This window comes from Eretmochelys imbricata, unplaced genomic scaffold (assembly GCF_965152235.1).
Source record: "Eretmochelys imbricata isolate rEreImb1 unplaced genomic scaffold, rEreImb1.hap1 Scaffold_29, whole genome shotgun sequence".
Classification (NCBI taxonomy): Eukaryota; Metazoa; Chordata; order Testudines; family Cheloniidae; genus Eretmochelys; species Eretmochelys imbricata.
The window spans coordinates 1,826,022-2,114,379 of NW_027554341.1; positions in this window are offsets into that span (position 1 = coordinate 1,826,022).

The following is a 288,358-nucleotide window of genomic DNA, read 5'->3' on the forward strand; positions in this document are numbered from 1 at the left end:
TTTTCGAGACTCGACCTATCACCAGAAATCACCAGAAGCAAATCTGAAAGGATTTTGGAGGATCATGCCAGATGGAGTTAATGACTAGCAGTGATCAGTAATTACTGTTGAATTTTTGTAATTTTCATGAACCCATCTCTACCAAAGGATCAGGAGAGAATCCGAATGGCTTTTCGAGGAAGCGTGCATGAGACATCAATGGCTACATCTGATTCGTATTGAAGGGCTCATTTTTAGCAATTTACACTACCCGTCTCTACCAAGTGACCAGCAGAGTATCTAAAAGGTCTTGGAGGATGATTCCATGAGGTACTAATTATATGCAGTGATCAGGAATAAATGTTTGATTTTTTAGTAATTTTTATGAACCAATCTCTACAAACTCAGGAGGCGAGAATCTGGATTGCCGGAGTCTTTACCACGAGGTGCTTGTAAAGAATGATTTTCGTTCTTTGAGTAATTTGCACAAACCGATCTGTTCCAACGCACCAAGAGAGAATGCAATTGTTTTTCCGGTGGATGATTCCATGGGAAATTCATCAGAAGACGGGTGAGGAAGGAATTTTCTCTTTCCTACTAATTTTCACAAGCCGATTTTATTCACAATCACCAGGAGTTAATTATCAAAGGATTTGGGAGGATGATTCCAAGTGTCATTAATTACTAACATTGATCAGGAAGAACTGTCTCATTTGGAGTAATTTTCATCAAATCATGAACTGATAGCTACCAAATCCCAAGAAGCGAATCTGAAAGGCTTTTGGGGGATGATTCCATTTGTCACTGATTTATTGCATTTAACAGTTATAACTTTCTCATTTTTAGCAATTTTCACGATCAATCGCCACCAAATGCTGAAGAGAGAATAGACTTGTGTTTTGGTGGATGTTTCCATGAGAAATAGATCAGGATACCAGATTAGGCATGTCTTTCTCATCTGGAGTAATTTTCACGAACTGCTCTGTACCATAGGACGAGAAGTGACTCCTCGGGTCTTTCAGGAAGATTTCGTCTCCAATTTATCTGTCGCGCACATCCAAGATGAATTTCTCATTTTGAGTATATTTCAGGAACTGATTTCTTCCAAGTCAACAGGAGCGAATTGGAATGTACAAAGGAGGCTCATTATGTGAGGAATGAATGACTACCACGAAGCCGTTCAGAATTGATTATTTTTCGGAATTTTCGAGACTCGACCTATCACCAGAAATCACCAGAAGCAAATCTGAAAGGATTTTGGAGGATCATGCCAGATGGAGTTAATGACTAGCAGTGATCAGTAATTACTGTTGAATTTTTGTAATTTTCATGAACCCATCTCTACCAAAGGATCAGGAGAGAATCCGAATGGCTTTTCGAGGAAGCGTGCATGAGACATCAATGGCTACATCTGATTCGTATTGAAGGGCTCATTTTTAGCAATTTACACTACCCGTCTCTACCAAGTGACCAGCAGAGTATCTAAAAGGTCTTGGAGGATGATTCCATGAGGTACTAATTATATGCAGTGATCAGGAATAAATGTTTGATTTTTTAGTAATTTTCATGAACCAATCTCTACAAACTCAGGAGGCGAGAATCTGGATTGCCGGAGTCTTTACCACGAGGTGCTTGTAAAGAATGATTTTCGTTCTTTGAGTAATTTGCACAAACCGATCTGTTCCAACGCACCAAGAGAGAATGCAATTGTTTTTCCGGTGGATGATTCCATGGGAAATTCATCAGAAGACGGGTGAGGAAGGAATTTTCTCTTTCCTACTAATTTTCACAAGCCGATTTTATTCAGAATCACCAGGAGTTAATTATCAAAGGATTTGGGAGGATGATTCCAAGTGTCATTAATAACTAACATTGATCAGGAAGAACTGTCTCATTTGGAGTAATTTTCATCAAATCATGAACTGATAGCTACCAAATCCCAAGAAGCGAATCTGAAAGGCTTTTGGGGGATGATTCCATTTGTCACTGATTTATTGCGTTTAACAGTTATAACTTTCTCATTTTTAGCAATTTTCACGATCAATCGCCACCAAATGCTGAAGAGAGAATAGACTTGTGTTTTGGTGGATGTTTCCATGAGAAATAGATCAGGATACCAGATTAGGCATGTCTTTCTCATCTGGAGTAATTTTCACGAACTGCTCTGTACCATAGGACGAGAAGTGACTCCTCGGGTCTTTCAGGAAGATTTCGTCTCCAATTTATCTGTCGCGCACATCCAAGATGAATTTCTCATTTTGAGTATATTTCAGGAACTGATTTCTTCCAAGTCAACAGGAGCGAATTGGAATGTACAAAGGAGGCTCATTATGTGAGGAATGAATGACTACCACGAAGCCGTTCAGAATTGATTATTTTTCGGAATTTTCGAGACTCGACCTATCACCAGAAATCACCAGAAGCAAATCTGAAAGGATTTTGGAGGATCATGCCAGATGGAGTTAATGACTAGCAGTGATCAGTAATTACTGTTGAATTTTTGTAATTTTCATGAACCCATCTCTACCAAAGGATCAGGAGAGAATCCGAATGGCTTTTCGAGGAAGCGTGCATGAGACATCAATGGCTACATCTGATTCGTATTGAAGGGCTCATTTTTAGCAATTTACACTACCCGTCTCTACCAAGTGACCAGCAGAGTATCTAAAAGGTCTTGGAGGATGATTCCATGAGGTACTAATTATATGCAGTGATCAGGAATAAATGTTTGATTTTTTAGTAATTTTCATGAACCAATCTCTACAAACTCAGGAGGCGAGAATCTGGATTGCCGGAGTCTTTACCACGAGGTGCTTGTAAAGAATGATTTTCGTTCTTTGAGTAATTTGCACAAACCGATCTGTTCCAACGCACCAAGAGAGAATGCAATTGTTTTTCCGGTGGATGATTCCATGGGAAATTCATCAGAAGACGGGTGAGGAAGGAATTTTCTCTTTCCTACTAATTTTCACAAGCCGATTTTATTCACAATCACCAGGAGTTAATTATCAAAGGATTTGGGAGGATGATTCCAAGTGTCATTAATTACTAACATTGATCAGGAAGAACTGTCTCATTTGGAGTAATTTTCATCAAATCATGAACTGATAGCTACCAAATCCCAAGAAGCGAATCTGAAAGGCTTTTGGGGGATGATTCCATTTGTCACTGATTTATTGCATTTAACAGTTATAACTTTCTCATTTTTAGCAATTTTCACGATCAATCGCCACCAAATGCTGAAGAGAGAATAGACTTGTGTTTTGGTGGATGTTTCCATGAGAAATAGATCAGGATACCAGATTAGGCATGTCTTTCTCATCTGGAGTAATTTTCACGAACTGCTCTGTACCATAGGACGAGAAGTGACTCCTCGGGTCTTTCAGGAAGATTTCTTCTCCAATTTATCTGTCGCGCACATCCAAGATGAATTTCTCATTTTGAGTATATTTCAGGAACTGATTTCTTCCAAGTCCACAGGAGCGAATTGGAATGTACAAAGGAGGCTCATTATGTGAGGAATGAATGACTACCACGAAGCCGTTCAGAATTGATTATTTTTCGGAATTTTCGAGACTCGACCTATCACCAGAAATCACCAGAAGCAAATCTGAAAGGATTTTGGAGGATCATGCCAGATGGAGTTAATGACTAGCAGTGATCAGTAATTACTGTTGAATTTTTGTAATTTTCATGAACCCATCTCTACCAAAGGATCAGGAGAGAATCCGAATGGCTTTTCGAGGAAGCGTGCATGAGACATCAATGGCTACATCTGATTCGTATTGAAGGGCTCATTTTTAGCAATTTACACTACCCGTCTCTACCAAGTGACCAGCAGAGTATCTAAAAGGTCTTGGAGGATGATTCCATGAGGTACTAATTATATGCAGTGATCAGTAATAAATGTTTGATTTTTTAGTAATTTTCATGAACCAATCTCTACAAACTCAGGAGGCGAGAATCTGGATTGCCGGAGTCTTTACCACGAGGTGCTTGTAAAGAATGATTTTCGTTCTTTGAGTAATTTGCACAAACCGATCTGTTCCAACGCACCAAGAGAGAATGCAATTGTTTTTCCGGTGGATGATTCCATGGGAAATTCATCAGAAGACGGGTGAGGAAGGAATTTTCTCTTTCCTACTAATTTTCACAAGCCGATTTTATTCACAATCACCAGGAGTTAATTATCAAAGGATTTGGGAGGATGATTCCAAGTGTCATTAATTACTAACATTGATCAGGAAGAACTGTCTCATTTGGAGTAATTTTCATCAAATCATGAACTGATAGCTACCAAATCCCAAGAAGCGAATCTGAAAGGCTTTTGGGGGATGATTCCATTTGTCACTGATTTATTGCATTTAACAGTTATAACTTTCTCATTTTTAGCAATTTTCACGATCAATCGCCACCAAATGCTGAAGAGAGAATAGACTTGTGTTTTGGTGGATGTTTCCATGAGAAATAGATCAGGATACCAGATTAGGCATGTCTTTCTCATCTGGAGTAATTTTCACGAACTGCTCTGTACCATAGGACGAGAAGTGACTCCTCGGGTCTTTCAGGAAGATTTCTTCTCCAATTTATCTGTCGCGCACATCCAAGATGAATTTCTCATTTTGAGTATATTTCAGGAACTGATTTCTTCCAAGTCCACAGGAGCGAATTGGAATGTACAAAGGAGGCTCATTATGTGAGGAATGAATGACTACCACGAAGCCGTTCAGAATTGATTATTTTTCGGAATTTTCGAGACTCGACCTATCACCAGAAATCACCAGAAGCAAATCTGAAAGGATTTTGGAGGATCATGCCAGATGGAGTTAATGACTAGCAGTGATCAGTAATTACTGTTGAATTTTTGTAATTTTCATGAACCCATCTCTACCAAAGGATCAGGAGAGAATCCGAATGGCTTTTCGAGGAAGCGTGCATGAGACATCAATGGCTACATCTGATTCGTATTGAAGGGCTCATTTTTAGCAATTTACACTACCCGTCTCTACCAAGTGACCAGCAGAGTATCTAAAAGGTCTTGGAGGATGATTCCATGAGGTACTAATTATATGCAGTGATCAGTAATAAATGTTTGATTTTTTAGTAATTTTTATGAACCAATCTCTACAAACTCAGGAGGCGAGAATCTGGATTGCCGGAGTCTTTACCACGAGGTGCTTGTAAAGAATGATTTTCGTTCTTTGAGTAATTTGCACAAACCGATCTGTTCCAACGCACCAAGAGAGAATGCACTTGTTTTTCCGGTGGATGATTCCATGGGAAATTCATCAGAAGACGGGTGAGGAAGGAATTTTCTCTTTCCTACTAATTTTCACAAGCCGATTTTATTCACAATCACCAGGAGTTAATTATCAAAGGATTTGGGAGGATGATTCCAAGTGTCATTAATTACTAACATTGATCAGGAAGAACTGTCTCATTTGGAGTAATTTTCATCAAATCATGAACTGATAGCTACCAAATCCCAAGAAGCGAATCTGAAAGGCTTTTGGGGGATGATTCCATTTGTCACTGATTTATTGCATTTAACAGTTATAACTTTCTCATTTTTAGCAATTTTCACCATCAATCGCCACCAAATGCTGAAGAGAGAATAGACTTGTGTTTTGGTGGATGTTTCCATGAGAAATAGATCAGGATACCAGATTAGGCATGTCTTTCTCATCTGGAGTAATTTTCACGAACTGCTCTGTACCATAGGACGAGAAGTGACTCCTCGGGTCTTTCAGGAAGATTTCGTCTCCAATTTATCTGTCGCGCACATCCAAGATGAATTTCTCATTTTGAGTATATTTCAGGAACTGATTTCTTCCAAGTCAACAGGAGCGAATTGGAATGTACAAAGGAGGCTCATTATGTGAGGAATGAATGACTACCACGAAGCCGTTCAGAATTATTTATTTTTCGGAATTTTCGAGACTCGACCTATCACCAGAAATCACCAGAAGCAAATCTGAAAGGATTTTGGAGGATCATGCCAGATGGAGTTAATGACTAGCAGTGATCAGTAATTACTGTTGAATTTTTGTAATTTTCATGAACCCATCTCTACCAAAGGATCAGGAGAGAATCCGAATGGCTTTTCGAGGAAGCGTGCATGAGACATCAATGGCTACATCTGATTCGTATTGAAGGGCTCATATTTAGCAATTTACACTACCCGTCTCTACCAAGTGACCAGCAGAGTATCTAAAAGGTCTTGGAGGATGATTCCATGAGGTACTAATTATATGCAGTGATCAGGAATAAATGTTTGATTTTTTAGTAATTTTCATGAACCGATCTCTACAAACTCAGGAGGCGAGAATCTGGATTGCCGGAGTCTTTACCACGAGGTGCTTGTAAAGAATGATTTTCGTTCTTTGAGTAATTTGCACAAACCGATCTGTTCCAACGCACCAAGAGAGAATGCAATTGTTTTTCCGGTGGATGATTCCATGGGAAATTCATCAGAAGACGGGTGAGGAAGGAATTTTCTCTTTCCTACTAATTTTCACAAGCCGATTTTATTCAGAATCACCAGGAGTTAATTATCAAAGGATTTGGGAGGATGATTCCAAGTGTCATTAATAACTAACATTGATCAGGAAGAACTGTCTCATTTGGAGTAATTTTCATCAAATCATGAACTGATAGCTACCAAATCCCAAGAAGCGAATCTGAAAGGCTTTTGGGGGATGATTCCATTTGTCACTGATTTATTGCATTTAACAGTTATAACTTTCTCATTTTTAGCAATTTTCACGATCAATCGCCACCAAATGCTGAAGAGAGAATAGACTTGTGTTTTGGTGGATGTTTCCATGAGAAATAGATCAGGATACCAGATTAGGCATGTCTTTCTCATCTGGAGTAATTTTCACGAACTGCTCTGTACCATAGGACGAGAAGTGACTCCTCGGGTCTTTCAGGAAGATTTCGTCTCCAATTTATCTGTCGCGCACATCCAAGATGAATTTCTCATTTTGAGTATATTTCAGGAACTGATTTCTTCCAAGTCAACAGGAGCGAATTGGAATGTACAAAGGAGGCTCATTATGTGAGGAATGAATGACTACCACGAAGCCGTTCAGAATTGATTATTTTTCGGAATTTTCGAGACTCGACCTATCACCAGAAATCACCAGAAGCAAATCTGAAAGGATTTTGGAGGATCATGCCAGATGGAGTTAATGACTAGCAGTGATCAGTAATTACTGTTGAATTTTTGTAATTTTCATGAACCCATCTCTACCAAAGGATCAGGAGAGAATCCGAATGGCTTTTCGAGGAAGCGTGCATGAGACATCAATGGCTACATCTGATTCGTATTGAAGGTCTCATTTTTAGCAATTTACACTACCCGTCTCTACCAAGTGACCAGCAGAGTATCTAAAAGGTCTTGGAGGATGATTCCATGAGGTACTAATTATATGCAGTGATCAGTAATAAATGTTTGATTTTTTAGTAATTTTCATGAACCAATCTCTACAAACTCAGGAGGCGAGAATCTGGATTGCCGGAGTCTTTACCACGAGGTGCTTGTAAAGAATGATTTTCGTTCTTTGAGTAATTTGCACAAACCGATCTGTTCCAACGCATCAAGAGAGAATGCAATTGTTTTTCCGGTGGGTGATTCCATGGGAAATTCATCAGAAGACGGGTGAGGAAGGAATTTTCTCTTTCCTACTAATTTTCACAAGCCGATTTTATTCACAATCACCAGGAGTTAATTATCAAAGGATTTGGGAGGATGATTCCAAGTGTCATTAATTACTAACATTGATCAGGAAGAACCGTCTCATTTGGAGTAATTTTCATCAAATCATGAACTGATAGCTACCAAATCCCAAGAAGCGAATCTGAAAGGCTTTTGGGGGATGATTCCATTTGTCACTGATTTATTGCATTTAACAGTTATAACTTTCTCATTTTTAGCAATTTTCACGATCAATCGCCACCAAATGCTGAAGAGAGAATAGACTTGTGTTTTGGTGGATGTTTCCATGAGAAATAGATCAGGATACCAGATTAGGCATGTCTTTCTCATCTGGAGTAATTTTCACGAACTGCTCTGTACCATAGGACGAGAAGTGACTCCTCGGGTCTTTCAGGAAGATTTCTTCTCCAATTTATCTGTCGCGCACATCCAAGATGAATTTCTCATTTTGAGTATATTTCAGGAACTGATTTCTTCCAAGTCAACAGGAGCGAATTGGAATGTACAAAGGAGGCTCGTTATGTGAGGAATGAATGACTACCACGAAGCCGTTCAGAATTGATTATTTTTCGGAATTTTCGAGACTCGACCTATCACCAGAAATCACCAGAAGCAAATCTGAAAGGATTTTGGAGGATCATGCCAGATGGAGTTAATGACTAGCAGTGATCAGTAATTACTGTTGAATTTTTGGAATTTTCATGAACCCATCTCTACCAAAGGATCAGGAGAGAATCCGAATGGCTTTTCGAGGAAGCGTGCATGAGACATCAATGGCTACATCTGATTCGTATTGAAGGTCTCATTTTTAGCAATTTACACTACCCGTCTCTACCAAGTGACCAGCAGAGTATCTAAAAGGTCTTGGAGGATGATTCCATGAGGTACTAATTATATGCAGTGATCAGTAATAAATGTTTGATTTTTTAGTAATTTTCATGAACCAATCTCTACAAACTCAGGAGGCGAGAATCTGGATTGCCGGAGTCTTTACCACGAGGTGCTTGTAAAGAATGATTTTCGTTCTTTGAGTAATTTGCACAAACCGATCTGTTCCAACGCACCAAGAGAGAATGCAATTGTTTTTCCGGTGGATGATTCCATGGGAAATTCATCAGAAGACGGGTGAGGAAGGAATTTTCTCTTTCCTACTAATTTTCACAAGCCGATTTTATTCACAATCACCAGGAGTTAATTATCAAAGGATTTGGGAGGATGATTCCAAGTGTCATTAATTACTAACATTGATCAGGAAGAACTGTCTCATTTGGAGTAATTTTCATCAAATCATGAACTGATAGCTACCAAATCCCAAGAAGCGAATCTGAAAGGCTTTTGGGGGATGATTCCATTTGTCACTGATTTATTGCATTTAACAGTTATAACTTTCTCATTTTTAGCAATTTTCACGATCAATCGCCACCAAATGCTGAAGAGAGAATAGACTTGTGTTTTGGTGGATGTTTCCATGAGAAATAGATCAGGATACCAGATTAGGCATGTCTTTCTCATCTGGAGTAATTTTCACGAACTGCTCTGTACCATAGGACGAGAAGTGACTCCTCGGGTCTTTCAGGAAGATTTCTTCTCCAATTTATCTGTCGCGCACATCCAAGATGAATTTCTCATTTTGAGTATATTTCAGGAACTGATTTCTTCCAAGTCAACAGGAGCGAATTGGAATGTACAAAGGAGGCTCATTATGTGAGGAATGAATGACTACCACGAAGCCGTTCAGAATTGATTATTTTTCGGAATTTTCGAGACTCGACCTATCACCAGAAATCACCAGAAGCAAATCTGAAAGGATTTTGGAGGATCATGCCAGATGGAGTTAATGACTAGCAGTGATCAGTAATTACTGTTGAATTTTTGTAATTTTCATGAACCCATCTCTACCAAAGGATCAGGAGAGAATCCGAATGGCTTTTCGAGGAAGCGTGCATGAGACATCAATGGCTACATCTGATTCGTATTGAAGGTCTCATTTTTAGCAATTTACACTACCCGTCTCTACCAAGTGACCAGCAGAGTATCTAAAAGGTCTTGGAGGATGATTCCATGAGGTACTAATTATATGCAGTGATCAGTAATAAATGTTTGATTTTCTAGTAATTTTCATGAACCAATCTCTACAAACTCAGGAGGCGAGAATCTGGATTGCCGGAGTCTTTACCACGAGGTGCTTGTAAAGAATGATTTTCGTTCTTTGAGTAATTTGCACAAACCGATCTGTTCCAACGCATCAAGAGACAATGCAATTGTTTTTCCGGTGGGTGATTCCATGGGAAATTCATCAGAAGACGGGTGAGGAAGGAATTTTCTCTTTCCTACTAATTTTCACAAGCCGATTTTATTCACAATCACCAGGAGTTAATTATCAAAGGATTTGGGAGGATGATTCCAAGTGTCATTAATTACTAACATTGATCAGGAAGAACCGTCTCATTTGGAGTAATTTTCATCAAATCATGAACTGATAGCTACCAAATCCCAAGAAGCGAATCTGAAAGGCTTTTGGGGGATGATTCCATTTGTCACTGATTTATTGCATTTAACAGTTATAACTTTCTCATTTTTAGCAATTTTCACGATCAATCGCCACCAAATGCTGAAGAGAGAATAGACTTGTGTTTTGGTGGATGTTTCCATGAGAAATAGATCAGGATACCAGATTAGGCATGTCTTTCTCATCTGGAGTAATTTTCACGAACTGCTCTGTACCATAGGACGAGAAGTGACTCCTCGGGTCTTTCAGGAAGATTTCTTCTCCAATTTATCTGTCGCGCACATCCAAGATGAATTTCTCATTTTGAGTATATTTCAGGAACTGATTTCTTCCAAGTCAACAGGAGCGAATTGGAATGTACAAAGGAGGCTCATTATGTGAGGAATGAATGACTACCACGAAGCCGTTCAGAATTGATTATTTTTCGGAATTTTCGAGACTCGACCTATCACCAGAAATCACCAGAAGCAAATCTGAAAGGATTTTGGAGGATCATGCCAGATGGAGTTAATGACTAGCAGTGATCAGTAATTACTGTTGAATTTTTGTAATTTTCATGAACCCATCTCTACCAAAGGATCAGGAGAGAATCCGAATGGCTTTTCGAGGAAGCGTGCATGAGACATCAATGGCTACATCTGATTCGTATTGAAGGTCTCATTTTTAGCAATTTACACTACCCGTCTCTACCAAGTGACCAGCAGAGTATCTAAAAGGTCTTGGAGGATGATTCCATGAGGTACTAATTATATGCAGTGATCAGTAATAAATGTTTGATTTTTTAGTAATCTTCATGAACCAATCTCTACAAACTCAGGAGGCGAGAATCTGGATTGCCGGAGTCTTTACCACGAGGTGCTTGTAAAGAATGATTTTCGTTCTTTGAGTAATTTGCACAAACCGATCTGTTCCAACGCATCAAGAGAGAATGCAATTGTTTTTCCGGTGGGTGATTCCATGGGAAATTCATCAGAAGACGGGTGAGGAAGGAATTTTCTCTTTCCTACTAATTTTCACAAGCCGATTTTATTCACAATCACCAGGAGTTAATTATCAAAGGATTTGGGAGGATGATTCCAAGTGTCATTAATTACTAACATTGATCAGGAAGAACTGTCTCATTTGGAGTAATTTTCATCAAATCATGAACTGATAGCTACCAAATCCCAAGAAGCGAATCTGAAAGGCTTTTGGGGGATGATTCCATTTGTCACTGATTTATTGCATTTAACAGTTATAACTTTCTCATTTTTAGCAATTTTCACGATCAATCGCCACCAAATGCTGAAGAGAGAATAGACTTGTGTTTTGGTGGATGTTTCCATGAGAAATAGATCAGGATACCAGATTAGGCATGTCTTTCTCATCTGGAGTAATTTTCACGAACTGCTCTGTACCATAGGACGAGAAGTGACTCCTCGGGTCTTTCAGGAAGATTTCTTCTCCAATTTATCTGTCGCGCACATCCAAGATGAATTTCTCATTTTGAGTATATTTCAGGAACTGATTTCTTCCAAGTCAACAGGAGCGAATTGGAATGTACAAAGGAGGCTCATTATGTGAGGAATGAATGACTACCACGAAGCCGTTCAGAATTGATTATTTTTCGGAATTTTCGAGACTCGACCTATCACCAGAAATCACCAGAAGCAAATCTGAAAGGATTTTGGAGGATCATGCCAGATGGAGTTAATGACTAGCAGTGATCAGTAATTACTGTTGAATTTTTGTAATTTTCATGAACCCATCTCTACCAAAGGATCAGGAGAGAATCCGAATGGCTTTTCGAGGAAGCGTGCATGAGACATCAATGGCTACATCTGATTCGTATTGAAGGTCTCATTTTTAGCAATTTACACTACCCGTCTCTACCAAGTGACCAGCAGAGTATCTAAAAGGTCTTGGAGGATGATTCCATGAGGTACTAATTATATGCAGTGATCAGTAATAAATGTTTGATTTTTTAGTAATTTTCATGAACCAATCTCTACAAACTCAGGAGGCGAGAATCTGGATTGCCGGAGTCTTTACCACGAGGTGCTTGTAAAGAATGATTTTCGTTCTTTGAGTAATTTGCACAAACCGATCTGTTCCAACGCACCAAGAGAGAATGCAATTGTTTTTCCGGTGGATGATTCCATGGGAAATTCATCAGAAGACGGGTGAGGAAGGAATTTTCTCTTTCCTACTAATTTTCACAAGCCGATTTTATTCACAATCACCAGGAGTTAATTATCAAAGGATTTGGGAGGATGATTCCAAGTGTCATTAATTACTAACATTGATCAGGAAGAACTGTCTCATTTGGAGTAATTTTCATCAAATCATGAACTGATAGCTACCAAATCCCAAGAAGCGAATCTGAAAGGCTTTTGGGGGATGATTCCATTTGTCACTGATTTATTGCATTTAACAGTTATAACTTTCTCATTTTTAGCAATTTTCACGATCAATCGCCACCAAATGCTGAAGAGAGAATAGACTTGTGTTTTGGTGGATGTTTCCATGAGAAATAGATCAGGATACCAGATTAGGCATGTCTTTCTCATCTGGAGTAATTTTCACGAACTGCTCTGTACCATAGGACGAGAAGTGACTCCTCGGGTCTTTCAGGAAGATTTCTTCTCCAATTTATCTGTCGCGCACATCCAAGATGAATTTCTCATTTTGAGTATATTTCAGGAACTGATTTCTTCCAAGTCAACAGGAGCGAATTGGAATGTACAAAGGAGGCTCATTATGTGAGGAATGAATGACTACCACGAAGCCGTTCAGAATTGATTATTTTTCGGAATTTTCGAGACTCGACCTATCACCAGAAATCACCAGAAGCAAATCTGAAAGGATTTTGGAGGATCATGCCAGATGGAGTTAATGACTAGCAGTGATCAGTAATTACTGTTGAATTTTTGTAATTTTCATGAACCCATCTCTACCAAAGGATCAGGAGAGAATCCGAATGGCTTTTCGAGGAAGCGTGCATGAGACATCAATGGCTACATCTGATTCGTATTGAAGGTCTCATTTTTAGCAATTTACACTACCCGTCTCTACCAAGTGACCAGCAGAGTATCTAAAAGGTCTTGGAGGATGATTCCATGAGGTACTAATTATATGCAGTGATCAGTAATAAATGTTTGATTTTTTAGTAATTTTCATGAACCAATCTCTACAAACTCAGGAGGCGAGAATCTGGATTGCCGGAGTCTTTACCACGAGGTGCTTGTAAAGAATGATTTTCGTTCTTTGAGTAATTTGCACAAACCGATCTGTTCCAACGCATCAAGAGAGAATGCAATTGTTTTTCCGGTGGGTGATTCCATGGGAAATTCATCAGAAGACGGGTGAGGAAGGAATTTTCTCTTTCCTACTAATTTTCACAAGCCGATTTTATTCACAATCACCAGGAGTTAATTATCAAAGGATTTGGGAGGATGATTCCAAGTGTCATTAATTACTAACATTGATCAGGAAGAACCGTCTCATTTGGAGTAATTTTCATCAAATCATGAACTGATAGCTACCAAATCCCAAGAAGCGAATCTGAAAGGCTTTTGGGGGATGATTCCATTTGTCACTGATTTATTGCATTTAACAGTTATAACTTTCTCATTTTTAGCAATTTTCACGATCAATCGCCACCAAATGCTGAAGAGAGAATAGACTTGTGTTTTGGTGGATGTTTCCATGAGAAATAGATCAGGATACCAGATTAGGCATGTCTTTCTCATCTGGAGTAATTTTCACGAACTGCTCTGTACCATAGGACGAGAAGTGACTCCTCGGGTCTTTCAGGAAGATTTCTTCTCCAATTTATCTGTCGCGCACATCCAAGATGAATTTCTCATTTTGAGTATATTTCAGGAACTGATTTCTTCCAAGTCAACAGGAGCGAATTGGAATGTACAAAGGAGGCTCATTATGTGAGGAATGAATGACTACCACGAAGCCGTTCAGAATTGATTATTTTTCGGAATTTTCGAGACTCGACCTATCACCAGAAATCACCAGAAGCAAATCTGAAAGGATTTTGGAGGATCATGCCAGATGGAGTTAATGACTAGCAGTGATCAGTAATTACTGTTGAATTTTTGTAATTTTCATGAACCCATCTCTACCAAAGGATCAGGAGAGAATCCGAATGGCTTTTCGAGGAAGCGTGCATGAGACATCAATGGCTACATCTGATTCGTATTGAAGGTCTCATTTTTAGCAATTTACACTACCCGTCTCTACCAAGTGACCAGCAGAGTATCTAAAAGGTCTTGGAGGATGATTCCATGAGGTACTAATTATATGCAGTGATCAGTAATAAATGTTTGATTTTTTAGTAATCTTCATGAACCAATCTCTACAAACTCAGGAGGCGAGAATCTGGATTGCCGGAGTCTTTACCACGAGGTGCTTGTAAAGAATGATTTTCGTTCTTTGAGTAATTTGCACAAACCGATCTGTTCCAACGCATCAAGAGAGAATGCAATTGTTTTTCCGGTGGGTGATTCCATGGGAAATTCATCAGAAGACGGGTGAGGAAGGAATTTTCTCTTTCCTACTAATTTTCACAAGCCGATTTTATTCACAATCACCAGGAGTTAATTATCAAAGGATTTGGGAGGATGATTCCAAGTGTCATTAATTACTAACATTGATCAGGAAGAACTGTCTCATTTGGAGTAATTTTCATCAAATCATGAACTGATAGCTACCAAATCCCAAGAAGCGAATCTGAAAGGCTTTTGGGGGATGATTCCATTTGTCACTGATTTATTGCATTTAACAGTTATAACTTTCTCATTTTTAGCAATTTTCACGATCAATCGCCACCAAATGCTGAAGAGAGAATAGACTTGTGTTTTGGTGGATGTTTCCATGAGAAATAGATCAGGATACCAGATTAGGCATGTCTTTCTCATCTGGAGTAATTTTCACGAACTGCTCTGTACCATAGGACGAGAAGTGACTCCTCGGGTCTTTCAGGAAGATTTCGTCTCCAATTTATCTGTCGCGCACATCCAAGATGAATTTCTCATTTTGAGTATATTTCAGGAACTGATTTCTTCCAAGTCAACAGGAGCGAATTGGAATGTACAAAGGAGGCTCATTATGTGAGGAATGAATGACTACCACGAAGCCGTTCAGAATTGATTATTTTTCGGAATTTTCGAGACTCGACCTATCACCAGAAATCACCAGAAGCAAATCTGAAAGGATTTTGGAGGATCATGCCAGATGGAGTTAATGACTAGCAGTGATCAGTAATTACTGTTGAATTTTTGTAATTTTCATGAACCCATCTCTACCAAAGGATCAGGAGAGAATCCGAATGGCTTTTCGAGGAAGCGTGCATGAGACATCAATGGCTACATCTGATTCGTATTGAAGGTCTCATTTTTAGCAATTTACACTACCCGTCTCTACCAAGTGACCAGCAGAGTATCTAAAAGGTCTTGGAGGATGATTCCATGAGGTACTAATTATATGCAGTGATCAGTAATAAATGTTTGATTTTTTAGTAATTTTCATGAACCAATACCTACAAACTCAGGAGGCGAGAATCTGGATTGCCGGAGTCTTTACCACGAGGTGCTTGTAAAGAATGATTTTCGTTCTTTGAGTAATTTGCACAAACCGATCTGTTCCAACGCACCAAGAGAGAATGCAATTGTTTTTCCGGTGGATGATTCCATGGGAAATTCATCAGAAGACGGGTGAGGAAGGAATTTTCTCTTTCCTACTAATTTTCACAAGCCGATTTTATTCACAATCACCAGGAGTTAATTATCAAAGGATTTGGGAGGATGATTCCAAGTGTCATTAATAACTAACATTGATCAGGAAGAACTGTCTCATTTGGAGTAATTTTCATCAAATCATGAACTGATAGCTACCAAATCCCAAGAAGCGAATCTGAAAGGCTTTTGGGGGATGATTCCATTTGTCACTGATTTATTGCATTTAACAGTTATAACTTTCTCATTTTTAGCAATTTTCACGATCAATCGCCACCAAATGCTGAAGAGAGAATAGACTTGTGTTTTGGTGGATGTTTCCATGAGAAATAGATCAGGATACCAGATTAGGCATGTCTTTCTCATCTGGAGTAATTTTCACGAACTGCTCTGTACCATAGGACGAGAAGTGACTCCTCGGGTCTTTCAGGAAGATTTCGTCTCCAATTTATCTGTCGCGCACATCCAAGATGAATTTCTCATTTTGAGTATATTTCAGGAACTGATTTCTTCCAAGTCAACAGGAGCGAATTGGAATGTACAAAGGAGGCTCATTATGTGAGGAATGAATGACTACCACGAAGCCGTTCAGAATTGATTATTTTTCGGAATTTTCGAGACTCGACCTATCACCAGAAATCACCAGAAGCAAATCTGAAAGGATTTTGGAGGATCATGCCAGATGGAGTTAATGACTAGCAGTGATCAGTAATTACTGTTGAATTTTTGTAATTTTCATGAACCCATCTCTACCAAAGGATCAGGAGAGAATCCGAATGGCTTTTCGAGGAAGCGTGCATGAGACATCAATGGCTACATCTGATTCGTATTGAAGGTCTCATTTTTAGCAATTTACACTACCCGTCTCTACCAAGTGACCAGCAGAGTATCTAAAAGGTCTTGGAGGATGATTCCATGAGGTACTAATTATATGCAGTGATCAGTAATAAATGTTTGATTTTTTAGTAATCTTCATGAACCAATCTCTACAAACTCAGGAGGCGAGAATCTGGATTGCCGGAGTCTTTACCACGAGGTGCTTGTAAAGAATGATTTTCGTTCTTTGAGTAATTTGCACAAACCGATCTGTTCCAACGCATCAAGAGAGAATGCAATTGTTTTTCCGGTGGGTGATTCCATGGGAAATTCATCAGAAGACGGGTGAGGAAGGAATTTTCTCTTTCCTACTAATTTTCACAAGCCGATTTTATTCACAATCACCAGGAGTTAATTATCAAAGGATTTGGGAGGATGATTCCAAGTGTCATTAATTACTAACATTGATCAGGAAGAACCGTCTCATTTGGAGTAATTTTCATCAAATCATGAACTGATAGCTACCAAATCCCAAGAAGCGAATCTGAAAGGCTTTTGGGGGATGATTCCATTTGTCACTGATTTATTGCATTTAACAGTTATAACTTTCTCATTTTTAGCAATTTTCACGATCAATCGCCACCAAATGCTGAAGAGAGAATAGACTTGTGTTTTGGTGGATGTTTCCATGAGAAATAGATCAGGATACCAGATTAGGCATGTCTTTCTCATCTGGAGTAATTTTCACGAACTGCTCTGTACCATAGGACGAGAAGTGACTCCTCGGGTCTTTCAGGAAGATTTCGTCTCCAATTTATCTGTCGCGCACATCCAAGATGAATTTCTCATTTTGAGTATATTTCAGGAACTGATTTCTTCCAAGTCAACAGGAGCGAATTGGAATGTACAAAGGAGGCTCATTATGTGAGGAATGAATGACTACCACGAAGCCGTTCAGAATTGATTATTTTTCGGAATTTTCGAGACTCGACCTATCACCAGAAATCACCAGAAGCAAATCTGAAAGGATTTTGGAGGATCATGCCAGATGGAGTTAATGACTAGCAGTGATCAGTAATTACTGTTGAATTTTTGTAATTTTCATGAACCCATCTCTACCAAAGGATCAGGAGAGAATCCGAATGGCTTTTCGAGGAAGCGTGCATGAGACATCAATGGCTACATCTGATTCGTATTGAAGGTCTCATTTTTAGCAATTTACACTACCCGTCTCTACCAAGTGACCAGCAGAGTATCTAAAAGGTCTTGGAGGATGATTCCATGAGGTACTAATTATATGCAGTGATCAGTAATAAATGTTTGATTTTTTAGTAATTTTCATGAACCAATACCTACAAACTCAGGAGGCGAGAATCTGGATTGCCGGAGTCTTTACCACGAGGTGCTTGTAAAGAATGATTTTCGTTCTTTGAGTAATTTGCACAAACCGATCTGTTCCAACGCACCAAGAGAGAATGCAATTGTTTTTCCGGTGGATGATTCCATGGGAAATTCATCAGAAGACGGGTGAGGAAGGAATTTTCTCTTTCCTACTAATTTTCACAAGCCGATTTTATTCACAATCACCAGGAGTTAATTATCAAAGGATTTGGGAGGATGATTCCAAGTGTCATTAATAACTAACATTGATCAGGAAGAACTGTCTCATTTGGAGTAATTTTCATCAAATCATGAACTGATAGCTACCAAATCCCAAGAAGCGAATCTGAAAGGCTTTTGGGGGATGATTCCATTTGTCACTGATTTATTGCATTTAACAGTTATAACTTTCTCATTTTTAGCAATTTTCACCATCAATCGCCACCAAATGCTGAAGAGAGAATAGACTTGTGTTTTGGTGGATGTTTCCATGAGAAATAGATCAGGATACCAGATTAGGCATGTCTTTCTCATCTGGAGTAATTTTCACGAACTGCTCTGTACCATAGGACGAGAAGTGACTCCTCGGGTCTTTCAGGAAGATTTCGTCTCCAATTTATCTGTCGCGCACATCCAAGATGAATTTCTCATTTTGAGTATATTTCAGGAACTGATTTCTTCCAAGTCAACAGGAGCGAATTGGAATGTACAAAGGAGGCTCATTATGTGAGGAATGAATGACTACCACGAAGCCGTTCAGAATTGATTATTTTTCGGAATTTTCGAGACTCGACCTATCACCAGAAATCACCAGAAGCAAATCTGAAAGGATTTTGGAGGATCATGCCAGATGGAGTTAATGACTAGCAGTGATCAGTAATTACTGTTGAATTTTTGTAATTTTCATGAACCCATCTCTACCAAAGGATCAGGAGAGAATCCGAATGGCTTTTCGAGGAAGCGTGCATGAGACATCAATGGCTACATCTGATTCGTATTGAAGGTCTCATTTTTAGCAATTTACACTACCCGTCTCTACCAAGTGACCAGCAGAGTATCTAAAAGGTCTTGGAGGATGATTCCATGAGGTACTAATTATATGCAGTGATCAGTAATAAATGTTTGATTTTTTAGTAATCTTCATGAACCAATCTCTACAAACTCAGGAGGCGAGAATCTGGATTGCCGGAGTCTTTACCACGAGGTGCTTGTAAAGAATGATTTTCGTTCTTTGAGTAATTTGCACAAACCGATCTGTTCCAACGCATCAAGAGAGAATGCAATTGTTTTTCCGGTGGGTGATTCCATGGGAAATTCATCAGAAGACGGGTGAGGAAGGAATTTTCTCTTTCCTACTAATTTTCACAAGCCGATTTTATTCACAATCACCAGGAGTTAATTATCAAAGGATTTGGGAGGATGATTCCAAGTGTCATTAATTACTAACATTGATCAGGAAGAACCGTCTCATTTGGAGTAATTTTCATCAAATCATGAACTGATAGCTACCAAATCCCAAGAAGCGAATCTGAAAGGCTTTTGGGGGATGATTCCATTTGTCACTGATTTATTGCATTTAACAGTTATAACTTTCTCATTTTTAGCAATTTTCACGATCAATCGCCACCAAATGCTGAAGAGAGAATAGACTTGTGTTTTGGTGGATGTTTCCATGAGAAATAGATCAGGATACCAGATTAGGCATGTCTTTCTCATCTGGAGTAATTTTCACGAACTGCTCTGTACCATAGGACGAGAAGTGACTCCTCGGGTCTTTCAGGAAGATTTCTTCTCCAATTTATCTGTCGCGCACATCCAAGATGAATTTCTCATTTTGAGTATATTTCAGGAACTGATTTCTTCCAAGTCAACAGGAGCGAATTGGAATGTACAAAGGAGGCTCATTATGTGAGGAATGAATGACTACCACGAAGCCGTTCAGAATTGATTATTTTTCGGAATTTTCGAGACTCGACCTATCACCAGAAATCACCAGAAGCAAATCTGAAAGGATTTTGGAGGATCATGCCAGATGGAGTTAATGACTAGCAGTGATCAGTAATTACTGTTGAATTTTTGGAATTTTCATGAACCCATCTCTACCAAAGGATCAGGAGAGAATCCGAATGGCTTTTCGAGGAAGCGTGCATGAGACATCAATGGCTACATCTGATTCGTATTGAAGGTCTCATTTTTAGCAATTTACACTACCCGTCTCTACCAAGTGACCAGCAGAGTATCTAAAAGGTCTTGGAGGATGATTCCATGAGGTACTAATTATATGCAGTGATCAGTAATAAATGTTTGATTTTTTAGTAATCTTCATGAACCAATCTCTACAAACTCAGGAGGCGAGAATCTGGATTGCCGGAGTCTTTACCACGAGGTGCTTGTAAAGAATGATTTTCGTTCTTTGAGTAATTTGCACAAACCGATCTGTTCCAACGCACCAAGAGAGAATGCAATTGTTTTTCCGGTGGATGATTCCATGGGAAATTCATCAGAAGACGGGTGAGGAAGGAATTTTCTCTTTCCTACTAATTTTCACAAGCCGATTTTATTCACAATCACCAGGAGTTAATTATCAAAGGATTTGGGAGGATGATTCCAAGTGTCATTAATAACTAACATTGATCAGGAAGAACTGTCTCATTTGGAGTAATTTTCATCAAATCATGAACTGATAGCTACCAAATCCCAAGAAGCGAATCTGAAAGGCTTTTGGGGGATGATTCCATTTGTCACTGATTTATTGCATTTAACAGTTATAACTTTCTCATTTTTAGCAATTTTCACCATCAATCGCCACCAAATGCTGAAGAGAGAATAGACTTGTGTTTTGGTGGATGTTTCCATGAGAAATAGATCAGGATACCAGATTAGGCATGTCTTTCTCATCTGGAGTAATTTTCACGAACTGCTCTGTACCATAGGACGAGAAGTGACTCCTCGGGTCTTTCAGGAAGATTATTCTCCAATTTATCTGTCGCGCACATCCAAGATGAATTTCTCATTTTGAGTATATTTCAGGAACTGATTTCTTCCAAGTCAACAGGAGCGAATTGGAATGTACAAAGGAGGCTCATTATGTGAGGAATGAATGACTACCACGAAGCCGTTCAGAATTGATTATTTTTCGGAATTTTCGAGACTCGACCTATCACCAGAAATCACCAGAAGCAAATCTGAAAGGATTTTGGAGGATCATGCCAGATGGAGTTAATGACTAGCAGTGATCAGTAATTACTGTTGAATTTTTGGAATTTTCATGAACCCATCTCTACCAAAGGATCAGGAGAGAATCCGAATGGCTTTTCGAGGAAGCGTGCATGAGACATCAATGGCTACATCTGATTCGTATTGAAGGTCTCATTTTTAGCAATTTACACTACCCGTCTCTACCAAGTGACCAGCAGAGTATCTAAAAGGTCTTGGAGGATGATTCCATGAGGTACTAATTATATGCAGTGATCAGTAATAAATGTTTGATTTTTTAGTAATTTTCATGAACCAATCTCTACAAACTCAGGAGGCGAGAATCTGGATTGCCGGAGTCTTTACCACGAGGTGCTTGTAAAGAATGATTTTCGTTCTTTGAGTAATTTGCACAAACCGATCTGTTCCAACGCACCAAGAGAGAATGCAATTGTTTTTCCGGTGGATGATTCCATGGGAAATTCATCAGAAGACGGGTGAGGAAGGAATTTTCTCTTTCCTACTAATTTTCACAAGCCGATTTTATTCACAATCACCAGGAGTTAATTATCAAAGGATTTGGGAGGATGATTCCAAGTGTCATTAATTACTAACATTGATCAGGAAGAACTGTCTCATTTGGAGTAATTTTCATCAAATCATGAACTGATAGCTACCAAATCCCAAGAAGCGAATCTGAAAGGCTTTTGGGGGATGATTCCATTTGTCACTGATTTATTGCATTTAACAGTTATAACTTTCTCATTTTTAGCAATTTTCACGATCAATCGCCACCAAATGCTGAAGAGAGAATAGACTTGTGTTTTGGTGGATGTTTCCATGAGAAATAGATCAGGATACCAGATTAGGCATGTCTTTCTCATCTGGAGTAATTTTCACGAACTGCTCTGTACCATAGGACGAGAAGTGACTCCTCGGGTCTTTCAGGAAGATTTCTTCTCCAATTTATCTGTCGCGCACATCCAAGATGAATTTCTCATTTTGAGTATATTTCAGGAACTGATTTCTTCCAAGTCAACAGGAGCGAATTGGAATGTACAAAGGAGGCTCATTATGTGAGGAATGAATGACTACCACGAAGCCGTTCAGAATTGATTATTTTTCGGAATTTTCGAGACTCGACCTATCACCAGAAATCACCAGAAGCAAATCTGAAAGGATTTTGGAGGATCATGCCAGATGGAGTTAATGACTAGCAGTGATCAGTAATTACTGTTGAATTTTTGTAATTTTCATGAACCCATCTCTACCAAAGGATCAGGAGAGAATCCGAATGGCTTTTCGAGGAAGCGTGCATGAGACATCAATGGCTACATCTGATTCGTATTGAAGGTCTCATTTTTAGCAATTTACACTACCCGTCTCTACCAAGTGACCAGCAGAGTATCTAAAAGGTCTTGGAGGATGATTCCATGAGGTACTAATTATATGCAGTGATCAGTAATAAATGTTTGATTTTTTAGTAATCTTCATGAACCAATCTCTACAAACTCAGGAGGCGAGAATCTGGATTGCCGGAGTCTTTACCACGAGGTGCTTGTAAAGAATGATTTTCGTTCTTTGAGTAATTTGCACAAACCGATCTGTTCCAACGCATCAAGAGAGAATGCAATTGTTTTTCCGGTGGGTGATTCCATGGGAAATTCATCAGAAGACGGGTGAGGAAGGAATTTTCTCTTTCCTACTAATTTTCACAAGCCGATTTTATTCACAATCACCAGGAGTTAATTATCAAAGGATTTGGGAGGATGATTCCAAGTGTCATTAATTACTAACATTGATCAGGAAGAACTGTCTCATTTGGAGTAATTTTCATCAAATCATGAACTGATAGCTACCAAATCCCAAGAAGCGAATCTGAAAGGCTTTTGGGGGATGATTCCATTTGTCACTGATTTATTGCATTTAACAGTTATAACTTTCTCATTTTTAGCAATTTTCACGATCAGTCGCCACCAAATGCTGAAGAGAGAATAGACTTGTGTTTTGGTGGATGTTTCCATGAGAAATAGATCAGGATACCAGATTAGGCATGTCTTTCTCATCTGGAGTAATTTTCACGAACTGCTCTGTACCATAGGACGAGAAGTGACTCCTCGGGTCTTTCAGGAAGATTTCTTCTCCAATTTATCTGTCGCGCACATCCAAGATGAATTTCTCATTTTGAGTATATTTCAGGAACTGATTTCTTCCAAGTCAACAGGAGCGAATTGGAATGTACAAAGGAGGCTCATTATGTGAGGAATGAATGACTACCACGAAGCCGTTCAGAATTGATTATTTTTCGGAATTTTCGAGACTCGACCTATCACCAGAAATCACCAGAAGCAAATCTGAAAGGATTTTGGAGGATCATGCCAGATGGAGTTAATGACTAGCAGTGATCAGTAATTACTGTTGAATTTTTGTAATTTTCATGAACCCATCTCTACCAAAGGATCAGGAGAGAATCCGAATGGCTTTTCGAGGAAGCGTGCATGAGACATCAATGGCTACATCTGATTCGTATTGAAGGTCTCATTTTTAGCAATTTACACTACCCGTCTCTACCAAGTGACCAGCAGAGTATCTAAAAGGTCTTGGAGGATGATTCCATGAGGTACTAATTATATGCAGTGATCAGTAATAAATGTTTGATTTTTTAGTAATTTTCATGAACCAATCTCTACAAACTCAGGAGGCGAGAATCTGGATTGCCGGAGTCTTTACCACGAGGTGCTTGTAAAGAATGATTTTCGTTCTTTGAGTAATTTGCACAAACCGATCTGTTCCAACGCACCAAGAGAGAATGCAATTGTTTTTCCGGTGGATGATTCCATGGGAAATTCATCAGAAGACGGGTGAGGAAGGAATTTTCTCTTTCCTACTAATTTTCACAAGCCGATTTTATTCACAATCACCAGGAGTTAATTATCAAAGGATTTGGGAGGATGATTCCAAGTGTCATTAATAACTAACATTGATCAGGAAGAACTGTCTCATTTGGAGTAATTTTCATCAAATCATGAACTGATAGCTACCAAATCCCAAGAAGCGAATCTGAAAGGCTTTTGGGGGATGATTCCATTTGTCACTGATTTATTGCATTTAACAGTTATAACTTTCTCATTTTTAGCAATTTTCACGATCAATCGCCACCAAATGCTGAAGAGAGAATAGACTTGTGTTTTGGTGGATGTTTCCATGAGAAATAGATCAGGATACCAGATTAGGCATGTCTTTCTCATCTGGAGTAATTTTCACGAACTGCTCTGTACCATAGGACGAGAAGTGACTCCTCGGGTCTTTCAGGAAGATTTCTTCTCCAATTTATCTGTCGCGCACATCCAAGATGAATTTCTCATTTTGAGTATATTTCAGGAACTGATTTCTTCCAAGTCAACAGGAGCGAATTGGAATGTACAAAGGAGGCTCATTATGTGAGGAATGAATGACTACCACGAAGCCGTTCAGAATTGATTATTTTTCAGAATTTTCGAGACTCGACCTATCACCAGAAATCACCAGAAGCAAATCTGAAAGGATTTTGGAGGATCATGCCAGATGGAGTTAATGACTAGCAGTGATCAGTAATTACTGTTGAATTTTTGTAATTTTCATGAACCCATCTCTACCAAAGGATCAGGAGAGAATCCGAATGGCTTTTCGAGGAAGCGTGCATGAGACATCAATGGCTACATCTGATTCGTATTGAAGGTCTCATTTTTAGCAATTTACACTACCCGTCTCTACCAAGTGACCAGCAGAGTATCTAAAAGGTCTTGGAGGATGATTCCATGAGGTACTAATTATATGCAGTGATCAGTAATAAATGTTTGATTTTTTAGTAATTTTCATGAACCAATCTCTACAAACTCAGGAGGCGAGAATCTGGATTGCCGGAGTCTTTACCACGAGGTGCTTGTAAAGAATGATTTTCGTTCTTTGAGTAATTTGCACAAACCGATCTGTTCCAACGCACCAAGAGAGAATGCAATTGTTTTTCCGGTGGATGATTCCATGGGAAATTCATCAGAAGACGGGTGAGGAAGGAATTTTCTCTTTCCTACTAATTTTCACAAGCCGATTTTATTCACAATCACCAGGAGTTAATTATCAAAGGATTTGGGAGGATGATTCCAAGTGTCATTAATTACTAACATTGATCAGGAAGAACTGTCTCATTTGGAGTAATTTTCATCAAATCATGAACTGATAGCTACCAAATCCCAAGAAGCGAATCTGAAAGGCTTTTGGGGGATGATTCCATTTGTCACTGATTTATTGCATTTAACAGTTATAACTTTCTCATTTTTAGCAATTTTCACGATCAATCGCCACCAAATGCTGAAGAGAGAATAGACTTGTGTTTTGGTGGATGTTTCCATGAGAAATAGATCAGGATACCAGATTAGGCATGTCTTTCTCATCTGGAGTAATTTTCACGAACTGCTCTGTACCATAGGACGAGAAGTGACTCCTCGGGTCTTTCAGGAAGATTTCTTCTCCAATTTATCTGTCGCGCACATCCAAGATGAATTTCTCATTTTGAGTATATTTCAGGAACTGATTTCTTCCAAGTCAACAGGAGCGAATTGGAATGTACAAAGGAGGCTCATTATGTGAGGAATGAATGACTACCACGAAGCCGTTCAGAATTGATTATTTTTCGGAATTTTCGAGACTCGACCTATCACCAGAAATCACCAGAAGCAAATCTGAAAGGATTTTGGAGGATCATGCCAGATGGAGTTAATGACTAGCAGTGATCAGTAATTACTGTTGAATTTTTGTAATTTTCATGAACCCATCTCTACCAAAGGATCAGGAGAGAATCCGAATGGCTTTTCGAGGAAGCGTGCATGAGACATCAATGGCTACATCTGATTCGTATTGAAGGTCTCATTTTTAGCAATTTACACTACCCGTCTCTACCAAGTGACCAGCAGAGTATCTAAAAGGTCTTGGAGGATGATTCCATGAGGTACTAATTATATGCAGTGATCAGTAATAAATGTTTGATTTTTTAGTAATTTTCATGAACCAATCTCTACAAACTCAGGAGGCGAGAATCTGGATTGCCGGAGTCTTTACCACGAGGTGCTTGTAAAGAATGATTTTCGTTCTTTGAGTAATTTGCACAAACCGATCTGTTCCAACGCACCAAGAGAGAATGCAATTGTTTTTCCGGTGGATGATTCCATGGGAAATTCATCAGAAGACGGGTGAGGAAGGAATTTTCTCTTTCCTACTAATTTTCACAAGCCGATTTTATTCACAATCACCAGGAGTTAATTATCAAAGGATTTGGGAGGATGATTCCAAGTGTCATTAATTACTAACATTGATCAGGAAGAACTGTCTCATTTGGAGTAATTTTCATCAAATCATGAACTGATAGCTACCAAATCCCAAGAAGCGAATCTGAAAGGCTTTTGGGGGATGATTCCATTTGTCACTGATTTATTGCATTTAACAGTTATAACTTTCTCATTTTTAGCAATTTTCACGATCAATCGCCACCAAATGCTGAAGAGAGAATAGACTTGTGTTTTGGTGGATGTTTCCATGAGAAATAGATCAGGATACCAGATTAGGCATGTCTTTCTCATCTGGAGTAATTTTCACGAACTGCTCTGTACCATAGGACGAGAAGTGACTCCTCGGGTCTTTCAGGAAGATTTCTTCTCCAATTTATCTGTCGCGCACATCCAAGATGAATTTCTCATTTTGAGTATATTTCAGGAACTGATTTCTTCCAAGTCAACAGGAGCGAATTGGAATGTACAAAGGAGGCTCATTATGTGAGGAATGAATGACTACCACGAAGCCGTTCAGAATTGATTATTTTTCGGAATTTTCGAGACTCGACCTATCACCAGAAATCACCAGAAGCAAATCTGAAAGGATTTTGGAGGATCATGCCAGATGGAGTTAATGACTAGCAGTGATCAGTAATTACTGTTGAATTTTTGTAATTTTCATGAACCCATCTCTACCAAAGGATCAGGAGAGAATCCGAATGGCTTTTCGAGGAAGCGTGCATGAGACATCAATGGCTACATCTGATTCGTATTGAAGGTCTCATTTTTAGCAATTTACACTACCCGTCTCTACCAAGTGACCAGCAGAGTATCTAAAAGGTCTTGGAGGATGATTCCATGAGGTACTAATTATATGCAGTGATCAGTAATAAATGTTTGATTTTTTAGTAATTTTCATGAACCAATCTCTACAAACTCAGGAGGCGAGAATCTGGATTGCCGGAGTCTTTACCACGAGGTGCTTGTAAAGAATGATTTTCGTTCTTTGAGTAATTTGCACAAACCGATCTGTTCCAACGCACCAAGAGAGAATGCAATTGTTTTTCCGGTGGATGATTCCATGGGAAATTCATCAGAAGACGGGTGAGGAAGGAATTTTCTCTTTCCTACTAATTTTCACAAGCCGATTTTATTCACAATCACCAGGAGTTAATTATCAAAGGATTTGGGTGGATGATTCCAAGTGTCATTAATAACTAACATTGATCAGGAAGAACTGTCTCATTTGGAGTAATTTTCATCAAATCATGAACTGATAGCTACCAAATCCCAAGAAGCGAATCTGAAAGGCTTTTGGGGGATGATTCCATTTGTCACTGATTTATTGCATTTAACAGTTATAACTTTCTCATTTTTAGCAATTTTCACGATCAATCGCCACCAAATGCTGAAGAGAGAATAGACTTGTGTTTTGGTGGATGTTTCCATGAGAAATAGATCAGGATACCAGATTAGGCATGTCTTTCTCATCTGGAGTAATTTTCACGAACTGCTCTGTACCATAGGACGAGAAGTGACTCCTCGGGTCTTTCAGGAAGATTTCGTCTCCAATTTATCTGTCGCGCACATCCAAGATGAATTTCTCATTTTGAGTATATTTCAGGAACTGATTTCTTCCAAGTCAACAGGAGCGAATTGGAATGTACAAAGGAGGCTCATTATGTGAGGAATGAATGACTACCACGAAGCCGTTCAGAATTGATTATTTTTCGGAATTTTCGAGACTCGACCTATCACCAGAAATCACCAGAAGCAAATCTGAAAGGATTTTGGAGGATCATGCCAGATGGAGTTAATGACTAGCAGTGATCAGTAATTACTGTTGAATTTTTGGAATTTTCATGAACCCATCTCTACCAAAGGATCAGGAGAGAATCCGAATGGCTTTTCGAGGAAGCGTGCATGAGACATCAATGGCTACATCTGATTCGTATTGAAGGGCTCATTTTTAGCAATTTACACTACCCGTCTCTACCAAGTGACCAGCAGAGTATCTAAAAGGTCTTGGAGGATGATTCCATGAGGTACTAATTATATGCAGTGATCAGTAATAAATGTTTGATTTTTTAGTAATTTTCATGAACCAATCTCTACAAACTCAGGAGGCGAGAATCTGGATTGCCGGAGTCTTTACCACGAGGTGCTTGTAAAGAATGATTTTCGTTCTTTGAGTAATTTGCACAAACCGATCTGTTCCAACGCACCAAGAGAGAATGCAATTGTTTTTCCGGTGGATGATTCCATGGGAAATTCATCGGAAGACGGGTGAGGAAGGAATTTTCTCTTTCCTACTAATTTTCACAAGCCGATTTTATTCACAATCACCAGGAGTTAATTATCAAAGGATTTGGGAGGATGATTCCAAGTGTCATTAATTACTAACATTGATCAGGAAGAACTGTCTCATTTGGAGTAATTTTCATCAAATCATGAACTGATAGCTACCAAATCCCAAGAAGCGAATCTGAAAGGCTTTTGGGGGATGATTCCATTTGTCACTGATTTATTGCATTTAACAGTTATAACTTTCTCATTTTTAGCAATTTTCACGATCAATCGCCACCAAATGCTGAAGAGAGAATAGACTTGTGTTTTGGTGGATGTTTCCATGAGAAATAGATCAGGATACCAGATTAGGCATGTCTTTCTCATCTGGAGTAATTTTCACGAACTGCTCTGTACCATAGGACGAGAAGTGACTCCTCGGGTCTTTCAGGAAGATTTCTTCTCCAATTTATCTGTCGCGCACATCCAAGATGAATTTCTCATTTTGAGTATATTTCAGGAACTGATTTCTTCCAAGTCAACAGGAGCGAATTGGAATGTACAAAGGAGGCTCATTATGTGAGGAATGAATGACTACCACGAAGCCGTTCAGAATTGATTATTTTTCGGAATTTTCGAGACTCGACCTATCACCAGAAATCACCAGAAGCAAATCTGAAAGGATTTTGGAGGATCATGCCAGATGGAGTTAATGACTAGCAGTGATCAGTAATTACTGTTGAATTTTTGTAATTTTCATGAACCCATCTCTACCAAAGGATCAGGAGAGAATCCGAATGGCTTTTCGAGGAAGCGTGCATGAGACATCAATGGCTACATCTGATTCGTATTGAAGGTCTCATTTTTAGCAATTTACACTACCCGTCTCTACCAAGTGACCAGCAGAGTATCTAAAAGGTCTTGGAGGATGATTCCATGAGGTACTAATTATATGCAGTGATCAGTAATAAATGTTTGATTTTTTAGTAATTTTCATGAACCAATCTCTACAAACTCAGGAGGCGAGAATCTGGATTGCCGGAGTCTTCACCACGAGGTGCTTGTAAAGAATGATTTTCGTTCTTTGAGTAATTTGCACAAACCGATCTGTTCCAACGCACCAAGAGAGAATGCAATTGTTTTTCCGGTGGATGATTCCATGGGAAATTCATCAGAAGACGGGTGAGGAAGGAATTTTCTCTTTCCTACTAATTTTCACAAGCCGATTTTATTCACAATCACCAGGAGTTAATTATCAAAGGATTTGGGTGGATGATTCCAAGTGTCATTAATAACTAACATTGATCAGGAAGAACTGTCTCATTTGGAGTAATTTTCATCAAATCATGAACTGATAGCTACCAAATCCCAAGAAGCGAATCTGAAAGGCTTTTGGGGGATGATTCCATTTGTCACTGATTTATTGCATTTAACAGTTATAACTTTCTCATTTTTAGCAATTTTCACGATCAATCGCCACCAAATGCTGAAGAGAGAATAGACTTGTGTTTTGGTGGATGTTTCCATGAGAAATAGATCAGGATACCAGATTAGGCATGTCTTTCTCATCTGGAGTAATTTTCACGAACTGCTCTGTACCATAGGACGAGAAGTGACTCCTCGGGTCTTTCAGGAAGATTTCGTCTCCAATTTATCTGTCGCGCACATCCAAGATGAATTTCTCATTTTGAGTCTATTTCAGGAACTGATTTCTTCCAAGTCAACAGGAGCGAATTGGAATGTACAAAGGAGGCTCATTATGTGAGGAATGAATGACTATCACGAAGCCGTTCAGAATTGATTATTTTTCGGAATTTTCGAGACTCGACCTATCACCAGAAATCACCAGAAGCAAATCTGAAAGGATTTTGGAGGATCATGCCAGATGGAGTTAATGACTAGCAGTGATCAGTAATTACTGTTGAATTTTTGGAATTTTCATGAACCCATCTCTACCAAAGGATCAGGAGAGAATCCGAATGGCTTTTCGAGGAAGCGTGCATGAGACATCAATGGCTACATCTGATTCGTATTGAAGGGCTCATTTTTAGCAATTTACACTACCCGTCTCTACCAAGTGACCAGCAGAGTATCTAAAAGGTCTTGGAGGATGATTCCATGAGGTACTAATTATATGCAGTGATCAGGAATAAATGTTTGATTTTTTAGTAATTTTCATGAACCAATCTCTACAAACTCAGGAGGCGAGAATCTGGATTGCCGGAGTCTTTACCACGAGGTGCTTGTAAAGAATGATTTTCGTTCTTTGAGTAATTTGCACAAACCGATCTGTTCCAACGCACCAAGAGAGAATGCAATTGTTTTTCCGGTGGATGATTCCATGGGAAATTCATCGGAAGACGGGTGAGGAAGGAATTTTCTCTTTCCTACTAATTTTCACAAGCCGATTTTATTCACAATCACCAGGAGTTAATTATCAAAGGATTTGGGAGGATGATTCCAAGTGTCATTAATTACTAACATTGATCAGGAAGAACTGTCTCATTTGGAGTAATTTTCATCAAATCATGAACTGATAGCTACCAAATCCCAAGAAGCGAATCTGAAAGGCTTTTGGGGGATGATTCCATTTGTCACTGATTTATTGCATTTAACAGTTATAACTTTCTCATTTTTAGCAATTTTCACGATCAATCGCCACCAAATGCTGAAGAGAGAATAGACTTGTGTTTTGGTGGATGTTTCCATGAGAAATAGATCAGGATACCAGATTAGGCATGTCTTTCTCATCTGGAGTAATTTTCATGAACTGCTCTGTACCATAGGACGAGAAGTGACTCCTCGGGTCTTTCAGGAAGATTTCTTCTCCAATTTATCTGTCGCGCACATCCAAGATGAATTTCTCATTTTGAGTATATTTCAGGAACTGATTTCTTCCAAGTCAACAGGAGCGAATTGGAATGTACAAAGGAGGCTCATTATGTGAGGAATGAATGACTACCACGAAGCCGTTCAGAATTGATTATTTTTCGGAATTTTCGAGACTCGACCTATCACCAGAAATCACCAGAAGCAAATCTGAAAGGATTTTGGAGGATCATGCCAGATGGAGTTAATGACTAGCAGTGATCAGTAATTACTGTTGAATTTTTGTAATTTTCATGAACCCATCTCTACCAAAGGATCAGGAGAGAATCCGAATGGCTTTTCGAGGAAGCTTGCATGAGACATCAATGGCTACATCTGATTCGTATTGAAGGTCTCATTTTTAGCAATTTACACTACCCGTCTCTACCAAGTGACCAGCAGAGTATCTAAAAGGTCTTGGAGGATGATTCCATGAGGTACTAATTATATGCAGTGATCAGTAATAAATGTTTGATTTTTTAGTAATTTTCATGAACCAATCTCTACAAACTCAGGAGGCGAGAATCTGGATTGCCGGAGTCTTCACCACGAGGTGCTTGTAAAGAATGATTTTCGTTCTTTGAGTAATTTGCACAAACCGATCTGTTCCAACGCACCAAGAGAGAATGCAATTGTTTTTCCGGTGGATGATTCCATGGGAAATTCATCAGAAGACGGGTGAGGAAGGAATTTTCTCTTTCCTACTAATTTTCACAAGCCGATTTTATTCACAATCACCAGGAGTTAATTATCAAAGGATTTGGGAGGATGATTCCAAGTGTCATTAATTACTAACATTGATCAGGAAGAACTGTCTCATTTGGAGTAATTTTCATCAAATCATGAACTGATAGCTACCAAATCCCAAGAAGCGAATCTGAAAGGCTTTTGGGGGATGATTCCATTTGTCACTGATTTATTGCATTTAACAGTTATAACTTTCTCATTTTTAGCAATTTTCACGATCAATCGCCACCAAATGCTGAAGAGAGAATAGACTTGTGTTTTGGTGGATGTTTCCATGAGAAATAGATCAGGATACCAGATTAGGCATGTCTTTCTCATCTGGAGTAATTTTCACGAACTGCTCTGTACCATAGGACGAGAAGTGACTCCTCGGGTCTTTCAGGAAGATTTCGTCTCCAATTTATCTGTCGCGCACATCCAAGATGAATTTCTCATTTTGAGTCTATTTCAGGAACTGATTTCTTCCAAGTCAACAGGAGCGAATTGGAATGTACAAAGGAGGCTCATTATGTGAGGAATGAATGACTACCACGAAGCCGTTCAGAATTGATTATTTTTCGGAATTTTCGAGACTCGACCTATCACCAGAAATCACCAGAAGCAAATCTGAAAGGATTTTGGAGGATCATGCCAGATGGAGTTAATGACTAGCAGTGATCAGTAATTACTGTTGAATTTTTGGAATTTTCATGAACCCATCTCTACCAAAGGATCAGGAGAGAATCCGAATGGCTTTTCGAGGAAGCGTGCATGAGACATCAATGGCTACATCTGATTCGTATTGAAGGGCTCATTTTTAGCAATTTACACTACCCGTCTCTACCAAGTGACCAGCAGAGTATCTAAAAGGTCTTGGAGGATGATTCCATGAGGTACTAATTATATGCAGTGATCAGTAATAAATGTTTGATTTTTTAGTAATTTTCATGAACCAATCTCTACAAACTCAGGAGGCGAGAATCTGGATTGCCGGAGTCTTTACCACGAGGTGCTTGTAAAGAATGATTTTCGTTCTTTGAGTAATTTGCACAAACCGATCTGTTCCAACGCACCAAGAGAGAATGCAATTGTTTTTCCGGTGGATGATTCCATGGGAAATTCATCGGAAGACGGGTGAGGAAGGAATTTTCTCTTTCCTACTAATTTTCACAAGCCGATTTTATTCACAATCACCAGGAGTTAATTATCAAAGGATTTGGGAGGATGATTCCAAGTGTCATTAATTACTAACATTGATCAGGAAGAACTGTCTCATTTGGAGTAATTTTCATCAAATCATGAACTGATAGCTACCAAATCCCAAGAAGCGAATCTGAAAGGCTTTTGGGGGATGATTCCATTTGTCACTGATTTATTGCATTTAACAGTTATAACTTTCTCATTTTTAGCAATTTTCACGATCAATCGCCACCAAATGCTGAAGAGAGAATAGACTTGTGTTTTGGTGGATGTTTCCATGAGAAATAGATCAGGATACCAGATTAGGCATGTCTTTCTCATCTGGAGTAATTTCCACGAACTGCTCTGTACCATAGGACGAGAAGTGACTCCTCGGGTCTTTCAGGAAGATTTCTTCTCCAATTTATCTGTCGCGTACATCCAAGATGAATTTCTCATTTTGAGTATATTTCAGGAACTGATTTCTTCCAAGTCAACAGGAGCGAATTGGAATGTACAAAGGAGGCTCATTATGTGAGGAATGAATGACTACCACGAAGCCGTTCAGAATTGATTATTTTTCGGAATTTTCGAGACTCGACCTATCACCAGAAATCACCAGAAGCAAATCTGAAAGGATTTTGGAGGATCATGCCAGATGGAGTTAATGACTAGCAGTGATCAGTAATTACTGTTGAATTTTTGTAATTTTCATGAACCCATCTCTACCAAAGGATCAGGAGAGAATCCGAATGGCTTTTCGAGGAAGCGTGCATGAGACATCAATGGCTACATCTGATTCGTATTGAAGGTCTCATTTTTAGCAATTTACACTACCCGTCTCTACCAAGTGACCAGCAGAGTATCTAAAAGGTCTTGGAGGATGATTCCATGAGGTACTAATTATATGCAGTGATCAGTAATAAATGTTTGATTTTTTAGTAATTTTCATGAACCAATCTCTACAAACTCAGGAGGCGAGAATCTGGATTGCCGGAGTCTTCACCACGAGGTGCTTGTAAAGAATGATTTTCGTTCTTTGAGTAATTTGCACAAACCGATCTGTTCCAACGCACCAAGAGAGAATGCAATTGTTTTTCCGGTGGATGATTCCATGGGAAATTCATCAGAAGACGGGTGAGGAAGGAATTTTCTCTTTCCTACTAATTTTCACAAGCCGATTTTATTCACAATCACCAGGAGTTAATTATCAAAGGATTTGGGTGGATGATTCCAAGTGTCATTAATAACTAACATTGATCAGGAAGAACTGTCTCATTTGGAGTAATTTTCATCAAATCATGAACTGATAGCTACCAAATCCCAAGAAGCGAATCTGAAAGGCTTTTGGGGGATGATTCCATTTGTCACTGATTTATTGCATTTAACAGTTATAACTTTCTCATTTTTAGCAATTTTCACGATCAATCGCCACCAAATGCTGAAGAGAGAATAGACTTGTGTTTTGGTGGATGTTTCCATGAGAAATAGATCAGGATACCAGATTAGGCATGTCTTTCTCATCTGGAGTAATTTTCACGAACTGCTCTGTACCATAGGACGAGAAGTGACTCCTCGGGTCTTTCAGGAAGATTTCGTCTCCAATTTATCTGTCGCGCACATCCAAGATGAATTTCTCATTTTGAGTCTATTTCAGGAACTGATTTCTTCCAAGTCAACAGGAGCGAATTGGAATGTACAAAGGAGGCTCATTATGTGAGGAATGAATGACTATCACGAAGCCGTTCAGAATTGATTATTTTTCGGAATTTTCGAGACTCGACCTATCACCAGAAATCACCAGAAGCAAATCTGAAAGGATTTTGGAGGATCATGCCAGATGGAGTTAATGACTAGCAGTGATCAGTAATTACTGTTGAATTTTTGGAATTTTCATGAACCCATCTCTACCAAAGGATCAGGAGAGAATCCGAATGGCTTTTCGAGGAAGCGTGCATGAGACATCAATGGCTACATCTGATTCGTATTGAAGGGCTCATTTTTAGCAATTTACACTACCCGTCTCTACCAAGTGACCAGCAGAGTATCTAAAAGGTCTTGGAGGATGATTCCATGAGGTACTAATTATATGCAGTGATCAGTAATAAATGTTTGATTTTTTAGTAATTTTCATGAACCAATCTCTACAAACTCAGGAGGCGAGAATCTGGATTGCCGGAGTCTTTACCACGAGGTGCTTGTAAAGAATGATTTTCGTTCTTTGAGTAATTTGCACAAACCGATCTGTTCCAACGCACCAAGAGAGAATGCAATTGTTTTTCCGGTGGATGATTCCATGGGAAATTCATCGGAAGACGGGTGAGGAAGGAATTTTCTCTTTCCTACTAATTTTCACAAGCCGATTTTATTCACAATCACCAGGAGTTAATTATCAAAGGATTTGGGAGGATGATTCCAAGTGTCATTAATTACTAACATTGATCAGGAAGAACTGTCTCATTTGGAGTAATTTTCATCAAATCATGAACTGATAGCTACCAAATCCCAAGAAGCGAATCTGAAAGGCTTTTGGGGGATGATTCCATTTGTCACTGATTTATTGCATTTAACAGTTATAACTTTCTCATTTTTAGCAATTTTCACGATCAATCGCCACCAAATGCTGAAGAGAGAATAGACTTGTGTTTTGGTGGATGTTTCCATGAGAAATAGATCAGGATACCAGATTAGGCATGTCTTTCTCATCTGGAGTAATTTTCATGAACTGCTCTGTACCATAGGACGAGAAGTGACTCCTCGGGTCTTTCAGGAAGATTTCTTCTCCAATTTATCTGTCGCGCACATCCAAGATGAATTTCTCATTTTGAGTATATTTCAGGAACTGATTTCTTCCAAGTCAACAGGAGCGAATTGGAATGTACAAAGGAGGCTCATTATGTGAGGAATGAATGACTACCACGAAGCCGTTCAGAATTGATTATTTTTCGGAATTTTCGAGACTCGACCTATCACCAGAAATCACCAGAAGCAAATCTGAAAGGATTTTGGAGGATCATGCCAGATGGAGTTAATGACTAGCAGTGATCAGTAATTACTGTTGAATTTTTGTAATTTTCATGAACCCATCTCTACCAAAGGATCAGGAGAGAATCCGAATGGCTTTTCGAGGAAGCTTGCATGAGACATCAATGGCTACATCTGATTCGTATTGAAGGTCTCATTTTTAGCAATTTACACTACCCGTCTCTACCAAGTGACCAGCAGAGTATCTAAAAGGTCTTGGAGGATGATTCCATGAGGTACTAATTATATGCAGTGATCAGTAATAAATGTTTGATTTTTTAGTAATTTTCATGAACCAATCTCTACAAACTCAGGAGGCGAGAATCTGGATTGCCGGAGTCTTCACCACGAGGTGCTTGTAAAGAATGATTTTCGTTCTTTGAGTAATTTGCACAAACCGATCTGTTCCAACGCACCAAGAGAGAATGCAATTGTTTTTCCGGTGGATGATTCCATGGGAAATTCATCAGAAGACGGGTGAGGAAGGAATTTTCTCTTTCCTACTAATTTTCACAAGCCGATTTTATTCACAATCACCAGGAGTTAATTATCAAAGGATTTGGGAGGATGATTCCAAGTGTCATTAATTACTAACATTGATCAGGAAGAACTGTCTCATTTGGAGTAATTTTCATCAAATCATGAACTGATAGCTACCAAATCCCAAGAAGCGAATCTGAAAGGCTTTTGGGGGATGATTCCATTTGTCACTGATTTATTGCATTTAACAGTTATAACTTTCTCATTTTTAGCAATTTTCACGATCAATCGCCACCAAATGCTGAAGAGAGAATAGACTTGTGTTTTGGTGGATGTTTCCATGAGAAATAGATCAGGATACCAGATTAGGCATGTCTTTCTCATCTGGAGTAATTTTCACGAACTGCTCTGTACCATAGGACGAGAAGTGACTCCTCGGGTCTTTCAGGAAGATTTCGTCTCCAATTTATCTGTCGCGCACATCCAAGATGAATTTCTCATTTTGAGTATATTTCAGGAACTGATTTCTTCCAAGTCAACAGGAGCGAATTGGAATGTACAAAGGAGGCTCATTATGTGAGGAATGAATGACTACCACGAAGCCGTTCAGAATTGATTATTTTTCGGAATTTTCGAGACTCGACCTATCACCAGAAATCACCAGAAGCAAATCTGAAAGGATTTTGGAGGATCATGCCAGATGGAGTTAATGACTAGCAGTGATCAGTAATTACTGTTGAATTTTTGTAATTTTCATGAACCCATCTCTACCAAAGGATCAGGAGAGAATCCGAATGGCTTTTCGAGGAAGCGTGCATGAGACATCAATGGCTACATCTGATTCGTATTGAAGGTCTCATTTTTAGCAATTTACACTACCCGTCTCTACCAAGTGACCAGCAGAGTATCTAAAAGGTCTTGGAGGATGATTCCATGAGGTACTAATTATATGCAGTGATCAGTAATAAATGTTTGATTTTTTAGTAATTTTCATGAACCAATCTCTACAAACTCAGGAGGCGAGAATCTGGATTGCCGGAGTCTTTACCACGAGGTGCTTGTAAAGAATGATTTTCGTTCTTTGAGTAATTTGCACAAACCGATCTGTTCCAACGCACCAAGAGAGAATGCAATTGTTTTTCCGGTGGATGATTCCATGGGAAATTCATCGGAAGACGGGTGAGGAAGGAATTTTCTCTTTCCTACTAATTTTCACAAGCCGATTTTATTCACAATCACCAGGAGTTAATTATCAAAGGATTTGGGAGGATGATTCCAAGTGTCATTAATTACTAACATTGATCAGGAAGAACTGTCTCATTTGGAGTAATTTTCATGAAATCATGAACTGATAGCTACCAAATCCCAAGAAGCGAATCTGAAAGGCTTTTGGGGGATGATTCCATTTGTCACTGATTTATTGCATTTAACAGTTATAACTTTCTCATTTTTAGCAATTTTCACGATCAATCGCCACCAAATGCTGAAGAGAGAATAGACTTGTGTTTTGGTGGATGTTTCCATGAGAAATAGATCAGGATACCAGATTAGGCATGTCTTTCTCATCTGGAGTAATTTTCACGAACTGCTCTGTACCATAGGACGAGAAGTGACTCCTCGGGTCTTTCAGGAAGATTTCTTCTCCAATTTATCTGTCGCGCACATCCAAGATGAATTTCTCATTTTGAGTATATTTCAGGAACTGATTTCTTCCAAGTCAACAGGAGCGAATTGGAATGTACAAAGGAGGCTCATTATGTGAGGAATGAATGACTACCACGAAGCCGTTCAGAATTGATTATTTTTCGGAATTTTCGAGACTCGACCTATCACCAGAAATCACCAGAAGCAAATCTGAAAGGATTTTGGAGGATCATGCCAGATGGAGTTAATGACTAGCAGTGATCAGTAATTACTGTTGAATTTTTGTAATTTTCATGAACCCATCTCTACCAAAGGATCAGGAGAGAATCCGAATGGCTTTTCGAGGAAGCGTGCATGAGACATCAATGGCTACATCTGATTCGTATTGAAGGTCTCATTTTTAGCAATTTACACTACCCGTCTCTACCAAGTGACCAGCAGAGTATCTAAAAGGTCTTGGAGGATGATTCCATGAGGTACTAATTATATGCAGTGATCAGTAATAAATGTTTGATTTTTTAGTAATTTTCATGAACCAATCTCTACAAACTCAGGAGGCGAGAATCTGGATTGCCGGAGTCTTCACCACGAGGTGCTTGTAAAGAATGATTTTCGTTCTTTGAGTAATTTGCACAAACCGATCTGTTCCAACGCACCAAGAGAGAATGCAATTGTTTTTCCGGTGGATGATTCCATGGGAAATTCATCAGAAGACGGGTGAGGAAGGAATTTTCTCTTTCCTACTAATTTTCACAAGCCGATTTTATTCACAATCACCAGGAGTTAATTATCAAAGGATTTGGGAGGATGATTCCAAGTGTCATTAATTACTAACATTGATCAGGAAGAACTGTCTCATTTGGAGTAATTTTCATCAAATCATGAACTGATAGCTACCAAATCCCAAGAAGCAAATCTGAAAGGCTTTTGGGGGATGATTCCATTTGTCACTGATTTATTGCATTTAACAGTTATAACTTTCTCATTTTTAGCAATTTTCACGATCAATCGCCACCAAATGCTGAAGAGAGAATAGACTTGTGTTTTGGTGGATGTTTCCATGAGAAATAGATCAGGATACCAGATTAGGCATGTCTTTCTCATCTGGAGTAATTTTCACGAACTGCTCTGTACCATAGGACGAGAAGTGACTCCTCGGGTCTTTCAGGAAGATTTCTTCTCCAATTTATCTGTCGCGCACATCCAAGATGAATTTCTCATTTTGAGTATATTTCAGGAACTGATTTCTTCCAAGTCAACAGGAGCGAATTGGAATGTACAAAGGAGGCTCATTATGTGAGGAATGAATGACTACCACGAAGCCGTTCAGAATTGATTATTTTTCGGAATTTTCGAGACTCGACCTATCACCAGAAATCACCAGAAGCAAATCTGAAAGGATTTTGGAGGATCATGCCAGATGGAGTTAATGACTAGCAGTGATCAGTAATTACTGTTGAATTTTTGTAATTTTCATGAACCCATCTCTACCAAAGGATCAGGAGAGAATCCGAATGGCTTTTCGAGGAAGCGTGCATGAGACATCAATGGCTACATCTGATTCGTATTGAAGGTCTCATTTTTAGCAATTTACACTACCCGTCTCTACCAAGTGACCAGCAGAGTATCTAAAAGGTCTTGGAGGATGATTCCATGAGGTACTAATTATATGCAGTGATCAGTAATAAATGTTTGATTTTTTAGTAATTTTCATGAACCAATCTCTACAAACTCAGGAGGCGAGAATCTGGATTGCCGGAGTCTTTACCACGAGGTGCTTGTAAAGAATGATTTTCGTTCTTTGAGTAATTTGCACAAACCGATCTGTTCCAACGCACCAAGAGAGAATGCAATTGTTTTTCCGGTGGATGATTCCATGGGAAATTCATCGGAAGACGGGTGAGGAAGGAATTTTCTCTTTCCTACTAATTTTCACAAGCCGATTTTATTCACAATCACCAGGAGTTAATTATCAAAGGATTTGGGAGGATGATTCCAAGTGTCATTAATTACTAACATTGATCAGGAAGAACTGTCTCATTTGGAGTAATTTTCATGAAATCATGAACTGATAGCTACCAAATCCCAAGAAGCGAATCTGAAAGGCTTTTGGGGGATGATTCCATTTGTCACTGATTTATTGCATTTAACAGTTATAACTTTCTCATTTTTAGCAATTTTCACGATCAATCGCCACCAAATGCTGAAGAGAGAATAGACTTGTGTTTTGGTGGATGTTTCCATGAGAAATAGATCAGGATACCAGATTAGGCATGTCTTTCTCATCTGGAGTAATTTTCACGAACTGCTCTGTACCATAGGACGAGAAGTGACTCCTCGGGTCTTTCAGGAAGATTTCTTCTCCAATTTATCTGTCGCGCACATCCAAGATGAATTTCTCATTTTGAGTATATTTCAGGAACTGATTTCTTCCAAGTCAACAGGAGCGAATTGGAATGTACAAAGGAGGCTCATTATGTGAGGAATGAATGACTACCACGAAGCCGTTCAGAATTGATTATTTTTCGGAATTTTCGAGACTCGACCTATCACCAGAAATCACCAGAAGCAAATCTGAAAGGATTTTGGAGGATCATGCCAGATGGAGTTAATGACTAGCAGTGATCAGTAATTACTGTTGAATTTTTGTAATTTTCATGAACCCATCTCTACCAAAGGATCAGGAGAGAATCCGAATGGCTTTTCGAGGAAGCGTGCATGAGACATCAATGGCTACATCTGATTCGTATTGAAGGTCTCATTTTTAGCAATTTACACTACCCGTCTCTACCAAGTGACCAGCAGAGTATCTAAAAGGTCTTGGAGGATGATTCCATGAGGTACTAATTATATGCAGTGATCAGTAATAAATGTTTGATTTTTTAGTAATTTTCATGAACCAATCTCTACAAACTCAGGAGGCGAGAATCTGGATTGCCGGAGTCTTCACCACGAGGTGCTTGTAAAGAATGATTTTCGTTCTTTGAGTAATTTGCACAAACCGATCTGTTCCAACGCACCAAGAGAGAATGCAATTGTTTTTCCGGTGGATGATTCCATGGGAAATTCATCAGAAGACGGGTGAGGAAGGAATTTTCTCTTTCCTACTAATTTTCACAAGCCGATTTTATTCACAATCACCAGGAGTTAATTATCAAAGGATTTGGGAGGATGATTCCAAGTGTCATTAATTACTAACATTGATCAGGAAGAACTGTCTCATTTGGAGTAATTTTCATCAAATCATGAACTGATAGCTACCAAATCCCAAGAAGCAAATCTGAAAGGCTTTTGGGGGATGATTCCATTTGTCACTGATTTATTGCATTTAACAGTTATAACTTTCTCATTTTTAGCAATTTTCACGATCAATCGCCACCAAATGCTGAAGAGAGAATAGACTTGTGTTTTGGTGGATGTTTCCATGAGAAATAGATCAGGATACCAGATTAGGCATGTCTTTCTCATCTGGAGTAATTTTCACGAACTGCTCTGTACCATAGGACGAGAAGTGACTCCTCGGGTCTTTCAGGAAGATTTCTTCTCCAATTTATCTGTCGCGCACATCCAAGATGAATTTCTCATTTTGAGTATATTTCAGGAACTGATTTCTTCCAAGTCAACAGGAGCGAATTGGAATGTACAAAGGAGGCTCATTATGTGAGGAATGAATGACTACCACGAAGCCGTTCAGAATTGATTATTTTTCGGAATTTTCGAGACTCGACCTATCACCAGAAATCACCAGAAGCAAATCTGAAAGGATTTTGGAGGATCATGCCAGATGGAGTTAATGACTAGCAGTGATCAGTAATTACTGTTGAATTTTTGTAATTTTCATGAACCCATCTCTACCAAAGGATCAGGAGAGAATCCGAATGGCTTTTCGAGGAAGCGTGCATGAGACATCAATGGCTACATCTGATTCGTATTGAAGGTCTCATTTTTAGCAATTTACACTACCCGTCTCTACCAAGTGACCAGCAGAGTATCTAAAAGGTCTTGGAGGATGATTCCATGAGGTACTAATTATATGCAGTGATCAGTAATAAATGTTTGATTTTTTAGTAATTTTCATGAACCAATCTCTACAAACTCAGGAGGCGAGAATCTGGATTGCCGGAGTCTTCACCACGAGGTGCTTGTAAAGAATGATTTTCGTTCTTTGAGTAATTTGCACAAACCGATCTGTTCCAACGCACCAAGAGAGAATGCAATTGTTTTTCCGGTGGATGATTCCATGGGAAATTCATCAGAAGACGGGTGAGGAAGGAATTTTCTCTTTCCTACTAATTTTCACAAGCCGATTTTATTCACAATCACCAGGAGTTAATTATCAAAGGATTTGGGAGGATGATTCCAAGTGTCATTAATTACTAACATTGATCAGGAAGAACTGTCTCATTTGGAGTAATTTTCATCAAATCATGAACTGATAGCTACCAAATCCCAAGAAGCGAATCTGAAAGGCTTTTGGGGGATGATTCCATTTGTCACTGATTTATTGCATTTAACAGTTATAACTTTCTCATTTTTAGCAATTTTCACGATCAATCGCCACCAAATGCTGAAGAGAGAATAGACTTGTGTTTTGGTGGATGTTTCCATGAGAAATAGATCAGGATACCAGATTAGGCATGTCTTTCTCATCTGGAGTAATTTTCACGAACTGCTCTGTACCATAGGACGAGAAGTGACTCCTCGGGTCTTTCAGGAAGATTTCTTCTCCAATTTATCTGTCGCGCACATCCAAGATGAATTTCTCATTTTGAGTATATTTCAGGAACTGATTTCTTCCAAGTCAACAGGAGCGAATTGGAATGTACAAAGGAGGCTCATTATGTGAGGAATGAATGACTACCACGAAGCCGTTCAGAATTGATTATTTTTCGGAATTTTCGAGACTCGACCTATCACCAGAAATCACCAGAAGCAAATCTGAAAGGATTTTGGAGGATCATGCCAGATGGAGTTAATGACTAGCAGTGATCAGTAATTACTGTTGAATTTTTGTAATTTTCATGAACCCATCTCTACCAAAGGATCAGGAGAGAATCCGAATGGCTTTTCGAGGAAGCGTGCATGAGACATCAATGGCTACATCTGATTCGTATTGAAGGGCTCATTTTTAGCAATTTACACTACCCGTCTCTACCAAGTGACCAGCAGAGTATCTAAAAGGTCTTGGAGGATGATTCCATGAGGTACTAATTATATGCAGTGATCAGTAATAAATGTTTGATTTTTTAGTAATTTTCATGAACCAATCTCTACAAACTCAGGAGGCGAGAATCTGGATTGCCGGAGTCTTTACCACGAGGTGCTTGTAAAGAATGATTTTCGTTCTTTGAGTAATTTGCACAAACCGATCTGTTCCAACGCACCAAGAGAGAATGCAATTGTTTTTCCGGTGGATGATTCCATGGGAAATTCATCAGAAGACGGGTGAGGAAGGAATTTTCTCTTTCCTACTAATTTTCACAAGCCGATTTTATTCACAATCACCAGGAGTTAATTATCAAAGGATTTGGGAGGATGATTCCAAGTGTCATTAATTACTAACATTGATCAGGAAGAACTGTCTCATTTGGAGTAATTTTCATCAAATCATGAACTGATAGCTACCAAATCCCAAGAAGCGAATCTGAAAGGCTTTTGGGGGATGATTCCATTTGTCACTGATTTATTGCATTTAACAGTTATAACTTTCTCATTTTTAGCAATTTTCACGATCAATCGCCACCAAATGCTGAAGAGAGAATAGACTTGTGTTTTGGTGGATGTTTCCATGAGAAATAGATCAGGATACCAGATTAGGCATGTCTTTCTCATCTGGAGTAATTTTCACGAACTGCTCTGTACCATAGGACGAGAAGTGACTCCTCGGGTCTTTCAGGAAGATTTCGTCTCCAATTTATCTGTCGCGCACATCCAAGATGAATTTCTCATTTTGAGTATATTTCAGGAACTGATTTCTTCCAAGTCAACAGGAGCGAATTGGAATGTACAAAGGAGGCTCATTATGTGAGGAATGAATGACTACCACGAAGCCGTTCAGAATTGATTATTTTTCGGAATTTTCGAGACTCGACCTATCACCAGAAATCACCAGAAGCAAATCTGAAAGGATTTTGGAGGATCATGCCAGATGGAGTTAATGACTAGCAGTGATCAGTAATTACTGTTGAATTTTTGTAATTTTCATGAACCCATCTCTACCAAAGGATCAGGAGAGAATCCGAATGGCTTTTCGAGGAAGCGTGCATGAGACATCAATGGCTACATCTGATTCGTATTGAAGGTCTCATTTTTAGCAATTTACACTACCCGTCTCTACCAAGTGACCAGCAGAGTATCTAAAAGGTCTTGGAGGATGATTCCATGAGGTACTAATTATATGCAGTGATCAGTAATAAATGTTTGATTTTTTAGTAATTTTCATGAACCAATCTCTACAAACTCAGGAGGCGAGAATCTGGATTGCCGGAGTCTTTACCACGAGGTGCTTGTAAAGAATGATTTTCGTTCTTTGAGTAATTTGCACAAACCGATCTGTTCCAACGCACCAAGAGAGAATGCAATTGTTTTTCCGGTGGATGATTCCATGGGAAATTCATCAGAAGACGGGTGAGGAAGGAATTTTCTCTTTCCTACTAATTTTCACAAGCCGATTTTATTCACAATCACCAGGAGTTAATTATCAAAGGATTTGGGTGGATGATTCCAAGTGTCATTAATAACTAACATTGATCAGGAAGAACTGTCTCATTTGGAGTAATTTTCATCAAATCATGAACTGATAGCTACCAAATCCCAAGAAGCGAATCTGAAAGGCTTTTGGGGGATGATTCCATTTGTCACTGATTTATTGCATTTAACAGTTATAACTTTCTCATTTTTAGCAATTTTCACGATCAATCGCCACCAAATGCTGAAGAGAGAATAGACTTGTGTTTTGGTGGATGTTTCCATGAGAAATAGATCAGGATACCAGATTAGGCATGTCTTTCTCATCTGGAGTAATTTTCACGAACTGCTCTGTACGATAGGACGAGAAGTGACTCCTCGGGTCTTTCAGGAAGATTTCGTCTCCAATTTATCTGTCGCGCACATCCAAGATGAATTTCTCATTTTGAGTATATTTCAGGAACTGATTTCTTCCAAGTCAACAGGAGCGAATTGGAATGTACAAAGGAGGCTCATTATGTGAGGAATGAATGACTACCACGAAGCCATTCAGAATTGATTATTTTTCGGAATTTTCGAGACTCGACCTATCACCAGAAATCACCAGAAGCAAATCTGAAAGGATTTTGGAGGATCATGCCAGATGGAGTTAATGACTAGCAGTGATCAGTAATTACTGTTGAATTTTTGTAATTTTCATGAACCCATCTCTACCAAAGGATCAGGAGAGAATCCGAATGGCTTTTCGAGGAAGCGTGCATGAGACATCAATGGCTACATCTGATTCGTATTGAAGGGCTCATTTTTAGCAATTTACACTACCCGTCTCTACCAAGTGACCAGCAGAGTATCTAAAAGGTCTTGGAGGATGATTCCATGAGGTACTAATTATATGCAGTGATCAGTAATAAATGTTTGATTTTTTAGTAATTTTCATGAACCAATCTCTACAAACTCAGGAGGCGAGAATCTGGATTGCCGGAGTCTTTACCACGAGGTGCTTGTAAAGAATGATTTTCGTTCTTTGAGTAATTTGCACAAACCGATCTGTTCCAACGCACCAAGAGAGAATGCAATTGTTTTTCCGGTGGATGATTCCATGGGAAATTCATCAGAAGACGGGTGAGGAAGGAATTTTCTCTTTCCTACTAATTTTCACAAGCCGATTTTATTCACAATCACCAGGAGTTAATTATCAAAGGATTTGGGAGGATGATTCCAAGTGTCATTAATTACTAACATTGATCAGGAAGAACTGTCTCATTTGGAGTAATTTTCATCAAATCATGAACTGATAGCTACCAAATCCCAAGAAGCGAATCTGAAAGGCTTTTGGGGGATGATTCCATTTGTCACTGATTTATTGCATTTAACAGTTATAACTTTCTCATTTTTAGCAATTTTCACGATCAATCGCCACCAAATGCTGAAGAGAGAATAGACTTGTGTTTTGGTGGATGTTTCCATGAGAAATAGATCAGGATACCAGATTAGGCATGTCTTTCTCATCTGGAGTAATTTTCACGAACTGCTCTGTACCATAGGACGAGAAGTGACTCCTCGGGTCTTTCAGGAAGATTTCGTCTCCAATTTATCTGTCGCGCACATCCAAGATGAATTTCTCATTTTGAGTATATTTCAGGAACTGATTTCTTCCAAGTCAACAGGAGCGAATTGGAATGTACAAAGGAGGCTCATTATGTGAGGAATGAATGACTACCACGAAGCCGTTCAGAATTGATTATTTTTCGGAATTTTCGAGACTCGACCTATCACCAGAAATCACCAGAAGCAAATCTGAAAGGATTTTGGAGGATCATGCCAGATGGAGTTAATGACTAGCAGTGATCAGTAATTACTGTTGAATTTTTGTAATTTTCATGAACCCATCTCTACCAAAGGATCAGGAGAGAATCCGAATGGCTTTTCGAGGAAGCGTGCATGAGACATCAATGGCTACATCTGATTCGTATTGAAGGTCTCATTTTTAGCAATTTACACTACCCGTCTCTACCAAGTGACCAGCAGAGTATCTAAAAGGTCTTGGAGGATGATTCCATGAGGTACTAATTATATGCAGTGATCAGGAATAAATGTTTGATTTTTTAGTAATTTTCATGAACCAATCTCTACAAACTCAGGAGGCGAGAATCTGGATTGCCGGAGTCTTTACCACGAGGTGCTTGTAAAGAATGATTTTCGTTCTTTGAGTAATTTGCACAAACCGATCTGTTCCAACGCACCAAGAGAGAATGCAATTGTTTTTCCGGTGGATGATTCCATGGGAAATTCATCAGAAGACGGGTGAGGAAGGAATTTTCTCTTTCCTACTAATTTTCACAAGCCGATTTTATTCACAATCACCAGGAGTTAATTATCAAAGGATTTGGGTGGATGATTCCAAGTGTCATTAATAACTAACATTGATCAGGAAGAACTGTCTCATTTGGAGTAATTTTCATCAAATCATGAACTGATAGCTACCAAATCCCAAGAAGCGAATCTGAAAGGCTTTTGGGGGATGATTCCATTTGTCACTGATTTATTGCATTTAACAGTTATAACTTTCTCATTTTTAGCAATTTTCACGATCAATCGCCACCAAATGCTGAAGAGAGAATAGACTTGTGTTTTGGTGGATGTTTCCATGAGAAATAGATCAGGATACCAGATTAGGCATGTCTTTCTCATCTGGAGTAATTTTCACGAACTGCTCTGTACGATAGGACGAGAAGTGACTCCTCGGGTCTTTCAGGAAGATTTCGTCTCCAATTTATCTGTCGCGCACATCCAAGATGAATTTCTCATTTTGAGTATATTTCAGGAACTGATTTCTTCCAAGTCAACAGGAGCGAATTGGAATGTACAAAGGAGGCTCATTATGTGAGGAATGAATGACTACCACGAAGCCATTCAGAATTGATTATTTTTCGGAATTTTCGAGACTCGACCTATCACCAGAAATCACCAGAAGCAAATCTGAAAGGATTTTGGAGGATCATGCCAGATGGAGTTAATGACTAGCAGTGATCAGTAATTACTGTTGAATTTTTGTAATTTTCATGAACCCATCTCTACCAAAGGATCAGGAGAGAATCCGAATGGCTTTTCGAGGAAGCGTGCATGAGACATCAATGGCTACATCTGATTCGTATTGAAGGGCTCATTTTTAGCAATTTACACTACCCGTCTCTACCAAGTGACCAGCAGAGTATCTAAAAGGTCTTGGAGGATGATTCCATGAGGTACTAATTATATGCAGTGATCAGTAATAAATGTTTGATTTTTTAGTAATTTTCATGAACCAATCTCTACAAACTCAGGAGGCGAGAATCTGGATTGCCGGAGTCTTTACCACGAGGTGCTTGTAAAGAATGATTTTCGTTCTTTGAGTAATTTGCACAAACCGATCTGTTCCAACGCACCAAGAGAGAATGCAATTGTTTTTCCGGTGGATGATTCCATGGGAAATTCATCAGAAGACGGGTGAGGAAGGAATTTTCTCTTTCCTACTAATTTTCACAAGCCGATTTTATTCACAATCACCAGGAGTTAATTATCAAAGGATTTGGGAGGATGATTCCAAGTGTCATTAATTACTAACATTGATCAGGAAGAACTGTCTCATTTGGAGTAATTTTCATCAAATCATGAACTGATAGCTACCAAATCCCAAGAAGCGAATCTGAAAGGCTTTTGGGGGATGATTCCATTTGTCACTGATTTATTGCATTTAACAGTTATAACTTTCTCATTTTTAGCAATTTTCACGATCAATCGCCACCAAATGCTGAAGAGAGAATAGACTTGTGTTTTGGTGGATGTTTCCATGAGAAATAGATCAGGATACCAGATTAGGCATGTCTTTCTCATCTGGAGTAATTTTCACGAACTGCTCTGTACCATAGGACGAGAAGTGACTCCTCGGGTCTTTCAGGAAGATTTCTTCTCCAATTTATCTGTCGCGCACATCCAAGATGAATTTCTCATTTTGAGTATATTTCAGGAACTGATTTCTTCCAAGTCAACAGGAGCGAATTGGAATGTACAAAGGAGGCTCATTATGTGAGGAATGAATGACTACCACGAAGCCGTTCAGAATTGATTATTTTTCGGAATTTTCGAGACTCGACCTATCACCAGAAATCACCAGAAGCAAATCTGAAAGGATTTTGGAGGATCATGCCAGATGGAGTTAATGACTAGCAGTGATCAGTAATTACTGTTGAATTTTTGGAATTTTCATGAACCCATCTCTACCAAAGGATCAGGAGAGAATCCGAATGGCTTTTCGAGGAAGCGTGCATGAGACATCAATGGCTACATCTGATTCGTATTGAAGGGCTCATTTTTAGCAATTTACACTACCCGTCTCTACCAAGTGACCAGCAGAGTATCTAAAAGGTCTTGGAGGATGATTCCATGAGGTACTAATTATATGCAGTGATCAGTAATAAATGTTTGATTTTTTAGTAATTTTCATGAACCGATCTCTACAAACTCAGGAGGCGAGAATCTGGATTGCCGGAGTCTTTACCACGAGGTGCTTGTAAAGAATGATTTTCGTTCTTTGAGTAATTTGCACAAACCGATCTGTTCCAACGCACCAAGAGAGAATGCAATTGTTTTTCCGGTGGATGATTCCATGGGAAATTCATCAGAAGACGGGTGAGGAAGGAATTTTCTCTTTCCTACTAATTTTCACAAGCCGATTTTATTCACAATCACCAGGAGTTAATTATCAAAGGATTTGGGAGGATGATTCCAAGTGTCATTAATTACTAACATTGATCAGGAAGAACTGTCTCATTTGGAGTAATTTTCATCAAATCATGAACTGATAGCTACCAAATCCCAAGAAGCGAATCTGAAAGGCTTTTGGGGGATGATTCCATTTGTCACTGATTTATTGCATTTAACAGTTATAACTTTCTCATTTTTAGCAATTTTCACGATCAATCGCCACCAAATGCTGAAGAGAGAATAGACTTGTGTTTTGGTGGATGTTTCCATGAGAAATAGATCAGGATACCAGATTAGGCATGTCTTTCTCATCTGGAGTAATTTTCACGAACTGCTCTGTACCATAGGACGAGAAGTGACTCCTCGGGTCTTTCAGGAAGATTTCTTCTCCAATTTATCTGTCGCGCACATCCAAGATGAATTTCTCATTTTGAGTATATTTCAGGAACTGATTTCTTCCAAGTCAACAGGAGCGAATTGGAATGTACAAAGGAGGCTCATTATGTGAGGAATGAATGACTACCACGAAGCCGTTCAGAATTGATTATTTTTCGGAATTTTCGAGACTCGACCTATCACCAGAAATCACCAGAAGCAAATCTGAAAGGATTTTGGAGGATCATGCCAGATGGAGTTAATGACTAGCAGTGATCAGTAATTACTGTTGAATTTTTGGAATTTTCATGAACCCATCTCTACCAAAGGATCAGGAGAGAATCCGAATGGCTTTTCGAGGAAGCGTGCATGAGACATCAATGGCTACATCTGATTCGTATTGAAGGGCTCATTTTTAGCAATTTACACTACCCGTCTCTACCAAGTGACCAGCAGAGTATCTAAAAGGTCTTGGAGGATGATTCCATGAGGTACTAATTATATGCAGTGATCAGTAATAAATGTTTGATTTTTTAGTAATTTTCATGAACCGATCTCTACAAACTCAGGAGGCGAGAATCTGGATTGCCGGAGTCTTTACCACGAGGTGCTTGTAAAGAATGATTTTCGTTCTTTGAGTAATTTGCACAAACCGATCTGTTCCAACGCACCAAGAGAGAATGCAATTGTTTTTCCGGTGGATGATTCCATGGGAAATTCATCAGAAGACGGGTGAGGAAGGAATTTTCTCTTTCCTACTAATTTTCACAAGCCGATTTTATTCACAATCACCAGGAGTTAATTATCAAAGGATTTGGGAGGATGATTCCAAGTGTCATTAATTACTAACATTGATCAGGAAGAACTGTCTCATTTGGAGTAATTTTCATCAAATCATGAACTGATAGCTACCAAATCCCAAGAAGCGAATCTGAAAGGCTTTTGGTTGATGATTCCATTTGTCACTGATTTATTGCATTTAACAGTTATAACTTTCTCATTTTCAGCAATTTTCACGATCAATCGCCACCAAATGCTGAAGAGAGAATAGACTTGTGTTTTGGTGGATGTTTCCATGAGAAATAGATCAGGATACCAGATTAGGCATGTCTTTCTCATCTGGAGTAATTTTCACGAACTGCTCTGTACCATAGGACGAGAAGTGACTCCTCGGGTCTTTCAGGAAGATTTCTTCTCCAATTTATCTGTCGCGCACATCCAAGATGAATTTCTCATTTTGAGTATATTTCAGGAACTGATTTCTTCCAAGTCAACAGGAGCGAATTGGAATGTACAAAGGAGGCTCATTATGTGAGGAATGAATGACTACCACGAAGCCGTTCAGAATTGATTATTTTTCGGAATTTTCGAGACTCGACCTATCACCAGAAATCACCAGAAGCAAATCTGAAAGGATTTTGGAGGATCATGCCAGATGGAGTTAATGACTAGCAGTGATCAGTAATTACTGTTGAATTTTTGGAATTTTCATGAACCCATCTCTACCAAAGGATCAGGAGAGAATCCGAATGGCTTTTCGAGGAAGCGTGCATGAGACATCAATGGCTACATCTGATTCGTATTGAAGGGCTCATTTTTAGCAATTTACACTACCCGTCTCTACCAAGTGACCAGCAGAGTATCTAAAAGGTCTTGGAGGATGATTCCATGAGGTACTAATTATATGCAGTGATCAGTAATAAATGTTTGATTTTTTAGTAATTTTCATGAACCGATCTCTACAAACTCAGGAGGCGAGAATCTGGATTGCCGGAGTCTTTACCACGAGGTGCTTGTAAAGAATGATTTTCGTTCTTTGAGTAATTTGCACAAACCGATCTGTTCCAACGCACCAAGAGAGAATGCAATTGTTTTTCCGGTGGATGATTCCATGGGAAATTCATCAGAAGACGGGTGAGGAAGGAATTTTCTCTTTCCTACTAATTTTCACAAGCCGATTTTATTCACAATCACCAGGAGTTAATTATCAAAGGATTTGGGAGGATGATTCCAAGTGTCATTAATTACTAACATTGATCAGGAAGAACTGTCTCATTTGGAGTAATTTTCATCAAATCATGAACTGATAGCTACCAAATCCCAAGAAGCGAATCTGAAAGGCTTTTGGGGGATGATTCCATTTGTCACTGATTTATTGCATTTAACAGTTATAACTTTCTCATTTTTAGCAATTTTCACGATCAATCGCCACCAAATGCTGAAGAGAGAATAGACTTGTGTTTTGGTGGATGTTTCCATGAGAAATAGATCAGGATACCAGATTAGGCATGTCTTTCTCATCTGGAGTAATTTTCACGAACTGCTCTGTACGATAGGACGAGAAGTGACTCCTCGGGTCTTTCAGGAAGATTTCGTCTCCAATTTATCTGTCGCGCACATCCAAGATGAATTTCTCATTTTGAGTATATTTCAGGAACTGATTTCTTCCAAGTCAACAGGAGCGAATTGGAATGTACAAAGGAGGCTCATTATGTGAGGAATGAATGACTACCACGAAGCCATTCAGAATTGATTATTTTTCGGAATTTTCGAGACTCGACCTATCACCAGAAATCACCAGAAGCAAATCTGAAAGGATTTTGGAGGATCATGCCAGATGGAGTTAATGACTAGCAGTGATCAGTAATTACTGTTGAATTTTTGTAATTTTCATGAACCCATCTCTACCAAAGGATCAGGAGAGAATCCGAATGGCTTTTCGAGGAAGCGTGCATGAGACATCAATGGCTACATCTGATTCGTATTGAAGGGCTCATTTTTAGCAATTTACACTACCCGTCTCTACCAAGTGACCAGCAGAGTATCTAAAAGGTCTTGGAGGATGATTCCATGAGGTACTAATTATATGCAGTGATCAGTAATAAATGTTTGATTTTTTAGTAATTTTCATGAACCAATCTCTACAAACTCAGGAGGCGAGAATCTGGATTGCCGGAGTCTTTACCACGAGGTGCTTGTAAAGAATGATTTTCGTTCTTTGAGTAATTTGCACAAACCGATCTGTTCCAACGCACCAAGAGAGAATGCAATTGTTTTTCCGGTGGATGATTCCATGGGAAATTCATCAGAAGACGGGTGAGGAAGGAATTTTCTCTTTCCTACTAATTTTCACAAGCCGATTTTATTCACAATCACCAGGAGTTAATTATCAAAGGATTTGGGAGGATGATTCCAAGTGTCATTAATTACTAACATTGATCAGGAAGAACTGTCTCATTTGGAGTAATTTTCATCAAATCATGAACTGATAGCTACCAAATCCCAAGAAGCGAATCTGAAAGGCTTTTGGGGGATGATTCCATTTGTCACTGATTTATTGCATTTAACAGTTATAACTTTCTCATTTTTAGCAATTTTCACGATCAATCGCCACCAAATGCTGAAGAGAGAATAGACTTGTGTTTTGGTGGATGTTTCCATGAGAAATAGATCAGGATACCAGATTAGGCATGTCTTTCTCATCTGGAGTAATTTTCACGAACTGCTCTGTACCATAGGACGAGAAGTGACTCCTCGGGTCTTTCAGGAAGATTTCTTCTCCAATTTATCTGTCGCGCACATCCAAGATGAATTTCTCATTTTGAGTATATTTCAGGAACTGATTTCTTCCAAGTCAACAGGAGCGAATTGGAATGTACAAAGGAGGCTCATTATGTGAGGAATGAATGACTACCACGAAGCCGTTCAGAATTGATTATTTTTCGGAATTTTCGAGACTCGACCTATCACCAGAAATCACCAGAAGCAAATCTGAAAGGATTTTGGAGGATCATGCCAGATGGAGTTAATGACTAGCAGTGATCAGTAATTACTGTTGAATTTTTGGAATTTTCATGAACCCATCTCTACCAAAGGATCAGGAGAGAATCCGAATGGCTTTTCGAGGAAGCGTGCATGAGACATCAATGGCTACATCTGATTCGTATTGAAGGGCTCATTTTTAGCAATTTACACTACCCGTCTCTACCAAGTGACCAGCAGAGTATCTAAAAGGTCTTGGAGGATGATTCCATGAGGTACTAATTATATGCAGTGATCAGTAATAAATGTTTGATTTTTTAGTAATTTTCATGAACCGATCTCTACAAACTCAGGAGGCGAGAATCTGGATTGCCGGAGTCTTTACCACGAGGTGCTTGTAAAGAATGATTTTCGTTCTTTGAGTAATTTGCACAAACCGATCTGTTCCAACGCACCAAGAGAGAATGCAATTGTTTTTCCGGTGGATGATTCCATGGGAAATTCATCAGAAGACGGGTGAGGAAGGAATTTTCTCTTTCCTACTAATTTTCACAAGCCGATTTTATTCACAATCACCAGGAGTTAATTATCAAAGGATTTGGGAGGATGATTCCAAGTGTCATTAATTACTAACATTGATCAGGAAGAACTGTCTCATTTGGAGTAATTTTCATCAAATCATGAACTGATAGCTACCAAATCCCAAGAAGCGAATCTGAAAGGCTTTTGGGGGATGATTCCATTTGTCACTGATTTATTGCATTTAACAGTTATAACTTTCTCATTTTTAGCAATTTTCACGATCAATCGCCACCAAATGCTGAAGAGAGAATAGACTTGTGTTTTGGTGGATGTTTCCATGAGAAATAGATCAGGATACCAGATTAGGCATGTCTTTCTCATCTGGAGTAATTTTCACGAACTGCTCTGTACCATAGGACGAGAAGTGACTCCTCGGGTCTTTCAGGAAGATTTCTTCTCCAATTTATCTGTCGCGCACATCCAAGATGAATTTCTCATTTTGAGTATATTTCAGGAACTGATTTCTTCCAAGTCAACAGGAGCGAATTGGAATGTACAAAGGAGGCTCATTATGTGAGGAATGAATGACTACCACGAAGCCGTTCAGAATTGATTATTTTTCGGAATTTTCGAGACTCGACCTATCACCAGAAATCACCAGAAGCAAATCTGAAAGGATTTTGGAGGATCATGCCAGATGGAGTTAATGACTAGCAGTGATCAGTAATTACTGTTGAATTTTTGGAATTTTCATGAACCCATCTCTACCAAAGGATCAGGAGAGAATCCGAATGGCTTTTCGAGGAAGCGTGCATGAGACATCAATGGCTACATCTGATTCGTATTGAAGGGCTCATTTTTAGCAATTTACACTACCCGTCTCTACCAAGTGACCAGCAGAGTATCTAAAAGGTCTTGGAGGATGATTCCATGAGGTACTAATTATATGCAGTGATCAGTAATAAATGTTTGATTTTTTAGTAATTTTCATGAACCGATCTCTACAAACTCAGGAGGCGAGAATCTGGATTGCCGGAGTCTTTACCACGAGGTGCTTGTAAAGAATGATTTTCGTTCTTTGAGTAATTTGCACAAACCGATCTGTTCCAACGCACCAAGAGAGAATGCAATTGTTTTTCCGGTGGATGATTCCATGGGAAATTCATCAGAAGACGGGTGAGGAAGGAATTTTCTCTTTCCTACTAATTTTCACAAGCCGATTTTATTCACAATCACCAGGAGTTAATTATCAAAGGATTTGGGAGGATGATTCCAAGTGTCATTAATTACTAACATTGATCAGGAAGAACTGTCTCATTTGGAGTAATTTTCATCAAATCATGAACTGATAGCTACCAAATCCCAAGAAGCGAATCTGAAAGGCTTTTGGTTGATGATTCCATTTGTCACTGATTTATTGCATTTAACAGTTATAACTTTCTCATTTTCAGCAATTTTCACGATCAATCGCCACCAAATGCTGAAGAGAGAATAGACTTGTGTTTTGGTGGATGTTTCCATGAGAAATAGATCAGGATACCAGATTAGGCATGTCTTTCTCATCTGGAGTAATTTTCACGAACTGCTCTGTACCATAGGACGAGAAGTGACTCCTCGGGTCTTTCAGGAAGATTTCTTCTCCAATTTATCTGTCGCGCACATCCAAGATGAATTTCTCATTTTGAGTATATTTCAGGAACTGATTTCTTCCAAGTCAACAGGAGCGAATTGGAATGTACAAAGGAGGCTCATTATGTGAGGAATGAATGACTACCACGAAGCCGTTCAGAATTGATTATTTTTCGGAATTTTCGAGACTCGACCTATCACCAGAAATCACCAGAAGCAAATCTGAAAGGATTTTGGAGGATCATGCCAGATGGAGTTAATGACTAGCAGTGATCAGTAATTACTGTTGAATTTTTGGAATTTTCATGAACCCATCTCTACCAAAGGATCAGGAGAGAATCCGAATGGCTTTTCGAGGAAGCGTGCATGAGACATCAATGGCTACATCTGATTCGTATTGAAGGGCTCATTTTTAGCAATTTACACTACCCGTCTCTACCAAGTGACCAGCAGAGTATCTAAAAGGTCTTGGAGGATGATTCCATGAGGTACTAATTATATGCAGTGATCAGTAATAAATGTTTGATTTTTTAGTAATTTTCATGAACCGATCTCTACAAACTCAGGAGGCGAGAATCTGGATTGCCGGAGTCTTTACCACGAGGTGCTTGTAAAGAATGATTTTCGTTCTTTGAGTAATTTGCACAAACCGATCTGTTCCAACGCACCAAGAGAGAATGCAATTGTTTTTCCGGTGGATGATTCCATGGGAAATTCATCAGAAGACGGGTGAGGAAGGAATTTTCTCTTTCCTACTAATTTTCACAAGCCGATTTTATTCACAATCACCAGGAGTTAATTATCAAAGGATTTGGGAGGATGATTCCAAGTGTCATTAATTACTAACATTGATCAGGAAGAACTGTCTCATTTGGAGTAATTTTCATCAAATCATGAACTGATAGCTACCAAATCCCAAGAAGCGAATCTGAAAGGCTTTTGGGGGATGATTCCATTTGTCACTGATTTATTGCATTTAACAGTTATAACTTTCTCATTTTTAGCAATTTACACGATCAATCGCCACCAAATGCTGAAGAGAGAATAGACTTGTGTTTTGGTGGATGTTTCCATGAGAAATAGATCAGGATACCAGATTAGGCATGTCTTTCTCATCTGGAGTAATTTTCACGAACTGCTCTGTACCATAGGACGAGAAGTGACTCCTCGGGTCTTTCAGGAAGATTTCTTCTCCAATTTATCTGTCGCGCACATCCAAGATGAATTTCTCATTTTGAGTATATTTCAGGAACTGATTTCTTCCAAGTCAACAGGAGCGAATTGGAATGTACAAAGGAGGCTCATTATGTGAGGAATGAATGACTACCACGAAGCCGTTCAGAATTGATTATTTTTCGGAATTTTCGAGACTCGACCTATCACCAGAAATCACCAGAAGCAAATCTGAAAGGATTTTGGAGGATCATGCCAGATGGAGTTAATGACTAGCAGTGATCAGTAATTACTGTTGAATTTTTGGAATTTTCATGAACCCATCTCTACCAAAGGATCAGGAGAGAATCCGAATGGCTTTTCGAGGAAGCGTGCATGAGACATCAATGGCTACATCTGATTCGTATTGAAGGGCTCATTTTTAGCAATTTACACTACCCGTCTCTACCAAGTGACCAGCAGAGTATCTAAAAGGTCTTGGAGGATGATTCCATGAGGTACTAATTATATGCAGTGATCAGTAATAAATGTTTGATTTTTTAGTAATTTTCATGAACCAATCTCTACAAACTCAGGAGGCGAGAATCTGGATTGCCGGAGTCTTTACCACGAGGTGCTTGTAAAGAATGATTTTCGTTCTTTGAGTAATTTGCACAAACCGATCTGTTCCAACGCACCAAGAGAGAATGCAATTGTTTTTCCGGTGGATGATTCCATGGGAAATTCATCAGAAGACGGGTGAGGAAGGAATTTTCTCTTTCCTACTAATTTTCACAAGCCGATTTTATTCACAATCACCAGGAGTTAATTATCAAAGGATTTGGGAGGATGATTCCAAGTGTCATTAATTACTAACATTGATCAGGAAGAACTGTCTCATTTGGAGTAATTTTCATCAAATCATGAACTGATAGCTACCAAATCCCAAGAAGCGAATCTGAAAGGCTTTTGGGGGATGATTCCATTTGTCACTGATTTATTGCATTTAACAGTTATAACTTTCTCATTTTTAGCAATTTTCACGATCAATCGCCACCAAATGCTGAAGAGAGAATAGACTTGTGTTTTGGTGGATGTTTCCATGAGAAATAGATCAGGATACCAGATTAGGCATGTCTTTCTCATCTGGAGTAATTTTCACGAACTGCTCTGTACGATAGGACGAGAAGTGACTCCTCGGGTCTTTCAGGAAGATTTCGTCTCCAATTTATCTGTCGCGCACATCCAAGATGAATTTCTCATTTTGAGTATATTTCAGGAACTGATTTCTTCCAAGTCAACAGGAGCGAATTGGAATGTACAAAGGAGGCTCATTATGTGAGGAATGAATGACTACCACGAAGCCGTTCAGAATTGATTATTTTTCGGAATTTTCGAGACTCGACCTATCACCAGAAATCACCAGAAGCAAATCTGAAAGGATTTTGGAGGATCATGCCAGATGGAGTTAATGACTAGCAGTGATCAGTAATTACTGTTGAATTTTTGTAATTTTCATGAACCCATCTCTACCAAAGGATCAGGAGAGAATCCGAATGGCTTTTCGAGGAAGCGTGCATGAGACATCAATGGCTACATCTGATTCGTATTGAAGGTCTCATTTTTAGCAATTTACACTACCCGTCTCTACCAAGTGACCAGCAGAGTATCTAAAAGGTCTTGGAGGATGATTCCATGAGGTACTAATTATATGCAGTGATCAGTAATAAATGTTTGATTTTTTAGTAATCTTCATGAACCAATCTCTACAAACTCAGGAGGCGAGAATCTGGATTGCCGGAGTCTTTACCACGAGGTGCTTGTAAAGAATGATTTTCGTTCTTTGAGTAATTTGCACAAACCGATCTGTTCCAACGCATCAAGAGAGAATGCAATTGTTTTTCCGGTGGGTGATTCCATGGGAAATTCATCAGAAGACGGGTGAGGAAGGAATTTTCTCTTTCCTACTAATTTTCACAAGCCGATTTTATTCACAATCACCAGGAGTTAATTATCAAAGGATTTGGGAGGATGATTCCAAGTGTCATTAATTACTAACATTGATCAGGAAGAACTGTCTCATTTGGAGTAATTTTCATCAAATCATGAACTGATAGCTACCAAATCCCAAGAAGCGAATCTGAAAGGCTTTTGGGGGATGATTCCATTTGTCACTGATTTATTGCATTTAACAGTTATAACTTTCTCATTTTTAGCAATTTTCACGATCAGTCGCCACCAAATGCTGAAGAGAGAATAGACTTGTGTTTTGGTGGATGTTTCCATGAGAAATAGATCAGGATACCAGATTAGGCATGTCTTTCTCATCTGGAGTAATTTTCACGAACTGCTCTGTACCATAGGACGAGAAGTGACTCCTCGGGTCTTTCAGGAAGATTTCTTCTCCAATTTATCTGTCGCGCACATCCAAGATGAATTTCTCATTTTGAGTATATTTCAGGAACTGATTTCTTCCAAGTCAACAGGAGCGAATTGGAATGTACAAAGGAGGCTCATTATGTGAGGAATGAATGACTACCACGAAGCCGTTCAGAATTGATTATTTTTCGGAATTTTCGAGACTCGACCTATCACCAGAAATCACCAGAAGCAAATCTGAAAGGATTTTGGAGGATCATGCCAGATGGAGTTAATGACTAGCAGTGATCAGTAATTACTGTTGAATTTTTGGAATTTTCATGAACCCATCTCTACCAAAGGATCAGGAGAGAATCCGAATGGCTTTTCGAGGAAGCGTGCATGAGACATCAATGGCTACATCTGATTCGTATTGAAGGTCTCATTTTTAGCAATTTACACTACCCGTCTCTACCAAGTGACCAGCAGAGTATCTAAAAGGTCTTGGAGGATGATTCCATGAGGTACTAATTATATGCAGTGATCAGTAATAAATGTTTGATTTTTTAGTAATTTTCATGAACCAATCTCTACAAACTCAGGAGGCGAGAATCTGGATTGCCGGAGTCTTTACCACGAGGTGCTTGTAAAGAATGATTTTCGTTCTTTGAGTAATTTGCACAAACCGATCTGTTCCAACGCACCAAGAGAGAATGCAATTGTTTTTCCGGTGGATGATTCCATGGGAAATTCATCAGAAGACGGGTGAGGAAGGAATTTTCTCTTTCCTACTAATTTTCACAAGCCGATTTTATTCACAATCACCAGGAGTTAATTATCAAAGGATTTGGGAGGATGATTCCAAGTGTCATTAATAACTAACATTGATCAGGAAGAACTGTCTCATTTGGAGTAATTTTCATCAAATCATGAACTGAGAGCTACCAAATCCCAAGAAGCGAATCTGAAAGGCTTTTGGGGGATGATTCCATTTGTCACTGATTTATTGCATTTAACAGTTATAACTTTCTCATTTTTAGCAATTTTCACGATCAATCGCCACCAAATGCTGAAGAGAGAATAGACTTGTGTTTTGGTGGATGTTTCCATGAGAAATAGATCAGGATACCAGATTAGGCATGTCTTTCTCATCTGGAGTAATTTTCACGAACTGCTCTGTACCATAGGACGAGAAGTGACTCCTCGGGTCTTTCAGGAAGATTTCGTCTCCAATTTATCTGTCGCGCACATCCAAGATGAATTTCTCATTTTGAGTATATTTCAGGAACTGATTTCTTCCAAGTCAACAGGAGCGAATTGGAATGTACAAAGGAGGCTCATTATGTGAGGAATGAATGACTATCACGAAGCCGTTCAGAATTGATTATTTTTCGGAATTTTCGAGACTTGACCTATCACCAGAAATCACCAGAAGCAAATCTGAAAGGATTTTGGAGGATCATGCCAGATGGAGTTAATGACTAGCAGTGATCAGTAATTACTGTTGAATTTTTGGAATTTTCATGAACCCATCTCTACCAAAGGATCAGGAGAGAATCCGAATGGCTTTTCGAGGAAGCGTGCATGAGACATCAATGGCTACATCTGATTCGTATTGAAGGGCTCATTTTTAGCAATTTACACTACCCGTCTCTACCAAGTGACCAGCAGAGTATCTAAAAGGTCTTGGAGGATGATTCCATGAGGTACTAATTATATGCAGTGATCAGGAATAAATGTTTGATTTTTTAGTAATTTTCATGAACCAATCTCTACAAACTCAGGAGGCGAGAATCTGGATTGCCGGAGTCTTTACCACGAGGTGCTTGTAAAGAATGATTTTCGTTCTTTGAGTAATTTGCACAAACCGATCTGTTCCAACGCACCAAGAGAGAATGCAATTGTTTTTCCGGTGGATGATTCCATGGGAAATTCATCGGAAGACGGGTGAGGAAGGAATTTTCTCTTTCCTACTAATTTTCACAAGCCGATTTTATTCACAATCACCAGGAGTTAATTATCAAAGGATTTGGGAGGATGATTCCAAGTGTCATTAATTACTAACATTGATCAGGAAGAACTGTCTCATTTGGAGTAATTTTCATCAAATCATGAACTGATAGCTACCAAATCCCAAGAAGCGAATCTGAAAGGCTTTTGGGGGATGATTCCATTTGTCACTGATTTATTGCATTTAACAGTTATAACTTTCTCATTTTTAGCAATTTTCACCATCAATCGCCACCAAATGCTGAAGAGAGAATAGACTTGTGTTTTGGTGGATGTTTCCATGAGAAATAGATCAGGATACCAGATTAGGCATGTCTTTCTCATCTGGAGTAATTTTCACGAACTGCTCTGTACCATAGGACGAGAAGTGACTCCTCGGGTCTTTCAGGAAGATTTCTTCTCCAATTTATCTGTCGCGCACATCCAAGATGAATTTCTCATTTTGAGTATATTTCAGGAACTGATTTCTTCCAAGTCAACAGGAGCGAATTGGAATGTACAAAGGAGGCTCATTATGTGAGGAATGAATGACTACCACGAAGCCATTCAGAATTGATTATTTTTCGGAATTTTCGAGACTCGACCTATCACCAGAAATCACCAGAAGCAAATCTGAAAGGATTTTGGAGGATCATGCCAGATGGAGTTAATGACTAGCAGTGATCAGTAATTACTGTTGAATTTTTGTAATTTTCATGAACCCATCTCTACCAAAGGATCAGGAGAGAATCCGAATGGCTTTTCGAGGAAGCGTGCATGAGACATCAATGGCTACATCTGATTCGTATTGAAGGGCTCATTTTTAGCAATTTACACTACCCGTCTCTACCAAGTGACCAGCAGAGTATCTAAAAGGTCTTGGAGGATGATTCCATGAGGTACTAATTATATGCAGTGATCAGGAATAAATGTTTGATTTTTTAGTAATTTTCATGAACCAATCTCTACAAACTCAGGAGGCGAGAATCTGGATTGCCGGAGTCTTTACCACGAGGTGCTTGTAAAGAATGATTTTCGTTCTTTGAGTAATTTGCACAAACCGATCTGTTCCAACGCACCAAGAGAGAATGCAATTGTTTTTCCGGTGGATGATTCCATGGGAAATACATCGGAAGACGGGTGAGGAAGGAATTTTCTCTTTCCTACTAATTTTCACAAGCCGATTTTATTCACAATCACCAGGAGTTAATTATCAAAGGATTTGGGAGGATGATTCCAAGTGTCATTAATTACTAACATTGATCAGGAAGAACTGTCTCATTTGGAGTAATTTTCATCAAATCATGAACTGATAGCTACCAAATCCCAAGAAGCGAATCTGAAAGGCTTTTGGGGGATGATTCCATTTGTCACTGATTTATTGCATTTAACAGTTATAACTTTCTCATTTTTAGCAATTTTCACGATCAATCGCCACCAAATGCTGAAGAGAGAATAGACTTGTGTTTTGGTGGATGTTTCCATGAGAAATAGATCAGGATACCAGATTAGGCATGTCTTTCTCATCTGGAATAATTTTCACGAACTGCTCTGTACCATAGGACGAGAAGTGACTCCTCGGGTCTTTCAGGAAGATTTCTTCTCCAATTTATCTGTCGCGCACATCCAAGATGAATTTCTCATTTTGAGTATATTTCAGGAACTGATTTCTTCCAAGTCAACAGGAGCGAATTGGAATGTACAAAGGAGGCTCATTATGTGAGGAATGAATGACTACCACGAAGCCGTTCAGAATTGATTATTTTTCGGAATTTTCGAGACTCGACCTATCACCAGAAATCACCAGAAGCAAATCTGAAAGGATTTTGGAGGATCATGCCAGATGGAGTTAATGACTAGCAGTGATCAGTAATTACTGTTGAATTTTTGGAATTTTCATGAACCCATCTCTACCAAAGGATCAGGAGAGAATCCGAATGGCTTTTCGAGGAAGCGTGCATGAGACATCAATGGCTACATCTGATTCGTATTGAAGGGCTCATTTTTAGCAATTTACACTACCCGTCTCTACCAAGTGACCAGCAGAGTATCTAAAAGGTCTTGGAGGATAATTCCATGAGGTACTAATTATATGCAGTGATCAGTAATAAATGTTTGATTTTTTAGTAATTTTCATGAACCAATCTCTACAAACTCAGGAGGCGAGAATCTGGATTGCCGGAGTCTTTACCACGAGGTGCTTGTAAAGAATGATTTTCGTTCTTTGAGTAATTTGCACAAACCGATCTGTTCCAACGCACCAAGAGAGAATGCAATTGTTTTTCCGGTGGATGATTCCATGGGAAATTCATCGGAAGACGGGTGAGGAAGGAATTTTCTCTTTCCTACTAATTTTCACAAGCCGATTTTATTCACAATCACCAGGAGTTAATTATCAAAGGATTTGGGAGGATGATTCCAAGTGTCATTAATTACTAACATTGATCAGGAAGAACTGTCTCATTTGGAGTAATTTTCATCAAATCATGAACTGATAGCTACCAAATCCCAAGGAGCGAATCTGAAAGGCTTTTGGGGGATGATTCCATTTGTCACTGATTTATTGCATTTAACAGTTATAACTTTCTCATTTTTAGCAATTTTCACGATCAATCGCCACCAAATGCTGAAGAGAGAATAGACTTGTGTTTTGGTGGATGTTTCCATGAGAAATAGATCAGGATACCAGATTAGGCATGTCTTTCTCATCTGGAGTAATTTTCACGAACTGCTCTGTACCATAGGACGAGAAGTGACTCCTCGGGTCTTTCAGGAAGATTTCTTCTCCAATTTATCTGTCGCGCACATCCAAGATGAATTTCTCATTTTGAGTATATTTCAGGAACTGATTTCTTCCAAGTCAACAGGAGCGAATTGGAATGTACAAAGGAGGCTCATTATGTGAGGAATGAATGACTACCACGAAGCCGTTCAGAATTGATTATTTTTCGGAATTTTCGAGACTCGACCTATCACCAGAAATCACCAGAAGCAAATCTGAAAGGATTTTGGAGGATCATGCCAGATGGAGTTAATGACTAGCAGTGATCAGTAATTACTGTTGAATTTTTGTAATTTTCATGAACCCATCTCTACCAAAGGATCAGGAGAGAATCCGAATGGCTTTTCGAGGAAGCGTGCATGAGACATCAATGGCTACATCTGATTCGTATTGAAGGTCTCATTTTTAGCAATTTACACTACCCGTCTCTACCAAGTGACCAGCAGAGTATCTAAAAGGTCTTGGAGGATGATTCCATGAGGTACTAATTATATGCAGTGATCAGTAATAAATGTTTGATTTTTTAGTAATTTTCATGAACCAATCTCTACAAACTCAGGAGGCGAGAATCTGGATTGCGGGAGTCTTCACCACGAGGTGCTTGTAAAGAATGATTTTCGTTCTTTGAGTAATTTGCACAAACCGATCTGTTCCAACGCACCAAGAGAGAATGCAATTGTTTTTCCGGTGGATGATTCCATGGGAAATTCATCAGAAGACGGGTGAGGAAGGAATTTTCTCTTTCCTACTAATTTTCACAAGCCGATTTTATTCACAATCACCAGGAGTTAATTATCAAAGGATTTGGGTGGATGATTCCAAGTGTCATTAATAACTAACATTGATCAGGAAGAACTGTCTCATTTGGAGTAATTTTCATCAAATCATGAACTGATAGCTACCAAATCCCAAGAAGCGAATCTGAAAGGCTTTTGGGGGATGATTCCATTTGTCACTGATTTATTGCATTTAACAGTTATAACTTTCTCATTTTTAGCAATTTTCACGATCAATCGCCACCAAATGCTGAAGAGAGAATAGACTTGTGTTTTGGTGGATGTTTCCATGAGAAATAGATCAGGATACCAGATTAGGCATGTCTTTCTCATCTGGAGTAATTTTCACGAACTGCTCTGTACCATAGGACGAGAAGTGACTCCTCGGGTCTTTCAGGAAGATTTCTTCTCCAATTTATCTGTCGCGCACATCCAAGATGAATTTCTCATTTTGAGTATATTTCAGGAACTGATTTCTTCCAAGTCAACAGGAGCGAATTGGAATGTACAAAGGAGGCTCATTATGTGAGGAATGAATGACTACCACGAAGCCGTTCAGAATTGATTATTTTTCGGAATTTTCGAGACTCGACCTATCACCAGAAATCACCAGAAGCAAATCTGAAAGGATTTTGGAGGATCATGCCAGATGGAGTTAATGACTAGCAGTGATCAGTAATTACTGTTGAATTTTTGTAATTTTCATGAACCCATCTCTACCAAAGGATCAGGAGAGAATCCGAATGGCTTTTCGAGGAAGCGTGCATGAGACATCAATGGCTACATCTGATTCGTATTGAAGGTCTCATTTTTAGCAATTTACACTACCCGTCTCTACCAAGTGACCAGCAGAGTATCTAAAAGGTCTTGGAGGATGATTCCATGAGGTACTAATTATATGCAGTGATCAGTAATAAATGTTTGATTTTTTAGTAATTTTCATGAACCAATCTCTACAAACTCAGGAGGCGAGAATCTGGATTGCCGGAGTCTTCACCACGAGGTGCTTGTAAAGAATGATTTTCGTTCTTTGAGTAATTTGCACAAACCGATCTGTTCCAACGCACCAAGAGAGAATGCAATTGTTTTTCCGGTGGATGATTCCATGGGAAATTCATCAGAAGACGGGTGAGGAAGGAATTTTCTCTTTCCTACTAATTTTCACAAGCCGATTTTATTCACAATCACCAGGAGTTAATTATCAAAGGATTTGGGAGGATGATTCCAAGTGTCATTAATTACTAACATTGATCAGGAAGAACTGTCTCATTTGGAGTAATTTTCATCAAATCATGAACTGATAGCTACCAAATCCCAAGAAGCGAATCTGAAAGGCTTTTGGGGGATGATTCCATTTGTCACTGATTTATTGCATTTAACAGTTATAACTTTCTCATTTTTAGCAATTTTCACGATCAATCGCCACCAAATGCTGAAGAGAGAATAGACTTGTGTTTTGGTGGATGTTTCCATGAGAAATAGATCAGGATACCAGATTAGGCATGTCTTTCTCATCTGGAGTAATTTTCACGAACTGCTCTGTACCATAGGACGAGAAGTGACTCCTCGGGTCTTTCAGGAAGATTTCTTCTCCAATTTATCTGTCGCGCACATCCAAGATGAATTTCTCATTTTGAGTATATTTCAGGAACTGATTTCTTCCAAGTCAACAGGAGCGAATTGGAATGTACAAAGGAGGCTCATTATGTGAGGAATGAATGACTACCACGAAGCCGTTCAGAATTGATTATTTTTCGGAATTTTCGAGACTCGACCTATCACCAGAAATCACCAGAAGCAAATCTGAAAGGATTTTGGAGGATCATGCCAGATGGAGTTAATGACTAGCAGTGATCAGTAATTACTGTTGAATTTTTGTAATTTTCATGAACCCATCTCTACCAAAGGATCAGGAGAGAATCCGAATGGCTTTTCGAGGAAGCGTGCATGAGACATCAATGGCTACATCTGATTCGTATTGAAGGTCTCATTTTTAGCAATTTACACTACCCGTCTCTACCAAGTGACCAGCAGAGTATCTAAAAGGTCTTGGAGGATGATTCCATGAGGTACTAATTATATGCAGTGATCAGTAATAAATGTTTGATTTTTTAGTAATTTTCATGAACCAATCTCTACAAACTCAGGAGGCGAGAATCTGGATTGCCGGAGTCTTTACCACGAGGTGCTTGTAAAGAATGATTTTCGTTCTTTGAGTAATTTGCACAAACCGATCTGTTCCAACGCACCAAGAGAGAATGCAATTGTTTTTCCGGTGGATGATTCCATGGGAAATTCATCAGAAGACGGGTGAGGAAGGAATTTTCTCTTTCCTACTAATTTTCACAAGCCGATTTTATTCACAATCACCAGGAGTTAATTATCAAAGGATTTGGGTGGATGATTCCAAGTGTCATTAATAACTAACATTGATCAGGAAGAACTGTCTCATTTGGAGTAATTTTCATCAAATCATGAACTGATAGCTACCAAATCCCAAGAAGCGAATCTGAAAGGCTTTTGGGGGATGATTCCATTTGTCACTGATTTATTGCATTTAACAGTTATAACTTTCTCATTTTTAGCAATTTTCACGATCAATCGCCACCAAATGCTGAAGAGAGAATAGACTTGTGTTTTGGTGGATGTTTCCATGAGAAATAGATCAGGATACCAGATTAGGCATGTCTTTCTCATCTGGAGTAATTTTCACGAACTGCTCTGTACCATAGGACGAGAAGTGACTCCTCGGGTCTTTCAGGAAGATTTCTTCTCCAATTTATCTGTCGCGCACATCCAAGATGAATTTCTCATTTTGAGTATATTTCAGGAACTGATTTCTTCCAAGTCAACAGGAGCGAATTGGAATGTACAAAGGAGGCTCATTATGTGAGGAATGAATGACTATCACGAAGCCGTTCAGAATTGATTATTTTTCGGAATTTTCGAGACTCGACCTATCACCAGAAATCACCAGAAGCAAATCTGAAAGGATTTTGGAGGATCATGCCAGATGGAGTTAATGACTAGCAGTGATCAGTAATTACTGTTGAATTTTTGTAATTTTCATGAACCCATCTCTACCAAAGGATCAGGAGAGAATCCGAATGGCTTTTCGAGGAAGCGTGCATGAGACATCAATGGCTACATCTGATTCGTATTGAAGGGCTCATTTTTAGCAATTTACACTACCCGTCTCTACCAAGTGACCAGCAGAGTATCTAAAAGGTCTTGGAGGATGATTCCATGAGGTACTAATTATATGCAGTGATCAGTAATAAATGTTTGATTTTTTAGTAATTTTCATGAACCAATCTCTACAAACTCAGGAGGCGAGAATCTGGATTGCCGGAGTCTTCACCACGAGGTGCTTGTAAAGAATGATTTTCGTTCTTTGAGTAATTTGCACAAACCGATCTGTTCCAACGCACCAAGAGAGAATGCAATTGTTTTTCCGGTGGATGATTCCATGGGAAATTCATCAGAAGACGGGTGAGGAAGGAATTTTCTCTTTCCTACTAATTTTCACAAGCCGATTTTATTCACAATCACCAGGAGTTAATTATCAAAGGATTTGGGAGGATGATTCCAAGTGTCATTAATTACTAACATTGATCAGGAAGAACTGTCTCATTTGGAGTAATTTTCATCAAATCATGAACTGATAGCTACCAAATCCCAAGAAGCGAATCTGAAAGGCTTTTGGGGGATGATTCCATTTGTCACTGATTTATTGCATTTAACAGTTATAACTTTCTCATTTTTAGCAATTTTCACGATCAATCGCCACCAAATGCTGAAGAGAGAATAGACTTGTGTTTTGGTGGATGTTTCCATGAGAAATAGATCAGGATACCAGATTAGGCATGTCTTTCTCATCTGGAGTAATTTTCACGAACTGCTCTGTACCATAGGACGAGAAGTGACTCCTCGGGTCTTTCAGGAAGATTTCTTCTCCAATTTATCTGTCGCGCACATCCAAGATGAATTTCTCATTTTGAGTATATTTCAGGAACTGATTTCTTCCAAGTCAACAGGAGCGAATTGGAATGTACAAAGGAGGCTCATTATGTGAGGAATGAATGACTACCACGAAGCCGTTCAGAATTGATTATTTTTCGGAATTTTCGAGACTCGACCTATCACCAGAAATCACCAGAAGCAAATCTGAAAGGATTTTGGAGGATCATGCCAGATGGAGTTAATGACTAGCAGTGATCAGTAATTACTGTTGAATTTTTGGAATTTTCATGAACCCATCTCTACCAAAGGATCAGGAGAGAATCCGAATGGCTTTTCGAGGAAGCGTGCATGAGACATCAATGGCTACATCTGATTCGTATTGAAGGGCTCATTTTTAGCAATTTACACTACCCGTCTCTACCAAGTGACCAGCAGAGTATCTAAAAGGTCTTGGAGGATGATTCCATGAGGTACTAATTATATGCAGTGATCAGTAATAAATGTTTGATTTTTTAGTAATCTTCATGAACCAATCTCTACAAACTCAGGAGGCGAGAATCTGGATTGCCGGAGTCTTTACCACGAGGTGCTTGTAAAGAATGATTTTCGTTCTTTGAGTAATTTGCACAAACCGATCTGTTCCAACGCATCAAGAGAGAATGCAATTGTTTTTCCGGTGGGTGATTCCATGGGAAATTCATCAGAAGACGGGTGAGGAAGGAATTTTCTCTTTCCTACTAATTTTCACAAGCCGATTTTATTCACAATCACCAGGAGTTAATTATCAAAGGATTTGGGAGGATGATTCCAAGTGTCATTAATTACTAACATTGATCAGGAAGAACTGTCTCATTTGGAGTAATTTTCATCAAATCATGAACTGATAGCTACCAAATCCCAAGAAGCGAATCTGAAAGGCTTTTGGGGGATGATTCCATTTGTCACTGATTTATTGCATTTAACAGTTATAACTTTCTCATTTTTAGCAATTTTCACGATCAGTCGCCACCAAATGCTGAAGAGAGAATAGACTTGTGTTTTGGTGGATGTTTCCATGAGAAATAGATCAGGATACCAGATTAGGCATGTCTTTCTCATCTGGAGTAATTTTCACGAACTGCTCTGTACCATAGGACGAGAAGTGACTCCTCGGGTCTTTCAGGAAGATTTCTTCTCCAATTTATCTGTCGCGCACATCCAAGATGAATTTCTCATTTTGAGTATATTTCAGGAACTGATTTCTTCCAAGTCAACAGGAGCGAATTGGAATGTACAAAGGAGGCTCATTATGTGAGGAATGAATGACTACCACGAAGCCGTTCAGAATTGATTATTTTTCGGAATTTTCGAGACTCGACCTATCACCAGAAATCACCAGAAGCAAATCTGAAAGGATTTTGGAGGATCATGCCAGATGGAGTTAATGACTAGCAGTGATCAGTAATTACTGTTGAATTTTTGTAATTTTCATGAACCCATCTCTACCAAAGGATCAGGAGAGAATCCGAATGGCTTTTCGAGGAAGCGTGCATGAGACATCAATGGCTACATCTGATTCGTATTGAAGGTCTCATTTTTAGCAATTTACACTACCCGTCTCTACCAAGTGACCAGCAGAGTATCTAAAAGGTCTTGGAGGATGATTCCATGAGGTACTAATTATATGCAGTGATCAGTAATAAATGTTTGATTTTTTAGTAATTTTCATGAACCAATCTCTACAAACTCAGGAGGCGAGAATCTGGATTGCCGGAGTCTTTACCACGAGGTGCTTGTAAAGAATGATTTTCGTTCTTTGAGTAATTTGCACAAACCGATCTGTTCCAACGCACCAAGAGAGAATGCAATTGTTTTTCCGGTGGATGATTCCATGGGAAATTCATCAGAAGACGGGTGAGGAAGGAATTTTCTCTTTCCTACTAATTTTCACAAGCCGATTTTATTCACAATCACCAGGAGTTAATTATCAAAGGATTTGGGAGGATGATTCCAAGTGTCATTAATAACTAACATTGATCAGGAAGAACTGTCTCATTTGGAGTAATTTTCATCAAATCATGAACTGATAGCTACCAAATCCCAAGAAGCGAATCTGAAAGGCTTTTGGGGGATGATTCCATTTGTCACTGATTTATTGCATTTAACAGTTATAACTTTCTCATTTTTAGCAATTTTCACGATCAATCGCCACCAAATGCTGAAGAGAGAATAGACTTGTGTTTTGGTGGATGTTTCCATGAGAAATAGATCAGGATACCAGATTAGGCATGTCTTTCTCATCTGGAGTAATTTTCACGAACTGCTCTGTACCATAGGACGAGAAGTGACTCCTCGGGTCTTTCAGGAAGATTTCGTCTCCAATTTATCTGTCGCGCACATCCAAGATGAATTTCTCATTTTGAGTATATTTCAGGAACTGATTTCTTCCAAGTCAACAGGAGCGAATTGGAATGTACAAAGGAGGCTCATTATGTGAGGAATGAATGACTACCACGAAGCCGTTCAGAATTGATTATTTTTCGGAATTTTCGAGACTCGACCTATCACCAGAAATCACCAGAAGCAAATCTGAAAGGATTTTGGAGGATCATGCCAGATGGAGTTAATGACTAGCAGTGATCAGTAATTACTGTTGAATTTTTGGAATTTTCATGAACCCATCTCTACCAAAGGATCAGGAGAGAATCCGAATGGCTTTTCGAGGAAGCGTGCATGAGACATCAATGGCTACATCTGATTCGTATTGAAGGTCTCATTTTTAGCAATTTACACTACCCGTCTCTACCAAGTGACCAGCAGAGTATCTAAAAGGTCTTGGAGGATGATTCCATGAGGTACTAATTATATGCAGTGATCAGTAATAAATGTTTGATTTTTTAGTAATCTTCATGAACCAATCTCTACAAACTCAGGAGGCGAGAATCTGGATTGCCGGAGTCTTTACCACGAGGTGCTTGTAAAGAATGATTTTCGTTCTTTGAGTAATTTGCACAAACCGATCTGTTCCAACGCATCAAGAGAGAATGCAATTGTTTTTCCGGTGGGTGATTCCATGGGAAATTCATCAGAAGACGGGTGAGGAAGGAATTTTCTCTTTCCTACTAATTTTCACAAGCCGATTTTATTCACAATCACCAGGAGTTAATTATCAAAGGATTTGGGAGGATGATTCCAAGTGTCATTAATTACTAACATTGATCAGGAAGAACTGTCTCATTTGGAGTAATTTTCATCAAATCATGAACTGATAGCTACCAAATCCCAAGAAGCGAATCTGAAAGGCTTTTGGGGGATGATTCCATTTGTCACTGATTTATTGCATTTAACAGTTATAACTTTCTCATTTTTAGCAATTTTCACGATCAGTCGCCACCAAATGCTGAAGAGAGAATAGACTTGTGTTTTGGTGGATGTTTCCATGAGAAATAGATCAGGATACCAGATTAGGCATGTCTTTCTCATCTGGAGTAATTTTCACGAACTGCTCTGTACCATAGGACGAGAAGTGACTCCTCGGGTCTTTCAGGAAGATTTCTTCTCCAATTTATCTGTCGCGCACATCCAAGATGAATTTCTCATTTTGAGTATATTTCAGGAACTGATTTCTTCCAAGTCAACAGGAGCGAATTGGAATGTACAAAGGAGGCTCATTATGTGAGGAATGAATGACTACCACGAAGCCGTTCAGAATTGATTATTTTTCGGAATTTTCGAGACTCGACCTATCACCAGAAATCACCAGAAGCAAATCTGAAAGGATTTTGGAGGATCATGCCAGATGGAGTTAATGACTAGCAGTGATCAGTAATTACTGTTGAATTTTTGTAATTTTCATGAACCCATCTCTACCAAAGGATCAGGAGAGAATCCGAATGGCTTTTCGAGGAAGCGTGCATGAGACATCAATGGCTACATCTGATTCGTATTGAAGGTCTCATTTTTAGCAATTTACACTACCCGTCTCTACCAAGTGACCAGCAGAGTATCTAAAAGGTCTTGGAGGATGATTCCATGAGGTACTAATTATATGCAGTGATCAGTAATAAATGTTTGATTTTTTAGTAATTTTCATGAACCAATCTCTACAAACTCAGGAGGCGAGAATCTGGATTGCCGGAGTCTTTACCACGAGGTGCTTGTAAAGAATGATTTTCGTTCTTTGAGTAATTTGCACAAACCGATCTGTTCCAACGCACCAAGAGAGAATGCAATTGTTTTTCCGGTGGATGATTCCATGGGAAATTCATCAGAAGACGGGTGAGGAAGGAATTTTCTCTTTCCTACTAATTTTCACAAGCCGATTTTATTCACAATCACCAGGAGTTAATTATCAAAGGATTTGGGAGGATGATTCCAAGTGTCATTAATAACTAACATTGATCAGGAAGAACTGTCTCATTTGGAGTAATTTTCATCAAATCATGAACTGATAGCTACCAAATCCCAAGAAGCGAATCTGAAAGGCTTTTGGGGGATGATTCCATTTGTCACTGATTTATTGCATTTAACAGTTATAACTTTCTCATTTTTAGCAATTTTCACGATCAATCGCCACCAAATGCTGAAGAGAGAATAGACTTGTGTTTTGGTGGATGTTTCCATGAGAAATAGATCAGGATACCAGATTAGGCATGTCTTTCTCATCTGGAGTAATTTTCACGAACTGCTCTGTACCATAGGACGAGAAGTGACTCCTCGGGTCTTTCAGGAAGATTTCTTCTCCAATTTATCTGTCGCGCACATCCAAGATGAATTTCTCATTTTGAGTATATTTCAGGAACTGATTTCTTCCAAGTCAACAGGAGCGAATTGGAATGTACAAAGGAGGCTCATTATGTGAGGAATGAATGACTACCACGAAGCCGTTCAGAATTGATTATTTTTCGGAATTTTCGAGACTCGACCTATCACCAGAAATCACCAGAAGCAAATCTGAAAGGATTTTGGAGGATAATGCCAGATGGAGTTAATGACTAGCAGTGATCAGTAATTACTGTTGAATTTTTGTAATTTTCATGAACCCATCTCTACCAAAGGATCAGGAGAGAATCCGAATGGCTTTTCGAGGAAGCGTGCATGAGACATCAATGGCTACATCTGATTCGTATTGAAGGTCTCATTTTTAGCAATTTACACTACCCGTCTCTACCAAGTGACCAGCAGAGTATCTAAAAGGTCTTGGAGGATGATTCCATGAGGTACTAATTATATGCAGTGATCAGTAATAAATGTTTGATTTTTTAGTAATTTTCATGAACCAATCTCTACAAACTCAGGAGGCGAGAATCTGGATTGCCGGAGTCTTTACCACGAGGTGCTTGTAAAGAATGATTTTCGTTCTTTGAGTAATTTGCACAAACCGATCTGTTCCAACGCACCAAGAGAGAATGCAATTGTTTTTCCGGTGGATGATTCCATGGGAAATTCATCAGAAGACGGGTGAGGAAGGAATTTTCTCTTTCCTACTAATTTTCACAAGCCGATTTTATTCACAATCACCAGGAGTTAATTATCAAAGGATTTGGGTGGATGATTCCAAGTGTCATTAATAACTAACATTGATCAGGAAGAACTGTCTCATTTGGAGTAATTTTCATCAAATCATGAACTGATAGCTACCAAATCCCAAGAAGCGAATCTGAAAGGCTTTTGGGGGATGATTCCATTTGTCACTGATTTATTGCATTTAACAGTTATAACTTTCTCATTTTTAGCAATTTTCACGATCAATCGCCACCAAATGCTGAAGAGAGAATAGACTTGTGTTTTGGTGGATGTTTCCATGAGAAATAGATCAGGATACCAGATTAGGCATGTCTTTCTCATCTGGAGTAATTTTCACGAACTGCTCTGTACCATAGGACGAGAAGTGACTCCTCGGGTCTTTCAGGAAGATTTCGTCTCCAATTTATCTGTCGCGCACATCCAAGATGAATTTCTCATTTTGAGTATATTTCAGGAACTGATTTCTTCCAAGTCAACAGGAGCGAATTGGAATGTACAAAGGAGGCTCATTATGTGAGGAATGAATGACTATCACGAAGCCGTTCAGAATTGATTATTTTTCGGAATTTTCGAGACTCGACCTATCACCAGAAATCACCAGAAGCAAATCTGAAAGGATTTTGGAGGATCATGCCAGATGGAGTTAATGACTAGCAGTGATCAGTAATTACTGTTGAATTTTTGGAATTTTCATGAACCCATCTCTACCAAAGGATCAGGAGAGAATCCGAATGGCTTTTCGAGGAAGCGTGCATGAGACATCAATGGCTACATCTGATTCGTATTGAAGGGCTCATTTTTAGCAATTTACACTACCCGTCTCTACCAAGTGACCAGCAGAGTATCTAAAAGGTCTTGGAGGATGATTCCATGAGGTACAAATTATATGCAGTGATCAGTAATAAATGTTTGATTTTTTAGTAATTTTCATGAACCTATCTCTACAAACTCAGGAGGCGAGAATCTGGATTGCCGGAGTCTTTACCACGAGGTGCTTGTAAAGAATGATTTTCGTTCTTTGAGTAATTTGCACAAACCGATCTGTTCCAACGCACCAAGAGAGAATGCAATTGTTTTTCCGGTGGATGATTCCATGGGAAATTCATCGGAAGACGGGTGAGGAAGGAATTTTCTCTTTCCTACTAATTTTCACAAGCCGATTTTATTCACAATCACCAGGAGTTAATTATCAAAGGATTTGGGAGGATGATTCCAAGTGTCATTAATAACTAACATTGATCAGGAAGAACTGTCTCATTTGGAGTAATTTTCATCAAATCATGAACTGATAGCTACCAAATCCCAAGAAGCGAATCTGAAAGGCTTTTGGGGGATGATTCCATTTGTCACTGATTTATTGCATTTAACAGTTATAACTTTCTCATTTTTAGCAATTTTCACCATCAATCGCCACCAAATGCTGAAGAGAGAATAGACTTGTGTTTTGGTGGATGTTTCCATGAGAAATAGATCAGGATACCAGATTAGGCATGTCTTTCTCATCTGGAGTAATTTTCACGAACTGCTCTGTACCATAGGACGAGAAGTGACTCCTCGGGTCTTTCAGGAAGATTTCTTCTCCAATTTATCTGTCGCGCACATCCAAGATGAATTTCTCATTTTGAGTATATTTCAGGAACTGATTTCTTCCAAGTCAACAGGAGCGAATTGGAATGTACAAAGGAGGCTCATTATGTGAGGAATGAATGACTACCACGAAGCCGTTCAGAATTGATTATTTTTCGGAATTTTCGAGACTCGACCTATCACCAGAAATCACCAGAAGCAAATCTGAAAGGATTTTGGAGGATCATGCCAGATGGAGTTAATGACTAGCAGTGATCAGTAATTACTGTTGAATTTTTGTAATTTTCATGAACCCATCTCTACCAAAGGATCAGGAGAGAATCCGAATGGCTTTTCGAGGAAGCGTGCATGAGACATCAATGGCTACATCTGATTCGTATTGAAGGGCTCATTTTTAGCAATTTACACTACCCGTCTCTACCAAGTGACCAGCAGAGTATCTAAAAGGTCTTGGAGGATGATTCCATGAGGTACTAATTATATGCAGTGATCAGGAATAAATGTTTGATTTTTTAGTAATTTTCATGAACCAATCTCTACAAACTCAGGAGGCGAGAATCTGGATTGCCGGAGTCTTTACCACGAGGTGCTTGTAAAGAATGATTTTCGTTCTTTGAGTAATTTGCACAAACCGATCTGTTCCAACGCACCAAGAGAGAATGCAATTGTTTTTCCGGTAGATGATTCCATGGGAAATACATCGGAAGACGGGTGAGGAAGGAATTTTCTCTTTCCTACTAATTTTCACAAGCCGATTTTATTCACAATCACCAGGAGTTAATTATCAAAGGATTTGGGAGGATGATTCCAAGTGTCATTAATAACTAACATTGATCAGGAAGAACTGTCTCATTTGGAGTAATTTTCATCAAATCATGAACTGATAGCTACCAAATCCCAAGAAGCGAATCTGAAAGGCTTTTGGGGGATGATTCCATTTGTCACTGATTTATTGCATTTAACAGTTATAACTTTCTCATTTTTAGCAATTTTCACCATCAATCGCCACCAAATGCTGAAGAGAGAATAGACTTGTGTTTTGGTGGATGTTTCCATGAGAAATAGATCAGGATACCAGATTAGGCATGTCTTTCTCATCTGGAGTAATTTTCACGAACTGCTCTGTACCATAGGACGAGAAGTGACTCCTCGGGTCTTTCAGGAAGATTTCTTCTCCAATTTATCTGTCGCGCACATCCAAGATGAATTTCTCATTTTGAGTATATTTCAGGAACTGATTTCTTCCAAGTCAACAGGAGCGAATTGGAATGTACAAAGGAGGCTCATTATGTGAGGAATGAATGACTACCACGAAGCCGTTCAGAATTGATTATTTTTCGGAATTTTCGAGACTCGACCTATCACCAGAAATCACCAGAAGCAAATCTGAAAGGATTTTGGAGGATCATGCCAGATGGAGTTAATGACTAGCAGTGATCAGTAATTACTGTTGAATTTTTGTAATTTTCATGAACCCATCTCTACCAAAGGATCAGGAGAGAATCCGAATGGCTTTTCGAGGAAGCGTGCATGAGACATCAATGGCTACATCTGATTCGTATTGAAGGGCTCATTTTTAGCAATTTACACTACCCGTCTCTACCAAGTGACCAGCAGAGTATCTAAAAGGTCTTGGAGGATGATTCCATGAGGTACTAATTATATGCAGTGATCAGGAATAAATGTTTGATTTTTTAGTAATTTTCATGAACCAATCTCTACAAACTCAGGAGGCGAGAATCTGGATTGCCGGAGTCTTTACCACGAGGTGCTTGTAAAGAATGATTTTCGTTCTTTGAGTAATTTGCACAAACCGATCTGTTCCAACGCACCAAGAGAGAATGCAATTGTTTTTCCGGTAGATGATTCCATGGGAAATACATCGGAAGACGGGTGAGGAAGGAATTTTCTCTTTCCTACTAATTTTCACAAGCCGATTTTATTCACAATCACCAGGAGTTAATTATCAAAGGATTTGGGAGGATGATTCCAAGTGTCATTAATTACTAACATTGATCAGGAAGAACTGTCTCATTTGGAGTAATTTTCATCAAATCATGAACTGATAGCTACCAAATCCCAAGAAGCGAATCTGAAAGGCTTTTGGGGGATGATTCCATTTGTCACTGATTTATTGCATTTAACAGTTATAACTTTCTCATTTTTAGCAATTTTCACGATCAATCGCCACCAAATGCTGAAGAGAGAATAGACTTGTGTTTTGGTGGATGTTTCCATGAGAAATAGATCAGGATACCAGATTAGGCATGTCTTTCTCATCTGGAATAATTTTCACGAACTGCTCTGTACCATAGGACGAGAAGTGACTCCTCGGGTCTTTCAGGAAGATTTCTTCTCCAATTTATCTGTCGCGCACATCCAAGATGAATTTCTCATTTTGAGTATATTTCAGGAACTGATTTCTTCCAAGTCAACAGGAGCGAATTGGAATGTACAAAGGAGGCTCATTATGTGAGGAATGAATGACTACCACGAAGCCGTTCAGAATTGATTATTTTTCGGAATTTTCGAGACTCGACCTATCACCAGAAATCACCAGAAGCAAATCTGAAAGGATTTTGGAGGATCATGCCAGATGGAGTTAATGACTAGCAGTGATCAGTAATTACTGTTGAATTTTTGTAATTTTCATGAACCCATCTCTACCAAAGGATCAGGAGAGAATCCGAATGGCTTTTCGAGGAAGCGTGCATGAGACATCAATGGCTACATCTGATTCGTATTGAAGGGCTCATTTTTAGCAATTTACACTACCCGTCTCTACCAAGTGACCAGCAGAGTATCTAAAAGGTCTTGGAGGATGATTCCATGAGGTACTAATTATATGCAGTGATCAGGAATAAATGTTTGATTTTTTAGTAATTTTCATGAACCAATCTCTACAAACTCAGGAGGCGAGAATCTGGATTGCCGGAGTCTTTACCACGAGGTGCTTGTAAAGAATGATTTTCGTTCTTTGAGTAATTTGCACAAACCGATCTGTTCCAACGCACCAAGAGAGAATGCAATTGTTTTTCCGGTGGATGATTCCATGGGAAATACATCGGAAGACGGGTGAGGAAGGAATTTTCTCTTTCCTACTAATTTTCACAAGCCGATTTTATTCACAATCACCAGGAGTTAATTATCAAAGGATTTGGGAGGATGATTCCAAGTGTCATTAATTACTAACATTGATCAGGAAGAACTGTCTCATTTGGAGTAATTTTCATCAAATCATGAACTGATAGCTACCAAATCCCAAGAAGCGAATCTGAAAGGCTTTTGGGGGATGATTCCATTTGTCACTGATTTATTGCATTTAACAGTTATAACTTTCTCATTTTTAGCAATTTTCACCATCAATCGCCACCAAATGCTGAAGAGAGAATAGACTTGTGTTTTGGTGGATGTTTCCATGAGAAATAGATCAGGATACCAGATTAGGCATGTCTTTCTCATCTGGAGTAATTTTCACGAACTGCTCTGTACCATAGGACGAGAAGTGACTCCTCGGGTCTTTCAGGAAGATTTCTTCTCCAATTTATCTGTCGCGCACATCCAAGATGAATTTCTCATTTTGAGTATATTTCAGGAACTGATTTCTTCCAAGTCAACAGGAGCGAATTGGAATGTACAAAGGAGGCTCATTATGTGAGGAATGAATGACTACCACGAAGCCGTTCAGAATTGATTATTTTTCGGAATTTTCGAGACTCGACCTATCACCAGAAATCACCAGAAGCAAATCTGAAAGGATTTTGGAGGATCATGCCAGATGGAGTTAATGACTAGCAGTGATCAGTAATTACTGTTGAATTTTTGTAATTTTCATGAACCCATCTCTACCAAAGGATCAGGAGAGAATCCGAATGGCTTTTCGAGGAAGCGTGCATGAGACATCAATGGCTACATCTGATTCGTATTGAAGGGCTCATTTTTAGCAATTTACACTACCCGTCTCTACCAAGTGACCAGCAGAGTATCTAAAAGGTCTTGGAGGATGATTCCATGAGGTACTAATTATATGCAGTGATCAGGAATAAATGTTTGATTTTTTAGTAATTTTCATGAACCGATCTCTACAAACTCAGGAGGCGAGAATCTGGATTGCCGGAGTCTTTACCACGAGGTGCTTGTAAAGAATGATTTTCGTTCTTTGAGTAATTTGCACAAACCGATCTGTTCCAACGCACCAAGAGAGAATGCAATTGTTTTTCCGGTGGATGATTCCATGGGAAATACATCGGAAGACGGGTGAGGAAGGAATTTTCTCTTTCCTACTAATTTTCACAAGCCGATTTTATTCACAATCACCAGGAGTTAATTATCAAAGGATTTGGGAGGATGATTCCAAGTGTCATTAATTACTAACATTGATCAGGAAGAACTGTCTCATTTGGAGTAATTTTCATCAAATCATGAACTGATAGCTACCAAATCCCAAGAAGCGAATCTGAAAGGCTTTTGGGGGATGATTCCATTTGTCACTGATTTATTGCATTTAACAGTTATAACTTTCTCATTTTTAGCAATTTTCACCATCAATCGCCACCAAATGCTGAAGAGAGAATAGACTTGTGTTTTGGTGGATGTTTCCATGAGAAATAGATCAGGATACCAGATTAGGCATGTCTTTCTCATCTGGAATAATTTTCACGAACTGCTCTGTACCATAGGACGAGAAGTGACTCCTCGGGTCTTTCAGGAAGATTTCTTCTCCAATTTATCTGTCGCGCACATCCAAGATGAATTTCTCATTTTGAGTATATTTCAGGAACTGATTTCTTCCAAGTCCACAGGAGCGAATTGGAATGTACAAAGGAGGCTCATTATGTGAGGAATGAATGACTACCACGAAGCCGTTCAGAATTGATTATTTTTCGGAATTTTCGAGACTCGACCTATCACCAGAAATCACCAGAAGCAAATCTGAAAGGATTTTGGAGGATCATGCCAGATGGAGTTAATGACTAGCAGTGATCAGTAATTACTGTTGAATTTTTGTAATTTTCATGAACCCATCTCTACCAAAGGATCAGGAGAGAATCCGAATGGCTTTTCGAGGAAGCGTGCATGAGACATCAATGGCTACATCTGATTCGTATTGAAGGGCTCATTTTTAGCAATTTACACTACCCATCTCTACCAAGTGACCAGCAGAGTATCAAAAAGGTCTTGGAGGATGATTCCATGAGGTACTAATTATATGCAGTGATCAGTAATAAATGTTTGATTTTTTAGTAATTTTCATGAACCGATCTCTACAAACTCAGGAGGCGAGAATCTGGATTGCCGGAGTCTTTACCACGAGGTGCTTGTAAAGAATGATTTTCGTTCTTTGAGTAATTTGCACAAACCGATCTGTTCCAACGCACCAAGAGAGAATGCAATTGTTTTTCCGGTGGATGATTCCATGGGAAATTCATCGGAAGACGGGTGAGGAAGGAATTTTCTCTTTCCTACTAATTTTCACAAGCCGATTTTATTCACAATCACCAGGAGTTAATTATCAAAGGATTTGGGAGGATGATTCCAAGTGTCATTAATAACTAACATTGATCAGGAAGAACTGTCTCATTTGGAGTAATTTTCATCAAATCATGAACTGATAGCTACCAAATCCCAAGAAGCGAATCTGAAAGGCTTTTGGGGGATGATTCCATTTGTCACTGATTTATTGCATTTAACAGTTATAACTTTCTCATTTTTAGCAATTTTCACCATCAATCGCCACCAAATGCTGAAGAGAGAATAGACTTGTGTTTTGGTGGATGTTTCCATGAGAAATAGATCAGGATACCAGATTAGGCATGTCTTTCTCATCTGGAGTAATTTTCACGAACTGCTCTGTACCATAGGACGAGAAGTGACTCCTCGGGTCTTTCAGGAAGATTTCTTCTCCAATTTATCTGTCGCGCACATCCAAGATGAATTTCTCATTTTGAGTATATTTCAGGAACTGATTTCTTCCAAGTCAACAGGAGCGAATTGGAATGTACAAAGGAGGCTCATTATGTGAGGAATGAATGACTACCACGAAGCCGTTCAGAATTGATTATTTTTCGGAATTTTCGAGACTCGACCTATCACCAGAAATCACCAGAAGCAAATCTGAAAGGATTTTGGAGGATCATGCCAGATGGAGTTAATGACTAGCAGTGATCAGTAATTACTGTTGAATTTTTGTAATTTTCATGAACCCATCTCTACCAAAGGATCAGGAGAGAATCCGAATGGCTTTTCGAGGAAGCGTGCATGAGACATCAATGGCTACATCTGATTCGTATTGAAGGGCTCATTTTTAGCAATTTACACTACCCGTCTCTACCAAGTGACCAGCAGAGTATCTAAAAGGTCTTGGAGGATGATTCCATGAGGTACTAATTATATGCAGTGATCAGGAATAAATGTTTGATTTTTTAGTAATTTTCATGAACCAATCTCTACAAACTCAGGAGGCGAGAATCTGGATTGCCGGAGTCTTTACCACGAGGTGCTTGTAAAGAATGATTTTCGTTCTTTGAGTAATTTGCACAAACCGATCTGTTCCAACGCACCAAGAGAGAATGCAATTGTTTTTCCGGTGGATGATTCCATGGGAAATACATCGGAAGACGGGTGAGGAAGGAATTTTCTCTTTCCTACTAATTTTCACAAGCCGATTTTATTCACAATCACCAGGAGTTAATTATCAAAGGATTTGGGAGGATGATTCCAAGTGTCATTAATTACTAACATTGATCAGGAAGAACTGTCTCATTTGGAGTAATTTTCATCAAATCATGAACTGATAGCTACCAAATCCCAAGAAGCGAATCTGAAAGGCTTTTGGGGGATGATTCCATTTGTCACTGATTTATTGCATTTAACAGTTATAACTTTCTCATTTTTAGCAATTTTCACCATCAATCGCCACCAAATGCTGAAGAGAGAATAGACTTGTGTTTTGGTGGATGTTTCCATGAGAAATAGATCAGGATACCAGATTAGGCATGTCTTTCTCATCTGGAGTAATTTTCACGAACTGCTCTGTACCATAGGACGAGAAGTGACTCCTCGGGTCTTTCAGGAAGATTTCTTCTCCAATTTATCTGTCGCGCACATCCAAGATGAATTTCTCATTTTGAGTATATTTCAGGAACTGATTTCTTCCAAGTCAACAGGAGCGAATTGGAATGTACAAAGGAGGCTCATTATGTGAGGAATGAATGACTACCACGAAGCCGTTCAGAATTGATTATTTTTCGGAATTTTCGAGACTCGACCTATCACCAGAAATCACCAGAAGCAAATCTGAAAGGATTTTGGAGGATCATGCCAGATGGAGTTAATGACTAGCAGTGATCAGTAATTACTGTTGAATTTTTGTAATTTTCATGAACCCATCTCTACCAAAGGATCAGGAGAGAATCCGAATGGCTTTTCGAGGAAGCGTGCATGAGACATCAATGGCTACATCTGATTCGTATTGAAGGGCTCATTTTTAGCAATTTACACTACCCGTCTCTACCAAGTGACCAGCAGAGTATCTAAAAGGTCTTGGAGGATGATTCCATGAGGTACTAATTATATGCAGTGATCAGGAATAAATGTTTGATTTTTTAGTAATTTTCATGAACCGATCTCTACAAACTCAGGAGGCGAGAATCTGGATTGCCGGAGTCTTTACCACGAGGTGCTTGTAAAGAATGATTTTCGTTCTTTGAGTAATTTGCACAAACCGATCTGTTCCAACGCACCAAGAGAGAATGCAATTGTTTTTCCGGTGGATGATTCCATGGGAAATACATCGGAAGACGGGTGAGGAAGGAATTTTCTCTTTCCTACTAATTTTCACAAGCCGATTTTATTCACAATCACCAGGAGTTAATTATCAAAGGATTTGGGAGGATGATTCCAAGTGTCATTAATTACTAACATTGATCAGGAAGAACTGTCTCATTTGGAGTAATTTTCATCAAATCATGAACTGATAGCTACCAAATCCCAAGAAGCGAATCTGAAAGGCTTTTGGGGGATGATTCCATTTGTCACTGATTTATTGCATTTAACAGTTATAACTTTCTCATTTTTAGCAATTTTCACCATCAATCGCCACCAAATGCTGAAGAGAGAATAGACTTGTGTTTTGGTGGATGTTTCCATGAGAAATAGATCAGGATACCAGATTAGGCATGTCTTTCTCATCTGGAATAATTTTCACGAACTGCTCTGTACCATAGGACGAGAAGTGACTCCTCGGGTCTTTCAGGAAGATTTCTTCTCCAATTTATCTGTCGCGCACATCCAAGATGAATTTCTCATTTTGAGTATATTTCAGGAACTGATTTCTTCCAAGTCAACAGGAGCGAATTGGAATGTACAAAGGAGGCTCATTATGTGAGGAATGAATGACTACCACGAAGCCGTTCAGAATTGATTATTTTTCGGAATTTTCGAGACTCGACCTATCACCAGAAATCACCAGAAGCAAATCTGAAAGGATTTTGGAGGATCATGCCAGATGGAGTTAATGACTAGCAGTGATCAGTAATTACTGTTGAATTTTTGTAATTTTCATGAACCCATCTCTACCAAAGGATCAGGAGAGAATCCGAATGGCTTTTCGAGGAAGCGTGCATGAGACATCAATGGCTACATCTGATTCGTATTGAAGGGCTCATTTTTAGCAATTTACACTACCCATCTCTACCAAGTGACCAGCAGAGTATCTAAAAGGTCTTGGAGGATGATTCCATGAGGTACTAATTATATGCAGTGATCAGTAATAAATGTTTGATTTTTTAGTAATTTTCATGAACCGATCTCTACAAACTCAGGAGGCGAGAATCTGGATTGCCGGAGTCTTTACCACGAGGTGCTTGTAAAGAATGATTTTCGTTCTTTGAGTAATTTGCACAAACCGATCTGTTCCAACGCACCAAGAGAGAATGCAATTGTTTTTCCGGTGGATGATTCCATGGGAAATTCATCGGAAGACGGGTGAGGAAGGAATTTTCTCTTTCCTACTAATTTTCACAAGCCGATTTTATTCACAATCACCAGGAGTTAATTATCAAAGGATTTGGGAGGATGATTCCAAGTGTCATTAATAACTAACATTGATCAGGAAGAACTGTCTCATTTGGAGTAATTTTCATCAAATCATGAACTGATAGCTACCAAATCCCAAGAAGCGAATCTGAAAGGCTTTTGGGGGATGATTCCATTTGTCACTGATTTATTGCATTTAACAGTTATAACTTTCTCATTTTTAGCAATTTTCACCATCAATCGCCACCAAATGCTGAAGAGAGAATAGACTTGTGTTTTGGTGGATGTTTCCATGAGAAATAGATCAGGATACCAGATTAGGCATGTCTTTCTCATCTGGAGTAATTTTCACGAACTGCTCTGTACCATAGGACGAGAAGTGACTCCTCGGGTCTTTCAGGAAGATTTCTTCTCCAATTTATCTGTCGCGCACATCCAAGATGAATTTCTCATTTTGAGTATATTTCAGGAACTGATTTCTTCCAAGTCAACAGGAGCGAATTGGAATGTACAAAGGAGGCTCATTATGTGAGGAATGAATGACTACCACGAAGCCGTTCAGAATTGATTATTTTTCGGAATTTTCGAGACTCGACCTATCACCAGAAATCACCAGAAGCAAATCTGAAAGGATTTTGGAGGATCATGCCAGATGGAGTTAATGACTAGCAGTGATCAGTAATTACTGTTGAATTTTTGTAATTTTCATGAACCCATCTCTACCAAAGGATCAGGAGAGAATCCGAATGGCTTTTCGAGGAAGCGTGCATGAGACATCAATGGCTACATCTGATTCGTATTGAAGGGCTCATTTTTAGCAATTTACACTACCCGTCTCTACCAAGTGACCAGCAGAGTATCTAAAAGGTCTTGGAGGATGATTCCATGAGGTACTAATTATATGCAGTGATCAGGAATAAATGTTTGATTTTTTAGTAATTTTCATGAACCAATCTCTACAAACTCAGGAGGCGAGAATCTGGATTGCCGGAGTCTTTACCACGAGGTGCTTGTAAAGAATGATTTTCGTTCTTTGAGTAATTTGCACAAACCGATCTGTTCCAACGCACCAAGAGAGAATGCAATTGTTTTTCCGGTGGATGATTCCATGGGAAATACATCGGAAGACGGGTGAGGAAGGAATTTTCTCTTTCCTACTAATTTTCACAAGCCGATTTTATTCACAATCACCAGGAGTTAATTATCAAAGGATTTGGGAGGATGATTCCAAGTGTCATTAATTACTAACATTGATCAGGAAGAACTGTCTCATTTGGAGTAATTTTCATCAAATCATGAACTGATAGCTACCAAATCCCAAGAAGCGAATCTGAAAGGCTTTTGGGGGATGATTCCATTTGTCACTGATTTATTGCATTTAACAGTTATAACTTTCTCATTTTTAGCAATTTTCACCATCAATCGCCACCAAATGCTGAAGAGAGAATAGACTTGTGTTTTGGTGGATGTTTCCATGAGAAATAGATCAGGATACCAGATTAGGCATGTCTTTCTCATCTGGAGTAATTTTCACGAACTGCTCTGTACCATAGGACGAGAAGTGACTCCTCGGGTCTTTCAGGAAGATTTCTTCTCCAATTTATCTGTCGCGCACATCCAAGATGAATTTCTCATTTTGAGTATATTTCAGGAACTGATTTCTTCCAAGTCAACAGGAGCGAATTGGAATGTACAAAGGAGGCTCATTATGTGAGGAATGAATGACTACCACGAAGCCGTTCAGAATTGATTATTTTTCGGAATTTTCGAGACTCGACCTATCACCAGAAATCACCAGAAGCAAATCTGAAAGGATTTTGGAGGATCATGCCAGATGGAGTTAATGACTAGCAGTGATCAGTAATTACTGTTGAATTTTTGTAATTTTCATGAACCCATCTCTACCAAAGGATCAGGAGAGAATCCGAATGGCTTTTCGAGGAAGCGTGCATGAGACATCAATGGCTACATCTGATTCGTATTGAAGGGCTCATTTTTAGCAATTTACACTACCCGTCTCTACCAAGTGACCAGCAGAGTATCTAAAAGGTCTTGGAGGATGATTCCATGAGGTACTAATTATATGCAGTGATCAGGAATAAATGTTTGATTTTTTAGTAATTTTCATGAACCGATCTCTACAAACTCAGGAGGCGAGAATCTGGATTGCCGGAGTCTTTACCACGAGGTGCTTGTAAAGAATGATTTTCGTTCTTTGAGTAATTTGCACAAACCGATCTGTTCCAACGCACCAAGAGAGAATGCAATTGTTTTTCCGGTGGATGATTCCATGGGAAATACATCGGAAGACGGGTGAGGAAGGAATTTTCTCTTTCCTACTAATTTTCACAAGCCGATTTTATTCACAATCACCAGGAGTTAATTATCAAAGGATTTGGGAGGATGATTCCAAGTGTCATTAATTACTAACATTGATCAGGAAGAACTGTCTCATTTGGAGTAATTTTCATCAAATCATGAACTGATAGCTACCAAATCCCAAGAAGCGAATCTGAAAGGCTTTTGGGGGATGATTCCATTTGTCACTGATTTATTGCATTTAACAGTTATAACTTTCTCATTTTTAGCAATTTTCACCATCAATCGCCACCAAATGCTGAAGAGAGAATAGACTTGTGTTTTGGTGGATGTTTCCATGAGAAATAGATCAGGATACCAGATTAGGCATGTCTTTCTCATCTGGAATAATTTTCACGAACTGCTCTGTACCATAGGACGAGAAGTGACTCCTCGGGTCTTTCAGGAAGATTTCTTCTCCAATTTATCTGTCGCGCACATCCAAGATGAATTTCTCATTTTGAGTATATTTCAGGAACTGATTTCTTCCAAGTCAACAGGAGCGAATTGGAATGTACAAAGGAGGCTCATTATGTGAGGAATGAATGACTACCACGAAGCCGTTCAGAATTGATTATTTTTCGGAATTTTCGAGACTCGACCTATCACCAGAAATCACCAGAAGCAAATCTGAAAGGATTTTGGAGGATCATGCCAGATGGAGTTAATGACTAGCAGTGATCAGTAATTACTGTTGAATTTTTGTAATTTTCATGAACCCATCTCTACCAAAGGATCAGGAGAGAATCCGAATGGCTTTTCGAGGAAGCGTGCATGAGACATCAATGGCTACATCTGATTCGTATTGAAGGGCTCATTTTTAGCAATTTACACTACCCATCTCTACCAAGTGACCAGCAGAGTATCTAAAAGGTCTTGGAGGATGATTCCATGAGGTACTAATTATATGCAGTGATCAGTAATAAATGTTTGATTTTTTAGTAATTTTCATGAACCGATCTCTACAAACTCAGGAGGCGAGAATCTGGATTGCCGGAGTCTTTACCACGAGGTGCTTGTAAAGAATGATTTTCGTTCTTTGAGTAATTTGCACAAACCGATCTGTTCCAACGCACCAAGAGAGAATGCAATTGTTTTTCCGGTGGATGATTCCATGGGAAATTCATCGGAAGACGGGTGAGGAAGGAATTTTCTCTTTCCTACTAATTTTCACAAGCCGATTTTATTCACAATCACCAGGAGTTAATTATCAAAGGATTTGGGAGGATGATTCCAAGTGTCATTAATAACTAACATTGATCAGGAAGAACTGTCTCATTTGGAGTAATTTTCATCAAATCATGAACTGATAGCTACCAAATCCCAAGAAGCGAATCTGAAAGGCTTTTGGGGGATGATTCCATTTGTCACTGATTTATTGCATTTAACAGTTATAACTTTCTCATTTTTAGCAATTTTCACGATCAATCGCCACCAAATGCTGAAGAGAGAATAGACTTGTGTTTTGGTGGATGTTTCCATGAGAAATAGATCAGGATACCAGATTAGGCATGTCTTTCTCATCTGGAGTAATTTTCACGAACTGCTCTGTACCATAGGACGAGAAGTGACTCCTCGGGTCTTTCAGGAAGATTTCTTCTCCAATTTATCTGTCGCGCACATCCAAGATGAATTTCTCATTTTGAGTATATTTCAGGAACTGATTTCTTCCAAGTCAACAGGAGCGAATTGGAATGTACAAAGGAGGCTCATTATGTGAGGAATGAATGACTACCACGAAGCCGTTCAGAATTGATTATTTTTCGGAATTTTCGAGACTCGACCTATCACCAGAAATCACCAGAAGCAAATCTGAAAGGATTTTGGAGGATCATGCCAGATGGAGTTAATGACTAGCAGTGATCAGTAATTACTGTTGAATTTTTGTAATTTTCATGAACCCATCTCTACCAAAGGATCAGGAGAGAATCCGAATGGCTTTTCGAGGAAGCGTGCATGAGACATCAATGGCTACATCTGATTCGTATTGAAGGGCTCATTTTTAGCAATTTACACTACCCGTCTCTACCAAGTGACCAGCAGAGTATCTAAAAGGTCTTGGAGGATGATTCCATGAGGTACTAATTATATGCAGTGATCAGGAATAAATGTTTGATTTTTTAGTAATTTTCATGAACCGATCTCTACAAACTCAGGAGGCGAGAATCTGGATTGCCGGAGTCTTTACCACGAGGTGCTTGTAAAGAATGATTTTCGTTCTTTGAGTAATTTGCACAAACCGATCTGTTCCAACGCACCAAGAGAGAATGCAATTGTTTTTCCGGTGGATGATTCCATGGGAAATACATCGGAAGACGGGTGAGGAAGGAATTTTCTCTTTCCTACTAATTTTCACAAGCCGATTTTATTCACAATCACCAGGAGTTAATTATCAAAGGATTTGGGAGGATGATTCCAAGTGTCATTAATTACTAACATTGATCAGGAAGAACTGTCTCATTTGGAGTAATTTTCATCAAATCATGAACTGATAGCTACCAAATCCCAAGAAGCGAATCTGAAAGGCTTTTGGGGGATGATTCCATTTGTCACTGATTTATTGCATTTAACAGTTATAACTTTCTCATTTTTAGCAATTTTCACCATCAATCGCCACCAAATGCTGAAGAGAGAATAGACTTGTGTTTTGGTGGATGTTTCCATGAGAAATAGATCAGGATACCAGATTAGGCATGTCTTTCTCATCTGGAATAATTTTCACGAACTGCTCTGTACCATAGGACGAGAAGTGACTCCTCGGGTCTTTCAGGAAGATTTCTTCTCCAATTTATCTGTCGCGCACATCCAAGATGAATTTCTCATTTTGAGTATATTTCAGGAACTGATTTCTTCCAAGTCAACAGGAGCGAATTGGAATGTACAAAGGAGGCTCATTATGTGAGGAATGAATGACTACCACGAAGCCGTTCAGAATTGATTATTTTTCGGAATTTTCGAGACTCGACCTATCACCAGAAATCACCAGAAGCAAATCTGAAAGGATTTTGGAGGATCATGCCAGATGGAGTTAATGACTAGCAGTGATCAGTAATTACTGTTGAATTTTTGTAATTTTCATGAACCCATCTCTACCAAAGGATCAGGAGAGAATCCGAATGGCTTTTCGAGGAAGCGTGCATGAGACATCAATGGCTACATCTGATTCGTATTGAAGGGCTCATTTTTAGCAATTTACACTACCCGTCTCTACCAAGTGACCAGCAGAGTATCTAAAAGGTCTTGGAGGATGATTCCATGAGGTACTAATTATATGCAGTGATCAGGAATAAATGTTTGATTTTTTAGTAATTTTCATGAACCGATCTCTACAAACTCAGGAGGCGAGAATCTGGATTGCCGGAGTCTTTACCACGAGGTGCTTGTAAAGAATGATTTTCGTTCTTTGAGTAATTTGCACAAACCGATCTGTTCCAACGCACCAAGAGAGAATGCAATTGTTTTTCCGGTGGATGATTCCATGGGAAATACATCGGAAGACGGGTGAGGAAGGAATTTTCTCTTTCCTACTAATTTTCACAAGCCGATTTTATTCACAATCACCAGGAGTTAATTATCAAAGGATTTGGGAGGATGATTCCAAGTGTCATTAATTACTAACATTGATCAGGAAGAACTGTCTCATTTGGAGTAATTTTCATCAAATCATGAACTGATAGCTACCAAATCCCAAGAAGCGAATCTGAAAGGCTTTTGGGGGATGATTCCATTTGTCACTGATTTATTGCATTTAACAGTTATAACTTTCTCATTTTTAGCAATTTTCACCATCAATCGCCACCAAATGCTGAAGAGAGAATAGACTTGTGTTTTGGTGGATGTTTCCATGAGAAATAGATCAGGATACCAGATTAGGCATGTCTTTCTCATCTGGAGTAATTTTCACGAACTGCTCTGTACCATAGGACGAGAAGTGACTCCTCGGGTCTTTCAGGAAGATTTCTTCTCCAATTTATCTGTCGCGCACATCCAAGATGAATTTCTCATTTTGAGTATATTTCAGGAACTGATTTCTTCCAAGTCAACAGGAGCGAATTGGAATGTACAAAGGAGGCTCATTATGTGAGGAATGAATGACTACCACGAAGCCGTTCAGAATTGATTATTTTTCGGAATTTTCGAGACTCGACCTATCACCAGAAATCACCAGAAGCAAATCTGAAAGGATTTTGGAGGATCATGCCAGATGGAGTTAATGACTAGCAGTGATCAGTAATTACTGTTGAATTTTTGTAATTTTCATGAACCCATCTCTACCAAAGGATCAGGAGAGAATCCGAATGGCTTTTCGAGGAAGCGTGCATGAGACATCAATGGCTACATCTGATTCGTATTGAAGGGCTCATTTTTAGCAATTTACACTACCCGTCTCTACCAAGTGACCAGCAGAGTATCTAAAAGGTCTTGGAGGATGATTCCATGAGGTACTAATTATATGCAGTGATCAGGAATAAATGTTTGATTTTTTAGTAATTTTCATGAACCGATCTCTACAAACTCAGGAGGCGAGAATCTGGATTGCCGGAGTCTTTACCACGAGGTGCTTGTAAAGAATGATTTTCGTTCTTTGAGTAATTTGCACAAACCGATCTGTTCCAACGCACCAAGAGAGAATGCAATTGTTTTTCCGGTGGATGATTCCATGGGAAATACATCGGAAGACGGGTGAGGAAGGAATTTTCTCTTTCCTACTAATTTTCACAAGCCGATTTTATTCACAATCACCAGGAGTTAATTATCAAAGGATTTGGGAGGATGATTCCAAGTGTCATTAATTACTAACATTGATCAGGAAGAACTGTCTCATTTGGAGTAATTTTCATCAAATCATGAACTGATAGCTACCAAATCCCAAGAAGCGAATCTGAAAGGCTTTTGGGGGATGATTCCATTTGTCACTGATTTATTGCATTTAACAGTTATAACTTTCTCATTTTTAGCAATTTTCACCATCAATCGCCACCAAATGCTGAAGAGAGAATAGACTTGTGTTTTGGTGGATGTTTCCATGAGAAATAGATCAGGATACCAGATTAGGCATGTCTTTCTCATCTGGAATAATTTTCACGAACTGCTCTGTACCATAGGACGAGAAGTGACTCCTCGGGTCTTTCAGGAAGATTTCTTCTCCAATTTATCTGTCGCGCACATCCAAGATGAATTTCTCATTTTGAGTATATTTCAGGAACTGATTTCTTCCAAGTCAACAGGAGCGAATTGGAATGTACAAAGGAGGCTCATTATGTGAGGAATGAATGACTACCACGAAGCCGTTCAGAATTGATTATTTTTCGGAATTTTCGAGACTCGACCTATCACCAGAAATCACCAGAAGCAAATCTGAAAGGATTTTGGAGGATCATGCCAGATGGAGTTAATGACTAGCAGTGATCAGTAATTACTGTTGAATTTTTGTAATTTTCATGAACCCATCTCTACCAAAGGATCAGGAGAGAATCCGAATGGCTTTTCGAGGAAGCGTGCATGAGACATCAATGGCTACATCTGATTCGTATTGAAGGGCTCATTTTTAGCAATTTACACTACCCATCTCTACCAAGTGACCAGCAGAGTATCTAAAAGGTCTTGGAGGATGATTCCATGAGGTACTAATTATATGCAGTGATCAGTAATAAATGTTTGATTTTTTAGTAATTTTCATGAACCGATCTCTACAAACTCAGGAGGCGAGAATCTGGATTGCCGGAGTCTTTACCACGAGGTGCTTGTAAAGAATGATTTTCGTTCTTTGAGTAATTTGCACAAACCGATCTGTTCCAACGCACCAAGAGAGAATGCAATTGTTTTTCCGGTGGATGATTCCATGGGAAATTCATCGGAAGACGGGTGAGGAATGAATTTTCTCTTTCCTACTAATTTTCACAAGCCGATTTTATTCACAATCACCAGGAGTTAATTATCAAAGGATTTGGGAGGATGATTCCAAGTGTCATTAATAACTAACATTGATCAGGAAGAACTGTCTCATTTGGAGTAATTTTCATCAAATCATGAACTGATAGCTACCAAATCCCAAGAAGCGAATCTGAAAGGCTTTTGGGGGATGATTCCATTTGTCACTGATTTATTGCATTTAACAGTTATAACTTTCTCATTTTTAGCAATTTTCACCATCAATCGCCACCAAATGCTGAAGAGAGAATAGACTTGTGTTTTGGTGGATGTTTCCATGAGAAATAGATCAGGATACCAGATTAGGCATGTCTTTCTCATCTGGAGTAATTTTCACGAACTGCTCTGTACCATAGGACGAGAAGTGACTCCTCGGGTCTTTCAGGAAGATTTCTTCTCCAATTTATCTGTCGCGCACATCCAAGATGAATTTCTCATTTTGAGTATATTTCAGGAACTGATTTCTTCCAAGTCAACAGGAGCGAATTGGAATGTACAAAGGAGGCTCATTATGTGAGGAATGAATGACTACCACGAAGCCGTTCAGAATTGATTATTTTTCGGAATTTTCGAGACTCGACCTATCACCAGAAATCACCAGAAGCAAATCTGAAAGGATTTTGGAGGATCATGCCAGATGGAGTTAATGACTAGCAGTGATCAGTAATTACTGTTGAATTTTTGTAATTTTCATGAACCCATCTCTACCAAAGGATCAGGAGAGAATCCGAATGGCTTTTCGAGGAAGCGTGCATGAGACATCAATGGCTACATCTGATTCGTATTGAAGGGCTCATTTTTAGCAATTTACACTACCCGTCTCTACCAAGTGACCAGCAGAGTATCTAAAAGGTCTTGGAGGATGATTCCATGAGGTACTAATTATATGCAGTGATCAGGAATAAATGTTTGATTTTTTAGTAATTTTCATGAACCGATCTCTACAAACTCAGGAGGCGAGAATCTGGATTGCCGGAGTCTTTACCACGAGGTGCTTGTAAAGAATGATTTTCGTTCTTTGAGTAATTTGCACAAACCGATCTGTTCCAACGCACCAAGAGAGAATGCAATTGTTTTTCCGGTGGATGATTCCATGGGAAATTCATCGGAAGACGGGTGAGGAAGGAATTTTCTCTTTCCTACTAATTTTCACAAGCCGATTTTATTCACAATCACCAGGAGTTAATTATCAAAGGATTTGGGAGGATGATTCCAAGTGTCATTAATAACTAACATTGATCAGGAAGAACTGTCTCATTTGGAGTAATTTTCATCAAATCATGAACTGATAGCTACCAAATCCCAAGAAGCGAATCTGAAAGGCTTTTGGGGGATGATTCCATTTGTCACTGATTTATTGCATTTAACAGTTATAACTTTCTCATTTTTAGCAATTTTCACCATCAATCGCCACCAAATGCTGAAGAGAGAATAGACTTGTGTTTTGGTGGATGTTTCCATGAGAAATAGATCAGGATACCAGATTAGGCATGTCTTTCTCATCTGGAGTAATTTTCACGAACTGCTCTGTACCATAGGACGAGAAGTGACTCCTCGGGTCTTTCAGGAAGATTTCTTCTCCAATTTATCTGTCGCGCACATCCAAGATGAATTTCTCATTTTGAGTATATTTCAGGAACTGATTTCTTCCAAGTCAACAGGAGCGAATTGGAATGTACAAAGGAGGCTCATTATGTGAGGAATGAATGACTACCACGAAGCCGTTCAGAATTGATTATTTTTCGGAATTTTCGAGACTCGACCTATCACCAGAAATCACCAGAAGCAAATCTGAAAGGATTTTGGAGGATCATGCCAGATGGAGTTAATGACTAGCAGTGATCAGTAATTACTGTTGAATTTTTGTAATTTTCATGAACCCATCTCTACCAAAGGATCAGGAGAGAATCCGAATGGCTTTTCGAGGAAGCGTGCATGAGACATCAATGGCTACATCTGATTCGTATTGAAGGGCTCATTTTTAGCAATTTACACTACCCGTCTCTACCAAGTGACCAGCAGAGTATCTAAAAGGTCTTGGAGGATGATTCCATGAGGTACTAATTATATGCAGTGATCAGGAATAAATGTTTGATTTTTTAGTAATTTTCATGAACCGATCTCTACAAACTCAGGAGGCGAGAATCTGGATTGCCGGAGTCTTTACCACGAGGTGCTTGTAAAGAATGATTTTCGTTCTTTGAGTAATTTGCACAAACCGATCTGTTCCAACGCACCAAGAGAGAATGCAATTGTTTTTCCGGTGGATGATTCCATGGGAAATACATCGGAAGACGGGTGAGGAAGGAATTTTCTCTTTCCTACTAATTTTCACAAGCCGATTTTATTCACAATCACCAGGAGTTAATTATCAAAGGATTTGGGAGGATGATTCCAAGTGTCATTAATTACTAACATTGATCAGGAAGAACTGTCTCATTTGGAGTAATTTTCATCAAATCATGAACTGATAGCTACCAAATCCCAAGAAGCGAATCTGAAAGGCTTTTGGGGGATGATTCCATTTGTCACTGATTTATTGCATTTAACAGTTATAACTTTCTCATTTTTAGCAATTTTCACCATCAATCGCCACCAAATGCTGAAGAGAGAATAGACTTGTGTTTTGGTGGATGTTTCCATGAGAAATAGATCAGGATACCAGATTAGGCATGTCTTTCTCATCTGGAATAATTTTCACGAACTGCTCTGTACCATAGGACGAGAAGTGACTCCTCGGGTCTTTCAGGAAGATTTCTTCTCCAATTTATCTGTCGCGCACATCCAAGATGAATTTCTCATTTTGAGTATATTTCAGGAACTGATTTCTTCCAAGTCAACAGGAGCGAATTGGAATGTACAAAGGAGGCTCATTATGTGAGGAATGAATGACTACCACGAAGCCGTTCAGAATTGATTATTTTTCGGAATTTTCGAGACTCGACCTATCACCAGAAATCACCAGAAGCAAATCTGAAAGGATTTTGGAGGATCATGCCAGATGGAGTTAATGACTAGCAGTGATCAGTAATTACTGTTGAATTTTTGTAATTTTCATGAACCCATCTCTACCAAAGGATCAGGAGAGAATCCGAATGGCTTTTCGAGGAAGCGTGCATGAGACATCAATGGCTACATCTGATTCGTATTGAAGGGCTCATTTTTAGCAATTTACACTACCCATCTCTACCAAGTGACCAGCAGAGTATCTAAAAGGTCTTGGAGGATGATTCCATGAGGTACTAATTATATGCAGTGATCAGTAATAAATGTTTGATTTTTTAGTAATTTTCATGAACCGATCTCTACAAACTCAGGAGGCGAGAATCTGGATTGCCGGAGTCTTTACCACGAGGTGCTTGTAAAGAATGATTTTCGTTCTTTGAGTAATTTGCACAAACCGATCTGTTCCAACGCACCAAGAGAGAATGCAATTGTTTTTCCGGTGGATGATTCCATGGGAAATTCATCGGAAGACGGGTGAGGAAGGAATTTTCTCTTTCCTACTAATTTTCACAAGCCGATTTTATTCACAATCACCAGGAGTTAATTATCAAAGGATTTGGGAGGATGATTCCAAGTGTCATTAATAACTAACATTGATCAGGAAGAACTGTCTCATTTGGAGTAATTTTCATCAAATCATGAACTGATAGCTACCAAATCCCAAGAAGCGAATCTGAAAGGCTTTTGGGGGATGATTCCATTTGTCACTGATTTATTGCATTTAACAGTTATAACTTTCTCATTTTTAGCAATTTTCACCATCAATCGCCACCAAATGCTGAAGAGAGAATAGACTTGTGTTTTGGTGGATGTTTCCATGAGAAATAGATCAGGATACCAGATTAGGCATGTCTTTCTCATCTGGAGTAATTTTCACGAACTGCTCTGTACCATAGGACGAGAAGTGACTCCTCGGGTCTTTCAGGAAGATTTCTTCTCCAATTTATCTGTCGCGCACATCCAAGATGAATTTCTCATTTTGAGTATATTTCAGGAACTGATTTCTTCCAAGTCAACAGGAGCGAATTGGAATGTACAAAGGAGGCTCATTATGTGAGGAATGAATGACTACCACGAAGCCGTTCAGAATTGATTATTTTTCGGAATTTTCGAGACTCGACCTATCACCAGAAATCACCAGAAGCAAATCTGAAAGGATTTTGGAGGATCATGCCAGATGGAGTTAATGACTAGCAGTGATCAGTAATTACTGTTGAATTTTTGTAATTTTCATGAACCCATCTCTACCAAAGGATCAGGAGAGAATCCGAATGGCTTTTCGAGGAAGCGTGCATGAGACATCAATGGCTACATCTGATTCGTATTGAAGGGCTCATTTTTAGCAATTTACACTACCCGTCTCTACCAAGTGACCAGCAGAGTATCTAAAAGGTCTTGGAGGATGATTCCATGAGGTACTAATTATATGCAGTGATCAGGAATAAATGTTTGATTTTTTAGTAATTTTCATGAACCGATCTCTACAAACTCAGGAGGCGAGAATCTGGATTGCCGGAGTCTTTACCACGAGGTGCTTGTAAAGAATGATTTTCGTTCTTTGAGTAATTTGCACAAACCGATCTGTTCCAACGCACCAAGAGAGAATGCAATTGTTTTTCCGGTGGATGATTCCATGGGAAATACATCGGAAGACGGGTGAGGAAGGAATTTTCTCTTTCCTACTAATTTTCACAAGCCGATTTTATTCACAATCACCAGGAGTTAATTATCAAAGGATTTGGGAGGATGATTCCAAGTGTCATTAATTACTAACATTGATCAGGAAGAACTGTCTCATTTGGAGTAATTTTCATCAAATCATGAACTGATAGCTACCAAATCCCAAGAAGCGAATCTGAAAGGCTTTTGGGGGATGATTCCATTTGTCACTGATTTATTGCATTTAACAGTTATAACTTTCTCATTTTTAGCAATTTTCACCATCAATCGCCACCAAATGCTGAAGAGAGAATAGACTTGTGTTTTGGTGGATGTTTCCATGAGAAATAGATCAGGATACCAGATTAGGCATGTCTTTCTCATCTGGAATAATTTTCACGAACTGCTCTGTACCATAGGACGAGAAGTGACTCCTCGGGTCTTTCAGGAAGATTTCTTCTCCAATTTATCTGTCGCGCACATCCAAGATGAATTTCTCATTTTGAGTATATTTCAGGAACTGATTTCTTCCAAGTCAACAGGAGCGAATTGGAATGTACAAAGGAGGCTCATTATGTGAGGAATGAATGACTACCACGAAGCCGTTCAGAATTGATTATTTTTCGGAATTTTCGAGACTCGACCTATCACCAGAAATCACCAGAAGCAAATCTGAAAGGATTTTGGAGGATCATGCCAGATGGAGTTAATGACTAGCAGTGATCAGTAATTACTGTTGAATTTTTGTAATTTTCATGAACCCATCTCTACCAAAGGATCAGGAGAGAATCCGAATGGCTTTTCGAGGAAGCGTGCATGAGACATCAATGGCTACATCTGATTCGTATTGAAGGGCTCATTTTTAGCAATTTACACTACCCATCTCTACCAAGTGACCAGCAGAGTATCTAAAAGGTCTTGGAGGATGATTCCATGAGGTACTAATTATATGCAGTGATCAGTAATAAATGTTTGATTTTTTAGTAATTTTCATGAACCGATCTCTACAAACTCAGGAGGCGAGAATCTGGATTGCCGGAGTCTTTACCACGAGGTGCTTGTAAAGAATGATTTTCGTTCTTTGAGTAATTTGCACAAACCGATCTGTTCCAACGCACCAAGAGAGAATGCAATTGTTTTTCCGGTGGATGATTCCATGGGAAATTCATCGGAAGACGGGTGAGGAAGGAATTTTCTCTTTCCTACTAATTTTCACAAGCCGATTTTATTCACAATCACCAGGAGTTAATTATCAAAGGATTTGGGAGGATGATTCCAAGTGTCATTAATTACTAACATTGATCAGGAAGAACTGTCTCATTTGGAGTAATTTTCATCAAATCATGAACTGATAGCTACCAAATCCCAAGAAGCGAATCTGAAAGGCTTTTGGGGGATGATTCCATTTGTCACTGATTTATTGCATTTAACAGTTATAACTTTCTCATTTTTAGCAATTTTCACGATCAATCGCCACCAAATGCTGAAGAGAGAATAGACTTGTGTTTTGGTGGATGTTTCCATGAGAAATAGATCAGGATACCAGATTAGGCATGTCTTTCTCATCTGGAATAATTTTCACGAACTGCTCTGTACCATAGGACGAGAAGTGACTCCTCGGGTCTTTCAGGAAGATTTCTTCTCCAATTTATCTGTCGCGCACATCCAAGATGAATTTCTCATTTTGAGTATATTTCAGGAACTGATTTCTTCCAAGTCAACAGGAGCGAATTGGAATGTACAAAGGAGGCTCATTATGTGAGGAATGAATGACTACCACGAAGCCGTTCAGAATTGATTATTTTTCGGAATTTTCGAGACTCGACCTATCACCAGAAATCACCAGAAGCAAATCTGAAAGGATTTTGGAGGATCATGCCAGATGGAGTTAATGACTAGCAGTGATCAGTAATTACTGTTGAATTTTTGGAATTTTCATGAACCCATCTCTACCAAAGGATCAGGAGAGAATCCGAATGGCTTTTCGAGGAAGCGTGCATGAGACATCAATGGCTACATCTGATTCGTATTGAAGGGCTCATTTTTAGCAATTTACACTACCCATCTCTACCAAGTGACCAGCAGAGTATCTAAAAGGTCTTGGAGGATGATTCCATGAGGTACTAATTATATGCAGTGATCAGTAATAAATGTTTGATTTTTTAGTAATTTTCATGAACCGATCTCTACAAACTCAGGAGGCGAGAATCTGGATTGCCGGAGTCTTTACCACGAGGTGCTTGTAAAGAATGATTTTCGTTCTTTGAGTAATTTGCACAAACCGATCTGTTCCAACGCACCAAGAGAGAATGCAATTGTTTTTCCGGTGGATGATTCCATGGGAAATTCATCGGAAGACGGGTGAGGAAGGAATTTTCTCTTTCCTACTAATTTTCACAAGCCGATTTTATTCACAATCACCAGGAGTTAATTATCAAAGGATTTGGGAGGATGATTCCAAGTGTCATTAATAACTAACATTGATCAGGAAGAACTGTCTCATTTGGAGTAATTTTCATCAAATCATGAACTGATAGCTACCAAATCCCAAGAAGCGAATCTGAAAGGCTTTTGGGGGATGATTCCATTTGTCACTGATTTATTGCATTTAACAGTTATAACTTTCTCATTTTTAGCAATTTTCACCATCAATCGCCACCAAATGCTGAAGAGAGAATAGACTTGTGTTTTGGTGGATGTTTCCATGAGAAATAGATCAGGATACCAGATTAGGCATGTCTTTCTCATCTGGAATAATTTTCACGAACTGCTCTGTACCATAGGACGAGAAGTGACTCCTCGGGTCTTTCAGGAAGATTTCTTCTCCAATTTATCTGTCGCGCACATCCAAGATGAATTTCTCATTTTGAGTATATTTCAGGAACTGATTTCTTCCAAGTCAACAGGAGCGAATTGGAATGTACAAAGGAGGCTCATTATGTGAGGAATGAATGACTACCACGAAGCCGTTCAGAATTGATTATTTTTCGGAATTTTCGAGACTCGACCTATCACCAGAAATCACCAGAAGCAAATCTGAAAGGATTTTGGAGGATCATGCCAGATGGAGTTAATGACTAGCAGTGATCAGTAATTACTGTTGAATTTTTGTAATTTTCATGAACCCATCTCTACCAAAGGATCAGGAGAGAATCCGAATGGCTTTTCGAGGAAGCGTGCATGAGACATCAATGGCTACATCTGATTCGTATTGAAGGGCTCATTTTTAGCAATTTACACTACCCATCTCTACCAAGTGACCAGCAGAGTATCTAAAAGGTCTTGGAGGATGATTCCATGAGGTACTAATTATATGCAGTGATCAGTAATAAATGTTTGATTTTTTAGTAATTTTCATGAACCGATCTCTACAAACTCAGGAGGCGAGAATCTGGATTGCCGGAGTCTTTACCACGAGGTGCTTGTAAAGAATGATTTTCGTTCTTTGAGTAATTTGCACAAACCGATCTGTTCCAACGCACCAAGAGAGAATGCAATTGTTTTTCCGGTGGATGATTCCATGGGAAATTCATCAGAAGACGGGTGAGGAAGGAATTTTCTCTTTCCTACTAATTTTCACAAGCCGATTTTATTCACAATCACCAGGAGTTAATTATCAAAGGATTTGGGAGGATGATTCCAAGTGTCATTAATAACTAACATTGATCAGGAAGAACTGTCTCATTTGGAGTAATTTTCATCAAATCATGAACTGATAGCTACCAAATCCCAAGAAGCGAATCTGAAAGGCTTTTGGGGGATGATTCCATTTGTCACTGATTTATTGCATTTAACAGTTATAACTTTCTCATTTTTAGCAATTTTCACGATCAATCGCCACCAAATGCTGAAGAGAGAATAGACTTGTGTTTTGGTGGATGTTTCCATGAGAAATAGATCAGGATACCAGATTAGGCATGTCTTTCTCATCTGGAATAATTTTCACGAACTGCTCTGTACCATAGGACGAGAAGTGACTCCTCGGGTCTTTCAGGAAGATTTCTTCTCCAATTTATCTGTCGCGCACATCCAAGATGAATTTCTCATTTTGAGTATATTTCAGGAACTGATTTCTTCCAAGTCAACAGGAGCGAATTGGAATGTACAAAGGAGGCTCATTATGTGAGGAATGAATGACTACCACGAAGCCGTTCAGAATTGATTATTTTTCGGAATTTTCGAGACTCGACCTATCACCAGAAATCACCAGAAGCAAATCTGAAAGGATTTTGGAGGATCATGCCAGATGGAGTTAATGACTAGCAGTGATCAGTAATTACTGTTGAATTTCTGTAATTTTCATGAACCCATCTCTACCAAAGGATCAGGAGAGAATCCGAATGGCTTTTCGAGGAAGCGTGCATGAGACATCAATGGCTACATCTGATTCGTATTGAAGGGCTCATTTTTAGCAATTTACACTACCCATCTCTACCAAGTGACCAGCAGAGTATCTAAAAGGTCTTGGAGGATGATTCCATGAGGTACTAATTATATGCAGTGATCAGTAATAAATGTTTGATTTTTTAGTAATTTTCATGAACCGATCTCTACAAACTCAGGAGGCGAGAATCTGGATTGCCGGAGTCTTTACCACGAGGTGCTTGTAAAGAATGATTTTCGTTCTTTGAGTAATTTGCACAAACCGATCTGTTCCAACGCACCAAGAGAGAATGCAATTGTTTTTCCGGTGGATGATTCCATGGGAAATTCATCGGAAGACGGGTGAGGAAGGAATTTTCTCTTTCCTACTAATTTTCACAAGCCGATTTTATTCACAATCACCAGGAGTTAATTATCAAAGGATTTGGGAGGATGATTCCAAGTGTCATTAATAACTAACATTGATCAGGAAGAACTGTCTCATTTGGAGTAATTTTCATCAAATCATGAACTGATAGCTACCAAATCCCAAGAAGCGAATCTGAAAGGCTTTTGGGGGATGATTCCATTTGTCACTGATTTATTGCATTTAACAGTTATAACTTTCTCATTTTTAGCAATTTTCACGATCAATCGCCACCAAATGCTGAAGAGAGAATAGACTTGTGTTTTGGTGGATGTTTCCATGAGAAATAGATCAGGATACCAGATTAGGCATGTCTTTCTCATCTGGAATAATTTTCACGAACTGCTCTGTACCATAGGACGAGAAGTGACTCCTCGGGTCTTTCAGGAAGATTTCTTCTCCAATTTATCTGTCGCGCACATCCAAGATGAATTTCTCATTTTGAGTATATTTCAGGAACTGATTTCTTCCAAGTCAACAGGAGCGAATTGGAATGTACAAAGGAGGCTCATTATGTGAGGAATGAATGACTACCACGAAGCCGTTCAGAATTGATTATTTTTCGGAATTTTCGAGACTCGACCTATCACCAGAAATCACCAGAAGCAAATCTGAAAGGATTTTGGAGGATCATGCCAGATGGAGTTAATGACTAGCAGTGATCAGTAATTACTGTTGAATTTTTGTAATTTTCATGAACCCATCTCTACCAAAGGATCAGGAGAGAATCCGAATGGCTTTTCGAGGAAGCGTGCATGAGACATCAATGGCTACATCTGATTCGTATTGAAGGGCTCATTTTTAGCAATTTACACTACCCATCTCTACCAAGTGACCAGCAGAGTATCTAAAAGGTCTTGGAGGATGATTCCATGAGGTACTAATTATATGCAGTGATCAGTAATAAATGTTTGATTTTTTAGTAATTTTCATGAACCGATCTCTACAAACTCAGGAGGCGAGAATCTGGATTGCCGGAGTCTTTACCACGAGGTGCTTGTAAAGAATGATTTTCGTTCTTTGAGTAATTTGCACAAACCGATCTGTTCCAACGCACCAAGAGAGAATGCAATTGTTTTTCCGGTGGATGATTCCATGGGAAATTCATCGGAAGACGGGTGAGGAAGGAATTTTCTCTTTCCTACTAATTTTCACAAGCCGATTTTATTCACAATCACCAGGAGTTAATTATCAAAGGATTTGGGAGGATGATTCCAAGTGTCATTAATAACTAACATTGATCAGGAAGAACTGTCTCATTTGGAGTAATTTTCATCAAATCATGAACTGATAGCTACCAAATCCCAAGAAGCGAATCTGAAAGGCTTTTGGGGGATGATTCCATTTGTCACTGATTTATTGCATTTAACAGTTATAACTTTCTCATTTTTAGCAATTTTCACGATCAATCGCCACCAAATGCTGAAGAGAGAATAGACTTGTGTTTTGGTGGATGTTTCCATGAGAAATAGATCAGGATACCAGATTAGGCATGTCTTTCTCATCTGGAGTAATTTTCACGAACTGCTCTGTACCATAGGACGAGAAGTGACTCCTCGGGTCTTTCAGGAAGATTTCTTCTCCAATTTATCTGTCGCGCACATCCAAGATGAATTTCTCATTTTGAGTATATTTCAGGAACTGATTTCTTCCAAGTCAACAGGAGCGAATTGGAATGTACAAAGGAGGCTCATTATGTGAGGAATGAATGACTACCACGAAGCCGTTCAGAATTGATTATTTTTCGGAATTTTCGAGACTCGACCTATCACCAGAAATCACCAGAAGCAAATCTGAAAGGATTTTGGAGGATCATGCCAGATGGAGTTAATGACTAGCAGTGATCAGTAATTACTGTTGAATTTTTGTAATTTTCATGAACCCATCTCTACCAAAGGATCAGGAGAGAATCCGAATGGCTTTTCGAGGAAGCGTGCATGAGACATCAATGGCTACATCTGATTCGTATTGAAGGGCTCATTTTTAGCAATTTACACTACCCGTCTCTACCAAGTGACCAGCAGAGTATCTAAAAGGTCTTGGAGGATGATTCCATGAGGTACTAATTATATGCAGTGATCAGGAATAAATGTTTGATTTTTTAGTAATTTTCATGAACCAATCTCTACAAACTCAGGAGGCGAGAATCTGGATTGCCGGAGTCTTTACCACGAGGTGCTTGTAAAGAATGATTTTCGTTCTTTGAGTAATTTGCACAAACCGATCTGTTCCAACGCACCAAGAGAGAATGCAATTGTTTTTCCGGTGGATGATTCCATGGGAAATACATCGGAAGACGGGTGAGGAATGAATTTTCTCTTTCCTACTAATTTTCACAAGCCGATTTTATTCACAATCACCAGGAGTTAATTATCAAAGGATTTGGGAGGATGATTCCAAGTGTCATTAATAACTAACATTGATCAGGAAGAACTGTCTCATTTGGAGTAATTTTCATCAAATCATGAACTGATAGCTACCAAATCCCAAGAAGCGAATCTGAAAGGCTTTTGGGGGATGATTCCATTTGTCACTGATTTATTGCATTTAACAGTTATAACTTTCTCATTTTTAGCAATTTTCACCATCAATCGCCACCAAATGCTGAAGAGAGAATAGACTTGTGTTTTGGTGGATGTTTCCATGAGAAATAGATCAGGATACCAGATTAGGCATGTCTTTCTCATCTGGAGTAATTTTCACGAACTGCTCTGTACCATAGGACGAGAAGTGACTCCTCGGGTCTTTCAGGAAGATTTCTTCTCCAATTTATCTGTCGCGCACATCCAAGATGAATTTCTCATTTTGAGTATATTTCAGGAACTGATTTCTTCCAAGTCAACAGGAGCGAATTGGAATGTACAAAGGAGGCTCATTATGTGAGGAATGAATGACTACCACGAAGCCGTTCAGAATTGATTATTTTTCGGAATTTTCGAGACTCGACCTATCACCAGCAATCACCAGAAGCAAATCTGAAAGGATTTTGGAGGATCATGCCAGATGGAGTTAATGACTAGCAGTGATCAGTAATTACTGTTGAATTTTTGTAATTTTCATGAACCCATCTCTACCAAAGGATCAGGAGAGAATCCGAATGGCTTTTCGAGGAAGCGTGCATGAGACATCAATGGCTACATCTGATTCGTATTGAAGGGCTCATTTTTAGCAATTTACACTACCCGTCTCTACCAAGTGACCAGCAGAGTATCTAAAAGGTCTTGGAGGATGATTCCATGAGGTACTAATTATATGCAGTGATCAGGAATAAATGTTTGATTTTTTAGTAATTTTCATGAACCGATCTCTACAAACTCAGGAGGCGAGAATCTGGATTGCCGGAGTCTTTACCACGAGGTGCTTGTAAAGAATGATTTTCGTTCTTTGAGTAATTTGCACAAACCGATCTGTTCCAACGCACCAAGAGAGAATGCAATTGTTTTTCCGGTGGATGATTCCATGGGAAATTCATCGGAAGACGGGTGAGGAAGGAATTTTCTCTTTCCTACTAATTTTCACAAGCCGATTTTATTCACAATCACCAGGAGTTAATTATCAAAGGATTTGGGAGGATGATTCCAAGTGTCATTAATAACTAACATTGATCAGGAAGAACTGTCTCATTTGGAGTAATTTTCATCAAATCATGAACTGATAGCTACCAAATCCCAAGAAGCGAATCTGAAAGGCTTTTGGGGGATGATTCCATTTGTCACTGATTTATTGCATTTAACAGTTATAACTTTCTCATTTTTAGCAATTTTCACCATCAATCGCCACCAAATGCTGAAGAGAGAATAGACTTGTGTTTTGGTGGATGTTTCCATGAGAAATAGATCAGGATACCAGATTAGGCATGTCTTTCTCATCTGGAGTAATTTTCACGAACTGCTCTGTACCATAGGACGAGAAGTGACTCCTCGGGTCTTTCAGGAAGATTTCTTCTCCAATTTATCTGTCGCGCACATCCAAGATGAATTTCTCATTTTGAGTATATTTCAGGAACTGATTTCTTCCAAGTCAACAGGAGCGAATTGGAATGTACAAAGGAGGCTCATTATGTGAGGAATGAATGACTACCACGAAGCCGTTCAGAATTGATTATTTTTCGGAATTTTCGAGACTCGACCTATCACCAGAAATCACCAGAAGCAAATCTGAAAGGATTTTGGAGGATCATGCCAGATGGAGTTAATGACTAGCAGTGATCAGTAATTACTGTTGAATTTTTGTAATTTTCATGAACCCATCTCTACCAAAGGATCAGGAGAGAATCCGAATGGCTTTTCGAGGAAGCGTGCATGAGACATCAATGGCTACATCTGATTCGTATTGAAGGGCTCATTTTTAGCAATTTACACTACCCGTCTCTACCAAGTGACCAGCAGAGTATCTAAAAGGTCTTGGAGGATGATTCCATGAGGTACTAATTATATGCAGTGATCAGGAATAAATGTTTGATTTTTTAGTAATTTTCATGAACCGATCTCTACAAACTCAGGAGGCGAGAATCTGGATTGCCGGAGTCTTTACCACGAGGTGCTTGTAAAGAATGATTTTCGTTCTTTGAGTAATTTGCACAAACCGATCTGTTCCAACGCACCAAGAGAGAATGCAATTGTTTTTCCGGTGGATGATTCCATGGGAAATACATCGGAAGACGGGTGAGGAAGGAATTTTCTCTTTCCTACTAATTTTCACAAGCCGATTTTATTCACAATCACCAGGAGTTAATTATCAAAGGATTTGGGAGGATGATTCCAAGTGTCATTAATTACTAACATTGATCAGGAAGAACTGTCTCATTTGGAGTAATTTTCATCAAATCATGAACTGATAGCTACCAAATCCCAAGAAGCGAATCTGAAAGGCTTTTGGGGGATGATTCCATTTGTCACTGATTTATTGCATTTAACAGTTATAACTTTCTCATTTTTAGCAATTTTCACCATCAATCGCCACCAAATGCTGAAGAGAGAATAGACTTGTGTTTTGGTGGATGTTTCCATGAGAAATAGATCAGGATACCAGATTAGGCATGTCTTTCTCATCTGGAATAATTTTCACGAACTGCTCTGTACCATAGGACGAGAAGTGACTCCTCGGGTCTTTCAGGAAGATTTCTTCTCCAATTTATCTGTCGCGCACATCCAAGATGAATTTCTCATTTTGAGTATATTTCAGGAACTGATTTCTTCCAAGTCAACAGGAGCGAATTGGAATGTACAAAGGAGGCTCATTATGTGAGGAATGAATGACTACCACGAAGCCGTTCAGAATTGATTATTTTTCGGAATTTTCGAGACTCGACCTATCACCAGAAATCACCAGAAGCAAATCTGAAAGGATTTTGGAGGATCATGCCAGATGGAGTTAATGACTAGCAGTGATCAGTAATTACTGTTGAATTTTTGTAATTTTCATGAACCCATCTCTACCAAAGGATCAGGAGAGAATCCGAATGGCTTTTCGAGGAAGCGTGCATGAGACATCAATGGCTACATCTGATTCGTATTGAAGGGCTCATTTTTAGCAATTTACACTACCCATCTCTACCAAGTGACCAGCAGAGTATCTAAAAGGTCTTGGAGGATGATTCCATGAGGTACTAATTATATGCAGTGATCAGTAATAAATGTTTGATTTTTTAGTAATTTTCATGAACCGATCTCTACAAACTCAGGAGGCGAGAATCTGGATTGCCGGAGTCTTTACCACGAGGTGCTTGTAAAGAATGATTTTCGTTCTTTGAGTAATTTGCACAAACCGATCTGTTCCAACGCACCAAGAGAGAATGCAATTGTTTTTCCGGTGGATGATTCCATGGGAAATTCATCGGAAGACGGGTGAGGAAGGAATTTTCTCTTTCCTACTAATTTTCACAAGCCGATTTTATTCACAATCACCAGGAGTTAATTATCAAAGGATTTGGGAGGATGATTCCAAGTGTCATTAATTACTAACATTGATCAGGAAGAACTGTCTCATTTGGAGTAATTTTCATCAAATCATGAACTGATAGCTACCAAATCCCAAGAAGCGAATCTGAAAGGCTTTTGGGGGATGATTCCATTTGTCACTGATTTATTGCATTTAACAGTTATAACTTTCTCATTTTTAGCAATTTTCACGATCAATCGCCACCAAATGCTGAAGAGAGAATAGACTTGTGTTTTGGTGGATGTTTCCATGAGAAATAGATCAGGATACCAGATTAGGCATGTCTTTCTCATCTGGAATAATTTTCACGAACTGCTCTGTACCATAGGACGAGAAGTGACTCCTCGGGTCTTTCAGGAAGATTTCTTCTCCAATTTATCTGTCGCGCACATCCAAGATGAATTTCTCATTTTGAGTATATTTCAGGAACTGATTTCTTCCAAGTCAACAGGAGCGAATTGGAATGTACAAAGGAGGCTCATTATGTGAGGAATGAATGACTACCACGAAGCCGTTCAGAATTGATTATTTTTCGGAATTTTCGAGACTCGACCTATCACCAGAAATCACCAGAAGCAAATCTGAAAGGATTTTGGAGGATCATGCCAGATGGAGTTAATGACTAGCAGTGATCAGTAATTACTGTTGAATTTTTGGAATTTTCATGAACCCATCTCTACCAAAGGATCAGGAGAGAATCCGAATGGCTTTTCGAGGAAGCGTGCATGAGACATCAATGGCTACATCTGATTCGTATTGAAGGGCTCATTTTTAGCAATTTACACTACCCATCTCTACCAAGTGACCAGCAGAGTATCTAAAAGGTCTTGGAGGATGATTCCATGAGGTACTAATTATATGCAGTGATCAGTAATAAATGTTTGATTTTTTAGTAATTTTCATGAACCGATCTCTACAAACTCAGGAGGCGAGAATCTGGATTGCCGGAGTCTTTACCACGAGGTGCTTGTAAAGAATGATTTTCGTTCTTTGAGTAATTTGCACAAACCGATCTGTTCCAACGCACCAAGAGAGAATGCAATTGTTTTTCCGGTGGATGATTCCATGGGAAATTCATCGGAAGACGGGTGAGGAAGGAATTTTCTCTTTCCTACTAATTTTCACAAGCCGATTTTATTCACAATCACCAGGAGTTAATTATCAAAGGATTTGGGAGGATGATTCCAAGTGTCATTAATAACTAACATTGATCAGGAAGAACTGTCTCATTTGGAGTAATTTTCATCAAATCATGAACTGATAGCTACCAAATCCCAAGAAGCGAATCTGAAAGGCTTTTGGGGGATGATTCCATTTGTCACTGATTTATTGCATTTAACAGTTATAACTTTCTCATTTTTAGCAATTTTCACCATCAATCGCCACCAAATGCTGAAGAGAGAATAGACTTGTGTTTTGGTGGATGTTTCCATGAGAAATAGATCAGGATACCAGATTAGGCATGTCTTTCTCATCTGGAATAATTTTCACGAACTGCTCTGTACCATAGGACGAGAAGTGACTCCTCGGGTCTTTCAGGAAGATTTCTTCTCCAATTTATCTGTCGCGCACATCCAAGATGAATTTCTCATTTTGAGTATATTTCAGGAACTGATTTCTTCCAAGTCAACAGGAGCGAATTGGAATGTACAAAGGAGGCTCATTATGTGAGGAATGAATGACTACCACGAAGCCGTTCAGAATTGATTATTTTTCGGAATTTTTGAGACTCGACCTATCACCAGAAATCACCAGAAGCAAATCTGAAAGGATTTTGGAGGATCATGCCAGATGGAGTTAATGACTAGCAGTGATCAGTAATTACTGTTGAATTTTTGTAATTTTCATGAACCCATCTCTACCAAAGGATCAGGAGAGAATCCGAATGGCTTTTCGAGGAAGCGTGCATGAGACATCAATGGCTACATCTGATTCGTATTGAAGGGCTCATTTTTAGCAATTTACACTACCCATCTCTACCAAGTGACCAGCAGAGTATCTAAAAGGTCTTGGAGGATGATTCCATGAGGTACTAATTATATGCAGTGATCAGTAATAAATGTTTGATTTTTTAGTAATTTTCATGAACCGATCTCTACAAACTCAGGAGGCGAGAATCTGGATTGCCGGAGTCTTTACCACGAGGTGCTTGTAAAGAATGATTTTCGTTCTTTGAGTAATTTGCACAAACCGATCTGTTCCAACGCACCAAGAGAGAATGCAATTGTTTTTCCGGTGGATGATTCCATGGGAAATTCATCAGAAGACGGGTGAGGAAGGAATTTTCTCTTTCCTACTAATTTTCACAAGCCGATTTTATTCACAATCACCAGGAGTTAATTATCAAAGGATTTGGGAGGATGATTCCAAGTGTCATTAATAACTAACATTGATCAGGAAGAACTGTCTCATTTGGAGTAATTTTCATCAAATCATGAACTGATAGCTACCAAATCCCAAGAAGCGAATCTGAAAGGCTTTTGGGGGATGATTCCATTTGTCACTGATTTATTGCATTTAACAGTTATAACTTTCTCATTTTTAGCAATTTTCACGATCAATCGCCACCAAATGCTGAAGAGAGAATAGACTTGTGTTTTGGTGGATGTTTCCATGAGAAATAGATCAGGATACCAGATTAGGCATGTCTTTCTCATCTGGAATAATTTTCACGAACTGCTCTGTACCATAGGACGAGAAGTGACTCCTCGGGTCTTTCAGGAAGATTTCTTCTCCAATTTATCTGTCGCGCACATCCAAGATGAATTTCTCATTTTGAGTATATTTCAGGAACTGATTTCTTCCAAGTCAACAGGAGCGAATTGGAATGTACAAAGGAGGCTCATTATGTGAGGAATGAATGACTACCACGAAGCCGTTCAGAATTGATTATTTTTCGGAATTTTCGAGACTCGACCTATCACCAGAAATCACCAGAAGCAAATCTGAAAGGATTTTGGAGGATCATGCCAGATGGAGTTAATGACTAGCAGTGATCAGTAATTACTGTTGAATTTCTGTAATTTTCATGAACCCATCTCTACCAAAGGATCAGGAGAGAATCCGAATGGCTTTTCGAGGAAGCGTGCATGAGACATCAATGGCTACATCTGATTCGTATTGAAGGGCTCATTTTTAGCAATTTACACTACCCATCTCTACCAAGTGACCAGCAGAGTATCTAAAAGGTCTTGGAGGATGATTCCATGAGGTACTAATTATATGCAGTGATCAGGAATAAATGTTTGATTTTTTAGTAATTTTCATGAACCGATCTCTACAAACTCAGGAGGCGAGAATCTGGATTGCCGGAGTCTTTACCACGAGGTGCTTGTAAAGAATGATTTTCGTTCTTTGAGTAATTTGCACAAACCGATCTGTTCCAACGCACCAAGAGAGAATGCAATTGTTTTTCCGGTGGATGATTCCATGGGAAATTCATCGGAAGACGGGTGAGGAAGGAATTTTCTCTTTCCTACTAATTTTCACAAGCCGATTTTATTCACAATCACCAGGAGTTAATTATCAAAGGATTTGGGAGGATGATTCCAAGTGTCATTAATAACTAACATTGATCAGGAAGAACTGTCTCATTTGGAGTAATTTTCATCAAATCATGAACTGATAGCTACCAAATCCCAAGAAGCGAATCTGAAAGGCTTTTGGGGGATGATTCCATTTGTCACTGATTTATTGCATTTAACAGTTATAACTTTCTCATTTTTAGCAATTTTCACGATCAATCGCCACCAAATGCTGAAGAGAGAATAGACTTGTGTTTTGGTGGATGTTTCCATGAGAAATAGATCAGGATACCAGATTAGGCATGTCTTTCTCATCTGGAATAATTTTCACGAACTGCTCTGTACCATAGGACGAGAAGTGACTCCTCGGGTCTTTCAGGAAGATTTCTTCTCCAATTTATCTGTCGCGCACATCCAAGATGAATTTCTCATTTTGAGTATATTTCAGGAACTGATTTCTTCCAAGTCAACAGGAGCGAATTGGAATGTACAAAGGAGGCTCATTATGTGAGGAATGAATGACTACCACGAAGCCGTTCAGAATTGATTATTTTTCGGAATTTTCGAGACTCGACCTATCACCAGAAATCACCAGAAGCAAATCTGAAAGGATTTTGGAGGATCATGCCAGATGGAGTTAATGACTAGCAGTGATCAGTAATTACTGTTGAATTTTTGTAATTTTCATGAACCCATCTCTACCAAAGGATCAGGAGAGAATCCGAATGGCTTTTCGAGGAAGCGTGCATGAGACATCAATGGCTACATCTGATTCGTATTGAAGGGCTCATTTTTAGCAATTTACACTACCCATCTCTACCAAGTGACCAGCAGAGTATCTAAAAGGTCTTGGAGGATGATTCCATGAGGTACTAATTATATGCAGTGATCAGTAATAAATGTTTGATTTTTTAGTAATTTTCATGAACCGATCTCTACAAACTCAGGAGGCGAGAATCTGGATTGCCGGAGTCTTTACCACGAGGTGCTTGTAAAGAATGATTTTCGTTCTTTGAGTAATTTGCACAAACCGATCTGTTCCAACGCACCAAGAGAGAATGCAATTGTTTTTCCGGTGGATGATTCCATGGGAAATTCATCGGAAGACGGGTGAGGAAGGAATTTTCTCTTTCCTACTAATTTTCACAAGCCGATTTTATTCACAATCACCAGGAGTTAATTATCAAAGGATTTGGGAGGATGATTCCAAGTGTCATTAATAACTAACATTGATCAGGAAGAACTGTCTCATTTGGAGTAATTTTCATCAAATCATGAACTGATAGCTACCAAATCCCAAGAAGCGAATCTGAAAGGCTTTTGGGGGATGATTCCATTTGTCACTGATTTATTGCATTTAACAGTTATAACTTTCTCATTTTTAGCAATTTTCACGATCAATCGCCACCAAATGCTGAAGAGAGAATAGACTTGTGTTTTGGTGGATGTTTCCATGAGAAATAGATCAGGATACCAGATTAGGCATGTCTTTCTCATCTGGAGTAATTTTCACGAACTGCTCTGTACCATAGGACGAGAAGTGACTCCTCGGGTCTTTCAGGAAGATTTCTTCTCCAATTTATCTGTCGCGCACATCCAAGATGAATTTCTCATTTTGAGTATATTTCAGGAACTGATTTCTTCCAAGTCAACAGGAGCGAATTGGAATGTACAAAGGAGGCTCATTATGTGAGGAATGAATGACTACCACGAAGCCGTTCAGAATTGATTATTTTTCGGAATTTTCGAGACTCGACCTATCACCAGAAATCACCAGAAGCAAATCTGAAAGGATTTTGGAGGATCATGCCAGATGGAGTTAATGACTAGCAGTGATCAGTAATTACTGTTGAATTTTTGTAATTTTCATGAACCCATCTCTACCAAAGGATCAGGAGAGAATCCGAATGGCTTTTCGAGGAAGCGTGCATGAGACATCAATGGCTACATCTGATTCGTATTGAAGGGCTCATTTTTAGCAATTTACACTACCCGTCTCTACCAAGTGACCAGCAGAGTATCTAAAAGGTCTTGGAGGATGATTCCATGAGGTACTAATTATATGCAGTGATCAGGAATAAATGTTTGATTTTTTAGTAATTTTCATGAACCAATCTCTACAAACTCAGGAGGCGAGAATCTGGATTGCCGGAGTCTTTACCACGAGGTGCTTGTAAAGAATGATTTTCGTTCTTTGAGTAATTTGCACAAACCGATCTGTTCCAACGCACCAAGAGAGAATGCAATTGTTTTTCCGGTGGATGATTCCATGGGAAATTCATCGGAAGACGGGTGAGGAAGGAATTTTCTCTTTCCTACTAATTTTCACAAGCCGATTTTATTCACAATCACCAGGAGTTAATTATCAAAGGATTTGGGAGGATGATTCCAAGTGTCATTAATAACTAACATTGATCAGGAAGAACTGTCTCATTTGGAGTAATTTTCATCAAATCATGAACTGATAGCTACCAAATCCCAAGAAGCGAATCTGAAAGGCTTTTGGGGGATGATTCCATTTGTCACTGATTTATTGCATTTAACAGTTATAACTTTCTCATTTTTAGCAATTTTCACCATCAATCGCCACCAAATGCTGAAGAGAGAATAGACTTGTGTTTTGGTGGATGTTTCCATGAGAAATAGATCAGGATACCAGATTAGGCATGTCTTTCTCATCTGGAGTAATTTTCACGAACTGCTCTGTACCATAGGACGAGAAGTGACTCCTCGGGTCTTTCAGGAAGATTTCTTCTCCAATTTATCTGTCGCGCAGATCCAAGATGAATTTCTCATTTTGAGTATATTTCAGGAACTGATTTCTTCCAAGTCAACAGGAGCGAATTGGAATGTACAAAGGAGGCTCATTATGTGAGGAATGAATGACTACCACGAAGCCGTTCAGAATTGATTATTTTTCGGAATTTTCGAGACTCGACCTATCACCAGAAATCACCAGAAGCAAATCTGAAAGGATTTTGGAGGATCATGCCAGATGGAGTTAATGACTAGCAGTGATCAGTAATTACTGTTGAATTTTTGGAATTTTCATGAACCCATCTCTACCAAAGGATCAGGAGAGAATCCGAATGGCTTTTCGAGGAAGCGTGCATGAGACATCAATGGCTACATCTGATTCGTATTGAAGGTCTCATTTTTAGCAATTTACACTACCCGTCTCTACCAAGTGACCACCAGAGTATCTAAAAGGTCTTGGAGGATGATTCCATGAGGTACTAATTATATGCAGTGATCAGTAATAAATGTTTGATTTTTTAGTAATTTTCATGAACCAATCTCTACAAACTCAGGAGGCGAGAATCTGGATTGTCGGAGTCTTTACCACGAGGTGCTTGTAAAGAATGATTTTCGTTCTTTGAGTAATTTGCACAAACCGATCTGTTCCAACGCACCAAGAGAGAATGCAATTGTTTTTCCGGTGGATGATTCCATGGGAAATTCATCGGAAGACGGGTGAGGAAGGAATTTTCTCTTTCCTACTAATTTTCACAAGCCGATTTTATTCACAATCACCAGGAGTTAATTATCAAAGGATTTGGGAGGATGATTCCAAGTGTCATTAATTACTAACATTGATCAGGAAGAACTGTCTCATTTGGAGTAATTTTCATCAAATCATGAACTGATAGCTACCAAATCCCAAGAAGCGAATCTGAAAGGCTTTTGGGGGATGATTCCATTTGTCACTGATTTATTGCATTTAACAGTTATAACTTTCTCATTTTTAGCAATTTTCACGATCAATCGCCACCAAATGCTGAAGAGAGAATAGACTTGTGTTTTGGTGGATGTTTCCATGAGAAATAGATCAGGATACCAGATTAGGCATGTCTTTCTCATCTGGAGTAATTTTCACGAACTGCTCTGTACCATAGGACGAGAAGTGACTCCTCGGGTCTTTCAGGAAGATTTCTTCTCCAATTTATCTGTCGCGCACATCCAAGATGAATTTCTCATTTTGAGTATATTTCAGGAACTGATTTCTTCCAAGTCAACAGGAGCGAATTGGAATGTACAAAGGAGGCTCATTATGTGAGGAATGAATGACTACCACGAAGCCGTTCAGAATTGATTATTTTTCGGAATTTTCGAGACTCGACCTATCACCAGAAATCACCAGAAGCAAATCTGAAAGGATTTTGGAGGATCATGCCAGATGGAGTTAATGACTAGCAGTGATCAGTAATTACTGTTGAATTTTTGTAATTTTCATGAACCCATCTCTACCAAAGGATCAGGAGAGAATCCGAATGGCTTTTCGAGGAAGCGTGCATGAGACATCAATGGCTACATCTGATTCGTATTGAAGGTCTCATTTTTAGCAATTTACACTACCCGTCTCTACCAAGTGACCAGCAGAGTATCTAAAAGGTCTTGGAGGATGATTCCATGAGGTACTAATTATATGCAGTGATCAGTAATAAATGTTTGATTTTTTAGTAATTTTCATGAACCAATCTCTACAAACTCAGGAGGCGAGAATCTGGATTGCCGGAGTCTTTACCACGAGGTGCTTGTAAAGAATGATTTTCGTTCTTTGAGTAATTTGCACAAACCGATCTGTTCCAACGCACCAAGAGAGAATGCAATTGTTTTTCCGGTGGATGATTCCATGGGAAATTCATCAGAAGACGGGTGAGGAAGGAATTTTCTCTTTCCTACTAATTTTCACAAGCCGATTTTATTCACAATCACCAGGAGTTAATTATCAAAGGATTTGGGAGGATGATTCCAAGTGTCATTAATTACTAACATTGATCAGGAAGAACTGTCTCATTTGGAGTAATTTTCATCAAATCATGAACTGATAGCTACCAAATCCCAAGAAGCGAATCTGAAAGGCTTTTGGGGGATGATTCCATTTGTCACTGATTTATTGCATTTAACAGTTATAACTTTCTCATTTTTAGCAATTTTCACGATCAATCGCCACCAAATGCTGAAGAGAGAATAGACTTGTGTTTTGGTGGATGTTTCCATGAGAAATAGATCAGGATACCAGATTAGGCATGTCTTTCTCATCTGGAGTAATTTTCACGAACTGCTCTGTACCATAGGACGAGAAGTGACTCCTCGGGTCTTTCAGGAAGATTTCTTCTCCAATTTATCTGTCGCGCACATCCAAGATGAATTTCTCATTTTGAGTATATTTCAGGAACTGATTTCTTCCAAGTCAACAGGAGCGAATTGGAATGTACAAAGGAGGCTCATTATGTGAGGAATGAATGACTACCACGAAGCCGTTCAGAATTGATTATTTTTCGGAATTTTCGAGACTCGACCTATCACCAGAAATCACCAGAAGCAAATCTGAAAGGATTTTGGAGGATCATGCCAGATGGAGTTAATGACTAGCAGTGATCAGTAATTACTGTTGAATTTTTGGAATTTTCATGAACCCATCTCTACCAAAGGATCAGGAGAGAATCCGAATGGCTTTTCGAGGAAGCGTGCATGAGACATCAATGGCTACATCTGATTCGTATTGAAGGTCTCATTTTTAGCAATTTACACTACCCGTCTCTACCAAGTGACCAGCAGAGTATCTAAAAGGTCTTGGAGGATGATTCCATGAGGTACTAATTATATGCAGTGATCAGTAATAAATGTTTGATTTTTTAGTAATTTTCATGAACCAATCTCTACAAACTCAGGAGGCGAGAATCTGGATTGTCGGAGTCTTTACCACGAGGTGCTTGTAAAGAATGATTTTCGTTCTTTGAGTAATTTGCACAAACCGATCTGTTCCAACGCACCAAGAGAGAATGCAATTGTTTTTCCGGTGGATGATTCCATGGGAAATTCATCAGAAGATGGGTGAGGAAGGAATTTTCTCTTTCCTACTAATTTTCACAAGCCGATTTTATTCACAATCACCAGGAGTTAATTATCAAAGGATTTGAGAGGATGATTCCAAGTGTCATTAATTACTAACATTGATCAGGAAGAACGGTCTCATTTGGAGTAATTTTCATCAAATCATGAACTGATAGCTACCAAATCCCAAGAAGCGAATCTGAAAGGCTTTTGGGGGATGATTCCATTTGTCACTGATTTATTGCATTTAACAGTTATAACTTTCTCATTTTTAGCAATTTTCACGATCAATCGCCACCAAATGCTGAAGAGAGAATAGACTTGTGTTTTGGTGGATGTTTCCATGAGAAATAGATCAGGATACCAGATTAGGCATGTCTTTCTCATCTGGAGTAATTTTCACGAACTGCTCTGTACCATAGGACGAGAAGTGACTCCTCGGGTCTTTCAGGAAGATTTCTTCTCCAATTTATCTGTCGCGCACATCCAAGATGAATTTCTCATTTTGAGTATATTTCAGGAACTGATTTCTTCCAAGTCAACAGGAGCGAATTGGAATGTACAAAGGAGGCTCATTATGTGAGGAATGAATGACTACCACGAAGCCGTTCAGAATTGATTATTTTTCGGAATTTTCGAGACTCGACCTATCACCAGAAATCACCAGAAGCAAATCTGAAAGGATTTTGGAGGATCATGCCAGATGGAGTTAATGACTAGCAGTGATCAGTAATTACTGTTGAATTTTTGTAATTTTCATGAACCCATCTCTACCAAAGGATCAGGAGAGAATCCGAATGGCTTTTCGAGGAAGCGTGCATGAGACATCAATGGCTACATCTGATTCGTATTGAAGGTCTCATTTTTAGCAATTTACACTACCCGTCTCTACCAAGTGACCAGCAGAGTATCTAAAAGGTCTTGGAGGATGATTCCATGAGGTACTAATTATATGCAGTGATCAGTAATAAATGTTTGATTTTTTAGTAATTTTCATGAACCAATCTCTACAAACTCAGGAGGCGAGAATCTGGATTGCCGGAGTCTTTACCACGAGGTGCTTGTAAAGAATGATTTTCGTTCTTTGAGTAATTTGCACAAACCGATCTGTTCCAACGCACCAAGAGAGAATGCAATTGTTTTTCCGGTGGATGATTCCATGGGAAATTCATCGGAAGACGGGTGAGGAAGGAATTTTCTCTTTCCTACTAATTTTCACAAGCCGATTTTATTCACAATCACCAGGAGTTAATTATCAAAGGATTTGGGAGGATGATTCCAAGTGTCATTAATAACTAACATTGATCAGGAAGAACTGTCTCATTTGGAGTAATTTTCATCAAATCATGAACTGATAGCTACCAAATCCCAAGAAGCGAATATGAAAGGCTTTTGGGGGATGATTCCATTTGTCACTGATTTATTGCATTTAACAGTTATAACTTTCTCATTTTTAGCAATTTTCACGATCAATCGCCACCAAATGCTGAAGAGAGAATAGACTTGTGTTTTGGTGGATGTTTCCATGAGAAATAGATCAGGATACCAGATTAGGCATGTCTTTCTCATCTGGAGTAATTTTCACGAACTGCTCTGTACCATAGGACGAGAAGTGACTCCTCGGGTCTTTCAGGAAGATTTCTTCTCCAATTTATCTGTCGCGCACATCCAAGATGAATTTCTCATTTTGAGTATATTTCAGGAACTGATTTCTTCCAAGTCAACAGGAGCGAATTGGAATGTACAAAGGAGGCTCATTATGTGAGGAAGGAATGACTACCACGAAGCCGTTCAGAATTGATTATTTTTCGGAATTTTCGAGACTCGACCTATCACCAGAAATCACCAGAAGCAAATCTGAAAGGATTTTGGAGGATCATGCCAGATGGAGTTAATGACTAGCAGTGATCAGTAATTACTGTTGAATTTTTGGAATTTTCATGAACCCATCTCTACCAAAGGATCAGGAGAGAATCCGAATGGCTTTTCGAGGAAGCGTGCATGAGACATCAATGGCTACATCTGATTCGTATTGAAGATCTCATTTTTAGCAATTTACACTACCCGTCTCTACCAAGTGACCAGCAGAGTATCTAAAAGGTCTTGGAGGATGATTCCATGAGGTACTAATTATATGCAGTGATCAGGAATAAATGTTTGATTTTTTAGTAATTTTCATGAACCAATCTCTACAAACTCAGGAGGCGAGAATCTGGATTGCCGGAGTCTTTACCACGAGGTGCTTGTAAAGAATGATTTTCGTTCTTTGAGTAATTTGCACAAACCGATCTGTTCCAACGCACCAAGAGAGAATGCAATTGTTTTTCCGGTGGATGATTCCATGGGAAATTCATCAGAAGACGGGTGAGGAAGGAATTTTCTCTTTCCTACTAATTTTCACAAGCCGATTTTATTCACAATCACCAGGAGTTAATTATCAAAGGATTTGGGAGGATGATTCCAAGTGTCATTAATTACTAACATTGATCAGGAAGAACTGTCTCATTTGGAGTAATTTTCATCAAATCATGAACTGATAGCTACCAAATCCCAAGAAGCGAATCTGAAAGGCTTTTGGGGGATGATTCCATTTGTCACTGATTTATTGCATTTAACAGTTATAACTTTCTCATTTTTAGCAATTTTCACGATCAATCGCCACCAAATGCTGAAGAGAGAATAGACTTGTGTTTTGGTGGATGTTTCCATGAGAAATAGATCAGGATACCAGATTAGGCATGTCTTTCTCATCTGGAGTAATTTTCACGAACTGCTCTGTACCATAGGACGAGAAGTGACTCCTCGGGTCTTTCAGGAAGATTTCTTCTCCAATTTATCTGTCGCGCAGATCCAAGATGAATTTCTCATTTTGAGTATATTTCAGGAACTGATTTCTTCCAAGTCAACAGGAGCGAATTGGAATGTACAAAGGAGGCTCATTATGTGAGGAATGAATGACTACCACGAAGCCGTTCAGAATTGATTATTTTTCGGAATTTTCGAGACTCGACCTATCACCAGAAATCACCAGAAGCAAATCTGAAAGGAATTTGGAGGATCATGCCAGATGGAGTTAATGACTAGCAGTGATCAGTAATTACTGTTGAATTTTTGGAATTTTCATGAACCCATCTCTACCAAAGGATCAGGAGAGAATCCGAATGGCTTTTCGAGGAAGCTTGCATGAGACATCAATGGCTACATCTGATTCGTATTGAAGGTCTCATTTTTAGCAATTTACACTACCCGTCTCTACCAAGTGACCAGCAGAGTATCTAAAAGGTCTTGGAGGATGATTCCATGAGGTACTAATTATATGCAGTGATCAGTAATAAATGTTTGATTTTTTAGTAATTTTCATGAACCAATCTCTACAAACTCAGGAGGCGAGAATCTGGATTGTCGGAGTCTTTACCACGAGATGCTTGTAAAGAATGATTTTCGTTCTTTGAGTAATTTGCACAAACCGATCTGTTCCAACGCACCAAGAGAGAATGCAATTGTTTTTCCGGTGGATGATTCCATGGGAAATTCATCGGAAGACGGGTGAGGAAGGAATTTTCTCTTTCCTACTAATTTTCACAAGCCGATTTTATTCACAATCACCAGGAGTTAATTATCAAAGGATTTGGGAGGATGATTCCAAGTGTCATTAATTACTAACATTGATCAGGAAGAACTGTCTCATTTGGAGTAATTTTCATCAAATCATGAACTGATAGCTACCAAATCCCAAGAAGCGAATCTGAAAGGCTTTTGGGGGATGATTCCATTTGTCACTGATTTATTGCATTTAACAGTTATAACTTTCTCATTTTTAGCAATTTTCACGATCAATCGCCACCAAATGCTGAAGAGAGAATAGACTTGTGTTTTGGTGGATGTTTCCATGAGAAATAGATCAGGATACCAGATTAGGCATGTCTTTCTCATCTGGAGTAATTTTCACGAACTGCTCTGTACCATAGGACGAGAAGTGACTCCTCGGGTCTTTCAGGAAGATTTCTTCTCCAATTTATCTGTCGCGCACATCCAAGATGAATTTCTCATTTTGAGTATATTTCAGGAACTGATTTCTTCCAAGTCAACAGGAGCGAATTGGAATGTACAAAGGAGGCTCATTATGTGAGGAATGAATGACTACCACGAAGCCGTTCAGAATTGATTATTTTTCGGAATTTTCGAGACTCGACCTATCACCAGAAATCACCAGAAGCAAATCTGAAAGGATTTTGGAGGATCATGCCAGATGGAGTTAATGACTAGCAGTGATCAGTAATTACTGTTGAATTTTTGTAATTTTCATGAACCCATCTCTACCAAAGGATCAGGAGAGAATCCGAATGGCTTTTCGAGGAAGCGTGCATGAGACATCAATGGCTACATCTGATTCGTATTGAAGGTCTCATTTTTAGCAATTTACACTACCCGTCTCTACCAAGTGACCAGCAGAGTATCTAAAAGGTCTTGGAGGATGATTCCATGAGGTACTAATTATATGCAGTGATCAGTAATAAATGTTTGATTTTTTAGTAATTTTCATGAACCAATCTCTACAAACTCAGGAGGCGAGAATCTGGATTGCCGGAGTCTTTACCACGAGGTGCTTGTAAAGAATGATTTTCGTTCTTTGAGTAATTTGCACAAACCGATCTGTTCCAACGCACCAAGAGAGAATGCAATTGTTTTTCCGGTGGATGATTCCATGGGAAATTCATCAGAAGACGGGTGAGGAAGGAATTTTCTCTTTCCTACTAATTTTCACAAGCCGATTTTATTCACAATCACCAGGAGTTAATTATCAAAGGATTTGGGAGGATGATTCCAAGTGTCATTAATTACTAACATTGATCAGGAAGAACTGTCTCATTTGGAGTAATTTTCATCAAATCATGAACTGATAGCTACCAAATCCCAAGAAGCGAATCTGAAAGGCTTTTGGGGGATGATTCCATTTGTCACTGATTTATTGCATTTAACAGTTATAACTTTCTCATTTTTAGCAATTTTCACGATCAATCGCCACCAAATGCTGAAGAGAGAATAGACTTGTGTTTTGGTGGATGTTTCCATGAGAAATAGATCAGGATACCAGATTAGGCATGTCTTTCTCATCTGGAGTAATTTTCACGAACTGCTCTGTACCATAGGACGAGAAGTGACTCCTCGGGTCTTTCAGGAAGATTTCTTCTCCAATTTATCTGTCGCGCACATCCAAGATGAATTTCTCATTTTGAGTATATTTCAGGAACTGATTTCTTCCAAGTCAACAGGAGCGAATTGGAATGTACAAAGGAGGCTCATTATGTGAGGAATGAATGACTACCACGAAGCCGTTCAGAATTGATTATTTTTCGGAATTTTCGAGACTCGACCTATCACCAGAAATCACCAGAAGCAAATCTGAAAGGATTTTGGAGGATCATGCCAGATGGAGTTAATGACTAGCAGTGATCAGTAATTACTGTTGAATTTTTGGAATTTTCATGAACCCATCTCTACCAAAGGATCAGGAGAGAATCCGAATGGCTTTTCGAGGAAGCGTGCATGAGACATCAATGGCTACATCTGATTCGTATTGAAGGTCTCATTTTTAGCAATTTACACTACCCGTCTCTACCAAGTGACCAGCAGAGTATCTAAAAGGTCTTGGAGGATGATTCCATGAGGTACTAATTATATGCAGTGATCAGTAATAAATGTTTGATTTTTTAGTAATTTTCATGAACCAATCTCTACAAACTCAGGAGGCGAGAATCTGGATTGTCGGAGTCTTTACCACGAGGTGCTTGTAAAGAATGATTTTCGTTCTTTGAGTAATTTGCACAAACCGATCTGTTCCAACGCACCAAGAGAGAATGCAATTGTTTTTCCGGTGGATGATTCCATGGGAAATTCATCAGAAGATGGGTGAGGAAGGAATTTTCTCTTTCCTACTAATTTTCACAAGCCGATTTTATTCACAATCACCAGGAGTTAATTATCAAAGGATTTGAGAGGATGATTCCAAGTGTCATTAATTACTAACATTGATCAGGAAGAACTGTCTCATTTGGAGTAATTTTCATCAAATCATGAACTGATAGCTACCAAATCCCAAGAAGCGAATCTGAAAGGCTTTTGGGGGATGATTCCATTTGTCACTGATTTATTGCATTTAACAGTTATAACTTTCTCATTTTTAGCAATTTTCACCATCAATCGCCACCAAATGCTGAAGAGAGAATAGACTTGTGTTTTGGTGGATGTTTCCATGAGAAATAGATCAGGATACCAGATTAGGCATGTCTTTCTCATCTGGAGTAATTTTCACGAACTGCTCTGTACCATAGGACGAGAAGTGACTCCTCGGGTCTTTCAGGAAGATTTCTTCTCCAATTTATCTGTCGCGCACATCCAAGATGAATTTCTCATTTTGAGTATATTTCAGGAACTGATTTCTTCCAAGTCAACAGGAGCGAATTGGAATGTACAAAGGAGGCTCATTATGTGAGGAATGAATGACTACCACGAAGCCGTTCAGAATTGATTATTTTTCGGAATTTTCGAGACTCGACCTATCACCAGAAATCACCAGAAGCAAATCTGAAAGGATTTTGGAGGATCATGCCAGATGGAGTTAATGACTAGCAGTGATCAGTAATTACTGTTGAATTTTTGTAATTTTCATGAACCCATCTCTACCAAAGGATCAGGAGAGAATCCGAATGGCTTTTCGAGGAAGCGTGCATGAGACATCAATGGCTACATCTGATTCGTATTGAAGGTCTCATTTTTAGCAATTTACACTACCCGTCTCTACCAAGTGACCAGCAGAGTATCTAAAAGGTCTTGGAGGATGATTCCATGAGGTACTAATTATATGCAGTGATCAGTAATAAATGTTTGATTTTTTAGTAATTTTCATGAACCAATCTCTACAAACTCAGGAGGCGAGAATCTGGATTGCCGGAGTCTTTACCACGAGGTGCTTGTAAAGAATGATTTTCGTTCTTTGAGTAATTTGCACAAACCGATCTGTTCCAACGCACCAAGAGAGAATGCAATTGTTTTTCCGGTGGATGATTCCATGGGAAATTCATCGGAAGACGGGTGAGGAAGGAATTTTCTCTTTCCTACTAATTTTCACAAGCCGATTTTATTCACAATCACCAGGAGTTAATTATCAAAGGATTTGGGAGGATGATTCCAAGTGTCATTAATAACTAACATTGATCAGGAAGAACTGTCTCATTTGGAGTAATTTTCATCAAATCATGAACTGATAGCTACCAAATCCCAAGAAGCGAATATGAAAGGCTTTTGGGGGATGATTCCATTTGTCACTGATTTATTGCATTTAACAGTTATAACTTTCTCATTTTTAGCAATTTTCACGATCAATCGCCACCAAATGCTGAAGAGAGAATAGACTTGTGTTTTGGTGGATGTTTCCATGAGAAATAGATCAGGATACCAGATTAGGCATGTCTTTCTCATCTGGAGTAATTTTCACGAACTGCTCTGTACCATAGGACGAGAAGTGACTCCTCGGGTCTTTCAGGAAGATTTCTTCTCCAATTTATCTGTCGCGCACATCCAAGATGAATTTCTCATTTTGAGTATATTTCAGGAACTGATTTCTTCCAAGTCAACAGGAGCGAATTGGAATGTACAAAGGAGGCTCATTATGTGAGGAATGAATGACTACCACGAAGCCGTTCAGAATTGATTATTTTTCGGAATTTTCGAGACTCGACCTATCACCAGAAATCACCAGAAGCAAATCTGAAAGGATTTTGGAGGATCATGCCAGATGGAGTTAATGACTAGCAGTGATCAGTAATTACTGTTGAATTTTTGTAATTTTCATGAACCCATCTCTACCAAAGGATCAGGAGAGAATCCGAATGGCTTTTCGAGGAAGCGTGCATGAGACATCAATGGCTACATCTGATTCGTATTGAAGGGCTCATTTTTAGCAATTTACACTACCCGTCTCTACCAAGTGACCAGCAGAGTATCTAAAAGGTCTTGGAGGATGATTCCATGAGGTACTAATTATATGCAGTGATCAGGAATAAATGTTTGATTTTTTAGTAATTTTCATGAACCAATCTCTACAAACTCAGGAGGCGAGAATCTGGATTGCCGGAGTCTTTACCACGAGGTGCTTGTAAAGAATGATTTTCGTTCTTTGAGTAATTTGCACAAACCGATCTGTTCCAACGCACCAAGAGAGAATGCAATTGTTTTTCCGGTGGATGATTCCATGGGAAATTCATCAGAAGACGGGTGAGGAAGGAATTTTCTCTTTCCTACTAATTTTCACAAGCCGATTTTATTCACAATCACCAGGAGTTAATTATCAAAGGATTTGGGAGGATGATTCCAAGTGTCATTAATTACTAACATTGATCAGGAAGAACTGTCTCATTTGGAGTAATTTTCATCAAATCATGAACTGATAGCTACCAAATCCCAAGAAGCGAATCTGAAAGGCTTTTGGGGGATGATTCCATTTGTCACTGATTTATTGCATTTAACAGTTATAACTTTCTCATTTTTAGCAATTTTCACGATCAATCGCCACCAAATGCTGAAGAGAGAATAGACTTGTGTTTTGGTGGATGTTTCCATGAGAAATAGATCAGGATACCAGATTAGGCATGTCTTTCTCATCTGGAGTAATTTTCACGAACTGCTCTGTACCATAGGACGAGAAGTGACTCCTCGGGTCTTTCAGGAAGATTTCTTCTCCAATTTATCTGTCGCGCACATCCAAGATGAATTTCTCATTTTGAGTATATTTCAGGAACTGATTTCTTCCAAGTCCACAGGAGCGAATTGGAATGTACAAAGGAGGCTCATTATGTGAGGAATGAATGACTACCACGAAGCCGTTCAGAATTGATTATTTTTCGGAATTTTCGAGACTCGACCTATCACCAGAAATCACCAGAAGCAAATCTGAAAGGATTTTGGAGGATCATGCCAGATGGAGTTAATGACTAGCAGTGATCAGTAATTACTGTTGAATTTTTGGAATTTTCATGAACCCATCTCTACCAAAGGATCAGGAGAGAATCCGAATGGCTTTTCGAGGAAGCGTGCATGAGACATCAATGGCTACATCTGATTCGTATTGAAGGGCTCATTTTTAGCAATTTACACTACCCGTCTCTACCAAGTGACCACCAGAGTATCTAAAAGGTCTTGGAGGATGATTCCATGAGGTACTAATTATATGCAGTGATCAGTAATAAATGTTTGATTTTTTAGTAATTTTCATGAACCAATCTCTACAAACTCAGGAGGCGAGAATCTGGATTGTCGGAGTCTTTACCACGAGGTGCTTGTAAAGAATGATTTTTGTTCTTTGAGTAATTTGCACAAACCGATCTGTTCCAACGCACCAAGAGAGAATGCAATTGTTTTTCCGGTGGATGATTCCATGGGAAATTCATCAGAAGATGGGTGAGGAAGGAATTTTCTCTTTCCTACTAATTTTCACAAGCCGATTTTATTCACAATCACCAGGAGTTAATTATCAAAGGATTTGGGAGGATGATTCCAAGTGTCATTAATTACTAACATTGATCAGGAAGAACTGTCTCATTTGGAGTAATTTTCATCAAATCATGAACTGATAGCTACCAAATCCCAAGAAGCGAATCTGAAAGGCTTTTGGGGGATGATTCCATTTGTCACTGATTTATTGCATTTAACAGTTATAACTTTCTCATTTTTAGCAATTTTCACGATCAATCGCCACCAAATGCTGAAGAGAGAATAGACTTGTGTTTTGGTGGATGTTTCCATGAGAAATAGATCAGGATACCAGATTAGGCATGTCTTTCTCATCTGGAGTAATTTTCTCGAACTGCTCTGTACCATAGGACGAGAAGTGACTCCTCGGGTCTTTCAGGAAGATTTCTTCTCCAATTTATCTGTCGCGCACATCCAAGATGAATTTCTCATTTTGAGTATTTTTCAGGAACTGATTTCTTCCAAGTCCACAGGAGCGAATTGGAATGTACAAAGGAGGCTCATTATGTGAGGAATGAATGACTACCACGAAGCCGTTCAGAATTGATTATTTTTCGGAATTTTCGAGACTCGACCTATCACCAGAAATCACCAGAAGCAAATCTGAAAGGATTTTGGAGGATCATGCCAGATGGAGTTAATGACTAGCAGTGATCAGTAATTACTGTTGAATTTTTGGAATTTTCATGAACCCATCTCTACCAAAGGATCAGGAGAGAATCCGAATGGCTTTTCGAGGAAGCGTGCATGAGACATCAATGGCTACATCTGATTCGTATTGAAGGTCTCATTTTTAGCAATTTACACTACCCGTCTCTACCAAGTGACCACCAGAGTATCTAAAAGGTCTTGGAGGATGATTCCATGAGGTACTAATTATATGCAGTGATCAGTAATAAATGTTTGATTTTTTAGTAATTTTCATGAACCAATCTCTACAAACTCAGGAGGCGAGAATCTGGATTGTCGGAGTCTTTACCACGAGGTGCTTGTAAAGAATGATTTTCGTTCTTTGAGTAATTTGCACAAACCGATCTGTTCCAACGCACCAAGAGAGAATGCAATTGTTTTTCCGGTGGATGATTCCATGGGAAATTCATCAGAAGATGGGTGAGGAAGGAATTTTCTCTTTCCTACTAATTTTCACAAGCCGATTTTATTCACAATCACCAGGAGTTAATTATCAAAGGATTTGGGAGGATGATTCCAAGTGTCATTAATTACTAACATTGATCAGGAAGAACGGTCTCATTTGGAGTAATTTTCATCAAATCATGAACTGATAGCTACCAAATCCCAAGAAGCGAATCTGAAAGGCTTTTGGGGGATGATTCCATTTGTCACTGATTTATTGCATTTAACAGTTATAACTTTCTCATTTTTAGCAATTTTCACCATCAATCGCCACCAAATGCTGAAGAGAGAATAGACTTGTGTTTTGGTGGATGTTTCCATGAGAAATAGATCAGGATACCAGATTAGGCATGTCTTTCTCATCTGGAGTAATTTTCACGAACTGCTCTGTACCATAGGACGAGAAGTGACTCCTCGGGTCTTTCAGGAAGATTTCTTCTCCAATTTATCTGTCGCGCACATCCAAGATGAATTTCTCATTTTGAGTATATTTCAGGAACTGATTTCTTCCAAGTCAACAGGAGCGAATTGGAATGTACAAAGGAGGCTCATTATGTGAGGAATGAATGACTACCACGAAGCCGTTCAGAATTGATTATTTTTCGGAATTTTCGAGACTCGACCTATCACCAGAAATCACCAGAAGCAAATCTGAAAGGATTTTGGAGGATCATGCCAGATGGAGTTAATGACTAGCAGTGATCAGTAATTACTGTTGAATTTTTGTAATTTTCATGAACCCATCTCTACCAAAGGATCAGGAGAGAATCCGAATGGCTTTTCGAGGAAGCGTGCATGAGACATCAATGGCTACATCTGATTCGTATTGAAGGTCTCATTTTTAGCAATTTACACTACCCGTCTCTACCAAGTGACCAGCAGAGTATCTAAAAGGTCTTGGAGGATGATTCCATGAGGTACTAATTATATGCAGTGATCAGTAATAAATGTTTGATTTTTTAGTAATTTTCATGAACCAATCTCTACAAACTCAGGAGGCGAGTATCTGGATTGCCGGAGTCTTTACCACGAGGTGCTTGTAAAGAATGATTTTCGTTCTTTGAGTAATTTGCACAAACCGATCTGTTCCAACGCACCAAGAGAGAATGCAATTGTTTTTCCGGTGGATGATTCCATGGGAAATTCATCGGAAGACGGGTGAGGAAGGAATTTTCTCTTTCCTACTAATTTTCACAAGCCGATTTTATTCACAATCACCAGGAGTTAATTATCAAAGGATTTGGGAGGATGATTCCAAGTGTCATTAATAACTAACATTGATCAGGAAGAACTGTCTCATTTGGAGTAATTTTCATCAAATCATGAACTGATAGCTACCAAATCCCAAGAAGCGAATCTGAAAGGCTTTTGGGGGATGATTCCATTTGTCACTGATTTATTGCATTTAACAGTTATAACTTTCTCATTTTTAGCAATTTTCACCATCAATCGCCACCAAATGCTGAAGAGAGAATAGACTTGTGTTTTGGTGGATGTTTCCATGAGAAATAGATCAGGATACCAGATTAGGCATGTCTTTCTCATCTGGAGTAATTTTCACGAACTGCTCTGTACCATAGGACGAGAAGTGACTCCTCGGGTCTTTCAGGAAGATTTCTTCTCCAATTTATCTGTCGCGCACATCCAAGATGAATTTCTCATTTTGAGTATATTTCAGGAACTGATTTCTTCCAAGTCAACAGGAGCGAATTGGAATGTACAAAGGAGGCTCATTATGTGAGGAATGAATGACTACCACGAAGCCGTTCAGAATTGATTATTTTTCGGAATTTTCGAGACTCGACCTATCACCAGAAATCACCAGAAGCAAATCTGAAAGGATTTTGGAGGATCATGCCAGATGGAGTTAATGACTAGCAGTGATCAGTAATTACTGTTGAATTTTTGTAATTTTCATGAACCCATCTCTACCAAAGGATCAGGAGAGAATCCGAATGGCTTTTCGAGGAAGCGTGCATGAGACATCAATGGCTACATCTGATTCGTATTGAAGGGCTCATTTTTAGCAATTTACACTACCCGTCTCTACCAAGTGACCAGCAGAGTATCTAAAAGGTCTTGGAGGATGATTCCATGAGGTACTAATTATATGCAGTGATCAGGAATAAATGTTTGATTTTTTAGTAATTTTCATGAACCAATCTCTACAAACTCAGGAGGCGAGAATCTGGATTGCCGGAGTCTTTACCACGAGGTGCTTGTAAAGAATGATTTTCGTTCTTTGAGTAATTTGCACAAACCGATCTGTTCCAACGCACCAAGAGAGAATGCAATTGTTTTTCCGGTGGATGATTCCATGGGAAATTCATCAGAAGACGGGTGAGGAAGGAATTTTCTCTTTCCTACTAATTTTCACAAGCCGATTTTATTCACAATCACCAGGAGTTAATTATCAAAGGATTTGGGAGGATGATTCCAAGTGTCATTAATTACTAACATTGATCAGGAAGAACTGTCTCATTTGGAGTAATTTTCATCAAATCATGAACTGATAGCTACCAAATCCCAAGAAGCGAATCTGAAAGGCTTTTGGGGGATGATTCCATTTGTCACTGATTTATTGCATTTAACAGTTATAACTTTCTCATTTTTAGCAATTTTCACGATCAATCGCCACCAAATGCAGAAGAGAGAATAGACTTGTGTTTTGGTGGATGTTTCCATGAGAAATAGATCAGGATACCAGATTAGGCATGTCTTTCTCATCTGGAGTAATTTTCACGAACTGCTCTGTACCATAGGACGAGAAGTGACTCCTCGGGTCTTTCAGGAAGATTTCTTCTCCAATTTATCTGTCGCGCACATCCAAGATGAATTTCTCATTTTGAGTATATTTCAGGAACTGATTTCTTCCAAGTCCACAGGAGCGAATTGGAATGTACAAAGGAGGCTCATTATGTGAGGAATGAATGACTACCACGAAGCCGTTCAGAATTGATTATTTTTCGGAATTTTCGAGACTCGACCTATCACCAGAAATCACCAGAAGCAAATCTGAAAGGATTTTGGAGGATCATGCCAGATGGAGTTAATGACTAGCAGTGATCAGTAATTACTGTTGAATTTTTGTAATTTTCATGAACCCATCTCTACCAAAGGATCAGGAGAGAATCCGAATGGCTTTTCGAGGAAGCGTGCATGAGACATCAATGGCTACATCTGATTCGTATTGAAGGGCTCATTTTTAGCAATTTACACTACCCGTCTCTACCAAGTGACCAGCAGAGTATCTAAAAGGTCTTGGAGGATGATTCCATGAGGTACTAATTATATGCAGTGATCAGGAATAAATGTTTGATTTTTTAGTAATTTTCATGAACCAATCTCTACAAACTCAGGAGGCGAGAATCTGGATTGCCGGAGTCTTTACCACGAGGTGCTTGTAAAGAATGATTTTCGTTCTTTGAGTAATTTGCACAAACCGATCTGTTCCAACGCACCAAGAGAGAATGCAATTGTTTTTCCGGTGGATGATTCCATGGGAAATTCATCAGAAGATGGGTGAGGAAGGAATTTTCTCTTTCCTACTAATTTTCACAAGCCGATTTTATTCACAATCACCAGGAGTTAATTATCAAAGGATTTGAGAGGATGATTCCAAGTGTCATTAATTACTAACATTGATCAGGAAGAACTGTCTCATTTGGAGTAATTTTCATCAAATCATGAACTGATAGCTACCAAATCCCAAGAAGCGAATCTGAAAGGCTTTTGGGGGATGATTCCATTTGTCACTGATTTATTGCATTTAACAGTTATAACTTTCTCATTTTTAGCAATTTTCACGATCAATCGCCACCAAATGCTGAAGAGAGAATAGACTTGTGTTTTGGTGGATGTTTCCATGAGAAATAGATCAGGATACCAGATTAGGCATGTCTTTCTCATCTGGAGTAATTTTCACGAACTGCTCTGTACCATAGGACGAGAAGTGACTCCTCGGGTCTTTCAGGAAGATTTCTTCTCCAATTTATCTGTCGCGCACATCCAAGATGAATTTCTCATTTTGAGTATATTTCAGGAACTGATTTCTTCCAAGTCAACAGGAGCGAATTGGAATGTACAAAGGAGGCTCATTATGTGAGGAATGAATGACTACCACGAAGCCGTTCAGAATTGATTATTTTTCGGAATTTTCGAGACTCGACCTATCACCAGAAATCACCAGAAGCAAATCTGAAAGGATTTTGGAGGATCATGCCAGATGGAGTTAATGACTAGCAGTGATCAGTAATTACTGTTGAATTTTTGTAATTTTCATGAACCCATCTCTACCAAAGGATCAGGAGAGAATCCGAATGGCTTTTCGAGGAAGCGTGCATGAGACATCAATGGCTACATCTGATTCGTATTGAAGGGCTCATTTTTAGCAATTTACACTACCCGTCTCTACCAAGTGACCACCAGAGTATCTAAAAGGTCTTGGAGGATGATTCCATGAGGTACTAATTATATGCAGTGATCAGTAATAAATGTTTGATTTTTTAGTAATTTTCATGAACCAATCTCTACAAACTCAGGAGGCGAGAATCTGGATTGCCGGAGTCTTTACCACGAGGTGCTTGTAAAGAATGATTTTCGTTCTTTGAGTAATTTGCACAAACCGATCTGTTCCAACGCACCAAGAGAGAATGCAATTGTTTTTCCGGTGGATGATTCCATGGGAAATTCATCGGAAGACGGGTGAGGAAGGAATTTTCTCTTTCCTACTAATTTTCACAAGCCGATTTTATTCACAATCACCAGGAGTTAATTATCAAAGGATTTGGGAGGATGATTCCAAGTGTCATTAATAACTAACATTGATCAGGAAGAACTGTCTCATTTGGAGTAATTTTCATCAAATCATGAACTGATAGCTACCAAATCCCAAGAAGCGAATATGAAAGGCTTTTGGGGGATGATTCCATTTGTCACTGATTTATTGCATTTAACAGTTATAACTTTCTCATTTTTAGCAATTTTCACGATCAATCGCCACCAAATGCTGAAGAGAGAATAGACTTGTGTTTTGGTGGATGTTTCCATGAGAAATAGATCAGGATACCAGATTAGGCATGTCTTTCTCATCTGGAGTAATTTTCACGAACTGCTCTGTACCATAGGACGAGAAGTGACTCCTCGGGTCTTTCAGGAAGATTTCTTCTCCAATTTATCTGTCGCGCACATCCAAGATGAATTTCTCATTTTGAGTATATTTCAGGAACTGATTTCTTCCAAGTCAACAGGAGCGAATTGGAATGTACAAAGGAGGCTCATTATGTGAGGAATGAATGACTACCACGAAGCCGTTCAGAATTGATTATTTTTCGGAATTTTCGAGACTCGACCTATCACCAGAAATCACCAGAAGCAAATCTGAAAGGATTTTGGAGGATCATGCCAGATGGAGTTAATGACTAGCAGTGATCAGTAATTACTGTTGAATTTTTGTAATTTTCATGAACCCATCTCTACCAAAGGATCAGGAGAGAATCCGAATGGCTTTTCGAGGAAGCGTGCATGAGACATCAATGGCTACATCTGATTCGTATTGAAGGGCTCATTTTTAGCAATTTACACTACCCGTCTCTACCAAGTGACCAGCAGAGTATCTAAAAGGTCTTGGAGGATGATTCCATGAGGTACTAATTATATGCAGTGATCAGGAATAAATGTTTGATTTTTTAGTAATTTTCATGAACCTATCTCTACAAACTCAGGAGGCGAGAATCTGGATTGCCGGAGTCTTTACCACGAGGTGCTTGTAAAGAATGATTTTCGTTCTTTGAGTAATTTGCACAAACCGATCTGTTCCAACGCACCAAGAGAGAATGCAATTGTTTTTCCGGTGGATGATTCCATGGGAAATTCATCAGAAGACGGGTGAGGAAGGAATTTTCTCTTTCCTACTAATTTTCACAAGCCGATTTTATTCACAATCACCAGGAGTTAATTATCAAAGGATTTGGGAGGATGATTCCAAGTGTCATTAATTACTAACATTGATCAGGAAGAACTGTCTCATTTGGAGTAATTTTCATCAAATCATGAACTGATAGCTACCAAATCCCAAGAAGCGAATCTGAAAGGCTTTTGGGGGATGATTCCATTTGTCACTGATTTATTGCATTTAACAGTTATAACTTTCTCATTTTTAGCAATTTTCACGATCAATCGCCACCAAATGCTGAAGAGAGAATAGACTTGTGTTTTGGTGGATGTTTCCATGAGAAATAGATCAGGATACCAGATTAGGCATGTCTTTCTCATCTGGAGTAATTTTCTCGAACTGCTCTGTACCATAGGACGAGAAGTGACTCCTCGGGTCTTTCAGGAAGATTTCTTCTCCAATTTATCTGTCGCGCACATCCAAGATGAATTTCTCATTTTGAGTATTTTTCAGGAACTGATTTCTTCCAAGTCCACAGGAGCGAATTGGAATGTACAAAGGAGGCTCATTATGTGAGGAATGAATGACTACCACGAAGCCGTTCAGAATTGATTATTTTTCGGAATTTTCGAGACTCGACCTATCACCAGAAATCACCAGAAGCAAATCTGAAAGGATTTTGGAGGATCATGCCAGATGGAGTTAATGACTAGCAGTGATCAGTAATTACTGTTGAATTTTTGGAATTTTCATGAACCCATCTCTACCAAAGGATCAGGAGAGAATCCGAATGGCTTTTCGAGGAAGCGTGCATGAGACATCAATGGCTACATCTGATTCGTATTGAAGGTCTCATTTTTAGCAATTTACACTACCCGTCTCTACCAAGTGACCACCAGAGTATCTAAAAGGTCTTGGAGGATGATTCCATGAGGTACTAATTATATGCAGTGATCAGTAATAAATGTTTGATTTTTTAGTAATTTTCATGAACCAATCTCTACAAACTCAGGAGGCGAGAATCTGGATTGTCGGAGTCTTTACCACGAGGTGCTTGTAAAGAATGATTTTTGTTCTTTGAGTAATTTGCACAAACCGATCTGTTCCAACGCACCAAGAGAGAATGCAATTGTTTTTCCGGTGGATGATTCCATGGGAAATTCATCAGAAGATGGGTGAGGAAGGAATTTTCTCTTTCCTACTAATTTTCACAAGCCGATTTTATTCACAATCACCAGGAGTTAATTATCAAAGGATTTGGGAGGATGATTCCAAGTGTCATTAATTACTAACATTGATCAGGAAGAACTGTCTCATTTGGAGTAATTTTCATCAAATCATGAACTGATAGCTACCAAATCCCAAGAAGCGAATCTGAAAGGCTTTTGGGGGATGATTCCATTTGTCACTGATTTATTGCATTTAACAGTTATAACTTTCTCATTTTTAGCAATTTTCACGATCAATCGCCACCAAATGCTGAAGAGAGAATAGACTTGTGTTTTGGTGGATGTTTCCATGAGAAATAGATCAGGATACCAGATTAGGCATGTCTTTCTCATCTGGAGTAATTTTCACGAACTGCTCTGTACCATAGGACGAGAAGTGACTCCTCGGGTCTTTCAGGAAGATTTCTTCTCCAATTTATCTGTCGCGCACATCCAAGATGAATTTCTCATTTTGAGTATATTTCAGGAACTGATTTCTTCCAAGTCAACAGGAGCGAATTGGAATGTACAAAGGAGGCTCATTATGTGAGGAATGAATGACTACCACGAAGCCGTTCAGAATTGATTATTTTTCGGAATTTTCGAGACTCGACCTATCACCAGAAATCACCAGAAGCAAATCTGAAAGGATTTTGGAGGATCATGCCAGATGGAGTTAATGACTAGCAGTGATCAGTAATTACTGTTGAATTTTTGTAATTTTCATGAACCCATCTCTACCAAAGGATCAGGAGAGAATCCGAATGGCTTTTCGAGGAAGCGTGCATGAGACATCAATGGCTACATCTGATTCGTATTGAAGGTCTCATTTTTAGCAATTTACACTACCCGTCTCTACCAAGTGACCAGCAGAGTATCTAAAAGGTCTTGGAGGATGATTCCATGAGGTACTAATTATATGCAGTGATCAGTAATAAATGTTTGATTTTTTAGTAATTTTCATGAACCAATCTCTACAAACTCAGGAGGCGAGTATCTGGATTGCCGGAGTCTTTACCACGAGGTGCTTGTAAAGAATGATTTTCGTTCTTTGAGTAATTTGCACAAACCGATCTGTTCCAACGCACCAAGAGAGAATGCAATTGTTTTTCCGGTGGATGATTCCATGGGAAATTCATCGGAAGACGGGTGAGGAAGGAATTTTCTCTTTCCTACTAATTTTCACAAGCCGATTTTATTCACAATCACCAGGAGTTAATTATCAAAGGATTTGGGAGGATGATTCCAAGTGTCATTAATAACTAACATTGATCAGGAAGAACTGTCTCATTTGGAGTAATTTTCATCAAATCATGAACTGATAGCTACCAAATCCCAAGAAGCGAATCTGAAAGGCTTTTGGGGGATGATTCCATTTGTCACTGATTTATTGCATTTAACAGTTATAACTTTCTCATTTTTAGCAATTTTCACCATCAATCGCCACCAAATGCTGAAGAGAGAATAGACTTGTGTTTTGGTGGATGTTTCCATGAGAAATAGATCAGGATACCAGATTAGGCATGACTTTCTCATCTGGAGTAATTTTCACGAACTGCTCTGTACCATAGGACGAGAAGTGACTCCTCGGGTCTTTCAGGAAGATTTCTTCTCCAATTTATCTGTCGCGCACATCCAAGATGAATTTCTCATTTTGAGTATATTTCAGGAACTGATTTCTTCCAAGTCAACAGGAGCGAATTGGAATGTACAAAGGAGGCTCATTATGTGAGGAATGAATGACTACCACGAAGCCGTTCAGAATTGATTATTTTTCGGAATTTTCGAGACTCGACCTATCACCAGAAATCACCAGAAGCAAATCTGAAAGGATTTTGGAGGATCATGCCAGATGGAGTTAATGACTAGCAGTGATCAGTAATTACTGTTGAATTTTTGTAATTTTCATGAACCCATCTCTACCAAAGGATCAGGAGAGAATCCGAATGGCTTTTCGAGGAAGCGTGCATGAGACATCAATGGCTACATCTGATTCGTATTGAAGGGCTCATTTTTAGCAATTTACACTACCCGTCTCTACCAAGTGACCAGCAGAGTATCTAAAAGGTCTTGGAGGATGATTCCATGAGGTACTAATTATATGCAGTGATCAGGAATAAATGTTTGATTTTTTAGTAATTTTCATGAACCAATCTCTACAAACTCAGGAGGCGAGAATCTGGATTGCCGGAGTCTTTACCACGAGGTGCTTGTAAAGAATGATTTTCGTTCTTTGAGTAATTTGCACAAACCGATCTGTTCCAACGCACCAAGAGAGAATGCAATTGTTTTTCCGGTGGATGATTCCATGGGAAATTCATCAGAAGACGGGTGAGGAAGGAATTTTCTCTTTCCTACTAATTTTCACAAGCCGATTTTATTCACAATCACCAGGAGTTAATTATCAAAGGATTTGGGAGGATGATTCCAAGTGTCATTAATTACTAACATTGATCAGGAAGAACTGTCTCATTTGGAGTAATTTTCATCAAATCATGAACTGATAGCTACCAAATCCCAAGAAGCGAATCTGAAAGGCTTTTGGGGGATGATTCCATTTGTCACTGATTTATTGCATTTAACAGTTATAACTTTCTCATTTTTAGCAATTTTCACGATCAATCGCCACCAAATGCTGAAGAGAGAATAGACTTGTGTTTTGGTGGATGTTTCCATGAGAAATAGATCAGGATACCAGATTAGGCATGTCTTTCTCATCTGGAGTAATTTTCACGAACTGCTCTGTACCATAGGACGAGAAGTGACTCCTCGGGTCTTTCAGGAAGATTTCTTCTCCAATTTATCTGTCGCGCACATCCAAGATGAATTTCTCATTTTGAGTATATTTCAGGAACTGATTTCTTCCAAGTCCACAGGAGCGAATTGGAATGTACAAAGGAGGCTCATTATGTGAGGAATGAATGACTACCACGAAGCCGTTCAGAATTGATTATTTTTCGGAATTTTCGAGACTCGACCTATCACCAGAAATCACCAGAAGCAAATCTGAAAGGATTTTGGAGGATCATGCCAGATGGAGTTAATGACTAGCAGTGATCAGTAATTACTGTTGAATTTTTGGAATTTTCATGAACCCATCTCTACCAAAGGATCAGGAGAGAATCCGAATGGCTTTTCGAGGAAGCGTGCATGAGACATCAATGGCTACATCTGATTCGTATTGAAGGTCTCATTTTTAGCAATTTACACTACCCGTCTCTACCAAGTGACCACCAGAGTATCTAAAAGGTCTTGGAGGATGATTCCATGAGGTACTAATTATATGCAGTGATCAGTAATAAATGTTTGATTTTTTAGTAATTTTCATGAACCAATCTCTACAAACTCAGGAGGCGAGAATCTGGATTGTCGGAGTCTTTACCACGAGGTGCTTGTAAAGAATGATTTTTGTTCTTTGAGTAATTTGCACAAACCGATCTGTTCCAACGCACCAAGAGAGAATGCAATTGTTTTTCCGGTGGATGATTCCATGGGAAATTCATCAGAAGATGGGTGAGGAAGGAATTTTCTCTTTCCTACTAATTTTCACAAGCCGATTTTATTCACAATCACCAGGAGTTAATTATCAAAGGATTTGGGAGGATGATTCCAAGTGTCATTAATTACTAACATTGATCAGGAAGAACTGTCTCATTTGGAGTAATTTTCATCAAATCATGAACTGATAGCTACCAAATCCCAAGAAGCGAATCTGAAAGGCTTTTGGGGGATGATTCCATTTGTCACTGATTTATTGCATTTAACAGTTATAACTTTCTCATTTTTAGCAATTTTCACGATCAATCGCCACCAAATGCTGAAGAGAGAATAGACTTGTGTTTTGGTGGATGTTTCCATGAGAAATAGATCAGGATACCAGATTAGGCATGTCTTTCTCATCTGGAGTAATTTTCTCGAACTGCTCTGTACCATAGGACGAGAAGTGACTCCTCGGGTCTTTCAGGAAGATTTCTTCTCCAATTTATCTGTCGCGCACATCCAAGATGAATTTCTCATTTTGAGTATTTTTCAGGAACTGATTTCTTCCAAGTCCACAGGAGCGAATTGGAATGTACAAAGGAGGCTCATTATGTGAGGAATGAATGACTACCACGAAGCCGTTCAGAATTGATTATTTTTCGGAATTTTCGAGACTCGACCTATCACCAGAAATCACCAGAAGCAAATCTGAAAGGATTTTGGAGGATCATGCCAGATGGAGTTAATGACTAGCAGTGATCAGTAATTACTGTTGAATTTTTGGAATTTTCATGAACCCATCTCTACCAAAGGATCAGGAGAGAATCCGAATGGCTTTTCGAGGAAGCGTGCATGAGACATCAATGGCTACATCTGATTCGTATTGAAGGGCTCATTTTTAGCAATTTACACTACCCGTCTCTACCAAGTGACCACCAGAGTATCTAAAAGGTCTTGGAGGATGATTCCATGAGGTACTAATTATATGCAGTGATCAGTAATAAATGTTTGATTTTTTAGTAATTTTCATGAACCAATCTCTACAAACTCAGGAGGCGAGAATCTGGATTGTCGGAGTCTTTACCACGAGGTGCTTGTAAAGAATGATTTTTGTTCTTTGAGTAATTTGCACAAACCGATCTGTTCCAACGCACCAAGAGAGAATGCAATTGTTTTTCCGGTGGATGATTCCATGGGAAATTCATCAGAAGATGGGTGAGGAAGGAATTTTCTCTTTCCTACTAATTTTCACAAGCCGATTTTATTCACAATCACCAGGAGTTAATTATCAAAGGATTTGGGAGGATGATTCCAAGTGTCATTAATTACTAACATTGATCAGGAAGAACTGTCTCATTTGGAGTAATTTTCATCAAATCATGAACTGATAGCTACCAAATCCCAAGAAGCGAATCTGAAAGGCTTTTGGGGGATGATTCCATTTGTCACTGATTTATTGCATTTAACAGTTATAACTTTCTCATTTTTAGCAATTTTCACGATCAATCGCCACCAAATGCTGAAGAGAGAATAGACTTGTGTTTTGGTGGATGTTTCCATGAGAAATAGATCAGGATACCAGATTAGGCATGTCTTTCTCATCTGGAGTAATTTTCACGAACTGCTCTGTACCATAGGACGAGAAGTGACTCCTCGGGTCTTTCAGGAAGATTTCTTCTCCAATTTATCTGTCGCGCACATCCAAGATGAATTTCTCATTTTGAGTATATTTCAGGAACTGATTTCTTCCAAGTCAACAGGAGCGAATTGGAATGTACAAAGGAGGCTCATTATGTGAGGAATGAATGACTACCACGAAGCCGTTCAGAATTGATTATTTTTCGGAATTTTCGAGACTCGACCTATCACCAGAAATCACCAGAAGCAAATCTGAAAGGATTTTGGAGGATCATGCCAGATGGAGTTAATGACTAGCAGTGATCAGTAATTACTGTTGAATTTTTGTAATTTTCATGAACCCATCTCTACCAAAGGATCAGGAGAGAATCCGAATGGCTTTTCGAGGAAGCGTGCATGAGACATCAATGGCTACATCTGATTCGTATTGAAGGTCTCATTTTTAGCAATTTACACTACCCGTCTCTACCAAGTGACCAGCAGAGTATCTAAAAGGTCTTGGAGGATGATTCCATGAGGTACTAATTATATGCAGTGATCAGTAATAAATGTTTGATTTTTTAGTAATTTTCATGAACCAATCTCTACAAACTCAGGAGGCGAGTATCTGGATTGCCGGAGTCTTTACCACGAGGTGCTTGTAAAGAATGATTTTCGTTCTTTGAGTAATTTGCACAAACCGATCTGTTCCAACGCACCAAGAGAGAATGCAATTGTTTTTCCGGTGGATGATTCCATGGGAAATTCATCGGAAGACGGGTGAGGAAGGAATTTTCTCTTTCCTACTAATTTTCACAAGCCGATTTTATTCACAATCACCAGGAGTTAATTATCAAAGGATTTGGGAGGATGATTCCAAGTGTCATTAATAACTAACATTGATCAGGAAGAACTGTCTCATTTGGAGTAATTTTCATCAAATCATGAACTGATAGCTACCAAATCCCAAGAAGCGAATCTGAAAGGCTTTTGGGGGATGATTCCATTTGTCACTGATTTATTGCATTTAACAGTTATAACTTTCTCATTTTTAGCAATTTTCACCATCAATCGCCACCAAATGCTGAAGAGAGAATAGACTTGTGTTTTGGTGGATGTTTCCATGAGAAATAGATCAGGATACCAGATTAGGCATGTCTTTCTCATCTGGAGTAATTTTCACGAACTGCTCTGTACCATAGGACGAGAAGTGACTCCTCGGGTCTTTCAGGAAGATTTCTTCTCCAATTTATCTGTCGCGCACATCCAAGATGAATTTCTCATTTTGAGTATATTTCAGGAACTGATTTCTTCCAAGTCAACAGGAGCGAATTGGAATGTACAAAGGAGGCTCATTATGTGAGGAATGAATGACTACCACGAAGCCGTTCAGAATTGATTATTTTTCGGAATTTTCGAGACTCGACCTATCACCAGAAATCACCAGAAGCAAATCTGAAAGGATTTTGGAGGATCATGCCAGATGGAGTTAATGACTAGCAGTGATCAGTAATTACTGTTGAATTTTTGTAATTTTCATGAACCCATCTCTACCAAAGGATCAGGAGAGAATCCGAATGGCTTTTCGAGGAAGCGTGCATGAGACATCAATGGCTACATCTGATTCGTATTGAAGGGCTCATTTTTAGCAATTTACACTACCCGTCTCTACCAAGTGACCAGCAGAGTATCTAAAAGGTCTTGGAGGATGATTCCATGAGGTACTAATTATATGCAGTGATCAGGAATAAATGTTTGATTTTTTAGTAATTTTCATGAACCAATCTCTACAAACTCAGGAGGCGAGAATCTGGATTGCCGGAGTCTTTACCACGAGGTGCTTGTAAAGAATGATTTTCGTTCTTTGAGTAATTTGCACAAACCGATCTGTTCCAACGCACCAAGAGAGAATGCAATTGTTTTTCCGGTGGATGATTCCATGGGAAATTCATCAGAAGACGGGTGAGGAAGGAATTTTCTCTTTCCTACTAATTTTCACAAGCCGATTTTATTCACAATCACCAGGAGTTAATTATCAAAGGATTTGGGAGGATGATTCCAAGTGTCATTAATTACTAACATTGATCAGGAAGAACTGTCTCATTTGGAGTAATTTTCATCAAATCATGAACTGATAGCTACCAAATCCCAAGAAGCGAATCTGAAAGGCTTTTGGGGGATGATTCCATTTGTCACTGATTTATTGCATTTAACAGTTATAACTTTCTCATTTTTAGCAATTTTCACGATCAATCGCCACCAAATGCTGAAGAGAGAATAGACTTGTGTTTTGGTGGATGTTTCCATGAGAAATAGATCAGGATACCAGATTAGGCATGTCTTTCTCATCTGGAGTAATTTTCACGAACTGCTCTGTACCATAGGACGAGAAGTGACTCCTCGGGTCTTTCAGGAAGATTTCTTCTCCAATTTATCTGTCGCGCACATCCAAGATGAATTTCTCATTTTGAGTATATTTCAGGAACTGATTTCTTCCAAGTCCACAGGAGCGAATTGGAATGTACAAAGGAGGCTCATTATGTGAGGAATGAATGACTACCACGAAGCCGTTCAGAATTGATTATTTTTCGGAATTTTCGAGACTCGACCTATCACCAGAAATCACCAGAAGCAAATCTGAAAGGATTTTGGAGGATCATGCCAGATGGAGTTAATGACTAGCAGTGATCAGTAATTACTGTTGAATTTTTGTAATTTTCATGAACCCATCTCTACCAAAGGATCAGGAGAGAATCCGAATGGCTTTTCGAGGAAGCGTGCATGAGACATCAATGGCTACATCTGATTCGTATTGAAGGTCTCATTTTTAGCAATTTACACTACCCGTCTCTACCAAGTGACCAGCAGAGTATCTAAAAGGTCTTGGAGGATGATTCCATGAGGTACTAATTATATGCAGTGATCAGGAATAAATGTTTGATTTTTTAGTAATTTTCATGAACCAATCTCTACAAACTCAGGAGGCGAGAATCTGGATTGCCGGAGTCTTTACCACGAGGTGCTTGTAAAGAATGATTTTCGTTCTTTGAGTAATTTGCACAAACCGATCTGTTCCAACGCACCAAGAGAGAATGCAATTGTTTTTCCGGTGGATGATTCCATGGGAAATTCATCAGAAGACGGGTGAGGAAGGAATTTTCTCTTTCCTACTAATTTTCACAAGCCGATTTTATTCACAATCCCCAGGAGTTAATTATCAAAGGATTTGGGAGGATGATTCCAAGTGTCATTAATTACTGACATTGATCAGGAAGAACTGTCTCATTTGGAGTAATTTTCATCAAATCATGAACTGATAGCTACCAAATCCCAAGAAGCGAATCTGAAAGGCTTTTGGGGGATGATTCCATTTGTCACTGATTTATTGCATTTAACAGTTATAACTTTCTCATTTTTAGCAATTTTCACGATCAATCGCCACCAAATGCTGAAGAGAGAATAGACTTGTGTTTTTGTGGATGTTTCCATGAGAAATAGATCAGGATACCAGATTAGGCATGTCTTTCTCATCTGGAGTAATTTTCACAAACTGCTCTGTACCATAGGACGAGAAGTGACTCCTCGGGTCTTTCAGGAAGATTTCTTCTCCAATTTATCTGTCGCGCACATCCAAGATGAATTTCTCATTTTGAGTATATTTCAGGAACTGATTTCTTCCAAGTCAACAGGAGCGAATTGGAATGTACAAAGGAGGCTCATTATGTGAGGAATGAATGACTACCACGAAGCCGTTCAGAATTGATTATTTTTCGGAATTTTCGAGACTCGACCTATCACCAGAAATCACCAGAAGCAAATCTGAAAGGATTTTGGAGGATCATGCCAGATGGAGTTAATGACTAGCAGTGATCAGTAATTACTGTTGAATTTTTGTAATTTTCATGAACCCATCTCTACCAAAGGATCAGGAGAGAATCCGAATGGCTTTTCGAGGAAGCGTGCATGAGACATCAATGGCTACATCTGATTCGTATTGAAGGTCTCATTTTTAGCAATTTACACTACCCGTCTCTACCAAGTGACCAGCAGAGTATCTAAAAGGTCTTTGGAGGATGATTCCATGAGGTACTAATTAGCTGCAGGGATCAGTAATAAACGTTTGATTTTTTAGTTATTTTCATGAACCAATCTCTACAAACTCAGGAGGAGAGAATTGCTGGAGGATTGCTGGAGTCTTTACCACGAGGTGCTTGTAAAGAATGATTTTCGTACTTTGAGTAATTTGCACAAACCGATCTGTTATAAGGTACCAAGAGAGAATGCAATTGTTTTTCCGGTGGATGATTCCATGGGAAATTCATCAGAAGACGGGTGAGGAATGAATTTTCTCTTTCCTACTAATTTTCCCCAACCGATTTTATTCACAATCACCAGGAGTTAATTGTCAAAGGATTTGGGAGCATGATTCCAAGTGTCATTAATTACTAACATTGATCAGGAAGAACTCTCCCATTTTGAGTAATTTTCACCAAATCATGAACTGATATCTACCAAATCCCAAGAAGCGAATCTGAAAGGCTTTTGGGGGATGATTCCATTTGTCACTGATTTATAGCATGGATCAGTTATAACTTTCTCATTTTTAGCAATTTACACCATCAATCTCCACCAAATCCTGAAGAGAGAATAGACTTGTGTTTTTGTGGATGTTTCCATGAGCAATAGATCAGGATACCAGATTAGGCATGTCTTTCTCATCTGGAGTAATTTTCATGCACTGCTCTGTACCATAGGACGAGAAGTGAATCCTCGGGTCTTTCAGGAAGATTCCTTCTCCAATTTGTCTGTTGCGCACATCCAAGATGAATTTCTCAATTTGAGTCTATTTCAGGAACTGATTTCTTCCAAGTCAACAGGAGCGAATTGGAATGTACTAAGGAGGCTCATTACGTGAGGAATGAATGACTACCACAAAGCCCTTCAGAATTGCTTATTTTTCAGAATTTTCCAGACTCGACCTATAACAAATCACCAGAAGCAAATCTGAAAGGATTTTGGAGGATCATGCCAGATGGAGTTAATGAGTAGCAGTGATCAGTAATTACTGTTGAATTTTTGTAATTTTTGTGAACCGATCTCTACCAAAGGATCAGGAGAGAATCCGAATGGCTTTTCGAGGAAGCGTGCATGAGACATCAGTGGCTCCATCTGATTAGTATTGAAGGTCTCCTTCTTAGCAATTTACACTACCCATCTCTACCAAGTGACCAGCAGAGTATCGAAAAGGTCTGTGGAGGATGATTCCATGAGGTACTAATTAGCTGCAGGGATCAGTAATAAATGTTTGATTTTTTAGTCATTTTCATGAACCAATCTCTACAAACTCAGGAGGAGAGAATTGCTGGAGGATTGCTGGAGTCTTTACCACGAGGTGCTTGTAAAGAATGATTTTCGTACTTTGAGTAATTTGCGCAAACCGATCTGTTCCAAGGCACCAAGAGAGAATGCAATTGTTTTTCCGGTGGATGATTCCATGGGAAATTCATCAGAAGACGGGTGAGGAATGAATTTTCTCTTTCCTACTAATTTTCACCAACCGATTTTATTCACAATCACCAGGACTTAATTGTCAAAGGATTTGGGAGTATGATTCCAAGTGTCATTAATCACTAACATTGATCAGGAAGAACTCTCCCATTTTGAGTAATTTTCATCAAATCATGAACTGATATCTACCAAATCCCAAGAAGTGAATCTGAAAGGCTTTTGGGGGATGATTCCATTTGTCACTGATTTATAGCATTGATCAGTTATAACTTTCTCATTTTTAGCAATTTTCACGATCAATCTCCACCAAATCCTGAAGACATAATAGACTTGTGTTTTGGTGGATGTTTCCATGAGCAATAGATCAGGATACCAGATTAGGCATGTCTTTCTCATCTGGAGTAATTTTCACGCACTGCTCTGTACCATAGGACGAGAAGTGAATCCTCGGGTCTTTCAGGAAGATTCCTTCTCCAATTTGTCTGTTGCGCACATCCAAGATGAATTTCTCATTTTGAGTCTATTTCAGGAACTGATTTCTTCCAAGTCAACAGGAGCGAATTGGAATGTACTAAGGAGGCTCATGATGTGAGGAATGAATGACTACCACGAAGCCCTTCAGAATTGCTTATTTTTCGGAATTTTCAAGACTCGACCTATAACAAATCACCAGAAGCAAATCTGAAAGGACTTTGGAGGATCATGCCAGATGGAGTTAATGAGTAGCAGTGATCAGTAATTACTGTTGAATTTTTGTAATTTTCGTGAACCGATCTCTACCAAAGGATCAGGAGAGAATCCGAATGGCTTTTCGAGGAAGCGTGCATGAGACATCAATGGCTAATCTGATTCGTATTGAAGGTCTCCTTTTTAGCAATTTACACTACCCATCTCTCCCAAGTGACCAGCAGAGTATCGAAAAGGTCTTTGGAGGATGATTCCATGAGGTACTAATTAGCTCCAGGGATAAGTAATAAATGTTTGATTTTTTCGTAATTTTCATGAACCAATCTCTACAAACTCAGGAGGAGAGAATTGCTGGAGGATTGCTGGAGTCTTTACCACTAGGTGCTTGTCAAGAATGATTTTCGTACTTTGAGTAATTTGCACAAACTGATCTGTTCCAAGGCACCAAGAGAGAATGCAATTGTTTTTCCGGAGGATGATTCCATGGGAAATTCATCAGAAGACGGGTGAGGAATTAATTTTCTCTTTCCTACTAATTTTCACCAACCGATTTTATTCACAATCACCAGGAGTTAATTGTCAAAGGATTTGGGAGGATGATTCCAAGTGTCATTAATTACTAACATTGATCAGGAAGAACTCTCCCATTTTGAGTAATTTTCATCAAATCATGAACTGATATCTACCAAATCCCAAGAAGCGAATCTGAAAGACTTTTGATGGATGATTCCATTTGTCACTGATTTATAGCATGGATCAGTTATAACTTTCTCATTTTTAGCAATTTTCACCATCAATCTCCACCAAATCCTGAGGAGAGAGTAGACTTGTGTTTTGGTGGATGTTTCCATGAGCAATAGATCAGGATACCAGATTAGGCATGTCTTTCTCATCTGGAGTAATTTTCACGCACTGCTCTGTACCATGGGACGAGAGGTGAATCCTCGGGTCTTTCAGGAAGATTCCTTCTCCAATTTGTCTGTTGCGCACATCCAAGATGAATTTCTCATTTTGAGTCTATTTCAGGAACTGATTTCTTCCAAGTCAACAGGAGCGAATTGGAATGCACTGAGGAGCCTCATTATGTGAGGAATGAATGACTACCACGAAGCCATTCAGAATTGCTTATTTTTCGGAATTTTCAAGACTCGACCGATAACAAATCACCAGAAGCAAATCTGAAAGGATTTTGGAGTATCATGCCAGATGGAGTTAATGAGTAGCAGTGATCAGTAATTACTGTTGAATTTTTGTCATTTTCGTGAACCGATCTCTACCAAAGGATCAGGAGAGAATCCGAATGGCTTTTCGAGGAAGCGTGCATGAGACATCAGTGGCTACATCTGATTCGTATTGAAGGTCTCCTTTTTAGCAATTTACACTACCCATCTCTCCCAAGTGACCAGCAGAGTATCGAAAAGGTCTTTGGAGGATGATTCCATGAGGTACTAATTAGCTGCAGGGATCAGTAATAAATGTTTGATTTTTTAGTAATTTTCATGAAGCAATCTCGACAAACTCAGGAGGAGAGAATTGCTGGAGGATTGCTGGAGTCTTTACCACTAGGTGCTTGTAAAGAATGATTTTCGTAGTTTGAGTAATTTGCACAAACCGATCTGTTCCAAGGCACCAAGAGAGAATGCAATTGTTTTTCCGGTGGATGATTCCATGGGAAATTCATCAGAAGACGGGTGAGGAATGAATTTTCTCTTTCCTACTAATTTTCACCAACCGATTTTATTCACAATCACCAGGACTTAATTGTCAAAGGATTTGGGAGGATGATTCCAAGTGTCATTAATTACTAACATTGATCAGGAAGAACTCTCACATTTTGAGTAATTTTCATCAAATCATGAACTGATATCTACCAAATCACAAGAAGCGAATCGGAAAGGCTTTTGGGGGATGATTCCATTTGTCACTGATTTATAGCATGGATAAGTTATAACTTTCTCATTTTTAGCAATTTTCACCATCAATCTCCACCAAATCCTGAGGAGAGAGTAGACTTGTGTTTTGGTGGATGTTTCCATGAGCAATAGATCAGGATACCAGATTAGGCATGTCTTTCTCATCTGGAGTAATTTTCACGCACTGCTCTGTACCATGGGACGAGAGGTGAATCCTCGGGTCTTTCAGGAAGATTCCTTCTCCAATTTGTCTGTTGCGCACATCCAAGATGAATTTCTCATTTTGAGTCTATTTCAGGAACTGATTTCTTCCAAGTCAACAGGAGCGAATTGGAATGCACTAAGGAGCCTCATTATGTGAGGAATGAATGACTACCACGAAGCCATTCAGAATTGCTTATTTTTCAGAATTTTCAAGACTCGACCGATAACAAATCACCAGAAGCAAATCTGAAAGGATTTTGGAGTATCATGCCAGATGGAGTTAATGAGTAGCAGTGATCAGTAATTACTGTTGAATTTTTGTCATTTTCGTGAACCGATCTCTACCAAAGGATCAGGAGAGAATCCGAATGGCTTTTCGAGGAAGCGTGCATGAGACATCAGTGGCTACATCTGATTCGTATTGAAGGTCTCCTTTTTAGCAATTTACACTACCCATCTCTCCCAAGTGACCAGCAGAGTATCGAAAAGGTCTTTGGAGGATGATTCCATGAGGTACTAATTAGCTGCAGGGATCAGTAATAAATGTTCGATTTTTTAGTAATTTTCATGAAGCAATCTCGACAAACTCAGGAGGAGAGAATTGCTGGAGGATTGCTGGAGTCTTTACCACTAGGTGCTTGTAAAGAATGATTTTCGTAGTTTGAGTAATTTGCACAAACCGATCTGTTCCAAGGCACCAAGAGGGAATGCAATTGTTTTTCCGGTGGATGATTCCATGGGAAATTCATCAGAAGACGGGTGAGGAATGAATTTTCTCTTTCCTACTAATTTTCTCCAACCGATTTTATTCACAATCACCAGGACTTAATTGTCAAAGGATTTGGGAGGATGATTCCAAGTGTCATTAATTACTAACATTGATCAGGAAGAACTCTCCCATTTTGAGTAATTTTCATCAAATCATGAACTGATATCTACCAAATCACAAGAAGCGAATCGGAAAGGCTTTTGGGGGATGATTCCATTTGTCACTGATTTATAGCATGGATCAGTTATAACTTTCTCAGTTTTAGCAATTTTCACCATCAATCTCCACCAAATCCTGAGGAGAGAATAGACTTGTGTTTTGGTGGATGTTTCCATGAGCAATAGATCAGGATACCAGATTAGGCATGTCTTTCTCATCTGGAGTAATTTTCACGCACTGCTCTGTACCATAGGACGAGAGGTGAATCCTCGGGTCTTTCAGGAAGATTCCTTCTCCAATTTGTCTGTTGCGCACATCCAAGATGAATTTCTCATTTTGAGTCTATTTCAGGAACTGATTTCTTCCAAGTCAACAGGAGCGAATTGGAATGTACTAAGGAGGCTCATTACGTGAGGAATGAATGACTACCACGAAGCCGTTCAGAATTGCTTATTTTACGGAATTTTCAAGACGCGACCTATAACAAATCACCAGAAGCAAATCTGAAAGGATTTTGGAGGATCATGCCAGATGGAGTTAATGAGTAGCAGTGATCAGTAATTACTGTTGAATTTTTGTCATTTTCATGAACCAATCTCTACCAAAGGATCAAGAGAGAATCCGAATGGCTTTTCGAGGAAGCGTGCATGAGACATCAGTGGCTACATCTGATTCGTATTGAAGGTCTCCTTTTTAGCAATTTACACTACCCATCTCTCCCAAGTGACCAGCAGAGTATCGAAAAGGTCTTTGGAGGATGATTCCATGAGGTACTAATTAGCTGCAGGGATCAGTAATAAATGTTTGACTTTTTAGTAATTTTCATGAACCAATCTCGACAAACTCAGGAGGAGAGAATTGCTGGAGGATTGCTGGAGTCTTTACCACTAGGTGCTTGTAAAGAATGATTTTCGTACTTTGAGTAATTTGCACAAACGATCTGTTCCAAGGCACCAAGAGAGAATGCAATTGTTTTTCCGGTGGATGATTCCATGGGAAATTCATCAGAAGACGGGTGAGGAATGAATTTTCTCTTTCCTACTAATTTTCACCAACCGATTTTATTCACAATCACCAGGAGTTAATTGTCAAAGGATTTGGGAGGATGATTCCAAGTGTAATTAATTACTAACATTGATCAGGAAGAACTCTCCCATTTTGAGTAATTTTCATCAAATCATGAACTGATATCTACCAAATCACAAGAAGCGAATCGGAAAGGCTTTTGGGGGATGATTCCATTTGTCAATGATTTATAGGATGGATCAGTTATAACTTTCTCAGTTTTAGCAATTTTCACCATCAATCTCCACCAAATCCTGAGGAGAGAATAGACTTGTGTTTTGGTGGATGTTTCCATGAGCAATAGATCAGGATACCAGATTGGGCATATCTTTCTCATCTGGAGTAATTTTCATGCACTGCTCTGTACCATAGGACGAGAAGTGAATCCTCGGGTCTTTCAGGAAGATTCCTTCTCCAATTTGTCTGTTGCGGACATCCAAGATGAATTTCTCATTTTGAGTCTATTTCAGGAACTGATTTCTTCCAAGTCAACAGGAGCGAATTGGAATGTACTAAGGAGGCTCATTACGTGAGGAATGAATGACTACCACGAAGCCGTTCAGAATTGCTTATTTTTCGGAATTTTCAAGACTCGACCTATAACAAATCACCAGAAGCAAATCTGAAAGGATTTTGGAGGATCATGCCAGATGGAGTTAATGAGTAGCAGTGATCAGTAATTACAGTTGAATTTTTGTCTTTTTCGTGAACCGATCTCTACCAAAGGATCAGGAGAGAATCCGAATGGCTTTTTGAGGAAGCGTGCATGAGACATCAGTGGCTACATCTGATTCGTATTGAAGGTCTCCTTTTTAGCAATTTACACTACCCATCTCTCCCAAGTGACCAGCAGAGTATCGAAAAGGTCTTTGGAGGTTGATTCCATGAGGTACTAATTTGCTGCAGGTATCAGTAATAAATGTTTGATTTTTTAGAAATTTTCATGAACCAATCTCGACAAACTCAGGAGGAGAGAATTGCTGGAGGATTGCTGGAGTCTTTACCACTAGGTGCTTGTAAAGAATGATTTTCGTACTTTGAGTAATTTGCACAAACCGATCTGTTCCAAGGCACCAGGAGAGAATGCAATTGTTTTTCCGGTGGATGATTCCATGGGAAATTCATCAGAAGACGGGTGAGGAATGAATTTTCTCTTTCCTACTAATTTTCACCAACCGATTTTATTCACAATCACCAGGAGTTAATTGTCAAAGGATTTGGGAGGATGATTCCAAGTGTCATTAATTACTAACATTGATCAGGAAGAACTCTCCCATTTTGAGTAATTTTCATCAAATCATGAACTGATATCTACCAAATCACAAGAAGCGAATCTGAAAGGCTTTTCGGGGATGATTCCATTTGTCACTGATTTATAGCATGGATCATTATAACTTTCTCAGTTTTAGCAATTTTCACCATCAATCTCCACCAAATCCTGAGGAGAGAATAGACTTGTGTTTTGGTGGATGTTTCCATGAGCAATAGATCAGGATACCAGATTAGGCATGTCTTTCTCATCTGGAGTAATTTTTACGCACTGCTCTGTACCATAGGACGAGAAGTGAATCCTCGGTTCTTTCATTAAGATTCCTTCTCCAATTTGTCTGTTGCGCACATCCAAGATGAATTTCTCATTTTGAGTCTATTTCAGGAACTGATTTCTTCCAAGTCAACAGGAGCGAATTGGAATGTACTAAGGAGGCTCATTACGTGAGGAATGAATGACTACCACGAAGCCGTTCAGAATTGCTTATTTTACGGAATTTTCAAGACGCGACCTATAACAAATCACCAGAAGCAAATCTGAAAGGATTTTGGAGGATCATGCCAGATGGAGTTAATGAGTAGCAGTGATCAGTAATTACTGTTGAATTTTTGTCATTTTCATGAACCAATCTCGACCAAAGGATCAAGAGAGAATCCGAATGGCTTTTCGAGGAAGCGTGCATGAGACATCAGTGGCTACATCTGATTCGTATTGAAGGTCTCCTTTTTAGCAATTTACACTACCCATCTCTCCCAAGTGACCAGCAGAGTATCGAAAAGGTCTTTGGAGGATGATTCCATGAGGTACTAATTAGCTGCAGGGATCAGTAATAAATGTTTGACTTTTTAGTAATTTTCATGAACCAATCTCGACAAACTCAGGAGGAGACAATTGCTGGAGGATTGCTGGAGTCTTTACCACTAGGTGCTTGTCAAGAATGATTTTCGTACTTTGAGTAATTTGCACAAACCGATCTGTTCCAAGGCACCAAGAGAGAATGCAATTGTTTTTCCGGTGGATGATTCCATGGGAAATTCATCAGAAGACGGGTGAGGAATGAATTTTCTCTTTCCTACTAATTTTCACCAACCGATTTTATTCACAATCACCAGGAGTTAATTGTCAAAGGATTTGGGAGGATGATTCCAAGTGTCATTAATTACTAACATTGATCAGGAAGAACTCTCCCATTTTGAGTAATTTTCATCAAATCATGAACTGATATCTACCAAATCACAAGAAGCGAATCGGAAAGGCTTTTGGGGGATGATTCCATTTGTCACTGATTTATAGCATGGATCAGTTATAACTTTCTCAGTTTTAGCAATTTTCACCATCAATCTCCACCAAATCCTGAGGAGAGAATAGACTTGTGTTTTGGTGGATGTTTCCATGAGCAATAGATCAGGATACCAGATTAGGCATGTCTTTCTCATCTGGAGTAATTTTCACGCACTGCTCTGTACCATAGGACGAGAAGTGAATCCTCGGGTCTTTCAGGAAGATTCCTTCTCCAATTTGTCTGTTGCGCACATCCAAGATGAATTTCTCATTTTGAGTCTATTTCAGGAACTGATTTCTTCCAAGTCAACAGGAGCGAATTGGAATGTACTAAGGAGTCTCATTACGTGAGGAATGAATGACTACCACGAAGCCGTTCAGAATTGCTTATTTTTCGGAATTTTCAAGACTCGACCTATAACAAATCACCAGAAGCAAATCTGAAAGGATTTTGGAGGATCATGCCAGATGGAGTTAATGAGTAGCAGTGATCAGTAATTACTGTTGAATTTTTGTAATTTTCGTGAACCCATCTCTACCAAAGGATCAGGAGAGAATCCGAATGGCTTTTCGAGGGAGCGTGCATGAGACATCAGTGGCTACATCTGATTCGTATTGAAGGTCTCCTTTTTAGCAATTTACACTACCCATCTCTCCCAAGTGACCAGCAGAGTATCGAAAAGGTCTTTGGAGGTTGATTCCATGAGGTACTAATTTGCTGCAGGTATCAGTAATAAATGTTTGATTTTTTAGAAATTTTCATGAACCAAACTCGACAAACTCAGGAGGAGAGAATTGCTGGAGGATTGCTGGAGTCTTTACCACTAGGTGCTTGTAAAGAATGATTTTCGTACTTTGAGTAATTTGCACAAACCGATCTGTTCCAAGGCACCAGGAGAGAATGCAATTGTTTTTCCGGTGGATGATTCCATGGGAAATTCATCAGAAGACGGGTGAGGAATGAATTTTCTCTTTCCTACTAATTTTCACCAACCGATTTTATTCACAATCACCAGGAGTTAATTGTCAAAGGATTTGGGAGGATGATTCCAAGTGTCATTAATTACTAACATTGATCAGGAAGAACTCTCCCATTTTGAGTAATTTTCATCAAATCATGAACTGATATCTACCAAATCACAAGAAGCGAATCTGAAAGGCTTTTCGGGGATGATTCCATTTGTCACTGATTTATAGCATGGATCATTATAACTTCCTCAGTTTTAGCAATTTTCACCATCAATCTCCACCAAATCCTGAGGAGAGAATAGACTTGTGTTTTGGTGGATGTTTCCATGAGCAATAGATCAGGATACCAGATTAGGCATGTCTTTCTCATCTGGAGTAATTTTCACGCACTGCTCTGTACCATAGGACGAGAAGTGAATCCTCGGGTCTTTCAGGAAGATTCCTTCTCCAATTTGTCTGTTGCGCACATCCAAGATGAATTTCTCATGTTGAGTCTATTTCAGGAACTGATTTCTTCCAAGTCAACAGGAGCGAATTGGAATGTACTAAGGAGGCTCATTACGTGAGGAATGAATGACTACCACGAAGCCGTTCAGAATTGCTTATTTTACGGAATTTTCAAGACGCGACCTATAACAAATCACCAGAAGCAAATCTGAAAGGATTTTGGAGGATCATGCCAGATGGAGTTAATGAGTAGCAGTGATCAGTAATTACTGTTGAATTTTTGTCATTTTCATGAACCAATCTCTACCAAAGGATCAAGAGAGAATCCGAATGGCTTTTCGAGGAAGCGTTCATGAGACATCAGTGGCTACATCTGATTCGTATTGAAGGTCTCCTTTTTAGCAATTTACACTACCCATCTCTCCCAAGTGACCAGCAGAGTATCGAAAAGGTCTTTGGAGGATGATTCCATGAGGTACTAATTAGCTGCAGGGATCAGTAATAAATGTTTGATTTTTTAGAAATTTTCATGAACCAATCTCTACAAACTCAGGAGGAGAGAATTGCTGGAGGATTGCTGGAGTCTTTACTACTAGGTGATTGTAAAGAATGATTTTTCTACTTTGAGTAATTTGCACAAACCGATCTGTTCCAAGGCACCAAGAGAGAATGCAATTGGTTTTCCGGTGGATGATTCCGTGGGAAATTCATCAGAAGACGGGTGAGGAATGAATTTTCTCTTTCCTACTAATTTTCACCAACCGATTTTATTCACAATCACCAGGACTTAATTGTCAAAGGATTTGGGAGGATGATTCCAAGTGTAATTAATTACTAGCATTGATCAGGAAGAACTCTCCCATTTTGAGTCATTTTCATCAAATCATGAACTGATATCTACCAAATCACAAGAAGCGAATCGGAAAGGCTTTTGGGGGATGATTCCATTTGTCACTGATTTAGAGCATGGATCTGTTATAACTTTCTCATTTTTAGCAATTTTCACCATCAATCTCCACCAAATCCTGAAGAAAGAATAGACTTGTGTTTTGGTGGATGTTTCCATGAGCAATAGATCAGGATACCAGATTAGGCATGTCTTTCTCATCTGGAGTAATTTTCACGCACTGCTCTGTAGCATAGGACGAGAAGTGAATCCTCGGGTCTTTCAGGAAGATTCCTTCTCCAATTTGTCTGTTGCGCACATCCAAGATGAATTTCTCATGTTGAGTCTATTTCAGGAACTGATTTCTTCCAAGTCAACAGGAGCGAATTGGAATGTACTAAGGAGGCTCATTATGTGAGGAATGAATGACTACCACGAAGCCTTTCAGAATTGATTATTTTTCGGAATTTTCAAGACTCGACCTATAACAAATCACCAGAAGCAAATCTGAAAGGATTTTGGAGGATCATGCCAGATGGAGTTAATGAGTAGCAGTGATCAGTAATTACTGTTGAATAATTGTAATTTTCGTGAACCGATCTCTACCAAAGGATCAGGAGAGAATCCAAATGGCTTTTCGAGGAAGCGTGCATGAGACATCAATGGCTACATCTGATTCGTATTGAAGGTCTCCTTTTTAGCAATTTACACTACCCATCTCTACCAAGTGACCAGCAGAGTATCGAAAAGGTCTTTGGAGGATGATTCCATGAGGTACTAATTAGCTGCAGGGATCAGTAATAAATGTTTGATTTGTTCGTAATTTTCATGAACCAATCTCTACAAACTCAGGAGGAGAGAATTGCTGGAGGATTTCTGGAGTCTTTACCACTAGGTGCTTGTCAAGAATGATTTTTCTACCTTGAGTAATTTGCACAAACCGATCTGTTCCAAGGCACCAAGAGAGAATGCAATTGTTTTTCCGGTGGATGATTCCATGGGAAATTCATCAGAAGACGGGTGAGGAATGAATTTTCTCTTTCCTACTAATTTTCACCAACCGATTTTATTCACAATCACCAGGAGTTAATTGTCAAAGGATTTGGGAGCATGATTCCAAGTGTAATTAATTACTAGCATTGATCAGGAAGAACTCTCCCATTTTGAGTCATTTTCATCAAATCATGAACTGATATCTACCAAATCACAAGAAGCGAATCGGAAAGGCTTTTGGGGGATGATTCCATTTGTCACTGATTTAGAGCATGGATCTGTTATAACTTTCTCATTTTTAGCAATTTTCACCATCAATCTCCACCAAATCCTGAAGAAAGAATAGACTTTTCTTTTGGTGGATGTTTCCATGAGCAATAGATCAGGATACCAGATTAGGCATGTCTTTCTCATCTGGAGTAATTTTCACGCACTGCTCTGTAGCATAGGACGAGAAGTGAATCCTCGGGTCTTTCAGGAAGATTCCTTCTCAATTTGTCTGTTGCGCACATCCAAGATGAATTTCTCATGTTGAGTCTATTTCAGGAACTGATTTCTTCCAAGTCAACAGGAGCGAATTGGAATGTACTAAGGAGGCTCATTATGTGAGGAATGAATGACTACCACGAAGCCGTTCAGAATTGCTTATTTTTCGGAATTTTCAAGACTCGAGTATAACAAATCACCAGAAGCAAATCTGAAAGGATTTTGGAGGATCATGCCAGATGGAGTTAATGAGTAGCAGTGATCAGTAATTACTGTTGAATTTTTGTAATTTTCGTGAACCCATCTCTACCAAAGGATCAGGAGAGAATCCGAATGGCTTTCGAGGGAGCGTGCATGAGACATCAGTGGCTACATCTGATTCGTATTGAAGGTCTCCTTTTTAGCAATTTACACTACCCATCTCTCACAAGTGACCAGCAGAGTATCGAAAAGGTCTTTGGAGGATGATTCCATGAGGTACTAATTTGCTGCAGGTATCAGTAATAAATGTTTGATTTTTTAGAAATTTTCATGAACCAATCTCGACAAACTCAGGAGGAGAGAATTGCTGGAGGATTGCTGGAGTCTTTACCACTAGGTGCTTGTAAAGAATGATTTTCGTACTTTGAGTAATTTGCACAAACCGATCTGTTCCAAGGCACCAAGAGAGAATGCAATTGTTTTTCCAGTGGATGATTCCATGGGAAATTCATCAGAAGACGGGTGAGGAATGAATTTTCTCTTTCCTACTAATTTTCACCAACCGATTTTATTCACAATCACCAGGAGTTAATTGTCAAAGGATTTGGGAGGATGATTCCAAGTGTCATTAATTACTAACATTGATCAGGAAGAACTCTCCCATTTTGAGTAATTTTCATCAAATCATGAACTGATATCTACCAAATCACAAGAAGCGAATCGGAAAGGCTTTTGGGGGATGATTCCATTTGTCACTGATTTATAGCATGGATCATTATAACTTTCTCAGTTTTAGCAATTTTCACCATCAATCTCCACCAAATCCTGAGGAGAGAATAGACTTGTGTTTTGGTGGATGTTTCCATGAGCAATAGATCAGGATACCAGATTAGGCATGTCTTTCTCATCTGGAGTAATTTTCACGCACTGCTCTGTACCATAGGACGAGAAGTGAATCCTCGGGTCTTTCAGGAAGATTCCTTCTCCAATTTGTCTGTTGCGCACATCCAAGATGAATTTCTCATTTTGAGTCTATTTCAGGAACTGATTTCTTCCAAGTCAACAGGAGCGAATTGGAATGTACTAAGGAGGCTCATTACGTGAGGAATGAATGACTACCACGAAGCCGTTCAGAATTGCTTATCTTTCGGAATTTTCAAGACTCGACCTATAACAAATCACCAGAAGCAAATCTGAAAGGATTTTGGAGGATCATGCCAGATGGAGTTAATGAGTAGCAGTGATCAGTAATTACTGTTGAATTTTTGTCATTTTCGTGAACCGATCTCTACCAAAGGATCAGGAGAGAATCCGAATGGCTTTTCGAGGAAGCGTGCATGAGACATCAGTGGCTACATCTGATTCGTATTGAAGGTCTCCTTTTTAGCAATTTACACTACCCATCTCTCCCAAGTGACCAGCAGAGTATCGAAAAGGTCTTTGGAGGATGATTCCATGAGGTACTAATTAGCTGCAGGGATCAGTAATAAATGTTTGACTTTTTGTAATTTTCATGAACCAATCTCGACAAACTCAGGAGGAGAGAAATGCTGGAGGATTGCTGGAGTCTTTACCACTAGGTGCTTGTAAAGAATGATTTTCGTACTTTGAGTAATTTGCACAAACCGATCTGTTCCAAGGCACCAAGAGAGAATGCAATTGTTTTTCTGGTGGATGATTCCATGGGAAATTCATCAGAAGACGGGTGAGGAATGAATTTTCTCTTTCCTACTAATTTTCACCAACCGATTTTATTCACAATCACCAGGAGTTAATTGTCAAAGGATTTGGGAGGATGATTCCAAGTGTCATTAATTACTAACATTGATCAGGAAGAACTCTCCCATTTTGAGTAATTTTCATCAAATCATGAACTGATATCTACCAAATCACAAGAAGCGAATCTGAAAGGCTTTTGGGGGATGATTCCATTTGTCACTGATTTATAGCATGGATAAGTTATAACTTTCTCAGTTTTAGCAATTTTCACCATCAATCTCCACCAAATCCTGAGGAGAGAATAGACTTGTGTTTTGGTGGATGTTTCCATGAGCAATAGATCAGGATACCAGATTAGGCATGTCTTTCTCATCTGGAGTAATTTTCACGCACTGCTCTGTAGCATAGGACGAGAAGTGAATCCTCGGGTCTTTCAGGAAGATTCCTTCTCAATTTGTCTGTTGCGCACATCCAAGATGAATTTCTCATGTTGAGTCTATTTCAGGAACTGATTTCTTCCAAGTCAACAGGAGCGAATTGGAATGTACTAAGGAGGCTCATTACGTGAGGAATGAATGACTACCACGAAGCCGTTCAGAATTGCTTATCTTTCGGAATTTTCAAGACTCGACCTATAACAAATCACCAGAAGCGAATCTGAAAGGATTTTGGAGGATCATGCCAGATGGAGTTAATGAGTAGCAGTGATCAGTAATTACTGTTGAATTTTTGTCATTTTCGTGAACCGATCTCTACCAAAGGATCAGGAGAGAATCCGAATGGCTTTTCGAGGAAGCGTGCATGAGACATCAGTGGCTACATCTGATTCGTATTGAAGGTCTCCTTTTTAGCAATTTACACTACCCATCTCTCCCAAGTGACCAGCAGAGTATCGAAAAGGTCTTTGGAGGATGATTCCATGAGGTACTAATTAGCTGCAGGGATCAGTAATAAATGTTTGACTTTTTGTAATTTTCATGAACCAATCTCGACAAACTCAGGAGGAGAGAATTGCTGGAGGATTGCTGGAGTCTTTACCACTAGGTGCTTGTAAAGAATGATTTTCGTACTTTGAGTAATTTGCACAAACCGATCTGTTCCAAGGCACCAAGAGAGAATGCAATTGTTTTTCTGGTGGATGATTCCATGGGAAATTCATCAGAAGACGGGTGAGGAATGAATTTTCTCTTTCCTACTAATTTTCACCAACCGATTTTATTCACAATCACCAGGAGTTAATTGTCAAAGGATTTGGGAGGATGATTCCAAGTGTCATTAATTACTAACATTGATCAGGAAGAACTCTCCCATTTTGAGTAATTTTCATCAAATCATGAACTGATATCTACCAAATCACAAGAAGCGAATCGGAAAGGCTTTTGGGGGATGATTCCATTTGTCACTGATTTATAGCATGGATCATTATAACTTTCTCAGTTTTAGCAATTTTCACCATCAATCTCCACCAAATCCTGAGGAGAGAATAGACTTGTGTTTTGGTGGATGTTTCCATGAGCAATAGATCAGGATACCAGATTAGGCATGTCTTTCTCATCTGGAGTAATTTTCACGCACTGCTCTGTACCATAGGACGAGAAGTGAATCCTCGGGTCTTTCAGGAAGATTCCTTCTCCAATTTGTCTGTTGCGCACATCCAAGATGAATTTCTCATTTTGAGTCTATTTCAGGAACTGATTTCTTCCAAGTCAACAGGAGCGAATTGGAATGTACTAAGGAGGCTCATTACGTGAGGAATGAATGACTACCACGAAGCCGTTCAGAATTGCTTATCTTTCGGAATTTTCAAGACTCGACCTATAACAAATCACCAGAAGCAAATCTGAAAGGATTTTGGAGGATCATGCCAGATGGAGTTAATGAGTAGCAGTGATCAGTAATTACTGTTGAATTTTTGTCATTTTCGTGAACCGATCTCTACCAAAGGATCAGGAGAGAATCCGAATGGCTTTTCGAGGAAGCGTGCATGAGACATCAGTGGCTACATCTGATTCGTATTGAAGGTCTCCTTTTTAGCAATTTACACTACCCATCTCTCCCAAGTGACCAGCAGAGTATCGAAAAGGTCTTTGGAGGATGATTCCATGAGGTACTAATTAGCTGCAGAGATCAGTAATAAATGTTTGACTTTTTGTAATTTTCATGAACCAATCTCGACAAACTCAGGAGGAGAGAATTGCTGGAGGATTGCTCGAGTCTTTACCACTAGGTGCTTGTAAAGAATGATTTTCGTACTTTGAGTAATTTGCACAAACCGATCTGTTCCAAGGCACCAAGAGAGAATGCAATTGTTTTTCTGGTGGATGATTCCATGGGAAATTCATCAGAAGACGGGTGAGGAATGAATTTTCTCTTTCCTACTAATTTTCACCAACCGATTTTATTCACAATCACCAGGAGTTAATTGTCAAAGGATTTGGGAGGATGATTCCAAGTGTCATTAATTACTAACATTGATCAGGAAGAACTCTCCCATTTTGAGTAATTTTCATCAAATCATGAACTGATATCTACCAAATCACAAGAAGCGAATCTGAAAGGCTTTTGGGGGATGATTCCATTTGTCACTGATTTATAGCATGGATAAGTTATAACTTTCTCAGTTTTAGCAATTTTCACCATCAATCTCCACCAAATCCTGAGGAGAGAATAGACTTGTGTTTTGGTGGATGTTTCCATGAGCAATAGATCAGGATACCAGATTAGGCATGTCTTTCTCATCTGGAGTAATTTTCACGCACTGCTCTGTAGCATAGGACGAGAAGTGAATCCTCGGGTCTTTCAGGAAGATTCCTTCTCCAATTTGTCTGTTGCGCACATCCAAGATGAATTTCTCATGTTGAGTCTATTTCAGGAACTGATTTCTTCCAAGTCAACAGGAGCGAATTGGAATGTACTAAGGAGGCTCATTATGTGAGGAATGAATGACTACCACGAAGCCGTTCAGAATTGCTTATTTTTCGGAATTTTCAAGACTCGAGTATAACAAATCACCAGAAGCAAATCTGAAAGGATTTTGGAGGATCATGCCAGATGGAGTTAATGAGTAGCAGTGATCAGTAATTACTGTTGAATTTTTGTAATTTTCGTGAACCCATCTCTACCAAAGGATCAGGAGAGAATCCGAATGGCTTTCGAGGGAGCGTGCATGAGACATCAGTGGCTACATCTGATTCGTATTGAAGGTCTCCTTTTTAGCAATTTACACTACCCATCTCTCACAAGTGACCAGCAGAGTATCGAAAAGGTCTTTGGAGGATGATTCCATGAGGTACTAATTTGCTGCAGGTATCAGTAATAAATGTTTGATTTTTTAGAAATTTTCATGAACCAATCTCGACAAACTCAGGAGGAGAGAATTGCTGGAGGATTGCTGGAGTCTTTACCACTAGGTGCTTGTAAAGAATGATTTTCGTACTTTGAGTAATTTGCACAAACCGATCTGTTCCAAGGCACCAAGAGAGAATGCAATTGTTTTTCCGGTGGATGATTCCATGGGAAATTCATCAGAAGACGGGTGAGGAATGAATTTTCTCTTTCCTACTAATTTTCACCAACCGATTTTATTCACAATCACCAGGAGTTAATTGTCAAAGGATTTGGGAGGATGATTCCAAGTGTCATTAATTACTAACATTGATCAGGAAGAACTCTCCCATTTTGAGTAATTTTCATCAAATCATGAACTGATATCTACCAAATCACAAGAAGCGAATCGGAAAGGCTTTTGGGGGATGATTCCATTTGTCACTGATTTATAGCATGGATCATTATAACTTTCTCAGTTTTAGCAATTTTCACCATCAATCTCCACCAAATCCTGAGGAGAGAATAGACTTGTGTTTTGGTGGATGTTTCCATGAGCAATAGATCAGGATACCAGATTAGGCATGTCTTTCTCATCTGGAGTAATTTTCACGCACTGCTCTGTACCATAGGACGAGAAGTGAATCCTCGGGTCTTTCAGGAAGATTCCTTCTCCAATTTGTCTGTTGCGCACATCCAAGATGAATTTCTCATTTTGAGTCTATTTCAGGAACTGATTTCTTCCAAGTCAACAGGAGCGAATTGGAATGTACTAAGGAGGCTCATTACGTGAGGAATGAATGACTACCACGAAGCCGTTCAGAATTGCTTATCTTTCGGAATTCTCAAGACTCGACCTATAACAAATCACCAGAAGCAAATCTGAAAGGATTTTGGAGGATCATGCCAGATGGAGTTAATGAGTAGCAGTGATCAGTAATTACTGTTGAATTTTTGTCATTTTCATGAACCAATCTCGACCAAAGGATCAAGAGAGAATCCGAATGGCTTTTCGAGGAAGCGTGCATGAGACATCAGTGGCTACATCTGATTCGTATTGAAGGTCTCCTTTTTAGCAATTTACACTACCCATCTCTCCCAAGTGACCAGCAGAGTATCGAAAAGGTCTTTGGAGGATGATTCCATGAGGTACTAATTAGCTGCAGGGATCAGTAATAAATGTTTGACTTTTTAGTAATTTTCATGAACCAATCTCGACAAACTCAGGAGGAGAGAATTGCTGGAGGATTGCTGGAGTCTTTACCACTAGGTGCTTGTAAAGAATGATTTTCGTACTTTGAGTAATTTGCACAAACCGATCTGTTCCAAGGCACCAAGAGAGAATGCAATTGTTTTTCTGGTGGATGATTCCATGGGAAATTCATCAGAAGACGGGTGAGGAATGAATTTTCTCTTTCCTACTAATTTTCACCAACCGATTTTATTCAGAATCACCAGGAGTTAATTGTCAAAGGATTTGGGAGGATGATTCCAAGTGTCATTAATTACTAACATTGATCAGGAAGAACTCTCCCATTTTGAGTAATTTTCATCAAATCATGAACTGATATCTACCAAATCACAAGAAGCGAATCTGAAAGGCTTTTGGGGGATGATTCCATTTGTCACTGATTTATAGCATGGATAAGTTATAACTTTCTCAGTTTTAGCAATTTTCACCATCAATCTCCACCAAATCCTGAGGAGAGAATAGACTTGTGTTTTGGTGGATGTTTCCATGAGCAATAGATCAGGATACCAGATTAGGCATGTCTTTCTCATCTGGAGTAATTTTCACGCACTGCTCTGTACCATAGGACGAGAAGTGAATCCTCGGGTCTTTCAGGAAGATTCCTTCTCCAATTTGTCTGTTGCGCACATCCAAGATGAATTTCTCATTTTGAGTCTATTTCAGGAACTGATTTCTTCCAAGTCAACAGGAGCGAATTGGAATGTACTAAGGAGGCTCATTACGTGAGGAATGAATGACTACCACGAAGCCGTTCAGAATTGCTTATTTTTCGGAATTTTCAAGACTCGACCTATAACAAATCACCAGAAGCAAATCTGAAAGGATTTTGGAGGATCATGCCAGATGGAGTTAATGAGTAGCAGTGATCAGTAATTACTGTTGAATTTTTGTCATTTTCGTGAACCGATCTCTACCAAAGGATCAGGAGAGAATCCGAATGGCTTTTCGAGGAAGCGTGCATGAGACATCAGTGGCTACATCTGATTCGTATTGAAGGTCTCCTTTTTAGCAATTTACACTACCCATCTCTCCCAAGTGACCAGCAGAGTATCGAAAAGGTCTTTGGAGGATGATTCCATGAGGTACTAATTAGCTGCAGGGATCAGTAATAAATGTTTGACTTTTTGTAATTTTCATGAACCAATCTTGACAAACTCAGGAGGAGAGAATTGCTGGAGGATTGCTGGAGTCTTTACCACTAGGTGCTTGTCAAGAATGATTTTTCTACCTTGAGTAATTTGCACAAAACGATCTGTTCCAAGGCACCAAGAGAGAATGCAATTGTTTTTCCGGTGGATGATTCCATGGGAAATTCATAAGAAGACGGGTGAGGAATGAATTTTCTCTTTCCTACTAATTTTCACCAACTGATTTTATTCACAATCACCAGGAGTTAATTGTCAAAGGATTTGGGAGGATGATTCCAAGTGTAATTAATTACTAACATTGATCAGGAAGAACTCTCCCATTTTGAGTAATTTTCATCAAATCATGAACTGATATCTACCAAATCACAAGAAGCGAATCTGAAAGGCTTTTGGGGGATGATTCCATTTGTCACTGATTTATAGCATGGATAAGTTATAACTTTCTCAGTTTTAGCAATTTTCACCATCAATCTCCACCAAATCCTGAGGAGAGAATAGACTTGTGTTTTGGTGGATGTTTCCATGAGCAATAGATCAGGATACCAGATTAGGTATGTCTTTCTCATCTGGAGTAATTTTCACGCACTGCTCTGTACCATAGGACGAGAAGTGAATCCTCGGGTCTTTCAGGAAGATTCCTTCTCCAATTTGTCTGTTGCGCACATCCAAGATGAATTTCTCATGTTGAGTCTATTTCAGGAACTGATTTCTTCCAAGTCAACAGGAGCGAATTGGAATGTACTAAGGAGGCTCATTATGTGAGGAATGAATGACTACCACGAAGCCGTTCAGAATTGCTTATTTTTCGGAATTTTCAAGACTCGACCTATAACAAATCACCAGAAGCAAATCTGAAAGGATTTTGGAGGATCATGCCAGATGGAGTTAATGAGTAGCAGTGATCAGTAATTACTGTTGAATAATTGTAATTTTCGTGAACCGATCTCTACCAAAGGATCAGGAGAGAATCCAAATGGCTTTTCGAGGAAGCGTGCATGAGACATCAATGGCTACATCTGATTCGTATTGAAGGTCTCCTTTTTAGCAATTTACACTACCCATCTCTCCCAAGTGACCAGCAGAGTATCGAAAAGGTCTTTGGAGGATGATTCCATGAGGTACTAATTAGCTGCAGGGATCAGTAATAAATGTTTGATTTGTTCGTAATTTTCATGAACCAATCTCTACAAACTCAGGAGGAGAGAATTGCTGGAGGATTGCTGGAGTCTTTACCACTAGGTGCTTGTCAAGAATGATTTTTCTACCTTGAGTAATTTGCACAAAACGATCTGTTCCAAGGCACCAAGAGAGAATGCAATTGTTTTTCCGGTGGATGATTCCATGGGAAATTCATCAGAAGACGGGTGAGGAACGAATTTTCTCTTTCCTACTAATTTTCACCAACCGATTTTATTCACAATCACCAGGAGTTAATTGTCAAAGGATTTGGGAGGATGATTCCAAATGTAATTAATTACTAGCATTGATCAGGAAGAACTCTCCCATTTTGAGTAATTTTCATCAAATCATGAACTGATATCTACCAAATCACAAGAAGCGAATCGGAAAGGCTTTTGGGGGATGATTCCATTTGTCACGGATTTATAGCATGGATCAGTTATAACTTTCTCATTTTTAGCAATTTTCACCATCAATCTCCACCAAATCCTGAAGAGAGAATAGACTTGTGTTTTGGTGGATGATTCCATGACCAATAGATCAGGATACCATATTAGGCATGTCTTTCTCATCTGGAGTAATTTTCACGCACTGCTCTGTAGCATAGGACGAGAAGTGAATCCTCGGGTCTTTCAGGAAGATTCCTTCTCCAATTTGTCTGTTGCGCACATCCAAGATGAATTTCTCATGTTGAGTCTATTTCAGGAACTGATTTCTTCCAAGTCAAGAGGAGCGAATTGGAATGTACTAAGGAGGCTCATTATGTGAGGAATGAATGACTACCACGAAGCCGTTCAGAATTGCTTATCTTTCGGAATTTTCAAGACTCGAGTATAACAAATCACCAGAAGCAAATCTGAAAGGATTTTGGAGGATCATGCCAGATGGAGTTAATGAGTAGCAGTGATCAGTAATTACTGTTGAATTTTTGTCATTTTCGTGAACCGATCTCTACCAAAGGATCAGGAGAGAATCCGAATGGCTTTTCGAGGAAGCGTGCATGAGACATCAATGGCTACATCTGATTCGTATTGAAGGTCTCCTTTTTAGCAATTTACACTACCCATCTCTACCAAGTGACCAGCAGAGTATCGAAAAGGTCTTTGGAGGATGATTCCATGAGGTACTAATTAGCTGCAGGGATCAGTAATAAATGTTTGATTTGTTCGTAATTTTCATGAACCAATCTCTACAAACTCAGGAGGAGAGAATTGCTGGAGGATTGCTGGAGTCTTTACCACTAGGTGCTTGTCAAGAATGATTTTTCTACCTTGAGTAATTTGCACAAACCGATCTGTTCCAAGGCACCAAGAGAGAATGCAATTGTTTTTCCGGTGGATGATTCCATGGGAAATTCATCAGAAGACGGGTGAGGAATGAATTTTCTCTTTCCTACTAATTTTCACCAACCGATTTTATTCACAATCACCAGGAGTTAATTGTCAAAGGATTTGGGAGGATGATTCCATGTGTAATTAATTACTAGCATTGATCAGGAAGAACTCTCCCATTTTGAGTCATTTTCATCAAATCATGAACTGATATCTACCAAATCACAAGAAGCGAATCGGAAAGGCTTTTGGGGGATGATTCCATTTGTCACTGATTTAGAGCATGGATCTGTTATAACTTTCTCATTTTTAGCAATTTTCACCATCAATCTCCACCAAATCCTGAAGAAAGAATAGACTTTTCTTTTGGTGGATGTTTCCATGAGCAATAGATCAGGATACCAGATTAGGCATGTCTTTCTCATCTGGAGTAATTTTCACGCACTGCTCTGTAGCATAGGACGAGAAGTGAATCCTCGGGTCTTTCAGGAAGATTCCTTCTCAATTTGTCTGTTGCGCACATCCAAGATGAATTTCTCATGTTGAGTCCATTTCAGGAACTGATTTCTTCCAAGTCAACAGGAGCGAATTGGAATGTACTAAGGAGGCTCATTATGTGAGGAATGAATGACTACCACAAAGCCGTTCAGAATTGCTTATTTTTCGGAATTTTCAAGACTCGAGTATAACAAATCACCAGAAGCAAATCTGAAAGGATTTTGGAGGATCATGCCAGATGGAGTTAATGAGTAGCAGTGATCAGTAATTACTGTTGAATTTTTGTAATTTTCGTGAACCGATCCCTACCAAAGGATCAGGAGAGAATCCGAATGGCTTTTCGAGGAAGCGTGCATGAGACATCAATGGCTACATCTGATTCGTATTGAAGGTCTCCTTTTTAGCAATTTACACTACCCATCTCTACCAAGTGACCAGCAGAGTATCGAAAAGGTCTTTGGAGGATGATTCCATGAGGTACTAATTAGATGCAGGGATCAGTAATAAATGTTTGATTTGTTAGTAATTTTCATGAACCAATCTCTACAAACTTAGGAGGAGAGAATTGCTGGAGGATTGCTGGAGTCTTTACTACTAGGTGCTTGTAAAGAATGATTTTTCTACTTTCAGTAATTTGCACAAACCGATCTGTTCCAAGGCACCAAGAGAGAATGCAATTGTTTTTCTGGTGGATGATTCCATGAGAAATTCATCAGAAGACGGGTGAGGAATGAATTTTCTCTTTCCTACTAATTTTCACCAACCGATTTTATTCACAATCACCAGGAGTTCATTGTCAAAGGATTTGGGAGGATGATTCCAAGTGTAATTAATTACTAGCATTGATCAGGAAGAACTCTCCCATTTTGAGTCATTTTCATCAAATCATGAACTGATATCTACCAAATCACAAGAAGCGAATCTGAAAGGCTTTTGGGGGATGATTCCATTTGTCACTGATTTATAGCATGGATCAGTTATAACTTTCTCATTTTTAGCAATTTTCACCATCAATCTCCACCAAATCCTGAGGAGAGAATAGACTTGTGTTTTGGTGGATGCTTCCATGACCAATAGATCAGGATACCAGATTAGGCATGTCTTTCTCATCTGGAGTAATTTTCACGCACTGCTCTGTAGCATAGGACGAGAAGTGAATCCTCGGGTCTTTCAGGAAGATTCCTTCTCCAATTTGTCTGTTGCGCACATCCAGGATGAATTTCTCATGTTGAGTCTATTTCAGGAACTGATTTCTTCCAAGTCAACACGAGCGAATTGGAATGTACTAAGGAGGCTCATTATGTGAGGAATGAATGACTACCACGAAGCCGTTCAGAATTGCTTATTTTTCGGAATTTTCAAGACTCGAATATAACAAATCACCAGAAGCAAATCTGAAAGGATTTTGGAGGATCATGCCAGATGGAGTTAATGAGTAGCAGTGATCAGTAATTACTGTTGAATTTTTGTCATTTTCGTGAACCGATCTCTACCAAAGGATGAGGAGAGAATCCAAATGGCTTTTCGAGGAAGCATGCATGAGACATCAATGGCTACATCTGATTCGTATTGAAGGTCTCCTTTTTAGCAATTTACACTACCCATCTCTACCAAGTGACCAGCAGAGTATCGAAAAGGTCTTTGGAGGATGATTCCATGAGGTACTAATTAGCTGCAGGGATCAGTAATAAATGTTTGATTTGTTCGTAATTTTCATGAACCAATCTCTGCAAACTCAGGAGGAGAGAATTGCTGGAGGATTGCTGGAGTCTTTACCACTAGGTGCTTGTCAAGAATGTTTTTTCTACTTTGAGTAATTTGCACAAACCGATCTGTTCCAAGGCACCAAGAGAGAATGCAATTCTTTTTCCGGTGGATGATTCCATGGGAAATTCATCAGAAGACGGGTGAGGAATGAATTTTCTCTTTCCTACTAATTTTCACCAACCCATTTTATTCACAATCACCAGGAGTTAATTGTCAAAGGATTTGGGAGGATGATTCCAAGTGTAATTAATTACTAGCATTGATCAGGAAGAACTCTCCTATTTGAGTCATTTTCATCAAATCATGAACTGATATCTACCAAATCACAAGAAGCGAATCGGAAAGGCTTTTGGGGGATGATTCCATTTGTCACTGACTTAGAGCATGGATCTGTTATAACTTTCTCATTTTTAGCAATTTTCACCATCAATCTCCACCAAATCCTGAAGAAAGAATAGACTTTTCTTTTGGTGGATGTTTCCATGAGCAATAGATCAGGATTCCAGATTAGGCACGTCTTTCTCATCTGGAGTAATTTTCACGCACTGCTCTGTAGCATAGGACGAGAAGTGAATCCTCGGGTCTTTCAGGAAGATTCCTTCTCCAATTTGTCTGTTGCGCACAGCCAAGATGAATTTCTCATGTTGAGTCTATTTCAGGAACTGATTTCTTCCAAGTCAACAGGAGCGAATTGGAATGTACTAAGAAGGCTCATTATGTGAGGAATGAATGACTACCACGAAGAGGTTCAGAATTGCTTATTTTTCGGAATTTTCAAGACTCGAGTATAACAAATCACCAGAAGCAAATCTGAAAGGATTTTGGAGGATCATGCCAGATGGAGTTAATGAGTAGCAGTGATCAGTAATTACTGTTGAATTTTTGTAATTTTCGTGAACCGATCCCTACCAAAGGATCAGGAGAGAATCCGAATGGCTTTTCGAGGAAGCGTGCATGAGACATCAATGGCTACATCTGATTAGTATTGAAGGTCTCTTTTTTAGCAATTTACACTACTCATCTCTACCAAGTGACCAGCAGAGCATCGAAAAGGTCTTTGGAGGATGATTCCATGAGGTACGAATTAGATGCTGTGATCAGTAATAAAGGTTTGATTTTTTAGTCATTTTCATGAACCAATCTCTACAAACTCCTGAGGAGAGAATCTGGATTGCTGGAGTCTTTACCACTAGATGCTTGTAAAGAACGATTTTCGTACTTTGATTAATTTGCACAAACCGATCTGTTCCAACGCACAAAGAGAGAGTGCAATTGTTTTTCCGGTGGATGATTCCATGGGAAATTCATCAGAAGACGGGTGAGGAATGAATTTTCTCTTTCCTACTAATTTTCACGAACCGATTTTATTCACAATAACCAGGAGTTAATTATCAAAGGATTTGGGAGGGTGATTCCAAGTGTCATAATTACTAACATAGATCAGGAAGAACTCTCTCATTTTGAGTAATTTTCATCAAATCATGAACTGATATCTACCAAATCTCAAGAAGCGAATCTGAAAGTCTTTTGGGGGATGATTCCATTTGTCACTGATTTATAGCATGGATAAGTTATAACTTTCTCAGTTTTAGCAATTTTCACCATCAATCTCCACCAAATCCTGAGGAGAGAATAGACTTGTGTTATGGTGGATGTTTCCATGAGCAATAGATCAGGATACCAGATTAGGCATGTCTTTCTCATCTGGAGTAATTTTCACGCACTGCTCTGTAGCATAGGACGAGAAGTGAATCCTCGGGTCTTTCAGGAAGATTCCTTCTCCAATTTGTCTGTTGCGCACATCCAAGATGAATTTCTCATGTTGAGTCTATTTCAGGAACTGATTTCTTCCAAGTCAACAGGAGCGAATTGGAATGTACTAAGGAGGCTCATTATGTGAGGAATGAATGACTACCACGAAGCCGTTCAGAATTGCTTATTTTTCGGAATTTTCAAGACTCGACCTATAACAAATCACCAGAAGCAAATCTGAAAGGATTTTGGAGGATCATGCCAGATGGAGTTAATGAGTAGCAGTGATCAGTAATTACTGTTGAATAATTGTAATTTTCGTGAACCGATCTCTACCAAAGGATCAGGAGAGAATCCAAATGGCTTTTCGAGGAAGCGTGCATGAGACATCAATGGCTACATCTGATTCGTATTGAAGGTCTCCTTTTTAGCAATTTACACTACCCATCTCTCCCAAGTGACCAGCAGAGTATCGAAAAGGTCTTTGGAGGATGATTCCATGAGGTACTAATTAGCTGCAGGGATCAGTAATAAATGTTTGATTTGTTCGTAATTTTCATGAACCAATCTCTACAAACTCAGGAGGAGAGAATTGCTGGAGGATTGCTGGAGTCTTTACCACTAGGTGCTTGTCAAGAATGATTTTTCTACCTTGAGTAATTTGCACAAAACGATCTGTTCCAAGGCACCAAGAGAGAATGCAATTGTTTTTCCGGTGGATGATTCCATGGGAAATTCATCAGAAGACGGGTGAGGAATGAATTTTCTCTTTCCTACTAATTTTCACCAACCGATTTTATTCACAATCACCAGGAGTTAATTGTCAAAGGATTTGGGAGGATGATTCCAAGTGTCATTAATTACTAACATTGATCAGGAAGAACTCTCCCATTTTGAGTAATTTTCATCAAATCATGAACTGATATCTACCAAATCACAAGAAGCGAATCGGAAAGGCTTTTGGGGGATGATTCCATTTGTCACTGATTTATAGCATGGATCATTATAACTTTCTCAGTTTTAGCAATTTTCACCATCAATCTCCACCAAATCCTGAGGAGAGAATAGACTTGTGTTTTGGTGGATGTTTCCATGAGCAATAGATCAGGATACCAGATTAGGCATGTCTTTCTCATCTGGAGTAATTTTCACGCACTGCTCTGTACCATAGGACGAGAAGTGAATCCTCGGGTCTTTCAGGAAGATTCCTTCTCCAATTTGTCTGTTGCGCACATCCAAGATGAATTTCTCATTTTGAGTCTATTTCAGGAACTGATTTCTTCCAAGTCAACAGGAGCGAATTGGAATGTACTAAGGAGGCTCATTACGTGAGGAATGAATGACTACCACGAAGCCGTTCAGAATTGCTTATCTTTCGGAATTTTCAAGACTCGACCTATAACAAATCACCAGAAGCAAATCTGAAAGGATTTTGGAGGATCATGCCAGATGGAGTTAATGAGTAGCAGTGATCAGTAATTACTGTTGAATTTTTGTCATTTTCGTGAACCGATCTCTACCAAAGGATCAGGAGAGAATCCGAATGGCTTTTCGAGGAAGCGTGCATGAGACATCAGTGGCTACATCTGATTCGTATTGAAGGTCTCCTTTTTAGCAATTTACACTACCCATCTCTCCCAAGTGACCAGCAGAGTATCGAAAAGGTCTTTGGAGGATGATTCCATGAGGTACTAATTAGCTGCAGGGATCAGTAATAAATGTTTGACTTTTTGTAATTTTCATGAACCAATCTCGACAAACTCAGGAGGAGAGAATTGCTGGAGGATTGCTCGAGTCTTTACCACTAGGTGCTTGTAAAGAATGATTTTCGTACTTTGAGTAATTTGCACAAACCGATCTGTTCCAAGGCACCAAGAGAGAATGCAATTGTTTTTCTGGTGGATGATTCCATGGGAAATTCATCAGAAGACGGGTGAGGAATGAATTTTCTCTTTCCTACTAATTTTCACCAACCGATTTTATTCACAATCACCAGGAGTTAATTGTCAAAGGATTTGGGAGGATGATTCCAAGTGTCATTAATTACTAACATTGATCAGGAAGAACTCTCCCATTTTGAGTAATTTTCATCAAATCATGAACTGATATCTACCAAATCACAAGAAGCGAATCTGAAAGGCTTTTGGGGGATGATTCCATTTGTCACTGATTTATAGCATGGATAAGTTATAACTTTCTCAGTTTTAGCAATTTTCACCATCAATCTCCACCAAATCCTGAGGAGAGAATAGACTTGTGTTTTGGTGGATGTTTCCATGAGCAATAGATCAGGATACCAGATTAGGCATGTCTTTCTCATCTGGAGTAATTTTCACGCACTGCTCTGTAGCATAGGACGAGAAGTGAATCCTCGGGTCTTTCAGGAAGATTCCTTCTCCAATTTGTCTGTTGCGCACATCCAAGATGAATTTCTCATGTTGAGTCTATTTCAGGAACTGATTTCTTCCAAGTCAACAGGAGCGAATTGGAATGTACTAAGGAGGCTCATTATGTGAGGAATGAATGACTACCACGAAGCCGTTCAGAATTGCTTATTTTTCGGAATTTTCAAGACTCGAGTATAACAAATCACCAGAAGCAAATCTGAAAGGATTTTGGAGGATCATGCCAGATGGAGTTAATGAGTAGCAGTGATCAGTAATTACTGTTGAATTTTTGTAATTTTCGTGAACCCATCTCTACCAAAGGATCAGGAGAGAATCCGAATGGCTTTCGAGGGAGCGTGCATGAGACATCAGTGGCTACATCTGATTCGTATTGAAGGTCTCCTTTTTAGCAATTTACACTACCCATCTCTCACAAGTGACCAGCAGAGTATCGAAAAGGTCTTTGGAGGATGATTCCATGAGGTACTAATTTGCTGCAGGTATCAGTAATAAATGTTTGATTTTTTAGAAATTTTCATGAACCAATCTCGACAAACTCAGGAGGAGAGAATTGCTGGAGGATTGCTGGAGTCTTTACCACTAGGTGCTTGTAAAGAATGATTTTCGTACTTTGAGTAATTTGCACAAACCGATCTGTTCCAAGGCACCAAGAGAGAATGCAATTGTTTTTCCGGTGGATGATTCCATGGGAAATTCATCAGAAGACGGGTGAGGAATGAATTTTCTCTTTCCTACTAATTTTCACCAACCGATTTTATTCACAATCACCAGGAGTTAATTGTCAAAGGATTTGGGAGGATGATTCCAAGTGTCATTAATTACTAACATTGATCAGGAAGAACTCTCCCATTTTGAGTAATTTTCATCAAATCATGAACTGATATCTACCAAATCACAAGAAGCGAATCGGAAAGGCTTTTGGGGGATGATTCCATTTGTCACTGATTTATAGCATGGATCATTATAACTTTCTCAGTTTTAGCAATTTTCACCATCAATCTCCACCAAATCCTGAGGAGAGAATAGACTTGTGTTTTGGTGGATGTTTCCATGAGCAATAGATCAGGATACCAGATTAGGCATGTCTTTCTCATCTGGAGTAATTTTCACGCACTGCTCTGTACCATAGGACGAGAAGTGAATCCTCGGGTCTTTCAGGAAGATTCCTTCTCCAATTTGTCTGTTGCGCACATCCAAGATGAATTTCTCATTTTGAGTCTATTTCAGGAACTGATTTCTTCCAAGTCAACAGGAGCGAATTGGAATGTACTAAGGAGGCTCATTACGTGAGGAATGAATGACTACCACGAAGCCGTTCAGAATTGCTTATCTTTCGGAATTCTCAAGACTCGACCTATAACAAATCACCAGAAGCAAATCTGAAAGGATTTTGGAGGATCATGCCAGATGGAGTTAATGAGTAGCAGTGATCAGTAATTACTGTTGAATTTTTGTCATTTTCATGAACCAATCTCGACCAAAGGATCAAGAGAGAATCCGAATGGCTTTTCGAGGAAGCGTGCATGAGACATCAGTGGCTACATCTGATTCGTATTGAAGGTCTCCTTTTTAGCAATTTACACTACCCATCTCTCCCAAGTGACCAGCAGAGTATCGAAAAGGTCTTTGGAGGATGATTCCATGAGGTACTAATTAGCTGCAGGGATCAGTAATAAATGTTTGACTTTTTAGTAATTTTCATGAACCAATCTCGACAAACTCAGGAGGAGAGAATTGCTGGAGGATTGCTGGAGTCTTTACCACTAGGTGCTTGTAAAGAATGATTTTCGTACTTTGAGTAATTTGCACAAACCGATCTGTTCCAAGGCACCAAGAGAGAATGCAATTGTTTTTCTGGTGGATGATTCCATGGGAAATTCATCAGAAGACGGGTGAGGAATGAATTTTCTCTTTCCTACTAATTTTCACCAACCGATTTTATTCAGAATCACCAGGAGTTAATTGTCAAAGGATTTGGGAGGATGATTCCAAGTGTCATTAATTACTAACATTGATCAGGAAGAACTCTCCCATTTTGAGTAATTTTCATCAAATCATGAACTGATATCTACCAAATCACAAGAAGCGAATCTGAAAGGCTTTTGGGGGATGATTCCATTTGTCACTGATTTATAGCATGGATAAGTTATAACTTTCTCAGTTTTAGCAATTTTCACCATCAATCTCCACCAAATCCTGAGGAGAGAATAGACTTGTGTTTTGGTGGATGTTTCCATGAGCAATAGATCAGGATACCAGATTAGGCATGTCTTTCTCATCTGGAGTAATTTTCACGCACTGCTCTGTACCATAGGACGAGAAGTGAATCCTCGGGTCTTTCAGGAAGATTCCTTCTCCAATTTGTCTGTTGCGCACATCCAAGATGAATTTCTCATTTTGAGTCTATTTCAGGAACTGATTTCTTCCAAGTCAACAGGAGCGAATTGGAATGTACTAAGGAGGCTCATTACGTGAGGAATGAATGACTACCACGAAGCCGTTCAGAATTGCTTATTTTTCGGAATTTTCAAGACTCGACCTATAACAAATCACCAGAAGCAAATCTGAAAGGATTTTGGAGGATCATGCCAGATGGAGTTAATGAGTAGCAGTGATCAGTAATTACTGTTGAATTTTTGTCATTTTCGTGAACCGATCTCTACCAAAGGATCAGGAGAGAATCCGAATGGCTTTTCGAGGAAGCGTGCATGAGACATCAGTGGCTACATCTGATTCGTATTGAAGGTCTCCTTTTTAGCAATTTACACTACCCATCTCTCCCAAGTGACCAGCAGAGTATCGAAAAGGTCTTTGGAGGATGATTCCATGAGGTACTAATTAGCTGCAGGGATCAGTAATAAATGTTTGACTTTTTGTAATTTTCATGAACCAATCTTGACAAACTCAGGAGGAGAGAATTGCTGGAGGATTGCTGGAGTCTTTACCACTAGGTGCTTGTCAAGAATGATTTTTCTACCTTGAGTAATTTGCACAAAACGATCTGTTCCAAGGCACCAAGAGAGAATGCAATTGTTTTTCCGGTGGATGATTCCATGGGAAATTCATAAGAAGACGGGTGAGGAATGAATTTTCTCTTTCCTACTAATTTTCACCAACTGATTTTATTCACAATCACCAGGAGTTAATTGTCAAAGGATTTGGGAGGATGATTCCAAGTGTAATTAATTACTAACATTGATCAGGAAGAACTCTCCCATTTTGAGTAATTTTCATCAAATCATGAACTGATATCTACCAAATCACAAGAAGCGAATCTGAAAGGCTTTTGGGGGATGATTCCATTTGTCACTGATTTATAGCATGGATAAGTTATAACTTTCTCAGTTTTAGCAATTTTCACCATCAATCTCCACCAAATCCTGAGGAGAGAATAGACTTGTGTTTTGGTGGATGTTTCCATGAGCAATAGATCAGGATACCAGATTAGGTATGTCTTTCTCATCTGGAGTAATTTTCACGCACTGCTCTGTACCATAGGACGAGAAGTGAATCCTCGGGTCTTTCAGGAAGATTCCTTCTCCAATTTGTCTGTTGCGCACATCCAAGATGAATTTCTCATGTTGAGTCTATTTCAGGAACTGATTTCTTCCAAGTCAACAGGAGCGAATTGGAATGTACTAAGGAGGCTCATTATGTGAGGAATGAATGACTACCACGAAGCCGTTCAGAATTGCTTATTTTTCGGAATTTTCAAGACTCGACCTATAACAAATCACCAGAAGCAAATCTGAAAGGATTTTGGAGGATCATGCCAGATGGAGTTAATGAGTAGCAGTGATCAGTAATTACTGTTGAATAATTGTAATTTTCGTGAACCGATCTCTACCAAAGGATCAGGAGAGAATCCAAATGGCTTTTCGAGGAAGCGTGCATGAGACATCAATGGCTACATCTGATTCGTATTGAAGGTCTCCTTTTTAGCAATTTACACTACCCATCTCTCCCAAGTGACCAGCAGAGTATCGAAAAGGTCTTTGGAGGATGATTCCATGAGGTACTAATTAGCTGCAGGGATCAGTAATAAATGTTTGATTTGTTCGTAATTTTCATGAACCAATCTCTACAAACTCAGGAGGAGAGAATTGCTGGAGGATTGCTGGAGTCTTTACCACTAGGTGCTTGTCAAGAATGATTTTTCTACCTTGAGTAATTTGCACAAAACGATCTGTTCCAAGGCACCAAGAGAGAATGCAATTGTTTTTCCGGTGGATGATTCCATGGGAAATTCATCAGAAGACGGGTGAGGAACGAATTTTCTCTTTCCTACTAATTTTCACCAACCGATTTTATTCACAATCACCAGGAGTTAATTGTCAAAGGATTTGGGAGGATGATTCCAAATGTAATTAATTACTAGCATTGATCAGGAAGAACTCTCCCATTTTGAGTAATTTTCATCAAATCATGAACTGATATCTACCAAATCACAAGAAGCGAATCGGAAAGGCTTTTGGGGGATGATTCCATTTGTCACGGATTTATAGCATGGATCAGTTATAACTTTCTCATTTTTAGCAATTTTCACCATCAATCTCCACCAAATCCTGAAGAGAGAATAGACTTGTGTTTTGGTGGATGATTCCATGACCAATAGATCAGGATACCATATTAGGCATGTCTTTCTCATCTGGAGTAATTTTCACGCACTGCTCTGTAGCATAGGACGAGAAGTGAATCCTCGGGTCTTTCAGGAAGATTCCTTCTCCAATTTGTCTGTTGCGCACATCCAAGATGAATTTCTCATGTTGAGTCTATTTCAGGAACTGATTTCTTCCAAGTCAACAGGAGCGAATTGGAATGTACTAAGGAGGCTCATTATGTGAGGAATGAATGACTACCACGAAGCCGTTCAGAATTGCTTATCTTTCGGAATTTTCAAGACTCGAGTATAACAAATCACCAGAAGCAAATCTGAAAGGATTTTGGAGGATCATGCCAGATGGAGTTAATGAGTAGCAGTGATCAGTAATTACTGTTGAATTTTTGTCATTTTCGTGAACCGATCTCTACCAAAGGATCAGGAGAGAATCCGAATGGCTTTTCGAGGAAGCGTGCATGAGACATCAATGGCTACATCTGATTCGTATTGAAGGTCTCCTTTTTAGCAATTTACACTACCCATCTCTACCAAGTGACCAGCAGAGTATCGAAAAGGTCTTTGGAGGATGATTCCATGAGGTACTAATTAGCTGCAGGGATCAGTAATAAATGTTTGATTTGTTCGTAATTTTCATGAACCAATCTCTACAAACTCAGGAGGAGAGAATTGCTGGAGGATTGCTGGAGTCTTTACCACTAGGTGCTTGTCAAGAATGATTTTTCTACCTTGAGTAATTTGCACAAACCGATCTGTTCCAAGGCACCAAGAGAGAATGCAATTGTTTTTCCGGTGGATGATTCCATGGGAAATTCATCAGAAGACGGGTGAGGAATGAATTTTCTCTTTCCTACTAATTTTCACCAACCGATTTTATTCACAATCACCAGGAGTTAATTGTCAAAGGATTTGGGAGGATGATTCCATGTGTAATTAATTACTAGCATTGATCAGGAAGAACTCTCCCATTTTGAGTCATTTTCATCAAATCATGAACTGATATCTACCAAATCACAAGAAGCGAATCGGAAAGGCTTTTGGGGGATGATTCCATTTGTCACTGATTTAGAGCATGGATCTGTTATAACTTTCTCATTTTTAGCAATTTTCACCATCAATCTCCACCAAATCCTGAAGAAAGAATAGACTTTTCTTTTGGTGGATGTTTCCATGAGCAATAGATCAGGATACCAGATTAGGCATGTCTTTCTCATCTGGAGTAATTTTCACGCACTGCTCTGTAGCATAGGACGAGAAGTGAATCCTCGGGTCTTTCAGGAAGATTCCTTCTCAATTTGTCTGTTGCGCACATCCAAGATGAATTTCTCATGTTGAGTCCATTTCAGGAACTGATTTCTTCCAAGTCAACAGGAGCGAATTGGAATGTACTAAGGAGGCTCATTATGTGAGGAATGAATGACTACCACAAAGCCGTTCAGAATTGCTTATTTTTCGGAATTTTCAAGACTCGAGTATAACAAATCACCAGAAGCAAATCTGAAAGGATTTTGGAGGATCATGCCAGATGGAGTTAATGAGTAGCAGTGATCAGTAATTACTGTTGAATTTTTGTAATTTTCGTGAACCGATCCCTACCAAAGGATCAGGAGAGAATCCGAATGGCTTTTCGAGGAAGCGTGCATGAGACATCAATGGCTACATCTGATTCGTATTGAAGGTCTCCTTTTTAGCAATTTACACTACCCATCTCTACCAAGTGACCAGCAGAGTATCGAAAAGGTCTTTGGAGGATGATTCCATGAGGTACTAATTAGATGCAGGGATCAGTAATAAATGTTTGATTTGTTAGTAATTTTCATGAACCAATCTCTACAAACTTAGGAGGAGAGAATTGCTGGAGGATTGCTGGAGTCTTTACTACTAGGTGCTTGTAAAGAATGATTTTTCTACTTTCAGTAATTTGCACAAACCGATCTGTTCCAAGGCACCAAGAGAGAATGCAATTGTTTTTCTGGTGGATGATTCCATGAGAAATTCATCAGAAGACGGGTGAGGAATGAATTTTCTCTTTCCTACTAATTTTCACCAACCGATTTTATTCACAATCACCAGGAGTTCATTGTCAAAGGATTTGGGAGGATGATTCCAAGTGTAATTAATTACTAGCATTGATCAGGAAGAACTCTCCCATTTTGAGTCATTTTCATCAAATCATGAACTGATATCTACCAAATCACAAGAAGCGAATCTGAAAGGCTTTTGGGGGATGATTCCATTTGTCACTGATTTATAGCATGGATCAGTTATAACTTTCTCATTTTTAGCAATTTTCACCATCAATCTCCACCAAATCCTGAGGAGAGAATAGACTTGTGTTTTGGTGGATGCTTCCATGACCAATAGATCAGGATACCAGATTAGGCATGTCTTTCTCATCTGGAGTAATTTTCACGCACTGCTCTGTAGCATAGGACGAGAAGTGAATCCTCGGGTCTTTCAGGAAGATTCCTTCTCCAATTTGTCTGTTGCGCACATCCAGGATGAATTTCTCATGTTGAGTCTATTTCAGGAACTGATTTCTTCCAAGTCAACACGAGCGAATTGGAATGTACTAAGGAGGCTCATTATGTGAGGAATGAATGACTACCACGAAGCCGTTCAGAATTGCTTATTTTTCGGAATTTTCAAGACTCGAATATAACAAATCACCAGAAGCAAATCTGAAAGGATTTTGGAGGATCATGCCAGATGGAGTTAATGAGTAGCAGTGATCAGTAATTACTGTTGAATTTTTGTCATTTTCGTGAACCGATCTCTACCAAAGGATGAGGAGAGAATCCAAATGGCTTTTCGAGGAAGCATGCATGAGACATCAATGGCTACATCTGATTCGTATTGAAGGTCTCCTTTTTAGCAATTTACACTACCCATCTCTACCAAGTGACCAGCAGAGTATCGAAAAGGTCTTTGGAGGATGATTCCATGAGGTACTAATTAGCTGCAGGGATCAGTAATAAATGTTTGATTTGTTCGTAATTTTCATGAACCAATCTCTGCAAACTCAGGAGGAGAGAATTGCTGGAGGATTGCTGGAGTCTTTACCACTAGGTGCTTGTCAAGAATGTTTTTTCTACTTTGAGTAATTTGCACAAACCGATCTGTTCCAAGGCACCAAGAGAGAATGCAATTCTTTTTCCGGTGGATGATTCCATGGGAAATTCATCAGAAGACGGGTGAGGAATGAATTTTCTCTTTCCTACTAATTTTCACCAACCCATTTTATTCACAATCACCAGGAGTTAATTGTCAAAGGATTTGGGAGGATGATTCCAAGTGTAATTAATTACTAGCATTGATCAGGAAGAACTCTCCTATTTGAGTCATTTTCATCAAATCATGAACTGATATCTACCAAATCACAAGAAGCGAATCGGAAAGGCTTTTGGGGGATGATTCCATTTGTCACTGACTTAGAGCATGGATCTGTTATAACTTTCTCATTTTTAGCAATTTTCACCATCAATCTCCACCAAATCCTGAAGAAAGAATAGACTTTTCTTTTGGTGGATGTTTCCATGAGCAATAGATCAGGATTCCAGATTAGGCATGTCTTTCTCATCTGGAGTAATTTTCACGCACTGCTCTGTACCATAGGACGAGAAGTGAATCCTCGGGTCTTTCAGGAAGATTCCTTCTCCAATTTGTCTGTTGCGCACATCCAAGATGAATTTCTCATGTTGAGTCTATTTCAGGAACTGATTTCTTCCAAGTCAACAGGAGCGAATTGGAATGTACTAAGGAGGCTCATTACGTGAGGAATGAATGACTACCACGAAGCCGTTCAGAATTGCTTATTTTACGGAATTTTCAAGACGCGACCTATAACAAATCACCAGAAGCAAATCTGAAAGGATTTTGGAGGATCATGCCAGATGGAGTTAATGAGTAGCAGTGATCAGTAATTACTGTTGAATTTTTGTAATTTTCGTGAACCGATCCCTACCAAAGGATCAGGAGAGAATCCGAATGGCTTTTCGAGGAAGCGTGCATGAGACATCAATGGCTACATCTGATTAGTATTGAAGGTCTCATTTTTAGCAATTTACACTACTCATCTCTACCAAGTGACCAGCAGAGCATCGAAAAGGTCTTTGGAGGATGATTCCATGAGGTACGAATTAGATGCTGTGATCAGTAATAAAGGTTTGATTTTTTAGTCATTTTCATGAACCAATCTCTACAAACTCCTGAGGAGAGAATCTGGATTGCTGGAGTCTTTACCACTAGATGCTTGTAAAGAACGATTTTCGTACTTTGATTAATTTGCACAAACCGATCTGTTCCAACGCACAAAGAGAGAGTGCAATTGTTTTTCCGGTGGATGATTCCATGGGAAATTCATCAGAAGACGGGTGAGGAATGAATTTTCTCTTTCCTACTAATTTTCACGAACCGATTTTATTCACAATAACCAGGAGTTAATTATCAAAGGATTTGGGAGGGTGATTCCAAGTGTCATAATTACTAACATAGATCAGGAAGAACTCTCTCATTTTGAGTAATTTTCATCAAATCATGAACTGATATCTACCAAATCTCAAGAAGCGAATCTGAAAGTCTTTTGGGGGATGATTCCATTTGTCACTGATTTATAGCATGGATAAGTTATAACTTTCTCAGTTTTAGCAATTTTCACCATCAATCTCCACCAAATCCTGAGGAGAGAATAGACTTGTGTTATGGTGGATGTTTCCATGAGCAATAGATCAGGATACCAGATTAGGCATGTCTTTCTCATCTGGAGTAATTTTCACGCACTGCTCTGTAGCATAGGACGAGAAGTGAATCCTCGGGTCTTTCAGGAAGATTCCTTCTCCAATTTGTCTGTTGCGCACATCCAAGATGAATTTCTCATGTTGAGTCTATTTCAGGAACTGATTTCTTCCAAGTCAACAGGAGCGAATTGGAATGTACTAAGGAGGCTCATTATGTGAGGAATGAATGACTACCACGAAGCCGTTCAGAATTGCTTATTTTTCGGAATTTTCAAGACTCGACCTATAACAAATCACCAGAAGCAAATCTGAAAGGATTTTGGAGGATCATGCCAGATGGAGTTAATGAGTAGCAGTGATCAGTAATTACTGTTGAATAATTGTAATTTTCGTGAACCGATCTCTACCAAAGGATCAGGAGAGAATCCAAATGGCTTTTCGAGGAAGCGTGCATGAGACATCAATGGCTACATCTGATTCGTATTGAAGGTCTCCTTTTTAGCAATTTACACTACCCATCTCTCCCAAGTGACCAGCAGAGTATCGAAAAGGTCTTTGGAGGATGATTCCATGAGGTACTAATTAGATGCAGGGATCAGTAATAAATGTTTGATTTGTTAGTAATTTTCATGAACCAATCTCTACAAACTTAGGAGGAGAGAATTGCTGGAGGATTGCTGGAGTCTTTACTACTAGGTGCTTGTAAAGAATGATTTTTCTACTTTCAGTAATTTGCACAAACCGATCTGTTCCAAGGCACCAAGAGAGAATGCAATTGTTTTTCTGGTGGATGATTCCATGAGAAATTCATCAGAAGACGGGTGAGGAATGAATTTTCTCTTTCCTACTAATTTTCACCAACCGATTTTATTCACAATCACCAGGAGTTCATTGTCAAAGGATTTGGGAGGATGATTCCAAGTGTAATTAATTACTAGCATTGATCAGGAAGAACTCTCCCATTTTGAGTCATTTTCATCAAATCATGAACTGATATCTACCAAATCACAAGAAGCGAATCTGAAAGGCTTTTGGGGGATGATTCCATTTGTCACTGATTTATAGCATGGATCAGTTATAACTTTCTCATTTTTAGCAATTTTCACCATCAATCTCCACCAAATCCTGAGGAGAGAATAGACTTGTGTTTTGGTGGATGCTTCCATGACCAATAGATCAGGATACCAGATTAGGCATGTCTTTCTCATCTGGAGTAATTTTCACGCACTGCTCTGTAGCATAGGACGAGAAGTGAATCCTCGGGTCTTTCAGGAAGATTCCTTCTCCAATTTGTCTGTTGCGCACATCCAGGATGAATTTCTCATGTTGAGTCTATTTCAGGAACTGATTTCTTCCAAGTCAACACGAGCGAATTGGAATGTACTAAGGAGGCTCATTATGTGAGGAATGAATGACTACCACGAAGCCGTTCAGAATTGCTTATTTTTCGGAATTTTCAAGACTCGAATATAACAAATCACCAGAAGCAAATCTGAAAGGATTTTGGAGGATCATGCCAGATGGAGTTAATGAGTAGCAGTGATCAGTAATTACTGTTGAATTTTTGTCATTTTCGTGAACCGATCTCTACCAAAGGATGAGGAGAGAATCCAAATGGCTTTTCGAGGAAGCATGCATGAGACATCAATGGCTACATCTGATTCGTATTGAAGGTCTCCTTTTTAGCAATTTACACTACCCATCTCTACCAAGTGACCAGCAGAGTATCGAAAAGGTCTTTGGAGGATGATTCCATGAGGTACTAATTAGCTGCAGGGATCAGTAATAAATGTTTGATTTGTTCGTAATTTTCATGAACCAATCTCTGCAAACTCAGGAGGAGAGAATTGCTGGAGGATTGCTGGAGTCTTTACCACTAGGTGCTTGTCAAGAATGTTTTTTCTACTTTGAGTAATTTGCACAAACCGATCTGTTCCAAGGCACCAAGAGAGAATGCAATTCTTTTTCCGGTGGATGATTCCATGGGAAATTCATCAGAAGACGGGTGAGGAATGAATTTTCTCTTTCCTACTAATTTTCACCAACCCATTTTATTCACAATCACCAGGAGTTAATTGTCAAAGGATTTGGGAGGATGATTCCAAGTGTAATTAATTACTAGCATTGATCAGGAAGAACTCTCCTATTTGAGTCATTTTCATCAAATCATGAACTGATATCTACCAAATCACAAGAAGCGAATCGGAAAGGCTTTTGGGGGATGATTCCATTTGTCACTGACTTAGAGCATGGATCTGTTATAACTTTCTCATTTTTAGCAATTTTCACCATCAATCTCCACCAAATCCTGAAGAAAGAATAGACTTTTCTTTTGGTGGATGTTTCCATGAGCAATAGATCAGGATTCCAGATTAGGCATGTCTTTCTCATCTGGAGTAATTTTCACGCACTGCTCTGTACCATAGGACGAGAAGTGAATCCTCGGGTCTTTCAGGAAGATTCCTTCTCCAATTTGTCTGTTGCGCACATCCAAGATGAATTTCTCATGTTGAGTCTATTTCAGGAACTGATTTCTTCCAAGTCAACAGGAGCGAATTGGAATGTACTAAGGAGGCTCATTACGTGAGGAATGAATGACTACCACGAAGCCGTTCAGAATTGCTTATTTTACGGAATTTTCAAGACGCGACCTATAACAAATCACCAGAAGCAAATCTGAAAGGATTTTGGAGGATCATGCCAGATGGAGTTAATGAGTAGCAGTGATCAGTAATTACTGTTGAATTTTTGTAATTTTCGTGAACCGATCCCTACCAAAGGATCAGGAGAGAATCCGAATGGCTTTTCGAGGAAGCGTGCATGAGACATCAATGGCTACATCTGATTAGTATTGAAGGTCTCATTTTTAGCAATTTACACTACTCATCTCTACCAAGTGACCAGCAGAGCATCGAAAAGGTCTTTGGAGGATGATTCCATGAGGTACGAATTAGATGCTGTGATCAGTAATAAAGGTTTGATTTTTTAGTCATTTTCATGAACCAATCTCTACAAACTCCTGAGGAGAGAATCTGGATTGCTGGAGTCTTTACCACTAGATGCTTGTAAAGAACGATTTTCGTACTTTGATTAATTTGCACAAACCGATCTGTTCCAACGCACAAAGAGAGAGTGCAATTGTTTTTCCGGTGGATGATTCCATGGGAAATTCATCAGAAGACGGGTGAGGAATGAATTTTCTCTTTCCTACTAATTTTCACGAACCGATTTTATTCACAATAACCAGGAGTTAATTATCAAAGGATTTGGGAGGGTGATTCCAAGTGTCATAATTACTAACATAGATCAGGAAGAACTCTCTCATTTTGAGTAATTTTCATCAAATCATGAACTGATATCTACCAAATCTCAAGAAGCGAATCTGAAAGTCTTTTGGGGGATGATTCCATTTGTCACTGATTTATAGCATGGATAAGTTATAACTTTCTCAGTTTTAGCAATTTTCACCATCAATCTCCACCAAATCCTGAGGAGAGAATAGACTTGTGTTATGGTGGATGTTTCCATGAGCAATAGATCAGGATACCAGATTAGGCATGTCTTTCTCATCTGGAGTAATTTTCACGCACTGCTCTGTAGCATAGGACGAGAAGTGAATCCTCGGGTCTTTCAGGAAGATTCCTTCTCCAATTTGTCTGTTGCGCACATCCAAGATGAATTTCTCATGTTGAGTCTATTTCAGGAACTGATTTCTTCCAAGTCAACAGGAGCGAATTGGAATGTACTAAGGAGGCTCATTATGTGAGGAATGAATGACTACCACGAAGCCGTTCAGAATTGCTTATTTTTCGGAATTTTCAAGACTCGACCTATAACAAATCACCAGAAGCAAATCTGAAAGGATTTTGGAGGATCATGCCAGATGGAGTTAATGAGTAGCAGTGATCAGTAATTACTGTTGAATAATTGTAATTTTCGTGAACCGATCTCTACCAAAGGATCAGGAGAGAATCCAAATGGCTTTTCGAGGAAGCGTGCATGAGACATCAATGGCTACATCTGATTCGTATTGAAGGTCTCCTTTTTAGCAATTTACACTACCCATCTCTCCCAAGTGACCAGCAGAGTATCGAAAAGGTCTTTGGAGGATGATTCCATGAGGTACTAATTAGCTGCAGGGATCAGTAATAAATGTTTGATTTGTTCGTAATTTTCATGAACCAATCTCTACAAACTCAGGAGGAGAGAATTGCTGGAGGATTGCTGGAGTCTTTACCACTAGGTGCTTGTCAAGAATGATTTTTCTACCTTGAGTAATTTGCACAAAACGATCTGTTCCAAGGCACCAAGAGAGAATGCAATTGTTTTTCCGGTGGATGATTCCATGGGAAATTCATCAGAAGACGGGTGAGGAATGAATTTTCTCTTTCCTACTAATTTTCACCAACCGATTTTATTCACAATCACCAGGAGTTAATTGTCAAAGGATTTGGGAGGATGATTCCAAGTGTCATTAATTACTAACATTGATCAGGAAGAACTCTCCCATTTTGAGTAATTTTCATCAAATCATGAACTGATATCTACCAAATCACAAGAAGCGAATCTGAAAGGCTTTTGGGGGATGATTCCATTTGTCACTGATTTATAGCATGGATAAGTTATAACTTTCTCAGTTTTAGCAATTTTCACCATCAATCTCCACCAAATCCTGAGGAGAGAATAGACTTGTGTTTTGGTGGATGTTTCCATGAGCAATAGATCAGGATACCAGATTAGGCATGTCTTTCTCATCTGGAGTAATTTTCACGCACTGCTCTGTACCATAGGACGAGAAGTGAATCCTCGGGTCTTTCAGGAAGATTCCTTCTCCAATTTGTCTGTTGCGCACATCCAAGATGAATTTCTCATTTTGAGTCTATTTCAGGAACTGATTTCTTCCAAGTCAACAGGAGCGAATTGGAATGTACTAAGGAGGCTCATTACGTGAGGAATGAATGACTACCACGAAGCCGTTCAGAATTGCTTATTTTTCGGAATTTTCAAGACTCGACCTATAACAAATCACCAGAAGCAAATCTGAAAGGATTTTGGAGGATCATGCCAGATGGAGTTAATGAGTAGCAGTGATCAGTAATTACTGTTGAATTTTTGTCATTTTCGTGAACCGATCTCTACCAAAGGATCAGGAGAGAATCCGAATGGCTTTTCGAGGAAGCGTGCATGAGACATCAGTGGCTACATCTGATTCGTATTGAAGGTCTCCTTTTTAGCAATTTACACTACCCATCTCTCCCAAGTGACCAGCAGAGTATCGAAAAGGTCTTTGGAGGATGATTCCATGAGGTACTAATTAGCTGCAGGGATCAGTAATAAATGTTTGACTTTTTGTAATTTTCATGAACCAATCTCGACAAACTCAGGAGGAGAGAATAGACTTGTGTTTTGGTGGATGTTTCCATGAGCAATAGATCAGGATACCAGATTAGGCATGTCTTTCTCATCTGGAGTAATTTTCACGCACTGCTCTGTAGCATAGGACGAGAAGTGAATCCTCGGGTCTTTCAGGAAGATTCCTTCTCCAATTTGTCTGTTGCGCACATCCAGGATGAATTTCTCATGTTGAGTCTATTTCAGGAACTGATTTCTTCCAAGTCAACACGAGCGAATTGGAATGTACTAAGGAGGCTCATTATGTGAGGAATGAATGACTACCACGAAGCCGTTCAGAATTGCTTATTTTAATTTAATTTAATTTTCACCAACCGATTTTATTCACAATCACCAGGAGTTAATTATCAAAGGATTTGGGAGGATGATTCCAAGTGTCATTAATGACTAACATTGATCAGGAAGAACTGTCTACTTTGGAGTAATTTTCATCAAATCATGAACTGATCTCTACCATATCACAAGAAGGGAATCTGAAAGGCTTTTGGGGGATGATTCCATTTGTCACTGATTTATAGCATTGATCAGTTCTAACTTTCTCATTTTTAGCAATTTTCACGATCAATCTCCACCAAATCCTGAAGAGAAAAGAGACTTGTGTTTTGGTGGATGTTTCCATGAGAAATAGATCAGGATACCAGATTAGGCATGTCTTTCTCATCTGGAATAATTTTCACGCACTGCTCTGTACCATAGGACGAGAAGTGACTCCTCGGGTCTTTCAGGAAGATTCCTTCTCAAATATATCTGTTGCGCACATCGAAGGTGAATTTCTCATTTTGAGTCTATTTCAGGAACTGATTTCTTCCAAGTCAGCAGGAACGAATTGGAATGTACTAAGGAGGCTCATTATGTGAGGAATGAATGAGTACCACCAAGCCGTTCAGAATTGCTTCTTTTTCGGAATTTTCGAGACTCGACCTATAACAAATCACCAGAAGCAATTCTGAAAGGATTTTGGAGGATCATGCCAAATGGAGTTAATGACTAGCAGTGATCAGTAATTCCTGTTGGATTTTTATAATTTTCATGAACCCATCTCTACCAAAGGATCAGGAGAGAATCCGAATGGCTTTTCGAGGAAGCGTGCATGAGACATCAATGGCTACATCGGATTAGTATTGAAGGTCTCATTTTTAGCAATTTACACTACCCATCTCTAGCAAGTGACCAGCAGAGTAGCTGAAAGGTCTTTGGAGGATGATTCCATGAGGTACTAATTAGATGCAGTGATCAGTAATAAAGGTTTGATTTTTTACTCATTTTCATGAACCAATCTCTACAAACTCAGGAGGAGAGAATCTGGATTGCTGGAGTCTTTACCACTAGGTGCTTGTAAAGAATGATTTTCGTCCTTTGAGTAATTTGCACAAACCGATCTGTTCCAAGGCACCAAGAGAGAATGCAATTGTTTTTCCGGTGGATGATTCCATGGGAAATTCATCAGAAGACGGGTGAGGAATGAATTTTCTCTTTCCTACTAATTTTCACCAACCGATTTTATTCACAATCACCAGGAGTTAATTGTCAAAGGATTTGGGAGGATGATTCCAAGTGTCATTAATAACTAACATTGATCAGGAAGAACTGTCTCATTTGGAGTAATTTTCATCAAATCATCAACTGATATCTACCAAATCCCAAGAAGCGAATCTGAAAGGCTTTTGGGGGATGTTTCCATTTTTCACTCTTTTACAGCATTGGTCAGTTAGAACTTTCTCATTTTTAGCAATTTTCTCGATCTATCTGCACCAAATCCTGAAGAGATAAGAGACTTGTGTTTTTGGTGGATGTTTCCATGAGAAAGAGGTCAGGATACCAGATTAGGCTTGTCTTTCTCATCGGGAGTAATTTTCACGCACTGCTCTGTACCATAGGATGAGAAGTGACTCCCCGGGTCTTTCAGGAAGATTCCTTCTCCAATTTATCTGTTGTGCACATCCAAGATGAATTTCTCATTTTGAGTCTATTTCAGGACTGATTTCTTCCAAGTCAACAGGAGCGAATTGGAATGTACGAAGGAGGCTCATTATGTGAGGCATGGATGACTACCACCAAGCAGTTGAGAATTGCTCATTTTTCAGAATTTTCGAGACTCGACCTATAACAAATCACCAGAAGCAAATCTGAAAGGATTTTGGAGGATCATGCCAGATGGAGTTTATAACTAGCAGTGATCAGTAATTACTGTTGAATTTTCGTAATTTTCATGAACCGATCTCTACCAAAGGATCAGGAGACAATCCAAATGGCTTTTCGAGGAAGCGTACATGAGACATCAATGGCTACATCTGATTCGTATTGAAGGTCTCATTTTTAGCAATTTACACTACCCATCTCTATCAAATGAGCAGGAGAGTATCTAAAAGGTCTTTGGAGGATGATTCCATGAGGTACTGATTACTTGCACTTTTCCGGTATAACTGGCTCCTTTGTAGTAAGTTTCACTGAGTGATATTCATGAAATCCTGAGGCGAGAATCCTTCTGGCTTTCTCGGATGACTCCATGAGAAATGTATTAGAAGCCCTGAGAAGGCATTACTTTCTCATTGTTCAGGAAATTTCAGGAATAGAGCTGCAGCTTTGACCGGAAGTGAATCCTACGGGCTCTCCAGACGATTCTTTGAGAAAGTTATCGGTTGCTTATCAATTATCAATGATGAATTTCTCATCTTTAGAAATGTTCACGAACCGATTGCTTCCACATCATCCTGAGAGACTGGAAATAGTGTTGTGTGAAAGCAGAATAAATTGTATTGAAATTATAATTCTTTCAAGATATGCTGTTTGAAGGCTTTGTTGAAATATAGATGTCAGGAAGAGAAACATTAGGGCGTGTGAGTCCATGGGTCCTCAAACTAATTAAGTTAGAGCACCTCCTGAGGTAGGAGTCTGGTAAACGTTCGTGTGAAAATAAGATATGTATGTATAGTTCTCAGTTTCCGCTTCCTTTTGTGTCCTATGTTAAATTGGTTTAGAGTAGCTATATAAATAAGTTAGCTTGAGCTTTGCAGGAGACTCACATCTGTCTGGGTGCATTGGCAATGCGTTTTGCTAATCTACAGAGTGGTCTGACAAATTCAGGGAGTCTTGAATCTGACTTTGACAGCTGGAAGATTATTGCTGGAATCTTTATCACTTGTACTTGTTAAGAATGATTTCCTCATGTTTAGTCATTTTCACGAAGCGAGCTTTACCAAATCCTGAAGAGAGAATACAATTGTTTTTTGCTGCATGATTGCATGAGAAATATAGCAGGAGACGTGAGGAGGAATAACTTTCTGATATGAATTTTCACAAACCGATCTGTAACATAGCGTGAGAAGTGAATCCTCGCGGCTTTCAGGAAGATTCCTTCTCAAATTTATCTGTCGCACACCTCAAAGATGAATTTCTCATTTTGAGTATGTTTCAGGACCTGATTTCTTCCAAGTCAACAGGAGCGATTTGAGATGTACCGAGGAGGATCATTATGTGAGGAAAGAATGACTGGCACGAAGCCGTTAAGGATTTCTCATGTTTCGGAATTTTCGAGACTCGATCTCTTAGAAATCACCAGAAGCAAATCTGAAAGGATTTTGCAGGATCATTCCAGATGGAGTTAATGACTAGCAGTGATCAGTAATAACTGTCTGAATTTTAGTAATTGTCATAAACTGAGCTCTACTAAAGGATCAGGACAGAATCTGACTGCCTTTTCGAGGAAGTGTGCATGAGACATCAACGGCTACATCTGATTAGTAATGAATGTCTCCTTTTTAGCAATTTACACTACCCATCTGTATGTGTGACGTGTTCTGTGTGTATGTGCGTCGGTGTTGTGCTGTGTGTGTTGTCTTGGGTGGCCACACAGGGTAATGCACAAAGCATTTCCCTCATGGAGGAAGAGTAACACGACGTGGCCACTCAGGAGTAACACACAAACAATCCCCCGCCTCCCCCCCACCCCCGGAGCAACAGTGATGTGTGTGGCCAATTCAGGTCATGGACAAAGCATTTCCCGCATGGAGCAACAGTGACACTGGGTGGCCAGTCAGTGTAATGCACAAATCATTTCCCTCCTGGACCAACAGTGACACTGGGTGGCCACTTGGAGTAATGCAGAAAGCATTTCCCTGACGGAGCAATGGTGACACTGCGTGGCCAATTCAGGTAGTGCTCAAATCATTTCCCTCCTGGAGCAACAGTGACACCGGGCAGCCCCTTGGAGTAATACACAAATCATTTCCTCATGGAGCACCAGTTGCACAAACTGAGTTGAATAATAATAATAATAAAAATAAACAAAGAATAGATAGGTAGATTTTCAGTGATTAGAAGGGAGAGCAAACAGAAGAAGGCAGATTGCTCAGCAACTCCAAATAGGCACGCATACTGAGCCTAAGATCTTCAAGAGACTGGATTCAAGAAGTAATTTCCCATCCTACTTGTCTTTCGGCAACTTGAAGAGTTTCTGTGGCTTTGACTTCCCCTTGTTTCTCTTTACAGACTACACTCATGTTTTAGGCTGGACTTCCCCCTTCTCATGTTCTTTGTCTCTTCAGGTACTTTCAGCAGCCTTTCTACTGCCCTGCATGATTTTCGTCCGCTCCGACTTTTCCATGGCTCCCGAGACCTCCCTTGTGGGAATGCACACCTACCCGTGTCCTGTGAAGGGACACGGCACGAGGAGAGAAGAGGAGAGAAAAGAAAGAGAGAGTTGGTGAACACAGGAGAGAAAACAGAGAAACAGGAGAGCAAGGCAAGCAACTCACCACCTGGAGTCATCCTCTTGGATCCAAGCTTCAGTTGTGGAGAAGACACCGTTCATGACCAGAGAAACGAGCAGCCTCTGAAAAGGGACCTTTTCTCCCTCAGAACTACAGCTGATCAGGAACCTTTGCTTACAAACCGAACCCTAATGGATGTGGCTTCCCGACCCGGACTCAGGTGGGGCGTGAGTAGAGTCCTCACCAAACCAGACACTTCTCTCATGGAGACTGGCGATAGCTCGGTGCCCAGATGGAGGGCTCTTGCCTGGCATCCCCAACGGTCACAGGCTCGCTGCTCTCACTCACATTCTGTCGCATGAGGGCAGTAGACTCTGAGGCTTGACTTCTTTTTCCTTGCTACTAAACCCAGCCCAAGGGGAAAAAAACAAGTAAGTTACCATATCAGTCGGCAATGTCTCGGAGGCTCCACTGTTTGCCTCTCCCACACAGCGGGGATCCGCCCTCCACTCTCCTGCCATTACACCTGGAGCATCCCAACCAAAATCTCCTTTTCTAACGGCACCCCACAGAGTCACTCCGCTCAAGAGACTCTGGCCCCTCCCCACCTTCATCCCCCTGAGCCCCGTCCCCAGCGAGGACGCCCACGGCCGCTGAGGAGGACGACAGCGAGTGCGGAGGAGGAACTGGAAGCACTGACCTGGCAGCCAGGTCTGCAGAGGGCAGAGAGCGGAGGCCTGCTTCCGCCACCTTGGAAAGAGGCCCAAGCGGCTCAGGCCCCCTCCTGCCGTGTTCCCCTCCGGCGAGAGCTCCGGCACCATTCCTTGCCAGAGCCGCTGCAAAAGCCGAGCCGGAGCCCTCGCTCCACAGCGCTCGACATATTGTGGGTCGTCTTGTGTTGCGTGTGACATGTTGTGGATCATTTTGTGTTGAGCGAATGAGTGTGTGTGAGATGTTGTGGGTCGTGTGTGTGATGTTTTGTGTGTGATGCTTTCCATGTCGCGATGTGTGTGTGTCTTTGTTGTGTGTTAATTTTGTGTGTCGTGTTCTGTGCCGTTCTGTGTCATCGTATTAAAAAGCATTTTGGTTAATCATTCGAGGAGAGCTTTAGCACTAGTACTTGTCAATAATTTAAGTCTCCTTAGGAGTAATTTTCTTGAACCAATCGCTACGAACTCACCAGGAGAGAAGCTGGATTGCTGGAGTCTTCACCACTAGGGCCTTCTAAAGAATGATTTTCTACCTTGAGTCATTTGCACGAACCGATCTGTTCCAACACACCAAGGGAGAATGCCTTTGCTTTTCTGCTGGATGATTCCTTGGGAAATTTATCGGAAGACGGATGAGAAATGAATTGTCTCATTCCTAGTAATTTTCACGAACCGATTTTATTCCAAATCACAAGGAGCTAATTATGAATATAGTACGGAGGATGATTCCATGTGTAATTAATTGCTAACCTTGATCAGAAAGAAACGCCTCCTTTTTAGTCATTTCTACCAAATCGTCAACTCATATCTACCTAATCACAAGGAGCCAATCTGAAAGGCTTTTGGAGGATGATTCCATTTGTCATTGATTATTAGCATTGATCAGTTATAACTTTCTCTATTTTAGCCATTTTCACGATAAATCTCTGCCAAATGCGAAAGAGAGAATAGACTTGCTTTTTGGTGGATGGTCCCATGAGAAAGACATCAGGATAGCTGATTACGAATGACGTTCTCATTTTGAGTAATTTTCACAAACTGCTCTGCACCGTCTGACGAGAAGTGACTCCTCGAGGCTTTCAGCAAGATTCCCTCTCAAAAATATCTGTCGCACAGCACAAAGATGAATTTCTCATTTTGAGTATATTTCAGGACCTGATTTCTTCCAAGTCAACAGGATCGATTTGAGATGTACCAAGGAGGATCATTATGTGAGTAAAGAATGACTGGCACTAAGCCGTTAACAATTTCTCATGTTTCGGAATTTTCGAGAATCGACCTCTAACAAATCACCAGAAGCAAATCTGAAAAGATTTTGGAGGATTATTGCAGATGTAGTTAATGACTAGCGGTGATCACTAATAACTGTCTCAATGTTAGTAATTGTCATGAACCGATCTCTAACAAAGCTTCAGAAGAGAATCCGAATGGCGCTTTGAGGAAGAGAGCATGAGACATCAACGGATACATCTCATTCATAAGGAATGTCTCATTTTCAGAAATTTACACTGCCCATCTCTAGCAAGTGACCAGCAGAGTAGCTAAAAGGTCTTTGGAGGATGATTCCATGAGGTACTAATTCGATGCAGTGATCAGTAATAAAGGTTTGATTTTTTAGTCATTTCCATGAACCAATCTCTACAAACTCAGGAGGAGAGAATCTGGATTGCTGGAGTCTTTACCACTAGGTGCTTGTAAAGAATGATTTTCGTACTTTGAGTAATTTGCACAAACCGATCTGTTCCAAGGCACCAAGAGAGAATGCAATTGTTTTTCCGGTGGATGATTCCATGGGAAATTCATCAGAAGACGGGTGAGGAATGAATTTCCTCTTTCCTACTAATTTTCACCAACCGATTTTTTTCACAATCCCCAGGAGTTAATTATCAAAGGATTTGGGAGGATGATTCCAAGTGCCATTAATGACTAACATTGAAAAGGAAGAACTGTCTCATTTGGAGTAATTTTCATCAAATCATGAACTGATGTCTACCAAATCACAAGAAGTGAATCTGAAAGGCTTTTGGGGGATGATTCCATTTGTCACTGATTTAGAGCATTGATCAGTTCTAACTGTCTCATTTTTAGCAATTTTCACGATCAATCTCCACCAAATCCTGAAGAGAGAAGAGACTTGTGTTTTGGTGGATGTTTCCATGAGAAATAGATCAGGATACCAGATTAGGCATGTCTTTCTCATCTGGAATAATTTTCACGCACTGCTCTGTACCATAGGACGAGAAGTGAATCCTCGGGTCTTTCAGAAAGATTCCTTCTCAAATTTATCTGTTGCACACATCCAAGGTGAATTTCTCATTTTGAGTCTATTTCAGGAACTGATTTCTTCCAAGTCAACAGGAGCGAATTGGAATGTGCTAAGGAGGCTCATTATGTGAGGAATGAATGACTACCACCAAGCCGTTCAGAATTGCTTATTTCTCGGAATTTTCGAGACTCGACCTATAACAAATCACCAGAAGCAATTCTGAAAGGATTTTGGAGGGTCATGCCAGATGGAGTTAATGACTAGCAGTGATCAGTAATTACTGTTGGATTTTTGTAATTTTCATGAACCCATCTTTACCAAAGGATCAGGAGAGAATCCGAATGGCTTTTCGAGGAAGCGTGCATGAGACATCAATGGCTAGATCTGATTCGTATTGAAGGTCTCATTTTTTGCAATTTACTCTACCCATCTCTAGCAAGTGACCAGCAGAGTAGCTAAAAGGTCTTTGGAGGATGATTCCATGAGGTACTAATTCGATGCAGTGATCAGTAATAAAGGTTTGATTTTTCAGTCATTTCCATGAACCAATCTCTACAAATTCAGGAGGAGAGAATCTGGATTGCTGGAGTCTTTACCACTAGGTGCTTGTAAAGAACGATTTTCGTACTTTGAGTAATTTGCACAAACCAATCTCTTCCAACACACCAAGAGAGAATGCAATTGTTTTCCGGTGGATGATTCCATGGGAAATTCATCAGAAGACGGGTGAGGAATGAATTTTCTCTTTCCTACTAATTTTCACCAACCGATTTTATACACAATCCCCAGGAGTTAATTATCAAAGGAATTGGGAGGATGATTCCAAGTGTCATTAATGACTAACATTGATCAGGAAGAACTGTCTCATTTGCAGTAATTTTCATCAAATCATGAACTGATGTCTACCAAATCACAAGAAGTGAATCTGAAAGGCTTTTGGGGGATGATTCCATTTGTCACTGATTTAGAGCATTGATCAGTTCTAACTGTCTCATTTTTAGCAATTTTCACGATCAATCTCCACCAAATCCTGAAGAACGAAGAGACTTGTGTTTTGGTGGATGTTTCCATGAGAAATAGATCAGGATACCAGATTAGGCATGTCTTTCTCATCTGGAATAATTTTCACGCACTGCTCTGTACCATAGGACGAGAAGTGAATCCTCGGGTCTTTCAGGAAGATTCCTTCTCAAATTTATCTGTTGCCCACATCCAAGGTGAATTTCTCATTTTGAGTCTATTTCAGGAACTGATTTCTTCCAAGTCAACAGGAGGGAATTGGAATGTGCTAAGGAGGCTCATTCTGTGAGGAATGAATGACTACCACCAAGCCGTTCAGAATTGCTTATTTTTCGGAATTTTCGAGACTCGACCTATAACAAATCACCAGAAGCAATTCTGAAAGGATTTTGGAGGGTCATGCCAGATGGAGTTAATGACTAGCAGTGATCACTAATAACTGTCTCAATGTTAGTAATTGTCATGAACCGATCTCTAACAAAGCTTCAGAAGAGAATCCGAATGGCGCTTTGAGGAAGAGAGCATGAGACATCAACGGATACATCTCATTCGTAAGGAATGTCTCATTTTCAGAAATTTACACTGCCCATCTCTAGCAAGTGACCAGCAGAGTAGCTAAAAGGTCTTTGGAGGATGATTCCATGAGGTACTAATTCGATGCAGTGATCAGTAATAAAGGTTTGATTTTTTAGTCATTTCCATGAACCAATCTCTACAAACTCAGGAGGAGAGAATCTGGATTGCTGGAGTCTTTACCACTAGGTGCTTGTAAAGAATGATTTTCGTACTTTGAGTAATTTGCACAAACCGATCTGTTCCAAGGCACCAAGAGAGAATGCAATTGTTTTTCCGGTGGATGATTCCATGGGAAATTCATCAGAAGACGGGTGAGGAATGAATTTCCTCTTTCCTACTAATTTTCACCAACCGATTTTATTCACAATCCCCAGGAGTTAATTATCAAAGGATTTGGGAGGATGATTCCAAGTGCCATTAATGACTAACATTGAAAAGGAAGAACTGTCTCATTTGGAGTAATTTTCATCAAATCATGAACTGATGTCTACCAAATCACAAGAAGTGAATCTGAAAGGCTTTTGGGGGATGATTCCATTTGTCACTGATTTAGAGCATTGATCAGTTCTAACTGTCTCATTTTTAGCAATTTTCACGATCAATCTCCACCAAATCCTGAAGAGAGAAGAGACTTGTGTTTTGGTGGATGTTTCCATGAGAAATAGATCAGGATACCAGATTAGGCATGTCTTTCTCATCTGGAATAATTTTCACGCACTGCTCTGTACCATAGGACGAGAAGTGAATCCTCGGGTCTTTCAGAAAGATTCCTTCTCAAATTTATCTGTTGCACACATCCAAGGTGAATTTCTCATTTTGAGTCTATTTCAGGAACTGATTTCTTCCAAGTCAACAGGAGCGAATTGGAATGTGCTAAGGAGGCTCATTATGTGAGGAATGAATGACTACCACCAAGCCGTTCAGAATTGCTTATTTCTCGGAATTTTCGAGACTCGACCTATAACAAATCACCAGAAGCAATTCTGAAAGGATTTTGGAGGGTCATGCCAGATGGAGTTAATGACTAGCAGTGATCAGTAATTACTGTTGGATTTTTGTAATTTTCATGAACCCATCTTTACCAAAGGATCAGGAGAGAATCCGAATGGCTTTTCGAGGAAGCGTGCATGAGACATCAATGGCTAGATCTGATTCGTATTGAAGGTCTCATTTTTTGCAATTTACTCTACCCATCTCTAGCAAGTGACCAGCAGAGTAGCTAAAAGGTCTTTGGAGGATGATTCCATGAGGTACTAATTCGATGCAGTGATCAGTAATAAAGGTTTGATTTTTCAGTCATTTCCATGAACCAATCTCTACAAATTCAGGAGGAGAGAATCTGGATTGCTGGAGTCTTTACCACTAGGTGCTTGTAAAGAACGATTTTCGTACTTTGAGTAATTTGCACAAACCAATCTCTTCCAACACACCAAGAGAGAATGCAATTGTTTTCCGGTGGATGATTCCATGGGAAATTCATCAGAAGACGGGTGAGGAATGAATTTTCTCTTTCCTACTAATTTTCACCAACCGATTTTATACACAATCCCCAGGAGTTAATTATCAAAGGAATTGGGAGGATGATTCCAAGTGTCATTAATGACTAACATTGATCAGGAAGAACTGTCTCATTTGCAGTAATTTTCATCAAATCATGAACTGATGTCTACCAAATCACAAGAAGTGAATCTGAAAGGCTTTTGGGGGATGATTCCATTTGTCACTGATTTAGAGCATTGATCAGTTCTAACTGTCTCATTTTTAGCAATTTTCACGATCAATCTCCACCAAATCCTGAAGAACGAAGAGACTTGTGTTTTGGTGGATGTTTCCATGAGAAATAGATCAGGATACCAGATTAGGCATGTCTTTCTCATCTGGAATAATTTTCACGCACTGCTCTGTACCATAGGACGAGAAGTGAATCCTCGGGTCTTTCAGGAAGATTCCTTCTCAAATTTATCTGTTGCCCACATCCAAGGTGAATTTCTCATTTTGAGTCTATTTCAGGAACTGATTTCTTCCAAGTCAACAGGAGGGAATTGGAATGTGCTAAGGAGGCTCATTCTGTGAGGAATGAATGACTACCACCAAGCCGTTCAGAATTGCTTATTTTTCGGAATTTTCGAGACTCGACCTATAACAAATCACCAGAAGCAATTCTGAAAGGATTTTGGAGGGTCATGCCAGATGGAGTTAATGACTAGCAGTGATCACTAATAACTGTCTCAATGTTAGTAATTGTCATGAACCGATCTCTAACAAAGCTTCAGAAGAGAATCCGAATGGCGCTTTGAGGAAGAGAGCATGAGACATCAACGGATACATCTCATTCGTAAGGAATGTCTCATTTTCAGAAATTTACACTGCCCATCTCTAGCAAGTGACCAGCAGAGTAGCTAAAAGGTCTTTGGAGGATGATTCCATGAGGTACTAATTCGATGCAGTGATCAGGAATAAAGGTTTGATTTTTTAGTCATTTTCATGAACCAATCTCTACAAACTCAGGAGGAGAGAATCTGGATTGCTGGAGTCTTTACCACTAGGTGCTTGTAAAGAATGATTTTCGTACTTTGAGTAATTTGCACAAACCGATCTGTTCCAAGGCACCAAGAGAGAATGCAATTGTTTTTCCGGTGGATGATTCCATGGGAAATTCATCAGAAGACGGGTGAGGAATGAATTTCCTCTTTCCTACTAATTTTCACCAACCGATTTTATTCACAATCCCCAGGAGTTAATTATCAAAGGATTTGGGAGGATGATTCCAAGTGCCATTAATGACTAACATTGAAAAGGAAGAACTGTCTCATTTGGAGTAATTTTCATCAAATCATGAACTGATGTCTACCAAATCACAAGAAGTGAATCTGAAAGGCTTTTGGGGGATGATTCCATTTGTCACTGATTTAGAGCATTGATCAGTTCTAACTGTCTCATTTTTAGCAATTTTCACGATCAATCTCCACCAAATCCTGAAGAGAGAAGAGACTTGTGTTTTGGTGGATGTTTCCATGAGAAATAGATCAGGATACCAGATTAGGCATGTCTTTCTCATCTGGAATAATTTTCATGCACTGGTCTGTACCATAGGACGAGAAGTGAATCCTCGGGTCTTTCAGGAAGATTCCTTCTCAAATTTATCTGTTGCACACATCCAAGGTGAATTTCTCATTTTGAGTCTATTTCAGGAACTGATTTCTTCCAAGTCAACAGGAGCGAATTGGAATGTGCTAAGGAGGCTCATTATGTGAGGAATGAATGACTACCACCAAGCCGTTCAGAATTGCTTATTTCTCGGAATTTTCGAGACTCGACCTATAACAAATCACCAGAAGCAATTCTGAAAGGATTTTGGAGGGTCATGCCAGATGGAGTTAATGACTAGCAGTGATCAGTAATTACTGTTGGATTTTTGTAATTTTCATGAACCCATCTCTACCAAAGGATCAGGAGAGAATCCGAATGGCTTTTCGAGGAAGCGTGAATGAGACATCAATGGCTACATCTGATTCGTATTGAAGGTCTCATTTTTTGCAATTTACACTACCCATCTCTAGCAAGTGACCAGCAGAGTAGCTAAAAGGTCTTTGGAGGATGATTCCATGAGGTACTAATTCGGTGCAGTGATCAGTAATAAAGGTTTCATTTTTCAGTCATTTCCATGAACCAATCTCTACAAATTCAGGAGGAGAGAATCTGGATTGCTGGAGTCTTTACCACTAGGTGCTTGTAAAGAACGATTTTCGTACTTTGAGTAATTTGCACAAACCAATCTCTTCCAACACACCAAGAGAGAATGCAATTGTTTTCCGGTGGATGATTCCATGGGAAATTCATCAGAAGACGGGTGAGGAATGAATTTTCTCTTTCCTACTAATTTTCACCAACCGATTTTATTCACAATCCCCAGGAGTTAATTATCAAAGGATTTGGGAGGGTGATTCCAAGTGCCATTAATGACTAACATTGAAAAGGAAGAACTGTCTCATTTGGAGTAATTTTCATCAAATCATGAATTGATGTCTACCAAATCACAAGAAGTGAATCTGAAAGGCTTTTGGGGGATGATTCCATTTCTCACTGATTTAGAGCATTGATCAGTTCTAACTGTCTCATTTTTAGCAATTTTCACGATCAATCTCCACCAAATCCTGAAGAGCGAAGAGACTTGTGTTTTGGTGGATGTTTCCATGAGAAATAGATCAGGATACCAGATTAGGCATGTCTTTCTCATCTGGAATAATTTTCACGCACTGCTCTGTACCATAGGACGAGAAGTGAATCCTCGGGTCTTTCAGGAAGATTCCTTCTCAAATTGATCTGTTGCGCACATCCAAGGTGAATTTCTCATTTTGAGTCTATTTCAGGAACTGATTTCTTCCAAGTCAACAGGAGCGAATTGGAATGTACTAAGGAGGCTCATTATGTGAGGAATGAATGACTACCACCAAGCCGTTCAGAATTGCTTATTTTTCGGAATTTTCGAGACTCGACCTATAACAAATCACCAGAAGCAATTCTGAAAGGATTTTGGAGGGTCATGCCAGATGGAGTTAATGACTAGCAGTGATCAGTAATTACTGTTGGATTTTTGTAATTTTCATGAACCCATCTCTACCAAAGGGTCAGGAGAGAATCCGAATGGCTTTTCGAGGAAGCGTGCATGAGACATCAATGGCTACATCTGATTCGTATTGAAGGTCTCATTTTTAGCAATTTACACTACCCATCTCTAGCAAGTGACCAGCAGAGTAGCTAAAAGGTCTTTGGAGGATGATTCTATGAGGTAGTAATTAGATGCAGTGATCAGTAATAAAGGTTTGATTTTTTAGTCATTTTCATGAACCAATCTCTACAAACTCAGGAGGAGAGAATCTGGATTGCTGGATTCTTTACCACTATGTGCTTGTAAAGAACGATTTTTGTACTTTGAGTAATTTGCACAAACCAATCTTTTCCAACACACCAAGAGAGAATGCAATTGTTTTCCGGTGGATGATTCCATGGGAAATTCATCAGAAGACGGGTGAGGAAAGAATTTTCTCTTTCCTACTTATTTTCACCAACCGATTTTATTCACAATCCCCAGGAGTTAATTATCAAAGGATTTGGGAGGATGATTCCAAGTGCCATTAATGACTAACATTGAAAAGGAAGAACTGTCTCATTTGGAGTAATTTTCATCAAATCATGAACTGTTGTCTACCAAATCACAAGAAGCGAATCTGAAAGGCTTTTGGGGGATGATTCCATTTGTCACTGATTTATAGTATTGATCAGTTCTAACTTTCCAATTTTTAGCAATTTTTACGATCAATCTCCACCAAATCCTGAAGAGAGAAGAGACTTGTGTTTTGGTGGATGTTTCCATGAGAAATAGATCAGGATACCAGATTAGGCATGTCTTTCTCATCTGGAATAATTTTCACGCACTGCTCTGTACCATAGGACGAGAAGTGAATCCTCGGGTCTTTCAGGAAGATTCCTTCTCAAATTGATCTGTTGCGCACATCCAAGGTGAATTTCTCATTTTGAGTCTATTTCAGGAACTGATTTCTTCCAAGTCAACAGGAGCGAATTGGAATGTACTAAGGAGGCTCATTATGTGAGGAATGAATGACTACCACCAAGCCGTTCAGAATTGCTTATTTTTCGGAGTTTTCGAGACTCGACCTATAACAAATCACCAGAAGCAATTCTGAAAGGATTTTGGAGGGTCATGCCAGATGGAGTTAATGACTAGCAGTGATCAGTAATTACTGTTGGATTTTTGTAATTTTCATGAACCCATCTCTACCAAAGGATCAGGAGAGAATCCGAATAGCTTTTCGAGGAAGCGTGCATGAGACATCAATGGCTACATCTGATACGTATTGAAGGTCTCATTTTTAGCAATTTACACTACCCATCTCTAGCAAGTGACCAGCAGAGTAGCTAAAAGGTCTTTGGAGGATGATTCCATGAGGTACTAATTAGATGCAGTGATCAGTAATAAAGGTTTGATTTTTTCGTCATTTTCATGAACCAATCTCTACAAACTGAGGAGGAGAGAATCTGGATTGCTGGAGTCTTTACCACTAGGTGCTTGTAAAGGACGATTTTCGTACTTTGAGTAACTTACACAAACTGATCTCTTCCAGCGCACCAAGAGAGAATGCAATTGTTTTCCGGTGGATGATTCCATGGGAAATTCATCAGAAGACGGGTGAGGAATGAATTTTCTCTTTCCTACTAATTTTCACCAACCGATTTTATTCACAATCACCAGGAGTTAATTATCAAAGGATTTGGGAGGATGATTCCAAGTGTCATTAATGACTAACATTGATGAGGAAGAACTGTCTCCTTTGAAGTAATTTTCATCAAATCATGAACTGATCTCTACCAAATCACAAGAAGCGAATCTGAAAGGCTTTTGGGGGATGATTCCATTTGTCACTGATTTATAGCATTGATCAGTTCTAACTTTCTCATTTTTAGCAATTTTCACGATCAATCTCCACCAAATCCTGAAGAGAGAAGAGACTTGTGTTTTGGTGGATGTTTCCATGAGAAATAGATCAGGATACCAGATTAGGCATGTCTTTCTCATCTGGAATAATTTTCACGCACTACTCTGTACCATAGGACGAGAAGTGAATCCTCGGGTCTTTCATGAAGATTCCTTCTCAAATTGATCTGTTGCGCACATCCAAGATGAATTTCTCATTTTGAGTCTATTTCAGGAACTGATTTCTTTCAAGTCAACAGGAGCAAATTGGAATGTACTAAGGAGGCTCATTATGTGAGTAATGAATGACTACCACGAAGCCGTTCAGAATTGCTTATTTTTCGGAATTTTCGAGACTCGACCTATAACAAATCACCAGAAGCAATTCTGGATGGATTTTGGAGGATCATGCCAGATGGAGTTAATGACTAGCAGTGATCAGTAATTACTTTTGGTATTTTTGTAATTTTCATGAACCCATCTCTACCAAAGGATCAGGAGAGAATCTGAATGGCTTTTCGAGGAAGCGTGCATGAGACATCAATGGCTACATCGGATTAGTATTGAAGGTCTCATTTTTAGCAATTTACACTACCCATCTCTAGCAAGTGACCAGCAGAGTAGCTAAAAGGTCTTTGGAGGATGATTCCATGAGGTACTAATTAGATGCAGTGATCAGTAATAAAGGTTTGATTTTTTAGTCATTTTCATGAACCAATCTCTACAAACTCAGGAGGAGAGAATCTGGATTGCTGGAGTCTTTACCACTAGGTGCTTGTAAAGAACGATTTTCGTACTTTGAGTAATTTGCACAAACCGATCTCTTCCAGCGCACCAAGAGAGAATGCAATTGTTTTCCGGTGGATGATTCCATGGGATATTCATAAGAAGACGGGTGAGGAATGTATTTTCTCTTTCCTACTAATTTTCACCAACCGATTTTATTCACAATCACCAGGAGTTAATTATTAAAGGGTTTGGGAGGATGATTCCAAGTGTTGTTAACGACTAACATTGATCACGAAGAACTGTCTCATTTGAAGTAATTTTCATCAAATCATGAATTGATCTCTACCAAATCACAAGAAGCGAATCTGAAAGGCTTTTGAGGGATGATTCCATTTGTCACTGATTTATAGCATTGATCAGTTCTAACTTTCTCATTTTTAGCAATTTTCACGATCAATCTCCACCAAATCCTGAAGAGAGAAGAGACTTGTGTTTTGGTGGATGTTTCCATGAGAAATAGGTCAGGATACCAGATTAGGCATGTCTTTCTCATCTGGAATAATTTTCACGCACTGCTCTGTACCATAGGACGAGAAGTGAATCCTCGGGTCTTTCAGGAAGATTCCTTCTCAAATTGGTCTGTTGCGCACATCCAAGGTGAATTTCTCATTTCGAGTCTAATTCAGGAACTGATTTCTTCCAAGTCAACAGGAGCGAATTGGAATGTACTAAGGAGGCTCATTATGTGAGGAATGAATGACTATCACGAAGCTGTTCAGAATTGCTTATTTTTCGGAATTTTCGAGAATCGACCTATAACAAATCACGAGAAGCAATTCTGGAAGGATTTTGGAGTATCATGCCAGATGGAGTTAATGACTAGCAGTGATCAGTAATTACTGTTGGATTTTTGTAATTTTCATGAACCCATCTCTACCAAAGGATCAGGAGAGAATCTGAATGGCTTTTCGAGGAAGCGTGCATGAGACATCAATGGCGACATCGGATTAGTATTGAAGGTCTCATTTTTAGCAATTTACACTACCCATCTCTAGCAAGTGACCAGCAGAGTAGCTAAAAGGTCTTTGGAGGATGATTCCATGAGGTACTAATTAGATGCAGTGATCAGTAATAAAGGTTTGATTTTTTCGTCATTTTCATGAACCAATCTCTACAAACTGAGGAGGAGAGAATCTGGATTGCTGGAGTGTTTACCACTAGGTGCTTGTAAAGAACGATTTTCGTACTTTGAGTAATTTGCACAAACCGATCTCTTCCAGCGCACCAAGAGAGAATGCAATTGTTTTCCGGTGGATGATTCCATGGGAAATTCATCAGAAGACGGGTGAGGAATGAATTTTCTCTTTCCTACTAATTTTCACCAACCGATTTTATTCACAATCCCCAGGAGTTAATTATCAAAGGATTTGGGAGGATGATTCCAAGTGTCATTAATGACTAACATTGATCAGGAAGAACTGTCTCCTTTGGAGTAATTTTCATCAAATCATGAACTGATCTCTACCAAATCACAAGAAGCGAATCTGAAAGGCTTTTGGGGGATGATTCCATTTGTCACTGATTTATAGCATTGATCATTTCTAACTTTCTCATTTTTAGCAATTTTCACGATCAATCTCCACCAAATCCTGAAGAGAGAAGAGACTTGTGTTTTGGTGGATGTTTCCATGAGAAATAGATCAGGATACCAAATTAGGCATGTCTTTCTCATCTGGAATAATTTTCACGCACTGCTCTGTAGCATAGGACGAGAAGTGAATCCTCGGGTCTTTCAGGAAGATTCCTTCTCAAATTTATCTGTTGCGCACATCCAAGGTGAATTTCTCATTTCGAGTCTATTTCAGGAACTGATTTCTTCCAAGTCAACAGGAGCAAATTGGAATGTACTAAGGAGGCTCATTATGTGAGGAATGAATGACTACCACGAAGCCGTTCAGAATTGCTTATTTTTCGGAATTTTCGAGACTCGACCTATAACAAATCACCAGAAGCAATTCTGGAAGGATTTTGGAGGATCATGCCAGATGGAGTTAATGACTAGCAGTGATCAGTAATTACTGTTGGATTTTTGTAATTTTCATGAACCCATCTCTACCAAAGGATCAGGAGAGAATCTGAATGGCTTTTCGAGGAAGCGTGCATGAGACATCAATGGCGACATCGGATTAGTATTGAAGGTCTCATTTTTAGCAATTTACACTACCCATCTCTAGCAAGTGACCAGCAGAGTAGCTAAAAGGTCTTTGGAGGATGATTCCATGAGGTACTAATTAGATGCAGTGATCAGTAATAAAGGTTTGATTTTTTAGTCATTTTCATGAACCAATCTCTACAAACTCAGGAGGAGAGAATCTGGATTGCTGGAGTCTTTACCACTAGGTGCTTGTAAAGAACGATTTTCGTACTTTGAGTAATTTGCACAAACCGATCTCTTCCAGCGCACCAAGAGAGAATGCAATTGTTTTCCGGTGGATGATTCCATGGGATATTCATAAGAAGACGGGTGAGGAATGTATTTTCTCTTTCCTACTAATTTTCACCAACCGATTTTATTCACAATCACCAGGAGTTAATTATTAAAGGGTTTGGGAGGATGATTCCAAGTGTTGTTAACGACTAACATTGATCACGAAGAACTGTCTCATTTGAAGTAATTTTCATCAAATCATGAATTGATCTCTACCAAATCACAAGAAGCGAATCTGAAAGGCTTTTGAGGGATGATTCCATTTGTCACTGATTTATAGCATTGATCAGTTCTAACTTTCTCATTTTTAGCAATTTTCACGATCAATCTCCACCAAATCCTGAAGAGAGAAGAGACTTGTGTTTTGGTGGATGTTTCCATGAGAAATAGGTCAGGATACCAGATTAGGCATGTCTTTCTCATCTGGAATAATTTTCACGCACTGCTCTGTACCATAGGACGAGAAGTGAATCCTCGGGTCTTTCAGGAAGATTCCTTCTCAAATTGGTCTGTTGCGCACATCCAAGGTGAATTTCTCATTTCGAGTCTAATTCAGGAACTGATTTCTTCCAAGTCAACAGGAGCGAATTGGAATGTACTAAGGAGGCTCATTATGTGAGGAATGAATGACTATCACGAAGCTGTTCAGAATTGCTTATTTTTCGGAATTTTCGAGAATCGACCTATAACAAATCACGAGAAGCAATTCTGGAAGGATTTTGGAGTATCATGCCAGATGGAGTTAATGACTAGCAGTGATCAGTAATTACTGTTGGATTTTTGTAATTTTCATGAACCCATCTCTACCAAAGGATCAGGAGAGAATCTGAATGGCTTTTCGAGGAAGCGTGCATGAGACATCAATGGCGACATCGGATTAGTATTGAAGGTCTCATTTTTAGCAATTTACACTACCCATCTCTAGCAAGTGACCAGCAGAGTAGCTAAAAGGTCTTTGGAGGATGATTCCATGAGGTACTAATTAGATGCAGTGATCAGTAATAAAGGTTTGATTTTTTCGTCATTTTCATGAACCAATCTCTACAAACTGAGGAGGAGAGAATCTGGATTGCTGGAGTGTTTACCACTAGGTGCTTGTAAAGAACGATTTTCGTACTTTGAGTAATTTGCACAAACCGATCTCTTCCAGCGCACCAAGAGAGAATGCAATTGTTTTCCGGTGGATGATTCCATGGGAAATTCATCAGAAGACGGGTGAGGAATGAATTTTCTCTTTCCTACTAATTTTCACCAACCGATTTTATTCACAATCCCCAGGAGTTAATTATCAAAGGATTTGGGAGGATGATTCCAAGTGTCATTAATGACTAACATTGATCAGGAAGAACTGTCTCCTTTGGAGTAATTTTCATCAAATCATGAACTGATCTCTACCAAATCACAAGAAGCGAATCTGAAAGGCTTTTGGGGGATGATTCCATTTGTCACTGATTTATAGCATTGATCATTTCTAACTTTCTCATTTTTAGCAATTTTCACGATCAATCTCCACCAAATCCTGAAGAGAGAAGAGACTTGTGTTTTGGTGGATGTTTCCATGAGAAATAGATCAGGATACCAAATTAGGCATGTCTTTCTCATCTGGAATAATTTTCACGCACTGCTCTGTAGCATAGGACGAGAAGTGAATCCTCGGGTCTTTCAGGAAGATTCCTTCTCAAATTTATCTGTTGCGCACATCCAAGGTGAATTTCTCATTTCGAGTCTATTTCAGGAACTGATTTCTTCCAAGTCAACAGGAGCAAATTGGAATGTACTAAGGAGGCTCATTATGTGAGGAATGAATGACTACCACGAAGCCGTTCAGAATTGCTTATTTTTCGGAATTTTCGAGACTCGACCTATAACAAATCACCAGAAGCAATTCTGGAAGGATTTTGGAGGATCATGCCAGATGGAGTTAATGACTAGCAGTGATCAGTAATTACTGTTGGATTTTTGTAATTTTCATGAACCCATCTCTACCAAAGGATCAGGAGAGAATCTGAATGGCTTTTCGAGGAAGCGTGCATGAGACATCAATGGCGACATCGGATTAGTATTGAAGGTCTCATTTTTAGCAATTTACACTACCCATCTCTAGCAAGTGACCAGCAGAGTAGCTAAAAGGTCTTTGGAGGATGATTCCATGAGGTACTAATTAGATGCAGTGATCAGTAATAAAGGTTTGATTTTTTAGTCATTTTCATGAACCAATCTCTACAAACTCAGGAGGAGAGAATCTGGATTGCTGGAGTCTTTACCACTAGGTGCTTGTAAAGAACGATTTTCGTACTTTGAGTAATTTGCACAAACCGATCTCTTCCAGCGCACCAAGAGAGAATGCAATTGTTTTCCGGTGGATGATTCCATGGGATATTCATAAGAAGACGGGTGAGGAATGTATTTTCTCTTTCCTACTAATTTTCACCAACCGATTTTATTCACAATCACCAGGAGTTAATTATTAAAGGGTTTGGGAGGATGATTCCAAGTGTTGTTAACGACTAACATTGATCACGAAGAACTGTCTCATTTGAAGTAATTTTCATCAAATCATGAATTGATCTCTACCAAATCACAAGAAGCGAATCTGAAAGGCTTTTGAGGGATGATTCCATTTGTCACTGATTTATAGCATTGATCAGTTCTAACTTTCTCATTTTTAGCAATTTTCACGATCAATCTCCACCAAATCCTGAAGAGAGAAGAGACTTGTGTTTTGGTGGATGTTTCCATGAGAAATAGGTCAGGATACCAGATTAGGCATGTCTTTCTCATCTGGAATAATTTTCACGCACTGCTCTGTACCATAGGACGAGAAGTGAATCCTCGGGTCTTTCAGGAAGATTCCTTCTCAAATTGGTCTGTTGCGCACATCCAAGGTGAATTTCTCATTTCGAGTCTAATTCAGGAACTGATTTCTTCCAAGTCAACAGGAGCGAATTGGAATGTACTAAGGAGGCTCATTATGTGAGGAATGAATGACTATCACGAAGCTGTTCAGAATTGCTTATTTTTCGGAATTTTCGAGAATCGACCTATAACAAATCACGAGAAGCAATTCTGGAAGGATTTTGGAGTATCATGCCAGATGGAGTTAATGACTAGCAGTGATCAGTAATTACTGTTGGATTTTTGTAATTTTCATGAACCCATCTCTACCAAAGGATCAGGAGAGAATCTGAATGGCTTTTCGAGGAAGCGTGCATGAGACATCAATGGCGACATCGGATTAGTATTGAAGGTCTCATTTTTAGCAATTTACACTACCCATCTCTAGCAAGTGACCAGCAGAGTAGCTAAAAGGTCTTTGGAGGATGATTCCATGAGGTACTAATTAGATGCAGTGATCAGTAATAAAGGTTTGATTTTTTCGTCATTTTCATGAACCAATCTCTACAAACTGAGGAGGAGAGAATCTGGATTGCTGGAGTGTTTACCACTAGGTGCTTGTAAAGAACGATTTTCGTACTTTGAGTAATTTGCACAAACCGATCTCTTCCAGCGCACCAAGAGAGAATGCAATTGTTTTCCGGTGGATGATTCCATGGGAAATTCATCAGAAGACGGGTGAGGAATGAATTTTCTCTTTCCTACTAATTTTCACCAACCGATTTTATTCACAATCCCCAGGAGTTAATTATCAAAGGATTTGGGAGGATGATTCCAAGTGTCATTAATGACTAACATTGATCAGGAAGAACTGTCTCCTTTGGAGTAATTTTCATCAAATCATGAACTGATCTCTACCAAATCACAAGAAGCGAATCTGAAAGGCTTTTGGGGGATGATTCCATTTGTCACTGATTTATAGCATTGATCATTTCTAACTTTCTCATTTTTAGCAATTTTCACGATCAATCTCCACCAAATCCTGAAGAGAGAAGAGACTTGTGTTTTGGTGGATGTTTCCATGAGAAATAGATCAGGATACCAAATTAGGCATGTCTTTCTCATCTGGAATAATTTTCACGCACTGCTCTGTAGCATAGGACGAGAAGTGAATCCTCGGGTCTTTCAGGAAGATTCCTTCTCAAATTTATCTGTTGCGCACATCCAAGGTGAATTTCTCATTTCGAGTCTATTTCAGGAACTGATTTCTTCCAAGTCAACAGGAGCAAATTGGAATGTACTAAGGAGGCTCATTATGTGAGGAATGAATGACTACCACGAAGCCGTTCAGAATTGCTTATTTTTCGGAATTTTCGAGACTCGACCTATAACAAATCACCAGAAGCAATTCTGGAAGGATTTTGGAGGATCATGCCAGATGGAGTTAATGACTAGCAGTGATCAGTAATTACTGTTGGATTTTTGTAATTTTCATGAACCCATCTCTACCAAAGGATCAGGAGAGAATCTGAATGGCTTTTCGAGGAAGCGTGCATGAGACATCAATGGCGACATCGGATTAGTATTGAAGGTCTCATTTTTAGCAATTTACACTACCCATCTCTAGCAAGTGACCAGCAGAGTAGCTAAAAGGTCTTTGGAGGATGATTCCATGAGGTACTAATTAGATGCAGTGATCAGTAATAAAGGTTTGATTTTTTAGTCATTTTCATGAACCAATCTCTACAAACTCAGGAGGAGAGAATCTGGATTGCTGGAGTCTTTACCACTAGGTGCTTGTAAAGAACGATTTTCGTACTTTGAGTAATTTGCACAAACCGATCTCTTCCAGCGCACCAAGAGAGAATGCAATTGTTTTCCGGTGGATGATTCCATGGGAAATTCATCAGAAGACGGGTGAGGAATGAATTTTCTCTCCTACTAATTTTCACCAACCGATTTTATTCACAATCACCAGGAGTTAATTATCAAAGGATTTGGGAGGATGATTCCAAGTGTCATTAATGACTAACATTGATGAGGAAGAACTGTCTCATTTGAAGTAATTTTCATCAAATCATGAACTGATCTCTACCAAATCACAAGAAGCGAATCTGAAAGGCTTTTGGGGGATGATTCCATTTGTCACTGATTTATAGCATTGATCAGTTCTAACTTTCTCCTTTTTAGCAATTTTCACGATCAATCTCCACCAAATCCTGAAGAGAGAAGAAACTTGTGTTTTGGTGGATGTTTCCATGAGAAATAGATCAGGATACCAGATTAGGCATGTCTTTCTCATCTGGAATAATTTTCACGCACTACTCTGTACCATAGGACGAGAAGTGAATCCTCGGGTCTTTCATGAAGATTCCTTCTCAAATTGATCTGTTGCGCACATCCAAGATGAATTTCTCATTTTGAGTCTATTTCAGGAACTGATTTCTTCCAAGTCAACAGGAGCAAATTGGAATGTACTAAGGAGGCTCATTATGTGAGTAATGAATGACTACCACGAAGCCGTTCAGAATTGCTTATTTTTCGGAATTTTCGAGACTCGACCTATAACAAATCACCAGAAGCAATTCTGGATGGATTTTGGAGGATCATGCCAGATGGAGTTAATGACTAGCAGTGATCACTAATTACTGTTGGTATTTTTGTAATTTTCATGAACCCATCTCTACCAAAGGATCAGGAGAGAATCTGAATGGCTTTTCGAGGAAGCGTGCATGAGACATCAATGGCTACATCGGATTAGTATTGAAGGTCTCATTTTTAGCAATTTACACTACCCATCTCTAGCAAGTGACCAGCAGAGTAGCTAAAAGGTCTTTGGAGGATGATTCCATGAGGTACTAATTAGATGCAGTGATCAGTAATAAAGGTTTGATTTTTTAGTCATTTTCATGAACCAATCTCTACAAACTCAGGAGGAGAGAATCTGGATTGCTGGAGTCTTTACCACTAGGTGCTTGTAAAGAACGATTTTCGTACTTTGAGTAATATGCACAAACCGATCTCTTCCAGCGCACCAAGAGAGAATGCAATTGTTTTCCGGTGGATGATTCCATGGGATATTCATAAGAACACGGGTGAGGAATGAATTTTCTCTTTCCTACTAATTTTCACCAACCGATTTTATTCACAATCACCAGGAGTTAATTATCAAAGGATTTGGGAGGATGATTCCAAGTGTCATTAATGACTAACATTGATCAGGAAGAACTGTCTCATTTGAAGTAATTTTCATCAAATCATGAACTGATCTCTACCAAATCACAAGAAGCGAATCTGAAAGGCTTTTGGGGGATGATTCCATTTGTCACTGATTTATAGCATTGATCAGTTCTACCTTTCTCATTTTTAGCAATTTTCACGATCAATCTCCACCAAATCCTGAAGAGAGAAGAAACTTGTGTTTTGGTGGAAGTTTCCATGAGAAATAGATCAGGATACCAGATTAGGCATGTCTTTCTCATCTGGAATAATTTTCACGCACTCCTCTGTAGCATAGGACGAGAAGTGAATCCTCGGGTCTTTCAGGAAGATTCCTTCTCAAATTTATCTTTTGCGCACATCCAAGGTGAATTTCTCATTTCGAGTCTTTTTCAGGAACTGATTTCTTCCAAGTCAACAGGAGCAAATTGCAATGTACTAAGGAGGCTCATTATGTGAGGAATGAATGACTACCACCAAGCCGTTCAGAATTGCTTATTTTTCGGAGTTTTCGAGACTCGACCTATAACAAATCACCAGAAGCAATTCTGGAAGGATTTTGGAGGATCATGCCAGATGGAGTTAATGACTAGCAGTGATCAGTAATTACTGTTGGATTTTTGTAATTTTCATGAACCCATCTCTACCAAAGGATCAGGAGAGAATCTGAATGGCTTTTCGAGGAAGCGTGCATGAGACATCAATGGCGACATCGGATTAGTATTGAAGGTCTCATTTTTAGCAATTTACACTACCCATCTCTAGCAAGTGACCAGCAGAGTAGCTAAAAGGTCTTTGGAGGATGATTCCATGAGGTACTAATTAGATGCAGTGATCAGTAATAAAGGTTTGATTTTTTAGTCATTTTCATGAACCAATCTCTACAAACTGAGGAGGAGAGAATCTGGATTGCTGGAGTCTTTACCACTAGGTGCTTGTAAAGAACGATTTTCGTACTTTGAGTAATTTGCACAAACCGATCTCTTCCAGCGCACCAAGAGAGAATGCAATTGTTTTCCGGTGGATGATTCCATGGGAAATTCATCAGAAGACGGGTGAGGAATGAATTTTCTCTTTCCTACTAATTTTCACCAACCGATTTTATTCACAATCACCAGGAGTTAATTATCAAAGGATTTGGGAGGATGATTCCAAGTGTCATTAATGACTAACATTGATCAGGAAGAACTGTCTCCTTTGGAGTAATTTTCATCAAATCATGAACTGATCTCTACCAAATCACAAGAAGCGAATCTGAAAGGCTTTTGGGGGATGATTCCATTTGTCACTGATTTATAGCATTGATCAGTTCTAACTTTCTCATTTTTAGCAATTTTCACGATCAATCTCCACCAAATCCTGAAGAGAGAAGAGACTTGTGTTTTGGTGGATGTTTCCATGAGAAATAGATCAGGATACCAGATTAGGCATGTCTTTCTCATCTGGAATAATTTTCATGCACTGCTCTGTAGCATAGGACGAGAAGTGAATCCTCGGGTCTTTCAGGAAGATTCCTTCTCAAATTTATCTGTTGCGCACATCCAAGGTGAATTTCTCATTTCGAGTCTATTTCAGGAACTGATTTCTTCCAAGTCAACAGGAGCAAATTGGAATGTACTAAGGAGGCTCATTATGTGAGGAATGAATGACTACCACGAAGCCGTTCAGAATTGCTTATTTTTCAGAATTTTCGAGACTCGACCTATGACAAATCACCAGAAGCAATTCTGGAAGGATTTTGGAGGATCATGCCAGATGGAGTTAATGACTAGCAGTGATCAGTAATTACTGTTGGATTTTTGTAGTTTTCATGAACCCATCTCTACCAAAGGATCAGGAGAGAATCCGAATGGCTTTTCGAGGAAGCGTGCATGAGACATCAATGGCTACATCGGATTAGTATTGAAGGTCTCATTTTTAGCAATTTACACTACCCATCTCTAGCAAGTGACCAGCAGAGTAGCTAAAAGGTCTTTGGAGGATGATTCCATGAGGTACTAATTAGATGCAGTGATCAGTAATAAAGGTTTGATTTTTTAGTCATTTTCATGAACCAATCTCTACAAACTGAGGAGGAGAGAATCTGGATTGCTGGAGTCTTTACCACTAGGTGCTTGTAAAGAACGATTTTCGTACTTTGAGTAATTTACACAAACTGATCTCTTCCAACGCACCAAGAGAGAATGCAATTGTTTTCCGGTGGATGATTCCATGGGAAATTCATCAGAAGACGGGTGAGGAATGAATTTTCTCTTTCCTACTAATTTTCACCAACCGATTTTATTCACAATCACCAGGAGTTAATTATCAAAGGATTTGGGAGGATGATTCCAAGTGTCATTAATGACTAACATTGATCAGGAAGAACTGTCTCCTTTGGAGTAATTTTCATCAAATCATGAACTGATGTCTACCAAATCACAAGAAGCGAATCTGAAAGGCTTTTGGGGGATGATTCCATTTGTCACTGATTTATAGCATTGATCAGTTCTAACTTTCTCATTTTTAGCAATTTTCACGATCAATCTCCACCAAATCCTGAAGAGAGAAGAGACTTGTGTTTTGGTGCATGTTTCCATGAGAAATAGATCAGGATACCAGATTAGGCATGTCTTTCTAAACTGGAATAATTTTCACGCACTGCTCTGTAGCATAGGACGAGAAGTGAATCCTCGGGTCTTTCAGGAAGATTCCTTCTCAAATTTATCTGTTGCGCACATCCAAGGTGAATTTCTCATTTCGAGTCTATTTCAGGAACTGATTTCTTCCAAGTCAACAGGAGCAAATTGGAATGTACTAAGGAGGCTCATTATGTGAGGAATGAATGACTACCACGAAGCCGTTCAGAATTGCTTATTTTTCGGAATTTTCGAGACTCGACCTATAACAAATCACCAGAAGCAATTCTGGAAGGATTTTGGAGGATCATGCCAGATGGAGTTAATGACTAGCAGTGATCAGTAATTACTGTTGGATTTTTGTAATTTTCATGAACCCATCTCTACCAAAGGATCAGGAGAGAATCTGAATGGCTTTTCGAGGAAGCGTGCATGAGACATCAATGGCGACAACGGATTAGTATTGAAGGTCTCATTTTTAGCAATTTACACTACCCATCTCTAGCAAGTGACCAGCAGAGTAGCTAAAAGGTCTTTGGAGGATGATTCCATGAGGTACTAATTAGATGCAGTGATCAGTAATAAAGGTTTGATTTTTTAGTCATTTTCATGAACCAATCTCTACAAACTGAGGAGGAGAGAATCTGGATTGCTGGAGTCTTTACCACTAGGTGCTTGTAAAGAACGATTTTCGAACTTTGAGTAATTTGCACAAACCGATCTCTTCCAGCGCACCAAGAGAGAATGCAATTGTTTTCCGGTGGATGATTCCATGGGAAATTCATCAGAAGACGGGTGAGGAATGAATTTTCTCTTTCCTACTAATTTTCACCAACCGATTTTATTCACAATCACCAGGAGTTAATTATCAAAGGATTTGGGAGGATGATTCCAAGTGTCATTAATGACTAACATTGATCAGGAAGAACTGTCTCATTTGAAGTAATTTTCATCAAATCATGAACTGATCTCTACCAAATCACAAGAAGCGAATCTGAAAGGCTTTTGGGGGATGATTCCATTTGTCACTGATTTATAGCATTGATCAGTTCTAACTTTCTCATTTTTAGCAATTTTCACGATCAATCTCCACCAAATCCTGAAGAGAGAAGAGACTTGTGTTTTGGTGGATGTTTCCATGAGAAATAGATCAGGATACCAGATTAGGCATGTCTTTCTCATCCGGAATAATTTTCACGCACTACTCTGTACCATAGGACGAGAAGTGAATCCTCGGGTCTTTCATGAAGATTCCTTCTCAAATTGATCTGTTGCGCACATCCAAGATGAATTTCTCATTTTGAGTCTATTTCAGGAACTGATTTCTTCCAAGTCAACAGGAGCAAATTGGAATGTACTAAGGAGGCTCATTATGTGAGGAATGAATGACTACCACGAAGCCGTTCAGAATTGCTTATTTTTCGGAATTTTCGAGACTCGACCTATAACAAATGACCAGAAGCAATTCTGGATGGATTTTGGAGGATCATGCCAGATGGAGTTAATGACTAGCAGTGATCAGTAATTACTGTTGGATTTTTGTAATTTTCATGAACCGATCTCGACCAAAGGATCAGGAGAGAATCTGAATGGCTTTTTGAGGAAGCATGCCTGAGACATCAATGGCTACATCTGATTAGTATTGAAGGTCTCATTTTTAGCAATTTACACTACCCATCTCTACCAAGTGACCAGCAGAGCATCTGAAAGGTCTTTGGAGGATTATTCCATGAGGTACTAATTAGATGCAGTGATCAGTAATAAAGGTTTGATTTTTTTAGTCATTTTCATGAACCAATCTCTACAAACTCAGGAGGAGAGAATCTGAATTGCTGGATTGCTGGAGTCTTTACCACTAGGTGCTTGTAAAGAATGATTTTCGCCCTTTGAGTAATTTGCACAAACCGATCTGTTCCAAGGCACGAAGAGAGAATGCAATTGTTTTTCCGGTGGATGATTCCATGGGAAATTCATCAGAAGACGGGTGAGGAATGAATTTTCTCTTTCCCACTAATTTTCACCAACCGATTTTATTCACAATCACCAGGAGTTAATTATCAAAGGATTTGGGAGGATGATTCCAAGTGTCATTAATGACTAACATTGATCAGGAAGAACTGTCTCATTTGGAGTAATTTTCATCAAATCATCAACTGATATCTACCAAAACACAAGAAGCGAATCTGAAAGGCTTTTGGGGGATGTTTCCATTTGTCACTCTTTTACAGTATTGGTCAGTTAGAACTTTCTCATTTTTAACAATTTTCACGATCTATCTGCACCAAATCCTGAAGAGATAAGAGACTTGTGTTTTTGGTGGATGTTTCCATGAGAAATAGGTCAGGATACCAGATTAGGCTTGTCTTTCTCATCTGGAATAATTTTCATGCACTGCTCTGTAGCATAGGACGAGAAGTGAATCCTCGGGTCTTTCAGGAAGATTCCTTCTCAAATTTATCTGTTGCGCACATCCAAGGTGAATTTCTCATTTCGAGTCTTTTTCAGGAACTGATTTCTTCCAAGTCAACAGGAGCAAATTGCAATGTACTAAGGAGGCTCATTATGTGAGGAATGAATGACTACCACCAAGCCGTTCAGAATTGCTTATTTTTCAGAATTTTCGAGACTCGACCTATGACAAATCACCAGAAGCAATTCTGGAAGGATTTTGGAGGATCATGCCAGATGGGGTTAATGACTAGCAGTGATCAGTAATTACTGTTGGATTTTTGTAGTTTTCATGAACCCATCTCTACCAAAGGATCAGGAGAGAATCCGAATGGCTTTTCGAGGAAGCGTGCATGAGACATCAATGGCTACATCGGATTAGTATTGAAGGTCTCATTTTTAGCAATTTACACTACCCATCTCTAGCAAGTGACCAGCAGAGTAGCTAAAAGGTCTTTGGAGGATGATTCCATGAGGTACTAATTAGATGCAGTGATCAGTAATAAAGGTTTGATTTTTTAGTCATTTTCATGAACCAATCTCTACAAACTGAGGAGGAGAGAATCTGGATTGCTGGAGTCTTTACCACTAGGTGCTTGTAAAGAACGATTTTCGTACTTTGAGTAATTTACACAAACTGATCTCTTCCAACGCACCAAGAGAGAATGCAATTGTTTTCCGGTGGATGATTCCATGGGAAATTCATCAGAAGACGGGTGAGGAATGAATTTTCTCTTTCCTACTAATTTTCACCAACCGATTTTATTCACAATCACCAGGAGTTAATTATCAAAGGATTTGGGAGGATGATTCCAAGTGTCATTAATGACTAACATTGATCAGGAAGAACTGTCTCCTTTGGAGTAATTTTCATCAAATCATGAACTGATGTCTACCAAATCACAAGAAGCGAATCTGAAAGGCTTTTGGGGGATGATTCCATTTGTCACTGATTTATAGCATTGATCAGTTCTAACTTTCTCATTTTTAGCAATTTTCACGATCAATCTCCACCAAATCCTGAAGAGAGAAGAGACTTGTGTTTTGGTGCATGTTTCCATGAGAAATAGATCAGGATACCAGATTAGGCATGTCTTTCTAAACTGGAATAATTTTCACGCACTGCTCTGTAGCATAGGACGAGAAGTGAATCCTCGGGTCTTTCAGGAAGATTCCTTCTCAAATTTATCTGTTGCGCACATCCAAGGTGAATTTCTCATTTCGAGTCTATTTCAGGAACTGATTTCTTCCAAGTCAACAGGAGCAAATTGGAATGTACTAAGGAGGCTCATTATGTGAGGAATGAATGACTACCACGAAGCCGTTCAGAATTGCTTATTTTTCGGAATTTTCGAGACTCGACCTATAACAAATCACCAGAAGCAATTCTGGAAGGATTTTGGAGGATCATGCCAGATGGAGTTAATGACTAGCAGTGATCAGTAATTACTGTTGGATTTTTGTAATTTTCATGAACCCATCTCTACCAAAGGATCAGGAGAGAATCTGAATGGCTTTTCGAGGAAGCGTGCATGAGACATCAATGGCGACATCGGATTAGTATTGAAGGTCTCATTTTTAGCAATTTACACTACCCATCTCTAGCAAGTGACCAGCAGAGTAGCTAAAAGGTCTTTGGAGGATGATTCCATGAGGTACTAATTAGATGCAGTGATCAGTAATAAAGGTTTGATTTTTTAGTCATTTTCATGAACCAATCTCTACAAACTGAGGAGGAGAGAATCTGGATTGCTGGAGTCTTTACCACTAGGTGCTTGTAAAGAACGATTTTCGAACTTTGAGTAATTTGCACAAACCGATCTCTTCCAGCGCACCAAGAGAGAATGCAATTGTTTTCTGGTGGATGATTCCATGGGAAATTCATCAGAAGACGGGTGAGGAATGAATTTTCTCTTTCCTACTAATTTTCACCAACCGATTTTATTCACAATCACCAGGAGTTAATTATCAAAGGATTTGGGAGGATGATTCCAAGTGTCATTAATGACTAACATTGATCAGGAAGAACTGTCTCATTTGAAGTAATTTTCATCAAATCATGAACTGATCTCTACCAAATCACAAGAAGCGAATCTGAAAGGCTTTTGGGGGATGATTCCATTTGTCACTCCTTTATAGCATTGATCAGTTCTAACTGTCTCATTTTTAGCAATTTTCACGATCAATCTCCACCAAATCCTGAAGAGAGAAGAGACTTGTGTTTTGGTGGATGTTTCCATGAGAAATAGATCAGGATACCAGATTAGGCATGTCTTTCTCATCTGGAATAATTTTCACGCACTGCTCTGTACCATAGGACGAGAAGTGAATCCTCGGGTCTTTCAGAAAGATTCCTTCTCAAATTTATCTGTTGCACACATCCAAGGTGAATTTCTCATTTTGAGTCTATTTCAGGAACTGATTTCTTCCAAGTCAACAGGAGCAAATTGGAATGTGCTAAGGAGGCTCATTATGTGAGGAATGAATGACTACCACCAAGCCGTTCAGAATTGCTTATTTCTCGGAATTTTCGAGACTCGACCTATAACAAATCACCAGAAGCAATTCTGAAAGGATTTTGGAGGGTCATGCCAGATGGAGTTAATGACTAGCAGTGATCAGTAATTACTGTTGGATTTTTGTAATTTTCATGAACCCATCTCTACCAAAGGATCAGGAAAGAATCTGAATGGCTTTTCGAGGAAGCGTGAATGAGACATCAATGGCTACATCTGATTCGTATTGACGGTCTCATTTTTTGCAATTTACACTACCCATCTCTAGCAAGTGACCAGCAGAGTAGCTAAAAGGTCTTTGGAGGATGATTCCATGAGGTACTAATTCGGTGCAGTGATCAGTAATAAAGGTTTGATTTTTCAGTCATTTCCATGAACCAATCTCTACAAATTCAGGAGGAGAGAATCTGGATTGCTGGAGTCTTTACCACTAGGTGCTTGTAAAGAACGATTTTCGTACTTTGAGTAATTTGCACAAACCAATCTCTTCCAACACACCAAGAGAGAATGCAATTGTTTTCCGGTGGATGATTCCATGGGAAATTCATCAGAAGACGGGTGAGGAATGAATTTTCTCTTTCCTACTAATTTTCACCAACCGATTTTATTCACAATCCCCAGGAGTTAATTATCAAAGGATTTGGGAGGGTGATTCCAAGTGCCATTAATGACTAACATTGAAAAGGAAGAACTGTCTCATTTGGAGTAATTTTCATCAAATCATGAATTGATGTCTACCAAATCACAAGAAGTGAATCTGAAAGGCTTTTGGGGGATGATTCCATTTCTCACTGATTTAGAGCATTGATCAGTTCTAACTGTCTCATTTTTAGCAATTTTCACGATCAATCTCCACCAAATCCTGAAGAGCGAAGAGACTTGTGTTTTGGTGGATGTTTCCATGAGAAATAGATCAGGATACCAGATTAGGCATGTCTTTCTCATCTGGAATAATTTTCACGCACTGCTCTGTATCATAGGACGAGAAGTGAATCCTCGGGTCTTTCAGGAAGATTCCTTCTCAAATTTATGTGTTGCACACATCCAAGGTGAATTTCTCATTTTGAGTCTATTTCAGGAACTGATTTCTTCCAAGTCAACAGGAGGGAATTGGAATGTGCTAAGGAGGCTCATTCTGTGAGGAATGAATGACTACCACCAAGCCGTTCAGAATTGCTTATTTTTCGGAATTTTCGAGACTCGACCTATAACAAATCACCAGAAGCAATTCTGAAAGGATTTTGGAGTGTCATGCCAGATGGAGTTAATGACTAGCAGTGATCAGTAATTACTGTTGGATTTTTGTAATTTTCATGAACCCATCTTTACCAAAGGATCAGGAGAGAATCCGAATGGCTTTTCGAGGAAGCGTGCATGAGACATCAATGGCTAGATCTGATTCGTATTGAAGGTCTCATTTTTTGCAATTTACACTACCCATCTCTAGCAAGTGACCAGCAGAGTAGCTAAAAGGTCTTTGGAGGATGATGCCATGAGGTACTAATTCGATGCAGTGATCAGTAATAAAGGTTTGATTTTTTAGTCATTTCCATGAACCAATCTCTACAAACTCAGGAGGAGAGAATCTGGATTGCTGGAGTCTTTACCACTAGGTGCTTGTAAAGAATGATTTTCGTACTTTGAGTAATTTGCACAAACCAATCTCTTCCAACACACCAAGAGAGAATGCAATTGTTTTCCGGTGGATGATTCCATGGGAAATTCATCAGAAGACGGGTGAGGAATGAATTTTCTCTTTCCTACTAATTTTCACCAACCGATTTTATACACAATCCCCAGGAGTTAATTATCAAAGGAATTGGGAGGATGATTCCAAGTGTCATTAATGACTAACATTGATCAGGAAGAACTGTCTCATTTGGAGTAATTTTCATCAAATCATGAACTGATGTCTACCAAATCACAAGAAGTGAATCTGAAAGGCTTTTGGGGGATGATTCCATTTGTCACTGATTTAGAGCATTGATCAGTTCTAACTGTCTCATTTTTAGCAATTTTCACGATCAATCTCCACCAAATCCTGAAGAACGAAGAGACTTGTGTTTTGGTGGATGTTTCCATGAGAAATAGATCAGGATACCAGATTAGGCATGTCTTTCTCATCTGGAATAATTTTCACGCACTGCTCTGTACCATAGGACGAGAAGTGAATCCTCGGGTCTTTCAGGAAGATTCCTTCTCAAATTTATCTGTTGCCCACATCCAAGGTGAATTTCTCATTTTGAGTCTATTTCAGGAACTGATTTCTTCCAAGTCAACAGGAGGGAATTGGAATGTGCTAAGGAGGCTCATTCTGTGAGGAATGAATGACTACCACCAAGCCGTTCAGAATTGCTTATTTTTCGGAATTTTCGAGACTCGACCTATAACAAATCACCAGAAGCAATTCTGAAAGGATTTTGGAGGGTCATGCCAGATGGAGTTAATGACTAGCAGTGATCAGTAATTACCGTTGGATTTTTGTAATTTTCATGAACCCATCTTTACCAAAGGATCAGGAAAGAATCCGAATCGCTTTTCGAGGAAGCGTGCATAAGACATCAATGGCTACATCTGATTCGTATTGAAGGTCTCATTTTTAGCAATTTACACTACCCATCTCTAGCAAGTGACCAGCAGAGTAGCTAAAAGGTCTTTGGAGGATGATTCCATGAGGTACTAATTCGATGCAGTGATCAGTAATAAAGGTTTGATTTTTTAGTCATTTCCATGAACCAATCTCTACAAACTCAGGAGGAGAGAATCTGGATTGCTGGAGTCTTTACCACTAGGTGCTTGTAAAGAACGATTTTCGTACTTTGAGTAATTTGCACAAACCAATCTCTTCCAACACACCAAGAGAGAATTCAATTGTTTTCCGGTGGATGATTCCATGGGAAATTCATCAGAAGACAGGTGAATAATGAATTTTCTCTTTCCTACTAATTTTCACCAACCGATTTTATTCACAATCCCCAGGAGTTAATTATCAAAGGATTTGGGAGGGTGATTCCAAGTGTCATTAATGACTAACATTGATCAGGAAGAACTGTCTCATTTGGAGTAATTTTCATCAAATCATGAACTCATCTCTACCAAATCACAAGAGGCGAATCTGAAAGGCTTTTGGGGGATGATTCCATTTGTCACTGATTTATAGTATTGATCAGTTCTAACTTTCTCGTTTTTAGCAATTTTCACGATCAATATCCACCAAATCCTGGAGAGAGAAGAGACTTGTGTTTTGGTGGATGTTTCCATGAGAAATAGATCAGGATACCAGATTAGGCATGTCTTTCTCATCTGGAATAATTTTCACGCACTGCTCTGTACCATAGGACGAGAAGTGACTCCCCGGGTCTTTCAGGAAGATTCCTTCTCCAATTTATCTGTTGTGCACATCCAAGATGAATTTCTCATTTTGAGTCTATTTCAGGACTGATTTCTTCCAAGTCAACAGGAGCAAATTGGAATGTACGAAGGAGGCTCATTATGTGAGGCATGAATGACTACCACCAAGCCGTTGAGAATTGCTTATTTTTTGGAATTTTCGAGACTCGACCTATAACAAATCACCAGAAGCAAATCTGAAAGGATTTTGGAGGATCATGCCAGATGGAGTTAATAACTAGCAGTGATCAGTAATTACTGTTGAATTTTTGTAATTTTCATGAACCGATCTCTAACAAAGGATCAGGAGACAATCCAAATGGCTTTTCGAGGAAGCGTACATGAGACATCAATGGCTACATCTGATTCGTATTGAAGGTCTCATTTTTAGCAATTTACACTACCCATCTCTATCAAATGAGCAGGAGAGTATCTAAAAGGTCTTTGGAGGATGATTCCATGAGGTACTAATTACTTGCACTTTTCCGGTATAACTGGCTCCTTTGTAGTAAGTTTCACTGAGTGATATTCATCAAATCCTGAGGCGAGAATCCTTCTGGCTTTCTCGGATGACTCCATGAGAAATGTATTAGAAGCCCTGAGAAGGCATTACTTTCTCATTGTTCAGGAAATTTCAGGAATAGAGCTGCAGCTTTGACCGGAAGTGAATCCTACGGGCTCTCCAGACGATTCTTTGAGAAAGTTATCGGTTGCACACATCAATGATGAATTTCTCATCTTTAGAAATGTTCACGAACCGATTGCTTCCACATCATCCTGAGAGACTGGAAATAGTGTTGTGTGAAAGCAGAATAAATTGTATTGAAATTATAATTCTTTCAAGATATGCTGTTTGAAGGCTTTGTTGAAATATAGATGTCAGGAAGAGAAACATTAGGGCGTGTGAGTCCATGGGTCCTCAAACTAATTAAGTTAGAGCACCTCCTGAGGTAGGAGTCTGGTAAACGTTCGTTTGAAAATAAGATATGTATGTATAGTTCTCAGTTTCCGCTTCCTTTTGTGTCCTATGTTAAATTGGTTTAGAGTAGCTATATAAATAAGTTAGCTTGAGCTTTGCAGGAGACTCACATCTGTCTGGGTGCATTGGCAATGCGTTTTGCTAATCTACAGAGTGGTCTGACAAATTCAGGGAGTCTTGAATCTGACTTTGACAGCTGGAAGATTATTGCTGGAATCTTTATCACTTGTACTTGTTAAGAATGATTTCCTCATGTTTAGTCATTTTCACGAAGCGAGCTTTACCAAATCCTGAAGAGAGAATACAATTGTTTTTTGCTGCATGATTGCATGAGAAATATAGCAGGAGACGTGAGGAGGAATAACTTTCTGATATGAATTTTCACAAACCGATCTGTAACATAGCGTGAGAAGTGAATCCTCGCGGCTTTCAGGAAGATTCCTTCTCAAATTTATCTGTCGCACACCTCAAAGATGAATTTCTCATTTTGAGTATGTTTCAGGACCTGATTTCTTCCAAGTCAACAGGAGCGATTTGAGATGTACCGAGGAGGATCATTATGTGAGGAAAGAATGACTGGCACGAAGCCGTTAAGGATTTCTCATGTTTCGGAATTTTCGAGACTCGATCTCTTAGAAATCACCAGAAGCAAATCTGAAAGGATTTTGCAGGATCATTCCAGATGGAGTTAATGACTAGCAGTGATCAGTAATAACTGTCTGAATTTTAGTAATTGTCATAAACTGAGCTCTACTAAAGGATCAGGACAGAATCTGACTGCCTTTTCGAGGAAGTGTGCATGAGACATCAACGGCTACATCTGATTAGTAATGAATGTCTCCTTTTTAGCAATTTACACTACCCATCTGTATGTGTGACGTGTTCTGTGTGTATGTGCGTCGGTGTTGTGCTGTGTGTGTTGTCTTGGGTGGCCACACAGGGTAATGCACAAAGCATTTCCCTCATGGAGGAAGAGTAACACGACGTGGCCACTCAGGAGTAACACACAAACAATCCCCCGCCTCCCCCCCACCCCCGGAGCAACAGTGATGTGTGTGGCCAATTCAGGTCATGGACAAAGCATTTCCCGCATGGAGCAACAGTGACACTGGGTGGCCAGTCAGTGTAATGCACAAATCATTTCCCTCCTGGACCAACAGTGACACTGGGTGGCCACTTGGAGTAATGCAGAAAGCATTTCCCTGACGGAGCAATGGTGACACTGCGTGGCCAATTCAGGTAGTGCTCAAATCATTTCCCTCCTGGAGCAACAGTGACACCGGGCAGCCCCTTGGAGTAATACACAAATCATTTCCTCATGGAGCACCAGTTGCACAAACTGAGTTGAATAATAATAATAATAAAAATAAACAAAGAATAGATAGGTAGATTTTCAGTGATTAGAAGGGAGAGCAAACAGAAGAAGGCAGATTGCTCAGCAACTCCAAATAGGCACGCATACTGAGCCTAAGATCTTCAAGAGACTGGATTCAAGAAGTAATTTCCCATCCTACTTGTCTTTCGGCAACTTGAAGAGTTTCTGTGGCTTTGACTTCCCCTTGTTTCTCTTTACAGACTACACTCATGTTTTAGGCTGGACTTCCCCCTTCTCATGTTCTTTGTCTCTTCAGGTACTTTCAGCAGCCTTTCTACTGCCCTGCATGATTTTCGTCCGCTCCGACTTTTCCATGGCTCCCGAGACCTCCCTTGTGGGAATGCACACCTACCCGTGTCCTGTGAAGGGACACGGCACGAGGAGAGAAGAGGAGAGAAAAGAAAGAGAGAGTTGGTGAACACAGGAGAGAAAACAGAGAAACAGGAGAGCAAGGCAAGCAACTCACCACCTGGAGTCATCCTCTTGGATCCAAGCTTCAGTTGTGGAGAAGACACCGTTCATGACCAGAGAAACGAGCAGCCTCTGAAAAGGGACCTTTTCTCCCTCAGAACTACAGCTGATCAGGAACCTTTGCTTACAAATCGAACCCTAATGGATGTGGCTTCCCGACCCGGACTCAGGTGGGGCGTGAGTAGAGTCCTCACCAAACCAGACACTTCTCTCATGGAGACTGGCGATAGCTCGGTGCCCAGATGGAGGGCTCTTGCCTGGCATCCCCAACGGTCACAGGCTCGCTGCTCTCACTCACATTCTGTCGCATGAGGGCAGTAGACTCTGAGGCTTGACTTCTTTTTCCTTGCTACTAAACCCAGCCCAAGGGGAAAAAAACAAGTAAGTTACCATATCAGTCGGCAATGTCTCGGAGGCTCCACTGTTTGCCTCTCCCACACAGCGGGGATCCGCCCTCCACTCTCCTGCCATTACACCTGGAGCATCCCAACCAAAATCTCCTTTTCTAACGGCACCCCACAGAGTCACTCCGCTCAAGAGACTCTGGCCCCTCCCCACCTTCATCCCCCTGAGCCCCGTCCCCAGCGAGGACGCCCACGGCCGCTGAGGAGGACGACAGCGAGTGCGGAGGAGGAACTGGAAGCACTGACCTGGCAGCCAGGTCTGCAGAGGGCAGAGAGCGGAGGCCTGCTTCCGCCACCTTGGAAAGAGGCCCAAGCGGCTCAGGCCCCCTCCTGCCGTGTTCCCCTCCAGCGAGAGCTCCGGCACCATTCCTTGCCAGAGCCGCTGCAAAAGCCGAGCCGGAGCCCTCGCTCCACAGCGCTCGACATATTGTGGGTCGTCTTGTGTTGCGTGTGACATGTTGTGGATCATTTTGTGTTGAGCGAATGAGTGTGTGTGAGATGTTGTGGGTCGTGTGTGTGATGTTTTGTGTGTGATGCTTTCCATGTCGCGATGTGTGTGTGTCTTTGTTGTGTGTTAATTTTGTGTGTCGTGTTCTGTGCCGTTCTGTGTCATCGTATTAAAAAGCATTTTGGTTAATCATTCGAGGAGAGCTTTAGCACTAGTACTTGTCAATAATTTAAGTCTCCTTAGGAGTAATTTTCTTGAACCAATCGCTACGAACTCACCAGGAGAGAAGCTGGATTGCTGGAGTCTTCACCACTAGGGCCTTCTAAAGAATGATTTTCTACCTTGAGTCATTTGCACGAACCGATCTGTTCCAACACACCAAGGGAGAATGCCTTTGCTTTTCTGCTGGATGATTCCTTGGGAAATTTATCGGAAGACGGATGAGAAATGAATTGTCTCATTCCTAGTAATTTTCACGAACCGATTTTATTCCAAATCACAAGGAGCTAATTATGAATATAGTACGGAGGATGATTCCATGTGTAATTAATTGCTAACCTTGATCAGAAAGAAACGCCTCCTTTTTAGTCATTTCTACCAAATCGTCAACTCATATCTACCTAATCACAAGGAGCCAATCTGAAAGGCTTTTGGAGGATGATTCCATTTGTCATTGATTATTAGCATTGATCAGTTATAACTTTCTCTATTTTAGCCATTTTCACGATAAATCTCTGCCAAATGCGAAAGAGAGAATAGACTTGCTTTTTGGTGGATGGTCCCATGAGAAAGACATCAGGATAGCTGATTACGAATGACGTTCTCATTTTGAGTAATTTTCACAAACTGCTCTGCACCGTCCGACGAGAAGTGACTCCTCGAGGCTTTCAGCAAGATTCCCTCTCAAAAATATCTGTCGCACAGCACAAAGATGAATTTCTCATTTTGAGTATATTTCAGGACCTGATTTCTTCCAAGTCAACAGGATCGATTTGAGATGTACCAAGGAGGATCATTATGTGAGTAAAGAATGACTGGCACTAAGCCGTTAAGAATTTCTCATGTTTCGGAATTTTCGAGAATCGACCTCTAACAAATCACCAGAAGCAAATCTGAAAAGATTTTGGAGGATTATTGCAGATGTAGTTAATGACTAGCGGTGATCACTAATAACTGTCTCAATGTTAGTAATTGTCATGAACCGATCTCTAACAAAGCTTCAGAAGAGAATCCGAATGGCGCTTTGAGGAAGAGAGCATGAGACATCAACGGATACATCTCATTCGTAAGGAATGTCTCATTTTCAGAAATTTACACTGCCCATCTCTAGCAAGTGACCAGCAGAGTAGCTAAAAGGTCTTTGGAGGATGATTCCATGAGGTACTAATTCGATGCAGTGATCAGGAATAAAGGTTTGATTTTTTAGTCATTTTCATGAACCAATCTCTACAAACTCAGGAGGAGAGAATCTGGATTGCTGGAGTCTTTACCACTAGGTGCTTGTAAAGAATGATTTTCGTACTTTGAGTAATTTGCACAAACCGATCTGTTCCAAGGCACCAAGAGAGAATGCAATTGTTTTTCCGGTGGATGATTCCATGGGAAATTCATCAGAAGACGGGTGAGGAATGAATTTCCTCTTTCCTACTAATTTTCACCAACCGATTTTATTCACAATCCCCAGGAGTTAATTATCAAAGGATTTGGGAGGATGATTCCAAGTGCCATTAATGACTAACATTGAAAAGGAAGAACTGTCTCATTTGGAGTAATTTTCATCAAATCATGAACTGATGTCTACCAAATCACAAGAAGTGAATCTGAAAGGCTTTTGGGGGATGATTCCATTTGTCACTGATTTAGAGCATTGATCAGTTCTAACTGTCTCATTTTTAGCAATTTTCACGATCAATCTCCACCAAATCCTGAAGAGAGAAGAGACTTGTGTTTTGGTGGATGTTTCCATGAGAAATAGATCAGGATACCAGATTAGGCATGTCTTTCTCATCTGGAATAATTTTCACGCACTGCTCTGTACCATAGGACGAGAAGTGAATCCTCGGGTCTTTCAGGAAGATTCCTTCTCAAATTTATCTGTTGCACACATCCAAGGTGAATTTCTCATTTTGAGTCTATTTCAGGAACTGATTTCTTCCAAGTCAACAGGAGCGAATTGGAATGTGCTAAGGAGGCTCATTATGTGAGGAATGAATGACTACCACCAAGCCGTTCAGAATTGCTTATTTCTCGGAATTTTCGAGACTCGACCTATAACAAATCACCAGAAGCAATTCTGAAAGGATTTTGGAGGGTCATGCCAGATGGAGTTAATGACTAGCAGTGATCAGTAATTACTGTTGGATTTTTGTAATTTTCATGAACCCATCTCTACCAAAGGATCAGGAGAGAATCCGAATGGCTTTTCGAGGAAGCGTGAATGAGACATCAATGGCTACATCTGATTCGTATTGAAGGTCTCATTTTTTGCAATTTACACTACCCATCTCTAGCAAGTGACCAGCAGAGTAGCTAAAAGGTCTTTGGAGGATGATTCCATGAGGTACTAATTCGGTGCAGTGATCAGTAATAAAGGTTTGATTTTTCAGTCATTTCCATGAACCAATCTCTACAAATTCAGGAGGAGAGAATCTGGATTGCTGGAGTCTTTACCACTAGGTGCTTGTAAAGAACGATTTTCGTACTTTGAGTAATTTGCACAAACCAATCTCTTCCAACACACCAAGAGAGAATGCAATTGTTTTCCGGTGGATGATTCCATGGGAAATTCATCAGAAGACGGGTGAGGAATGAATTTTCTCTTTCCTACTAATTTTCACCAACCGATTTTAATCACAATCCCCAGGAGTTAATTATCAAAGGATTTGGGAGGGTGATTCCAAGTGCCATTAATGACTAACATTGAAAAGGAAGAACTGTCTCATTTGGAGTAATTTTCATCAAATCATGAATTGATGTCTACCAAATCACAAGAAGTGAATCTGAAAGGCTTTTGGGGGATGATTCCATTTCTCACTGATTTAGAGCATTGATCAGTTCTAACTGTCTCATTTTTAGCAATTTTCACGATCAATCTCCACCAAATCCTGAAGAGCGAAGAGACTTGTTTTTTCGTGGATGTTTCCATGAGAAATAGATCAGGATACCAGATTAGGCATGTCTTTCTCATCTGGAATAATTTTCACGCACTGCTCTGTACCATAGGACGAGAAGTGAATCCTCGGGTCTTTCAGGAAGATTCCTTCTCAAATTGATCTGTTGCGCACATCCAAGGTGAATTTCTCATTTTGAGTCTATTTCAGGAACTGATTTCTTCCAAGTCAACAGGAGCGAATTGGAATGTACTAAGGAGGCTCATTATGTGAGGAATGAATGACTACCACCAAGCCGTTCAGAATTGCTTATTTTTCGGAATTTTCGAGACTCGACCTATAACAAATCACCAGAAGCAATTCTGAAAGGATTTTGGAGGGTCATGCCAGATGGAGTTAATGACTAGCAGTGATCAGTAATTACTGTTGGATTTTTGTAATTTTCATGAACCCATCTCTACCAAAGGATCAGGAGAGAATCCGAATGGCTTTTCGAGGAAGCGTGCGTGAGACATCAATGGCTACATCTGATTCGTATTGAAGGTCTCATTTTTAGCAATTTACACTACCCATCTCTAGCAAGTGACCAGCAGAGTAGCTAAAAGGTCTTTGGAGGATGATTCTATGAGGTAGTAATTAGATGCAGTGATCAGTAATAAAGGTTTGATTTTTTAGTCATTTTCATGAACCAATCTCTACAAACTCAGGAGGAGAGAATCTGGATTGCTGGATTCTTTACCACTATGTGCTTGTAAAGAACGATTTTTGTACTTTGAGTAATTTGCACAAACCAATCTTTTCCAACACACCAAGAGAGAATGCAATTGTTTTCCGGTGGATGATTCCATGGGAAATTCATCAGAAGACGGGTGAGGAAAGAATTTTCTCTTTCCTACTAATTTTCACCAACCGATTTTATTCACAATCCCCAGGAGTTAATTATCAAAGGATTTGGGAGGATGATTCCAAGTGCCATTAATGACTAACATTGAAAAGGAAGAACTGTCTCATTTGGAGTAATTTTCATCAAATCATGAACTGTTGTCTACCAAATCACAAGAAGCGAATCTGAAAGGCTTTTGGGGGATGATTCCATTTGTCACTGATTTATAGTATTGATCAGTTCTAACTTTCCAATTTTTAGCAATTTTTACGATCAATCTCCACCAAATCCTGAAGAGAGAAGAGACTTGTGTTTTGGTGGATGTTTCCATGAGAAATAGATCAGGATACCAGATTAGGCATGTCTTTCTCATCTGGAATAATTTTCACGCACTGCTCTGTACCATAGGACGAGAAGTGAATCCTCGGGTCTTTCAGGAAGATTCCTTCTCAAATTGATCTGTTGCGCACATCCAAGGTGAATTTCTCATTTTGAGTCTATTTCAGGAACTGATTTCTTCCAAGTCAACAGGAGCGAATTGGAATGTACTAAGGAGGCTCATTATGTGAGGAATGAATGACTACCACCAAGCCGTTCAGAATTGCTTATTTTTCGGAGTTTTCGAGACTCGACCTATAACAAATCACCAGAAGCAATTCTGAAAGGATTTTGGAGGGTCATGCCAGATGGAGTTAATGACTAGCAGTGATCAGTAATTACTGTTGGATTTTTGTAATTTTCATGAACCCATCTCTACCAAAGGATCAGGAGAGAATCCGAATAGCTTTTCGAGGAAGCGTGCATGAGACATCAATGGCTACATCTGATACGTATTGAAGGTCTCATTTTTAGCAATTTACACTACCCATCTCTAGCAAGTGACCAGCAGAGTAGCTAAAAGGTCTTTGGAGGATGATTCCATGAGGTACTAATTAGATGCAGTGATCAGTAATAAAGGTTTGTTTTTTTCGTCATTTTCATGAACCAATCTCTACAAACTGAGGAGGAGAGAATCTGGATTGCTGGAGTCTTTACCACTAGGTGCTTGTAAAGGACGATTTTCGTACTTTGAGTAATTTACACAAACTGATCTCTTCCAACGCACCAAGAGAGAAGGCAATTGTTTTCCGGTGGATGATTCCATGGGAAATTCATCAGAAGACGGGTGAGGAATGAATTTTCTCTTTCCTACTAATTTTCACCAACCGATTTTATTCACAATCACCAGGAGTTAATTATCAAAGGATTTGGGAGGATGATTCCAAGTGTCATTAATGACTAACATTGATCAGGAAGAACTGTCTCCTTTGAAGTAATTTTCATCAAATCATGAACTGATCTCTACCAAATCACAAGAAGCGAATCTGAAAGGCTTTTGGGGGATGATTCCATTTGTCACTGATTTATAGCATTGATCAGTTCTAACTTTCTCATTTTTAGCAATTTTCACGATCAATCTCCACCAAATCCTGAAGAGAGAAGAGACTTGTGTTTTGGTGGATGTTTCCATGAGAAATAGATCAGGATACCAGATTAGGCATGTCTTTCTCATCTGGAATAATTTTCACGCACTACTCTGTACCATAGGACGAGAAGTGAATCCTCGGGTCTTTCATGAAGATTCCTTCTCAAATTGATCTGTTGCGCACATCCAAGATGAATTTCTCATTTTGAGTCTATTTCAGGAACTGATTTCTTTCAAGTCAACAGGAGCAAATTGGAATGTACTAAGGAGGCTCATTATGTGAGTAATGAATGACTACCACGAAGCCGTTCAGAATTGCTTATTTTTCGGAATTTTCGAGACTCGACCTATAACAAATCACCAGAAGCAATTCTCGATGGATTTTGGAGGATCATGCCAGATGGAGTTAATGACTAGCAGTGATCAGTAATTACTGTTGGTATTTTTGTAATTTTCATGAACCCATCTCTACCAAAGGATCAGGAGAGAATCTGAATGGCTTTTCGAGGAAGCGTGCATGAGACATCAATGGCTACATCGGATTAGTATTGAAGGTCTCATTTTTAGCAATTTACACTACCCATCTCTAGCAAGTGACCAGCAGAGTAGCTAAAAGGTCTTTGGAGGATGATTCCATGAGGTACTAATTAGATGCAGTGATCAGTAATAAAGGTTTGATTTTTTAGTCATTTTCATGAACCAATCTCTACAAACTCAGGAGGAGAGAATCTGGATTGCTGGAGTCTTTACCACTAGGTGCTTGTAAAGAACGATTTTCGTACTTTGAGTAATTTGCACAAACCGATCTCTTCCAGCGCACCAAGAGAGAATGCAATTGTTTTCCGGTGGATGATTCCATGGGATATTCATAAGAAGACGGGTGAGGAATGTATTTTCTCTTTCCTACTAATTTTCACCAACCGATTTTATTCACAATCACCAGGAGTTAATTATTAAAGGGTTTGGGAGGATGATTCCAAGTGTTGTTAACGACTAACATTGATCACGAAGAACTGTCTCATTTGAAGTAATTTTCATCAAATCATGAATTGATCTCTACCAAATCACAAGAAGCGAATCTGAAAGGCTTTTGAGGGATGATTCCATTTGTCACTGATTTATAGCATTGATCAGTTCTAACTTTCTCATTTTTAGCAATTTTCACGATCAATCTCCACCAAATCCTGAAGAGAGAAGAGACTTGTGTTTTGGTGGATGTTTCCATGAGAAATAGGTCAGGATACCAGATTAGGCATGTCTTTCTCATCTGGAATAATTTTCACGCACTGCTTTGTACCATAGGACGAGAAGTGAATCCTCGGGTCTTTCAGGAAGATTCCTTCTCAAATTGGTCTGTTGCGCACATCCAAGGTGAATTTCTCATTTCGAGTCTAATTCAGGAACTGATTTCTTCCAAGTCAACAGGAGCGAATTGGAATGTACTAAGGAGGCTCATTATGTGAGGAATGAATGACTACCACCAAGCCGTTCAGAATTGCTTATTTTTCGGAGTTTTCGAGACTCGACCTATAACAAATCACCAGAAGCAATTCTGGAAGGATTTTGGAGGATCATGCCAGATGGAGTTAATGACTAGCAGTGATCAGTAATTACTGTTGGATTTTTGTAATTTTCATGAACCCATCTCTACCAAAGGATCAGGAGAGAATCTGAATGGCTTTTCGAGGAAGCGTGCATGAGACATCAATGGCGACATCGGATTAGTATTGAAGGTCTCATTTTTAGCAATTTACACTACCCATCTCTAGCAAGTGACCAGCAGAGTAGCTAAAAGGTCTTTGGAGGATGATTCCATGAGGTACTAATTAGATGCAGTGATCAGTAATAAAGGTTTGATTTTTTAGTCATTTTCATGAACCAATCTCTACAAACTGAGGAGGAGAGAATCTGGATTGCTGGAGTCTTTACCACTAGGTGCTTGTAAAGAACGATTTTCGTACTTTGAGTAATTTGCACAAACCGATCTCTTCCAGCGCACCAAGAGAGAATGCAATTGTTTTCCGGTGGATGATTCCATGGGAAATTCATCAGAAGACGGGTGAGGAATGAATTTTCTCTTTCCTACTAATTTTCACCAACCGATTTTATTCACAATCACCAGGAGTTAATTATCAAAGGATTTGGGAGGATGATTCCAAGTGTCATTAATGACTAACATTGATCAGGAAGAACTGTCTCCTTTGGAGTAATTTTCATCAAATCATGAACTGATCTCTACCAAATCACAAGAAGCGAATCTGAAAGGCTTTTGGGGGATGATTCCATTTGTCACTGATTTATAGCATTGATCATTTCTAACTTTCTCATTTTTAGCAATTTTCACGATCAATCTCCACCAAATCCTGAAGAGAGAAGAGACTTGTGTTTTGGTGGATGTTTCCATGAGAAATAGATCAGGATACCAGATTAAGCATGTCTTTCTCATCTGGAATAATTTTCATGCACTGCTCTGTAGCATAGGACGAGAAGTGAATCCTCGGGTCTTTCAGGAAGATTCCTTCTCAAATTTATCTGTTGCGCACATCCAAGGTGAATTTCTCATTTCGAGTCTATTTCAGGAACTGATTTCTTCCAAGTCAACAGGAGCAAATTGGAATGTACTAAGGAGGCTCATTATGTGAGTAATGAATGACTACCACGAAGCCGTTCAGAATTGCTTATTTTTCAGAATTTTCGAGACTCGACCTATGACAAATCACCAGAAGCAATTCTGGAAGGATTTTGGAGGATCATGCCAGATGGAGTTAATGACTAGCAGTGATCAGTAATTACTGTTGGATTTTTGTAGTTTTCATGAACCCATCTCTACCAAAGGATCAGGAGAGAATCCGAATGGCTTTTCGAGGAAGCGTGCATGAGACATCAATGGCTACATCGGATTAGTATTGAAGGTCTCATTTTTAGCAATTTACACTACCCATCTCTAGCAAGTGACCAGCAGAGTAGCTAAAAGGTCTTTGGAGGATGATTCCATGAGGTACTAATTAGATGCAGTGATCAGTAATAAAGGTTTGATTTTTTAGTCATTTTCATGAACCAATCTCTACAAACTGAGGAGGAGAGAATCTGGATTGCTGGAGTCTTTACCACTAGGTGCTTGTAAAGAACGATTTTCGTACTTTGAGTAATTTACACAAACTGATCTCTTCCAACGCACCAAGAGAGAATGCAATTGTTTTCCGGTGGATGATTCCATGGGAAATTCATCAGAAGACGGGTGAGGAATGAATTTTCTCTTTCCTACTAATTTTCACCAACCGATTTTATTCACAATCACCAGGAGTTAATTATCAAAGGATTTGGGAGGATGATTCCAAGTGTCATTAATGACTAACATTGATCAGGAAGAACTGTCTCCTTTGGAGTAATTTTCATCAAATCATGAACTGATGTCTACCAAATCACAAGAAGCGAATCTGAAAGGCTTTTGGGGGATGATTCCATTTGTCACTGATTTATAGCATTGATCAGTTCTAACTTTCTCATTTTTAGCAATTTTCACGATCAATCTCCACCAAATCCTGAAGAGAGAAGAGACTTGTGTTTTGGTGCATGTTTCCATGAGAAATAGATCAGGATACCAGATTAGGCATGTCTTTCTAAACTGGAATAATTTTCACGCACTGCTCTGTAGCATAGGACGAGAAGTGAATCCTCGGGTCTTTCAGGAAGATTCCTTCTCAAATTTATCTGTTGCGCACATCCAAGGTGAATTTCTCATTTCGAGTCTATTTCAGGAACTGATTTCTTCCAAGTCAACAGGAGCAAATTGGAATGTACTAAGGAGGCTCATTATGTGAGGAATGAATGACTACCACGAAGCCGTTCAGAATTGCTTATTTTTCGGAATTTTCGAGACTCGACCTATAACAAATCACCAGAAGCAATTCTGGAAGGATTTTGGAGGATCATGCCAGATGGAGTTAATGACTAGCAGTGATCAGTAATTACTGTTGGATTTTTGTAATTTTCATGAACCCATCTCTACCAAAGGATCAGGAGAGAATCTGAATGGCTTTTCGAGGAAGCGTGCATGAGACATCAATGGCGACATCGGATTAGTATTGAAGGTCTCATTTTTAGCAATTTACACTACCCATCTCTAGCAAGTGACCAGCAGAGTAGCTAAAAGGTCTTTGGAGGATGATTCCATGAGGTACTAATTAGATGCAGTGATCAGTAATAAAGGTTTGATTTTTTAGTCATTTTCATGAACCAATCTCTACAAACTGAGGAGGAGAGAATCTGGATTGCTGGAGTCTTTACCACTAGGTGCTTGTAAAGAACGATTTTCGAACTTTGAGTAATTTGCACAAACCGATCTCTTCCAGCGCACCAAGAGAGAATGCAATTGTTTTCCGGTGGATGATTCCATGGGAAATTCATCAGAAGACGGGTGAGGAATGAATTTTCTCTTTCCTACTAATTTTCACCAACCGATTTTATTCACAATCACCAGGAGTTAATTATCAAAGGATTTGGGAGGATGATTCCAAGTGTCATTAATGACTAACATTGATCAGGAAGAACTGTCTCTTTTGAAGTAATTTTCATCAAATCATGAACTGATCTCTACCAAATCACAAGAAGCGAATCTGAAAGGCTTTTGGGGGATGATTCCATTTGTCACTGATTTATAGCATTGATCAGTTCTAACTTTCTCATTTTTAGCAATTTTCACGATCAATCTCCACCAAATCCTGAAGAGAGAAGAGACTTGTGTTTTGGTGGATGTTTCCATGAGAAATAGATCAGGATACCAGATTAGGCATGTCTTTCTCATCCGGAATAATTTTCACGCACTACTCTGTACCATAGGACGAGAAGTGAATCCTCGGGTCTTTCATGAAGATTCCTTCTCAAATTGATCTGTTGCGCACATCCAAGATGAATTTCTCATTTTGAGTCTATTTCAGGAACTGATTTCTTCCAAGTCAACAGGAGCAAATTGGAATGTACTAAGGAGGCTCATTATGTGAGGAATGAATGACTACCACGAAGCCGTTCAGAATTGCTTATTTTTCGGAATATTCGAGACTCGACCTATAACAAATGACCAGAAGCAATTCTGGATGGATTTTGGAGGATCATGCCAGATGGAGTTAATGACTAGCAGTGATCAGTAATTACTGTTGGATTTTTGTAATTTTCATGAACCGATCTCGACCAAAGGATCAGGAGAGAATCTGAATGGCTTTTTGAGGAAGCATGCCTGAGACATCAATGGCTACATCTGATTAGTATTGAAGGTCTCATTTTTAGCAATTTACACTACCCATCTCTACCAAGTGACCAGCAGAGCATCTGAAAGGTCTTTGGAGGATTATTCCATGAGGTACTAATTAGATGCAGTGATCAGTAATAAAGGTTTGATTTTTTTAGTCATTTTCATGAACCAATCTCTACAAACTCAGGAGGAGAGAATCTGAATTGCTGGATTGCTGGAGTCTTTACCACTAGGTGCTTGTAAAGAATGATTTTCGCCCTTTGAGTAATTTGCACAAACCGATCTGTTCCAAGGCACGAAGAGAGAATGCAATTGTTTTTCCGGTGGATGATTCCATGGGAAATTCATCAGAAGACGGGTGAGGAATGAATTTTCTCTTTCCCACTAATTTTCACCAACCGATTTTATTCACAATCACCAGGAGTTAATTATCAAAGGATTTGGGAGGATGATTCCAAGTGTCATTAATGACTAACATTGATCAGGAAGAACTGTCTCATTTGGAGTAATTTTCATCAAATCATCAACTGATATCTACCAAAACACAAGAAGCGAATCTGAAAGGCTTTTGGGGGATGTTTCCATTTGTCACTCTTTTACAGTATTGGTCAGTTAGAACTTTCTCATTTTTAGCAATTTTCACGATCTATCTGCACCAAATCCTGAAGAGATAAGAGACTTGTGTTTTTGGTGGATGTTTCCATGAGAAATAGGTCAGGATACCAGATTAGGCTTGTCTTTCTCATCTGGAATAATTTTCATGCACTGCTCTGTAGCATAGGACGAGAAGTGAATCCTCGGGTCTTTCAGGAAGATTCCTTCTCAAATTTATCTGTTGCGCACATCCAAGGTGAATTTCTCATTTCGAGTCTTTTTCAGGAACTGATTTCTTCCAAGTCAACAGGAGCAAATTGCAATGTACTAAGGAGGCTCATTATGTGAGGAATGAATGACTACCACCAAGCCGTTCAGAATTGCTTATTTTTCGGAGTTTTCGAGACTCGACCTATAAGAAATCACCAGAAGCAATTCTGGAAGGATTTTGGAGGATCATGCCAGATGGAGTTAATGACTAGCAGTGATCAGTAATTACTGTTGGTATTTTTGTAATTTTCATGAACCCATCTCTACCAAAGGATCAGGAGAGAATCTGAATGGCTTTTCGAGGAAGCGTGCATGAGACATCAATGGCGACATCGGATTAGTATTGAAGGTCTCATTTTTAGCAATTTACACTACCCATCTCTAGCAAGTGACCAGCAGAGTAGCTAAAAGGTCTTTGGAGGATGATTCCATGAGGTACTAATTAGATGCAGTGATCAGTAATAAAGGTTTGATTTTTTAGTCATTTTCATGAACCAATCTCTACAAACTGAGGAGGAGAGAATCTGGATTGCTGGAGTCTTTACCACTAGGTGCTTGTAAAGAACGATTTTCGTACTTTGAGTAATTTGCACAAACCGATCTCTTCCAGCGCACCAAGAGAGAATGCAATTGTTTTCCGGTGGATGATTCCATGGGAAATTCATCAGAAGACGGGTGAGGAATGAATTTTCTCTTTCCTACTAATTTTCACCAACCGATTTTATTCACAATCACCAGGAGTTAATTATCAAAGGATTTGGGAGGATGATTCCAAGTGTCATTAATGACTAACATTGATCAGGAAGAACTGTCTCCTTTGGAGTAATTTTCATCAAATCATGAACTGATCTCTACCAAATCACAAGAAGCGAATCTGAAAGGCTTTTGGGGGATGATTCCATTTGTCACTGATTTATAGCATTGATCATTTCTAACTTTCTCATTTTTAGCAATTTTCACGATCAATCTCCACCAAATCCTGAAGAGAGAAGAGACTTGTGTTTTGGTGGATGTTTCCATGAGAAATAGATCAGGATACCAGATTAGGCATGTCTTTCTCATCTGGAATAATTTTCATGCACTGCTCTGTAGCATAGGACGAGAAGTGAATCCTCGGGTCTTTCAGGAAGATTCCTTCTCAAATTTATCTGTTGCGCACATCCAAGGTGAATTTCTCATTTCGAGTCTATTTCAGGAACTGATTTCTTCCAAGTCAACAGGAGCAAATTGGAATGTACTAAGGAGGCTCATTATGTGAGGAATGAATGACTACCACGAAGCCGTTCAGAATTGCTTATTTTTCAGAATTTTCGAGACTCGACCTATGACAAATCACCAGAAGCAATTCTGGAAGGATTTTGGAGGATCATGCCAGATGGAGTTAATGACTAGCAGTGATCAGTAATTACTGTTGGATTTTTGTAGTTTTCATGAACCCATCTCTACCAAAGGATCAGGAGAGAATCCGAATGGCTTTTCGAGGAAGCGTGCATGAGACATCAATGGCTACATCGGATTAGTATTGAAGGTCTCATTTTTAGCAATTTACACTACCCATCTCTAGCAAGTGACCAGCAGAGTAGCTAAAAGGTCTTTGGAGGATGATTCCATGAGGTACTAATTAGATGCAGTGATCAGTAATAAAGGTTTGATTTTTTAGTCATTTTCATGAACCAATCTCTACAAACTGAGGAGGAGAGAATCTGGATTGCTGGAGTCTTTACCACTAGGTGCTTGTAAAGAACGATTTTCGTACTTTGAGTAATTTACACAAACTGATCTCTTCCAACGCACCAAGAGAGAATGCAATTGTTTTCCGGTGGATGATTCCATGGGAAATTCATCAGAAGACGGGTGAGGAATGAATTTTCTCTTTCCTACTAATTTTCACCAACCGATTTTATTCACAATCACCAGGAGTTAATTATCAAAGGATTTGGGAGGATGATTCCAAGTGTCATTAATGACTAACATTGATCAGGAAGAACTGTCTCCTTTGGAGTAATTTTCATCAAATCATGAACTGATGTCTACCAAATCACAAGAAGCGAATCTGAAAGGCTTTTGGGGGATGATTCCATTTGTCACTGATTTATAGCATTGATCAGTTCTAACTTTCTCATTTTTAGCAATTTTCACGATCAATCTCCACCAAATCCTGAAGAGAGAAAGACTTGTGTTTTGGTCGATGTTTCCATGAGAAATAGATCAGGATACCAGATTAGGCATGTCTTTCTCATCCGGAATAATTTTCACGCACTACTCTGTACCATAGGACGAGAAGTGAATCCTCGGGTCTTTCATGAAGATTCCTTCTCAAATTGATCTGTTGCGCACATCCAAGATGAATTTCTCATTTTGAGTCTATTTCAGGAACTGATTTCTTCCAAGTCAACAGGAGCAAATTGGAATGTACTAAGGAGGCTCATTATGTGAGGAATGAATGACTACCACGAAGCCGTTCAGAATTGCTTATTTTTCGGAATTTTCGAGACTCGACCTATAACAAATGACCAGAAGCAATTCTGGATGGATTTTGGAGGATCATGCCAGATGGAGTTAATGACTAGCAGTGATCAGTAATTACTGTTGGATTTTTGTAATTTTCATGAACCGATCTCGACCAAAGGATCAGGAGAGAATCTGAATGGCTTTTTGAGGAAGCATGCCTGAGACATCAATGGCTACATCTGATTAGTATTGAAGGTCTCATTTTTAGCAATTTACACTACCCATCTCTACCAAGTGACCAGCAGAGCATCTGAAAGGTCTTTGGAGGATTATTCCATGAGGTACTAATTAGATGCAGTGATCAGTAATAAAGGTTTGATTTTTTTAGTCATTTTCATGAACCAATCTCTACAAACTCAGGAGGAGAGAATCTGAATTGCTGGATTGCTGGAGTCTTTACCACTAGGTGCTTGTAAAGAATGATTTTCGCCCTTTGAGTAATTTGCACAAACCGATCTGTTCCAAGGCACGAAGAGAGAATGCAATTGTTTTTCCGGTGGATGATTCCATGGGAAATTCATCAGAAGACGGGTGAGGAATGAATTTTCTCTTTCCCACTAATTTTCACCAACCGATTTTATTCACAATCACCAGGAGTTAATTATCAAAGGATTTGGGAGGATGATTCCAAGTGTCATTAATGACTAACATTGATCAGGAAGAACTGTCTCATTTGGAGTAATTTTCATCAAATCATCAACTGATATCTACCAAAACACAAGAAGCGAATCTGAAAGGCTTTTGGGGGATGTTTCCATTTGTCACTCTTTTACAGTATTGGTCAGTTAGAACTTTCTCATTTTTAGCAATTTTCACGATCTATCTGCACCAAATCCTGAAGAGATAAGAGACTTGTGTTTTTGGTGGATGTTTCCATGAGAAATAGGTCAGGATACCAGATTAGGCTTGTCTTTCTCATCGGGAGTAATTTTCACGCACTGCTCTGTACCATAGGATGAGAAGTGACTCCCCGGGTCTTTCAGGAAGATTCCTTCTCCAATTTATCTGTTGTGCACATCCAAGATGAATTTCTTATTTTGAGTCTATTTCAGGACTGATTTCTTCCAAGTCAACAGGAGCGAATTGGAATGTACGAAGGAGGCTCATTATGTGAGGCATGAATGACTCAAAGTGGGATGACACAAAGTGGGATGATTTAACTGGGAATTGGTCCTGCTTCGAGCAGGGGGTTGGACTAGATGACCTTCAGGGGTCCCTTCCAACCCTGATATTCTATGATTCTATGATTCTATGATTCTATGACTACCACCAAGCCGTTGAGAATTGCTTATTTTTTGGAATTTTCGAGACTCGACCTATAACAAATCACCAGAAGCAAATCTGAAAGGATTTTGGAGGATCATGCCAGATGGAGTTAATAACTAGCAGTGATCAGTAATTACTGTTGAATTTTTGTAATTTTCATGAACCGATCTCTCCCAAAGGATCAGGAGACAATCCAAATGGCTTTTCGAGGAAGCGTACATGAGACATCAATGGCTACATCTGATTCGTATTGAAGGTCTCATTTTTAGCAATTTACACTGCCCATCTCTATCAAATGAGCAGGAGAGTATCTAAAAGGTCTTTGGAGGATGATTCCATGAGGTACTGATTACTTGCACTTTTCCGGTATAACTGGCTCCTTTGTAGTAAGTTTCACTGAGTGATATTCATCGAATCCTGAGGCGAGAATCCTTCTGGCTTTCTCGGATGACTCCATGAGAAATGTATTAGAAGCCCTGAGAAGGCATTACTTTCTCATTATTCAGGAAATTTCAGGAATAGAGCTGCAGCTTTGACCGGAAGTGAATCCTACGGGCTCTCCAGACGATTCTTTGAGAAAGTTATCGGTGGCACACATCAATGATGAATTTCTCATCTTTAGAAATGTTCACGAACCGATTGCTTCCACATCATCCTGAGAGACTGGAAATAGTGTTGTGTGAAAGCAGAATAAATTGTATTGAAATTATAATTCTTTCAAGATATGCTGTTTGAAGGCTTTGTTGAAATATAGATGTCAGGAAGAGAAACATTAGGGCGTGTGAGTCCATGGGTCCTCAAACTAATTAAGTTAGAGCACCTCCTGAGGTAGGAGTCTGGTAAACGTTCGTGTGAAAATAAGATATGTATGTATAGTTCTCAGTTTCCGCTTCCTTTTGTCTCCTATGTTAAATTGGTTTAGAGTAGCTATATAAATAAGTTAGCTTGAGCTTTGCAGGAGACTCACATCTGTCTGGGTGCATTGGCAATGCGTTTTGCTAATCTACAGAGTGGTCTGACAAATTCAGGGAGTCTTGAATCTGACTTTGACAGCTGGAAGATTATTGCTGGAATCTTTATCACTTGTACTTGTTAAGAATGATTTCCTCATGTTTAGTCATTTTCACGAAGCGAGCTTTACCAAATCCTGAAGAGAGAATACAATTGTTTTTTGCTGCATGATTGCATGAGAAATATAGCAGGAGACGTGAGGAGGAATAACTTTCTGATATGAATTTTCACAAACCGATCTGTAACATAGCGTGAGAAGTGAATCCTCGCGGCTTTCAGGAAGATTCCTTCTCAAATTTATCTGTCGCACACCTCAAAGATGAATTTCTCATTTTGAGTATGTTTCAGGACCTGATTTCTTCCAAGTCAACAGGAGCGATTTGAGATGTACCGAGGAGGATCATTATGTGAGGAAAGAATGACTGGCACGAAGCCGTTAAGGATTTCTCATGTTTCGGAATTTTCGAGACTCGATCTCTTAGAAATCACCAGAAGCAAATCTGAAAGGATTTTGCAGGATCATTCCAGATGGAGTTAATGACTAGCAGTGATCAGTAATAACTGTCTGAATTTTAGTAATTGTCATAAACTGAGCTCTACTAAAGGATCAGGACAGAATCGGACTGCCTTTTCGAGGAAGTGTGCATGAGACATCAACGGCTACATCTGATTAGTAATGAATGTCTCCTTTTTAGCAATTTACACTACCCATCTGTATGTGTGACGTGTTCTGTGTGTATGTGCGTCGGTGTTGTGCTGTGTGTGTTGTCTTGGGTGGCCACACAGGGTAATGCACAAAGCATTTCCCTCATGGAGGAAGAGTGACACGACGTGGCCACTCAGGAGTAACACACAAACAATCCCCCGCCTCCCCCCCACCCCCGGAGCAACAGTGATGTGTGTGGCCAATTCAGGTCATGGACAAAGCATTTCCCGCATGGAGCAACAGTGACACTGGGTGGCCAGTCAGTGTAATGCACAAATCATTTCCCTCCTGGACCAACAGTGACACTGGGTGGCCACTTGGAGTAATGCAGAAAGCATTTCCCTGACGGAGCAATGGTGACACTGCGTGGCCAATTCAGGTAGTGCTCAAATCATTTCCCTCCTGGAGCAACAGTGACACCGGGCAGCCCCTTGGAGTAATACACAAATCATTTCCTCATGGAGCACCAGTTGCACAAACTGAGTTGAATAATAATAATAATAAAAATAAACAAAGAATAGATAGGTAGATTTTCAGTGATTAGAAGGGAGAGCAAACAGAAGAAGGCAGATTGCTCAGCAACTCCAAATAGGCACGCATACTGAGCCTAAGATCTTCAAGAGACTGGATTCAAGAAGTAATTTCCCATCCTACTTGTCTTTCGGCAACTTGAAGAGTTTCTGTGGCTTTGACTTCCCCTTGTTTCTCTTTACAGACTACACTCATGTTTTAGGCTGGACTTCCCCCTTCTCATGTTCTTTGTCTCTTCAGGTACTTTCAGCAGCCTTTCTACTGCCCTGCATGATTTTCGTCCGCTCCGACTTTTCCATGGCTCCCGAGACCTCCCTTGTGGGAATGCACACCTACCCGTGTCCTGTGAAGGGACACGGCACGAGGAGAGAAGAGGAGAGAAAAGAAAGAGAGAGTTGGTGAACACAGGAGAGAAAACAGAGAAACAGGAGAGCAAGGCAAGCAACTCACCACCTGGAGTCATCCTCTTGGATCCAAGCTTCAGTTGTGGAGAAGACACCGTTCATGACCAGAGAAACGAGCAGCCTCTGAAAAGGGACCTTTTCTCCCTCAGAACTACAGCTGATCAGGAACCTTTGCTTACAAACCGAACCCTAATGGATGTGGCTTCCCGACCCGGACTCAGGTGGGGCGTGAGTAGAGTCCTCACCAAACCAGACACTTCTCTCATGGAGACTGGCGATAGCTCGGTGCCCAGATGGAGGGCTCTTGCCTGGCATCCCCAACGGTCACAGGCTCGCTGCTCTCACTCACATTCTGTCGCATGAGGGCAGTAGACTCTGAGGCTTGACTTCTTTTTCCTTGCTACTAAACCCAGCCCAAGGGGAAAAAAACAAGTAAGTTACCATCTCAGTCGGCAATGTCTCGGAGGCTCCACTGTTTGCCTCTCCCACACAGCGGGGATCCGCCCTCCACTCTCCTCCCATTACACCTGGAGCATCCCAACCAAAATCTCCTTTTCTAACGGCACCCCACAGAGTCACTCCGCTCAAGAGACTCTGGCCCCTCCCCACCTTCATCCCCCTGAGCCCCGTCCCCAGCGAGGACGCCCATGGCCGCTGAGGAGGACGACAGCGAGTGCGGAGGAGGAACTGGAAGCACTGACCTGGCAGCCAGGTCTGCAGAGGGCAGAGAGCGGAGGCCTGCTTCCGCCACCTTGGAAAGAGGCCCAAGCGGCTCAGGCCCCCTCCTGCCGTGTTCCCCTCCGGCGAGAGCTCCGGCACCATTCCTTGCCAGAGCCGCTGCAAAAGCCGAGCCGGAGCCCTCGCTCCACAGCGCTCGACATATTCTGGGTCGTCTTGTGTTGCGTGTGACATGTTGTGGATCATTTTGTGTTGAGCGAGTGAGTGTGTGTGAGATGTTGTGGGTCGTGTGTGTGATGTTTAGTGTGTCATGCTTTCCGTGTCGCGATGTGTGTGTGTCTTTGTTGTGTGTTAATTTTGTGTGTCGTGTTCTGTGCCGTTCTGTGTCATCGTATCAAAAAGCATTTTGGTTAATCATTCGAGGAGAGCTTTAGCACTAGTACTTGTCAATAATTTAAGTCTCCTTAGGAGTAATTTTCTTGAACCAATCGCTACGAACTCACCAGGAGAGAAGCTGGATTGCTGGAGTCTTCACCACTAGGGCCTTCTAAAGAATGATTTTCTACCTTGAGTCATTTGCACGAACCGATCTGTTCCAACACACCAAGGGAGAATGCCTTTGCTTTTCTGCTGGATGATTCCTTGGGAAATTTATCGGAAGACGGATGAGAAATGAATTGTCTCATTCCTAGTAATTTTCACGAACCGATTTTATTCCAAATCACAAGGAGCTAATTATGAATATAGTACGGAGGATGATTCCATGTGTAATTAATTGCTCACCTTGATCAGAAAGAAATGCCTCCTTTTTAGTCATTTCTACCAAATCGTCAACTCATATCTACCTAATCACAAGGAGCCAATCTGAAAGGCTTTTGGAGGATGATTCCATTTGTCATTGATTATTAGCATTGATCAGTTATAACTTTCTCTATTTTAGCCATTTTCACGATAAATCTCTGCCAAATGCGAAAGAGAGAATAGACTTGCTTTTTGGTGGATGGTCCCATGAGAAAGACATCAGGATAGCTGATTACGAATGACGTTCTCATTTTGAGTAATTTTCACAAACTGCTCTGCACCGTCTGACGAGAAGTGACTCCTCGGGGCTTTCAGCAAGATTCCCTCTCAAAAATATCTGTCGCACAGCACAAAGATGAATTTCTCATTTTGAGTATATTTCAGGACCTGATTTCTTCCAAGTCAACAGGATCGATTTGAGATGTACCGAGGAGGATCATTATGTGAGTAAAGAATGACTGGCACTAAGCCGTTAAGAATTTCTCATGTTTCAGAATTTTCGAGAATCGACCTCTAACAAATCACCAGAAGCAAATCTGAAAAGATTTTGGAGGATTATTGCAGATGTAGTTAATGACTAGCGGTGATCACTAATAACTGTCTCAATGTTAGTAATTGTCATGAACCGATCTCTAACAAAGCTTCAGAAGAGAATCCGAATGGCGCTTTGAGGAAGAGAGCATGAGACATCAACGGATACATCTCATTCGTAAGGAATGTCTCATTTTCAGAAATTTACACTGCCCATCTCTAGCAAGTGACCAGCAGAGTAGCTAAAAGGTCTTTGGAGGATGATTCCATGAGGTACTAATTCGATGCAGTGATCAGTAATAAAGGTTTGATTTTTTAGTCATTTTCATGAACCAATCTCTACAAACTCAGGAGGAGAGAATCTGGATTGCTGGAGTCTTTACCACTAGGTGCTTGTAAAGAACGATTTTCGTACTTTGAGTAATTTGCACAAACCAATCTCTTCCAACACACCAAGAGAGAATGCAATTGTTTTCCGGTGGATGATTCCATGGGAAATTCATCAGAAGACGGGTGAGGAATGAATTTTCTCTTTCCTACAAATTTTCACGGACCGATTTTATTCACAATCCCCAGGAGTTAATTATCAAAGGATTTGGGAGGATGATTCCAAGTGTCATTAATGACTAACATTGATCAGGAAGAACTGTCTCATTTGGAGTAATTTTCATCAAATCATGAACTGATCTCTACCAAATCACAAGAAGCGAATCTGAAAGGCTTTTGGGGGATGATTCCATTTGTCACTGATTTATAGTATTGATCAGTTCTAACTTTCTCATTTTTAGCAATTTTCACGATCAATCTCCACCAAATCCTGAAGAGAGAAGAGACTTGTGTTTTGGTGGATGTTTCCATGAGAAATAGATCAGGATACCAGATTAGGCATGTCTTTCTCATCTGGAATAATTTTCACGCACTGCTCTGTACCATAGGACGAGAAGTGAATCCTCGGGTCTTTCAGGAAGATTCCTTCTCAAATTGATCTGTTGCGCACATCCAAGGTGAATTTCTCATTTCGAGTCTATTTCAGGAACTGATTTCTTCCAAGTCAACAGGAGCAAATTGGAATGTACTAAGGAGGCTCATTATGTGAGGAATGAATGACTACCACGAAGCCGTTCAGAATTGCTTATTTTTCGGAATTTTCGAGACTCGACGTATAACAAATCACCAGAAGCAATTCTGGAAGGATTTTGGAGGATCATGCCAGATGGAGTTAATGACTAGCAGTGATCAGTAATTACTGTTGGATTTTTGTAATTTTCATGAACCCATCTCTACCAAAGGATCAGGAGAGAATCCGAATGGCTTTTGAAGGAAGCGTGCATGAGACTTCAATGGCTACATCTGATTCGTATTGAAGGTCTCATTTTTAGCAATTTACACAACCCATCTCTAGCAAGTGACCAGCAGAGTAGCTAAAAGGTCTTTGGAGGATGATTCCATGAGGTACTAATTCGATGCAGTGATCAGTAATAAAGGTTTGATTTTTTAGTCATTTTCATGAACCAATCTCTACAAACTCAGGAGGAGAGAATCTGGATTGCTGGAGTCTTTACCACTAGGTGCTTGTAAAGAACGATTTTCGTACTTTGAGTAATTTGCACAAACCAATCTTTTCCAACACACCAAGAGAGAATGCAATTGTTTTCCGGTGGATGATTCCATGGGAAATTCATCAGAAGACGGGTGAGGAATGAATTTTCTCTTTCCTACTAATTTTCACCAACCGATTTTATTCACAATCCCCAGGAGTTAATTATCAAAGGATTTGGGAGGATGATTCCAAGTGTCATTAATGACTAACATTGATCAGGAAGAACTGTCTCCTTTGGAGTAATTTTCATCAAATCATGAACTGATGTCTACCAAATCACAAGAAGCGAATCTGAAAGGCTTTTGGGGGATGATTCCATTTGTCACTGATTTATAGTATTGATCAATTCTAACTTTCTCATTTTTAGCAATTTTCACGATCAATCTCCACCAAATCCTGAAGAGCGAAGAGACTTGTGTTTTGGTGGATGTTTCCATGAGAAATAGATCAGGATACCAAATTAGGCATGTCTTTCTCATCTGGAATAATTTTCACGCACTGCTCTGTACCATAGGACGAGAAGTGAATCCTCGGGTCTTTCAGGAAGATTCCTTCTCAAATTTATCTGTTGCCCACATCCAAGGTGAATTTCTCATTTTGAGTCTATTTCAGGAACTGATTTCTTCCAAGTCAACAGGAGCGAATTGGAATGTACTAAGGAGGCTCATTATGTGAGGAATGAATGACTACCACCAAGCCGTTCAGAATTGCTTATTTTTCGGAATTTTCGAGACTCGACCTATAAGAAATCACCAGAAGCAATTCTGAAAGGATTTTGGAGGGTCATGCCAGATGGAGTTAATGACTAGCAGTGATCAGTAATTACTGTTGGATTTTTGTAATTTTCATGAACCCATCTCTACCAAAGGATCAGGAGAGAATCCGAATGGCTTTTCGAGGAAGCGTGCATGAGACATCAATAGCTACATCTGATTCGTATTGAAGGTCTCATTTTTAGCAATTTACACTACCCATCTCTAGCAAGTGACCAGCAGAGTAGCTAAAAGGTCTTTGGAGGATGATTCCATGAGGTACTAATTCGATGCAGTGATCAGTAATAAAGGTTTGATTTTTTAGTCATTTTCATGAACCAATCTCTACAAACTCAGGAGGAGAGAATCTGGATTGCTGGAGTCTTTACCACTAGGTGCTTGTAAAGAACGATTTTCGTACTTTGAGTAATTTGCACAAACCAATCTTTTCCAACACACGAAGAGAGAATGCAATTGTTTTCCGGTGGATGATTCCATGGGAAATTCATCAGAAGACGGGTGAGGAATGAATTTTCTCTTTCCTACTAATTTTCACCAACCGATTTTATTCACAATCCCCAGGAGTTAATTATCAAAGGATTTGGGAGGATGATTCCAAGTGTCATTAATGACTAACATTGATCAGGAAGAACTGTCTCATTTGGAGTAATTTTCATCAAATCATGAACTGATGTCTACCAAATCACAAGAAGCGAATCTGAAAGGCTTTTGGGGGATGATTCCATTTGTCACTGATTTATAGTATTGATCAGTTCTAACTTTCTCATTTTTAGCAATTTTCACGATCAATCTCCACCAAATCCTGAAGAGAGAAGAGACTTGTGTTTTGGTGGATGTTTCCATGAGAAATAGATCAGGATACCAGATTAGGCATGTCTTTCTCATCTGGAATAATTTTCACGCACTGTTCTGTACCATAGGACGAGAAGTGAATCCTCGGGTCTTTCAGGAAGATTCCTTCTCCAATTTATCTGTTGCGCACATCCAAGGTGAATTTCTCATTTTGAGTCTATTTCAGGAACTGATTTCTTCCAAGTCAACAGGAGCGAATTGGAATGTACTAAGGAGGCTCATTATGTGAGGAATGAATGACTACCACCAAATCGTTCTGAATTGCTTATTTGTCGGAATTTTCGAGACTCGACCTATAACAAATCACCAGAAGCAATTCTGAAAGGATTTTGGAGGGTCATGCCAGATGGAGTTAATGACTAGCAGTGATCAGTAATTACTGTTGGATTTTTGTAATTTTCATGAACCCATCTCTACCAAAGGATCAGGAGAGAATCCGAATGGCTTTTCGAGGAAGCGTGCATGAGACATCAATGGCTACATCTGATTCGTATTGAAGGTCTCATTTTTAGCAATTTACACTACCCATCTCTAGCAAGTGACCAGCAGAGTAACTAAAAAGCCTTTGGAGGATGATTCCATGAGGTACTAATTCGATGCAGTGATCAGTAATAAAGGTTTGATTTTTTAGTCATTTTCATGAACCAATCTCTACAAACTCAGGAGGAGAGAATCTGGATTGCTGGAGTCTTTACCACTAGGTGCTTGTAAAGAACGATTTTCGTACTTTGAGTAATTTGCACAAACCAATCTCTTCCAACACACCAAGAGAGAATGCAATTGTTTTCCGGTGGATGATTCCATGGGAAATTCATCAGAAGACGGGTGAGGAATGAATTTTCTCTTTCCTACTAATTTTCACCAACCGATTTTATTCACAATCCCCAGGAGTTAATTATTAAAGGATTTGGGAGGATGATTCCAAGTGTCATTAATGACTAACATTGATCAGGAAGAACTGTCTCCTTTGGAGTAATTTTCATCAAATCATGAACTGATCTATACCTAATCACAAGAAGCGAATCTAAAAGGCTTTTGGGGGATGATTGCATTTGTCACTGATTTATAGTATTGATCAGTTCTAACTTTCTCATTTTTAGCAATTTTCACGATCAATCTCCACCAAATCCCGAAGAGAGAAGAGACTTGTGTTTTGGTGGATGTTTCCATGAGAAATAGATCAGGATACCAGATTAGGCATGTCTTTCTCATCTGGAATAATTTTCACGCACTGCTCTGTACCATAGGACGAGAAGTGAATCCTCGGGTCTTTCAGGAAGACTCCTTCTCCAATTTATCTGTTGCGCACATCCAAGGTGAATTTCTCATTTTGAGTGTATTTCAGGAACTGATTTCTTCCAAGTCAACAGGAGCAAATTGGAATGTACTAAGGAGGCTCATTATGTGAGGAATGAATGACTACCACCAAGCCGTTCAGAATTGCTTATTTATTGGAATTTTCGAGACTCGACCTATAACAAATCACCAGAAGCAATTCTGAAAGGATTTTGGAGGATCATGCCAGATGGAGTTAATGACTAGCAGTGATCAGTAATTACTGTTGGTTTTTTGTAATTTTCATGAACCCATCTCTACCAAAGGATCAGGAGAGAATCCGAATGGCTTTTCGAGGAAGCGTGCATGAGACATCAATAGCTACATCTGATTCGTATTGAAGGTCTCATTTTTAGCAATTTACACTACCCATCTCTAGCAAGTGACCAGCAGAGTAGCTAAAAGGTCTTTGGAGGATGATTCCATGAGGTACTAATTAGATGCAGTGATCAGTAATAAAGGTTTGATTTTTTAGTCATTTTCATGAACCAATCTCTACAAACTGAGGAGGAGAGAATCTGGATTGCTGGAGTCTTTACCACTAGGTGCTTGTAAAGAACGATTTTCGTACTTTGAGTAATTTGCACAAACCAATCTCTTCCAACACACCAAGAGAGAATGCAATTGTTTTCCGGTGGATGATTCCATGGGAAATTCATCAGAAGACGGGTGAGGAATGAATTTTCTCTTTCCTACTAATTTTCACCTTCCGATTTTATTCACAATCCCCAGGAGTTAATTATCAAAGGATTTGGGAGGGTGATTCCAAGTGCCATTAATGACTAACATTGAAGAGGAAGAACTGTCTCATTTGGAGTAATTTTCATCAAATCATGAACTGATGTCTACCAAATCACAAGAAGTGAATCTGAAAGGCTTTTGGGGGATGATTCCATCTGTCACTGATTTATAGCATTGATCAGTTCTAACTGTCTCATTTTTAGCAATTTTCACGATCAATCTCCACCAAATCCTGAAGAGCGAAGAGACTTGTGTTTTGGTGGATGTTTCCATGAGAAATAGATCAGGATACCAGATTAGGCATGTCTTTCTCATCTGGTATAATTTTCACGCACTGCTCCGTACCATAGGACGAGAAGTGAATCCTCGGGTCTTTCAGGAAGATTCCTTCTCAAATTTATCTGTTGCACACATCCAAGGTGAATTTCTCATTTTGACTCTATTTCAGGAACTGATTTCTTCCAAGTCAACAGGAGGGAATTGGAATGTGCTAAGGAGGCTCATTCTGTGAGGAATGAATGACTACCACCAAGCCGTTCAGAATTGCTTATTTTTCGGAATTTTCGAGACTCGACCTATAACAAATCACCAGAAGCAATTCTGAAAGGATTTTGGAGGGTCATGCCAGATGGAGTTAATGACTAGCAGGGATCAGTAATTACTGTTGGATTTTTGTAATTTTCATGAACCCATCTCTACCAAAGGATCAGGAGAGAATCCGAATGGCTTTTCGAGGAAGCGTGCATGAGACATCAATGGCTACATCTGATTCGTATTGAAGGTCTCATTTTTTGCAATTTACACTACCCATCTCTAGCAAGTGACCAGCAGAGTAGCTAAAAGGTCTTTGGAGGATGATTCCATGAGGTACTAATTCGATGCAGTGATCAGTAATAAAGGTTTGATTTTTTAGTCATTTTCATGAACCAATCTCTACAAACTCATGAGGAGAGAATCTGGATTGCTGGAGTCCTTACCACTATGTGCTTGTAAAGAACGATTTTCGTACTTTGAGTAATTTGCACAAACCAATCTTTTCCAACACACCAAGAGAGAATGCAATTGTTTTCCGGTGGATGATTCCATGGGAAATTCATCAGAAGACGGGTGAGGAAAGAATTTTCTCTTTCCTACTAATTTTCACCAACCGATTTTATTCACAATCCCCAGGAGTTAATTATCAAAGGATTTGGGAGGATGATTCCAAGTGCCATTAATGACTAACATTGAAAAGGAAGAACTGTCTCATTTGGAGTAATTTTCATCAAATCATGAACTGATGTCTACCAAATCACAAGAAGCGAATCTGAAAGGTTTTTGGGGGATGATTCCATTTGTCACTGATTTAGAGCATTGATCAGTTCTAACTGTCTCATTTTTAGAAATTTTCACAATCAATCTCCACCAAATCCTGAAGAGAGAAGAGACTTGTGTTTTGGTGGATGTTTCCATGAGAAATAGATCAGGATACCAGATTAGGCATGTCTTTCTCATCTGGAATAATTTTCACGCACTGCTGTGTACCATAGGACGAGAAGTGAATCCTCGGGTCTTTCAGGAAGATTCCTTCTCACATTTATCTGTTGCACACATCCAAGGTGAATTTCTCATTTTGAGTCTATTTCAGGAACTGATTTCTTCCAAGTCAACAGGAGCGAATAGGAATGTACTAAGGAGGCTCATTATGTGAGGAATGAATGACTACCAAAAAGCCGTTCAGAATTGCTTATTTTTCGGAGTTTTTGAGACTCGACCTATAACAAATCACCAGAAGCAATTCTGAAAGGATTTTGGAGGGTCATGCCAGATGGAGTTAATGACTAGCAGTGATCAGTAATTACTGTTGGATTTTTGTAATTTTCATGAACCCATCTCTACCAAAGGATCAGGAGAGAATCTGAATGGCTTTTCGAGGAAGCGTGCATGAGACATCAATGGCGACATCGGATTAGTATTGAAGGTCTCATTTTTAGCAATTTACACTACCCATCTCTAGCAAGTGACCAGCAGAGTATCTAAAAGGACTTTGGAGGATGATTCCATGAGGTACTAATTAGATGCAGTGATCAGTAATAAAGGTTTGATTTTTTAGTCATTTTCATGAACCAATCTCTACAAACTGAGGAGGAGAGAATCTGGATTGCTGGAGTCTTTACCACTAGGTGCTTGTAAAGAACGATTTTCGTACTTTGAGTAATTTGCACAAACCGATCTCTTCCAGCGCACCAAGAGAGAATGCAATTGTTTTCCGGTGGATGATTCCATGGGATATTCATCAGAAGACGGGTGAGGAATGAATTTTCTCTTTCCTACTAATTTTCACCAACCGATTTTATTCACAATCACCAGGAGTTAATTATTAAGGGATTTGGGAGGATGTTTCCAAGTGTTGTTAACGACTAACATTGATCAGGAAGAACTGTCTCATTTGAAGTAATTTTCATCAAATCATGAACTGATCTCTACCAAATCCCAAGAAGCGAATCTGAAAGGCTTTTGGGGGATGATTCCATTTGTCACTGATTTATAGCATTGATCAGTTCTAACTTTCTCATTTTTAGCAATTTTCACGATCAATCTCCACCAAATCCTGAAGAGAGAAGAGACTTGTGTTTTGGTGGATGTTTCCATGAGAAATAGATCAGGAGACCAGATTAGGCATGTCTTTCTCATCTGGAATAATTTTCACGCACTGCTCTGTAGCATAGGACGAGAAGTGAATCCTCGGGTCTTTCAGGAAGATTCCTTCTCAAATTGATCTGTTGCGCACATCCAAGGTGAATTTCTCATTTCGAGTCTATTTCAGGAACTGATTTCTTCCAAGTCAACAGGAGCAAATTGGAATGTACTAAGGAGGCTCATTATGTGAGGAATGAATGACTACCACGAAGCCGTTCAGAATTGCTTATTTTTCGGAATTTTCGAGACTCGACCTATAACAAATCACCAGAAGCAATTCTGGAAGGATTTTGGAGTATCATGCCAGATGGAGTTAATGACTAGCAGTGATCAGTAATTACTGTTGGATTTTTGTAATTTTCATGAACCCATCTCTACCAAAGGATCAGGAGAGAATCTGAATGGCTTTTCGAGGAAGCGTGCATGAGACATCAATGGCGACATCGGATTAGTATTGAAGGTCTCATTTTTAGCAATTTACACTACCCATCTCTAGCAAGTGACCAGCAGAGTAGCTAAAAGGTCTTTGGAGGATGATTCCATGAGGTACTAATTAGATGCAGTGATCAGTAATAAAGGTTTGATTTTTTAGTCATTTTCATGAACCAATCTCTACAAACTGAGGAGGAGAGAATCTGGATTGCTGGAGTCTTTACCACTAGGTGCTTGTAAAGAACGATTTTCGTACTTTGAGTAATTTGCACAAACCGATCTCTTCCAGCGCACCAAGAGAGAATGCAATTGTTTTCCGGTGGATGATTCCATGGGAAATTCATCAGAAGACGGGTGAGGAATGAATTTTCTCTTTCCTACTAATTTTCACCAACCGATTTTATTCACAATCACCAGGAGTTAATTATCAAAGGATTTGGGAGGATGATTCCAAGTGTCATTAATGACTAACATTGATCAGGAAGAACTGTCTCATTTGAAGTAATTTTCATCAAATCATGAACTGATCTCTACCAAATCACAAGAAGCGAATCTGAAAGGCTTTTGGGGGATGATTCCATTTGTCACTGATTTATAGCATTGGTCAGTTCTAACTTTCTCATTTTTAGCAATTTTCACGATCAATCTCCACCAAATCCTGAAGAGAGAAGAGACTTGTGTTTTGGTGGATGTTTCCATGAGAAATAGATCAGGATACCAGATTAGGCATGTCTTTCTCAACTGGAATAATTTTCACGCACTGCTCTGTAGCATAGGACGAGAAGTGAATCCTCGGGTCTTTCAGGAAGATTCCTTCTCAAATTGATCTGTTGCGCACATCCAAGGTGAATTTCTCATTTTGAGTTTATTTCAGGAACTGATTTCTTCCAAGTCAACAGGAGCGAATTGGAATGTACTAAGGAGGCTCATTATGTGAGGAATGAATGACTACCACCAAGCCGTTCAGAATTGCTTATTTTTCGGAGTTTTCGAGACTCGACCTATAACAAATCACCAGAAGCAATTCTGAAAGGATTTTGGAGGGTCATGCCAGATGGAGTTAATGACTAGCAGTGATCAGTAATTACTGTTGGATTTTTGTAATTTTCATGAACCCATCTCTACCAAAGGATCAGGAGAGAATCCGAATGGCTTTTCGAGGAAGCGTGCATGAGACATCAATGGCTACATCTGTTTCGTATTGAAGGTCTCATTTTTAGCAATTTACACTACCCATCTCAAGCAAGTGACCAGCAGAGTAGCTAAAAGGTCTTTGGAGGATGATTCTATGAGGTACTAATTAGATGCAGTGATCAGTAATAAAGGTTTGATTTTTTAGTCATTTTCATGAACCAATCTCTACAAACTCAGGAGGAGAGAATCTGGATTGCTGGAGTCTTTACCACTATGTGCTTGTAAAGAACGATTTTCGTACTTTGAGTAATTTGCACAAACCAATCTTTTCCAACACACCAAGAGAGAATGCAATTGTTTTCCGGTGGATGATTCCATGGGAAATTCATCAGAAGACGGGTGAGGAAAGAATTTTCTCTTTCCTACTAATTTTCACCAACCGATTTTATTCACAATCCCCAGGAGTTAATTATCAAAGGATTTGGGAGGATGATTCCAAGTGCCATTAATGACTAACATTGAAAAGGAAGAACTGTCTCATTTGGAGTAATTTTCATCAAATCATGAACTGATGTCTACCAAATCACAAGAAGCGAATCTGAAAGGCTTTTGGGGGATGATTCCATTTGTCACTGATTTATAGTATTGATCAGTTCTAACTTTCCAATTTTTAGCAATTTTTACGATCAAGCTCCACCAAATCCTGAAGAGAGAAGAGACTTGTGTTTTGGTGGATGTTTCCATGAGAAATAGATCAGGATACCAGATTAGGCATGTCTTTCTCATCCGGAATAATTTTCAAGCACTGCTCTGTACCATAGGACGAGAAGTGAATCCTCGGGTCTTTCAGGATGATTCCTTCTCAAATTGAACTGTTGCGCACATCCAAGGTGAATTTCTCATTTTGAGTCTAGTTCAGGAACTGATTTCTTCCAAGTCAACAGGAGCGAATTGGAATGAACTAAGGAGGCTCATTATGTGAGGAATGAATGAGTACCACCAAGCCGTTCAGAATTGCTTATTTTTCGGAGTTTTCGAGACTCGACCTATAACAAATCACGAGAAGCAATTCTGAAAGGATTTTGGAGGGTCATGCCAGATGGAGTTAATGACTAGCAGTGATCAGTAATTACTGTTGGATTTTTGTAATTTTCATGAACCCATCTCTACCAAAGGATCAGGAGAGAATCTGAATGGCTTTTCGAGGAAGCGTGCATGAGACATCAATGGCGACATCGGATTTGTATTGAAGGTCTCATTTTTAGCAATTTACACTACCCATCTCTAGCAAGTGACCAGCAGAGTAGCTAAAAGGTCTTTGGAGGATGATTCCATGAGGTACTAATTAGATGCAGTGATCAGTAATAAAGGTTTGATTTTTTAGTCATTTTCATGAACCAATCTCTACAAACTGAGGAGGAGAGAATCTGGATTGCTGGAGTCTTTACCACTAGGTGCTTGTAAAGAACGATTTTCGTACTTTGAGTAATTTGCACAAACCGATCTCTTCCAGCGCACCAAGAGAGAATGCAATTGTTTTCCGGTGGATGATTCCATGGGAAATTCATCAGAAGACGGGTGAGGAATGAATTTTCTCTTTCCTACTAATTTTCACCAACCGATTTTATTCACAATCACCAGGAGTTAATTATCAAAGGATTTGGGAGGATGATTCCAAGTGTCATTAATGACTAACATTGATCAGGAAGAACTGTCTCCTTTGGAGTAATTTTCATCAAATCATGAACTGATCTCTACCAAATCACAAGAAGCGAATCTGAAAGGCTTTTGGGGGATGATTCCATTTGTCACTGATTTATAGCATTGATGAGTTCTAACTTTCTCATTTTTAGCAATTTTCACGATCAATCTCCACCAAATCCTGAAGAGAGAAGAGACTTGTGTTTTGGTGGATGTTTCCATGAGAAATAGATCAGGAGACCAGATTAGGCATGTCTTTCTCATCTGGAATAATTTTCACGCACTGCTCTGTAGCATAGGACGAGAAGTGAATCCTCGGGTCTTTCAGGAAGATTCCTTCTCAAATTTATCTGTTGCGCACATCCAAGGTGAATTTCTCATTTCGAGTCTATTTCAGGAACTGATTTCTTCCAAGTCAACAGGAGCAAATTGGAATGTACTAAGGAGGCTCATTATGTGAGGAATGAATGACTACCACGAAGCCGTTCAGAATTGCTTATTTTTCGGAATTTTCGAGACTCGACCTATAACAAATCACCAGAAGCAATTCTGGAAGGATTTTGGAGTATCATGCCAGATGGAGTTAATGACTAGCAGTGATCAGTAATTACTGTTGGATTTTTGTAATTTTCATGGACCCATCTCTACCAAAGGATCAGGAGAGAATCTGAATGGCTTTTCGAGGAAGCGTGCATGAGACATCAATGGCTACATCGGATTAGTATTGAAGGTCTCATTTTTAGCAATTTACACTACCCATCTCTAGCAAGTGACCAGCAGAGTAGCTAAAAGGTCTTTGGAGGATGATTCCATGAGGTACTAATTCGATGCAGTGATCAGTAATAAAGGTTTGATTTTTTAGTCATTTTCATGAACCAATCTCTACAAACTGAGGAGGAGAGAATCTGGATTGCTGGAGTGTTTACCACTAGGTGCTTGTAAAGAACGATTTTCGTACTTTGAGTAATTTGCACAAACCGATCTCTTCCAGCGCACCAAGAGAGAATGCAATTGTTTTCCGGTGGATGATTCCATGGGAAATTCATCAGAAGACGGGTGAGGAAAGAATTTTCTCTTTCCTACTAATTTTCACCAACCGATTTTATTCACAATCCCCAGGAGTTAATTATCAAAGGATTTGGGAGGATGATTCCAAGTGCCATTAATGACTAACATTGAAAAGGAAGAACTGTCTCATTTGGAGTAATTTTCATCAAATCATGAACTGATGTCTACCAAATCACAAGAAGCGAATCTGAAAGGCTTTTGGGGGATGATTCCATTTGTCACTGATTTATAGTATTGATCAGTTCTAACTTTCCAATTTTTAGCAATTTTTACGATCAATCTCCACCAAATCCTGAAGAGAGAAGAGACTTGTGTTTTGGTGGATGTTTCCATGAGAAATAGATCAGGATACCAGATTAGGCATGTCTTTCTCATCTGGAATAATTTTCACGCACTGCTCTGTAGCATAGGACGAGAAGTGAATCCTCGGGTCTTTCAGGAAGATTCCTTCTCAAATTGATCTGTTGCGCACATCCAAGGTGAATTTCTCATTTTGAGTCTATTTCAGGAACTGATTTCTTCCAAGTCAACAGGAGCGAATTGGAATGTACTAAGGAGGCTCATTATGTGAGGAATGAATGACTACCACGAAGCCGTTCAGAATTGCTTATTTTTCGGAATTTTCGAGACTCGACCTATAACAAATCACCAGAAGCAATTCTGGAAGGATTTTGGAGTATCATGCCAGATGGAGTTAATGACTAGCAGTGATCAGTAATTACTGTTGGATTTTTGTAATTTTCATGAACCCATCTCTACCAAAGGATCAGGAGAGAATCTGAATGGCTTTTCGAGGAAGCGTGCATGAGACATCAATGGCGACATCGGATTAGTATTGAAGGTCTCATTTTTAGCAATTTACACTACCCATCTCTAGCAAGTGACCAGCAGAGTAGCTAAAAGGTCTTTGGAGGATGATTCCATGAGGTACTAATTAGATGCAGTGATCAGTAATAAAGGTTTGATTTTTTAGTCATTTTCATGAACCAATCTCTACAAACTGAGGAGGAGAGAATCTGGATTGCTGGAGTCTTTACCACTAGGTGCTTGTAAAGAACGATTTTCGTACTTTGAGTAATTTGCACAAACCGATCTCTTCCAGCGCACCAAGAGAGAATGCAATTGTTTTCCGGTGGATGATTCCATGGGATATTCATCAGAAGACGGGTGAGGAATGAATTTTCTCTTTCCTACTAATTTTCACCAACCGATTTTATTCACAATCACCAGGAGTTAATTATTAAGGGATTTGGGAGGATGTTTCCAAGTGTTGTTAACGACTAACATTGATCAGGAAGAACTGTCTCATTTGAAGTAATTTTCATCAAATCATGAACTGATCTATACCAAATCACAAGAAGCGAATCTGAAAGGCTTTTGGGGGATGATTCCATTTGTCACTGATTTATAGCATTGATCAGTTCCAACTTTCTCATTTTTAGCAATTTTCACGATCAATCTCCACCAAATCCTGAAGAGAGAAGAGACTTGTGTTTTGGTGGATGTTTCCATGAGAAATAGATCAGGATACCAGATTAGGCATGTCTTTCTCATCTGGAATAATTTTCACGCCTGCTCTGTAGCATAGGACGAGAAGTGAATCCTCGGGTCTTTCAGGAAGATTCCTTCTCAAATTTATCTGTTGCGCACATCCAAGGTGAATTTCTCATTTCGAGTCAATTTCAGGAACTGATTTCTTCCAAGTCAACAGGAGCAAATTGGAATGTACTAAGGAGGCTCATTATGTGAGGAATGAATGACTACCACGAAGCCGTTCAGAATTGCTTATTTTTCGGAATTTTCGAGACTCGACCTATAACAAATCACCAGAAGCAATTCTGGAAGGATTTTGGAGTATCATGCCAGATGGAGTTAATGACTAGCAGTGATCAGTAATTACTGTTGGATTTTTGTAATTTTCATGAACCCATCTCTACCAAAGGATCAGGAGAGAATCTGAATGGCTTTTCGAGGAAGCGTGCATGAGACATCAATGGCGACATCGGATTTGTATTGAAGGTCTCATTTTTAGCAATTTACACTACCCATCTCTAGCAAGTGACCAGCAGAGTAGCTAAAAGGTCTTTGGAGGATGATTCCATGAGGTACTAATTATATGCAGTGATCAGTAATAAAGGTTTGATTTTTTAGTCATTTTCATGAACCAATCTCTACAAACTCAGGAGGAGAGAATCTGGATTGCTGGAGTCTTTACCACTAGGTGCTTGTAAAGAACGATTTTCGTACTTTGAGTAATTTGCACAAACCGATCTCTTCCAGCGCACCAAGAGAGAATGCAATTGTTTTCCGGTGGATGATTCCATGGGAAATTCATCAGAAGACGGGTGAGGAATGAATTTTCTCTTTCCTACTAATTTTCACCAACCGATTTTATTCACAATCCCCAGGAGTTAATTATCAAAGGATTTGGGAGGATGATTCCAAGTGTCATTAATGACTAACATTGATCAGGAAGAACTGTCTCCTTTGGAGTAATTTTCATCAAATCATGAACTGATCTCTACCAAATCACAAGAAGCGAATCTGAAAGGCTTTTGGGGGATGATTCCATTTGTCACTGATTTATAGCATTGATCAGTTCGAACTTTCTCATTTTTAGCAATTTTCACGATCAATCTCCACCAAATCCTGAAGAGAGAAGAGACTTGTGTTTTGGTGGATGTTTCCATGAGAAATAGATCAGGATACCAGATTAGGCATGTCTTTCTCATCTGGAATAATTTTCACGCACTGCTCTGTAGCATAGGATGAGAAGTGAATCCTCGGGTCTTTCAGGAAGATTCCTTCTCAAATTTATCTGTTGCGCACATCCAAGGTGAATTTCTCATTTCGAGTCTATTTCAGGAACTGATTTCTTCCAAGTCAACAGGAGCAAATTGGAATGTACTAAGGAGGCTCATTATGTGAGGAATGAATGACTACCACGAAGCCGTTCAGAATTGCTTATTTTTCGGAATTTTCGAGACTCGACCTATAACAAATCACCAAAAGCAATTCTGGAAGGATTTTGGAGTATCATGCCAGATGGAGTTAATGACTAGCAGTGATCAGTAATTACTGTTGGATTTTTGTAATTTTCATGAACCCATCTCTACCAAAGGATCAGGAGAGAATCTGAATGGCTTTTCGAGGAAGCGTGCATGAGACATCAATGGCGACATCGGATTAGTATTGAAGGTCTCATTTTTAGCAATTTACACTACCCATCTCTAGCAAGTGACCAGCAGAGTAGCTAAAAGGTCTTTGGAGGATGATTCCATGAGGTACTAATTAGATGCAGTGATCAGTAATAAAGGTTTGATTTTTTAGTCATTTTCATGAACCAATCTCTACAAACTGAGGAGGAGAGAATCTGGATTGCTGGAGTGTTTACCACTAGGTGCTTGTAAAGAACGATTTTCGTACTTTGAGTAATTTGCACAAACCGATCTCTTCCAGCGCACCAAGAGAGAATGCAATTGTTTTCCGGTGGATGATTCCATGGGAAATTCATCAGAAGACGGGTGAGGAATGAATTTTCTCTTTCCTACTAATTTTCACCAACCGATTTTATTCACAATCACCAGGAGTTAATTATCAAAGGATTTGGGAGGATGATTCCAAGTGTCATTAATGACTAACATTGATCAGGAAGAACAGTCTCATTTGAAGTAATTTTCATCAAATCATGAACTGATCTCTACCAAATCACAAGAAGCGAATCTGAAAGGCTTTTGGGGGATGATTCCATTTGTCACTGATTTATAGCATTGATCAGTTCTAACTTTCTCATTTTTAGCAATTTTCACGATCAATCTCCACCAAATCCTGAAGAGAGAAGAGACTTGTGTTTTGGTGGATGTTTCCATGAGAAATAGATCAGGATACCAGATTAGGCATGTGTTTCTCATCTGGAATAATTTTCACGCACTGCTCTGTAGCATAGGACGAGAAGTGAATCCTCGGGTCTTTCAGGAAGATTCCTTCTCAAATTGATCTGTTGCGCACATCCAAGGTGAATTTCTCATTTTGAGTCTATTTCAGGAACTGATTTCTTCCAAGTCAACAGGAGCGAATTGGAATGTACTAAGGAGGCTCATTATGTGAGGAATGAATGACTACCACCAAGCCGTTCAGAATTGCTTATTTTTCGGAGTTTTCGAGACTCGACCTATAACAAATCACCAGAAGCAATTCTGAAAGGATTTTGGAGGGTCATGCCAGATGGAGTTAATGACTAGCAGTGATCAGTAATTACTGTTGGATTTTTGTAATTTTCATGAACCCATCTCTACCAAAGGATCAGGAGAGAATCCGAATGGCTTTTCGAGGAAGCGTGCATGAGACATCAATGGCTACATCTGATTCGTATTGAAGGTCTCATTTTTAGCAATTTACACTACCCATCTCAAGCAAGTGACCAGCAGAGTAGCTAAAAGGTCTTTGGAGGATGATTCTATGAGGTACTAATTAGATGCAGTGATCAGTAATAAAGGTTTGATTTTTTAGTCATTTTCATGAACCAATCTCTACAAACTCAGGAGGAGAGAATCTGGATTGCTGGAGTCTTTACCACTATGTGCTTGTAAAGAACGATTTTCGTACTTTGAGTAATTTGCACAAACCAATCTTTTCCAACACACCAAGAGAGAATGCAATTGTTTTCCGGTGGATGATTCCATGGGAAATTCATCAGAAGACGGGTGAGGAAAGAATTTTCTCTTTCCTACTAATTTTCACCAACCGATTTTATTCACAATCCCCAGGAGTTAATTATCAAAGGATTTGGGAGGATGATTCCAAGTGCCATTAATGACTAACATTGAAAAGGAAGAACTGTCTCATTTGGAGTAATTTTCATCAAATCATGAACTGATGTCTACCAAATCACAAGAAGCGAATCTGAAAGGCTTTTGGGGGATGATTCCATTTGTCACTGATTTATAGTATTGATCAGTTCTAACTTTCCAATTTTTAGCAATTTTTACGATCAAGCTCCACCAAATCCTGAAGAGAGAAGAGACTTGTGTTTTGGTGGATGTTTCCATGAGAAATAGATCAGGATACCAGATTAGGCATGTCTTTCTCATCCGGAATAATTTTCAAGCACTGCTCTGTACCATAGGACGAGAAGTGAATCCTCGGGTCTTTCAGGATGATTCCTTCTCAAATTGAACTGTTGCGCACATCCAAGGTGAATTTCTCATTTTGAGTCTAGTTCAGGAACTGATTTCTTCCAAGTCAACAGGAGCGAATTGGAATGTACTAAGGAGGCTCATTATGTGAGGAATGAATGAGTACCACCAAGCCGTTCAGAATTGCTTATTTTTCGGAGTTTTCGAGACTCGACCTATAACAAATCACCAGAAGCAATTCTGAAAGGATTTTGGAGGGTCATGCCAGATGGAGTTAATGACTAGCAGTGATCAGTAATTACTGTTGGATTTTTGTAATTTTCATGAACCCATCTCTACCAAAGGATCAGGAGAGAATCCGAATGGCTTTTCGAGGAAGCGTGCATGAGACATCAATGGCTACATCTGATTCGTATTGAAGGTCTCATTTTTAGCAATTTACACTACCCATCTCAAGCAAGTGACCAGCAGAGTAGCTAAAAGGTCTTTGGAGGATGATTCTATGAGGTACTAATTAGATGCAGTGATCAGTAATAAAGGTTTGATTTTTTAGTCATTTTCATGAACCAATCTCTACAAACTCAGGAGGAGAGAATCTGGATTGCTGGAGTCTTTACCACTATGTGCTTGTAAAGAACGATTTTCGTACTTTGAGTAATTTGCACAAACCAATCTTTTCCAACACACCAAGAGAGAATGCAATTGTTTTCCGGTGGATGATTCCATGGGAAATTCATCAGAAGACGGGTGAGGAAAGAATTTTCTCTTTCCTACTAATTTTCACCAACCGATTTTATTCACAATCCCCAGGAGTTAATTATCAAAGGATTTGGGAGGATGATTCCAAGTGCCATTAATGACTAACATTGAAAAGGAAGAACTGTCTCATTTGGAGTAATTTTCATCAAATCATGAACTGATGTCTACCAAATCACAAGAAGCGAATCTGAAAGGCTTTTGGGGGATGATTCCATTTGTCACTGATTTATAGTATTGATCAGTTCTAACTTTCCAATTTTTAGCAATTTTTACGATCAATCTCCACCAAATCCTGAAGAGAGAAGAGACTTGTGTTTTGGTGGATGTTTCCATGAGAAATAGATCAGGAGACCAGATTAGGCACGTCTTTCTCATCTGGAATAATTTTCACGCACTGCTCTGTAGCATAGGACGAGAAGTGAATCCTCGGGTCTTTCAGGAAGATTCCTTCTCAAATTGATCTGTTGCGCACATCCAAGGTGAATTTCTCATTTCGAGTCTATTTCAGGAACTGATTTCTTCCAAGTCAACAGGAGCAAATTGGAATGTACTAAGGAGGCTCATTATGTGAGGAATGAATGACTACCACGAAGCCGTTCAGAATTGCTTATTTTTCGGAATTTTCGAGACTCGACCTATAACAAATCACCAGAAGCAATTCTGGAAGGATTTTGGAGTATCATGCCAGATGGAGTTAATGACTAGCAGTGATCAGTAATTACTGTTGGATTTTTGTAATTTTCATGAACCCATCTCTACCAAAGGATCAGGAGAGAATCTGAATGGCTTTTCGAGGAAGCGTGCATGAGACATCAATGGCGACATCGGATTAGTATTGAAGGTCTCATTTTTAGCAATTTACACTACCCATCTCTAGCAAGTGACCAGCAGAGTAGCTAAAAGGTCTTTGGAGGATGATTCCATGAGGTACTAATTAGATGCAGTGATCAGTAATAAAGGTTTGATTTTTTAGTCATTTTCATGAACCAATCTCTACAAACTGAGGAGGAGAGAATCTGGATTGCTGGAGTCTTTACCACTAGGTGCTTGTAAAGAACGATTTTCGTACTTTGAGTAATTTGCACAAACCGATCTCTTCCAGCGCACCAAGAGAGAATGCAATTGTTTTCCGGTGGATGATTCCATGGGATATTCATCAGAAGATGGGTGAGGAATGAATTTTCTCTTTCCTACTAATTTTCACCAACCGATTTTATTCACAATCACCAGGAGTTAATTATTAAGGGATTTGGGAGGATGTTTCCAAGTGTTGTTAATGACTAACATTGATCAGGAAGAACTGTCTCATTTGAAGTAATTTTCATCAAATCATGAACTGATCTCTACCAAATCACAAGAAGCGAATCTGAAAGGCTTTTGGGGGATGATTCCATTTGTCACTGATTTATAGCATTGATCAGTTCTAACTTTCTCATTTTTAGCAATTTTCACGATCAATCTCCACCAAATCCTGAAGAGAGAAGAGACTTGTGTTTTGGTGGATGTTTCCATGAGAAATAGATCAGGATACCAGATTAGGCATGTCTTTCTCATCTGGAATAATTTTCACGCACTGCTCTGTAGCATAGGACGAGAAGTGAATCCTCGGGTCTTTCATGAAGATTCCTTCTCAAATTGATCTGTTGCGCACATCCAAGATGAATTTCTCATTTTGAGTCTATTTCAGGAACTGATTTCTTCCAAGTCAACAGGAGCAAATTGGAATGTACTAAGGAGGCTCATTATGTGAGTAATGAATGACTACCACGAAGCCGTTCAGAATTGCTTATTTTTCGGAATTTTCGAGACTCGACCTATAACAAATCACCAGAAGCAATTCTGGAAGGATTTTGGAGGATCATGCCAGATGGAGTTAATGACTAGCAGTGATCAGTAATTACTGTTGGATTTTTGTAATTTTCATGAACCCATCTCTACCAAAGGATCAGGAGAGAATCTGAATGGCTTTTCGAGGAAGCGTGCATGAGACATCAATGGCGACATCGGATTTGTATTGAAGGTCTCATTTTTAGCAATTTACACTTCCCATCTCTAGCAAGTGACCAGCAGAGTAGCTAAAAGGTCTTTGGAGGATGATTCCATGAGGTACTAATTAGATGCAGTGATCAGTAATAAAGGTTTGATTTTTTAGTCATTTTCATGAACCAATCTCTACAAACTCAGGAGGAGAGAATCTGGATTGCTGGAGTCTTTACCACTAGGTGCTTGTAAAGAACGATTTTCGTACTTTGAGTAATTTGCACAAACCGATCTCTTCCAGCGCACCAAGAGAGAATGCAATTGTTTTCCGGTGGATGATTCCATGGGAAATTCATCAGAAGACGGGTGAGGAATGAATTTTCTCTTTCCTACTAATTTTCACCAACCGATTTTATTCACAATCACCAGGAGTTAATTATCAAAGGATTTGGGAGGATGATTCCAAGTGTCATTAATGACTAACATTGATCAGGAAGAACTGTCTCCTTTGGAGTAATTTTCATCAAATCATGAACTGATCTCTACCAAATCACAAGAAGCGAATCTGAAAGGCTTTTGGGGGATGATTCCATTTGTCACTGATTTATAGCATTGATGAGTTCTAACTTTCTCATTTTTAGCAATTTTCACGATCAATCTCCACCAAATCCTGAAGAGAGAAGAGACTTGTGTTTTGGTGGATGTTTCCATGAGAAATAGATCAGGATACCAGATTAGGCATGTCTTTCTCATCTGGAATAATTTTCACGCACTCCTCTGTACCATAGGACGAGAAGTGAATCCTCGGGTCTTTCATGATTATTCCTTCTCAAATTGATCTGTTGCGCACATCCAAGATGAATTTCTCATTTTGAGTCTATTTCAGGAACTGATTTCTTCCAAGTCAACAGGAGCAAATTGGAATGTACTAAGGAGGCTCATTATGTGAGGAATGAATGACTACCACGAAGCCGTTCAGAATTGCTTATTTTTCGGAATTTTCGAGACTCGACCTATAACAAATCACCAGAAGCAATTCTGGATGGATTTTGGAGGATCATGCCATATGGAGTTAATGACTAGCAGTGATCAGTAATTACTGTTGGTATTTTTGTAATTTTCATGAACTCATCTCTACCAAAGGATCAGGAGAGAATCTGAATGGCTTTTCGAGGAAGCGTGCATGAGACATCAATGGCTACATCGGATTAGTATTGAAGGTCTCATTTTTAGCAATTTACACTACCCATCTCTAGCAAGTGACCAGCAGAGTAGCTAAAAGGTCTTTGGAGGATGATTCCATGATGTACTAATTAGATGCAGTGATCAGTAATAAAGGTTTGATTTTTTAGTCATTTTCATAGACCAATCTCTACAAACTGAAGAGGAGAGAATCTGGATTGCTGGAGTCTTTACCACTAGGTGCTTGTAAAGAACGATTTTCGTACTTTCAGTAATTTACACAAACTGATCTCTTCCAACGCACCAAGAGAGAATGCAATTGTTTTCCGGTGGATGATTCCATGGGAAATTCATCAGAAGACGGGTGAGGAATGAATTTTCTCTTTCCTACTAATTTTCACCAACCGATTTTATTCACAATCACCAGGAGTTAATTATCAAAGGATTTGGGAGGATGATTCCAAGTGTCATTAATGACTAACATTGATCAGGAAGAACTGTCTCCTTTGGAGAAATTTTCATCAAATCATGAACTGATCTCTACCAAATCACAAGAAGCGAATCTGAAAGGCTTTTGGGGGATGATTCCATTTGTCACTGATTTATAGCATTGATCATTTCTAACTTTCTCATTTTTAGCAATTTTCACGATCAATCTCCACCAAATCCTGAAGAGAGAAGAGACTTGTGTTTTGGTGGATGTTTCCATGAGAAATAGATCAGGATACCAGATTAGGCATGTCTTTCTCATCTGGAATAATTTTCACGCACTGCTCTGTAGCATAGGACGAGAAGTGAATCCTCGGGTCTTTCAGGAAGATTCCTTCTCAAATTTATCTGTTGCGCACATCCAAGGTGAATTTCTCATTTCGAGTCTATTTCAGGAACTGATTTCTTCCAAGTCAACAGGAGCAAATTGGAATGTACTAAGGAGGCTCATTATGTGAGGAATGAATGACTACCACGAAGCTGTTCAGAATTGCTTATTTTTCGGAATTTTCGAGACTCGACCTATAACAAATCACCAGAAGCAATTCTGGAAGGATTTTGGAGGATCATGCCAGATGGAGTTAATGACTAGCAGTGATCAGTAATTACTGTTGGATTTTTGTAATTTTCATGAACCCATCTCTACCAAAGGATCAGGAGAGAATCTGAATGGCTTTTCGAGGAAGCGTGCATGAGACATCAATGGCGACATCGGATTAGTATTGAAGGTCTCATTTTTAGCAATTTACACTACCCATCTCTAGCAAGTGACCAGCAGAGTAGCTAAAAGGTCTTTGGAGGATGATTCCATGAGGTACTAATTAGATGCAGTGATCAGTAATAAAGGTTTGATTTTTTAGTCATTTTCATGAACCAATCTCTACAAACTGAGGAGGAGAGAATCTGGATTGCTGGAGTCTTTACCACTAGGTGCTTGTAAAGAACGATTTTCGTACTTTGAGTAATTTGCACAAACCGATCTCTTCCAGCGCACCAAGAGAGAATGCAATTGTTTTCCGGTGGATGATTCCATGGGAAATTCATCAGAAGATGGGTGAGGAATGAATTTTCTCTTTCCTACTAATTTTCACCGACCGATTTTATTCACAATCCCCAGGAGTTAATTATCAAAGGATTTGGGAGGATGATTCCAAGTGTCATTAATGACTAACATTGATCAGGAAGAACTGTCTCCTTTGGAGTAATTTTCATCAAATCATGAACTGATCTCTACCAAATCACAAGAAGCGAATCTGAAAGGCTTTTGGGGGATGATTCCATTTGTCACTGATTTTAAGCATTGATCATTTCTAACTTTCTCATTTTTAGCAATTTTCACCATCAATCTCCACCAAATCCTAAAGAGAGAAGAGACTTGTGTTTTGGTGGATGTTTCCATGAGAAATAGATCAGGATACCAGATTAGGCATGTCTTTCTCATCTGGAATAATTTTCACGCACTGCTCTGTAGCATAGGACGAGAAGTGAATCCTCGGGTCTTTCAGGAAGATTCCTTCTCAAATTTATCTGTTGCGCACATCCAAGGTGAATTTCTCATTTCGAGTCTATTTCAGGAACTGATTTCTTCCAAGTCAACAGGAGCAAATTGGAATGTACTAAGGAGGCTCATTATGTGAGGAATGAATGACTACCACGAAGCCGTTCAGAATTGCTTATTTTTCGGAATTTTCGAGACTCGACCTATAACAAATCACCAGAAGCAATTCTGGAAGGATTTTGGAGGATCATGCCAGATGGAGTTAATGACTAGCAGTGATCAGTAATTACTGTTGGATTTTTGTAATTTTCATGAACCCATCTCTACCAAAGGATCAGGAGAGAATCTGAATGGCTTTTCGAGGAAGCGTGCATGAGACATCAATGGCGACATCGGAATAGTATTGAAGGTCTCATTTTTAGCAATTTACACTACCCATCTCTAGCAAGTGACCAGCAGAGTAGCTAAAAGGTCTTTGGAGGATGATTCCATGAGGTACTAATTAGATGCAGTGATCAGTAATAAAGGTTTGATTTTTTAGTCATTTTCATGAACCAATCTCTACAAACTGAGGAGGAGAGAATCTGGATTGCTGGAGTCTTTACGACTAGGTGCTTGTAAAGAACGATTTTCGTACTTTGAGTAATTTGCACAAACCGATCTCTTCCAGCGCACCAAGAGAGAATGCAATTGTTTTCCGGTGGATGATTCCATGGGAAATTCATCAGAAGACGGGTGAGGAATGAATTTTCTCTTTCCTACTAATTTTCACCAACCGATTTTATTCACAATCACCAGGAGTTAATTATCAAAGGATTTGGGAGGATGATTCCAAGTGTCATTAATGACTAACATTGATCAGAAAGAACTGTCTCATTTGAAGTAATTTTCATCAAATCATGAACTGATCTCTACCAAATCACAAGAAGCGAATCTGAAAGGCTTTTGGGGGATGATTCCATTTGTCACTGATTCATAGCATTGATCAGTTCTAACTTTCTCATTTTTAGCAATTTTCACGATCAATCTCCACCAAATCCTGAAGAGAGAAGAGACTTGTGTTTTGGTGGATGTTTCCATGAGAAATAGATCAGGATACCAGATTAGGCATGTCTTTCTCATCTGGAATAATTTTCACGCACTACTCTGTACCATAGGACGAGAAGTGAATCCTCGGGTCTTTCATGAAGATTCCTTCTCCAATTGATCTGTTGCGCACATCCAAGATGAATTTCTCATTTTGAGTCTATTTCAGGAACTGATTTCTTCCAAGTCAACAGGAGCAAATTGGAATGTACTAAGGAGGCTCATTATGTGAGGAATGAATGACTACCACCAAGCCGTTCAGAATTGCTTATTTTTCGGAATTTTCGAGACTCGACCTATAACAAATCACCAGAAGCAATTCTGGATGGATTTTGGAGGATCATGCCAGATGGAGTTCATGACTAGCAGTGATCAGTAATTACTGTTGGATTTTTGTAATTTTCATGAACCGATCTCGACCAAAGGATCAGGAGAGAATCTGAATGGCTTTTTGAGGAAGCATGCCTGAGACATCAATGGCTACATCTGATTAGTATTGAAGGTCTCATTTTTAGCAATTTACACTACCCATCTCTACCAAGTGACCAGCAGAGCATCTGAAAGGTCTTTGGAGGATTATTCCATGAGGTACTAATTAGATGCAGTGATCAGTAATAAAGGTTTGATTTTTTTAGTCATTTTCATGAACCAATCTCTACAAACTCAGGAGGAGAGAATCTGGATTGCTGGATTGCTGGAGTCTTTACCACTAGGTGCTTGTAAAGAATGATTTTCGCCCTTTGAGTAATTTGCACAAACCGATCTGTTCCAAGGCACCAAGAGAGAATGCAATTGTTTTTCCGGTGGGTGATTCCATGGGAAATTCATCAGAAGACGGGTGAGGAATGAATTTTCTCTTTCCCACTAATTTTCACCAACCGATTTTATTCACAATCACCAGGAGTTAATTATCAAAGGATTTGGGAGGATGATTCCAAGTGTCATTAATGACTAACATTGATCAGGAAGAACTGTCTCATTTGGAGTAATTTTCATCAAATCATCAACTGATATCTACCAAAACACAAGAAGCGAATCTGAAAGGCTTTTGGGGGATGTTTCCATTTGTCACTCTTTTACAGTATTGGTCAGTTAGAACTTTCTCATTTTTAGCAATTTTCACGATCTATCTGCACCAAATCCTGAAGAGATAAGAGACTTGTGTTTTTGGTGGATGTTTCCATGAGAAATAGGTCAGGATACCAGATTAGGCTTGTCTTTCTCATCGGGAGTAATTTTCACGCACTGCTCTGTACCATAGGATGAGAAGTGACTCCCCGGGTCTTTCAGGAAGATTCCTTCTCCAATTTATCTGTTGTGCACATCCAAGATGAATTTCTTATTTTGAGTCTATTTCAGGACTGATTTCTTCCAAGTCAACAGGAGCGAATTGGAATGTACGAAGGAGGCTCATTATGTGAGGCATGAATGACTCAAAGTGGGATGACACAAAGTGGGATGATTTAACTGGGAATTGGTCCTGCTTCGAGCAGGGGGTTGGACTAGATGACCTTCAGGGGTCCCTTCCAACCCTGATATTCTATGATTCTATGATTCTATGATTCTATGACTACCACCAAGCCGTTGAGAATTGCTTATTTTTTGGAATTTTCGAGACTCGACCTATAACAAATCACCAGAAGCAAATCTGAAAGGATTTTGGAGGATCATGCCAGATGGAGTTAATAACTAGCAGTGATCAGTAATTACTGTTGAATTTTTGTAATTTTCATGAACCGATCTCTCCCAAAGGATCAGGAGACAATCCAAATGGCTTTTCGAGGAAGCGTACATGAGACATCAATGGCTACATCTGATTCGTATTGAAGGTCTCATTTTTAGCAATTTACACTGCCCATCTCTATCAAATGAGCAGGAGAGTATCTAAAAGGTCTTTGGAGGATGATTCCATGAGGTACTGATTACTTGCACTTTTCCGGTATAACTGGCTCCTTTGTAGTAAGTTTCACTGAGTGATATTCATCGAATCCTGAGGCGAGAATCCTTCTGGCTTTCTCGGATGACTCCATGAGAAATGTATTAGAAGCCCTGAGAAGGCATTACTTTCTCATTATTCAGGAAATTTCAGGAATAGAGCTGCAGCTTTGACCGGAAGTGAATCCTACGGGCTCTCCAGACGATTCTTTGAGAAAGTTATCGGTGGCACACATCAATGATGAATTTCTCATCTTTAGAAATGTTCACGAACCGATTGCTTCCACATCATCCTGAGAGACTGGAAATAGTGTTGTGTGAAAGCAGAATAAATTGTATTGAAATTATAATTCTTTCAAGATATGCTGTTTGAAGGCTTTGTTGAAATATAGATGTCAGGAAGAGAAACATTAGGGCGTGTGAGTCCATGGGTCCTCAAACTAATTAAGTTAGAGCACCTCCTGAGGTAGGAGTCTGGTAAACGTTCGTGTGAAAATAAGATATGTATGTATAGTTCTCAGTTTCCGCTTCCTTTTGTCTCCTATGTTAAATTGGTTTAGAGTAGCTATATAAATAAGTTAGCTTGAGCTTTGCAGGAGACTCACATCTGTCTGGGTGCATTGGCAATGCGTTTTGCTAATCTACAGAGTGGTCTGACAAATTCAGGGAGTCTTGAATCTGACTTTGACAGCTGGAAGATTATTGCTGGAATCTTTATCACTTGTACTTGTTAAGAATGATTTCCTCATGTTTAGTCATTTTCACGAAGCGAGCTTTACCAAATCCTGAAGAGAGAATACAATTGTTTTTTGCTGCATGATTGCATGAGAAATATAGCAGGAGACGTGAGGAGGAATAACTTTCTGATATGAATTTTCACAAACCGATCTGTAACATAGCGTGAGAAGTGAATCCTCGCGGCTTTCAGGAAGATTCCTTCTCAAATTTATCTGTCGCACACCTCAAAGATGAATTTCTCATTTTGAGTATGTTTCAGGACCTGATTTCTTCCAAGTCAACAGGAGCGATTTGAGATGTACCGAGGAGGATCATTATGTGAGGAAAGAATGACTGGCACGAAGCCGTTAAGGATTTCTCATGTTTCGGAATTTTCGAGACTCGATCTCTTAGAAATCACCAGAAGCAAATCTGAAAGGATTTTGCAGGATCATTCCAGATGGAGTTAATGACTAGCAGTGATCAGTAATAACTGTCTGAATTTTAGTAATTGTCATAAACTGAGCTCTACTAAAGGATCAGGACAGAATCTGACTGCCTTTTCGAGGAAGTGTGCATGAGACATCAACGGCTACATCTGATTAGTAATGAATGTCTCCTTTTTAGCAATTTACACTACCCATCTGTATGTGTGACGTGTTCTGTGTGTATGTGCGTCGGTGTTGTGCTGTGTGTGTTGTCTTGGGTGGCCACACAGGGTAATGCACAAAGCATTTCCCTCATGGAGGAAGAGTGACACGACGTGGCCACTCAGGAGTAACACACAAACAATCCCCCGCCTCCCCCCCACCCCCGGAGCAACAGTGATGTGTGTGGCCAATTCAGGTCATGGACAAAGCATTTCCCGCATGGAGCAACAGTGACACTGGGTGGCCAGTCAGTGTAATGCACAAATCATTTCCCTCCTGGACCAACAGTGACACTGGGTGGCCACTTGGAGTAATGCAGAAAGCATTTCCCTGACGGAGCAATGGTGACACTGCGTGGCCAATTCAGGTAGTGCTCAAATCATTTCCCTCCTGGAGCAACAGTGACACCGGGCAGCCCCTTGGAGTAATACACAAATCATTTCCTCATGGAGCACCAGTTGCACAAACTGAGTTGAATAATAATAATAATAAAAATAAACAAAGAAGAGATAGGTAGATTTTCAGTGATTAGAAGGGAGAGCAAACAGAAGAAGGCAGATTGCTCAGCAACTCCAAATAGGCACGCATACTGAGCCTAAGATCTTCAAGAGACTGGATTCAAGAAGTAATTTCCCATCCTACTTGTCTTTCGGCAACTTGAAGAGTTTCTGTGGCTTTGACTTCCCCTTGTTTCTCTTTACAGACTACACTCATGTTTTAGGCTGGACTTCCCCCTTCTCATGTTCTTTGTCTCTTCAGGTACTTTCCGCAGCCTTTCTACTGCCCTGCATGATTTTCGTCCGCTCCGACTTTTCCATGGCTCCCGAGACCTCCCTTGTGGGAATGCACACCTACCCGTGTCCTGTGAAGGGACACGGCACGAGGAGAGAAGAGGAGAGAAAAGAAAGAGAGAGTTGGTGAACACAGGAGAGAAAACAGAGAAACAGGAGAGCAAGGCAAGCAACTCACCACCTGGAGTCATCCTCTTGGATCCAAGCTTCAGTTGTGGAGAAGACACCGTTCATGACCAGAGAAATGAGCAGCCTCTGAAAAGGGACCTTTTCTCCCTCAGAACTACAGCTGATCAGGAACCTTTGCTTACAAACCGAACCCTAATGGATGTGGCTTCCCGACCCGGACTCAGGTGGGGCGTGAGTAGAGTCCTCACCAAACCAGACACTTCTCTCATGGAGACTGGCGATAGCTCGGTGCCCAGATGGAGGGCTCTTGCCTGGCATCCCCAACGGTCACAGGCTCGCTGCTCTCACTCACATTCTGTCGCATGAGGGCAGTAGACTCTGAGGCTTGACTTCTTTTTCCTTGCTACTAAACCCAGCCCAAGGGGAAAAAAACAAGTAAGTTACCATCTCAGTCGGCAATGTCTCGGAGGCTCCACTGTTTGCCTCTCCCACACAGCGGGGATCCGCCCTCCACTCTCCTCCCATTACACCTGGAGCATCCCAACCAAAATCTCCTTTTCTAACGGCACCCCACAGAGTCACTCCGCTCAAGAGACTCTGGCCCCTCCCCACCTTCATCCCCCTGAGCCCCGTCCCCAGCGAGGACGCCCACGGCCGCTGAGGAGGACGACAGCGAGTGCGGAGGAGGAACTGGAAGCACTGACCTGGCAGCCAGGTCTGCAGAGGGCAGAGAGCGGAGGCCTGCTTCCGCCACCTTGGAAAGAGGCCCAAGCGGCTCAGGCCCCCTCCTGCCGTGTTCCCCTCCGGCGAGAGCTCCGGCACCATTCCTTGCCAGAGCCGCTGCAAAAGCCGAGCCGGAGCCCTCGCTCCACAGCGCTCGACATATTCTGGGTCGTCTTGTGTTGCGTGTGACATGTTGTGGATCATTTTGTGTTGAGCGAGTGAGTGTGTGTGAGATGTTGTGGGTCGTGTGTGTGATGTTTAGTGTGTCATGCTTTCCGTGTCGCGATGTGTGTGTGTCTTTGTTGTGTGTTAATTTTGTGTGTCGTGTTCTGTGCCGTTCTGTGTCATCGTATCAAAAAGCATTTTGGTTAATCATTCGAGGAGAGCTTTAGCACTAGTACTTGTCAATAATTTAAGTCTCCTTAGGAGTAATTTTCTTGAACCAATCGCTACGAACTCACCAGGAGAGAAGCTGGATTGCTGGAGTCTTCACCACTAGGGCCTTCTAAAGAATGATTTTCTACCTTGAGTCATTTGCACGAACCGATCTGTTCCAACACACCAAGGGAGAATGCCTTTGCTTTTCTGCTGGATGATTCCTTGGGAAATTTATCGGAAGACGGATGAGAAATGAATTGTCTCATTCCTAGTAATTTTCACGAACCGATTTTATTCCAAATCACAAGGAGCTAATTATGAATATAGTACGGAGGATGATTCCATGTGTAATTAATTGCTCACCTTGATCAGAAAGAAATGCCTCCTTTTTAGTCATTTCTACCAAATCGTCAACTCATATCTACCTAATCACAAGGAGCCAATCTGAAAGGCTTTTGGAGGATGATTCCATTTGTCATTGATTATTAGCATTGATCAGTTATAACTTTCTCTATTTTAGCCATTTTCACGATAAATCTCTGCCAAATGCGAAAGAGAGAATAGACTTGCTTTTTGGTGGATGGTCCCATGAGAAAGACATCAGGATAGCTGATTACGAATGACGTTCTCATTTTGAGTAATTTTCACAAACTGCTCTGCACCGTCTGACGAGAAGTGACTCCTCGGGGCTTTCAGCAAGATTCCCTCTCAAAAATATCTGTCGCACAGCACAAAGATGAATTTCTCATTTTGAGTATATTTCAGGACCTGATTTCTTCCAAGTCAACAGGATCGATTTGAGATGTACCGAGGAGGATCATTATGTGAGTAAAGAATGACTGGCACTAAGCCGTTAAGAATTTCTCATGTTTCGGAATTTTCGAGAATCGACCTCTAACAAATCACCAGAAGCAAATCTGAAAAGATTTTGGAGGATTATTGCAGATGTAGTTAATGACTAGCGGTGATCACTAATAACTGTCTCAATGTTAGTAATTGTCATGAACCGATCTCTAACAAAGCATCAGAAGAGAATCCGAATCGCGCTTTGAGGAAGAGAGCATGAGACATCAACGGATACATCTCATTCGTAAGGAATGTCTCATTTTCAGAAATTTACACTGCCCATCTCTAGCAAGTGACCAGCAGAGTAGCTAAAAGGTCTTTGGAGGATGATTCCATGAGGTACTAATTCGATGCAGTGATCAGTAATAAAGGTTTGATTTTTTAGTCATTTTCATGAACCAATCTCTACAAACTGAGGAGGAGAGAATCTGGATTGCTGGAGTCTTTCAGGAAGATTCCTTCTCAAATTTATCTGTTGCGCACATCCAAGGTGAATTTCTCATTTCGAGTCTATTTCAGGAACTGATTTCTTCCAAGTCAACAGGAGCAAATTGGAATGTACTAAGGAGGCTCATTATGTGAGGAATGAATGACTACCACGAAGCCGTTCAGAATTGCTTATTTTTCGGAATTTTCGAGACTCGACCTATAACAAATCACCAGAAGCAATTCTGGAAGGATTTTGGAGGATCATGCCAGATGGAGTTAATGACTAGCAGTGATCAGTAATTACTGTTGGATTTTTGTAATTTTCATGAACCCATCTCTACCAAAGGATCAGGAGAGAATCTGAATGGCTTTTCGAGGAAGCGTGCATGAGACATCAATGGCGACATCGGAATAGTATTGAAGGTCTCATTTTTAGCAATTTACACTACCCATCTCTAGCAAGTGACCAGCAGAGTAGCTAAAAGGTCTTTGGAGGATGATTCCATGAGGTACTAATTAGATGCAGTGATCAGTAATAAAGGTTTGATTTTTTAGTCATTTTCATGAACCAATCTCTACAAACTGAGGAGGAGAGAATCTGGATTGCTGGAGTCTTTACGACTAGGTGCTTGTAAAGAACGATTTTCGTACTTTGAGTAATTTGCACAAACCGATCTCTTCCAGCGCACCAAGAGAGAATGCAATTGTTTTCCGGTGGATGATTCCATGGGAAATTCATCAGAAGACGGGTGAGGAATGAATTTTCTCTTTCCTACTAATTTTCACCAACCGATTTTATTCACAATCACCAGGAGTTAATTATCAAAGGATTTGGGAGGATGATTCCAAGTGTCATTAATGACTAACATTGATCAGGAAGAACTGTCTCCTTTGGAGTAATTTTCATCAAATCATGAACTGATCTCTACCAAATCACAAGAAGCGAATCTGAAAGGCTTTTGGGGGATGATTCCATTTGTCACTGATTTATAGCATTGATGAGTTCTAACTTTCTCATTTTTAGCAATTTTCACGATCAATCTCCACCAAATCCTGAAGAGAGAAGAGACTTGTGTTTTGGTGGATGTTTCCATGAGAAATAGATCAGGATACCAGATTAGGCATGTCTTTCTCATCTGGAATAATTTTCACGCACTCCTCTGTACCATAGGACGAGAAGTGAATCCTCGGGTCTTTCATGATTATTCCTTCTCAAATTGATCTGTTGCGCACATCCAAGATGAATTTCTCATTTTGAGTCTATTTCAGGAACTGATTTCTTCCAAGTCAACAGGAGCAAATTGGAATGTACTAAGGAGGCTCATTATGTGAGGAATGAATGACTACCACGAAGCCGTTCAGAATTGCTTATTTTTCGGAATTTTCGAGACTCGACCTATAACAAATCACCAGAAGCAATTCTGGATGGATTTTGGAGGATCATGCCATATGGAGTTAATGACTAGCAGTGATCAGTAATTACTGTTGGTATTTTTGTAATTTTCATGAACTCATCTCTACCAAAGGATCAGGAGAGAATCTGAATGGCTTTTCGAGGAAGCGTGCATGAGACATCAATGGCTACATCGGATTAGTATTGAAGGTCTCATTTTTAGCAATTTACACTACCCATCTCTAGCAAGTGACCAGCAGAGTAGCTAAAAGGTCTTTGGAGGATGATTCCATGATGTACTAATTAGATGCAGTGATCAGTAATAAAGGTTTGATTTTTTAGTCATTTTCATAGACCAATCTCTACAAACTGAAGAGGAGAGAATCTGGATTGCTGGAGTCTTTACCACTAGGTGCTTGTAAAGAACGATTTTCGTACTTTGAGTAATTTGCACAAACCGATCTCTTCCAGCGCACCAAGAGAGAATGCAATTGTTTTCCGGTGGATGATTCCATGGGAAATTCATCAGAAGATGGGTGAGGAATGAATTTTCTCTTTCCTACTAATTTTCACCGACCGATTTTATTCACAATCCCCAGGAGTTAATTATCAAAGGATTTGGGAGGATGATTCCAAGTGTCATTAATGACTAACATTGATCAGGAAGAACTGTCTCCTTTGGAGTAATTTTCATCAAATCATGAACTGATCTCTACCAAATCACAAGAAGCGAATCTGAAAGGCTTTTGGGGGATGATTCCATTTGTCACTGATTTTAAGCATTGATCATTTCTAACTTTCTCATTTTTAGCAATTTTCACCATCAATCTCCACCAAATCCTAAAGAGAGAAGAGACTTGTGTTTTGGTGGATGTTTCCATGAGAAATAGATCAGGATACCAGATTAGGCATGTCTTTCTCATCTGGAATAATTTTCACGCACTGCTCTGTAGCATAGGACGAGAAGTGAATCCTCGGGTCTTTCAGGAAGATTCCTTCTCAAATTTATCTGTTGCGCACATCCAAGGTGAATTTCTCATTTCGAGTCTATTTCAGGAACTGATTTCTTCCAAGTCAACAGGAGCAAATTGGAATGTACTAAGGAGGCTCATTATGTGAGGAATGAATGACTACCACGAAGCCGTTCAGAATTGCTTATTTTTCGGAATTTTCGAGACTCGACCTATAACAAATCACCAGAAGCAATTCTGGAAGGATTTTGGAGGATCATGCCAGATGGAGTTAATGACTAGCAGTGATCAGTAATTACTGTTGGATTTTTGTAATTTTCATGAACCCATCTCTACCAAAGGATCAGGAGAGAATCTGAATGGCTTTTCGAGGAAGCGTGCATGAGACATCAATGGCGACATCGGAATAGTATTGAAGGTCTCATTTTTAGCAATTTACACTACCCATCTCTAGCAAGTGACCAGCAGAGTAGCTAAAAGGTCTTTGGAGGATGATTCCATGAGGTACTAATTAGATGCAGTGATCAGTAATAAAGGTTTGATTTTTTAGTCATTTTCATGAACCAATCTCTACAAACTGAGGAGGAGAGAATCTGGATTGCTGGAGTCTTTACGACTAGGTGCTTGTAAAGAACGATTTTCGTACTTTGAGTAATTTGCACAAACCGATCTCTTCCAGCGCACCAAGAGAGAATGCAATTGTTTTCCGGTGGATGATTCCATGGGAAATTCATCAGAAGACGGGTGAGGAATGAATTTTCTCTTTCCTACTAATTTTCACCAACCGATTTTATTCACAATCACCAGGAGTTAATTATCAAAGGATTTGGGAGGATGATTCCAAGTGTCATTAATGACTAACATTGATCAGAAAGAACTGTCTCATTTGAAGTAATTTTCATCAAATCATGAACTGATCTCTACCAAATCACAAGAAGCGAATCTGAAAGGCTTTTGGGGGATGATTCCATTTGTCACTGATTCATAGCATTGATCAGTTCTAACTTTCTCATTTTTAGCAATTTTCACGATCAATCTCCACCAAATCCTGAAGAGAGAAGAGACTTGTGTTTTGGTGGATGTTTCCATGAGAAATAGATCAGGATACCAGATTAGGCATGTCTTTCTCATCTGGAATAATTTTCACGCACTACTCTGTACCATAGGACGAGAAGTGAATCCTCGGGTCTTTCATGAAGATTCCTTCTCCAATTGATCTGTTGCGCACATCCAAGATGAATTTCTCATTTTGAGTCTATTTCAGGAACTGATTTCTTCCAAGTCAACAGGAGCAAATTGGAATGTACTAAGGAGGCTCATTATGTGAGGAATGAATGACTACCACCAAGCCGTTCAGAATTGCTTATTTTTCGGAATTTTCGAGACTCGACCTATAACAAATCACCAGAAGCAATTCTGGATGGATTTTGGAGGATCATGCCAGATGGAGTTCATGACTAGCAGTGATCAGTAATTACTGTTGGATTTTTGTAATTTTCATGAACCGATCTCGACCAAAGGATCAGGAGAGAATCTGAATGGCTTTTTGAGGAAGCATGCCTGAGACATCAATGGCTACATCTGATTAGTATTGAAGGTCTCATTTTTAGCAATTTACACTACCCATCTCTACCAAGTGACCAGCAGAGCATCTGAAAGGTCTTTGGAGGATTATTCCATGAGGTACTAATTAGATGCAGTGATCAGTAATAAAGGTTTGATTTTTTTAGTCATTTTCATGAACCAATCTCTACAAACTCAGGAGGAGAGAATCTGGATTGCTGGATTGCTGGAGTCTTTACCACTAGGTGCTTGTAAAGAATGATTTTCGCCCTTTGAGTAATTTGCACAAACCGATCTGTTCCAAGGCACCAAGAGAGAATGCAATTGTTTTTCCGGTGGGTGATTCCATGGGAAATTCATCAGAAGACGGGTGAGGAATGAATTTTCTCTTTCCCACTAATTTTCACCAACCGATTTTATTCACAATCACCAGGAGTTAATTATCAAAGGATTTGGGAGGATGATTCCAAGTGTCATTAATGACTAACATTGATCAGGAAGAACTGTCTCATTTGGAGTAATTTTCATCAAATCATCAACTGATATCTACCAAAACACAAGAAGCGAATCTGAAAGGCTTTTGGGGGATGTTTCCATTTGTCACTCTTTTACAGTATTGGTCAGTTAGAACTTTCTCATTTTTAGCAATTTTCACGATCTATCTGCACCAAATCCTGAAGAGATAAGAGACTTGTGTTTTTGGTGGATGTTTCCATGAGAAATAGGTCAGGATACCAGATTAGGCTTGTCTTTCTCATCGGGAGTAATTTTCACGCACTGCTCTGTACCATAGGATGAGAAGTGACTCCCCGGGTCTTTCAGGAAGATTCCTTCTCCAATTTATCTGTTGTGCACATCCAAGATGAATTTCTTATTTTGAGTCTATTTCAGGACTGATTTCTTCCAAGTCAACAGGAGCGAATTGGAATGTACGAAGGAGGCTCATTATGTGAGGCATGAATGACTCAAAGTGGGATGACACAAAGTGGGATGATTTAACTGGGAATTGGTCCTGCTTCGAGCAGGGGGTTGGACTAGATGACCTTCAGGGGTCCCTTCCAACCCTGATATTCTATGATTCTATGATTCTATGATTCTATGACTACCACCAAGCCGTTGAGAATTGCTTATTTTTTGGAATTTTCGAGACTCGACCTATAACAAATCACCAGAAGCAAATCTGAAAGGATTTTGGAGGATCATGCCAGATGGAGTTAATAACTAGCAGTGATCAGTAATTACTGTTGAATTTTTGTAATTTTCATGAACCGATCTCTCCCAAAGGATCAGGAGACAATCCAAATGGCTTTTCGAGGAAGCGTACATGAGACATCAATGGCTACATCTGATTCGTATTGAAGGTCTCATTTTTAGCAATTTACACTGCCCATCTCTATCAAATGAGCAGGAGAGTATCTAAAAGGTCTTTGGAGGATGATTCCATGAGGTACTGATTACTTGCACTTTTCCGGTATAACTGGCTCCTTTGTAGTAAGTTTCACTGAGTGATATTCATCGAATCCTGAGGCGAGAATCCTTCTGGCTTTCTCGGATGACTCCATGAGAAATGTATTAGAAGCCCTGAGAAGGCATTACTTTCTCATTATTCAGGAAATTTCAGGAATAGAGCTGCAGCTTTGACCGGAAGTGAATCCTACGGGCTCTCCAGACGATTCTTTGAGAAAGTTATCGGTGGCACACATCAATGATGAATTTCTCATCTTTAGAAATGTTCACGAACCGATTGCTTCCACATCATCCTGAGAGACTGGAAATAGTGTTGTGTGAAAGCAGAATAAATTGTATTGAAATTATAATTCTTTCAAGATATGCTGTTTGAAGGCTTTGTTGAAATATAGATGTCAGGAAGAGAAACATTAGGGCGTGTGAGTCCATGGGTCCTCAAACTAATTAAGTTAGAGCACCTCCTGAGGTAGGAGTCTGGTAAACGTTCGTGTGAAAATAAGATATGTATGTATAGTTCTCAGTTTCCGCTTCCTTTTGTCTCCTATGTTAAATTGGTTTAGAGTAGCTATATAAATAAGTTAGCTTGAGCTTTGCAGGAGACTCACATCTGTCTGGGTGCATTGGCAATGCGTTTTGCTAATCTACAGAGTGGTCTGACAAATTCAGGGAGTCTTGAATCTGACTTTGACAGCTGGAAGATTATTGCTGGAATCTTTATCACTTGTACTTGTTAAGAATGATTTCCTCATGTTTAGTCATTTTCACGAAGCGAGCTTTACCAAATCCTGAAGAGAGAATACAATTGTTTTTTGCTGCATGATTGCATGAGAAATATAGCAGGAGACGTGAGGAGGAATAACTTTCTGATATGAATTTTCACAAACCGATCTGTAACATAGCGTGAGAAGTGAATCCTCGCGGCTTTCAGGAAGATTCCTTCTCAAATTTATCTGTCGCACACCTCAAAGATGAATTTCTCATTTTGAGTATGTTTCAGGACCTGATTTCTTCCAAGTCAACAGGAGCGATTTGAGATGTACCGAGGAGGATCATTATGTGAGGAAAGAATGACTGGCACGAAGCCGTTAAGGATTTCTCATGTTTCGGAATTTTCGAGACTCGATCTCTTAGAAATCACCAGAAGCAAATCTGAAAGGATTTTGCAGGATCATTCCAGATGGAGTTAATGACTAGCAGTGATCAGTAATAACTGTCTGAATTTTAGTAATTGTCATAAACTGAGCTCTACTAAAGGATCAGGACAGAATCTGACTGCCTTTTCGAGGAAGTGTGCATGAGACATCAACGGCTACATCTGATTAGTAATGAATGTCTCCTTTTTAGCAATTTACACTACCCATCTGTATGTGTGACGTGTTCTGTGTGTATGTGCGTCGGTGTTGTGCTGTGTGTGTTGTCTTGGGTGGCCACACAGGGTAATGCACAAAGCATTTCCCTCATGGAGGAAGAGTGACACGACGTGGCCACTCAGGAGTAACACACAAACAATCCCCCGCCTCCCCCCCACCCCCGGAGCAACAGTGATGTGTGTGGCCAATTCAGGTCATGGACAAAGCATTTCCCGCATGGAGCAACAGTGACACTGGGTGGCCAGTCAGTGTAATGCACAAATCATTTCCCTCCTGGACCAACAGTGACACTGGGTGGCCACTTGGAGTAATGCAGAAAGCATTTCCCTGACGGAGCAATGGTGACACTGCGTGGCCAATTCAGGTAGTGCTCAAATCATTTCCCTCCTGGAGCAACAGTGACACCGGGCAGCCCCTTGGAGTAATACACAAATCATTTCCTCATGGAGCACCAGTTGCACAAACTGAGTTGAATAATAATAATAATAAAAATAAACAAAGAAGAGATAGGTAGATTTTCAGTGATTAGAAGGGAGAGCAAACAGAAGAAGGCAGATTGCTCAGCAACTCCAAATAGGCACGCATACTGAGCCTAAGATCTTCAAGAGACTGGATTCAAGAAGTAATTTCCCATCCTACTTGTCTTTCGGCAACTTGAAGAGTTTCTGTGGCTTTGACTTCCCCTTGTTTCTCTTTACAGACTACACTCATGTTTTAGGCTGGACTTCCCCCTTCTCATGTTCTTTGTCTCTTCAGGTACTTTCCGCAGCCTTTCTACTGCCCTGCATGATTTTCGTCCGCTCCGACTTTTCCATGGCTCCCGAGACCTCCCTTGTGGGAATGCACACCTACCCGTGTCCTGTGAAGGGACACGGCACGAGGAGAGAAGAGGAGAGAAAAGAAAGAGAGAGTTGGTGAACACAGGAGAGAAAACAGAGAAACAGGAGAGCAAGGCAAGCAACTCACCACCTGGAGTCATCCTCTTGGATCCAAGCTTCAGTTGTGGAGAAGACACCGTTCATGACCAGAGAAATGAGCAGCCTCTGAAAAGGGACCTTTTCTCCCTCAGAACTACAGCTGATCAGGAACCTTTGCTTACAAACCGAACCCTAATGGATGTGGCTTCCCGACCCGGACTCAGGTGGGGCGTGAGTAGAGTCCTCACCAAACCAGACACTTCTCTCATGGAGACTGGCGATAGCTCGGTGCCCAGATGGAGGGCTCTTGCCTGGCATCCCCAACGGTCACAGGCTCGCTG